The sequence below is a fragment of the Pleurodeles waltl genome, chromosome 10, assembly GCF_031143425.1.
Source record: "Pleurodeles waltl isolate 20211129_DDA chromosome 10, aPleWal1.hap1.20221129, whole genome shotgun sequence".
In the NCBI taxonomy this organism is placed as follows: Eukaryota; Metazoa; Chordata; class Amphibia; order Caudata; family Salamandridae; genus Pleurodeles; species Pleurodeles waltl.
In genome coordinates, this window is record NC_090449.1 from 132008280 (window position 1) to 132257728 (window position 249449).

At 44.8% G+C, this 249449-nt stretch overlaps 1 protein-coding gene across 1 annotated transcript; it reads left to right on the forward strand.

Moving 5' to 3' along the window:
- Nucleotides 1-52124: 52124 nt before the first annotated feature.
- On the forward strand, nt 52125-236175 carry LOC138261214 (cytochrome P450 3A21-like). Its single transcript, XM_069209967.1, has 13 exons — nt 52125-52292; nt 80658-80751; nt 92429-92481; nt 142401-142500; nt 150498-150611; nt 157909-157997; nt 171194-171342; nt 178954-179081; nt 184827-184911; nt 200151-200311; nt 205286-205512; nt 220779-220941; nt 235713-236175. The coding sequence occupies exons 1-13, from the start codon at nt 52222-52224 to the stop codon at nt 235809-235811; spliced, it is 1533 nt and encodes a 510-aa protein (XP_069066068.1). The 5' UTR covers nt 52125-52221; the 3' UTR covers nt 235812-236175.
- Nucleotides 236176-249449: the final 13274 nt, after the last annotated feature.

Sequence of the window (249449 nt, forward strand, 5' to 3'; positions counted from 1 at the left end):
GGGTCGACTCCTCCTGCAGAAAAGGGACATGTCGTCTGAGGGCCAGGTTGTGCAACATGCAGCATGCCACTACTATCTGGCAGACCTTCTTGGGTGAGTAGCACAGGGACCCACCTGTTAAATGGATGCACTGGAACCTGGCCTTCAGGAGGCCGAAGGTCCTTTTAATGATCCTTCTGGTTCGCCCATGAGCCTCATTATAATGTTCTTCTGCCCTTGTCCTGGTCAGCAGCCATGATAGGTTTGGGTAACCTGAGTCACCTGCAAATATTGAGGGACAACATTTAGCCACACACTATCCCATATGGGCCACACCATACCCATACACCAATATATACTGGGTGGGAACCAGGGCTCACCTATTAGCCACACCCTGTGCCTCTGTAGTTGGGCCATCACATTTGGGATGCTGCTATTCCTCAGGACAAATGCATCATGCACTGACCCAGGATACTTAGCATTGACGTGGGAGATGTATTGGTCCGAGAAGCACACCATCTGCACAATCATGGAGTAGAAACTCTTGTGATTCCTGCACAACTGTTCATTCTGCCAGGGGGCGGGGGGACGAATGCAATATGTGTATCATCAATCGCCCCAATTATGTTGGGGATATGTTCCATAGCATAAAACTCGGCCTTCACAGTGGGCAAATCCTCAACCTGGGGGAAAACAATGTAGCTGCGCATGTGTTTAATCAGGGCAGACAACACTCTTGTCAGCACTATTGAGAACATTGGCTGTGACATTCCTGCTGCCAAGCCCACTGTCATTTGGAAAGAACCAGTTTCCAGGAAATGGAGTACAGATAGCACTTGCACAAGAGGGGGGATCCCAGTGAGATGACGGATAGCAGATATCAGGTCAGGCTCCAATTGGGGACATAGTTTTGTGATTGTGGCCCTGTCAAGTCTATAGGTAAGGATAATGTGCCTGTCCTCCAGTGTAGCCAAGTCCACTAGGGGTCTGTAGACGGGGGTATGTCTCCATCTCCTATTCATCTGAAGCAGTAGGTATCTAAGGGACACAAGAGTGAGGAGGCTGCCACAAACTTAACATTGGAGCCACAACAGGAGTTAGCAATCTGTACACTTGTAATGGGTCAGTGTGATTTGTCCAGTATGTGCCTATTTCTCCTGTGACGCAGCATAAATCCATAGGGCTGCCCCTCCCCGAAATGGAGTCTGCCTGTCCTGTGTGGAGGGACAGGTGGAAGTGAGGTAACTCCGCTGACGTAGTGTGCCGTGGCAGGAGTCGGTCGGGAACCGCTGTGCAACTCCTCATTGGTTATTATTGGGCCCTATGGGTTACAGTGGCCAATGGTGATCTACGCCGGCGGTGACGGTATGCACCTCCGCGGATCTGACCACCATTTTCTATCATATTCCTCACTTGCCACCTGACCTTTCATAGGAGAGGACCTACACTGTATGTGCTACTGTGATCTGTGTCTGGAACCTAACATGGCACATGTGACCTGGGAAAGGGCCTCAGCCTTCAATTCGGATGAGTTGGAGAGACTAGTGGGTGGGGTCCTACCCCAGTACGGACTGCTCTATGGGCCTCCAGACCAACAGGTGAGTACACTGTGGGCACGATGCATGTGGCATGAATGCATGGAGTTGTGTGTGTGAGGCCCTCAAGTAAGTGGGGAGGGTGGATGTCCTCTTTGCGGTGTACAGCTTGTATGCTGGGATATGTGTGTGCCAATGGTGATGGAAACGGGTATGGTGGGCCATTGGTGTAACAGGCTGGACTGTTTGTCTAATGGTGTTTCCCTGTGTATATTGCCTCTGCAGGTCAGCGCCCATCAAGAGAAGGGTATTTGGCGTGCCATTGCCAAGGAGGTGTGGACCCTGGGGGTCTATGGCAGCCGGAGCACCCACTGTGGGAAACGATGGGAGGACCTGAGTCGCTGGGCACAGAAGATGGCGGAGGCCTTGCTTGGGATGGCCTCCCAATGAGGAATGGGTGCCCGTTGAACCCTGACCCCTCTGATGGCCCGCATACTGGCGGTAGCCTATCCAGAGCTGGATGGGCGCTTGAGGGCATCACAGCAGCCACAAGGGGGGAAGTACAGGGGCTATCATTACAACTTATGCCTGGTGGGGTGGCATCTGGGAGGTGGATGTGTGTAATTGGGTGCCCCTAGGTCAGGCCTGACATAGCAGCGTAGGTCCTCAGCCACACAGTCCACGGGCCCAGTTCCATCTGCACCTACTTGTGGTGGAAAGAAGGCAAGAAGGGCAAGGAGCTGCACCTGCCACCCGAAAGGGCAAGGAGGCTGCACCAGCAGGCAAGAAGGGCAAGGAGCCTGCACCAGCAGGCAACAAGGGCAAGGAGCCTGCACCAGCAGCCAAGAAGAACAAGGAGCCTGCCCCAGCTGCCAAGAAGGGCAAGGAGACTGCCCTGGTAGTCAAGAAGGGTAAAGAGCCTGCCTCTGCAGCCAAGAAGGGCCAGGAGCATGCACCAGCAGCTGTCACGGAGCCCCCACCACCAAACATGGATGTGCATCTATCTGAGGGTGCAGGGGATGTGCAGGAGCCTCCCACCAGCACCACCACAGTGCATCTGTCTGAGGGTGCAGGGGATGTGCAGGAGCCTCCTCCACCACCAGCACTACCACAGTGCATCCGTCTGAGGGTGCAGGGGATGTGCAGGAGCCTGCCACCACCACCAGCACCACCACAGTGCATCCGTCCCCGGGTGCATGGGATGTGCAGGAGCCTCCCACCACCATCACCAGCACCACCACAGTGCAGCCATCACCGCCGGCGGGCGCAATGTAATCATGCCTCCATGGGCTGCTGCTCCACTCCAGAACCAGTGGGCAAGTCGCCCACTTGAGAGACTGTGGCCTATCACTCCCCAGGACCAAGCACAGGGCATGTTGCCCCCTCCAGAACCAATGGACAAGTCACCCACTTGAGAGACTGTGGCCTTGCACTCCTCAGGACAAAGAGCAATGGGCATGTTGCCCCCTCCAAAACCAGTAGTTCTGTTTTCACTCCCGGCTGAGGTCCCCCCCTCCCCCTGAGGTGCCTGTCTATTTGCCAACTGATGCCCCTGCAGTGTTCTCTCCGTGTTGATGCAGGTGACAAGTGGGGCCTTGGCCTGTGTCCATGTGGCCCACGCAAACTGAGGACTGGGCAGTGTCCCTTTTTCTGTACATTTGTAGATATCTGTAACATTGGCTAAGTTATTATTTATACTGTGTTGATATTATTACACTTACTTTAGTAAATTTGTTTTGTCCTTGTATAATTCAGCTGATTTAGGGGGATTAACTTGTTTTCTTGTGCACATGGTTGTGTGTATGGGGTGTGTGTATGCGATGTGTGTGGTGCCTGTGTGTGTCACTCTCTTTTTCCTCCCCCCCCCCGCCCGGTGTGCTAGGCGGCTGTACTCACCGTCGTCGTCTTAGCCAGCTTTGGTGTTCGTGGTGGAGCAGAACTTAGAATATCATCAGAAATACATGCAGTTCGGGTTCCATGGCGGCGTGGTTCTTCCCTGTGTCTCCAATGGTGAGTACTTTCTCGTCTGAGCTCTGTTTCCGCCAGGCTTCTGATATCGTTGGTACTGCCCCGGAAAAGGTGGCGGATTGTCTGGTCTTAATATTGTGGGTGGAACTTTGACTTCCGTCTGGCTGTAGGCGGCTACCGCCGTGGTGTCTATTGTGTCCGCCCTGGCGGTCGGTGTGGTACATTGGCTGTCTTTTGGAGATATGACCGCCATGGTCATAATTTGGCGGTAATTACCGCCGGCCTGTTGGTGGTATTACCGCGACTTTATCACCGACCGACAGGGTCGCAATGAGGGCCTATATTTTATTTAAAACATGAATCCTTTTAATACATGTTAATAATCAATTTTGTCAGTATATTTACTTATGATTAAACAAAATGCATTTCATTAGACATTTTATTTCACATTAATACACGTTGTCTATGGTGGCCACCATACCAGATGCACATTGTTATTTTCTAACACAGGGTTTCAGTTAGGCCTTTTAATACACGCTATTTCACATTATGTTTTAGTGACACAATTTTATTAATAATGCTTGCACTCTAATACTATCTCCTCTGACAACTATGGGCCTCATTCCGACCCTGGCGGTAAAAACCGCCAGGGTCGCGGACCACGGAAAGCACCGCCAACAGGCTGGCGGTGCTTCCTGGGCCATTCTGACCGCGGCGGTAAAGCCGCGGTCAGAAAACCGGGTCCGGCGGTTTCCCGTCGGATTAACCCCGGTTGGCCCAATCCTCCATGGCGGCGCTGCAAGCAGCGCCGCCATAGGGATTCCGACCCCCTTCCCGCCAGCCTGTTTCTGGCGGTTTTCACCACCAGGAACAGGATGGCGGGAACGGGTGTCCTGGGGCCCCTGGGGGCCCCTGCACTGCCCATGGTACTGGCATGGGCAGTGCAGGGCCCCCCTAACAGGGCCCCATTAAGCTTTTCGCTGTCGGCCTAGCAGACAGTGAAAAGCGCGACGGGTGCTACTGCACCCGTCGCACACCTGCAACACCGCCGGCTCCATTCGGAGCCGGCTTCAGTGTTGCAGGCCGCTTTCCCGCTGGGCCGGCGGGCGCTATTTTGGCTAGCGCCCGCCGGCCCAAGTGGAAAGTCAGAATGGCCCCAGCGGTCTTTCGACCGCGGAGTGGCCATATGGCGGTTCCCGCCGCCCGCCAATATCAGAATGAGGCCCTATATGCGTTGTCACACTTGAGAGTCAGCTCAAAACTTAGTTTGTCTAACATATCTATTGTTTCTCAGTTTTCTCCAGTTTTAATTTTTTCTCAAATCATGAAAGTATCTGCTTCTCATCTTTTCCATTTCAATTTTTTACCTCCTATGTTCATTTTTCATCCTTTGCCTTTGAATGACTTTATAAAGTTTGTAAAATCTGATTATCCAATTGACACGTATAACCACAATTAATAATGGTTTCAATATTTTTCCCACAATGCCCTGGCCAAGATTACCTAGCCGTTGTTTCAGTTTTGTAAAACTTTTAACAACCTTTTCCCATACCCCTGGCTCTTTCAGATCTTTTAAGTCAGAATTTGAATCTGTCAGGTTCTTAATAACATTCTTAATTACTTTACTCTTTTCATGCAACAATGTTTCGCTTTCAGCATCTGGCAGACCCCACCTTCCTTTGCTAAAAGAATATCTAACACAAAACTATTATGAAGAACCATTGAATGGACCACAGCCATTTCAGTATCCATTAAAATTATGGCTCCAGAAAAATCAGTTAGTATGTTATCCACAATAGTAGACAACTTTTTGATTTTCATGGCATTCAGGACAACTCCTATAAAAGGAGTAATTGCTCCAAATATATCTCAAACTATTTCAGAATAACTTGCCCTTTTTGATCTTGGTCTTTGTACTTCACGTGTGTCACATGTGTCATCTATATTGTCAATCTGGTAAATTTTTTGAAACACCACTCCCAAATAACAAGTTCCATACCATCCTCTCGTGAGAAAATAATAAGCACTTTTTCCACAGATGTAATATACCCAAGGAATCGAAGGAGCGTATCCATTTAACATAAAATTCCAACTATTCTTGAAAAGAAATACGTCTGCATTCACTCTTTCCCACAAACTTAGTATCAGTTCTGGATTGTGGACTGTAAATACAAAGCCTTCCTACATGTCGCAAAACTAAAGCAAGCATTCTTTGTGGATTAGTCTCACTATGTGCATGATCATTTCTAAGGCCCTCATTATGACACACACCACACACACGCCACTATAAAACACACACCCACACCACCTACATCCCTTTACGACTACAAAATAATTTACAACTGAGAGAGAGACACACCAAGAGCACCCACGGAACCAGAGCCACAGAACACCATCACCCATACACCATCCACGCACCTCACAGCACACACCCCAAAACATCACCCCACACACCCTCACAGACACCACACACACTACGACTACACCCATGGCACCACAAAGACACCCCAAGTTCTCTGAGGAGGAGCTAGGGGTCATGGTGGATGAAATCATCCGGGTAGAGCCACAGCTATTCAGATCACAGGTGCAGCAGACATCCATTGCTAGGAAGATGGAGCTATGGAGGAGGATCGTGCACAGGGTCAACACTGTGGGATAGCACCCAAGAACAAGGGATGACATCAGGAAGAGGTGGAACGACCTACTGGGGAAGGTGCGTTCAGGGTTGCAAGACACCAGATAGCTGTACAGAGGACTGGCTGTGGGCCCCCACCTCCTTCCCAACAACTAACAACATGGGAGGAGCAAGTCTTGACAATACTGCATCCAGAGGGCCTGGCAGAAGTAGCTGGAGGACTGGACTCTGGTAAGTCAAATCTTTATTACTTTCACCCACCCACCTGCATACCATCACATACCCACACCCTCACTCCCATCACTCCACCACAACCCACACACCCCACCATCACAACCCACTCATCCCAATGCCAAGCCCTGCATGATATACCAATGCATGAACACCACTCACAGACCTGCATGGACAACCATCACCACTGCATGCACACTAGAGACAATCACCTAGCCCACCAAATAACAACTCTCACTAAGGCCAATCTGTCATGGCATTATCAATCATAGAGGGCAACATACCCATGCACAAGATGACACATGCAGAAATGATAACACTGCATTTATATCCTAGTAGGTCCCCCTCACAACGTCACCGGAGAGGAGGTGCCAGCAATATCCAGTACCCCCACAGAGGAGGCCACCAGTGATGACAGTAGCTCTGCACGCCTGGATCATGATGATTAACCAGGCCCATCAGGGACCTCCACAGTCAGTTACCCAGCCACAGTCCCATACCACCACAGAGTCTCCCCCCTCAGGAAACATCAGCACAGCACCCACCCAGCAGGCCCAAACCACTGTCCCCAAGACACGTCAATCAACAGTGTGTCCACTACTACAGGGACCCCAGGCAACCCCACAAACCCAGGACAATCAGGGACCTGGGGTCAGTGGCAGAGGGCACACGGTTCAGGGGACAGAGGCACAGGACAAGAGGGAAGCTGGGAGGACTGCTGTGCGACAGGGGGAGGACAGGCCCAGGGAACCGACCCTCCACGAGGCACTCACCAACATCCTGGGAGCATACCACCATTCCCAGGAGACGATGGGCCAGATACTGGCCAAGTTGCAGGAGACCCAGAGGCTGCAGGAGGGACAATACCTGGGGATCAGGGAGGACATGAGGGACATCCACACCACCCTGGCCACCATTGCAGGGGTGCTGGCTGACATGGCCAACACCATGAGGGAGGCAGTGGCACACCAACAGGCCCCTGACACTAGCCACACCGATGAACAGCCCTCCACCTCCGCCAACGCTCATGGACAGGAGGCCCCGCCAAAGGAACAACAAGCCACCCACACTTTCTGTATTCGGAGGGTAAAGTCTGGTGTAGAGCAGAGCCCAATTATGATACATGAGGGCTATCACTCCTGAACAAGTGTGTGCCTATGAGAGCGGTTGAGTACAACCTCCATTCTTTGGAACAGTGCACCCATTCACTTTTTATCCTGTACATTGGGAGAACGTGCACTGACCAAATAATCTCCTAGTCCCTTCTGTCTTTTGGTGAGGATAATGTGCCTGTCCTCCATTATTGCCAAGTCAACCAGGGGCCTGTACACGGGGATGTCTCCATCTCCTAATCATCCTCAGCGGTTGTAATCCGGAGGCCAAAACAGTGAGCAGCTGGTCATTTTAAAGCATATCCTCAGAGTAAAATGCATTGTATGTTGTGACAAAACAGTATGTTTACGTGTAGTCCCTATATATGCTTACGTCTGCTGTGATGCAGTTATGTGCCATGGCCTGCACCCCCCGAAATGGTGGACGCCTGTCCTGTGTGGAGGGACAGGTGGAAATGAAGTAATTCTGCTGACGTTGTGCGCCGTTGCGGGAACCGGTCGAGAATCGCCGTGCAACTCTTCATTGGTTATCATTGGGCCATATGGGTACCAGAAGCCAATGGTGATGTACGCCAGCGGAGACGGTACGCACCGCCGCGAACATGACTGCCATTTTCTATCTGTTCACTCACTTGCTACCTAACCTTCAACAGTAGAGGACCTACACTGCAAGTGCTGCTGTGACCTGTGTCTGGAAGCGACCATGGCTCGAGTCTCTGGGGAAAGGGCCCCAGCCTTCACTTCGGAGGAGTTGGAGAGACTGGTGGATGGGGTCCTACCCCAGTACCGATTGATTTATGGGACTCCAGAACAACAGGTAAGTACACTGTGTGCACGATGCATGGGGCATGAATGCATGGAGTGCTGTGTGTGAAGGCCTCGTGTAAGGGGGGGCTGTTTGAGGGGTCCTGGGCACAGTGCTGCATGTATGGTGGGCAATGTATGTGCGTAAGGGGATGGGAGGGATATGGTGGGCCATGTGTGTAACAGTCCGAACGGTATGACTGATACCTTTTTTCTATGTTTATTCGTCTGCAGGTCAGCGCCAATCAGAAAAAGGGTATATGGCGTGCCATCGCCAAGGATGAGCGGACCCTGGGGGTCTATGACAGGCGGAGCACCCACTGTCGCAAACGGTGGGAGGACTTAAGACGCTGGGCAAGGAAGACGGCAGAGGCCCAGCTGGGGATGGCCTCCCAATGAGGAAGGAGTTCCCGTCAAACCCTGACCCCCCTGATTGTTCTGCATACTCGCGGTGGCCTATCCAAAGTTGGATGGGCGCTTGAGGGCATAACAGCAGCCACAAAGGGGTGAGTACAGTTTCCAATTCTGCAAATTGCACATGGTGGGGTGTTATCTGGAAGGGGGATGTGGGCCTGTGGGTGCGCCTAGGCCAGGTCAAACATTGCAGGGTAGGTTTCATGTTGGGCAGGGTCTGTTGCACTCCACCCCAAACATGCTAGTGGGCATCTACTACTGGGCAGGGTTTTGTGGGTCTTATGTATGCTGCTATTGGTGTTAGGTATTATTCTCCATGGCCTGGCGACTAGCATTGTGACGGGTAGTGCATCACCTAGTGCATATGCTGTATGTGTGTTGTGTACGCCAACGGTGTTGTTGTTGCTGGCATTGACCAAGTATATCCTCTATCTCTTCCCCCCCTTTTTGTTTTGTCACCCTCTCCTTATGTGCATTAGCATCATCTGGCGGAGGATCAGAGGCACCAGTGACGGAGGGAGCTATATCCCACATGGCCCTGGAGGCCGAATCCACCGATCCTGAGGGCACCAGTGGGACGGAGGGCGAGGGGAGCACCACGGCGGAGTCTGGAGGGAACAGTTCGGACAATGAGACCTCCTCTGATGGAAGCTCCCTGGTGGTGGCGGACACCTCTGTGGCCCCCCAACTACAGATACAGCTGCCACCCCCCATGCCAGCACGGCCCTCCCAGCAGCCCCTCAGCGTGCTTCCCGTGTCCGCTCACACAAGAGGGTGGGCATCTCCTTCGCCCCAGGCACCTCAGGCCCTGCTGACCTGAGTGAGGAGTCTATTGACCTCCTGTGATCCATCTCTGTTGAGCAGTCAACCACAGTGAATGCCATCCAGGGCCTGGCATGGCATTTGCAACAAACAAATGCATTCCTGGAGGGCATTCACTCTGGCGTGGTGGCCCAACAGAGATCATTCCTGGCTCTGGCCTCCTCCCTTATGGCAGCCATTGTCCCTGTCTCTAGCCTCCCCCCTCCAACTTCCTCTACCCAGTGCTTGTTGCTACAGTCGTGGCAGTTGGTGTGTTAAAATTCCTGTCTGTGTTGGCGGTTTCTGCTGTGGTCATGATTCCATTTTTTTCTTACCGACCGCCAGGGTTGTAATGAGGGCCTAAATGTCCTCTTCACTAACCCTTTCTCTATTTTCTCCTTTAATACTTTTATCCTGTCATCAGTTTGATCCAGAAAAAGCTGTACCAAATGTTAGTGTAGGCTCAAAGAAACCTTCCACAATGTCAATATTTCTCTCTTTAGCTATACTACTCAGCTGTTGGTTAATCGGAACAAATGAAACCACCATGTTGTAGTTGGAGTAGAAATACTGTATCTACTTTTGGTTATAAAGCCTTGTTCGTAAAAGACTACAGCTAATTCCATACATTAATGGCAAGCTAGGGTAAGTAATTCCTTTCTGCACTGATGAAGGAATCTGCGTACAAACAAAACATTCTCTCACATCCATCATCTCAACATAATCATACAATAAGCGATAGAAAACATTAGAAGAAAGCTCTCCTTGTGAGTAGTCTAAGTGCAAACATTTCTCATCCCTGTTAAACTTTTCTAGGTTTGAAGGTGTAGTAGTTTCCGGAGAAGGTGTATAATTGGTTTCAGCTTTGCTAGAAACACTCATGCTCACAATCAATAACAAACTTACTAACAGAATTCCAAAACCAATACACATACATTTACATTCACACTTTCTTTTGCGATTGCAATTTGAATCCATAGCCAGTAAAGAATCAGAAAGTAGAAGAGAAAGAAAAATATATTTAACTATGCAGCCCAAAAATTCAAAAACAAAAATAATCTTTAATCTTCTGTGGAGTTATTTGCAGCAGTTTTCAGACTTCACCAGAACTTTGTCAAAAATCGGTTTAGCAGCTTGTCAAAAATCAATTTCAAAGGTATCTTTCAGTAGATCATAGTTTGTTGATCACTAATTATAACTTGAGGCATGTAATGCCTCTCTCTCATTCTATTGTCAATGTAATCTCAAAACTCAGTTCAAAAGCAATTTCAAGTCCAAAATATTGAGCTGGAATCTCACGATCAAAACAAAGGGACAAACACTCACGTTTCCACTTATCTGTTGCAAAGTACGCCCATTCAGGACCTGAGTATCTTCGACTCTGAACTCTTTTCCTTTTTGATCACTGATTTACAATTATTTCTCTTTCACCCAAATCTTCATCTGTATCTGCTATTGTTGTTGTATCTGGATCTTCATATATAGTCAATGGTACATCTGGAACCTTTTCATGTATTTGCAGTTTAGGCCACTTGTCTCTTTTCACAGCTTTTCTTGACAGTTGCAAAACTGGATTTGCAACTCTTCTGTGTTCTGCAGGATTTTGACATTGACTTGATGTATCTGCCAATTCAGGAGGAATCAAATCTATGTGACTTTTATTCAACACAACTCCATTCTCAGCAATTTCAGGAAACTTAATTTGTTTCAACTGATTTTCCCAATCATCTGCTTCTGGGAGAGGCCTCCTTAGACTGGACACTGCTGCTATGTTTACTTTCCTATCTGCTGATGTTGATTGAGGAATGACAGGAACCTCTATTTCATCTTTCAGAGCTGTGCTTGGAGAAACATTGGCCCTCATTATGACATTGGCGGTAAATCCCACTTACCGCCAAGCTGACTGCTACCAACTTACCCCACTGCAGCGGATATCAGTTCACCATATTATGACACACACACAGACCAATCCGTCAGTATTCAGCCACATGCACAAATCTGCCACACCAAAGGTCAGTGATAAACTGGCGGTCCCAAAACCCTCACCGTTACGCCAACAGAACTAAGCCCACCACATTATGACCCACGAATCCCCACGGCGGACATTCAACGGTGGTAAACCATTGGCGGTACATACCGCTGTGCTCAAAATGGACACACACAAACAAAACAACACTACATTGGACAATTCAAACAACACACACCTGATACCCATACACATACCACACCCACATACCCACACCACTATAAAACACACACCCACATTACTCACATCCCTTTACCATTACAAACCATTGCCAATAGAGACACCAAGACCACAGACACAACTAGAGCCGCACACTATTCACACCTATACACCACTCACACATCATACATCACACACCCCAACACATTACCGAACACATCCTCACTTACACACCTCACACAACACCAAAGGCACCACAAAAACACCCCTGTTTCACAGAGGAGGGGCTAAGGGACATGGTAGAGGAAATTATCAGGGTAGAGCCACAGCTATTTGGAGCACAGGTGCAGCAGATATCGATAGCTTGGAAGACGGAGCTATGGTGGAGAATCATGGACAGGGTCAACGCTGTGGGACAGCACCCAAGAACTAGGGATGACATCACAAAGAGGCGGAACGGCCTACGGGGGAAGGTACGCTCAATTGCAGCAAGACACCAGCTCGCTGTACAGAGGACTGGCGGTGGACCCCCACCTCCTCCCCCACAACTAACAGCATGGGAGGAGCAAGTCTTGGCAATCCTGCATCCTGAGGGCCTGGCCGGGGTAGGAGGAGGACTGGACTCTGGTAAGTCAACTCTCTACTACTTCCACCCCCTACCTGCATGCCATCACATACCCCCACCCTCACTCCTGTCACTCTACTACTTCCCACACACCCCACCATCACATCTCCCTTATCCCAATGCCAAGCCCTGCATGCTCTACCAATGCATGGACACCACTCACAGCCCTCCATGGACACTCATCACTAAAGCATGCACACTATAGAGAATCAACTATCCCACCATACACCAACAAACACAAGTGAAAGGTGCCATGGCAAATACAACCAAAGAGGCCAGGCCACGGATGCACAATATGTCAGACACAGAAACCATAACACATCATTTACATCCCCACAGGTACCCCAGCCAATGTCAGCGGAGAGGAGGTGCCAGCACTATCCAGTCCCCCAACTGAATAGGCCCACAGTGATAACAGCAACTCTGGTCTTCAGGATCTGGATGACCTACCTGGCCCATCAGGGACCACTGGACAGCCAGTTACCCGGGCCCAGTCACAAACCACCACAGAGCCTCACCCATCAAGAAGCACCACCACAGCACCCACCCAGCGCACCTTCACCTCTGTCCCCAGGACACGACAATCAGCAGTGTGTCCACCTCTACAGGGACCGCAGGCCACACCTCATACTCAAGACAATCAGGGACCTTGGGTCAGTGGCAGTCGGCACATGGTTCAGGGGACAGAGGCACAGGCCAACAGGAAAACTGGGAGGAGTGCTGTGTGTCACGGGGAGGACAGGCCCAGGGAACCGACTCTCCAGGAGGCACTTGCAGAGATCCTGGGAGCCTATCAACGTTCCCAGGACACAGTGGGCCAGATCCTGGACAATGTGCAGGAGAACAGGCGGCTGCAGGAGGGACAGTACCAGGGGATAAGGGAGGACTTGCAGGCCATCAACAACACCCTGGTCTCCATTGCAGGGGTGCTGGCAGACATGGCCAATACTATGAGGGAGGCAGTCACACAACAGCAGGCCCCTGCCACTAGCCAGACATCTGAACAGCCTTCCACCTCAGCTGCCACTAGTGGCCAGGAGGCCCTGCCACAGGACTCACAGGCCACCAGCACCCATCCCCCTGCAGAAGGTGAACCACCCTGCAAATGTTCCCTGCGATCCAGACAGAAGCCAGAGCCACTTGACAAGACCCCTGCCAGGAAATTAGACTCTCTTAACTGTCACCCTTGTGTCCCACTCAGTCACCCTGTCCACCTCGAACTGCCATTGCTCACCTTCCTATGTCCCCTTGGACAATGCACCTGGCTATAAACAGACTGGAACAACACCCTGGACTTTCCTCCATCATCACCCCATCCCATCACATCTGCCCCTCTAAGTATTAGCACTTCAATAAACACCCTTTGAAAAAATCCATTTGGAGTATGTCATGTATACCAAATATGTATTATGTGAAACGGGTACAAACATTTGAATTCAACTGTACAGATAATGAGCATAGATTAAGGGCCTGTAGCTGGCTGCAGTGATCACACCAGGAGTATATGTGAGGTCACCAACATCTGCAAAATGAATTGCCAGAGGGGACAGTAAGTGGGCATAGAAGTGGGACACATCAGCATGCCAGTGACACAGACAATCAAACAAATGTCATTGAAATGTGAAGTAGAACTGTCCTACCTGTGTCATTGGAAGTATTGTCTGATGACAGATGTTCTGTTGTCCTCATCCTCATCCTCTGCCTCCTCATCGTCACTGTCCACAGGGTCTACTGCTGCCACATCGTCATCTTCAGCCTCTTCCTTCTGCAGGAGTGACTTGGCGTCTGAGGGTCAGGTTATGCAACATGCAGCATGCCACCACTATCTGGCAAACCTTCTTTGGTGAGTAGCACAGGGATCCAGCTGTCAGATGGAGGCACCTAAACCTGGCCTTCAGGAGGCCAAAGGTCCTTTCAATTATCCTTCTGGTTCGGCCATGGGCCTCATTATAACATTTGTCTGCCCTTGTCCTGGCATTCCTTACAGGGGTCAGCAGCCATGATGGGTTTGGGTAACCAGAGTCACCTGAAATATTGAGAGACAACATTAAGCCACACACTATCCCATGTGGCCCACACATAACCATACATCAACATCTACTGGGTGGGAACCAGGGCTCACCTTTTAGCCAGACCATGTGCCTCTGAGGTTGGCCCATCACATTTGGGATGCTGATATTCCTCAGGACAAAGGCATCATGCACCGACCCAGGATACTTAGCATTGACGTGGGAGATGTACTGGTCTGCAAGGCACACCATCTGTACATTCATTGAGTGGAAACTCTTACGATTTCTGAACACCTGTTCATTCTGGTGGGGTGGGACAAATGCTATATGTGTTCCATCATTCGCCCCAATTATGTTGGGGATATGTCCCATTGCATAGAACTCTGCCTTCACTGTGGCCAAATCGTCAACCTGAGGAAAAACAATGTAGCTGCAAGCAGTAAGGACTGCTGCATGGGCCTCCAGACCAACAGGTGAGTACACTGTGGGCACGATGCATGTGGGTTGAATGCATGGAGTTGTGTGTGTGTGAAGGCTTTGTGTAAGGGAGGTGGGTGGATGTCCTCTTGGCGTCGTACAAGTTGTGTGCTGGGCAAGGTGTGTGTAGATGGTGAAGGAAAGGGGTATGGTGGGTCATATGTGTAACAGGCAGGACTGTTTGTCTAATTCTATTTTCCTGTGTGTATTGCCTCTGCAGGTCTGTGCCCATCAAAAGAAGGGTATATGGCGTGCCATCGCCAAGGCGGTGTGGACCCTGGGGGTCTATGTCAGGCGGAGCACTCACTGTCGCAAACAGTGGGAGGACCTGAGACGCTGGGCACAGAAGATGGCGGAGGCCCAGCTGGGGCTGGCCTCCCAACGAGGAAGGGGTACCCATCGAACCCTGACCCCCCCGATGGCCGCATACTGGCGGTGGCCTATCCTGAGCTGGATGGGCGCTTGACGGCATCACAGCAGCCACAAGGGGGTGAGTACAGTGCCCATAATTACAACTTTCGCATGGTAGAGTGGGGGATGTGGGTGAGTGGGTGCCCCTAGGCCAGGCCTGACATTGCAGCGTAGGTCCCCTGGTGGCTAGGGTTCAGGAGGGAAATGTTTGTTACCTAGCTCGTAGGCATCCACTACTGGTCAGGGCTGCGTGGGTCCCAGGTGTGCTGCATTTGGCAGTGTGTGCCCCTCCCCATGCCTTGCCCGCTATTTCTCTGGTAGTGCTATGGCATATTGCGTAGGCCTGTTCTCTGTGTGTGAGTGTGCTGTGTACGCCAACGGTGGTGTTGGTGCAGCCATTGACCAAGTGTATCTTTGGTCTCTTCCCCCACCCTTTTTGTTTTGTCATCCTGTCCTTATGTGCATTAGCATAATCTGGCAGAGGAGCAGAGGCACCGGCGATGGAGGGAGAGCCCACTGACGCTGAGGGCAGCAGTGGGACAGAGGGCGAGGGGAGCACCATGGCGGAGACTGGAGGGGACAGTTCTGACACTGATACCTCCTCTGATGGAAGCCGTCTGGTGGTGGTGGACACTTCTGTGACCACCCCAGCTACAGGCACAGATGCCACCCCATACCAGCACCACCCTCCCAGCAGCCCCTCAGCGAGTTCCCCATGCCCGCTCACCCAGGAGGGTGGGCATCTCTTTCGCCCCAGACCCTCAGGCCCTGTCCCAGTTAGCCCTGCTGCTCTGAGTGAGGAGGCTATTGACCTCCTGAGATCCATCTCTGTAGGGCAGTCAACCATTGTGAATGCCATCCAAGGGCTGGCAGCCCATATGCAACAATCTAGTGCATTCCTGGAGGGCATTCACACTGACTTGGTGGCCCAACAGAGATTGATTCAGGCTCTGGCCTCCTCTCTGGGGCAGCAATTGTCCCTGTCTGTACACTCCCCCCTCCAACTTCCACTGCCCAGTCCCATTCTCCTCAACCCCAACCGATCCCAAGCAGGCAGACGAGCATGCACACAAGACAACACTCAAGAGTGTCACAGGCAAACACAAGCACCACACTTCATCCCACAGGCACTCACACAAACACCATCCAGTTGCAGACACACCAACATCCACTAATTCCACTGTGTCCCTCTCCTCCTCCTCCACCTCCCACCCAGTTCCTTCCACACTCACACCTGCATGCACTACATCATCATCACCACACCAAGCAGAACACACACCTTACTGGCAGACACCTCCACAACATCCATGCACACTTCCCCTGTGTCCTCTCCCACTGTGTCTGTCCACCCCTCCTAAAGTCCGCAAACACAAGCACTCAGACACCCAACAGCCTTCCACCTCACAACAGCATACAGCCCATTCCCCTGCACCCAAAAGCAGCAGGCAGACACCTCCAACAACCACTACCTCATTATCCACTCCCATTCTTTCACCCTTTTCCCGCTCCAATGTCCCTAAAAAACTTTTCCTATCCACCATTGACCTCTTCCCTACCCCCGTCCAGCACATATGGCCAGGGTGGGAAGAACCCAGCCAAGCACCTCAACAACACAGTCCAAGGGCCCAGTCGTCACCACACCCACTTGTGGTGGAAAGGTATACAGGCCATATGTCCTGTACCAACAGGCAAGAAGGAAAAAGAGCCTGACCCTGCTGCCAGGAAGACCAAGGAGCCTGCACCAGCAGGCAGGAAGACCAAGCGGACTGGGGCAGGATCTGTGACGGAGCCCCCACCTCCAACCATGGTTGTGCAGCCATCCGAGTTTTCCAGGGATTGGGCAGGAGACTACCCCCACCAGCAGCTCCACCACTACTGTACAGCCGTCCGAGGTTGCAGGGGGTGGGCAGGAGCTCCCCCAACCATCAGCACCACCACCGCTGTGTAGCCATCCGAAGTTGCAGGGGATATGCAGGAGCCTCCCCCACCAGCAGCACCATCACCACTGTGCAGCCATCCCTGCCGGTGGACGATATGTAATCCTACCTCCATGGGCTGCTGTGCGGCCTGCCCCCTCCAAAGCCAGTGGGTATGACACCCACCTGAGAGACTGTGGTCTTGCACTTCCCAGGATCAAGCACAGGGCACGTTGCCCTCTCCAGAACCAGTTTGGGAGACACCCACTTGACAGACTGTGGCCCATCACTCCACAGGATCAAGCACAGGGCACGTTGCCCTCTCCAGAACCGGTGGGTAAGACACCCACTTGCCCATCACTCCCCAGGATCAAGCACAGGGCAGTTGCCCTCTCCAGAACCAGTGTGGGAGACACCCACTTGACAGACTGTGGCCCATCACTCCCCAGGATCAAGCAGAGGGCACGTTGCCCTCCCTAGAGCTAGTGGGTAAGACACCCACCTGAGAGACTGTGGCCCATCACTTCCCAGGATGAAGCACAGGGCATGTTGCCCTCTCCAGAACGAGTGGTGGGCAAGACACCCACTTTCCCATCACTCCCCAGGATCAAGCACAGGGCACGTTGCCCTCTCCAGAACCAGTGGGTAAGACACACACCTGAGAGACTGTGGCCCATCACTCCCCAGGATGAAGCACAGGGCAAGTTGCCCTCTCCAGAACCAGTGGGTAAGACACCCTCTTGCCCATCACTCCCCAGGATCAAGCACATGGCATGTTGCCCCCTCCAGAACCAGTGTGGGAGACAACCACTTGAATGACTGTGGCCTTGCACTCCCCAGGATCAAGCTCAGGGCATGTTTCCCCCTCCAGCACCAGTGGTCTTGTTCCATCTCCGGGCTGAGGTGCCCCCCGTCCCTAGTCCCCCTGAGGTGCCTGCCTATTTACCAACTGATACCCCTGCAGTGTTCTCTCCATGTTGAGGTAGGTGACATGTGTGTCCTTGGATTTTGGCCTATGGCCATGTGGCCTACGAACATTGTGGACTGGGCTATATCCCTTTTTCTGTAAATATGTATATATCTATTTTATTGCCTAACTTATTTTTCATACTGTGTTGATCTCATTACATTTACTTTTGCAAAAGCGTTTTGTCCTTGCATTATTCAGCCGAGTTACGGGGTAAAAATGTTTTTATAATACTTCTGGTTGTGTGTATGATGTGTGTGTGTGGGGTGTGTGTTGTCCGTGTTTGTCTCACTCTCTTTTTCTCCCCCCCTCCCTTGTGTGCTAGGAGGCGGTACTCTCCTTCGTCGTCTTCGCCGGTGTTGGTGTTGGTGTGGAGCAGAACATAGAAGATTATGGGGAAGACATGACGTTCAGGTTCCATGGCGTCGGGCTGTTCCCTGTGTCTCAAATGGTGAATCCTTTCCCTTCTGAGCTCTGTTTCCACCAGGCTTTTGATGTCATTGGTACCGCCCCAGAAAAGGTGGCGAATTGTGTGGTCATAATATGGTGGATGGAACATTGACTTCCGCCTGGCTGTAGGCGGCTCCCACCGTGGTGGCTGTTGTTTCCGCCCTGTCGGTTGGTGTGGTACATTAGCTGTCTTTCGGAGATCTCTCTGCCATGGTCATAAATTGGCGGTAGTTACCGCCAGCATGTTGGCGGTATTACTGCCACTTTATCACCCACCGCCAGGGTCGTAATGAGAGCCATTGTCTGTTAGAGGTGTACCTGAATCTTCACCAGTTTGCACTGTCTCTGTTTCTGTCTCCACAGTATCTCTTCTTGCAATTTCTGTCGGTGCTCTCAACAACACTTCTTCATCATCCAAAGGATACAGCAGGTTTCGGTGTGGCTGGCATGAATCCAGTTCAGGATACCAGCACACTTCACAGCAGTCACCGTCACCGGAATTATCTGGAACGGGCCTTTCCACCTAGGTTCCAGACAAATATTCCTCACATGCTTGTTGATCACCACCCAATCACTAGTATGCACACTGTGACACTGGTCTTGAGATGGTGGCAGGGCTGTAGCGTCCACCTGGTGCAAGAAAGAGCAAACCACATTAGCTAGGCTCTTGCAGTAATCGAGCACCATCACATCTGTTATGTTTACAAGAGCATTTGCAGGAACAGCTGGCATTCTCATTGCTCTTCCCATAAGGATTTCATGGGAGAGAGTCCAGTCTTTTTGTCAGGTGTGCTTTTCATGCTCATCAGAACCAAAGGTAAAGCATCTGGCCACTTCAGATTTGTGGATGCACACATTTTTGCAAGACGAGCCTTCAGCGCACCATTTATTTGCTCTATTAATCCAGACGCTTCAGGGCCATAGCTACAGTGCAACTTCTGCTCAATGTTTAAGGCTGAATATAGTAATTTTATCACCTTGTTATTGAAATGACTTCCTCTGTCTGATTCTAAAGAGGCCGGGAATCCAAAACATGGGATCAACTCCCTCAGTAAAAGTGTTGCTATTTCTAACAAAGTAATCAAATCCTCTGACAAACATTTTGCGAGTTTCACAAATCTGTCTGTCTGCTGGTACCATTCCACTGGTTTCTCTCTCAATCTTGGGTAGTCATTTGTAGATGACAAAATATTATTCCTGCTCCAAGGGACATGAACATAATTCCCTCCAGGAATTTCTCTCATTGGTAATATCTTTACTGGATTATCAGACTGCTGCACATGAGCATTTGAATTTGCAGACTCCTTTTTCTTCTGATCTCTTTTCTTTACCCATCTACCTTCCCATTTATCTAATGCTCCCCACATTTGAATATTCTGAATTATTTCCTCATTATGAATTTTTATTCCTGGTATTCTCATGGTTTCAATATCTTTTGAATCGAATTCCAATGTATAACTTCTTTTCATTGGCTTGAATTTCTCAATTTCTATTTCATATTCTTCTGCAAGTTCTGATAATTTCTGGTGTGCCAGTCCTGCTCTGTTTGTAACATTTTTACACATGAAGCATAACTCATCTTCATTATAAGAGCCAATCCTATTTAACTCAAGTGTTGCAACTTGTACTTGACTTTGTGTTATCACAACTAGTGTTTGTGCTGAGGCACTTGGACCAGTACTAGTACCTGGACTTGTGTCTTGTGCTGCATATTGAGAAGCACGACTTCTCAGTAACTACACTATAAATTCATCATCATCTGAGTTATTATCATAAGTCAATGATTACCTAGCCTCATATGACTTCGACCCATCTTCTTCAGAAAAGTCTTTGTTCTTCTTATTTGTCTTTTGTCTGACACTGCTCTCCTTCGCTTATGTAATTACAGGAAACATTTCAATAACCTTTAAAATTTCAGTTCTTCAAAATTTTTGCTTATCATCCCACCTTGCTCCTAACAATATCTACTCGGCTTTTCTCATTCTCCTCTCAAATTTCTATTTCTCTTGTTCTCTGGCCACTAACTCCCAAATAGCTAAAGGCCCTTATTTCACCTTTGGCGGTAACTGCTGCCTACCGCCACAGCGACGGCCGCCAACATACCGTCACCGTGGCTACCAGCCGCCCACCCACATTATGACAGTCGTCGGAATTCCACCAGAAGGCTGGCGGAATACCATCGATGGTCATGGCGGCGGTCAGCGGTAAGGTGGCGCTGCTGTCAGCAGCAGCGCCATGTCAGCAAAACACCGCCGACAGCAGCACCGTGTCCCGTCTCCAGCCAGATGACCCCCTGCAAGCAGGTTAGTCGGGTTCTCTGACAGGAGAGGGGGTAGGGGGTGTTGTGTGCTTGGGGTGTGTTTTGTGCTTGGGGTGTGTGTGTGTATGTTTTGGTATGCGTGCATGCAGGTGTGAGTCGCGTTTAATGAGTGTGTGAATGACTGAATGTAAATGAACGTGTATGTTGTGTTTTGTGAATGTGTGTGTGTGTGCCAAAGTATGTTGGTGTATATTGCGGTGTGTGGGAATATATGTGTGCATGAGTGGGTGGATGTGGGTAGCGTGTGTGTATATGTGTATTTGTGTGCACGTGTGGGTGTGTAAATGTGCAGGAGAGGGAGCGGGAGGGTGTGGGAGGACTCTGGCGAAGGGGAGGGGGGCAGGGGAGACCCCTATCAGTGCCAGGGAGGGAATTCCCTGGCACTGATAGTGCCTACCGCCATGGTTTTCGTGGTGACACGCTTGCCACGAAAACCATGTTGGTAGGATGGGTCATAATCCTGGGGGTGGGATTATGACGGCCGCCTGACTGGAGACGAAGTCTCCAGCCCAGCGGCCGTTACCACCCTGGTGGTCGGAGTGGTACATTGGCAGTTTGGCTTGAGCCAAACCCCCAATGTCATAATTTGGGAAAAGGTACCGCCAGCCTGTTGGCAGTACCTTTACCCAAATTACTACGACTGCCATGGTCGCAATGAGGGCCGAAGTGTCAAATTGTGTTGTCTCAGAGGAAGTTTTAATTCATACAGCACTCTTCTCAAATTTTCTAACATTCTCATGTTAAAAGTTCCCTCAACAGGAAACGCTAACCTCTCTTCATTCTCTGTAATTTTTCACCACTGTTTCAACCAAATATATGCTGCAGTACGTTTCTCTTCAATTACGATATATGCGGGTGCACCTTCTGTTGGGGCAATCTCTCCTACTCTAACTGGAAAATAAGCATCTCTCCTAATTGCAATCTTCAATTCCTTGAAAATGTTAATTTTTACTTTAATCAGGCTTAAAACTACAATTTGAATTAAAAACAGGAAGTGATTCAATCCCCAGATCATTTTTGCTTGCCTCTCTCAACGAATAGTGAACTGCTATTGTCCACTAGTCCCTTCACACCTCCTTCTTACCAACGGACCAATCCCAGCACGAACCTAGTGAAGTCACTTTCACACGCACATCGGCTGACAAAGTCTTGCGGACTCGTCTTCAAAACTGATTCATACAAAATAAAGCACAAAATTGAGAGCACCAGAAATAATCAACATACCAACTTGTCTGCTTACTACAAGTAGGGTTTACAGTCACTTCGGAAGCTTCACGAATATTTTGATTGTGACTGTTAGCTCTGACAACTACTGATTCGAACTCAGCTTTCTCTGATTTGCGAGTAAAATTCGCCAAGTAAATTTCACCCTTGACCAATACTAGATCCTCCTTGTGCACTCAGGAATCACCAGTATCTGTCAAAGTAGCACTCTCTTCAAACACACACAATGTAGAAATGTTAATTGTCAACCACGCCTGGTTGACCAAACAAAACAGACAAGTTACAACAACAAGTGTGTCCTACACTTGTGCAATACACCGGAGTCTTAGACCACACAGGTCTGTAGACCAACAACCACGTGGACAATTTTTGAGCACAAAGCAACACACTCAATTGAAGTACAACAACTTCCCTATATACAGCCTTTGGACTACGCACACTCCATAACAACTTCATTAGAGTACACAAACTCCCTATTTTTCACAAACATCACAATTCACCTGCGATTTGCTAAAGCACTGCAAGCGCAAACCCTGTCCCAAACACAAATCACACTGGGAACATCTTCAAATAAGCACTGGTAAAACCAAATTTCAAAATTTCAATAAGCACTGGCAAAACCGAATCTCTTTTATCTTGCTAAATGACATTCGACTATTAAAAACAGAACGTTTCCCTCCTAATAAGACAAAACCATCCTCTGCTACCAATTTCTGTGGGCGTGTCTGTGGACTTGTCCATCCTTATATTTATTTTTAATTATTATTTATGAGGTGACACATATAGGGTAATCATCTATTACACTTAGAGGTCAACCCGAATCGTTCAACTCAGACAGGAGTGTGAGAACATCCTAACAGCCAACATTAATCAGATTCAAATAAAAAACATTAATATAACATTTTCCCACCATGGCCTATGTGGCCATGAATCACTACACCAAGTTAGTAAAGTTCAAACATTTATTGCCCTTTAGATTAACAATTCTAAGATCACATAAATCCTGTGCAAGACCAAATGATAAAAGTACAACACAGGCTGTCTAAAGCGTCTGAAAAATCTCAATCTAGTCAAAACATTTATTGTTAAACTTTCAAGAACCATAAGGCAGAATAACAACAATAGCAGATGAAAGATAGAAACAGAATACATTTAATTATCACAGATGAATTGTTTGCAATCAAATTATATGTAACAGTCGAATTTGGAATTTGACATCCCTAAATATGACTCTTATTCGATAAGCATGTTTGGGCTTCATGCAAAAAGAGAAAGAAGACAAAAATTAATTTGGAAAACATCTGACTATGGCACTAACCAAAATAACTGTTGGGTTTTCTAAATGCACATTTGGTTATAGCTCCCCTTAAGGGATCAGCAAGCAGTGATGTCTTCATCAGTTGAGCATCTGGTCTTCTTCATTGCACAGCATTACTATTATGAATGTGGAAACAATTGAGTAAAGTTTCAGCCTATTGTATCTGAACTGACAGAACCATAGGCAAAAAGTTAAGGAACATAACACATGATTTCACTAGCTTAGAAAGAAAGAATCTGTAGACTGCTAAGAGCCAAAAGGAACTGCCCTTGCATCATCAGCACTTTGCTATATTAAAGTCCTAGAAAGTAACTAGCTAAGCTTCTATTGGAGAGGCTATGGGTGTTTTAGTGTGCAGCCCATAAACATTAATTAATGTTTCAGAAATATCTGTCATCATTTTCCGCACCCACGATTGGCTCATCTTGTCTGACTCCTGGTCATTAGTTTCCCCTCAGAAATGACATTTAAGCATAATGAAAAAGCATAACATGTGCTTCCTGCCAAAAACTAAAACTCGAGCAGGAACAAAAATATTGCAACATGAAAACACAACATTGAGTTCAGAAGTCTATTGTTTAATTTGTACATTATTATCACATCTCAGGAAACAAAAGTAAAGAACACAACTTTTTCACAATGTGCAAGCCACACAGGATGTTTGAAGAATCATTTTTTTGCAGAATTAACACTCTTTTAAACATTGTGCCTTTGGAAAATTACTAAAACGTGAGGCCTTTAAACTAGTGCTAAAACATGAAGAAATAAAACATTTGTATTTTATTTAAACCATTAATCCTTTTAATACATATTAATGATCAATTTTGTCAGTATATTTAATTATAGTTAAAATGCATTCTATTAGACATTTTATTTCACATTAATACATATTGTTTATAGTGTTCACCATATCTGCTGCACGTTTTTATTTTCTAACACATGGTTTCAGTTAGGCCTTTTAATACACTTTATTTCACATCATGTTTTAGTGACACAATTTTATTAACAATGTTTGCACTCTAACATGAGCAAAAGGGGTGTAGCCCTGCCATCCTCAGGGGAAGGGGAAGAACAGGGAAATAAATAAAGAAGCTAAAAATAAATCACTGCTGTGAAACAGCGTGTTGAATCTCCTGTATGAACTCTGGTGAACTTTACTGATGTCCAACTGCGCAAGTGAAAGCCAGGCCAGGTTTTCTTTGACCTGCAGGCACAACCTGTCCATCAGATAGAAACCCACATCTCATGGGGTGCATCCATTCCTCCATGCCTTGCGCAGAAATGGTGTGTCATTATTATTTTCACTATTTGATCCATAGTCTCCTTATTAAATTTGCAAATGATTTCCTCCTACCCTCAAGACCATCAGCACAATACTGCTGTATTTTTATATCCACCTACAGCTACACCGTCTATATTATCCATCATTAAATCACCAGATAGGTATAGGTAAGTTGATATCAACAAGCATTGGCAAAGCCAATAGGTCTCACCAATGCAAAAGCTATTGGCTTTGCCAATGTGTTTTTTGTCATGCTGTTCATCAGCATGGCTGCTGTTCAGCATGGCTAAAAGTTAGCGGCATGGAGAAGAGTGGCGTGAAGTGTTGTAGAGTGGAGTGGTGAAGAGTGGAGTAGAGTGTTGTAGAGTGGAGTGACAAAGAGTGCCATGTTTTGGAGTGGTATGGTGTGGAGTCAGGTAGAGTGGCATACATTAGATCAGCATAGATTAGAGTTGACTGGTGTAGAATGCACTTGTGTAGAGTGTTGCAGAGTATAGTATTGTAGCGTGCAGTGGCATTGAATTCAGGGGTGTACAATGCAGCGTCTTCAAATGCAGTGGAGTAGATTAGAGTGGTGGATAGTAGAGAGCAGTGGTGAAGAGTGGAGTGACGCAAAATGGAATGGCGCAGAGTGCAGTGGCGCAGAATAGAGTGGCGCACAGTATAGTGGCACAGGGTAGAGTGCTATGGCATAGAGTGCAGTGACATGGAGAAGAACAGAGTACAGTGGTGCAGAGTAGAGTGGCATAGAGTTGAGTAACTCAGAGGGTAGTGGAGCAGAGTACAGTTGAGTACTGTGGTGTAAGTTCAGAGCAGGGTCAAGTGGTATAGAGTGCAGCGGCATCGAGTGGTGCAGAGTAGAATAGCATAGAATAGAGTACAGTGCCATAGAATGTCCTGGCATAGGGTGCAGTGGCATAGAATGGAGTAGTGCAGAGAATAGTGGCGTTGAAGGCGAAGTGGCGAAGAGGGCAGTGTTGCAGATTAGAGAGTCAGAGTGCAGTGGTACAGAGTGGAGTAGAGTGGCGTAGAGAGCAGTGGTGTAGATTACAGTGATTCAAAATAAAGTGCAGTGATATAGAGTGCAGTTGTCTAGAGTGCATCGGCATAGAGTGCAGTGATTAAGAATAGAGTGGCGTAGAGTGCAGTAATATTGAGTGGGATGGCCTACAGTGGAGTAGAGTGGTGTAGAGTAGATTGTTTCAGAGTAGAATGAAGTGGCGTAGAGTGGAGTGGTGCAGGGTAGAGTGCAGTTGAGTAGAGTGTCACAGAGGTAATGGCGTTGAGTAAAGTGAGAGAGAAATTACAAGGGTCCAGAAAGAAGCAACTCAGGCTCTGCATCCTCCATCAGAGGGTTTGTACTTGGAGGGGAATCCATCAGAGTGAATTTGGGGGAATTTTAGGGAACTACCACCTGACAGGATCCCTTACCCAGGCTACAGGTAATGGAAGTGCAAACATCTAAGGAGAGGAGAGAACCACTGCAAGGGCGGGAGGAGAAATAGGCAGAAAGTGTGTTGTGCAATTTTGAGTTATAGGAAGGGAAGTGGGAAAATATGAGGAAGGAAAGGTATAAGGTAATGGCACAGATTAGCAAACAACTAAGGTTGGATGGAACCAGATTAGCATAAATTTGGGAGTAAAGCAAAATGAGACCTGCTATAGCATTATGTAATATAGGACGATTGAGTGTTAAAAAGGAAAAGAGCAGGTGGCCAGAATTTGTAAGGTCATAGGTTTTCCCTCTTCTTGTGAACCCTCAGCCTGTTTTGCAATCTGAAATGTATGTTTAATTTTTTTTTATTTATTTAAGATTGTGATCTCCGAATAATGCTATAATTCATTATAAATATCAAGGTCAAATAAAGAAAGCAGTGAGAATGGGACATAATCTGTAAAAATCTACACATGGCTACAGCATTAGCCTGAATTCAGTGGTCCTTTTTTAAGCAATGACTAGAATTCCAGATCCTGTGTGCCTAAAGAAGGCATTTTGGAGCTAGATCCCAGAAAAATCTTAATCTGCATCTCACCACTTCCTCACGGAGAACCTTTGTTCTTTCGAAGTTTTCATAATCTGCCAATATGTTTCAAAAGGAGAAATAAGGAGGAAGGGGCTTCTTTGTTCGGTGTCCTACAGATTGGAACACATTGATTTTTTCAACCAACCCAGACTTCAACTCATCAGGAAAAATGTGAAGACCTACCTGTTCAGACACACTTTCACCTGCTTCGCAAACTCGTCATGTGTTTCCTGGCAATATTGAATGCAAAATATTGAGGGGTCACAATATCATGTCCATAAAATTGAGAGACAAAATATCAAAAGCTAAATTTCCATTTTTTTTCGATACCTAACTCCACATATACATGCCTTGGTGATCTATATAGCTTCAAGGTAGGTAGATGTGGATTTTAGTAAATCCTTACCTCCGTTTGTGCACTAACCTTTTCAATATTTTGTCCCTCAATATTATAGTCATGATATTGTGACCTTTTGAGATTTTGGATTTGATATTCCTTACTACAACCACCTCACCAGGAGTATAAAGCACTACGTAAATACAGAAGTACAATACAATACAACTTAACTTTCAGGGCTGTCCAGTTCTTCCATTGAATGAATTCTGGGCTTACCATCCATGATGCTGACACCAGCCTCTATTCAGATCAAAATGTCCAGCAGGGAAAAAGGCACCAACCCCAAAGCAATCAATATCAGAATATTCAGAAGACTGGACATGAAAAACTCCCAGGGCCTCATTTCGGGTTTGGCGGGCAGCAGAGGCCACCCGCCAAACTCTTTTGGATGGAAAACAGCCACTCCGGTTTTTCGGCCATCGTCCCTATTATGTAATTTCAGCTGGCCCAGCGGGATACTCACCACAACATTGACGCCGACTCATAATCGAGTAGTCGGAAATGTTGCAGTGGGTAGGGTGCAGCAGCAACCCTTAATTCGGGCAGTGAAAAGCACGACAGGACTGTCCCTGGGGTCCCCTGCCTTGACAATCAGCCTTAGCATGGTGGTGGAACCACCATGCTAAGCCTGCGGGAAAGGGGACTCGCAATCCTGCTTGCAGCGCTGCCATGGTGGACTGAGACCGACGGCACCGCCATGCTGTCGGCTGGCGGCAACCTGGCGGTGTTGGCAGTCGGACCATGGCGGCTTCGACCACGGTTGTAATGTGGAGGCCGGCCCGCTGCTTTGGCACCAGTCAGACCTCCACCGCGGGCCTGGCGGTCTTGGTCGTAATGAGGGCCCAAGTGTTTCAAAGAAGAAGACCAGAAATTACGGTGGTTAATAAACGACTGACAGGAGCACACTCAAGTAAGTGCTATGATGAAAGCTACTTAAAGAAAAAAAACTGCTGTACTCAGGTTGGTGATGCAGGGCCTTTTCAACATTGGAGTATTTCATAACGCATGTAAACTGAACATCTGTCAATGCCCTTCTGAAGTCCCTGCAATTTCACTAATAACTTACTGAAACTACATTCTCTGCCGATGCAATTAGTATGCAATGACAAATTAACATCTCTTTGTACAGCCTTCTTTTGTTGTGTAGCCATTTTAGTTATAACTCCATGCATGTTATTTTAGCACACTAGGCCTGCCGCTGTGCACTTTAGCCTAGATATATTTTATTCAGCTTCGTTTATAAATTTAACAACAGACCCTTTTGCGGTCTTGTTTTATTTCTTTATCTAGCTGCACTTGCTTAGGCCAGCACTACGTTCTCAAACAAGACATTCCTGTTCACTCTGTGCTTCTTTCAAGGCTGCAGTAAGATAGGTTGCCGGTGAACGTGGTAAATGTTTTGTCTCCGGTATTCATAGAAAAGCACACATCCTTACGTAAGGACATTGTCTCAGAACATCAGCTGTTTTATTATAAAAACAGTACCCTGTCCCTTACACGTTAGAGGGAGATTCCAGCCAGAGGACCACGACTGTATGCTGACTGCTGAACGCTTCGCTACAGCTGCTTATGCAGACTTCAGGCCTTTGCTCATGTATGGGGGTGTGATGTCTTCCCAGGGGAACCTGAAGGGCAGAACTACAGCTTAATATACTGTGCTCTAATATAGCCTAGGTAGGAATTAGCCTATTGACTTTAATGACAGTATGGTAGTGTTATTTCTATGCTTTACTCTCCTTGTCACAATTTTAATCTTGTCAAGCTTTATCGTTCTGGTTATTGGAATTCATGCTTTATTGTCTAAGATGCTGTCACTTCATTAAAACCTTATTGAAACGTATACTGCCTCTGTTTGTCATTTCTATTTGTGAGACTAATGTAACTGAGAGAAATTGATGAGACCTGAGTAACCACGAGTTCCTTGAGAAGTCGATTGTGACATGCGCTCGGCTACCCAATCATCCCTGCCCTTGGGTAGAGATGAGGCACTGCTAGTTAGCCGGAGCAAAACCCAGATTAGGGTGACAGGTGTCACCTGTAGTGGGTTAAGACTCAGTCTCCCACACTGCAGGCGATCCTGCCGCTCAAACCCTGTAGTCTCATTAGAATAATGAGAGCCTACGCAACACTTTCAAACTACCCAGGGTAAAGAAAGTGAACAGGAATGGTTATGTACATTTATGAAGTTGAAAACATGATCCCTGTCTGCTTCAGAAAAGCCCTTTTGCCTATACCCAATTCTAAATTGAAAGGATTTATAATTAATCTAGGTGTAGTTGTTCCATAAGGTGTGCATTTGTGTTGTCCTTTAGGAATACAAGTTCCAAACCCTGAGTCCTGTAGTTGTGTACATTTATTCTTTCCTGCAAGGATGAGGAAGGCTTGAGTCTCACTAATAACGTCTACAATGAATGAAGGCAGAAATCAAGAACCCACTTAAGGGTATTTTTTAAATGCTATCCAGGAGTCTCCAACAAGTAGCTGAGCTACCCACAAGTAGCTCTCCTGTGTGTAGGCCAGCCTACAAAACTGAAAGGTTTATATTTAAAACAAACATGTGAACTTGTTGGATACTTTCAGTGTTAAATTCTAATGATATTAGTAGCTCTGGATGGATTTCACCAACATAAGTAGCTTTTACTACACAAAAGGTTAGAGACCCTGTACACTGATTGAAAATGTTGTAGGAATCCTGTCAGCTACCCATCTAGCTATTAAGGCCTTTGAAGGTAGTTTCATCAAAATGCCACGAGCTACAAAAATGACATTGTACACACTTTGATCACCAAAAACACCACAGTGGTGACATGTGTTGCACACTTACATGCCTCATAAGCCTCCTCTTTGTTTCTGAGTAATATTGAAAATGTCAAAGAACAAAAGCTAGACTATCAAGAGGGATCTTAAAACCATGTTTACTTTTGCTTCGTGCTTCTGCCTTCATATCTATTGAGACCGGAGGTAGCAATGGCAGTATCAATATATGTCTATCTAAGAGAGCCTGTCGTCAACACATTAGCTATAACTTCCTGTACACTACCATTAGTGGATAAACAGAATAGGGGTTCTGGTGGCTGTCCTTGAATTGTCCCATCCTTCACAGTTGGTCCGGTTTTGTAACTAGTTTACAAGCCAATAGCTCTCTTGACAAGAGTTATAACACATATTCCAAGGCTATATCTACATTTCAATTAGTCATGTTTTTATTTTTCGTATTTCTCTGGATAATGTATAACACTATTAGGTTTCCATTCTGAATAGTCGGAGTACGATTGAATCAGGCAACACATTTTTCACTTGGGCAAGTAATATCCCTGAGCTTTTCCAAGGTATTAAATATAGGCCACTAGAATTCATTGGCACAGACTATTGGCCAAAGTGAAAACTGGGTTCGTCCACCCAAGTTTTCAGTCTAGAGTCTCCTTCAAATGAAGAGCTTGAAAAATAATGGAAATTTTGAGTACTAATGTGATGGTGGCTTGGAGTTTGAAAAAGCGTTCCTAACTTAATCTGTAGAGAGTGATTAGTTAAGTAGGAGGCAAACCTGTTTAGAGCCATTCCTTCTACGTCCATTCATTAAGGATTTATGGATATCAAATATAAATGTGTGGTTGACAATATCAAAGTCTGCTGTCAAGTCATAAAGAGACAGCAAGTAGAAGTCACCTCTGTCAAGAATGCATAGAGCATCATCAATATTATGTACCCAATCCTTATTGAAAATCATCCAGGTGATTATTTTCAGAGATGTACTTCTGAGGTTGAGTATTAAAGACGGGTGTGAGACAGGGTGAAACTGTTGAAGTCTTCAGGATGGGTGGACAGTTTTACATAAGGAATGAGCCGAGCCCAGTCTAATATGAGTTAAACTAGCCCTGGGTAAGGGAAAGTCTGACCGAATTTGTAAGAAACAAGCTAGTTACTTAAGTCCTTTGCTAGTTTACCAGAAGTTGGATTACAAAACATATTGCAAAGTTCAAGTAAGTAACTGTTGATCAACTCAGATTTGGATATCAACTATGAGTTGATTCAGTTGTTGAGAGCCTGTTGCCAGATTGTACAAACTGCATTCGATTTTAAGTCGAGAAAAAATGCAAGTTTGATGTATTTTACTTTTGAATCAAATACATTAGTGATTTCCTCACATTAGTTAGCCATGTTCAAAGGCAGTATATAGGAAGGATGTTTGGTCAGGTTTGGTCACCTGTTCAACAATGTCAAAAAGCTTTGGTGTGACTTTAATTGTGCTTATATGAAAGTTTGAAAGTTTATATTTATTGTATAGTTACTTAAAACCATTACAAAAGGAATCAGAAACATATTCAATATGAAAGAAATAATATCAGCACATATTTCAAACAACACAAGTAATAATATATAACATTGTTCGTCATTGCATAAAGATGGAGAAAATGCAGACAAAGCCTTAAAGAACTGCAAAGATTACAAAACTGTCAATTCAAACCCATTGACAAAAATTACTTTGCGTGATGGCAGCAGCAAGCATTAGAGAACCATAAAGATTACAAGACCATTGATTAAAACCCAAAGACATTTTTAGTATAATAATACTGACAGAGATCGATATGTTAAGATGCAGACAAGTGAGTTAAAAGACGAATCTCAAAGCGGTCATATTTGTAGGGCCAAACCATAAAGTGCAATACTAAACACAGTATCCTTGAAAAACGTTAACCCCCCATCTAATTACATGCCTACTTATGCATGGGGTCGGTTGTAGTGAGTATGCAGGTGAACACGGCAATGCAACTAGCAGCATCATACGAGTTAGCCTAGTGTACTGCTGGGGACGATTGAAATTGGCATACATGGAAAAAGCGTACAACAGGGGCCTTTAATTGACCAAGATCTGGCACTGTGGCTTCATGCAGGCTCCGTCTTGCCAAGGCCATGAAATTACTGATCTGGGCCCAGTCATTTTACAGCCACTGCTAACTAAATGAATGTCTTGGCCTCGTTACATGATCTTATACCATTTTTTAGAAAATAAATCTAAAATAAATCTGTCTCTGAGCGAGCAGTGCAGGACAGTAACATCTCACATGAATAGCAGATTCTAGAGAAATAGCATGGTTTGGTAACATTGGGAATATTTTTCCAATGCACCCTGTATTCCTTTATGGGCATAGTTAATAGGCGAGTCATTAGTATTGTGCTTATATGGTAGCAGCCTCAGATTAAAAAATGTGCTTCTTTTCGATTTGTTCTGTCAGCATGGGTACAGAAGTGAGGGTTTTGAGGCCATGTGCATTCTTTTTCCCTAAGAAATGTACTTTCTTCGTTTACCTCCTCTAGATATTTTGTTAGGAATGCTGGGCTTTGTCTAATAACAAAGACGAATGGGAGGTTATCCATTGATCTGGAGTTCCAGGAGATAGACTCATTGAGACAGGATATAAAAAAATGAGCAAGTTTCATAAGTTTGGTTTTCCTAACATGGGCTATCTTGGAATGTTTACTTTTCTTCCAATTATCATAAACATCATTACAGGTTGCTTGCACATGCATATATCCTCACACATGGCAATCCTATTGGATTTTACCTTTTTTAAGTTTTGTTAAATTGCCATTTCAAGATGGCAAACGGCTGTTTTGGAATTGCAACTTAAAAATTAATTGTGTACAGAATGCTGACCAAATGTCAACATGTGTGAGGTCCAGTAGCAAAGTACTGTAGCCCTCTCAATAGTAGAGCTGAACTTTGATTACCATTGACAGGTGAATAGAAACTCTGAGTGCATTGAAAGAGAAGGAAATAGTTAAGTGGGAACTTCCATACAGGAAATAACCTTTGAACTCTATCTGGAAAACAAATCAGACACATCAAATTGGCATGAAAAAATATGAATACTGTTGGTTTGATTGCATAATGCTGCCTTAGAACAGGCCTTACCTATCTGCCCAAGATAAGCATATCTATCACCTGCATAACAAATCCTTGCTGACAACACACAAACCTACTGAAAGTTCGCTTGCAAGATTGATTACTCAGACACTGTGTAAGTAATATAAGACCCTAAAGCCGACACAAAACCACAGCAACAGGAGAATATGAACCTATAACCTCCTGGCTGAGATTCAGAGACTTTTCTCTGATATGACACGTGTGACTCAATCTTTGTGACATCCACAGACTTCCTATGTCCCTAGTTTACAGTAGATGTATAGCTGCAGAGTTACAGTTTGCATATTTGAAACCTCCTACTGCATTGTCATTAAGCAGGACTATTGCCACAGCAGCTTTGAACTTTTAGCCTTTAGATAGCAAGTCATTCACCTTAAACTTAGGTTACAAAGAATGCTCCTTGTGAGTGCAACAATCTTAAAATAAGAGTTTAAGGATTATCCAATAAATGGCAGAGGTTCTTTGTTTTCTAAATGTAGGACGTATAATTTACATTCAGTCTACATGAAAGATGGCTGAGAACAAGCTATGGCAAAACGAGTAGGCCTCGCCTATCTAATAGAAGTGCTAAGCTGTTATCGTTGCCAATTTTTGTCTGTAAAATATTGTTTAAAAAAGTAAACAAAATCAAAATACCGGAGGAAAATATCTTGTGGGATCAAACAATATACTTTGAAATTGATGTTTTCAATCTATATAAATGACAAGGTCTATGCTTTTTAAATACTTTTCACTTAGGAAACTCTGAAGATAATTTAAAAAGAACAAGGAAATTGTCCAGAGTGTAAAGAAACACTAGACAAGGCCTAATTTACTTTCCACAGGATTCAGTGATTCGCTCCTCTCCAATTACCCAGAAAAAATATTTAATGCCCTCCAAGAGAAGCGTCATGCTAAATGCACACCACCACCCAATCACCATAAAATATTTTTTATGCCAAAGCTTGTGCTATCACACAGAATGTGAAAGTCAGGAAATAAAACAAACACTGGTCTTAAAGTCTGCTCTTCATCTCTACCACAGTAAAAGTACCTCTGTCACTGTCATTTTACAGACATGTTGGGTGGGATGGAGAGCAACACAGCACACAGAGGGTAGTTACTTGCGGTGTTAAGCCGCACACAAGGGAAAGAACAAGAAAATACAGCCCTCTCATGGACTGCTGAATGACAAAGAAAAAAGTAGCTTCCTAAATGTGAGTAGTGGAAGCTCACAAACCAGCCAATCACGCTCTGAACATCAGCATGGTAATATAGGTGGTGGTGCAGCACCACCACACACTCCTGCTTCCAGCCCCTATGCAGACAACTAAAAGCTGTTGATTGGCAAGACCTACAAAGTACAGTAAATAGTCAGACCAATTTATTTCTTTACAATGTAGTTTATGGCTGGGGATCCACGACACCTAGAAGAATATTTTACATCATTCAAAATAATTTATCAGAGACAGTCTTATAACACTTCAATAATGAAGTGAAAAAACACAGATCTCATTGGGCAATATGTTTTTCTTTCACATAACATCAGGCTACATGGCTTTTGCGAAGATTGCGTTGGCAAGGCTAATTTTCATATGTGAAATTTATCAAAATTAAGTTATATAATTGTTTTATACCTTTTCTTTTTTGGTTAAATGCTCATGATACAACACTCAGTTTAATGCCTCAACTTCACATTGTGCCAAGTTAGCTATTTCTTTTTGCAGTTTTATCTAGCATGAAGATGGCCTAAATTTGTTTTACAAAGACTACGGCAAAGGTTACAAGACAGAAAAAGTTGACAACACAATATACATGAATAGTGTGTACAAAGGGATCAGTTAAATGTAAATTCAAATCAAATGAAATGTATGAGAGTAAATAATGGAGTATATGAAAACAAATATAGATAGCCAACAGGAAGTGATCAAGGAAGGATGTAACTAAGTGGAGTTGAAGTGGTAAAAGCAATGTTAAGAAATAAAACAGAAGGTGGTAGTAATGAGGAAGTTAGCATAAGAGTGTTCAACAAAGGTAGAAGTACAAAGAAGCTGAAAGGAGGGATACAGGTAGGGTATTAAAGGCTGAAGAGGAATGTGGACTGAAAAAAAAGTATTAAGATGCAAGATACAAAACATCCAATAAAATAATTGAGGGGCAGCTGTGCAAGAAGTGAGGAAGAGATGTTTGAACTCTTTCCTAAAGGCGGGCAACAAAGTTGTGGTGCGTACACTCAGTGGGAGAACATTCAGGACTCTTCTCACACTTCCAGAAAAGGACTTCAACCATTGTGTAATTGTAACAGTAATTGTTTTATGCATCCGCAAAAGTAGGCAGCAAATCAATATAGCCTCTGTTGGAAATCTACGAGCTGAAATGCCTACCGTTGCTAATATATGGGGCTCGCATATAGGACTTTCGAGATTGAACCTGCCTCCAGAGGGAAGAGAATCATTTTTGCAGACATCTGTTATGCTTAGTCCCAGGCAGTTCCCAGCATTTTTTAAATGAAGAACTGGGATTGACCTATGTAACTAACTTGGTGGGACTCACTCCACTCCTCCTCTGGATCTCTATATAGACCAACCAGAAAGCAACATTTAACCAAAACATTATAACTGATTGTTTGGCATGTGCTTATGGGCTTTGGATCCCATTGCTTAGCTAAATAAAGAAAACAATGGAAGCCTTGGGAAGGCCAGAATAGTTCACTACTCCCTGTGCCATCTCAAAAGGCAAGATTAAGGAACTTTACCTAAAGACGACAGCTGCCATCAGAGAGGGCAGAGAGATTCTGAAGCCCAATATTAGAAAACTGGTTTGCATCCAAACAGTTATAGGTGCTGAGTCATGTCTCTAATATGTAAACAATGTATGGAAAAGGGTACTTCTGATTACATTTCGCAGGGGACTATTAGATGCTGTCTTTGAAAATTTGACTCCAAGCCTATTTTACTCTGTCCCTGTGATGAACCTTCCCCTCAAACTTTCAATCACTTTTTTATTCTTTTGTGAATTAATCTGATGTTTAGACGCAAATACCTAGTTCCTATTCTTAAAATCAGGGTTTTTTATCAGTAGAAGTCTGCACTTTATTTTCTCTCTATGCTGCCTGACTATGCCCTATGTTACTCTGTGAAAGCTTTTTTCTAAACTGCACTACATTTTTAGACCCTCTCCAAGTTTGGCAGCTTATTTTCTTATTCGGTATATGTACTGTATTGGAGTTCTTTATTTGCTATTAATTGCACCTTAGCACAGAGTTATCCATGCGTAAGTTAGACAGATCACAATGTGTGCAGTGATGTTGAACGGTCATGTTTCTAATGTTGGATTTCTTTTGTATTTTATTTTATGTCTTCTCTTCTTTAATTATATATTTATAATCAAATAGGAAATCAGTCAATGAAACAGTAACATCTGAGAAATATGTTTCCATACTACAAAGAGAACAAAGACCACCTGCTACTTTAATCTTGAAAGCTAAGTACCTCTGGGTGGAGGTATATGAGATCTGGATTAAACATGCTGTTTTCTAGACTGCTCTTCCTTCAAAGGGGAGCCATTGTCGTGTTCATAAAACTAGAGTAATATGATCATTTTTTTGGGATCTAGTGATAGGTCATACATCTCCTTGTAACGCTGCCTTCAAGAGGGTGGTGTGCACATTAGAAAATCAGTCAAAAGCGAGTTAACATATTCAACCCTCAATTGCATTAGTGATCTCAAGATTATCTGTGGCCACTATTATGCTATGTTTAGAGTTTTCCTCAGTGCTCTGAGGAGTGAACTCTATTGGGCTGTCAATGAGATTCATAAAAACAATCTGCTTATGTCACTTGTAATTCAAGTGTCTCTGCTTGCGATGGTGGATTTGTGAGAGAAAGCGTTAGTGTAAATGTATTTAATGGCCGGTTTTCGAACTGCAAGAACCCACCTTGCAAATGCCTAAAATCTACATTACATTAAAATTATAATTGCGACTCATAAAACACACCCTGTGACTCCTTGCAATGTGAAGTAAGAAGGGGATGTGAAAGGTGCGTGAACTTAAATGTGTTACTAGTTTGCAATTGTAACAGTTTTAACAAAGCACTGATACATTCCAATGTGTTTTGTGCCATGGGCATCCTTTTCAGTCCCTGTCCACTTTCCACATTTCACTGTGTTGCAATGCTACACTTGTGGATGGACTGGCCAGCCCAGACGTCCGGTTTTGACACTTGGAGGTCAGCTTTAGCCTCCAGGAGCAGTGCCGTACGTTACACGATCCCGGCAGCAACTTGAAAGAGTTGTTGTGATTCTAGCCTACATTAGCATGTCTGCACATGGGGGCTGAATTTCTAAATTTTGCCAGGGCTATTTTAAGTTCCCAGTCCAGCCCGAGTTACATTTATAGATGCAAAGATATTTGTGACTCATATTGTAGACTTACGAGTTTAGTGAAACGTAGGGCCTTGTGACTGCCAAGTCTGTGATTTTGTGAATTGCAGGGGTTGTGACTTCAAAACCTTTTAATAAATCAATTCTTTAGTTAGTATTGTCTCTGTATAATGTGTGGGCCATTGATTCAAGTCCTGATAGGGTCAACTCAGTCATCTCTTCTGAGGTCAGTTACCCTATTACCAATAATAGTAACATCATTTTTATAAAGCTCTATGAAATGGCAAAACTTTGGAAGCAATCACCATATAAACATTTCTTGCTATTGCATGGGTCTCAAATTGTAAATTAACAACAGTTATTTTTGTGAAAGGGTTGGTGTGCCATACTTTTAGGAGGATGAGACACAGAAGGCTTTAGCCAAATGCTTGGCTCTGCTTCAGGTCCTCCTTGATTACTGAGCCAAAAGTAAACCATGCCCTCCGTGCTCGCACCTCATTATTAAAGACCCTAACTGTTCTACCACCCACCTATGCAGCAGATGAAGTTCAGGCTAGCCGCGGTGTGTTGAAATCTTACTAAATTTTTTATTCCACCCTGCGATGATTTAGATGGGCTATACATGAAGTTCTGTAAATGTTATGTTATTTTGATTTGAGTAGCACACTAATCACCAGAGAGGATGTCCAGGTGCTTGGGCAGATATGTATATGTAAGGTGGAGGTTGTCCTCCACAGATCTTCATGAGTAGCCCATCAGCCACTGCCACGAGCTGGTAGGTAGTCAAAACTATAAAATACTCGATCAGCCCATCTGAACCATTACCTGAATGCAGCTTAGCTCTGCACTTCACCTTTGTCTTTGTGAAAAACTTTAAATCCATTCCTGTCAAACAACACGGTGGGCATGTGCGTCGGTCGGCTCCCAGCTGTCCTAACACCCACCCATGGGGAAAGCGCTGGTGCTCCCACCATGGCTGCCCTTGTGCACCCCACAGCAGGGATGGCAGCTTCCAGTGCCCCCATCCCTTCCCGTGGAATATGATGACATCGGGACGCACAGCACGTCAATGTTATAAGAAGTTGCTGCAACATTTTGAAAGGCATTTGCTTCCAGGGTGTCGGAGGAAACAGGTACGTTTCTCCTGAGGTGGGAGGGGGGTTTAGAAAGAACAAAGAGGCAGCAGGGGAAAGGAAAGGGTTTTCCTATCATTCAATGTCTCTTTGAGCGTTCCTGCTGCACGATTGGGGGAATATCAGCCTCTTTATTTTAGGCCTATCTGCCTCCAAGGGGAGAAGAAACCACTAGACACCAGGAATTTCTTTTGAATAAAGATTTGTGCATTTGGAGAGCGGTCCCATATGCAAGGGTCGCTCCTCTTTGTGGGACCGGTATTTTGGCCACATTTGCTGCCCTTGGGGGCAGATTGGCCTCTTTATTGTAGGTCCAACTGTTCCCGAGGGGGCAGAAACTTTTAGACACCAGGTATTTCTTTAGGATAATTATCTATATGTTTGGCGAGTGGCCCCGTGGGCAAAGGTTGCTCTCCTTGGAGAGGGACATTTATTTTAGCCATTTCTGCCCCCCTTAGGGGCAGATCGGCCTCATTTATTTTAGGCCCATCTGCCCCCATGGGAGGCAGAAAACTACAAGACAGCAGGGAAAGTTTCTGATTGTTTGGTGGTGGGGTGTGTGTTGACTGGCACATAATTTGCATTTGTGATCATAATGTTTGATTTTTCCTTTTTATCCTTGTGCAAAGCTTTTGATTCCTTTGCTGTGACTTGCGGTTCCAGCTGTGGTAGATCTGCAGTTCGTGTAGTTGCTTGTGTTTGGTAAGAAAAACGTTTTTGTACTATTTACTCTAAATGAGTATCCTTTCCATACATGAATGAGATTTCTGTGAATGGTGTAATAACAGCATATTTAGCCTATGTTTTATTGTGTGTGAAATGCTCCTTGGATTTGGGCACAATGTGTATTATTATTTTTTTTTTAATGGGATATCATTGGTGTTAGAAATGGGGTCGTTGGTTGGCAGTCAGGTTAACCCCTGTCCAAGCAAGGACCTTCACTCTAGTCAGGGTACGTCACACACAATCCAAATTATCCTGTGCCCACCCTCTGGAAGACCCATTCAAAATGCAGATGTATGCAAATGAGGCTGAGTACCCTGTGTTTGGGGTGTGTCTGAGTGAATGCACAAGGAGCTGTCAACTAAACCCAGCCAGATGTGGATTGTAAGACACAGAAAGATTTAAGTGCAAAGAAATGCTCACTTTCTAAAAGTGTCATTTCTAGAATAGTAATATTAAATCCAACTTCACCAGTCAGCAGGATTTTGTATAACCATTCTGGTCATACTAAATATGACCTTCCTGCTCCTTTCAGATCAGCAGCTGCCACTTCAATAATGTATGAGGGCAGCCCCAATGTTAGCCTATGAAGGGAGCAGGCCTCACAGTAGTGTAAAAACGAATTTAGGAGTTTTACACTACCAGGACATGTAAACTACACAGGTACATGTCATGGCTTTTACCCACACAGCCCCCTGCTCTAGGGGTTACCTAGGGCACACATTAGAGGTGACTTATGTGTAGAAAAAGGGGGGTTTTAGGCTTGGCAAGTTTTTTTAAATGCCAAGTCGAATTGGCAGTGAAACTGCACACACAGGCCTTGCAATGGCAGGCCTGGGACAAGGTAATGGGGCTACTTGAGTGGGTGGCACAACCAGTGCTGCAGGCCCACTAGTAGCATTTAATCTACAGGCCCTAGGCACATACAGTGCACATTACTAGGGACTTATAAGTAGATTAAATAGTCCAATTGGGTATGATCCAAAGTTACCATGTTTAAAGGGAGAGAGCATATGCACTTTAGCACTGGTTAGCAGTGGTAAAGTGTGCAGAGTCCAAAAGCCAGCAAAAACAGAGTCCAAAAAGTGGAGGGAGGCAGGCAAAAAGTTAGGGGTGACCACCCTAAGGCATGTCAGGTCTAACAATTGGTGATTGCTGTGTCAGTGCAGAGTAGGCGCTGGTAAGTCTAGCTGTCTCTAGCAGGTGGGTGGTATTGTTTTTGAGTATACAGATCTTTGTGCAAAAGCCACACATTACTTATTTTACACAGTGTTGGTTGCTGTTGACTTATTTGTCAAGTTACTTTTATTAGTGGGGATTATAGTTAGCCGTAAGATACCACTCAGAAGGTTGGTATTCTATTTGAATCTTCCTCTGACCCTGAGTATGAGACTGACTCTGCATCTGAAGCAGAGGAAGAAGTACAATATTCTGGCAGTGAATGTTCTGTCCGATATAAATTATCTGATAATGAAGCCACTGTCAGTGATGATGAAGTGTGTGTTTTAGAGGAGAACACTCATGTGCCGATAGTGCAACAAGAGGCATCTGGATTACATCATGGGGTTGAAAGGCTTTGCATTGGAAGAGCTGAACTCAGCGTTGCCCAAACATGGTGCATCTGGTGTTGCATGTCTTTACTGGTGTCACAGGGTGTAGAGTAAATGCTGAAAACATTTTGCCTATACATTTCTTTCAGTTGTTTATGGACAATATATTTTTGGTTGAGATTGTTGAGCAGAATAATTTGTATGCTGAACAGTATTTGAGGGACAACAGAGCCAGACTTAAGCCCCGCTCTAGAGCTACCCAGTGGACTCCCACAAATCTGGAAGAGTTGAAGATGTTCATGGGTTTAATATTTTCGGTGGGCTTGATAACGAAGCTGTTGTTGTCTTCATATTGGTCTGCCAGTCCCTTGATGGCAACAGCCATATTTCCTGCAATCATGAGTCATGATCAGTATTTGCTTCTGCTTCGGATACTGCCTGTTGTTGATAATGCTTTAGTGTTGGCACGAGATCACCCTGACTGTGACCATCTTTTTAAGATTCGGCCTGTCCTTGATCACTTTGCAGATCGATTTTCAGAGATCTATGTTCCAATGAAACAAATTTCTTTGAACTTGTTTTTAGTCCTGTTCAAGGTCTGTTTGTTTTTTTAGACAGTACATTCCTAGCAAGAGAACACATTATGGAATTAAGATGTATAAGCGGTCTGAGAGTAGAAGAGGATATGTCTATAATTTCTGGCGACTGCACTCGTAGGTATTCCACTGTTGACCCCCTGCCCCCAAGGTTGTTTGCCCACTTTCGTAATTATTGAGAAAATTGTTGGGTCCTTACTAGAGGATTTTTTAACAAAGGTCACCATTTGTAACTTCTACACTGGTTTGCACTTGTTCAGGAAACTGTTCAAAGTGGACACTGCTATTTGTAGCACAGTCTACTCTCACAGTAAAGGTTATCCAAAGGAGATTGTAAAACACCTGGGAGGGGCAGTGCAGTGCTTTACACAGTAATGACATGCAAGCTGTGAAATTTGCAGAAAAGAGGGATGTCTACATCATGGCTACCATCCATGATGAAAGTACTTCACCTATGACTGTATGGAGTCAGGTTACGGAAGTGTGCAAACCTGTGTGCATTTTAGTCTACAATAAGCACGTAGGTGGTGTAGATAGAGTAGATCAGAGGATGGATCCCTACACTGCTGTTTATATGGTTACATTTGGTATAAGAAGCTGTCTATCATCTCTTCCATTTAGCCACCTTTAATGCTTTTATTGTGTTTAAGGATTATTCTCCAGAGTCAAAGATGACTTTTGTTTAATATCAGGATTCTGTGATAGGCAGTCTTGTTGTAGTGGAACAGGCAAGAGTTCCTAGAATTGGAATGATGGAGGATGTGGCAAGGCCAACAAATCACCACTTTGCTGATCACCTTGCTTCCACACCCAAAACAACCAATGGAAACGTTGTAGAGTCTGTGTGAGAAGACGTATGTAGAAGGAGAGTCATATGCATGGCCCTGATTGTCCTTCTAAACCTGGGCTGTATGTGCCCGCTTGTTTTAGAATGTACCACACACAAAATAATTTTTGGGAGCACCCATGAGCATTGCCTGTTCTGTATCATTTTATATTTTTTGTTCAGTTTCACGGTTGGCATTTGTTTGATGTATTTAGCTTGAGCTGTTGCGTTTGTAAAGGTGAGTAGCCACAAGTTGTATTTATTGCACTTCTGCTCTCAGTTGGGAATTCATCTCATAAAAAGCCCACTACACTATAATCAGGCATCAAGCGCTCCCCTCATATGCTAGGTGTATCAGGTGGGACCCCAATGATAAAGCATGCCACTAAGTAGATTGGTGGGTGAGGGGTCTTTGTTTAAAAAAAAAACATAATGGGAGTGTTTGGGATATCAAAAAAGAAACTTGGTAGTGTGCTTGCTTCTTGTGTAGGGAAAATCTACCAACTCTAGATATGTTGGAAAACTAGACACCCAGGGTAGTACAGGGTGGTATGCCTCTCATGGATCCCAACAAGTTTTCTTACTCACTATGCCCTTCTAATCTCAAAATGTGACTAAAACCACACATTTTCTGTGCATTTCTGCACCAAATCTTCCACAAACAGAAATAAACCACAAATTTCCCATCATCCAGAGTACCCCTTGGTCCCCTGATAAAAATTATAACTCACTTGTGTGGGTGCCCAGAGTCAGCCTAAAAACATATTAAAAGAAAACTGTGCTTATGAACTTGCTTTGGTGCCCCCTCAACCTCTACAAGTTTTTGGCTCTTCCCTGTTGCAGGTTCTTGGCCCACCCACACAAGTGAGGTATTAGTTGTTGGGAGACTAAGGGGAACGCTAATTGGTAGGAAATTTGCGGTTCCTGACAGATTCCAGAACTTTATATTAGAGAAATGTTGGGGAATGTTTTTTTTAAACATTTAGGGTTTGCAAGGGATTCTCGGAAAGAAATGTAGAGAGAGCCACACAAGTCACTCCATCCTGGATTCCAGTAGCTATCTAGATTTTAAAAATCTACAGGTTTGCTAAGTCTCCCTTGGTGCTGGCTGAGCTAAAGCCCAAAATCCACAACTACGCACATTGCAAAAAGTGAGTCCGTTTTTAGTGGTAAAATGTGATGTGTGCATGTTGTGTTTCCTGTGGTAGGCACTAGGCCTACCCATACAAGTGAGGTACCATTTTTCTAGGGAGACTTGGGGGAATGCTGGGTGTAAGGAAGTTTGTTGCTTCCCTCATATTGCAGAAATTTCCACTACAGAAATATGAGGAAAATATGTTTTTTAGACAAATGTTGAGGTTGCAAGGGATTCTGGGTAACAGAACCTGCTGAGAGCCACGCAAGTCACCCAATCCTGGATTCCCCTAGGAGTCTAGTTTTAAAAAAATGTAGAGGCTTGCTAGGTGTCCCTAGGTGCCGGGTGTGCTAGTGTGAAAGATGAATTTATGACTAATGAATTTCATGTATTTTGATTGAGGATTTGCATAGAATTTAACTGAGATAGAAAATAATGTGCAACTTGGAAAATATGCCCACTTGAGTGGCCGCCATGAATTACGAAGTGTCTTTTTTAAACGAGTAGTAATATTAATTGAAGTGCTTTCATTTAGAAATTGTAGTAGTGTGTTGCATTAATAAATTTACGTTAAGTATTTGCATTATTAATTACAGGCCTTAAGTTACCGAGGCTTGGGCCTAGTCTGCACAGCCTCATATTAAGCTGCACAGTTTAATAAAATCATGGGAATGCATGTCCAGAGAAATGGAGATGTATTGTCCACACTGTGTTGACCAAACGTTAGTAGATGCCTTTAACTTTCTCATGAGAACGGCCTACTAGAATGTCCTGTAGTAGAAATTGCTATTTTGTATAGTTTAATGCTTGAGACAGCGATGTTCCCAGAAGCTCACAATAGATGCACTGCCTGGAGTACTGATTGATACAAAAAGGTTACCCGACGAGTCTGATGATAGGAATAGGAGAAGAGGATCCAATCATCAACGTGTGAAAGGCAGTTCAGTTATATTTTAGATTTGGGTTTTTATTTTTATTGGACTAATTGTAAACACACAATTCACTGACCAATGGCATCTGGGAAGTTCTTAAGGTGATTCTAACTTAGCCCGAGGGAGGAGAGGCTCATTCTATTGTGTTTGAGGAGCTGAAAGTTCCTGATGACTTTATTTCTATCTTTAACTTTATCGCTTAAACAATAATGCTGAATGACGATTATTAGGAATGGGGTCTTTGGCTGTCAGTTAGGTTACCCCCTGTCCAAGCAAGGCCCCTCACTCAAGTCAGAGTAAACCAGAATCACCCTTAGTTAACCCCCGCTTACTCCCTTGGTAGCTTGGCATGAGCAGGCAGGCCAAAAGTTCAGAAGCAATGTGTAAAGTATTTGTAAAAACATGCACAGTGACTCAGTGGAAACACTACAAAATGACACAACACAGATTTAGAACAATAGGTAATATTTATCTAAACAAAACAAGACCAAAACGACGAAAATCCAACATACACTTGTCAAGTTATGAATTTTCAAAGATTGAGAGTCTTAATCCTTAGAAAACAGTGAGAATTTTCTTATTTCACAAAAGTACCTGGTTAGTGTCAAAATAAAGTCACACGGGCGAGTGTACGTCGAAAAAGGCCAGCAATGCATTGCTTTCTCACTCTCAAGTGAGACCGTATGTCGCTCCTCCTCTAGTCGGTTTGGCTTACGTTGTTTTCTCTCTCCCGCAAGAAAACGATGCGTCGATCCGGACAGGCACCTATGGTCCAGACAGACTTTGCGCTGATTTTCCACACCCAGCGATGCTGCGTTGAAAATCAGATCGCACAGTATCAGAAAACCGCACTGTGTGGGGTTTGAGTCGTTATCAGCCTCCGTTAGTGGGTGTTGTGCGTCGTTTCTCCAACCGTGTTGCCAAAGATGCATCGAAAATGTCCCTGCACAGCGGTCTGTGCATGGATTTTCAGTTCTTGTCTGCCAACTTCCCCTTTCAAGGGCCCAGGAACTGGATAGGACACCACTTGGCAGGGCAGGAGTCGCAGCAGAGAGTCCAGGTGCTGGCAGGGGAAGTCTTTGATGGCCCAGAGACTTCAACAACAGGTGGAAAGCTCAGTTCAAGCCCTTGAGATTCTTCTCAAGCGGGAATGAACAACAAAGTCCAGTCTTTTTCCACCTTTCAGAGGCAGAAGCAGCAACTGCAGTATAGCCCAACAAAGCACAGTCACAGGCAGGGGTGGCACTTCTCAGCTCTTCTCCTTGGCAGAGGTTCCTCTTGATTCCAAAAGTGATCTAATTTTCAGGGGTTTTAGGGGCTCTTCTTCCACCGCTTTCTGCCTTTGAAGTAGGCCTACTTCAAAGAGAAGTCTCTGTTGTTTTCAAGATCCTGCCTTGCCCAGGTCAGGCCCCAGACACACATCAGGGAATTGGAGACTGCATTGTGTGAGTGCAGGCACAGCCCTTTCAGGTATTAGTGACCACTTCTCCCCTTCCTCCTAGCACAGATGGCTCATCAGGAAATGCAGGCTACACCCCAGCTCCCTTTGTGTCACTGTCTAGAGAGAGGTGCAAACAGTCCAACTGTCAAACTGACCCAGATAGGGAATCCACATACAAGCAGAGTCACAAAATGGTTTAAGCAAGAAAATGCCTACTTTCTAAAAGTGTCATTTTCAAACACACAGTCTAAAAACAACTTTACTAAAAGATGTATTTTTAAATTGTGAGTTCAGAGACCCTAAACTCCAAAATTGTATCTGCTCCCAAAGGGAATCTGTACCTTATTAGTATTTAAAGGCAGCCCCCATATTAACCTATGAGAGAGGTAGGCCTTGCAACAGTGAAAACCGAATTTGTCAGAATATCACTGTTAGGACATGTACAACACATAAGTACATGTCCCGCCTTTAACATACACTGCACCCTGCCCAATGGGCTACCTAGAGCCTATCTTAGGGGTGTCTTATATGTATGAAAAGAGAAGGTTTAGGCCTGACAAGTGGGTACACTTGCCAAGTTGAATTGGCATTTTAAAACTGCACACACACACACTGCAGTGGCAGGTCTGAGCCATGTTTACAGGGCTACTTATGCGGATGGCACAACCAGTGCTGCAGGCCCATTAGTAGCGTTTGATTTACAGGCCTGGGAAACTCTAGTGCACTGTCCTAGGGACTTATTAGCAAATCAAATATGCCAATCATGGAACGTCAATTACACATATATTTTACATAGGAGCACCTACACTTTAGCACTGGATAGCAGTGGTAAAGTGCCCAGAGTAACAAAAACAGAAAAAAAAGAGTCCAGCACTCATCAGTAACCTGGGAAACAGAGGCAAAAAGTTAGGGGAGACCATGCCAAGGATGCCATGTCTAACAATCATCCTTTAGACATGACTTCTTAAAAGATTCAGAGGTTGCTTAGAGACCCCTGTGTCTGAGCCACCCCCTTTCACTGCCCTTTGCTGAAGCTGACCACACTGATGTCCAACTGACAAAGATAATCACAGTTTGCTGATCCATAAGAGGAGAGGTATAACAATTGCTATTGTTCTTGTTGTAAGTTTGTTCTTTGTTTCTAGGTACTAAGCGCTATTTTGATAGATCCATAGCTAGATGTTTTTCCAAATTAATGCTGACTAAAATTGCTTTACATGAAGCCCAAACATACTATTCTAATCTGAACGTTAGCTAGGGAGACAATGACATGTTAACAACTTATCACTAAAGGGTTAATGTTGTTCATTTGTTCATTTGCTGGATTTAGATGTATGCTATTTCTATTTCACAGTTGTGTCTCTAGAATGCTTAACTATCAATGCGTTAGCTAAATTGAGATTCTTTAGAAGACTTGGCCAACCGGTGTTGTTTATTTATGTTTACCACTCGGTATTGAGACTAATTTACGTGATATTAGCATTGTTATTATGGGGGAATAAACATTCTAACTTTTACATAAATGTGTGAGTATTCATGGGCAAATGGGTCATGGTGTGTGAAGATTACTGACTCCAAATAATATTTGATGATGTTTATTGATCATGATGATGTAATTGTATTGTGTTGAGGATTTATGGTGGAATCCCTCTGAATATACTCAAATGGTCTATTGAACCTCTAAAGTGTCCTCTTATAAATTAACAATAAAAGATCAAATAAGGACAGACGTGCTCACAGTAGACCTCAAAATCCACAGCTGGGCACATTGCGAAAAAACAGCCACGTTTTCAGTGGAAAAATGTGGTGTCCACGTTACGTTTGTGGCCTACCCACAAAAGTGAGATACCATTTTTACCAGGCGACTTTGGGGAATGCTGGGTGGAAAGAAGTTTGTGGCTCCCCTCCGATCCCAGAACTTTCCATCACAGAAATTAGAGGAAACTGTGTTTTTAGACAAATTGTGAGGTTTGCAAGGGATTCTGGGTAACAGAACCATGTGAGAGCCACACAAGTCACCCCATCCTGGATTTCCCTAGGTGTCTAGTTTTAAAAAATGTACTGGCTTGCTAAGTTTCCCTTGCTGCTGACTGTGCTAGGCCCCAAAACCCATAGCTGGGCACATTGCAAAAAAAGCATCCAGTTTATAGTGGAAAAATTAGATGTGTCCATGTGTGTTTTTGGCCATTTCCTGTTGCGGGCACTAGGCCTACCCACACAAGTGAGGTAACATTTTTATCGGGATACTTGGGGGAATGCTGGGTGGAAGAACGTTATGGCTCTCCTCAGATTCCAGAACTTTTCATCACATAAATTTGAGGAAAATGTTTTTTTTTCAGACCTACTTTGAGGTTTGCAAGGGTTTCTGGGTAACAGAACCTGGTGAGAGCCACTCAAGTCACCCCATCCTGGATTTCCCTAGGTGTTTAGTTTTAATAAATGTACTGGTTTGCTAGGTTTCACTAATTACCAGCTGTGTTATTGCCCAAAATCCACAGATAGGCACATTACAAAAAAACTAATCAGTTGTCAGTGGAAAAATGTGATGTGTCCATGTTGCATTTTAGGCCATTTCCTGTTGCAGGCAGTAGGCCTTCCCACACAAGTGAGGTACCATCAGTTTTATTAGGAGACCTGGGGGAATTCAGAATAGCAGAATTATTACCAATTGTCTTTCTCTGCATTTGTGCCTTCCAAATGTAAGGTAGTGTGTAAGAAAGAAGTCATTTTGAGAAATGCCGTTTAATTCCCATGCTAGTATGGGTACCCACAAATTCAGAAATGTGCAAATAACCAAAGCTTCTAAGCTCCATTCCTTGTGTCAATTTTGGAAATGCATAGGTTTCCTTGATGCCTATTTTTCACTCTTGATATTTTACCAAATGAATTGCTGAATACCCTGTACACAATGAAAAACCATTGCAAGTTTCAGCTCAGTTATTGGTTCTGGGTTCTTGGTGAACCTACAAGTCCTATGTATCCCCAAAACCAGAAAGGTTCAGTGGACATAACGGTATATTACTTTTCAAAATCTGCCATACTTAGGAAAAGTCACAGATGAAAACTTAGGCTCAAATTGCTGTTTTTTTCAACTCAATTTCAATATTTTTTTTATTTCAAATGTAACTTTCGATAGGAAAACCGTAACTTAAGGATCTACACATGTGATCCCTTGCTGAATTCAGACTTTTTGTCTACCTTTTTATCTACTTTTCAGAAATGTAAAGCTTTCTGGCATCCAATGGATTTCACACCCATTTCTACCACTAACTGCAAGGACGTTGAAAGCAATAAAAATGTCAAAAAATGGGGTCTATCTAACTAAAATGCCAAAACTGTGTTGAAAAGTTTGGTTTTCTGATTCAAGTGTGCTTGTTCCTGAAACCTGGCCAATGGTGATGTTAGCAATGAAACCCCTTCATTGATGCTGTTTGCAGGGAAAAAAAAGGCTCTTCTTCTGCAGCAGTTGTTTACCATTTTTCCCAAAAAACCCAAAATGTGGCTGTATTTTGGCTAATTTCTCTCCAGGGGAATCCACAAACTGTTAGAATCCCCAGGATGCTGGAAAAACAGATGCAAACTTGCCATGGATAGCTTATGTGGACAAAACGTTATGGGGGGTCTAAATGCGAACTATCTCAAATCGCACAAAAAGAGGGTTGGCATGGGGGGAGGTAAGGCTTGGCAGTGAAGGGGTTAACTGCAGGAGGGACCTTTGTTTTGCTAATACTTATAATTATCCCCACTGAACTTACTAAAACCATTGCATGAAGTCGGCATTGTTAGCGCGTCGGACCTTAATGAGTAAACTTACAAGGAGACGCGAATAGGTCGATGAAACTTTGGACTCGCTTTGAGGTTTTCCCACCATATATCCTGTACATGCACTGATCAATAACCAATAACTATCAGCAACATAAATAATCAATAGGAGTCAGTAAATGTCACCCACCATGACCTTACAGTCATGAATAACCACACCTCTATGTAAAAGTTAGAATAGTTATTTCCCTATATTAACAATGCTAATGTAACGTAGCTTAATCTCAAAATCAAATGATGGACGTACAGAAACAACACTGGCTGTCCAAAGTGGGGAAAGAATCGCAATCTAATAAAGGCTTGAGCTACTACGCATTCTAAGGCTACAGTACAAATTAATAGCAAGAATAGCTGCGCAAACAATATTACATACATATAGATTCAGCAAAGAAAGACATCAACTGTTATTACACGTAACAAACTTCATCAGTGAGAATCCTACCTAAAACCAGATTAGACTAGCATGTTTGGGCTTCATGAAAAACTATTTAGTCAACAGAAATTTGGAAAAAGATCTAACTATGGCTCTTACAAATTTAGCAGTTGGTACCCAGAAACAAAAAAAATAGATATAGCAATCAATATCATTGACGGTATACCTCTCCTCAATTGGATCTGCAAGCTAAGATAGTCTTCGTCATCAGGACCTCAGTGTGGGCAGCAAGGCATCAGGATTCAGCATCAGAATTCAGAGAAAGCAAAGTCTCTTTAAGCAATAAAGTTAAGCATGTCGCTTATCAAGACGGTCAAGAAATAATGGCTTTATGGCAAGATAGAAAATGGACAAATGGGCCTGTATTCTCTTAGTGCAGTCTGGTTAGTTAAATTCCTTAAAACTACTTACCACATCCTAATTAGTCAGAGAATCACATGTTCACAGTCCAATGAAACTAAAACCTCAAATCTAAAGTTTTTCTACTACATAGTTCACATGTCAATGATAGGCTCCTTTCGTCCAACTTCGGTCATTCGGCTTGTCAGGGAACAATATTGTTGCAGCTTATACTCCAGTCAGTATGTTCATTGTCCTCTCCTGGGAAAATCAGCCTTACACACATTACATTAAACATTGTTGCACTAGCAAGTACATTATCTCCTAGCAAGCAGTTCTCATGATAAAGACTTTCAGGTGCAGGCACATGGACAGCACAGTGGAAAATCACAATTTAATTATCTAAGCATCCATTTTGTTAAACGCCTAAGGAATGCAGCTTGACACAAGGGTGTGTAACTAGGCCATGGGCTCGCTAAATTAAGGCCTACAATTAATAAAGCTAATACAAAATGCATAACCCTTAAGATGACATATTATTACAATAATCAAACATAAGCTCAACATTTCATATTAGTAAGTATAATTTGTGAACAATGGCAGCCACTCACGGCTGTGAGCATTATTTTTCTCTAAGTTCATACATTTTCTATGCAAATTTAATACACAAAATACATGAATATTCATGAATAATCTAATTCGTAATTCTGCGTTAACATTGTCTTTTTTAAGTAGGGGAAGCCGGTGATAGCAAAATTATGGAAAAACATAAGATATCTGAATTGTGGGTATTAATTTAACTTAGTGTGTTAATTCATCTCCTGAAAGAAACACAAGACGTGTTTGGTGTTAAACCATAGAGAAGTCAATACTCATTCATTGGCTGAATTACACAGTGTTTGTCTAGGAAACTTGGGTTCAAATCCAACTGTTGCACTAGACCAAACTGTGTGGTCCCCTGCAAGCACTGTACTTCACACAGAACAACAATACCAGTCATACACACAGTGCACATGACAAACTGAAATCCTTTGGTTTACTCCTGACAGTGTTGTTAGGGAATCTTTGATGCCGAAAAGATCATGTTTAAAAAGCTATTCATTTTCATAATTATGTATTCTAGATTACGATATTGAAACACATCGAAGAACTAAACTATTTGTAAGTTGAAAGAGTGTTATGCATATTTTCAGTTGACAATTTCCATCACAATTTTCACGGCCCTTTACTGGTGGCTCATTCTTTAGCTTTTAGAACCAAGTCAGACCCCCTTGGCTCAACTGGGCTCTGCTCTTCCTACAAATTTCACATACCCTCACAGGAAGGCTGGCTTGATTGGTTGCTCAATTTGCCTATTTCGGACGTTTAGCTCTAGTTTGGCTGTTTTACAGCATGGGTTTATCAGAGGAGTTTAAATGAGGTGTTGTACCGCCACTGCCTCAAAATACTGTAAACGACAGGTCAATAGAACTGATAAGATCTATTGCAAAAAAGAGAAAGGTGAAGTTAAGCTCTTGGTTATATTTCAAAATCATAGCGAATTTATATAAATAGCTGATGAATTTATATAAGTATCCGCAGCCGACACAGTGGGTTGTTTACTGGCTAAAACGAGGCAGCTTTTGAAAAGTTTATTTTGGTGAAATATTTATCGATATTTCCAGGACAAGCATTTCTCAGCCGCTGATGTAATGTCTTCTGTTCGGTTAGGAAATCCTGCATAAAAGAGATTAGCATATCAAGAGACAATCAGCGTTGCAATTTGTTCACCTGTGGACCAATCGGTGACACAGACGGACTCTACAACAACCGCTCCCAGAGCCAGTGGAAACTTTTCAAACAAACAGCTGGGAAGACAACATTCACCTTAGGCAGGTACAAGGCAGAGGGCAAAGGCAGGGCTGACTCTACCAGGCACCATGGACTATCTTCGAAATCTCTCCATAGAAACGTGGACTCTGCTCGTCGTGCTCGTGACGGTCGTTTTTCTGTAAGTACTGCACCTGCACGGTGATTCTTTACTTTAGTGTCCAACTTAAAGAAAATGCAGACTATTCTCCTAAAATTCACACGCAGCAATGTCCTTGCTTGAGGGAGTGGCAAAGGTTAGTAGGAGGAGGAGGACGGAAACTGGGCACATTTATCAATATTCAGGTATTTCTATAGCTCAGTGGGTGTAGAACCAGCTGCAGTGCCCTGTGGCCTCTGTTATGCACAGGCTACAGGTCTGATCCTGGCAGGGCTGGCTCAGCTTTTTGTCTTTCCAATGTGAACAAAAACGAGTGATGTTGTGTAGAAACATCTGCTAATAAACTCAGAGAGGCAAATTTGTTGTGTGCTATTTACATTTAATATAGTTATTATTACACACTGAATAAAATACTGGTCGTTGTGAGAAGATTGCAGCTCACCAAAGACTTTCATGATCCCAGAGAGAAACACGACTTAATATCACAGAACCCCAAGGTGACTTCTACAGTCTATTTTACAGACAACAATTGCATTTTATTCTTTATAATAAATGGCTGCAAAACCTTAACCTCCTTTCAGAGGTTGTGACTGCATTTATATCGCTTTTGTGTTACAGACTATTGAGTGCCTCTTACTGTAGTCAATACTGTGGCTGCAGAAGGGAGACATAGGTCTGTAAATCAAATGCTACTAGTGGGCATAAGTAGCCCTGTAAACATGGCTCAGACCTGCCACTGCCATGTCTGTGGGTGCAGTTTTAAACTGCCAATTAAACCTGGCAAGACTAGCCAGGCCTAAACCTTCCCTTTTTATACATGTAAGACACCCCCTAGGTAGGCCCTAGGTAGCCTCATGAGCAGGGTGCAGTGCACTGCAAAGGTAGAACAGGTAGAACATGTACTGGTGTGTTTTTACATGACCCGACAGTGAATTACTGCCAAATTCGTTTTTCACTGTTCAAAGGCCTCTCTCTTCCCTAGGTTAACATGGGTGCTGCCTTTAAATAACTTGTAAGTGCAGTTTTCCTTTGGTAGCAGATAGAGATTTGGAGTTTGGGGTCTCTGACCTCACAATTTAAAAATACATATTTTGGTAAAGCTGGTTTTTAAATTGTCAGTTTGAAAATGCCACGTTTAGGAAGTGGGCATTTTCTTGCTTAAACCATTCTGTGACTCTGTGACTTTGTGTATTCCCTATCTGGCGCAGACTGGTGTTTGGGCTGTTTTTGAATCTCCACTAGACAGTGGCACAAAGGGAACTGAGGTGTAGCCTGCATATCCTGATGGGCCATCTGGGCTCGAGTGGAGGAAGGAGTTGACACACCCGAAAGGGATGCGCCTGCCCTCACACAATGCAGTCTCCAACCCCCTGTTGGGAGTCTGGTGCCAGGCCTGGGCAAGGCAGGATAGTGTGAACAACAGAGACTTTCCTTCGAAGTTTGACAACTTCAAAGGCAGAAAGGGGTTTAAGCAGTGGACCCAAAACCACAGCTCTTTAGATTACTTCTGGACTCAAGAGTATCCCCTGCCAAGGAGAAGAACTAAAGAGCTGGAGGAGGAGTACTGCCCCTTTGCCTATGACTGTGCTTTGTTGGGTTAGACTGCAGTTGCTGCGTCTTGCCTGAAAGAGGATAAAGACTGGACTTTGTGGTATATTCCTGCTTGTGAAGTGTCTTCAAGGGCTCAGGCTGAGCTTGTCTCCTGTTTTGAAGTCTCTGGGCCTTCAAAGACTTCCTCTGCAAGCACCTAGACTCTCTGCTGAGACTCCTGCCCTGCAAAGTGTTGCCCACTCCAGTCCCTGGGCCCTTGAAAGGTGAAGCTGGTGGAACCAATGTGGAAATCCATGGGCAGGAACCATGCAGGAAAAAAATTTGACGCACCACCTGCAACGCGGCTGTAAAAACGACTCAACACTTGCATCGCGGCTGGGAAATCGACTCATCACCTGCACGCATCTGGAGAAATGATGCAACACCTGCTTGCGGCTGCTGAAGTTGGCGCAAGCCTCACGCAGCACAGTTCCTCATCACTGTGCAGCCGGATTTTGCACGCATCATCTCTTGGCGTCAAAATCGATGTGAACCTGCCCAGACCCGAGGTGACAATGCATCGCCTACCCGACCGGAGAAGAAACAATGCACAGCCTCACTTGCAAGTAAGGAATTGACGCATCAATGACTTTTCGGACGTATGCTCGCTCATGCGGCTTTATTTTTTACGCAAACCATGTACTTTGTGTAACACCAACTCATCCATCGTTATCTATGGAGTAAGACTTAAAAATTCATAAATGTACTTGTGTATGTTGGATTTTTGTCGTTTTGGTCTTGTTTGATTTATCTAAATATTGACTATTTTTCTAAACTGGTGTGGTGTCTATTTTGTAGTGTTTTCACTGTATTACTGTGTGTTTTGGTACAAATACTTTACACATTGCCTATGAGATAAGCCTGACTGCTTGTGCCAAGCTACCAAGGGGGTGAGCAGGGACCGTCTTAAGAGTGTAACTCCCTTACCCTGACTAGAGTGAGGATACCTGCTTGGACAGAGTGCAAACTGACTACCAACCAGAGTCCCCATTTCTAACAGTGGCCAAACCTGTGAAGGTTAGGTGACAGACAAAGCTCTACAACAGCTGCATTAAACCACTGAGCTATACTTTCATCTACTGGGGCGTCAAACTCACTTCTACATTTGCAGGACAGAAGCTCAGTATTTGACCAGTTGTGAATGATTGTCTCCTTTTTCTCTCCTATGTCAGTTAATACATTCTTTTTCTGTTTGGCATTGGAATGGGAGTAATGAGGTTAGCCTCTGGGCCTGGATATTGGGTCTAATGATCCAGAAAAGTATGATGGCCGCAAATGCAAACATAGGGCTATATTTAGACTTTGGTGGAGAGGGTACCTCAGTGGTGACAGCGTACCATCCCTGCCAAAACAAAGTTCCTCTCTTCTCATTTAGAGTCAAGCGGAACTTCAGCGTTTCTGCTGCCTACATACACCACAGACAGCCCTACAGAGTAAAGGCCGTCAGATGTTTGGTCATTTGTCGGCCCACCCTATTTAGAGTGGACAGGCAAATGGTAACTTTTCACAGCCTGTTATGGCCAGGTAAAACCTGGTGTTAAGGGACAGTGAAAACAGTGAAATGACCCCCACAAATGGGAAAAAACTCCTATGAGGAGGGGTATTTTTTTAAATATTTAAAATAAAATTCACATTTTTGATTTTCTTTTTTAAAAATATAAAAAAATTGAAAGATTGACGTACAGTTCTGTCATGTTAACGGACACGTTCATCAAGCTTTCAATGCATTTACAGAAACTGGCATGATGACAGTGCCTGGAAATGGAAGAGATATCAGCTGGGCTGGCGGACTTCTTTAACTTTGGCAGGAGGACTACCCTCGCCATGACAAGAGTAAAGTACTTTGCCAAGGCCACGTTACTAAATCCACCTGCCAAAGTCTAAATAAGGTCCTTAGGTCTGGGAATGCATTATGTATGTTTGTGTGCATTCCCAAACTTCAATCTACTCTGTTTCCACTGTGGAAATGGTTGCTTAAGGTGGAAGGGATCAGCACGAGATTGGCTGGGTGTGAAGGAAGAGCCTTAGAATGGAAGACTACATACAACCAAGTGAATTGAATGCTATATAGAACACTGCACTGACAGAATAGGAGCCTGTGGTAATTGTCACATAATGTTCCCATCAACACATCAGCTCCTACTGTCCAACGTACTACTCGGAATGATAGTGATTAGAAAAAAAACTATGAAACTACATCCTGATGTAGATGTAAATATCTGCCCATATTTCTAATTTATTTGTGATTTGGGTCCATTGTATTTTATTGCAAAGCCTTTCACTGTGAGAGGAAATTGCAGCATCATCTCTAAATGGGAGCCAGATGGGGCCCTTGCTGCTGCTCCATTTGCCCTGATTCCTTCTTGGGCCCCATCAATTCAAGTGTTGCATTTGCTGGGAGGCACTGCTGAAAAAAGAGACACTGCATCTTGCCACACTCAATTAGTCCAACTACCTTTCTCTGCAAAGCAGTGATACTTTCAGGCAATACATGAGTCTACATTTGCATAAAATATTTAAACCTGATTTCTGATGTATGTGTGTATTCAGCAACTGTTGGACCTGGCCCTTTTACAGGGTCATTTCCCAGACTTTTTGCCTTTTGCCTCCTTATTTTTCTGACCTTTGTTGGCTGACGTTGTGACTCTGAGCACTTTTTCACTGCTAACCAGTGCTAACGTGCATGTGCTCTCCCTTGTAAAATTGGTATGATTGGCTTATACCTAATTGGCATATTTAATTTACCTATAAGTCCCTTGTAAAGTGGTTTCCCTATACCCAGGGCCTGTAAATTAAATGCTACTAGTCGGCCTGCAGCGCTGCTAGCGCCACCGATTGAAGTAGCCTCTCAAACCTATCTCAGGCCTGCTAGCGCAGGGCCTGTGTGCACAGTTTCCTGCCACAGGGACCTGGCATCTAAATTTACTTGCCAGGCCCAGAACTCCCCTTTTACTACATGTAAGTCACCACTAAGGTACGCCCTAGCTAGCCCTATGGGCAGGGTGCCATGTATGTAGAAGGTAGGACATCTGCCAGGTTCCGTGACCTGTCCTGGTAGTGACAAACAGCCTAGCTTGGTGTCTTACTGCTGTGAGTGCTGCCTTCTCATAGGATTGCATTAGAAATGCCCTGCCTTATGTGTAAGGGGCATTGTCTGATTTATGAGGGAAAGCGTAGGCATGCTTGGTATGGTTGTAATGGTGGTAAGAAATGCTTCTTACTGGTGTAGGTGTATTTTTTATTACTATCACAGAAATGCCACTTCTAGAAAGTGAGCATTTCTCTCTGCTCATGACTCTGGTGTTTTGCAGCTTGACTCCAATCCACATCTGGGCAGACTGACAGTTGGGGCTTTGTGCATACTTTTCAGACAGCCTGTACACAGGGAGGGTGGAGGAGTCAAAGAGATGCATCTACATATTGTATAGTCTTCCTGGGCTGAGAGAAGGGAGTGTTGGGGCACACCTGCATTTGTAAAGGCTGTGCCTTGGCCTCGCACATTAGGGTCATTTACCCCCCACTGATGTTTGGAGCCTGTACTGGAGGAGAGAAGGGGCACTCCCAGAACCAGTTGTAACTGGTTGGAACCCCCTCTCCTCCTCATTGTAAGAGACACTGCAAACTGACTATAAGTACGGATGAATTTTCCCCACAATTTAGACATTCTTGGGACATTTCTGGACAAGAAACATACGTAGAACTGGATACGCTGCTGGAAGGACCTCCCAGGAACCGCCTAGGGCTGCTGCTGTTGTGCTGACCTGTGACCTGCTGGGACACCAGAAGTATTTGCCACCGACTGTATCTTCCTTGTGCTGGCCTGAGGCTGGGCCCTGCCGCCTTTGCCTCATGTATGGTCTCCAGGAGCTGGGTGCTGTGGCCCCTGTTTCTGCCATATCTCTATTTTTCCCTGCACGGGAGTAGTGCAGGAGGAGCGTTTTTGCCTAGCAGACGATGCCCTGAAAGCGCCTAGCCCCTCTCTGTATGGCCTCGTGGAGAGCGCTCTACATAGTGGCCCCCATGCGCCCTGAAAGCGCTTTTGCTCCTGTGCTTATAGCGCCGGGGGAGTGCGTTACCTTGGGACCAGAGTGAGCCTCACCGCTGTGACCCGGGCTCTCTTTCCGTCCGAAAATCCGAGCGTGTCAGAGATGCGCTTCTGAAGGCGCCCCTGGGCACGAGGGAATGAAGATAGATACTGCTGGGTTGCATCCAGTCCCCCCCGGGGTGAAGCGCGCTGAGGAAGGCGCCCCCGGGGGACAAGAAGGCACCAACTGTGGTGCTGTCTCTCGCAGCGGACCGGTGAATGGCTAATACACCGCATACATGCCTTGTCGGGCACGGCTGGGCCTCAAACAGGGCGGAAGCCTCATGGTAGGCCCCCTCCCTTCTAGCCAAGAACTGGGGTGGAACAGAAGGCCTCAACGGAGGCTCCCCGGCCCCCCTTAGTGCCACAGGAGATCACAGGCGGGTAGAAGCCTCATCGGAGGCCCCCGCACCAGCCGGTCTCTCTACTTCCCCCGTGGTGGGGTTTGCTGTTTTGCACCTCCCCTTTTTGGTTGAGGGCCCGTAGCGGCCGAGGATAATTCCAAAAGATCGTGGGTCCCAGGAGGGGCCCCAACCTACAAACATCAGAGAGGGTGCCAACCGCCCCTCTCCCTCAGGAGCTGAACGTGGCCCCCGTTTTATGCACAGGAGCACCGGGGGCCCTACCTTCCTCTTCTACGCACCAGGAGTACCTCTTTCACCACAAGCAGGTCCTCCTTTTGCAAAGTAGGTATTTGGTACATGCTCCTCTTATGGGCATTGCAGAGTACTAGTAACTTGTGTAACAGTCATGATATGCTGATATGTACGTTATGACTTGCCATATGTTCTATAATGTTCCTATTATGGATATTTATGATGTGTTTATGACAAGTACATACATTTATTTACTGTGATTCCTGATTACTGCTTATGTTCTATCTATTGCTGTAAGTCCTTGTGGTCTTGTTGAGTTTCTTTCCAATTCCAGCAGGTGGTCAGTCAGAGGTTGTATGGTGTTAATCAATCTGTATTTGTCCACCTCCTTCAACCCAGGAAGATAATTTTCCAGCCAGTTTTCCACCACCTTAGACAGATCTTAACACCCCCATAGCCACTGGGTGTGAAGTGTTGATAAGACGGACTCTGCACTGAGAAAAGCATGGAGCCTCCTTAAATGCCATACCCCTCCAGTTTTCGCCCCCCCCAGATGGAACTCCTCGCCACAGGCCAGTGGATGTGCTGGAGACGTTAGTGTCACAAATGGCATGTAGTATGTTATAATGGGCCATCGCCATGTAAGTTTCTCATCACTGCAAGTTCGAGTAGAACTGTAATAAGGAAATCATTAACAGGAGTTCATGAAGGTTATAAGTGTTAGTAAAAAATGATTACAACAATACAAATAATGGGGCTAATTTAAAATGATATTTGTGCACCTAAATTACATTTATTTAGTCAAGTGCCTTAATTTATAAGTGAAAATTCACATTTGCTATTTACAAAAGCCAAGTGTATACTATGTGTTCCCCCCACGGTGGGGATCTCCCACAAATTTTCAAGTTTGCACTGTTCACAATCCTTTGAAATGTTCACATCCAAGAGCAGGAATAAGCCTGTATTCAATGTATTATAGGGGAGCGAAAACCCTGCAGATTACTGGTGTATACTGGAAGGAATTTCTCTACAATACAAAAATATATTCCTCCAGGCATGAACACACGAAACAAGTTAGCAAGTGGAAATGCACTTGTGCGTCACATTAATGCATGCACAAATAAACACTTGTGATTTGTATGCATATATGCATGTGAAAATGCTGTCACATGGATGTAATATAGAATTCCAAAAAAATGCTGAAACACTTCGGATAAGATGCAACTGTTTAAATAATCATATAATCCTTTCTGAATTCCATGATAGCTGGACATTGATTTCAAGTGTAGAGCTGAGACTATAGGATTCAATTTTCAAGTATGTTTTGTGAATCAGGCCTAAGATTGCCAGGATGCCAGGGTGAGGCTAGACCTATGGGCTTTGGCTATGGTTTGTTCATACATGGCATATCATGAAGAAGTAAAATATGGTCCCTCACTACTAACAGCCACAGCAGCAGTGCCAAGAATTTATATAATTTCTAGGACTTGTGGTTGGCTCCAAACTGATACTGGTAACATTACTCCCTCCCTAAAAAGGAACAGAAAAATGTGTTAGAACATGCAATCAATGCATTTTATTGCCTGTAAATTCACAAAAAGACTTTCTACTGACATAATGGATTAAAAATAGAACTTACCCCATAGGTTTTTTAGCCTGGTAATCAGTGACTACTTTAACAGGTGCCTTTTTATAGCACGGGAACTATGACAAAATAGACTTCATAGTGCTTTGGGGTATGTGATGTGAAGGGCTAACAGCAATGTTCGTAAAACAGCCACAAAAAGCAGAACATTAATAAAAGTCTGATCCATATGTGAGCCTGAAGAGGAAGGTCATTGGCATTTATGGATTTGTTTAAATCAGACTCAGTGACTTGACCGAGGGTGACACCTCCACTCAGAAAATACACAATATTTCAATGTGGTGGCAATGATAGAGCAACACACTGTTTTTGTTACATTGTTGACAAATGGGGGAAAAAGTATTCTGGGACCAAATTGCTTTATTAAGAAATATGTTGCTGTAATCTTAGTCTTCCCGTAATATATCTGGGACAAAAACGTTATTAGTCATTAGTTTTGGTATACTTCCTGAAAAGTTGTCAACTTGTTTATTACCCTTTATGGTAAATCACATTCTCTCAAGCTGGGAGAATAGTGGAGTATAAAAGAAGGTCGATTTAGCAGTTGATTCTAAGTTAAGTTCAATATAAGGTTGTGTAATCATAGGTATCATTTCCATACATGATGAACCAACCTATTTTCTGCTGTTCTCAAATTATGCAAAAATTACTTTCTCTGTCTTTTTAATTGCTCTTGCTCACTTCCATTAAGCTTGAAACTGGACCTAGTGGATATTGATCAAATAATAAAATCTGCATTTTTTAAAACATTTTTCATCCCCCGGTCCTTGCACAGTTGCAATTCCTAACAGTTCTTTAGCGATCCGATTTGAAAATTAAGGCAGGTTACCCAATATAGTAATTCTGACTGGTTAGCGAAAATTAAAGGAGCCACAAAACAAGGATCTTTGATTGTGAGTTAGGAAAACGTAGGGTTAGCAATTTGTGGATATGTTGAATTTGACTGGCTCAACAGTATTCCCTAATTTACTTGGAAAATGCATATGCATAGTTTGGAATGGTTTCAATAATACGTTTAAAGAAATTAAAGACTCATTTATAGCCTTGCTCGAGATAAACAGTTACATTTTGTGATCCACTTGTCACCTTATCAGATGATGCCTTAAGTTACAAATAACTTTTGAAGGCCTTTTGGGGTACATGGTAGTAATAAAAGATTCTCAACCTATGTAAAAGTCTCAGTGAAACTCTTGTTGTTCCACTAATTGGAGTAGAGTCCAATTGTGAATTCTTCGAAAGTTCCCTATAATACGTCAGAAATGTGTGCGTTGCCTAAGACAAGAACTGCTTCCATTGCAATGCAAGAGAAGTGTAGTGGAAGTGCATTAATAGACTGCATACAAAATGTGTGTTTCACTGTCTTGCATTAGTAGCTGAACACATGACACAGGAAATGTAGCAGCTATTGCTAGTGAGGATTCTTCGATACACTCACATGGACAATCAGGTGGAGCACCAGTGACGTTATGCAGAACCGCGAGCTGGGTCAAAGTCATGTAGGGCAGTCTCTCGAGGAGTTTTGAAGTATTGTAGGGCAGTATCCTGAGGAGGGCCAGAGTTATTTAGGGCAGCATCATGAGGAAGACCAGAGTCATATAGGGCAGTCTCTTGTGGAGTACTATAGTACTGTACGGGGGTATCTTGAGGAGGGCCAGAGTGAAGTAGGACGGTATCATGAGGAAGTCCAGTGTTATGTAGGGTGTTATCTTGAGACGGACCATAGTCATGTAGGGCAGTATCATGAGGAGGGCCCGAGTCACGTAGGGCAGTTTGATGTGGAGAACAGAAGTCATGTAGGGATGGAGCTTGAGGATTACCAGAGTCATTTGGGGTGGTATCTTGAGGAGTACAGGAGTCATGTAGGGCAGTATCTTGAGGAGGACCAGAGTCATGTAGGGCGGTATCTTGAGGAGGGCCAGAGTCAAGTAGGGCGGTATCATGAGGAAGACCAGCGTTATGTAGGGTGTTATCTTGAGAAGGACCAGAGTCATGTAGGGCAGTATTATGAGGAGGGCCAGAGTCACGTAGCGCAGTTTCATGTGGAGAACAAGAGTTCATGTAGGGATGGATCTTGAGGATTACCAGAGTCATTTAGGGCAGTATCATGAGGAGTACAGGAGTCATGTAGGGCGGTATCTTGAGGAGGCCCAGAGTCATGTAGGGTGGTACCTTGAGAAGGTACGGAGTCATGCTTGGAGGTAGCTTGAGGAGGACCAGAGTCAAGAAGGGGGTTATCTTGAGGGGCACTGGAGTATGGTAGGGCAGTATCTTGAGGAGGACCAGAGTCATGTAGGGCAGTATCATGAGGAGTAGCAGAGTCATGTAGGGATACATCTTGAGGATTACCAGGGTCATGTATGATGGTATCCTGAGGTCTCACATATGCAATATCTATTGGTGTTATCAATGTTTTTTAGCCATGTTGTATAGCAGCGTAGCTCTGCAGCATGGCTGAAAGTGTGGGGAAAAAAAGTGCTATGACGCATTGAACCCAGGCCGCGTCATACCTCTTTTTTTGTTTTACTTTCATCCATGCTGCACATCAGTCATGCAGCTATTAACATGGCTTAAAAAAAACTTTAAAAGGCCAAATAATATAACTATTTCGATTTTCAAATGTTTCCTTTGCCATGGTGTACAGCTGTGGGTCTGCTCTGCAGCATGGTTAAAAGTAAAAAAAAACAACAACAAAAACACTATAGAGCGGCCAGCATTGACCGTGTCAGAGCACTTTCATTTTCTTTTAGCCATGCCAAACAGCATCTGCACTGCTATGCAACATGACTAAAACATTGGCAAAGCCATTAGACCTCACATAGGTGAGACCTATTGAGACCTTTCCCAGTGCTTGTATTGCCAAGGGAACATGAGCTTCAGCATTGGATACAAGGTATTATTACATACGTGACGTTCGGGACCGGACACAATCTCCACTGTGAGGCTCGCAGACACTGTCAATATTGTACCCACCAGTAAAAAACACATGTTTCTTTTTGGCTTTTTGGCTTGACACCCCGCCCTTCTTGTTGTCCAGACTGTGCCAAGGAGGGCCGGATCCTTGCTACTGTTTCTGCATAATCACTAGCTCTGTAAATAAGTTCTATTTAGCGTAACTGATTGTGAAATATTCTGTAGATTCCTGAAAATCTGGCATGGACGCAGCTCCCTCTGGTGGATCTGTGCTGGACACACCTGTAGAGAGTGCGGTAATATGTGTACATCACCTGACCATGTAACAATACACGGTGCAGACATTCTACAAATGGAGTCAAACTCCCCCCCACAATCAGTGTCCGTCAATGACAGGACAACACACAGATTATGTTACCATCTCTGGCACTTTTTCCTTATCTGGCATTTGCCAAAACATTGCATGTTAAATATTTCCTAATAGGATGCGATAATAGAAGGACAATGCACAGACACACATTCTATGTGATCCACGTCCATCCTAGTACAACAGTGTGCAGTAGTAAGTTTTACGCACATCGACTTCTATTGATTATTCTTTAAAAAACTGTGCAAACCAGTTGCGGCTCGCTGCACGGTGAAGGGGCGGTTCGGCACGCAGCGGGGGGGCAAAATAAACAAAAATAAAATAAAAACATGACTGCCTCGCCATGGCACTGCACCACTCCTCTTTCCTGGTCACTGGAGGCACAAGCTTCCTGCCTGCCCTGTGGCCAATCTTAACGCTGCATGAAAGTAGCATTAGGATTGGCTGGAGCGCCCTGGGTGGGTGCTCCTAGGCAAACTGGTAGCCTGTGCCTGCTCTCTTCAACCCGGCAACACAGTGCTGGATTGGAGACAGTACAGTGCGCATGTGTGTTTGGCCAGCCAAACATATCTGCACACTGAGGGGAAGTGCAAGTGCACTCCCCTTTGTCCCTGTCATCCCATAGGGCCCTGCCCCTTCAACAATAAAACAATAATAAATACAGTTTATTATCATTTCATTGTTAAAGGTTTGCAGTGGCTGCTGCTGGCGGGGTGGTGGGGTGACGCTCCTACGCCATAGTGGAGGAGGCGCTGCTGGTGCAAACACCAGCCTAATGTAGGGGACCGCACATGTTTCACTGGTTTATTTTGAATCAAAGTGTTGTTATAACAACACACTACATGCTATGGGTGCATTATGCACGTTTCTCAATTGTGTGCTTATACCGGTGCAATGCACAGTAGTGACTCTACACAGAGGCTGGGTGGGACAATACAGCAACTGACTAGGGCAACTCTGACCTTCTGCCCACCTTTTCCGGACTACATCAATCAGACCAAGAAGTGGCAGGGAAACGGATGAAAAATCTAGACTACATATCTGATTTGGCGTCCTGCCTTACCTAGTTGCTACTGGCCCCAGGTATCTACATACGATGAGCTCACTCCTGCCGTAGCTTGAAACAGCTTGATATTTGTGTCACTGTATATCCCAGAATGCACTGTGTTTCACACAGTAAAGTCAATCTACATAATACGGTGTCCTAGCACCTGCAGTGGCCAGCAAGTCGACGAACAGCAAAATGGGACAAGCAAGGGCGATATATCTGTTAGATTTTTTTACATGATGTATATGTGTCTGTCTAGCTTTCTTTCTGTGTCCACATGTGTCTGTGTGCCCTTTAATCTGTCTGGGTGTGTTTATGGGTTTTACTGGGGTTTGTGTCCATAAGTGTCCACATGCATCCACATGTATGCCCATTTCCTTGTGCCTGTATGTATTTATGTGTCTGAGTGTATGGGTCTTTGTTTGGATATGTTTTTGCCTGGGTCTGTACGTGTGAGTCTGCGTAGTTATCCCTAAGAATATTGGTGTGCTTATTATTATTGTAGCATGTGCATAGAGGTTTTTGGCTTTGCGATCCTGAATGTGACAGTATGTGTAAGGGATGTTATATGCTGGTGAGTTTATGCATCTTTATGTCTTTATGAATATAGGTGTGAGTCTCATAGGTGTTTATCTATTTGTGTTACATGCCTGAGAGACAAGAAATAGCTGATAGTTTCTGGAAATAAATGATGGTTAGCCTGTCAGACTGTAGAAGAAGGTAACTGTGATATGTATATATTGAACTGGGCAGTAAGATCAGGCTTTCCTTATCCTTTGATGCATGCACGTTCATTGCCCTACTACCATTATGCAGTGATTAGGCCTTGTACATAAGGCTATGATAGCTCTGCACTTATAGGCACACAGAAGTAATAAAGAAAAGAATAGTGTGGAGTGAAAAGGGAGCAGAACTTTATTAAGGTGCTGCTTGACTCTCTCTGCCTTTTCTTCTGCGCCCGCAACTTTATGCAGCTGTAACGCCATCAAGGCCCATCGACAATAATGTGTGATGACTCCAGGTATATGCTCATAGGCCCTGTATTCATGACTGTGTAGAAAATGTTAATTCATCTTGCTAACGTCTACCTTTCTTCCAGATTTTGTTCCTAAGAGAATGGTAGTTTGGTAATAGAGATCTATTGTCAGACACATTGATAGTTTGTAAATTCACCCTTGAATAGGGAACATTTAGCACTGTGTCCTGACATATACAATTGTTGCAATCCCGCATGGAAGTGTACAGATGGACAACATTCTCCGTAGAAACCTGGGAAACTGTGCTGATGTTTCAAGATGGAGTTGCATGATCGATTTATATTGGATGTTACCCCTTCATTGTCAATGTGGAGTGATGAGCTGATAAATCATCTTGACATATGAACTTTAATATATTGTCCCCCGGATGGATTAAGAATAGATTATTTTTGCCTACCTTCAGCTGCTGAACCTCCTGGACTCTCTCTACCCTTGCCCTCCTGTAATGCCTTGCTGAGACCTAGAAATGTTTCCCCTGACTCCAAGAAAAAGACTCTTGACCAGGCTTCTAAATGCCTTCCATTTTAGGAGTTGAGTGCATGCAAGCGCTCTGGACCATTTTGTAATCTCTGTGTGGGCTTCTAACCATGCCCAAGTCATGCCCATCACTTTCGTTAGTTCGTGGGCTTACCATTTAAAAGTCGATTGATTCCATTTGTGAAAGGCATGTATACGTCATGGCTTTTCCGGTGTTTAGCCGTCCTTGAGCGCACCGGTAAACTACTAAAAACATACAAGGCTTCGTGTTTTCAGCTGGTTTCTGGACTACTTTATCTTTTCATTTCCTGTGCAGCCCAATCTTGCTGGGCAGAAGTCGAGCGCTTTGCATGACATCTACGCTGTTACATGGATAGTTGCACTTTTTCCAGTAACATCGAAAATATTGCATTTTGCCGATAAGTTTCACTGCGATCGAACTTCTGTTTCCTTTTCTGTGTCTCCTTCACGCTCCTATCGACCATGGGCTCGCATATGTGAAACTGTTTTACTTTTCATTATTAGTTTATGTGGCAAGAAAAGTCCGGTTAGGAGTTCACAACGCTAACAGCTCTAACGCGAGCAAACACAAGACCCTTTGCATTGCAAATGCTTGTTACTTACCTGTTGCCTGCTCTAGTTAGAGACTTGTTGCCCAAGATTTAACTTTTTCAAAATTGTTTGTCCCGTTCTGTCTGCATGCGTTCTGCCCAGCACAGGTTAATCCCTGATTGGCTAATTTGTAGGGCATGACCAATGATATGTACTCAGATGATTTTAATTGCCTTTTGCTTATAAGAACAGAGCAGCACTTGTTTTCTGTACATTAAGTATCTTTACTGATGTTTTGTATGATATTAGTTGACTGTCTAGTTCTCTTAATGTTAGTTCACCTGAACCTGTTTCGTCACCTTGGTCAACCCTTGGTGATTCTGTATCTTTATATCTTTGTTTTGAGAATTTTCTATATGAATTTGAGCTTAAGTTTGTACTAAAACCACTTAACTGTATTCCTGACTGGAGTTTCCTTGCATGGTCACATGGGCCATACTGAGTAAATAAATTGGTTTGTATTGAAACTTGTTGTCTGGTTTTCCACACCCTTATGCTGGGTCCATAGATCTGTTGACCTTGTCGGACATTGATTCCTGCAAATGAAGAAAATGCTCCAGCACCACTAAGACTGTTACAAAGCTGATCCTTTCTTCATCCAATGTTGGTTGTTCTCCTATATTCCTTTCAGAACCCTCTCTCCCTCTATGCACATATACCATAAAGTGAGCACTGCAAATGCTAATCTAAGACAGGTCTCACGGTTTTGGGCTGACTGGTGTCTTAAATAGTTGCATAGCAACTGCCGTGGTATTTGACCACCTTAGGAAGTGGTAAATTATTGATGCTACAGGAACTTTAAAGGCATATGATGCTTGCAGCTAAAAATGTTGCAGCATTTGTTGACATCTGAGTATGCAAAAGAACATACCACAATAACATACACAACATGACAACAAAATGGAAACATAACAGGGCATAAGACAACAAACCAGTCCAAACGGAAAACACAACTAATACTACAGTATAACTCAGCTGCTACCTAGTGCAATAACACAGAACAAAAACACAGCCGCATAACAAAAAACAAGAGAACACAGCACCACCAGAAAAATGCCACACAAGAAATATGCACAAACATTCTTGCCACACGTTACAACATCAGGCCCGGTTTCAGGATTTGGGATCTGGGAGGGCCATGAAGAAGCACGGGTGGGCCATAAAGATGAACAGGGTGTCCAGAAGCTCCCAGGTGTCTGTCAGATGGGTCTGGGTATGCTGGATGGTCTTGAACGGGTATGAGCTGCATTCCCTACCTACTGCCAGGTTCTATTAGTTTAAACTGTGTATTACTATAGGTTTAAACCTTTGGGTTTGATCTTTTCTGCTCTCTCCATATCAACCTCCTTTCTTTCTGTCTCACCTTCCTCTCTCCTGACTTTGTCTTCCTTCATCTCCACTACACCTGGCTGTCCTGCTCACCTCTCCATCTGCTTCCTTCCACTTCACTCTCGTCACATTACCCTACTCTCTCTCTCCTTTATCCACCTGTTCCCGCGCTGTGCCCTTATCTTTCTCAACTTTTTTCTCTCACCTTACCCTCCTCCCTTCCACGTTTCCTACTTTCTCACTTCTCACCTTGCCATCCCCTCACTGTATCAACTTACTGTTGCTGCACTTCACCCTTCTATTTCCACAGAAACGTTCTCTCTCCACCTCACTCTTCTCTGTCTTCTTTCCCCTCTTCTCTGTCCCTCACATTCCTCTAACCCTTACTCACTCCCCTCTGTCTCTTTGACTCACCGACCGTCTCTCCATCTCGACTTGCTTCTTTTTTGCTCACCATCCTTCCTTCTGCCTCAGCCTCCTCCCTATTACCCTTCCATCCCTCTTCTTCACCTTCCTCTCTCTATTCAGTTTAGGACTGAAGGGATAATAATAGAACTATGATGAGGGCCATTGTAATTATGCAACACAGAAGTACCAAATTTTGTAGCGTAATGCGAGGTATTATTACTTTATTAATTTGTCATTTTTCACACATTAAAATTGTCTGGAAAAATGTTTTACTTCATTAGTACTTGTTTAAAATGCAAGTACAGCAATAAGCAGCTGAAAGGTGATGGGTAAACCTTTGCGGAGGGCCTTCCACTGTGCAACAACATGTGACCACATTTTTAGTGACTTTCCATCTGTTTAAGATGGCTTTTTGTTAAAGTAATGTGTTAGAAATGGGGTCTCTAGTTGACAGTCCGTTTGCACTCTGTCCAAGCAGGGACCCTCACTCTAGTCAGGGCAATGGAAATACACACTTAGATAACCCCTGCTCACCCCCTTGGTAGCTTGGCACAAGCAGTCAGGCTTATCTCAAAGGCAATGTGTAAAGTATTTGTACCAACACACACAGTAATGCAGTGAAGACACTACAAAATGGACACCACACCAGTTTAGGAAAATAGGCAATATTTATCTAAATCAAACAAGACCAAAACGACAAAAATCCAACATACACAAATCAAGATATGAATTTTCAAAAGAATAAGAGTCTTACTCCATAGGAAATTATGAAACGTTGATTTTAAACAAAGTACCTGGTTTGCATCAAAAATAAAGCCACACTGGCGAGCATGCGTTGGAAAGGTCAGCGATGTGTTGATTCCTTACTCGCACATGAGGCCATGCGTTGTTTCTTCTTCGGTCAGGTTGGCTATGTGTAATTTTCTCTCCTGCAAGAGAGTGATGCATCAATTTCCGGACAGGCACCTCAGATCCGCCAGGTTTGTGTTGATTTTTGATGCCCAGCGATGATGCATGAGAAATCCAGCCGCACTGTGTTGGAAAATCACACTGCGTGGGGTTTGTGTCATTTTCAGCAGCCGCAAGCGGATGTTGCATTGTTTCTCCAGCCATGATGCGTCAATCTCCCAGCCACGATGCAGGTAGAGCGTCGATTTTACCCCCGAAGTGGGTGGCGAGTAGTGTTTCAACCGCGTTGCTGGTGGTGCGTTTAAATTTTCCCTTCAGGGTGTTCTTTGTGTGGATTTCAGTCCTTGTTCTGCCAACTTCACCTCTCAAGGGCCCAGGGACTGTATAGGACACCACTTGTCTGAGCAAGAGTCTTGGCAGAGAGTCCAGGTGCTGGCAGAGGAAGTCTTTGATGGCCCTGATACTTCAAAACAGGAGACAAGCTCAGTTCAAGCCCTTGGAGACTCTTCACAAGCAGGAATATACCACAAAGTCCAGTCTTTGTCCTCTTTAAGGCAGAAGCAGCAACTGCAGGCCAATCCAGCAAAGCACAGTCACAGGCAAAGGGGCAATATTCCTCCTCCACCAGCTCTTCAGCTCTTCTCCTTGGCAGAGGTTCCTCTTGGTTCCAGATGTAATCTGAAAATCTGGGGGTTTGGGTCCACTACTTATACCCCTTTCTGCCTTTGAAGTAGGAAAACTTTAAAGGAAAGTATCTGTTGTTCACAAGATCCTGCCTTTCCCAGGTCTGGACCCAGACACCCACCAGGGGGTTGGAGACTGCATTGTGTGAGGGCAGGCACAGCCCATTCAGGTGTAAGTGACCACTCCTCCCACCACTCTAGCTCAGATAGCTCATCAGGATATGCAGGCTACACCCCGGCTCCCTTTGTGTCACTGTCTGGGGGGGATTCACAAACAGCCCAACTGTCAGTCTGACCCAGACTGGTAAAGTACAAGCAGGCAGAGTCACAGAATGGTTTAAGCAAGAAAAGATGTCCACTTTCTTAAAGTAGCATTTTCAAACAGACAATTAAAAAACATCACCAAAAGATGTATTTTTAAATTGTGAGTGCAAAGACCCCAAACTTCATATCTACATCTGCTCTCAAAGGGAAACTACACTTTAAGGATATTTAAAGGCAGCCCCCCCAGATTAACCAACAAGAGAGACAGGCGTTGCAACTGTGAAAAACGAATTTGGCAGTAGCTCACTGTCAGGACATATAAAACACATCAGTACATGTCCAAACTTTAACATACACTGCACACTGCCCATATGGATACCTAGGATCTACCTTAGGGGTGCCTTACATGTATGAAAAGGGAAAGTTTGGGCCTTGCAAGTGGGTACACTTGCCAGGTCAAATTGACAGGTTAAACTGCACACACAGACACTGCAATGGCAGGACTGAGCAATGTTTACAGGGCTACCAATGTTGGTGGCACAACCAGTGCTGCAGGCACACTAGTAGAATTTGATTTACAGGCCCTGGGCACCTCTAGTGCACTCTACTAGGGGCTTACTAGTAAATCAGATATTCTAATCATGGAAAAGCCAATTACACATACAATTTACACAGGAGCACTGCACGTGCACTTTAGCACTGGTCAGGAGTGGTAAAGTGCCCAGAGTATCAAAAAGAGCAAAAACAGAGTCCAGCACACAGTCAAAACAGGGGAATCAGAGGCAAAAAAGACAAGAGGGACCACGCCAAGGATGCCAGGCCTAACAGTCTGTAAGTTATGCAGCAGATGATGGATTATGTGGCAAATGTGACTGCAGCTGCACAATCATCTAATTCCAGTTGCCCTCACTACAATCCATTTCTGTCTCTGCATGTGACAAAATTAGAGAACTTGTTGGGAGAGAATAAATGCACAGTCACTGGTGCCTCAAAGTGGGGTGTATCTTATGCAAGTTATTTCCATTTAAATTAGCAGGCACTGCCTTCTGCGAGCACCTCAGGAGATTGAGAGTAGGCAGGACAGCGGCAGAACATGTTGTCAGTGCTACCATGAAATTGTTGCCAGTGCTTTACTTTGTATAAAAGGCACTTGTATTGCTTCTTCACATTCTCTACCTGTACTGCATTAGTGAAACTTGACAAGTCTTTTTACTTATGAAGAGTGAAAACGTTGCTCTTGTCAGTGTTTTTCCCTTAATATAGTGCCTTAAGGAGGGCCACTGCAATTATACACTTCTGCAGTATTCTGCATAATTATGAATTTGTCACATTTTTCACATAAACCACCATCTTATGCTACATAATTTGCAAATGTTATCAAAAAATTGTTTGTAGCTCGAACGGTACACAAGTTCCTAAAACTGCAGTGACAGCATAGTGGAAGGCTCTTCGCAAAGGGTAACTGATCACCTTTTAGTTTCCTATTTCTGCATTTTTTGGTAAACTGGTACTAACAGGTGTAACCTTTGCCATGACAGTGTTAAAGTATAACAATGTGAAAATAAAGAAGTGATATTATTACAAAATGTGCCCATTACGCAGAGTAATTTCCCTTTAATTGCCATATAATTCAGTCAATCCTGCAGCAGAATAAAAAAAATTCTAGCTATCGCGTCAAGAATTTTCAATTCTATTAAGAACACGGAGGCGAGGATTATGCTTTCTCTCTCTTTACTGCAAAAACTCAGCAGCCAATCAAATTGAAACAAAACAATAAACTACATTTCCCATGAAACCCAGTAGTCTGAGTTCACCAATCATAGTATCTCCAAGTGTATATCAGTCTCTAACTCCATAGTCCTTCCTCTTTCTTTGCGATAAAAGTACTTAACACCAACAGGAACTCTGAACCTTCTTTCCACGGACAGCGAACAAAAAAGAGCTGCATCCGAACGGTCGCCGAAGGCAAACAGGACTGGAAATGTCCTAACTGGATTGGAACTGCCAACTTCAAGAGTGATCACACTCCCTTGTTCTCAGTACCTAGAAATAAAATAAATCATTATAATAACCTCAGAACTTACTAGCTCTAATCTTACAAGGGGGGGAGAAAGCAGACTGTAATAATCATGTTTAACATACTTTGCATCATTGAATGAACATATATTACAGACTCTCTAAAGGGAGGGATAATCCTTGCCTCCGTGTCCTTAATAGAATTGAAAATTCTTGATGCGATAGCTAGAAAAACATTTATTCTATGTCAGGACCGGAGGCTTCGGATTATGCTAGTTCAAAGCATCAACAACATTTGACACCACATCAACAATTGGTTTATGATAAAAGACTTTAAATGTAGAGTCCGAAGACCAATCAGCCGCTCTCATAATATCCTCTAAATGAGAACCAAACGAGAATGACTTAGAGGCCATCGCTCCTCGAACCGAATGTGCTCCAAATCTAGAAATATCTATGCCTACTTCTTGAAGAATCCAACGAACCCAACGAGCTAGAGTTGCTGTTGACACAGGACTAACGTTTTTTGTAAGGAAATCAACAATTGTCCTAGATTATCTCTGCGTAACTCTCTAGTACATTCCTCATATGTCTTTAAACATTTGACAATACATAGCTTTTGATGATGAGGAAAAGCTGGATATGAAACACTTCTGGAAGATGTCTTAGTACGGTTAGAGATAGAAAAAGAAACCCATCGGCTTCCCTTCTAAATGGGGATGGCCTGCTGAAATTGCTGATCTAAAATTATTGATAGTTCTATAGGCTAAGCCTTGAGAAGCTAAATCCGAAAGGAAATTGACAATCATCACAATGGAGGACCCCACGGGATCAATACCTCGTTCATTGCACCAACACACCCACCTTTTCCAGGCGGATTGATATCATTTGTGAGTGGAAGGAGCCCATGATTGGGACAAGAAAAACATTGCGTTGTCCGAAACTCCAGGCACCTGCCAACGTCTCCTGAAATTCTCCATGCCATGAGAGGCAATTGTCCCCTCCAAGTCAGAGGGTGACGGGATCTAACAACAGAAGAGGGTCCTGTGGAATTGCCACAGACGGGGCGTATGACAGTTACATCGCTACTGGGAACCAGGGTTGCGCTTTCCAAATGGGTGTCACTAAAACTAATTCCGCTTTCTGTCTCCTCACCTGAGAGAGTACTCTCTGAATCATGATGAAGGGGGGGAATGCATAAAGCGTTCCCGATTCCCAAGTCTGGAGAAATGCATCGGTCCCGGCCGCCAAGGGGTCCGGTCTCCAGCTGAAAAAGCGGGCCAGTTGCTTGTTAAGCCTCGAGGCAAAAAGGTCTATCGTGCAGGGACCCCCATCGCACATTCAACTTGTTGAATATCAAAGGGTTCAGCTTCCAGTCGCTGCCGTCCCTCAGGAAACGCGAGTTCCAGTCTGCAATCAGATTGGATCGGCCTGGAATGTATTCCGCTGTCACTGATATGTGATGGATGAGACAGAACTGCCAAAACTCCTTGGAATCTCCGCTAAAACATGGGACCTAGTCCCCCCCAGACAGTTGATGTACTAGACTGCTGAAATGTTGTCCATCCGGAGAAGAATACAACATTTCGCTCGTTGCGGAGAAAGGGAGCGAATAGCAAAAGCTCCTGCTAATAGCTCTAGGCAGTTGATGTGTAGAGTCAGTTCCTCCTGGGACCAGCGGCCCCCTATCTGAACTGGACCACAGCGAGCCCCCCACCCCCAACGGCTGGCATCCGATTCTATAATTATTTCCGGACTCGACGAAAAAATGGCTCTGCCGTTCCAGGCATCCATGTGGGCTAATCACCAATTGATCTCTGACATGGCCTCGTCCGATAGAACAATCTGTTCCGCGTACGACAACCCCTTGCGAAGATGTAGAATCTTCAAACGTTGTAAGGCTCGATAATGAAGAGGTCCTGGAAAGATTGCCTGAATTGAAGATGCTAACAGGCCTACCAGACGGGCCAGGGTCTTCAATGATATAGTCTGAGAGGCAAGGGCTCTCCTCAACTCCTTCTTGATAGATTTCCTCTTTGTAAGAGGTAGTAATAATTGCGCTTTGACAGAGTCTATCTGGAAACCTAAAAATTCTAAAACCTTGGTTGGAGATGTCACTGACTTGTCTGGGTTGATCAGAAAACCTAGGTCCTGCAGAATTTGGATCGCCCAAGACAGATGAAGGAGGGCTAACTCCTCTGACTCAGCCATAATGAGGATGTCGTCTAAATAAATAATAAGACAAACTCCTCTCTCTCTTAGAAGTTGAACCACTGGTCTTAAAAGTTTGGTAAAACACCAAGGAGCGGATGACAGACCGAAAGGAAGGACGGAGAATTCGTACCAATTCTCCCGCCAACGGAATTGGAGGAACCGGCGATGCGGCTCGAAGATGGGTACCGTAAAATAAGCATCTTTTAGGTCTAGCCGCACTAAAAAATCTCCTTCTAACAGGAGGTCCCTTAGTAGGTGGATGCCTTCCATCTTGAAATGACGGTAAATCACCCAAGAGTTGAAATCCTTCAGGTTGAGGACTAACCGATACCCGCCTCCTTTTTTCTGAACCAGAAAAATGGAGCTTACGAAACCCTTCGGGTGTGGTTCATAATGGCAAATGGCATGCTTCTGAAGCAAACAAGATATTTCGCCGTCTATGAAAGACCCTTCTGTCTGGGAAAAACTGAGAGGACGAGGAAAGTTTGTCTGACAAGGGGGGGCGTACAATTCTATCCTGTACCCCCGAACTGTCTGAAGGATCCACGATCCACGGGTCTTGAGACACCTGCTCCCAGGCTATCACATGATCTTTCAATCTCCCTCCTAGAAAAACCTCTGAAAACTGAAGTAATTCTCACCTGCGGAGGGCCTTTCGGCGGGGTTGGAGCCACCTATGTTGCGGTATCCACGGCCTCTGCCTCTGCGGGATCGGGAGGGATAGAATCCAGATCTGGAGTAATACCCTTGTCCTTGTTGGTAGTAACTACCAGAGGCCTGATTGAAACCACGGCCCGGCGCTCGGCCTCTAAAGCGTCCGGCCCTGGCAAAAAGGCCTCTATTAAACATCTTCCTCATAGAGGACTGAGTCTTATCCAAGGCAGAAAAGGTGGCCACATACTTTCCCAGATCCTTAACAAATTTGTCACCAAATAGTCATTAGGAGCGAGTTCCGCTAACTTGGGGTCAATTCTCATGAGGAATGAATGTCTACGTTCAGTAGACATGGCACAGTTCGCATTGCCCAGAAGACGTATTGCTCGTTGAGCCCATTCTAAAATTGTCTGCGGATCTAAAGAAGACTCTGATTCCTTCGCTTGGACGGCTAAATCCAGGATTTTTGTGATAGGGCCAGAAATATCAAGCAGTCTGTCTTGACAGCTTTTGCAAGCACGATCCAGACCTTTTTTAGGGTCTTTGGAAAATTTTCTCATGAAAGTAGCCATATTCGGGTCTGAGTCTGGAGTATCAGCTACCTTCCCCACCAGGGAGGGACGAGGGCATTCTGAGCGAAGGGTGTTCCGAACCTCGCGGTCAAACCCTTTGCGAATACGATCTTGAACATACTGGGCAACCTCCTCACAAGGGAGCCATTCTGAAGACCTGGGGTGGATTATACTTTCAGGGTCAAAGGACAGGTTGCGAAAGGAAGAGCTACGTTCCTGAGTATTATGGGATTTGCGTTTACGTTTTCCCACTGGTTTGGGGATATCCTGGTCTTGGTCTGATTCGGAAGAATGAGAGGAAGGAGACGAAAGACCCCCGGGTCTGGAAGAGGTTGCTCTGCTTACGTCAGAAATGTCCACCGTTGAGTAAACATCATAGCCATGATCCTGCATCACCGATGCGGCCATATTCGCTAGAACATCAGCAGAGGACAAGGGTCTTTTCAAGGCTCTCTGGGATATACCCAGGTCAGGTAGCTGGTCGGGTTGTGAACCAGCATCAAGGGAGGGGCGATCCCTCAATTCACGCTGCCCAAAACGCCTTAAAGGCTGAGCTAATGGTTTTAATGCATTAATAAGAGCCTGATTCACAGAATCCTGGACATGGTAGCCCAGAGCCTCCAATAGTCTTTCCTCCATATGGTCATTTATATTCTCAGGGTGTTCCTGATAAAATTCATCCTCTTCAGCGTAGTACGCCATGATGACAGAGGATTTATGGAGAAGATCACGGGGAGTATTATTTCCCGGCAAGAAATCACAAAATAGGCAAATATCTATAATACTGACACAGCTCTTAGAGTTCAAATGTGGAGGGAGATCTTGCAGAACCCCCTCGGCAAGGCCTTGTACGTGGGAATCGCCCCGTCGGGAGTTCTAAGGGCTCAATTCAAATCGGAGCCGAGAAGAGCTAAAATAGTCTCTTCTCAAAGCTCCATCGCGCTGCGAACACTCCGTTCCCTCGATTAGAGGAGAAACGAGATGAGCGCATGCGCGTGGTTAAAATAGAAAGAGGACACGTCCTCTTTTCACACAACGCGGTCTAGGAGTCGGAGGACTCCCCAGCTGGAACGCAGTCACACCCACCGTCCGAAGGCCGGGCCCCTTCGGAGTAGACCAAACGGGGCAATAAAAAGGTTTTTAAGCGAGGGCGCGCCGTGTCAAAATTGCACCGCGAAGCGTGCCGAGCCCGCTCCTGCTCCATGCTGTGTACATTTAAGTAAATAGAACAATTAAGTCATAAAGCGATTCAAGAAAAAACAATGGACTTATCTATGGCTGCAGCAGCAAAGAAAGAGGAAGGACTATGGAGTTAGAGACTGATATACACTTGGAGATACTATGATTGGTGGACTCAGACTACTGGGTTTCATGGGAAATTTAGTTTTTTGTTTTGTTTCAATTTGATTGGCTGATGAGTTTTTGCAGTAAAGAGAGAGAAAGCATAATTGGAAGCCTCCGGTCCTGACATAGAATCTGATTTTCCCCAGCCACATAATTCCAGAGGCCCAGCGATAAATTGGAAGTAGCAGAAAGAAAATAAAACCAAGCACTACTAAGATGTATATCCTGCTTATACATTTTCATTTATTTTTCTTGAACTGCAAAGTCTTTCACACTGGTTTTATCTTTTAATTACTGTGTCACGGGAGCTTGTGACATTTTACATGAAAGCTGCATATTTAGGCTATGAAAGTGAGGCCGTTGTCCCGTGTTATTTTGTATTTAGTAAAAGAAGAAATTATTATTTTCAACTTATAAATGGGCCGTGCGGGGGTCAGGGGGGTCAAAGAGCTATTTTGGGAGGGAGCTGTACCACATACAGAAATCTGTTTCATACTAAGGTGATAAAAGGTGTTTGCAACAAGCTCTGTCTTAACTTACCACCCAGTCTTGAAACTGCGCCAGTCAAAAATGCTTTGTCATCGGGTCCTCAATCGCCTATCCGGCTGCCAAACACTGACTAGATCCATCTTTAGAAGATCGGCAGTGATCCCAGACAGCGCAATACGGAAAAATCTGAAAAACTGGATATTAACTCTGATATTCTCGGCTTAAATTATGGCTGCCTCTGCTTTTCTTCATTTTAGCGCCGGGATGCTCTTCTGGTTAACTATTTCATTTGTTTATTAATATATCTTAATATGTCCAGATGTTATAGGTTAACATCGTGTTTACTATGTGAGGAGTTCCCTTGTGTGTTGTCACGTGCCATGTTATTGCTGCTATGCTGGTTTGGTCTGTGAAAGTAAAGCACGGCCACCTCCAGTAACCAGAGCTGGGTAGGACCAGCGAAAACCTGTTCTGGCTGGCACGGAATATCTCGGAATTATTAACCAGCAACAAAAACCGGCTAATAATTCGTAGGCCCCGGCTTCTAAAGTACGCACGATTATTCCAAGAACTCGTTTCTAGTGCTGTTTTATTTTGAGCTATTTCTTCGGGGTTTAAGAATCAGGAACTTATTGCTCCGTCCTATACACTCACAGCACCGCCCCTCGTTTGCATCCTCCATTTATCCTCCTCCAGTGGTTGATTAAATGAGGAGCGGGACTGCTGGATAATGGCATTTGTGTAACAGCCTGGCCCCAGGCACACCTGCAACAGACATCTGAAACATACAAGCAAAATTATTGTAAACATAATCTCCCTTTAAAAAAAGATGTGTACGTCTTGTTGTACGCTTTTGCAGAAAATCAGTGTATTTTTTTCTCACAGTCTGGTACGTTTAGTTCCTTCATGACTAAGGTTACCAGATGACCGCATTTCATGACGTTTGAAAAGCTGCAGTCATGAGCTTTTATTTTGGACATCAGTTTTCAGGTGTGCTAGTTCAAGTGGAAAAACTGAAAGGAAACAGGGCAACTCCCATAATACTTAGGATGTTAAACTAAAGTCCACCTCATTGATGACATGCAGCCATCTGGTCAGCTCGTTCATGACCTCTGTGACCAGGACATCTTAGACCCAGGGCCAAAAACACTCCCAGTAAGCAGATGCTGACATCCATTGTGTTATGTAACAACAACTAAAAGTGAAATAAATAATCGTCAGTAGTGGAATGATGCACCGTAGCCAATTAAAATAAAGGGTAAACAAACTCTTACACAGGGGGTAGACAAATACAAAACAAAGAGGAAAGGTATGGAATAAACAACAAGTAAACGATAGTAATGCCACTCCCATTGGCTTTGCCAGTGCTTGTTAAAATGAAACCCATTTAGGCCAAATCCTAATCACATAACGCTCCAAAACAGGGCTGATGTGCAAATATAACAGACATGAGCCAAGTTACATTTTTTGCTGCATATCTCCGAAACAGCAAGCACCTTCCAGATTATTGAACCGCAGCAGTTTTGTGCATTTGAACAATTTACAAGTGAAGAGACTTGTGTTCAACCAACGTGGCTCAATGAGAAACATATTTTTATTGAACGTTATATGGAGTTTCTCGAACACTTTGTGATAACACTACTTAGTATTGGCAGTTATGTGACTTCAACCACAAATAGTGGTAAACATGCAAATTTAACATTAAATGCGAATAACATGTTTCTGCATGGTTTTCCAAATTCAGCGTTCAAATATAGCACCCACGTTTTGCGGGTCATAAATAGGCCGCCTCTACATAATGTTTATTAAACAAGCATAGTTTTCCTTAGACCCTGACTGTTGATTTACCCATAGATATCGTAATTTTCTGTTTTATTTACGGCTAGTCAAAGTAAATAACTTGAAGTTTCTCCAAGGAACTGTAAATCTGGATTCGTGCTTTGTGTTCCAATACTGACAACATTTACCATGCTGCACAGAAACTGGATCGGTCCTTGCGCCCGGCGAGCCTTTTGTGCACAAGCGCACACCTTATGCACGTGTTTGCCTTGCAATTAACTAGACAGTCTTAGCTGAAAGGGGCGTGAGATCATTTATACTCCCAAACAGCAGGTGAAAATGGTAATCTTGTGATAAAGGGCATTGCAAAGCCCCAATGTTCACACATGCACCCATCCTTGGGTAGCATGAATAAAAACAATCCATGTACTAAGCAAGGAAGAAACTAAGCAACTTCACCCACCACGCAGTGGCGGCCCGTCCTTTAGGGCGGAGGAGCCACGCCCTGCGCAATTTGCGCAGACTCCTGGCTGCCTGAGCTGAACTTTGCTGGGCTGAGGAGATCACAGCTCCTATGGGCGTGACCTCCTCGGCCCAGCTAAGGTGCCTCGAGGCCCTCCCCTGGGTGACGAGGAAAGCGTCACCAATTGACACTCTCCCTGGGCGCTTCAGTTTTAGCCCTGAAGCGCCCAGGGCGAGTGTCAATCAGGGACACCTCGTCACAGAGTGGGGTGGGGTCAGCAGTCTCACTGACCCCACCCCACTCTGTGACGAGGGGACTGCTGCCTTCCCTCATGCAGCAGTCCCAACCCTCCTGGGACCTGGAGGCTAAAGGTAAGTGTGTGTGTGTATGTGTGTGTTATGTTTTACATTGAATGTTTGGTGCACGCGTGCATGTTTGAGTGTTATGAGTGTTGTTAATGGAAGTGCGTGCGTGCGTGTGTGTGTGAAAGAACGAATGTGTGTAATCTTGTAAAATGAATGTTTGGTGCATGCGTGCATGTTTGAATGGAATGAGTGTTGTTAATGGATGAGCGTGCATGCGTGTCTGTGTGTGAAAGAATGAGTCTGTGTGTGTGTTTGTGTGTGTGTGCCCCGCCCGCCCCCTCCCAAAGCTGCCAGCCGCCACTGTGTCCTAGCAGACACAATCCTACCTTGCTGTGATATTGTATGAACATGTTTGATGCGTAATACAACAGGTCTTAACATTTTAAAATATTGATGGTGCTATGGACATACGCTTTCACAATACTAACATGTTTTTCGCCTCTGGCCTTCTATAAATGAGGGCCTTGTTTAGGTTGAAATGATAATTGCTGTAGCTTTTTGATTCTCAAAAATGTTTCTTTTACTCCACAGCTATGGAACCTGGACACATGGAATATTTAGGAAACTGGGGATACCTGGACCGAGGCCCCTTCCATTTATTGGAACATTCCATGGGTACAGAAATGTAAGTGCGCCAGCTGTGATCTGCATGGAAAGGACACCGCTCATTAACTGTTTAGTAAGGTCATCAGATAATCTTTTTGGAATGGAATCTAAGTGCAACCAGTGTGACCTGGTCTCAAGATTTGTCTGTGGAATGTGCCCCATATTTTATCTTTGTGGGGTGGCAACTAGCTGTTATTTGTGTAATGTGGACTGCCAATGTGATTTTTGTTTCAGGGAACGTTGAGTAGAAGTGGCATCCGGTATGATCTGTGTGGAATGTACTCCGGATGTTTTCTTTGGGAAACAGAAGCTATTTGTGTTTGTGGGAGCTGGACCTCAGACGTTATCTGTGTGGGTTGACTCCAGATGGGATCTTTCGAAATGGATACACCCTAATCATCTACAAGGGAACTAAATAATGAACATGCAAGGTGTGAAAGACACTGCAAACCACTGCAAACATATGTGCTTCGAAAAAGTGTTGAAGTAGAAACATGCAACCGTATCTAGGTTAAGCTGGGCATGTTCCAAAAAACACAATTCCTGGAAGTATCCAATGTGTATGTGAGCTCACTAAGATATCCTTACCCTAATCAGATGGGTTAGAGACCATGAGTCTGGGGCATCCACCCCCTTTGAAAGTAATCGGTCCAAGCTATGTTAGCAGGTTTCCCTCTGTGGCAATCCCCGTAAGGGTTATATGTCCCCGACGGCCAATTTTTCGTGCATGGAAAAAAGAAGGGAGTGGTCAGGGCTACTTTTAAGTTAACCAAGTCCTGATATGCGTAAACGGTGCAGGGTGTAGCATGCTCTCCAGTGGTTGATCTTACTTACTAATCTCATCTAAAACAATCGGTACAAATTATGCTGGCAGCGATCCCCATGTGGCGGTCCCCATAGAAGTTAAATGTTCACTATGGCCCAATATGGGTGCAGGGAAACAGTCTGTCCCTCCTTCCTGGTATCGCTATTGCCTTCATAAGTTGAGTGCTGGAATGCTGTGCATGCAAGGTGAAAAAAACATAAAAACACTTGAAGCCCTCCCCAACCTGCCTTCCGATTGCTATGGCCCCCTCTCTTACTTCGTCAAGGGGTGCGTTGTTCTCTTGCACCTAAAAAACTGCCTCTCCCAGCTCCTTGTCCACTGGTTGAGGGCATTCGGGATAATTAAAAAAATCCCAGTGGTAACACGTCCGTGACGGTGGAGGGTCGCCATAGGGCACATCTAGCAACGCCATATAAGCAACCCAGGGATCACGGGAAATGTAGGTTTGGGGCCTGTATCTGGCTCATATGGTCCCCTTTTGCGGTCCTCATACATGCACTCGTTTATTACAAGCCAGATGCGTGCAAATGTGAAAACTCACAAAGGATCACTTAGGTAGATGTGTGTTTGTGTTTTCAAGCTAAATATTTATGGATATAAAACAAAAGTGCATATCTGGGGATCTACTGTGAAGTGTTCAAGATGATGCTTCTCAAAAAAATTCTTTTTTTATAAATATATCTCCTTCCCCAGTACAAAAGAGTCCAAATGAAGCCAAAAATTCTTCTGTGATAATTTGTGGTTACTTTGCATATTACCTTAAATAGACTGTACTATAAAAGGGCAGCTTCTGCTCCCTATGTCAGTTATTTTTCACATACAGATTATAGTGATGGTTAAAACTGGGATCTATAATATTTTGGCTCAGTCTGTGAAGTTAAAAAGAACAGGAGGAGAGAGAGAGAGAGAAGAAAAGTGGTGTGTGGTGTGTGTGTTTTACTGGAACGAACTTCTTCTGAGTACCTTCCTTGTTAAGGTACGATGATGGGCAGTACAAATGACCCTTGTGTTGCATGCTAGGCAACGGCCAAACCCCACACCAGTCTTTTTTGTTTGCTGGATAGTACATGCTGGAGAGGTGCTACAACCCACACTTGCCCGTTTCTCTAATCGGGACCATGTAATCTCATTGTTAAGGCCATTCCTGTCGGTGTGCAATCTCTACACCCACCTTTGTTCATACCACAACATGACTTTGGTCATATCTTGTCTTAGTTTGTTTCAGTTTCTCAGGTCACGCACCATTCTATATCATCAGCACTGTGATTCTTCATAATGTAATGGCTTGTACGTTTGGAGTCACGTTTGCAGTGGATCATAATTCTGTGCTCGCAGATACGTGTTCTAACTTTGCGAGTTGCCATCCCAATATATCTCAGTTTCGCAGGACACATATATTACATTTTTGGTATTGTAGTTTGATAAGGATCTCAGTTCCCAAGGTTTCCCAAGTCCTGGTTGAAGTTGGGTGTCTTCTTCCTAAATCTGCAAACACTGCATTTCCTACATGGTGAATGTCCTGATGGGCCTGGTAAGTTCCACGAGGTCTGTTGTCTCTAGATGGTTGGTCTCTTTCTTGGTTGTGTGTGTACTATCATGTCCCTTATGCTTTTTGCTCTTTTAAAAGCATGCATTGGTTGTTGAAATTGTAGGTCAGAATCTTCCATTTGTCTTTAATCTTCTGCACGTCTTTGGACAGAGGACTGAAAGTAACTACACAGATCAATCTCTCTTCTGTCGGGTTTTCAAAGGACTCAAGTACTTGTTCTCTGTTATTATTACGAGCCCTCTTGTTAGCTCTCCATATCAGATGACTTGGGTAGATCTTTGCTTCTAGCTTATTGGAGAGCTTTCTGCATGTCTGTTGTATTCCTCTAATTCTGAGCAGTTTTGTCTCAGGCGCAGGAATTGGCCTACTAGTAGATTCTCTCTCAAAGCTCATGGATGGAAGCTCTTGAATCTCAGTGAGTTGGTTTATAATAAACCTGGGTCTCAAGGACTCTGTTCCCAGCCTGTATGAGGAGATCGAGAAAGGGGAGTTCCATCTCTTCTATTGTGATAGTAAACCATAAGTATGGGTTGAATGCATTCAGCCATGCAGAGAAAACCATTGCCTCACTTTTGTGCCCTTCCAAATCAATTGTATATTGTCTATGTATCTTTTCCATAATCTGATTTTGTTTTTCAAGGAAGGGATTTGAATACTGTAGAACATAGTTCATCTCAAAAGAGTGGACATGTAGGCATGCCAGGCTTGGCGCAAAGGTACTGCCCATTGATGGACCCTGATGGGATTTTTGTGTTGGAGACATCTTTTAAGAGTGTGAACAGAATGAGATGGCGCACAGTTGAAATACAAGGTTGAACTCTTTAACTGCCTCACTCAAGATGTCAATTTTTTTGATCTGGGGAGAATAGGTAAGACAGGCACTCGATATTTATCACTTTGATTTCCTCACATGCTTTTTCACTAGGACCCAGTCTCCAGGACTGAGATTATGAAACTGCTCCTGATGTAATGGGGCTGTGGCTGCTCTGACCTGATGAGACACAGCACAGACCATGTCAGCCACTTCTTTGCAGTAATCAAGAATCATATAATCTATAATGTTCACAAGTGCATCTGCAGGTACAGCTGTCAGTCTGATCGCTCTGCCCATGATTATCTTGTGGCGGTACAGTCCTGTCCACCAATCAAGAATACTGTGAAGACTCATCAACACAAGGGGCAAAGCATCAGGCCATTTCAGAGATGTCAAAGCACACACTTTAGCCAGTCTGAATTTCATTGTGTCTTTCACCTGTTCCGCTATCCCTGAAGCCTCAGGTCGAAGAGCTGCAATGTAGTCTCTGCTCCACCTCTAATGCTGCCCACAACAATTTCAGGACCTCATTGTTGAAGTGGATCCCTCGGTCTGACTCCAGAGAAGTCAGGCAACCAAATCTAGGGATGAGTTCCCTCAAAAATAGTTCAGCTACTGTGAGACTGTTAGAACTTGGGTCTCTAGTTGGCAGTGGTATGCACCCTGTCCAAGTAGGGACCACAGTCCTAGTCAGGGTAAGTCACAAAACAACCTAAGTTATCCCGTGCTCACCCTCTGGTAGCTTGGAACAGAGCAGTAAGGCTGAACGTAGAAGGCAATGTGTAAAGTATTTGTGAAATAACACATACAGTAACACAGTGAAAACACCACAAAAAGTACTTCACACCAGTTTGGAAAAATAGATAATATTTATCTGAATAAAAAAGAGCAAATCGGCAAGAATCCAATGTGCACAAGTCAAGATATCACTTTTTAGGGATTTAAGCAAGTCCTATCCTATAGGAGTCAATGGATGTATCTTTTGAGCATAAAGTACATGGGATGCATCAAAAATAATGATGCAGAGGACCGCAAAGGAGGTGAGGTGTCAGAAAGTAAATCGATGCGTTGATTTTTCAGCGTGGCGGAGGTGATGTGTTGATTTCTTGGTGCATAGCCTTGGGTCCTTATTTCGATGTGGGGATATTTTGATGCCCAGGGATGATACAAAAAAAAATCCAACATGTGCCGTGATGATGAAGCAGGTGCTGCGTCGATTTTGCTGGTGTTGCATCGGTTTTTCTGGTGGAGTGAATTTTCTCTCTCTGGTGAAGTCTTTGATGGCCTTGAGATGTTGTAACAGGAGGCAACCTCATGTTCAGCCCTTGGAAATCCCTAGTGAGTCAAGGCAGAGTCCTTCCAGCAGAGTCAGGGAGCAGCAGGCAGCAGGGCAACGAGCAGGAGAGCAGTCCTTCCAGAAAAGCAGTCCAGATGAGTCCGGCAGTCCTTCTCACAGAGTCAAGTTGTAGGTCCAGAACTGTCTGATTTTAGGGAGTCACGGACCCAGTATATATTCCCAAATATGCCTTTGAAGTGGGGGAAACTTCGAAGAGTGGTTTTGAAGTGCACCAGTTCCTGTTTCAACCCAGTCCTGTCTGTCAGGAAATATGTGGAGGGTTATCAGTCCTTTGTGTGAGGTCAGGCCACTAGCCTTTGAAGTGTCCCAGGAAGACCAATCAGTATGGAAATGAATGCTGATACAGCTGAGTTTCCTGTTTTATGGCTGTTGAGGTGGAATACAACAAGGGGAGCTGTCAACCAGCACAGACCAGATGTGAACTGGAGACAGGGTTTAAGACACATAGGGCAGAAAGTGCAGAGAAATGCCTACTTTCTAAAAGTGGCATTTCTAAAATAGTAATGTTAAATCCAACTTCACCAGTAAGCAGGATTTCTTCCCACCATTCCAACCATACTAAACATGACAATACCACTCCTTTTCATCAGAAATTAACACTTAAAAGTACATCATGAAATTCCAGTGCTGGCCTATGAGAGGAGGGTTTAGGCTTCACAATAGTGAAAAAATGACTTTAGGTGTTTTTCACTACCAGGACATGTACTGTCGTAGTTGGACTCTTGCTCTAGGCAAAACTGCTGGTTTAAGGATGACAGTACTTATGTTTGTAGGCGACTATGCCTATCCTACAACAAGTCGCAGCTGTCGTCCCAACCTTTCTGGCTCACTAGCAGCACCTCACCAAAAACCCAAATTGTAAAAGGTGATTTGTGGCAGCCTTTACGCATGGACTCGAGACATCTCAGGGAGCTCCGTGGTTAAACGGAGATTACCCCTCACAGATACATCATGTCTCAACCAAACACAGGCAATAATCGAAGATGCAGAAAAGTTTCAATATTTTTTATTCAATACAACTGCATTCTGCGATAAGTTACATGGCCTGCAATTATTAGGATAATGAACAGTGCAAGAAACAGAATTGTAAAGGCAAGAGTCATTATTACAAAGACCCCCATCATTTTGCAATAGCATGAAAAGCCATAAGGTGTGTAATATGTCCTAATACCATATCATGATAGGTCTAACCTCCTACCTAAAGGAGAACTGGGTATATTAAACCTAATCTGCCAATGCCATGTCCATGAGAGGAGCCGCCAACACTCGTTACCTTGGAATAAGGTCTCTAACTCAGACTCCGTAGGGACACGAAGACTGGGTCGGCGTCAAGACCACATGCAGCATCGATATCAGCTATGGTGGCGATGCCCTCTGGTCGGAATCCCTCTGATTATCTGTCTAAAGTGAATGAATCCGAACGCTAAAATTGCTCTGGACTAAAAAGCTAAAAGCATAAAAACTAGGTAAAAAGTCTACTTTAAAATTTGCTAAAAGATAGTAGTTAAAAACATTAGTTAAAAACACATTCAAGGAGACTTGGGCCCTCATTCCGAGTTTGGCTGGTGGCGGTAGCCGCCAGGCAAACGGGAACCGCCACTTGGCCGCTCCACGGTCAAAAGACCGCGGAGGCCATTCTGGCTTTCCCACTGGGCCGGCGGGCATCCGCCAAAGGAGCGCCCGCCGGCCCAGCTGGAAAGGCCCTGCAACAATGAAGCCGGCTTCGAATGGAGCCGGCGGAGTTGCAGGGGTGCAACGGGTGCAGTTGCACCCGTCGCGATTTTCACTGTCTGCAGTGCAGACAGTGAAAATCTTTCTGGGGCCCTGTTAGGGGTCCCCTGCACTGCCCATGCCAATGGCATGGGCAGTGCAGGGGCCCCCAGGGGCCCCACGACACCCGTTCCTGCCATCCTGGTACTGGCGGTGCAAGCAGCGCCGCCATGGAGGATTCTCCCAGCCGGGGGTAATCCGGCGGGAAACCGCCGGACCCGGCTGGGCGACCGCGGCTCGGAATACAAAAGGAAGCACCGCCAGCCTGTTGGCGGTGCTTCCGTGGTCGTCGACCCTGGCGGTCGATGTCCGCCAGGGTCAGAATGACCCCCTTAATGTCGACCATGACAAGCAAAGCAGGCCAAAGTAAGGGCAATTTAAATGCATACTTTGAATCGGGAATGGCAAGCCAACTCATCAGATTATTTGCTATAGTCATGATCTTGAAGAGAGTTATCGAAGTCACCAATCAAGGACCTCAAAAATAAGTCCACGTCGTCAGATTTTAGATCGATCCCAGGATAGGCAGATGGATCCACAGAGCAGTAGTGCGTGTCAGTCTCTTGTGCAGGTCCGCCTCCAGCAGTGCCACTCTCCATAGTAGATATTATAACCGAAGGCTCATAAGGGGCTTTGCGGCGCAGCCTTAGTCTCAAGGGGCATGACGTGAATGAACCCTCATTGGGGACATCATCAGTTCTTGGTCCACAGGAGATGTCGGTGCAACAGCAAGACACACCATAGGCAGGTGTTCGAAGAGGCACCACACGCAGCGGAAAACTGGTTGTACGCACCAGATAAGTGGCCAGAATGACAACGACCAGTCACGCTCCAATTCCACCAATAAGGAAGCATCGAAGATCCGAACCATGCGTTTCACGGCACAGTTGAGGTAGTGGGAGCGGCTCCATTGCTCTGTGTAGGTGGAAGAAATAGCAGTAGTAGTCCGCCAATCAACACCAAAATAATCTAAAAACCGCCAAACATGCTTGAAAAGAGTGAATGGATGGCTGATGGGATGACTTTGAAAACCGTCTGGAAGATGGACACGAATCCAGGCCTGACAGCCTTAAAGAAATGGACAATCCCAGCAGTGCTCGAAGCATTGAATATTCCGGATACCAGTTCTCCAAAGTGCTTGGGAAAGTTGGTATTTAATAGGGATTGTATCTCAGCTGATGATCTCGCTATCTGGAGAGCATACGTCTCTCTAGCTTATGTCAACGCGACCTGTTTTTGAAACAGTAGCGCCTTTAGCCTGCTCAGTTTGTCATAACTTACATTAATAGTATCTATATGGGTCCACATGTCAGATACTTGTATCTCTCGTGTGGGGGGAATAAAACACGTAACGACCTTCGAGACCGAGATTACTTAGGCAATTCCTGGTCGCATGCCGCAACAACTTTGATCGCTCAGTACCACAAAACTTCCAACGGAAAGTACATGAAATACCGGTCGAATCAAAGGGACAGGAGTACCCTTCAGAAAACAGGCCAAGTTTGCAACCCCTGCATTGCAAAGGCCGTGAAGAGACACCTGCTTACAGATCATTGAATGACTAACAGTAGTCTCACATTCGCTTCCGCTTAGAAAAACCTCTGTTTCACCGTTCAAACATTTATAATCAAAGGGCAGCTCCCACTCTTCCTTAAAATAGCTATTACCTAGTTGCTCAAACCTGCCCACTGCAAGATGTTTCGAGCAATTCGAGAAACGAATAGTAAAAATGGGCAAATTAATAATACCATGTAAGAGCCAAATTGTTGAAGGACTCTCTGCTACCGTGAAGAGAAACTTATTTAACTCCTCAATTTGAAGCATGGTGAAACTAGCTTCCCTTTTAGCCATTGTCTGCTGTTCCCTGGAAAGATTGAACGCAGTGAACAATTCACTACTGTTAATGTACTGCCATGGAATGCGGCCATTTTTCAGTGTCTATAGTGTCCAACCTAGCTGCATGATGGAATGCAGCTGAGTTTGTCCATGATATAAACGGTACATATCTGTCTGAACAATATCAATAGCAGATGACACTATGTTTGACAGTGAATACTTTCTGTTGGACAGAGTGTTCATGCCATTGTCAACAACTGCTAAAGTTTTTTCCAAGTTTTCCTTATCTAACTGCCTTAAACGTGCAGCAGCTTCTATCTGTGAAAGTTTCCAGATCTCATTATACATAGCATACAGGAACCTTTTAGAGCGCTGTTTCCTGGGACCTAGCAGAAAATCCTGTAAGTCTACATCTTCAGAAAGAGTGTTAAGATGTTGTTTAACTGCAGCTAATGTGTTAGTCTGTACCCATTGTTGGCACAGTTTACCCACACTGTATGTTGTAACTATACCTGTGTGTTGACTCGATAACAAAGCAAGTGTTTGGCCTGTTAATCGTAAAAAACCCAGTGAAGAGTTAAAAAAACATGCTTGACATCTATTGGTGTCAGTTGGCCATATTAACCACCCACCGGGACTGGAAAGTGAAGAATTTTAAGTACCAGCCTTAACCATTGCATATAGCGTTTCCTCTGTGATATTAAGGAAATATTGCCAATCATTAAACCTTGCCGGTGTGGGGATACTGGGCGTGTTCATGTCTTTCATTTTTGCTAACCCCAGACAGGATGTCTGTTGGATCTTGTCATTTAAAAAGATCATTTGCACTGGAATCAGGAATGCTCTAAACAAAGCTTTCCTACCCTGTATGTGACAATCTTGTATTCTCCATACACTTTTGACGTCAATAGTGCTCTTCCAGTATTTGTAACCTTCAACTGCAAGCCGGGAAACAAAGGGATCTGAATATATCAGTTTTGTGTTTGTTAGCAAAATCTTCCTAATTTGTGACGGAGGCAACTTGAAATATTATAGTAAAATATATAAATGTATCTGTATAGTGTTTCGGCCTCCCCACTGGTGGTGTCGAACAGTGTTCCCACTGTGTATAGTTTAACACTGGCCTGTGTCTAGTGCCAAAGTGTAGGTAGTATTGTCCTTAATTGTTGTAACAGAACATTTCCCCATAATTCATTGAATGTTCATATACATCATCACTTTTAAATACGGAATAGTCCTTCATTTCAGTCAGCATGGAATCAACTGTCTGGACATACCAATCATCAGATACAAAATCAGGTGTAATCACATCTGTCATAGATATTTTGAACACATATGGAATTTGGATGACCTGAGTAGGCCCGTATATATCAAAGGGAACGTTGTCCCACACAATCCCATCTGGAATCGGTATTGCTGAAATATTCACAAGGGTCAAGTCTCTTCAGACCTTATGTGAGGAATGATATGGAGTTATGAATTCATCCACAGGCTCTACAGAGGACGTTCAGGAATGAAATGACCATTTATGAACAAAAAGAAAACAGTCACAAAACCAACCCAAAACAATAAGGAAGTAAATGTCAAACAGAACCATAAATAGTGCCATGGGCAGATTAAATAGTTCTTTTTAAGCCATTGATACAGCTTACGTGTTTTTGAAACATTGTCAATCACAATAGTGGATGAGTCGGAAGAGAAATCATCAATGTCTATGAAATAACCAGAAGCAGTGTCTAAATGTTGAAGCTGGTGCTTCTCTTGTAGATTGGTCCACTTCACATGGAGGCTCATGGTAGACAGTGTCATCAGTCTGTGAAGTGTTTGTGTAAAAAACAGCCAAATCTTGGACAGGTGTTGTCATTTAAGTGGTAACTAGAACTAGGAAGAGTTCGTTTTCCGCCCTCCCCATGGTCGAGGAGGTATCTGTAACAGCATTGGACATTGTTGCATAGTCCGTAGTAGTGTTGTTCATCCTACTATGTAGAGGTATGTCCTGTTGGGTAGTGAGAGGGGATCGGGAACTACCCAAGGGACCTCTTGGTCTACTGTGAAGGATCAGCCACATGGTGTAATTTGATGTCATCAATGGAAATGAATCTGTTCGTTCGGGAACCAGACAGTGGTGGTAAGATGACAGTCCTGGTACCATGAATTCCCAAGACCGGTGCAGGAGCTGTGTATGATGGGCCGAATTCCTTCTTCACAGCGATCTTCTCACAAACCAGATCCCCAACTTTAGGAATCCAGCCAGTCGAAGTTTTCGCTAAATCCCTTATTCCTAAAGTGGCAGGACTGGTAGATGATTTATCATCACGAAATTGCTGAAGGTCCTGTAAGATAGTGAGATGTTCATTTATGTCAAATGGTGTTTCTACTGCCACCAAACCAGGGGCGTCAAGATCTGGGACATACATAGGTATCCCAAAGAGAACCTCATAAGGAATGCGTCCCCCCAAGGACCGTCATGGCAGATTATTCAGTGCTCTCTGGACCCCATATAGGTGATGAAGCCAACTGCGGCCTGAACTTAATACCCAAGCTGTTAAGTGACTGGGACAGTAATCCTGTTGGAGGCATTCGGAACAAAGGAGTTTACAGTGGCATTATCCCCTGAACTCTCACCCGTAAAGTTCTGACTCACATTCACCGGTACAATTAGTGTTCCTGAACTTATACTAGTTGCTACACCATCTATTCGTTCAGTTTGGGCCACATTGGATTGATGTGGATGTGCTGATGACGAGGCATCCAATATGTCATCACTAGAATCAATATTGCTTCACTATCGTCATCTATGTTCTCTGTATCCTTTACCTTTTCCCCTTTCAATTTCCTTGACTTTTCTTCTCCTTTTTCCTCATCCATCTTCTTGTTCTTCACTGCTGGCACAATCTAGCTCCCTCTATCATGTCATTCCACAACCTTTTCTGTTCTGCATTCCATCTAACATCTGCACAAGTACGCATTGCCTTTTGGAACCTTCCTTGAAATTGTTCCCTCAGCTTGGCCTGGTCTGCATGGTCCAAGGTGTTAAGTGCTTCATAATATACAGGAGATGTTAACCTTAACATCTAGGTCAATGAACAGTGCTAATTTGGAGGACCATCCAGCTTTCTTAGAATTATTTGATATCTTGTCGTTTGAAAAACAAATAGTTCCCCATTTTAGTCAATAGGATGCTCTATTACTGATGTTTTTGACTGCAAAAGGGGTTTGTGACCGGACGCTCTGAATGCTACTCCTACATTTCAACTGTCCACTATCTGTACTTCTGTATAATGATCACCATGCCACTAAGCGCCTTTTCCCCTATCACAAAGCTGCGCTTGACCATTTTTTAATTCGATTTTTGGTTAATGGCTTGCTTTATTGTAAATGAATTTAAAAAAATGTATCCCAAATTTAAAGGGGGAACTTAGAAAGATGGGAACAGATTTACTTAATTTTTTAGATCAACAGCTTTTAAATCAAACATAACTATTGTGTGGTCATTTCTATTACACTTTCGTCATTAACCACTTTGACTTGTCTTCCTTTTTAGGGCGTTTTTGAATTTGATATGGAGTGTTTTAAAAAATATGGAAAAATTTGGGGGTAAGTTTGTTTGTTTATTCTTTAGGCATGACAATTTATTTCACCGTTGTTTGATATAGTGTCCTAGTTAGTGGTCTATGAAATATGTTTTTCTTAGTCCCTTTTGAGGTTTTGCTGGTGTGCCAACACCACCGTGTTGAAATGCATTGTCATGGTATAGATTGAGTCTGGGGAATGTATGTATTAGAAGCCGCACATTTTTCCATTTCGTTCAATGAGTGTGTCACGTTCCTTTGCCAATTGCTGATATTCTTGAATACAGATAAATGAACCTGTGATAGGCTGATTTATTTCTCACAAATAAATAGGATATCCATCTTAAATGGTCTTTTATAAGACTATGGGGGTCATTCTAACTTCGGCGGGCGGCGGAGGCCGTCCGCCAAAGTTCCCCCGCCATAATACCGCAGCGCGGTCAAATGACCGCCGCGGTAATTCTGACTTTCCCGCTGGGCGGGCGACCGCCAAAAGGCCGCCCGCCCGCCCAGCGGGAAAGCACCAGCAACGAGGAAGCCGGCTCCGAATGGAGCCGGCGGAGTTGCTGGTGTGCGACGGGTGCAGTTGCTAGGAAGACACTGAAAATCAATGTGGGGCCCTGTTAGGGGGCCCCTGCAGTGCCCATGCCATTGGCATGGGCACTGCAGGGGCCCCCAGGGGCCCCACAACACCCGTTCCCGCCAGCTTGGTTCTGGCGGTGAAAACCAGGCTGGCGGGAAGGGGGTCGGAATCCCCATGGCGGCGCTGCTTGCAGCGCCGCCGTGGAGGATTCACAGGGGCAGGGGAAAACCGGCGGGAAACCGCCGGTTTCCCTTTTCTGACCGCGGCTTTACCGCCGCGGTCAGAATTGCCCTTGATGCACCGCCAGCCTGTTGGCGGTGCATCCTCCAACCCCGCCCTGGAGGTCCATGACCGCCAGGGTCGGAATGACCCCCTATATGAGCAGCAGTTTACAAATAGGCAACGCAGAACACTCTTGAAAGCAAAGTAACAGGCAATGAATGTTGTGATTTTCACAACAGAAGAAAACACTTGTTATGAAGATTCTTGTAATGTTGCATGTCACAAATGTCTATTTAGCACTGTCATATTGGATTGAATATGTATTAACAAAGTCATAAAGTTGCGAAAAATCTTGCATCATGCATTAGAATGAAGTAACTTTAGAAATTAACATATTTTGTCCCTCACGTACAGCATCCTGAGCCAGGCATTTTGCATCAAGGTGCTCACTACCAATTAGTTAGGCAGCACCATATGTCATTGCTAGCATTAGCAATGTTTGGTGATAATGGATTGATTTTGTGAGGGGGCGGGTATGGAATGGAAATGTCTCTAATGTGACATGTATACCTGCTCTGAGTGCCTGACTGCATCTGAAACTGGTACCCTGCCTTTTATTTTGCTGATGGCGTCACTTATCTAGCATGTGCCCAGAGGCTGAGGCCAAGGGCTGTCCCTGACAATGTGAGATCAAGGACCAGTCCTGTGAACTTAAGGGAGGCCACCAAACAAGCCCTCATATCAGGCATGATCTCCTGACCTTGCCCTGGTTATATAGCATAAAATGTTGGTGACTTCATACCGTGTTTTGTGAATTTGTAGTGTGACCAGATTGTTTTTCTGTGATGGTGAGAAAGCAGAGTATCCTCAGTTCCTCTTTCATGAGAAATTCAGTCATTTTTGCTGACATTCTCTGTGTTTCTATGTGCAGTGCCTTTGTAGCATTGCACAAAATGAAGGGTGATGATAGCTTCCCCCAGAGAGAGGAAATGCACTGCCTGCATTTCTGTGCCTGGAGAGTGGAGCACCAGACACTAAAGTGAGGAGGATGGAGACAGGGCTACTCATATATTCCATGAGGGCCTTATAGGAAAAGGACTGCTAATTAGTTCATTGCCATCCGCCTTTGGTAGGGATAAAAGATGGAACTGATGAGGATGTTTCTGCGCAAGGCCTGCCCTTTTGTGACCATTGCCTCTGGAAGGCAAAGATAACCAACAAAATTGTTGTGCATTATTGTCTTTGCAGCACGATTCATCCCATGCCAAAATAGACCAATCATTCCTTTTTTCTTCTGAGGGAGATTCATTGTCTAGTTTGTTTTTTCCTCTAGACTTGAATCCACCTGACTCAGCTTGCTGAATCTATCATAAACTGTTAATTAAACCATTAACCTCAGCACACAGTAAACAGTGTTTTGTATCCCTATGCTGACTTTTTTTCCTTTTTGGGATATAACTTTGTATCTAATTGTGGCGAAAAACCTAGCCATACACAATTCAAATTTCTAATAATGTCACCAGTATGATTATTATATACTTTTACATAGGATGGTGATCTCTGAAAGTATTCTCTAACACACAGGCCTCAGTGAAGGACCCACATTTTTCATAATTAATGATCATGCATTTATTTCAGGTTGGTTTAGTAAGCAGGTCCCCATCCAAAAGACAATTAATTGCCAGGCAGCCCATCTCCCTCAGTTTCCCTTCTGTTTTGATCCATGCTTGGATGTCAATGGGAAAGCATATCAAGTGAATTCTACCACTCCTTGAACAGGTCCCATCATACCTTCTTCTGTCCACCCATCCATCTACGCTTCCATCATCCATCCTTTCACCATTCCATTCATCATTTTATCATTAGTCTTCCTTCCATCTTTCCCTCATACTCCCAACCATACATCCATCTAGGCATTACTTTTTCCATCTTTCATTTCACCCATCCATCCAGGTACCCACCTACTCACCACATATTGATTCAACCTTTATCATTCCATTCATTCTTTCTTTCACCTTCCTATGCAAATGTTGCTTACCCATCCACCCATCAATCCGTTCACCTTTGCATTCATCCTTTCTTCCTTTTGATGCTTCCTCTTGTCATAGTTTCTTCCTTTTTCATATGGCCTCCTTTCACTGTTCCTTCCTCCCTTTCTCTCATTCACCCACTTTTTCCTCACCATTTCTTCCCTTGCGCCCCCTCCTCTAGGATTTTCCATTTGTCTGCAGAGTTATAGACCGAATAGACTCATAAATATCTAATCAAAAATCCTAGTGTCAACATCGCCCCTGATTAGTTCCTAAAACTGGGGTTTACTACAATGCTATGGACCATACTCCAGGTCAATATTTCTATTCATACAAATACATAGTGGGATACTTAAGCATTAAAACCTCCCACAATCAAAGTGAAATGCGCTTGCTCTTTTTCAATTGTACTCATGATTAATTTACTAATTGTTGTCTGCCTCTTGGAAGAGTTTGAAGGGTGAGTGAGGGTAGGACAGGTACAGCCTGTTGGCCACACAATCTGCTTTTTCCCATATTTTGGCATCTTCGTTAGACTTGAGCTCAGCTCGGTGTTTCCTTGCCCCCTCTGTTCTTACAATCCACATTTCCCAGATATTTTTGAATTGTAACACAGTTAATGGTTGTACATACTGTAGACAGTGAAATTCAGACAAGTATAAGTGTCCTGTTGGCAGGGGCTGAATTATTGGATAGAGTTATGTGTTGCTTTCTGCCAGTCCAATTCATGTTTAGTGGTGCCCAGATGGATCAATGCATGGGAGGGTAAGTATAGGTTTATATTCACATACCCCTATTAGTTGAGCAGGAGGAAGTTAAAAGAAGATGAACTGAACAATTGCATATCTACTCATTGAGTGTTTGTTCCATTTATCCTGTTTAAAGTTATGCTTACAGACGCGTGCCTATCTTTCAGCCTCAAGGCCCACCTGGCTCTTACAGTTGAGTTACTCTTTACTTATGTTACTTTCAGCATTTCTTTCAGTCTACGAATTAAGGCCACATCCCTCAACTAAATTCTGTCCCCAGAATTTGTAGGTAGTGCGCAAGGGCTCAAGGTTCAAACACCAATTGTTTGGCCTTCATTGTATTTTTTTTCTTGGATGATTGTGTGTCACCATCTTGACCTTCATGAGTTACTGACCACTCCATCGACCTGACAAGTATGCTGGACGTATCTATTACCTCAACCTGGCATTACTTTGATGGGCAACCACATCTTTCGAACTTCAGGTCTGACACAAATACTTTTTCTGAGTTCATGTAACTTAGTTTTGATTTATCCGCTTCATACGCTAGAATTTCCAGGAATAAATCAAACCTATTCATGTTAATCTAGCACTCCACTCCCAGCAAGTTTGGCAAGAGAGGCAAATAAATGTTATTACGAGTCGAAGAAATGGTTATGGTTGATGTGATGTTCAGACTAAGGTAGTGGGCTGGGTGATTTAATGATCATGGTTCATGTAATAGTAAGGCTAATGTAATGGTTATCTTACAATAATGGCCAGGCTGATGACATGATTATGCTCTATGATAATGGTAATGGTTGATGTAATAGACAAGTCAAAGTATTGGTCTTCTGCTGTGAGCAAGGTGGGGTTGCGCCCATCTGACATCTGTACCTATTCGGTTGATGTAATGGTCAAGGTCGATGGATTAAACATGTTGATGCAATAGTCTGGTCAATTTAATTGTGAGTAGATGTACTGGTGTATAGAGAAGGGATGTCCCCACCTGACGATTGGCTTGTCCCTCCATCTTTGTAGTTGCCCGCTGATCAACACCACTGTTCTGCAAATATTCCCCTATTGACTGATATTACCAAAAAAATACCCTATTACCTGTGTGCCATTTAACAATCTTTTTATCTCTTTCTTTTTTGTACATCACCCAATTATATATTTTTCATTTAGTCTGGGCCTGTTTTCACAAATAAAGCACCAGTTACTATATAGGTTATCCCTGAAAGTAACGATTGATATGGAGCTGTGTGTTTTGCAGCATCAAGTATTTTAAGGTAAAAGCTTTCATTTGATGTAGATGTTTGGAACAGCCTTAAAATATTTTTCTCGCTTGCAATTTTTGTGTTCGGTTGTAACCTATTTTTTTTTTACTTACTTGTATTCTGTTTTTTTTTTAAACGTATTTGGGAACCTCTACCTGTTTTCATCATCCTGCTTACTCGAATTCGCAGTTTGCCATTATGTAATGCATGTCCTGCTTTCCTAAGGAGTACAAACTGAGCAGTGTAATAATTTATCTAGATAACATCAGACCCCTTCTCTCTGATCTTTGTGTTCCCTTCCTGGATTTATGTGCGGTAAAATAATCAGAGTTGTTGCGCTTTTTTCACACTGTAGAACCCAGCACTTTGCAGAATGTCTATTACTTCTTTACCTCTTGCTTTTCCATCGGAAGGTTTAATCCAGGCTTGCACTATTTGTTGTGAAATAACCTGACGTGCATTCCATCCATGCACAGAATGAAAAATGTTCTAGCTTACGCGTCAAGAATTTTCAATCCTATTAAGGTCAGGGAGGCAAGGATTATGCTTCTCTTTATTTACTGATAATAAACAGCAGCCAATCAAAAACGTTAAACACAAAAAACTATTTAACCCAAGATCACCAGTAGTCCATACTGACATCCAATCATATGTGCTCCTCACATGTATATGTCCATAGAAACACAGTCCTTCCTCTTTCTTTGCGATCAACCTGACTCCTTGAAACTGGAATGGGCACACAGGAGGGAATCGATGAAACCTCTCACCAACTTCTGCCAACAGAGCTCAAACCAAAGTTGGGACATCTCCCGATCTTCATGTATCCTTGTTTTCGTAACCTAGGACCAATAAAACATACCAATAATATTCGTCCTGACTCAAATGTATCAAAGGGAGGGTACATCAAAACATCACAGTTCAATGTATCAACATAAACATTATTCATGGCCATGTGAATACCTTTCGATTTATGGGCGGCATAATCCTCGCCTCTGTGTCCTTAATAGAACTGAAAATTCATGACGCATAAGCCAGAATTTTTTTTAATTCTATGTCAGGACCGGAGGGTTCAAATTATGCTAGATCAAAGCTGTTCCACTACCGTAGTAGCACATCAACAATAGGTTTATGATAAAATACCTTGAAAGTAGAATCTGAAGACCAGTCTGCCGCTGCCATTATGTCCTCTAAACGAGAACCTGATCAAAATGCTTTCAAAGCAATGGCACCACAGGCAGAATGTGCTCCAAATTTGGAAATGTCAATGCCAGCTTCTTCTAATAACGATCTAACCCATCTAGCTAGGTAGCTGCAGAAACAAAATCAATACTTGCCCCTGGGCATCTCAACGAACTTCGCAAGTATTGTCCTTTCTAGCGCAGGTGTTTTAGTAAAAATGATTCATGAGTGTTTATGTATTCTGAGTAATGGATTTGTGTAGCGAATATAATAACGTAGAAAAATAGTGCACACATTTGAAAATGTGATTACGATGAGTGGCCACCAATATTCACAAAGTGTACTTATTAATATTATTAATATGAAATGTTGAGCCTATGTTTGACTAATGTGCTAATACGTCATATTGAAGGTTATGCATTATGTATTAGCTTTATTAATTGTATGCCTTAACATAGCGAAGGTCTTGGCCTATTTGCCAGGCCTCAGGTCAAGCTGTATTTCCTAACGTTTAATAAATGGCTGTCCTAGAGAGTTAAACTGTGATTTTCGCTTGTATTATGTAAATGTGCTCACAGCTGAGAATCTTTTCTCATGAAAACTGAGCGCTAGAAGATGCTGTTCTTGCTTAATGTAACATTTTGTGTGTAATGTGTGTAAGACTGACTTTCTCAGGAGGAGAACAATGGAGACACTGACTGGAGTAGAAGCTGCACCAATATTGTTACCTGACGAGCGGAATGATGACGACCTTGCAGCATAACCAATCAGCGACATGTGAACGGAGTAATAGTAGAATTCATGGATTTGGAGGTTTAGTTTTATTGGACAAAGTGTGAACATGCGATTCCTTGACCAATAGGGATTTGAGAAATACTTTTAGTGAATTTAACTTAACGAGACTGCACCAAAAAAAGTTAGCTCATTGACTATTTTCTTGCTGGCCGAAAGGTCAATATTTTTTTGTGAGTCTTGACAAGAGACGTGCTTAACTTTATTGCTTAAAGACTTTGCATTTTCTGAACTTTGATGCTGAATTCTGATGCCTTGCTGATCGACTGATGTCTTGATAACAAAGACCATCTTGTCTTGCCGATCCAATTGTGGAGAGGTATAAATTGTACCTATGTGTCTGTTATGCATATTTGCCTTTTTCTTTCTAGGTACCCACTGCACTGTTTTGATAGAGCCATAGTTAGATGTTTTTCCAAATTTGTGTTACTAAATTATTTTGCATGAAGTCCAACATGCTGATTCTAATCTGGTGTTAGTTAAGAATCCTCATTAATGAAAATCTGCTAATAGGAAATTATGCTTGATGAGCTTCTTTGCTGAGTCTACTTGGAGGTGATCTTGTTGCGGAATTGTTCTTGTTATTAAGTTGCACTGTAACCTGAGAATGTATAATAGTTCAAGCTTTGATTAGATTACGTTTTTTTTTGTTTTGGACAGTTAGGTGGTCATTACAATCTTGGCGGTCGGTGTTAAAGTGGCGGTAAGACTGCCAACAGGCCGGTGGAAAAAAAAATGGAATCACGACCGTGGCGGAAACCGCCAACAAAGATAGCCACTTTAATACTCCGACTACCACGGCGGTACAAACAAACAGCTCAGTGTTCACCGCCAACAGACAGGCGGAGGACAATATACCGCCCACAGTATCACAACCTACCAATCTGCCACCCTTTCCGGGGTGGATTCACCGCGAACAAAAACACGTCGGAAACAGGACTTCGAAGGGAAAACGCTCACCTCTACACACACCACGAGGAATCCGGATGCCATGGAACCCGAGCTCCAGATCCTGCCAGCCCTCATCTTCTTGCTCCTCTACCAGGAGCATGAACGCCGGCAGTGAAGACCACGGTGAGTACTGCACCTACGACACAGGGGAGGGGGGAGGGAAAAAACAGTGACACACACATGCAACAAGCCAAACCCCCACCCTCCCCCACGACAACACACACACACTAATACAGCATGATGCATTACAGTTACACCCCCCAACCCCCCTGGAAGAATGCAAGGACAAAAGGAAATGAGTGTAACCATTGTAATATATTAAAATCCAGTACGCAAAAATATATATACACTATTAACAAATATATACACCAAGAATAGTAGTCCAGGTAGTGCTTCATTGAAGTCCATGGAACACTGGGCCCACGAGGCATGGGCGAGACCCACACTCAATCCCCGAACATGATGGAGAGAACACTGCAGGGGTATCAGATAGAAATAAAACAGGCACCTCAGGGGAAAGGGAAAGGGGGGGCACCTCAGCCGGTTGAGTTTACGACGCCAAATCCACGAGGGGGCCACATGCCCACTGTTCAATCCTGGGCAAAGCCGCAGTCTCTCAAGTCTCTCAAGTCTCTCCAGTAGGCGGGTTGCCCACTGCTGCATCCTGGGGAGTACAAAGCCACAGTCTCTCAAGTCTCTACAGTGGGTGGGTTGCCCACTGCTTCATCCTGGGGAGTGCAAAGCCACAGTCTCTCAAGTCTCTCCAGTGGGTGGTTTGCCCACTGCTGCATCCTGGGGAGTGCAAAGCCACTGTCTCTCAAGTCTCTCCAGTGGGTGGTTTGCCCACTGCTGCATCCTGGGGAGTGCAAAGCCACAGTCTCTCAAGTCTCTCCAGTGGGTGGGTTACCCACTGCTGCATCCTGGGGAGTGCAAAGCCACAGTCTCTCAAGTCTCTCCAGTGGGTGGGTTGCCCACTGCTCCATCCTGGGGAGTGCAAAGCCACGGTCTCTCAGGTGGATGCCTATCTCCACTGATTCTGGAGGGGGCATGGTGCTCAGAGTGCTTCATCCTGCCGAGGACAGAGGTAGTGGATGGATCCCTCCACCGGTTCTGGAGGGGGCATGGTGCCCAGAGTGCTTCATCCTGCCGAGGACAGAGGTAGTGGATGGATCTCTCCAACGGTTCTGGAGGGGGCATGGTGCCCAGAGTGCTTCATCCTGCCGAGGACAGAGGTAGTGGATGGATCCCTCCACGGGTTCTGGAGGGGGCATGGTGCCCAGAGTGCTTCACCCTGACAAGGACAGAGGTAGTGGATGGATCTCTCCACCGGTTCTGGAGGGGGCATGGTGCCCAGAGTGCTTCATCCTGCCAAGGACAGAGGTAGTGGATGGATCTCTCCACCGGTTCTGGAGGGAGCATGGTGCCCAGAGTGCTTCATACTGCCAAGGACAGAGGGAGTGGATGGATCTCTCCACCGGTTCTGGAGGGGGCATGGTACCCAGAGTACTTCATCCTGCCTAGGACAGAGGTAGTAGATGGATCTCTCCACCGGTTCTGGAGGGGGCATGGTGCCCAGAGTGCTTCATTCTGCCAAGGACAGAGGTAGTGGATGGATCTCTCCACCTGTTCTGGAGGGGGCATGGTGCCCAGAGTGCTTCATCCTTCCAAGGACAGAGGTAGTGGATGGATCTCTCCACTGGTTCTGGAGGGGGCATGACTCAGTAACGTCAGTGCCCTTGGCGCTCATGGGCCAGCGGTGCTTGTTGCGGCAGTGTCCTTGGCAGCGGTGGTTGTGGCGGCGGTGCCCTGTTCAGCGGTGCTTGTGGCGGCAGTGCCCTGTTCAGCGGTGCTTGTGGTGGCAGTGTCCTGTTCAGTGGTGCTTGTTGCGGCGGTGTCCTTGGCAGCGGTGCTTGTGCCCGGGTGTCCTGTTCAGCGGTGCCTGTGGTGGCGGTGTCCTGTTCAGCAGTGCTTGTGGCGGCGGGGTCCTTGGCAGTGACTCAGCTGCTGGCGGTCCTTCATGACCCAGCGGGGCTGGTGCTGGCGGTCCTGCCTCGCCCAGCGGGGCTGGTGCTGGCAGTGGCCTCCTGGGCAGCAGGGCTGGTGCTGGCGGTGGCCTCCAGGGCAGCAGGGCTGGTGCTGGCGGTGGCCTCCTGGGCAGCAGGACTGGCGCTGGCACTGGCCTCTTGGGCAGCAGGGCTGGCAGTGGCCTCCTGGGCAGCGGGAATGATGTTGGTGGCCTCCTGGGCAGCAGGGCTGGCAGTGGCCTCCTGGGCAGCAGGGCTGGTGCTAGCGGTGGCCTCCTGGGCAGCAGGGCTGGTGCTGATGGTGGCCTCCTGGGCAGCGGTGATGATGGCGGTGGCCTCCTGGGCAGCGGGGATGATGGCGGTGGCCTCCTGGGCAGCGGGGATGATGGCGGTCTTCTCCGCCGTGCTGCTCTTCCCAGACTTGCTGACTTTCTTGTGGCCCTTCCCCACCTTGGAAGGTGTCGCAGCTGTCTTTACACTCCCACCTGTACCCCTGGTAGCAGCTTTGGTGGCTGGAGACTTCCCCCTCTCCCGCCGGGCACTGGCCAACTTTTGATGCTTGACAGATGGGGGATTGTCCGTGCTGTGGCTCCATGCCACACTGGCTGCCCTGGTGGCCGGTGCACTCCAGATTCCAGTGACTACAGGCACCACTGGTCCCGGAGATGTTGTGGCTGAGGTGCTAGGTTGGGACCTGGAGAGTCGGGCCCTAGGAGACAGACGGGGTGGGGGAGGTGAGGGAAAGAGGTCAAGGTTGGACAGGAAAAGTTTCTTGGGAACACTGGGACGGGTAGCTTAAGGGGGTTTGGGAGTGGAGGAAGAGGTTGTGGTTGTAGGAGGTGTTCGTTTGTTGACTTTGGGTGAATGTGCATGCCCTGGAGGCTGTCGTGAGGTGGATGGCTGTTGGGTGGGTGTGTGCCTGCGTTTGCGTATCTTGGGAGGGGGCGTCACAGACACACTGGGAGAGGACACAGGGGACGTGTGGCTGGCAGTGGGGGTGGTGACTGCACGTGAGCGGGTTGTGGTGGTGTGTGTGCTGGTGATGGAAGTAGTGGCTGTAGATGTAGTGCATGCAGGTGTGAGTGTAGACGAGACTGGGAGGGAGGAGGGACCTGAGGAGGAGGGGGACACAGTAGAGGCAGTGGATGTTGGTGTGTCTGCTTGCGTGAGTGCCTGTGGGATGTGTGGTGCTTATATTTGCCAGAGCTTCCCTTGTGTGTTGACATGTGTGCATGATGGTCTGAAGGTGTGTTTGGGATAGGCTGAAGTAGAGGGGATTGGGTCTGGGTGGAGGGAGTTGGAGCGGGGAGGCTAGAGACAGGGACAATGGCTGCTATCAGTGCTGAGGCCAGAGTCTGAAAAGCTCGCTGAAGGGCCGCCTGACCAGAATGAATGCCCTCCAGGAATGCATTTGTTTGTTGCAACTGCCTTTCTACACCCTGGATGGCATTCAGAATGGTAGACTGCCCAACAGTGAGGGACCTGAGGAGGTCAATGGCCTCCTCACTGAGTGCAGCAGGGGTGACAGGGGCAGGGGCTGAGGTGCCTGGGGCAAAGGTGATGCCCACCCTCCTGGGTGAGCGGTCATGGGGCAAAGGCTGAGGGGCTGCTGGGAGGGCGGTGCTGGTAGGGTGGGTGGCGGCTTTACCTGTAGATGCGGGGACACAGACGTTGCCGCCACCACAAGGGAGCTCCCATCAGAGGACGAGTCCGTATCACTGGAGTCAGCTCCTGTCCCCGCCGTGGAGCTCCCCTCGCCCTCCGTCCCACTGGTGAACTCTGAGTCCGTTGTCTCGCCCTTCAGGGCCATGTGGGATGCAGCTCCCTCCTGCTCTGGTGCCACTGCTCCTCCGCCTGCTGATGCTAATGCACACACGAACAGAGAAACCACGAAAAGGGGGGGACGACAGAAGAAAGTCATGTTGAGTGCATGCATTACCGCTACCGCTGGCAGACACAACAGACACAGAAGCCCCCTGCACTACGCCGCGCACTTGGGCTCCACTGTTCAATCGCTGGGACATGGCCTACAAGGCTATGGCTGACATCTGCACACATGGATGACACAGGAGCCTGACTAGGTGTACTTGGCAATGTACATAGGTGGGGTGCCACAGGGTCTGCCAGAAGAAGGAGACCTAACTAGTACACTCGCCCTGGCCGAGGGAAACCCACAGGCCACCTCCCCCACCCAGACACCTCCACTGTACGCAAAATCAGCAGAATGAGAGTGTACTCACCCCCTTGTGGCTTGCTATGATTCCCTCATGCGCCCATCCAACTCCGGATACGCCACCGCCAGGATCCTGAACATCAGGGGGGTCATGGTGTGACGGGCACCCCTCCCACGTTGGTTGGCCATCCTCAGCTGGGCCTCCGCTGTCTTCTTGCTCCAGCAGCAATTGTCCTCCCATCTCTTACGGCAGTGGGTGCTCCGTCTGTGGTAGACCCCCAGGGTCTGGACGTCCTTGGCGATGGCACGGCAAATATCCTTTTTCTGGTGGGCGCTGACCTACATGAATTGTACAGGGGGCAAAGAAAAGTTATTACCAACTGCACCGTCACAGTCATTGGCCCCCATCCCTAGCCTTGCCATGTGGCACATGCACTCACCGTCGTTTCATGCACGCCTCAATCTACCCCCCCCCATCTTTAATCCACCCCACTCCACAGAGGCATGGCCCATCCTGCATGCTCACAGTGTACTTACCTGTTTGTCTCGAGGACCGTAGAGTAGGGTGTACTGGTGGAGGACCCCATCCACGAGTTTCTCCAACTCCTTCAATGTGAAGGCAGGGGCCCTTTCCCCAGACGCACGAGCCATTGTCTCTTCCAGACCGAGGTCACAGCAGCACTTGCAGTGTAGGTCCTCTCCTGTCGAAGATCAGGTATCAAGTGATTGAACAGATAGAAAATGGCAGTCACGTCCGCGGCTTTGCGTACCGTCACCACCGGCGTACATCGTCATTGGCTCCTGGGACCCACAGGGTCCAATGTTAACCAATGCAGAATTGCGCTGCGGTCTTCGACCGCCTACCGCGACAGTGTACAACGCCAGCACAGTTACCTCACATCCCATTGTCCCACTTTACAGGTCAGGCAGCCGCCATTTCAGGGGCCCACATGGCTTAATTTTTAACTGCGTCACACATACCTAGGCCTTGCCTCAACACACATACAGGCCAAATTTCGGATTATGATTCATGTTCTGTGTAAGCTGTTGGTACATACCTCTGAGTTGCTTGACTCTGTGCTCGCTGTTGTCCTTCATAGGCACCGTCCGCTGGGACATGTGAGGAGATGGTGGCATCCTCCGGTGTACAGACCGCTAGTGGACCTGTCGACAATAGAGGAAAGACATGTGATCATCACCTACAGGCTTGATCGTGCCACAATCCCGGAACTGTGTGCCCAGCTGGAGCCAGACCTGATGTCAGCTATCCGCCATCCCACAGGGATCCCCCCTCAAGTACAGGTGCTGTCAGTACTCCATTTCCTTGCAAGTGGATCATTTCAAACAACGGTGGCCATAGCATCAGGGATGTCCCAGCCTATGTTTTCCAACGTGTTGTCCAGAGTGTTGTCTGCCCTGCTGAAACACATGCGGAGCTACATCGTTTTCCTCAGGTGGAGGATTTGCCTACAGTGAAAGGTGACTTCTATGCCCTGGGACATATCACCAACATCATAGGTGCCATTGATGGGACACATGTGGCTTTGGTACCCCCCCGCAGGAGTGAACAGGTGTACAGAAACCGGAAGAGTTATCATTCCATGAATGTGCAGATGGTGTGTTTGGCAGACCAGTACATCTCCCATGTTAATGCCAAATTCCCTGGCTCATTGCGTGACGCTTACATCCTGCGGAATAGCAGCATCCCTTATGTGATGGGGCAACTCCAGAGGCACCGTGTTCGGCTATTAGGTGAGCACCTGGAAGCAAGTCAGTGGGAATGGTTGTCTGGGTCTGGGGATATCCCTACAGGTTAGTGTGTGTCTAACAGTTATCCCTCGCCATTTGCAGGTGACTCTGGTTACCCCAACCTGTCATGGCTACTGACCCCAGTGAGGAATCCCAGGACAAGGGCAGAGGAACCCTACAATGAGGCCCATAGGTGAACTCGGCGGATTATAGAGTGGACATTCGGCCTCCTGAAGACCAGGTTCAGGTGCCTCCATATGACAGGTGGATCCCTATTCTACTCACCAAAGAAGGTGTGCCAGATCATCGTGGCCTGCTGTAAGCTTCGCAACTTAGCTTTGCGATGACAGGTGCCTTTTCTGCAGCAGGATGGTCCAGATGGCGGTGTTGTTGCAGCTGTGGAGCCTGTGGACAGTGAAGACGAGGCAGCAGAAGAAGAGGACATCGACAACAGGAACTTGGTGATCCTGCAACATTTCCAGTGAGACACAGGTAAGAATACAAACCTGCCTACTACATGTACTTTAACACTACTACCTCTCTACTGTCTGTTGTTTTCACCCAGTATTTGGTCACTGAGTTGTCACTTTCCCTTACGATTTCACAGATGTGGGTCCCACTGTGTGACATCTGCTTTGTTTCCTCATGGACTAGAGCTGTGTGACATAGGTATGTTGACATTACATTTGAAAGAGCATTTTGACACTGTTATTGCCAATACACTATTTGGAAATCACAGACTGACTTCAGATTGTTTTGTGCTTCATGGGTGTTTATTTAAGTGCTCAATATTTGAGGGTGTTGTACAATGGTGAGGGGTGATGGTGGAGGAATGTCCAAGGCAGAGTCCAGTCTATTAGTCTCACAGGTGCATTACCCAAATGGGCATAGGAAGTGGAGCTGGGGCAGTTTGAGGATGGACAGGGTGACAAAGTGGGACAGAAGGATGGCATTCAGGGTGGTCTCATTTCTTGGTGGGGGTCTTGGCGTCGTTCTCTGTCTTTGTCCTTGATCTCATGGACCGTTTGTGGGGTGGTTCTCCCTCTGCAGGGGGTGGGGTGCTGGTGTGGTGGTCCTGTGGCTGTGCCTCATGTCCACTAGCGCCGGCGGAGGTGGTGGACAGTTCATCGTCCAGGTTAGTGTCAGGGGCCCCTTGTTGTGCCACAGTGTCCCTCCTGGTGTTGAGGACTTCCTTCAGCACCCCTACGATGGTGACCAGGGTGGAATTGATGGATCTGAGTTCCTCCCTGAAACCCAAATACTGTTCCTCCTGCAGCCGCTGGGTCTCCTGAAACTTGGCCAGTACCGTTGCCATCGTCTCCTGGGAGTGGTGGTAGGCTCCCATGATGTTGGAGAGGGCCTCGTGGAGAGTGGGTTCCCTTGGCCTGTCCTCCCCCTGTCGCACAGCAGCCCTCCCAGTTCCCCTGTGTTCCTGGGCCTCCGTTCCCTGGACCGTGTGCCCACTACCACTGCCCCGAGGTCCCTGTTGTTGTTGGGGTGGTGGGTTAGCCTGGGTTCCCTGTAGTGGTGGACACACTGCTGATTGACGTATCCTGGGGACAGAGGTATGGGCCCGCTGGGTGGGGGCTGTGCCAATGTGAGGGAAACCGACTGTCCAGAGGTCCCTGATGGGCCAGGCTGGTCATCAAGATCCAGTTGGACAGAGCTGCTGTCATCACTGTAGGCCTCTTCTGTTGGTGGTGTGGACATGTGTGGACCCCACTGTCCGGTGACATTGGGTAGGGGTCCAGCAGGGGTATAAAAGGATTTTATCCTTTTATTGTATCTGTGTGTGCCATGGTGTGCAATGGGTGGGTGACCGTGTACCCCAGTGCTTGCATTCCTGTGTGGGACCTTGTGTGATGTTGTTTTAGGGGGGTGTATGGGTATGTGTAGTGGCCATGCATTGGTGATGGGTGTCCATGCTTTGTTGTTGCATGTAGGGCTTAGTGTTAGGATTTGTGGTTTGTGATGTTGGGACATTTGTGAGGAGTTGGAGTGATGGGGGTGAGGGTGAGGGTATGTGATAGCATGCAGGTAGGGTGGGGGATGTAAAAGTTAAGATTTGACTTACCAGAGTCCATTCCTCCAGCTACTCCTGTGAGGCCCTCAGGATGCAGAATCGCCAAGACTTGCTCCTCCCATGTTGTTAGTTGTGGGGGAGGAGGTGGGGGTCCACCGCCAGTCCTATGTACCGCGATGTAGTGTCTTGAGACCACGGAACGCACCTTACCCCGTGGGTCGTTCCACCTCTTCCTGATGTCATCCCTATTTCTTGGGTGCTGTCCCACTGCGTTGACCCTGTCCACTATTCTTCGCCATAGCTCCATCTTCCTAGCTATGGAGGTGTGCTGCACCTGTGATCCGAATAGCTGTGGCTCTACCTGGACGATTTCCTCCACCATGACCCTGAGCTCCTCCCCAGAGAACCTGGGGTGTCTTTGCCGTGCCATGGGGTGGTGTGGGTGATGTGTGGGGGTGGTGTGTGTAGTGATAAGTGGGGTGATATTTAGTGGTGTGTTGTGTGAGGTGCGTGGAAGTTATGTGGGTGATGGTATTGTGTGCCTGTGGATGCTTGGTAGTTGTTTGTGGTGTCTCTCTCTGGCCTTCTCTCAGTAATTTTGTCATAGGGGTTTGTGGGTGATGTGGGTGTTTGTTTTATATTGTAATGGGTGTGTGGGAGTGGTGTGTGTATGTGTATCAGGTGTGTGTATTTTGAATTGTCCAATGTGGCTGTGTTTTGTATATGTGTGTGTATTTTGAGCGCAGCAGTGTGTACCGCCAATGGAATACCGCTGTTGAAAGACCGCCGCATTGATTCGTGTGTCGTGATAGTGTGGGCGTATTTCTGTTGGCGTGGAGGATTTGTTTTCGCCAGTTTATCACTGACCTTTGGTGTGGCGGGCTTGTGTGGGTGTCTGAATTTTGGCGGATTCCGAGCTGGTGGTCATTATAGCTGTGGCGGATTTCTGCGGCGGTGTGTTGGCGGTCTTCTGCACGGCGGAAAGCGGCTTTTACCGGCAATGTTGTAATGAGGGCCTTAGTGTTGTTTCTGTAGGTGTATCATTTGTTTTTGAGGTTAATTCACATGACTTTAGCATTGTTAATATAGGGAAATAAAAATGTTAACTTTTACTAAAAGGTGTGGGTATTCATGACTGAAAGGGCATGGTGCGTGACAATCACTGACTCTACTGATTATTAATGTAATTGATTATAGATGATCCTTGTTATTGTGTACTGATTATTGATCTGCATGCACTGGAATTATGGTGGGAACAGCTTAATTACGGGTCAAAAGGTTCATCGACCTATTCGCATCACCTTGTACATTTACTTATTAAAGTCAGATGCGCTAACATCCTCATAAGCTTTCAAGCACTTAACTGCACAAAGTTTCTTATTGTGAGGAAAAGCTGGAAAAGAAGTACATCTAGGCACTGTTTTTGTACGACTGGAAACGGTGAAAGAAACTCCTGAAGGAGTTAATACTTTTCCTGCTAAATTCAGTACACATACATCCGAATCACTACGACAAGAAATCAGACAAAGAAGTAGCATAAGCTTTACAGACAATTGCTTACTTGATAAGTTCTCATTATAAGGCCAAGCGCGCAAAAAATGGAAGACCAAATCTACGTCCCATAAAGAAGAATATCCAGGTCGAGGAGGTTTAATCATCCTGATACCTCTAAGCAATTTGCATACTAGCGGATGCTCTCCTACCGGCTTACTCTCCTACCAGCTTACTCTCCAAAGGAGAAATCCCTACCAAAACAGCTGACCTGAAATTAATAGTGTGATAAGGCAAACCCTAGGAGGCTAATTCCGAAAGAAAATTAACAATCATGTTAATGCTTGCTCCCATGGGATCAATACATTGTTCACCACACCAGCCAAGCCATCTTCTCCAAGAAGATTCATATCATTTACGTTTGGAAGTAGCCCAGGTTTGGGACAAGAAAAACATTACGAAATACCTGGCACTTGCCAACATTGCCATGGGGAACAATTGCCCCATTAACATCAACAGATGATGAATCCCCACTGGATCCAGGGGCAGGGATGGATCGGCAGTGATGTGAACTGGTCGTGCACACAAAATTGTCATTGCCACAGGAAACCACGGTTGAGCCTTCCAGATCGACGTCTCCAAAATGAGTAACTGGGGAAATGCTTAGAGCAGTCCCCTCTCCCAAGACTGAAGGAAGGCACCCGACTCCGCTGCAAGGGTATCCGGTTTCCAACTGAAAAACCGAGGTAACTGGGAGTTCAGTCTCGACACCAACAGATCTACTGAGCATGGACCCCAAAGCAAGTTGAGGCTGAGAAATATCTGAGGATTGAGCTTCCAGTCACTGCCATCTCTCAGGCAATGAGAGTTCCAGTGTGCTACCAGATTTGTACTTCCCGGGATGTACTCCGCCATCACCGTTATGTGATGTATTGAGGCAGCAGTGCCAAAATTCTTTGGCTATGTCCACAAGAACTCGTGATCTGGTACCGCCCAGCCAATTGATATATCCAACTGCTGAAACGTCCATGCACAACAGAATACAACAACTCGTTTTGCGAGGGGACACCAATCGAATCGCAAAAGCACCAGCCATGAGCTCCAGGCAACTGATATTGAGTTGGAGCTCCTCCGTGAACCGACGTCCCCCCGTCTCCTATGATCTGCATCTCTCTTCCCAGCCCCACCAGCTGGCATTTGACTCTATTATTGTTTCCAGAGCAGAGACAAATATAGTCTTGCCATTCCAGGCATTTATGTGGTCCAACCACCAGGTCGTCTCCACCCTGGCTTTGTTGGACAACAGAATCTGTTCCGAATAGGATAGCCCTTTGCGAAGATGCATAATCTTCAAATGTATAAGAGCCCTGTAACAAAGAGGACCCGGAAATATGGCTGGAATGGAAGAGGCCAAGAGACCCACCAGGCGTGCCGTCGTCTTCAATGATATAGTCAGAGAGACAAGGGCTCTCCTCAACTCCTTCTTGATAGCGTTCCACTTCATCAGAGGAAGCAACAAATGGGTTTTGACAGAATCTACCTGAAAACCTAAGAATTCTATAGTTTGAGATGGGACTAATATTTGTTTATCTGGGTTTATGAGGAAGCCTAGGTCCTGAAGAAGCTGGATCATCCACAATAGATATCTCATTACTAGCTCCTCGATCTGTGCCATGATCAGAATATCGTTGTGATAAATAGTGAGGCGAACTCCTCTTTCCCTGAGTAATTTTAGTACTGGACACAAAAGCTTGGTGAAACACCAAGGGGCTGAGGACAGTCCAAATGGGAGTATGATGAACTTGTACCATTGGTCTAGCCAACGGAATTGAAGATACCTTCTGTGTGGACCCTAAATAGGGATGGTAAGATACGCATCATTGAGATCCAAACGTACAAGTAAATCTTCTTGTAAAAGATCTTGTAAAAGATGGATACCCTCCATCTTGAAGTGATGGTAGGTAATCCAAGAATTGAATTCCCTCAGATTGAGAACTAGGCGAGAGCCCCAGACTTTTTCTGCCCCTAATTATTGTGCTGATAAACCCTGAAGGATGAGAAGTCGCTTGTATGCGAAGAAGTGCTTTGACTTCGGCATCTATGAAAATGCTCTCTGTTTGGGGAAACATAGTTAGGATTTGGAGGAACTCACTGCTGAGGGGGTGAGAAAAATTCTAGTCCGAATCCCTGGACCGTCTGCAAGACCCACGGGTCTTGAGAAATGCGCTCCCAGGCTGTAACGTGCCCCTTTAGTCTTCCCCCACAGAATCACCTCTGAAAGGGGAATGACTCCAACCTGTGGTTGCGCCATCTGCAACATTGAAACCTCCACGGTGGAAACCTCGGAAGCTATGGCCCGGCCTTTTCTGCATCGGGTGGCATAGAATACTGACATGGTATAGCCACCTCCCCATCCTCATTGGGTGTAACTTCCCAGGCCTGATAAAGTTCTCGGCCTGGCACTCACCTCTGTAGCGTCCGGCTCTGAGAAAAAGGTCCCCTCTGAACATCTTTTTCATTGACGTTTGTCTTTGTCTAATGCAGAAAAGGTGGCAACATACTTCCCCAAATCCTTTATAAACTTTTCTCCGAACAGCATTTCATTAGCTTGGGAATCTGGTTCATAAGGGGCTAGTTCGGTCAGCTTTGGATCAATTTTCATGAGTATTGATCCTCTACACTTGGTAGACATTGCGCAGTTGGCATTTCCTAGAAGGCAAACTGCGCATTGAGCCCACTCCAACAGTGTCTGGATCCAATGGGGAATTGGTGTATTTTGCCTGAATGGCTAGCTCGAGAATTTTTATGATGGGATCCCTTCCATGCACGGTCCAGTCCTTTCTTAGGACCTTTGGTAAACTTTTTGAATAAAGGTCGCCATGTTGGGATTCGATTCTGATGTATCCGCCACCTTACCCAGAAGAGATGGGCGAGGACATTCTGATCGCAGGGTGTTAGGTACAACACAATCATTCCTTTTCGTAATCTGTCCTGGACGTAATGCCCCACCTCAGCGCACCAAATCCACTCGGTGGAACGAGGGTGAATGATATTCTCTGGGTCAAATGCCAACGTGCGCTGCACCAGAGTGTCTTCCTTTAAGCTGTGAGACTTACATTTCTGCTTGCCCACAGGTTTGGGGTCGTCCTGTGTCTGATTTGAATCAGATGCTTGAGAGGAAGCTGCTGGAGTTGCCTCTTTTGTCTGCGCAGAGAGTCCTGGAAAAGATTCAGAGGAATCAAATTAGGTAAACGGGCCATACTCATGGTCCTTAAGGACAGATGCAGTCATGTGTGCTAAAATCTCAGCGGATGAAGCAGGCCCTTTAGAACTTTTCTGGGCAAAGCCCAAATCAGATGTCAGGCCACTCCTGGACGCTTGTTCAGTGAGGGAGCGGCCTCTTAATTCACGTTGGCCAAACCTTGCAAGAGGCTGGGTGAAAAGCTTCAAGGCCTTAATAAGGGCCTCGGTTAAGCAAATCTTGGACATGATATCCCAAGGCTTCAACCAGTCTCTCCTCCATCTGATGTTCTTCTAGTCCTTCAGGAAAATCTTGATAATCATCCTCTTCCGCGAAGTGTGTCATCTCACAATGATAAGAGGATTGAAGGAGTTCAAGGGGGGAGCAACTCTGGCAGGTTAATAAAGAAAAGTCACAAGAATAACCTTCACGAACAAAGATTAGGATGTGGGGAGGGCACCTGCCATATAACCCTTAAAGCAGTGCCTTAAAACGCTTAATCGCCCCATCGCCCTTTCCAAAGGGATAACTGTATTAGACACGTTTGTGTCCGATACCTCACGAAAGAAATCAAGAGAGAGCTGAAAGGGGAAGTACGTTGGAAAAACCGGCTTCTGCACATTTGCGTGAACGGAATGAGAAAGAGGACTATGTCCTCGGCAACCAGCGGTCGTATGTCTGCATCTAGGAAGACGCATCTGCAAGTCAAATGCTCTTATACAAAGTCCTTTGAATAAGCGCTTCCGACGCGCTCGCCCAAAACAAGGGTAATTACATCTTAGAAGCATGTGGTCGTATGAGTCAATTGCACGAAGCGCTGAATCGACTCACGCGATCGCAACACACCTAAAATCATGCACAATGACCCGCTGGGTTCATATCCCTGCTCCTGCTCCACGCTGCAAGTCAATTGCATTAAAAAAACTATGAATAATAAAGAGTAGCAGAGGGACACTTATCTCTGGCTGCAAGCAGCAAAGAAAGAAGAAGGATTGTGTTTCTATGGACATATATGTATACGGGGAGCGCATATGATTGGATATCAGTAAGGAGTACTGGGGATCTTGGGCTAAGTAGTTTTTTGTGTTTAACTTTTTTGATTGACTGCTGTTTATTCTCAGTAAAGAAAGAGAAGCATAATCCAAAGCTTCTGGCCCTGACATAGAACTGTAAAAGAACTATGAATAACATTATAATGTATGAATAGACTTGCTGGCCTCCATCTTGAAGAAAGAAATTGATGATCCCCCCTCTTCTTTTCTGGGACTGATTCCAGAAAGCACAGGAACTACTGCATCGTTGTCCACGTTTCTGAACTGCAACTACATTATCAATGATCGTTTGGACTCTCCTATCATGGCTAGCAACTTTAAATCCAGATCATCTTTTTGCGGGCTCCTTGAAATCTCTTCCCTGTAGGAGTAGTGAATATTACAGCAAATAACTGTAGAATAATTCCTGAAGTTCAGGTCGCTAACTGACAAGCTCAACTACTTTGTTCACATTACAATTGACATCTAGCTAATTATTTTAACTTGCTTACATATTTATCCAGATACAACCTAGGGAAGATGGCCCCCATTTGCAACAATTGGAATGACACTCTTACTGTACTCCCATTTCACCTCTTCACTCCAGATTCATTGTATACTGTTTGCTGTAATGTCACCCCTCACTCAAAAAGCCATCATCCCTTTTTCTGTCCACCTGGACATAGACCTGCTGAGAATCCTAGTGTCCCTCAGTTTCTCCAGGAAAGTCAATAATTCTGATACCTCACAAAAGAAATCAAGGGAGAACTAGAAGTGAAAGTGAATGCACAGGAACGCTTGGTGTGGTAAGGTGATTTTGGAAATACACAAAATTGACTGGCATCTGCTAGCAGATTGGTATGCTGTCTTGTTCAACTTCTCAGGTGGGATTTGAAGCAAGTTCTGGATGGGTATGATAAATACCAAAAGCCAATGGATGTGAAATGCTAAATAATATCTGCTGTAGTGTGCTGTTACCCACTATGGGGATGGATAAAGTATCCTGTTTCAGGACAGGAACATGATAATCAGAACCAAACGTCAACCAGGATACCGTCACTGATCCCAAGGAGCAGGAGAGTTCTGAACAGATGCAAACGAATGGAAACAAACAGTTGCAAAAAGCCTTGCAAGGACTAAACCGAAAAGGCAACCGAGAAGCAAGAAAACAAGACCTGTGGAGGAAACTCATGGCCCAGTAGACCACTAAGTAGGAGTAGAAAGCCAATTCAACTACCAATTGTTGCCACTATTCACCCAGAACTAGATTTATGATCTCGGAGGATCCCATCCTTGCAATAGTCTGTAGTTTAGGCTTTCCAAAAGCCATTGCTTAATCAGATATAGTATATATTCTCTTCCTTGCCTGAATTGGTTGAGTCTATGATTAACATGGTAGGAGGTAGAGTGACGTGGTGATAATGTGATTGCAATGGGCATTAGTAGGTTGATCAATTTTATAATGGGGAGTAAATGGAAAACCTGGTTGGAAAAAGTGTTAACTGAAGAAAAAATGCTGGTTGCAATTCTCTTATACATGGACATCATTCAGGGGTCACGAGGGGTTGCAGCTGTGACCCCCACAATGCCCCTTGTAGCCCCTGACACCGCCTCTGCGACCCTCCTAGCCTCAGAGGTGGCAGAATTAGTGCCAGGACACAGGGGCAGCTCGTCCTTATGGACGTTGCTTGGAGCCCCACTTCCTTGTTTTTAATCAGTTTTTTTTATTACACAAATAGATAATAATCATAATCACTATTAATGTAACAAAATAGAGTACAATTAGCTGGAGTATGACCATCCTTGGAGCTGAGGTAAGTAAAAAAAAACACTTTTAAAAGTACATTGTGTATGCTTGTGACAGTGTGCTTATGTAAAATAGTGTGTATGAGGCAATATGTGTTTGTGTGAGTGAAAGTAAAGCTGAAACGGCGCGTGATGTCACTTCCATTACCCCTGGCATTTTGGTGAATTGAAGTTCATGCTCTTATAATGTTCAAGTCACAAAATAAAAGGGGATTGATTCTAGCCTACTATAGAGCAGCCAAAATGTGGCCATAAATTTTACTGAGACCCCAGTTTCAAAGTGACTGGGTGAGTGGAGAACGTTTCTCACATCATATAGAAGGATTGAAATTTATCAAAAAGGTGCCAGTAAGTGGGGAAATTTACACTGACAAGGAAAGTGCAGGGTAATGTTAATAACATTAACTTCTTGGTGCAGAGGGGAGACAATTGGCATAACATGCGGTTCTCTGCAAAATGGGTAATTTATCGAATCCCGCAGTTTTTCTTTGCGATTAATTTATCATTGCCGGCCCACTGTTTTAGATGTGTCACGTCATTTGGCAGTGTGCAGCTGACAAGATTTTGAAAAGCAATATTTCAATATTTGAAGCAAATGTGCCAAATACAGTTGGTACCCAATTCTTTGTTGTTAGATTATGATTCCACCTTGAAACTCACCTGTAGGCACCAAAAGCTGGCTTATGCTTCATTGTTGGTGGCTAGAGCCCTGTTGTTGAAAAGATGGAAAAACAAAACGAATCCCCTCTTGTGGAGGTTGGATGGGAGAAATGCTGCAAGTAACATCCGAAGAGTTTAGAATGCTATTCAATGGGGAGGGATTGTAAAATTTCATAAAATGAAGGCCCAGTTCATGATGGAGTAAAGATCAGTTATGTCAAGTGTACTTAGATCGTTTCTATATATCATGTACTGGTGAACTTAGAATAGTAATTGAATGAATAAAATTGTCCAACATGTTCTAAATATTTAATACAATTATATGATATTGCTATTGTATGAAATCGTATGAACTGGTATGAAATTGAGTGAAATTAGCCACGAGTTATCTTTCTTTTTCTGCTGTCTGGCAGTGTATTGTAACTTTGGCTTAATATGGATCTCAAAATAAAAATAAAGGCCCTCATTACATAAAAAAAATGGAATTATGACCACGCGGAAACCGCTAACACAGACAGACACTTTAACACTCCGACTGCCATGGCGGTAGCAGCAAGCACCCTGCGGTAACCGCCAGCAGCCAGGCGGAAGACAAGGTTCCACCCACTGTATTACAAGAGGCCTATCCGACACCTTTTCCGGGGCAGTACCAATGACAAAAGTACGGCAGAAACAGATCTCAGAAGTCAAAGGACTCACCTCTGGACCCTCAGGGAAAAACCACGCCTCCATGGAGCCCGAACTGCAGATCTTCCCATGGTAGTCTACCTCCTCCTACACCAGGAATACCAACGCCGGTGACGACGACCACGGTGAGTACTGCCGCCTAGCACACAGGGGGGGGGGGAGGAAAAAGAGTGGCACACACACACAACACACAACACCCCCACCCCATCACATATACACAATCATATGCAGTAATAAAATATATTTGCCCGTACCCCTCAGGAATAAGGCAAGGACTACAGTAATTGATGAAAGTGAGTGTAATAAGATAAAAATCCAGAAAAGTGTCCTAAAAATTCAATACAGTATTTACAGATATACAAATGGAGGTACACTGCCCAGTCCATAATGCCCATGGGCCACAGGGCCGCATCACTTAGGCCAAGGCCCCATCTTACTCCTGCATCAACACGGAGAGAACACTGTTGGGGCATCAGGTCAAAAATTCACAGGCACCTCAGGGGGACGGGGAATGGGGGGGCACCTCAGACGGTAGATGATACAACACCACTTGTCCTGGACGGGGCAACATGCCCTGTGCGATGTCCTGGGGAGTGCAAGGCCACAGTCTGTCAAGTGGGTGGTTTGCCCACTGCTTGGTCCTGGGGAGTGCAAGGCCACAGTCTCTCAAGTGGGTGGTTTGCCCACTGCTTGGTCCTGGGGAGTGTAAGGCCATAGTCTCTCTAGTGGATGGCTCCTCCACTGGTTTGGGAGGGGCCATTGTGCCCAGTGTGCTTTATCCTGGCAAGGAGGGTTTGAGTGGATGTCTTCTTCCACTAGTTCTGGAGGGGACCTTGTGCCCAGTGTGCTTCATCCTGGCAAGGAGGGGGTGAGTGGATGCCTTCTTCCACTGGTTCTGGAGGGGGCCTTGTGCCCAGTGTGCTTCATCCTGGCAAGGAGTGGGTGAGTGGATGCCTTCTTCCACTGGTTCTGGAGGGGGCTTTGGGCCCTGTGATGCAGATCTTTGGGAGTGCAAGGTCACAGTCCCTCACCGGGGTGTTATACCCACAGGATTTGCAGTGGGCAGGATGGACTACACTCCATGGAGGCAGGACTACAGACCATCCGCCGGCGGCGACGGCTGCACAGTGGTGGCAGTTCCGGTGCTGGTGTCGGTGCTGCCAGTGGTGGGGGGAGGCTCGAGCCCTTCCCCTGCAGCCTCAGGCGGCTTCCCACTGTGGCTGCTGCTGGCAGTGGTTCTGCTGGCGGTGCATGCAGTGGTGGGGGTTGCTCCATCCCTTCCCCTGCAGCCTCAGACGGCTGCCCACTGGGGCTGCTGATGCTGGCAGTGGTGCTGGTGGCGGTGCTGGTGAAGGTGCAGGTGGCGGTGCTGGTGGCGGTGCTGGCAGTGGTGGGGGGAGACTCCAGCCCTTCCCCTGCAGCCTCAGACGGCTGAAGCACCATGGTTGGTGTTGGGGGCTAAGATTCTGTCACAACACCAGGCCTCCTGTCCCTCCGGCCTGCAGGGGCAGGCCCTTTGCCCTTGCCATCTGGTGGTACCTCCTTTCCCTTGCCGTCTGGTGGTACATCCTTGCCCTTCCCCTTGGCAGCTGGTGCAGGCACACTGCCAGTGCTGATGGGTGTCTCCTTGGAGCCTCTCACACCTGCAGTAGCTGCCGAAACTACAGTGGCCGTGGACTGGGTGGCTGAAGTGCTAGCCTGGGTTCTGCCCACCCTGGCCCGACATGAAGGACGGTGGGGGAGGGGTAGGGAAGAGGTCAACGGCGGAGAGGAAAAGCGTCTTAGGGATACTTGGGCGGGAAGAGGGTGAAGTTTTGGGAGTGGAGGAAGAGGGAGTGGTTGTGGGAGGTGTCTGTCTGCTGGGTTTGGGTGCAGGTGCATGGGCTGGATGCTGTTGTGATGTGGATGGCTGTTGGGTGTCTGAGAGCATGCATTTGTGTACTTTTGGAGGAGGGCCACAGACACAGTGGGAGAGGACACAGAGGATGGGTGCATGGATGTGGGGGTGGTGACTGCCAGTGAGGGGCGTGATGGTGATGGAGGCAGTGGGTGTGGATGTAGTGCATAGAGGTATGGGTGGAGACGCTGCTGGGAGGGAGGTGGACAAGGAGGAGGAGGGGGACACAGTGGAGGGGGTGGATGTTGTTATGTCAGCATCTGGATGGTGTTTGTGGGAGTGCCTGTGGGATGATGTGTGGTGCTTGTGTTCGCCTGAGCTACTCCTGTGTGTTGTCTTGGGTGCATGCTGGTCTGACTGTGTGCTTGGGATAGGTTGGGGTTCAAGGGAATAGGACTGAGCAGAGGAAGTTGGAGGGGGGAGGCTAGAGACAGGAACAATGGCTGCCATCAGGGAGGAGGCCAGAGCCTGGAATGATCTCTGTTGGGCCGCAACGCCAGAGTGAATGCCCTCCAGGAATGCATTTGTATGTTGCAAATGCCCTGCCAGGCCCTGGATGGCATTCACTATGGTTGACAGCCCAACAGAGATGGATCGCAGGAGGTCAATAGCCTCGTCACTCAGGGCAGCAGGGCTGACTGGGGCAGGGCCTGAGGTGCCTGGGGCGAAGGAGATGCCCACCCTCCTGGGTGAGCGGGCACGGAAACACGCTGAGGGGCAGCTGGGAGGTGGGTGCTGGTACGGGGTGGTGACTGTATCTGTAGGTGGGGTGGGCACAGAGATGTCCGCCACGACTAGGGGGCTTCCATCAGAGGAGGTATCACTTTAAGAACTGTCCGCTCCTGTCTCTGCCGTGGTGCTCCCCCTCTGTCCCACTGGTGCCCTCACCGTCGATGGATTCGGCCTCCTGGGCCCTGTGGGATGCAGCTCTCTCCGTCACCGGTACCTCTGGTCCTTCACCAGATGATGCTAATGCACAGAAGGACAGGATGACAAAACAAAAGGGGGGAAAGAGACAGAGGATACACTTGGTCAGTGGCAGCAACAACACCACAGTTGGCGTACACAACACACAGGGAACAGCCCTACGCACTAGGCAATGCACTACCAGTCACAATGCTACCTACCAGGCCATGGACAGTAATACCTAACGCCAGTTGCAGCATACCTGAGACCCACAGAGCCCTGCCCAGTAGTGGATGCCCACCAGCTTGTTTGGAGGTGGAGTTCACCAGCCCCTGCTCAACATGGAACCTACCCTGCAATGTCCGGCCTAGCCTAGGGGCACCAACAAGCGCACATCCCCCACCCAGAGACCACCCCACCACGCGCAAGTAGTATATTGTGAACTGTACTCACCCCCTTGTGGCTGCTGTGATGCCCTCAAGCGCCCATCCAGCTCCGGATAGGCCACTGCCAGTATGCAGAACATCAGGGGGTCAGGGTTCGACGGGCACCCCTTCCTCGTTGGGAGGCCATCCCCAGCTGGGCCTCTGCCGTCTTCTGTGCCCAGCGTCTCAGGTCCTCCCACGGTTTGCAACAGTGGGTGCTCCTCCTGCTGTAGACCCACAGGGTCTGCACGTCCTGGGTGACGGCACGCCAGATACCCTTTTTCTGATAGATGCTGACCTGCAGAGAAATAAACATAGAAAAAGTCATACCATCCGGCCTGTTACACTCATGGCCCACCATATCCTTCCCATCCCCTTACGCACCTACATTGTCCACCATACATGCAGCATGCTGCCCACGACCCCTCAACCACCCCCCCTTACACGAGGCCCTCACATACAGCACTCCATGCATTCATGCCCCATGCATCGTGCTCACAGTGTACTTACCTGTTGGTCTTGAGGCCCATACAGCATTCGGTACTGGGGTAGGACCCCATCCACTAGTCTCGCCCAACTCCACACCGGTGAAGGCAGGGGCCCTTTCCCCAGTGACATGAGCCATGGTCGGTTCCAGACACAGGTCACAGCAGCGCTTGCAGTGTAGGTCCTCTCCTGTTGAAGGTCAGGTAGCAAGTAAGTTAACAGATAGAAAATGGCGGTCACGTCCGCTGCGGTGCGTACCGTCACCGCCGGCGTAAATCACCATTGGCTACTGAAACCCACAGGGCCCCTTGTTAACCAATGAGGAGTTGCATAGTGGTACTCGACCGCCTCCCGCAATGGCACACAACGTCAGCGGCATTACCCCATTTCCATCTGTCCATCCACACAGGACAGGCGGCCGCCATTTCAGGGGGGGGGCAGGCCATGGCATTTAACTGCGTCACAGCACACATAGGCACATTTTGGGGCTAAACATCAACATACTGTTTCTGTCACAACATGCAATGCACTGTACATTTAGGAAATGTTGAAAACTGACCAGATGCTCATTGTTTTGCCCCCTAGATTACAACCGCTGAGGAGGAATTGGAGATGGAGACATCCTCCCGTGTACAGGCCCCTTGTGGACTTGGCAACAATGGAGGACAGGCACATTATCCTCAGTTACAGACTTGATAGAGCCACTATCCAAGAGCTGTGTGCCCAATTGGAGCCAGATCTGATCTCAGCTATCCGTCACCCCACTGTGATCCCCCCTCTTGTGCAAGTCCTATCTGTGCTCCTTTTCTTGGCAACTGGCTCCTTCCAAGTGACAGTGGGCTTGGCAGCAGGAATGTCACAGCCAATGTTCTCAATAGTGCTGACCAGAGTGTTGTCTGCTCTGATGAAACACATGCGCAGCTACATCGTTTTCCCCCAGGTGGAGGATTTGGCCACAGTGAAAGCTGACTTCTATGCAATGGGACATATCCCCAGCATTTTTGGGGCAATAGATGGTACACATATTGCCTTTGTCCCTCCCCCGGAGAAATAAACAGGTGTTCAGAAATCAAAAGAGCTTTCACTCGATGAATGCGTAGATAGTGTGCCTGGCGGACCAGTACATCTCCCATGTGAATGCAAAGTATCCTGGGTCTGTGCATGATGCCTTTATCCTGAGGAATATCTAAACCATAACGGGGAGGCCCAATAACCCCAACTGTACCTGGGCCAAATCTCAACATATCATTCTCAATATACAGTGGGGACAAATAAGTATATTAACATATTAGCAATGAAAACATCAATTGATCATTGTGGACAATTATTGTCCTATTTTTATTTTAAATGGTTGTTAATGTTTTTGTGTCTCCCTATTCGACTCATATCACAAAGTGGAGTTGCATGAATACAACAGTACATATAATAAATATAATAACAATACTCAATTCTTAACCTGATACAAAACAACCAAAAAACTAATAAACTACCAAAACATCCTCAAACCACACATTGGGATAAATGAAAATGAAGAAATAAAAAGAGAATAGTTCTAAGCACTGGAGTCAGTCTTTTTTTTAATAAAGGAGCTGCTGAACCTTCCTCTGGCAAGCAGTTTTGTATCATGAGGTAATGATTCTTGGTATCGTTTTTGCTAAGCGTATTTGCTCCCAATGGTTATGCATGATACCATTTCATTTCAATTGTTCTATTACTCCCAAATTTTTCAAAACATTCCTCCAAAAAATGGTCAACGCGTTTCGGCCTTTTAACTTCTGGCCTCCTCAGTGGCATTTCCCAAAATTGTTTTTCATAAAGAAGTTGCCGTTCGCATTATATTATCCTTCTGTAATGGTGTGACGCTCTATATTCACTTCTGCCACAGCATACGGCACGTACAAAAATGCTGTCCTTATTTCAAAGAGCAAACCTTTACAAAAAACGATTGATTTATCCTGAGGTATAGCAGCATCCCATATGTGATGGCTCAACTCCAGAGGCACCGGGTGTGGCTAATAGGTCAGCCCATTGTCTCCACCCAGTTGACGTTGGTATATTGGTGTGGGGTTGGCCCTAAGGGTTAGTGTTTGGCTAACTGGTATCCCTCGGTTTTTGCAGGTGACTCTGGTTACCCCAACCTCTTATGGCTACTGACCCCAGTGAGGAATCCCAGGACAAGGGCAGAGGAAGGTTACAATGAGGCACATGGGTGAACAAGAAGAATTACAGAGCGAACCTTTGGCCTCCTGCAGGCCAGGGTTCGGTGCCTCCATCTAACAGGTGGTTCCCTGTACTCCTCACCCAAGAAGGTGTGCAAGATCATCGTGGCATGTTGAATGTTGCATAACCTTGCCTTACGTCGCCAGGTGCCTTTTCTGCAGAAGGATGAGGCTGGAGATGGGTGTGTGGCGGTGGTGGAGCCTGTGGACAGTGATGAAGATGAGGATGTGGACAACAGAACAGCAATCATTCAACTGTATTTCCAGTGACACACAGATAAGACACTGTAACTTCACCAAACCATTGCAGTTTTGTGTAGTAAATTATCACTGGCAGGCTGTTGTTCCCACTACTATGGCCACTTATTGTACCCTTTGACATGTCTATTCACAGATATCTGTGCCCCGCTCTGGCTCCTGGTGTACTGACTGCAGCAAACTACAGGCCATACCTAAGTATATATGAGTGTACAGTTGAATTGCAATGTCTACAGATTGTGAAACAAATACATAGTTCAATCACTTCACAGACTCAATATTTTTTACAAGGATGTTTATTCATGTGCTGATAAGTGGATGGGGTATTGCTATAGGCTGGGGGGGTGGAGGAGAGTACAGGATAGAGTCCAGTCCATTTGTATCTCAGGTGCATTGTCCAAGGGGGCATAGGGAGTGGAGCAATGGCAGTTCAAGGTGGACAGGGTGACAGAGTGGAACACAAGGGTGACAATCAGGAGAGTCTTATTTCCTGGCGGGGGTCTTGGCAGTGTTCTCTGATTTCTGCCTGGACCGCAGGGACCGTTTGCAAGGTGGTTCTCCTTCTGCAGGGGGTGGGGTGCTGGGTGCCTGTTGTTCCTGTGGCGGGGCCTCCTGTCCACTAGTGTCAGCGGAGGTGGAGGGCTATTCATCGGTGTGGCTAGTGTCAGGGGCCCGTTGGTGTGCCACTGCCTCCCTCATGGTGTTGGCCATGTCTGCCAGCACCCCTGCAATGGTGACCAGGGTGGTGTGGATTTCCCTCAGGTCCTCCCTGATCCTCAGGTATTGTGCGTCCTGCAGCTTGGCCAGTATCTGTCCCATTGTCTCCTGGGAATGGTGCTGATCTTCAAAGATTGGTTTTCCCACGCTTAATTCATAACAAGTAAATTACAGAATAAGTCCACACCAATTATTGACCCTTTTGCAGGTAACCTTATGTAGAATACTGAGAATTATTGTTCACCTTTTTAAAAGTTCTTATTCAGAAAATAGGGGATTTAGTGAACCAAGTATTGGAGATGAACGACAGGATTGTAATAGAGAATAGACATTGGCATGTTTAGTTGTGGTACAGAGACTAAAAATACAATATGTACTCTGTAAATCAGTAAAACAAGCTAGATAAACATGGATCCATAACTTAGTTTAATTACATAAAGTATTGGTTGTATAGGGTGGATATGAACATAGTCTGGGTCAAGCCAGAACAGATAACTCGGGGAATGCTGGGTCATTTAAAAGCAATGTGTTGGCAACGGGCACATGAGGGAAGGATCGTGGAAGAATCAGTAAGCAGGTTGACAGATTGATTTCTTAATTCTAAACAGGATCTGGAATTAAAAATGTTTATGGACCGGATAGAACCACCAGAGGCAAGATCCTTATTTTTGAAATTCAGATATGGGGTTCTAACTATTTATACATTATGTAGCAGATGGTGGGCGTTGGCTATTCCACTTACTTGTCCTTCATCTAACTGGTGTACAAAATCTGAAGAGTATTTTATGTTCCTTTGTCCTGTACATCACCATCAAAAAAGACTTGGTTAATTCCTAAATATTGGCTGCTGTGTGTATGACATTTTTTAGAGACCATTTGGATTTTAAGAACTGATAATTATAGATGGGTGGTAAACTTTGCTCCGCCTGCGGAGTTCATGGAGTGTTTGCCATTCCGCGCTCCACTTGGAGTGCAGAGTTCAGTAAAAAAACTCCACCCACACCAGGTGGTGGAGTTTACTGCCCAATCATGTGCTCGGACAGCGGCCGCAACAGGTCTGTCCTGTGGTGGAGTGAAGCACAAAATTCTATAGTTAGGGAATGGTGCGCATGCACTGTGATGGCTACCTGGACCGCCCGAGTGTAAAGTGAAGTAGGGAGAGGTGCGCATGGACCCACCCAAATGTGAAGTTGCAGCGGGTCATGGAGGAAGTGAGGAGCCTTCCTCCATGCTACCCCTGTGGGGAAAAGGAGCAGAAACAACTGACATCGGTCCTTGGGCTGCAGTCTCTATTGGCCCCCAGCATCAGCTCACCCTTTTGCCCCACTCAGCACAAAACTAGGTAGAAAGCCGGCAGGGCCCACAGGAGAGCAGTGGAAAGCACACAGGACACCCTTGCTTACTGCCCTTCTGCCACTGCTGCCTGCCACTAGCCCCTGAGTGGTATGATAATGATTCTTGTCCGCATCATGGCAGCTGGGCCCCAGCTTACATGTCCCTCCTGGCCAGCCCAGTAGCCGCAGAGCACCACGAGCAGCACTAGAGTCACCCAGCAGCACCCAGGGTGAGTCCTTTTACTCTACGCTGTCTGCAACTCTGAGTTGTTTTAAAAAATAAAAAAAAATAAAACGCGTGCTTTAGTGTTAAGCCACTTTTTGTATGCTTGTGGTGCCTTGCAAAGGGCGGGTGGGTGGAACTCTGTGGAAGCGCACAGATTTTTTATTTAACTCCAAAGAATTCCACAGAGTACTACTCAATACATTCCGCCCACCTCTACTTATAACACAGAGCAGATTGTCTTTGCAGATTCCAGATATTTATTGTATGGCTAAATGACTAATTTTAATATTTTAGAACTACAGATGAATTGGGTATTTTTAAAATGTACTTTCATAGTGTGGAATGGAATCATAGATTGTATTTTATGGAATGTCGTACTGTATTTTATATTTTATATATGTTTTTTCCCTATGAAATATACTTTAATATAACTTGTACTCTGTGAGTAATTAAATGTGATGGATCAAAAGAAATATGGACCTCTACCCAGATTGTTAGCATGTGCATAGGTCTGACTAGATTTACACAGTTTCTTAATCTTCCTTAACCTCTGACTGTACATAGAGAAGACTTGGGGATTAATCTCAGCTTCCCCACCTGATTAATCATGTGATTCAAAGCAAATCGCTCCTTGTACCACCGGTCCCTCAAATTCCAAAATTGTGGTTTACTGTAAGAATAGTTCTTATGCTGAAAACAAAAGCTATAGAAATAGTAGGATATATGTCCCCTCCTGTGCCCAGGACGTAATGGTTATGTCCTGAGGCACAGTGCTCGTGTGCCCAGGACGTAACCATTACGTCCTGTGCACAGAGCCCAGAGGTTCGCCCCCACCCCCCCAAGGGGGACAGAAACCACTAGACACCAGGGAGGTTTTTTTCCCCCGTGAATTTCACGCAAGGGGAGCGAACCCTTAGGCAAGGGTCGCCCCCATGGGGGGGTTTGGGGAGGGCAAATTTATTTTAGGCGATTTCGGCCCCCCCTGGGGCCGACTGAGCTACAGGCCAAAATCCACAGGTAGGCACTTTGTGAAAAACACCTCTGATTTCTGTGAAAAAATGTGATGTGTCCACGTTGTGTTTTGGGCCATTTCCTTTCGTGGGCGCTAGGCGTACCCACAAAAGTGAGGTACCATTTTTGTCGGGAGACTTGGGGGAATGCTAGGTGGAAGGAAATTTGTGGCTCCTCTCAGATTCCAGAACTTTCTGTCACCGAAATGAGAGGAAAATTTGTTTTTTTGGTCAAATTTTGAGGTTTGCAAACATTCTGGGTAACAGAACCCAGTCAGAGCCCCACAAGTCACCCCATCTTGAATTCCCCTAGATATCTAGTTTTCACAAATGCGCTGGTTTGCTAGGTTTCCCCAGGTGCTGGCTGAGCTAGAGGCCAAAATCCACAGGTAGGCACTTTGTAAAAAACACCAAATGTGATGTGTCTACGTTGTGTTTTAGGCCATTTCCTTTCGTGGGCGCTAGGCCTACCCACACAAGTGAGGTACCATTTTTATCTGGAGACTTGGGGGAACACAGAATAGCAAAACAAATGTTATTGCCCCTTGTCTTTCTCTACATTTTTTCCTTCCAAATGTAAGGCAGTGTGTAAAAGAGACGTCTATTTGAGAAATGCCCTGTAATTCACATGCTAGTATGGTCACCCTGGAATTCAGAGATGTGCAAATAACCACTGCTTCTCAACACCTTATCTTGTGGCCATTTTGGAAATACAAAGGTTTTCTTGATACCTATTTTTCACTTTTTATATTTCAGCAAATTAATTGCTGTATACCCGGTATAGAATAAAAACCCATTGCAAGGTGCATCTCATTTATTGGCTCTGGGTACCTAGAGTTCTTGTTTAACCTACAAGCCCTATATATCCCCGCAACCAGAAGAGTCCAGCTGATGTAACGGTATATTGCTTTCAAAAATCTGACATTGCAGGAAGAAGTTACAGAGTAAAACGTGGAGAAAAATGGCTGGTTTTTTTTCACCTCAATTTCAATATTTTTTTATTTCAGCTGTTATTTTCTGTTGGAAATACTTGTAGGATCTACACAAATTACCCATTGCTGAATTCAGAATTTTGTCTACTTTTCAGAAATGTTTAGCTTTCTGGGATCCAGCATTGGTTTCTCACCCACTTTGGTAACTAACTGGAAGGAGGCTGAAAGCACAAAAAATAGTAAAAATGGGGTATGTCCCAGTAAAATGTCAAAATTGTATTGAAAAATTCGGTTTTCCAATTCAAGTCTGCCTGTTCCTGAAAGCTGGGAGGATGGTGATCTTGCCACCGCAAACCCTTTGTTGGTGCCATTTTCAGGGAAAAAAACACGAGCTGCCTTCTGCAGCCCTTTTTCCCATTTTTTTGAAAAAAACTAACTTTCACTGTATTTTGGCTAATTTCTTGGTCTCCTTCAGAGGAACCCACAAGTCTGGGTGCCTCTAGAATCCCTAGGATGTTGGAAAAAGAGGATGTAAATTTGGCGTGGGTAGCTTATGTGAACAAAAAGTTATGAGGGCCTAAGCGCAAACCGCCACAAATAGCCAAAAAAAGGCTCGGCACAGGAGGGGGAAAGGCCTGGAAGCGAAGGGGATATACATATATATAAATATATATAATTACAAATGCTTGAATGTATGTAAAATGGCAATTGCCTTGGTGATGTGTGCATTTTTCCCTCTCTCTTGCTACCTCATTCTCGCTTTATTCAGAAGCCCCATTCATTCCACCATTTATGCCTGAGCAGGGGTGTGAAATTTCATAAAATATATTCTTGTCCATGAGACAGGTTGCTTCTTAAATTTACTTATCCTGTCAAAAAAAAAAAACATGTCCCTTTGATGCCATGTAGTGCGCCCACAAATTATCACAGCAATCTCATTATGTAAGAGCTCTGATAATAACCTCTCTGAATATGCGAGGGCTACTACTATGGTATGGCTTAAATAACTGCAGTTTCAATCCCTACTGTAGCAATTGCCTTATTTTGCCACCTTTCTGCGGATACTGGGGCTGGAGGAAACAGTAAGCAATAGTTCCAGGGCTGGAATTCCTTTCAGTCTGCAAACCTACTACTGTTTTGAGGATTCTTCAGCAGCTCCTTTCGAATTTTTTCCCCATAATGAGAAAGGTTGGAAATTTACTCCGGACAGTAGCAGAAGTAGAAGTTTTTCCAGGGTTGGTAAAAAAGTGGTTGGAGACGAAGTGAACTTGTAAACGCTCAAAAGATTTTCACATGAGCAAATCTACACATGCATATTTGCTCGCCTCCTCCAGACTCACTCAGGGCAGCTGGTGGGCTGAGGGTGCCTCCTGGAGGGGTCCCCTCCGCACCACAGGGGCTGCGGGGCCTTCGTTATTCCACTGGTTGCAATGTGTGCTTTTTGAGACCAATTTTTTTTTTTTCACAGTGTTTGTTACAATGGTGAGGGCCTGGAAGCTCATACAACAATAAAGTGTTACAAAAGCCATGTCAAAACCAGACACGCATTGACGAAACCAAAAGAGTCACAGACTCACAAATGTCTGATTGGTTGGCAATCAGACAGCCCCTGGAGTTGGCATTGCGGGCCCGTCGGCCCTCTGATGTTCGTGGCCCTATCGCTAGGGCCAGAGCGGCTGTGGAGTTTCGGAGCAGCCCTCTGTGTGTGAGCGGAGGGTCCAGGCACACATGATTGTGCATTGGCAGAGGGCTTGTCAGGGCCGGGGGGCCAGCACTAGCAGACGGTGAGGAGTGGGAGCCCAGACGAACAGTGGTGAACCAGTTGAGTTTGGGCTGTGGTGGAGTGGCTGTAGTGTCGACAAGTGGATCAAGGTGCAGCCCGGGGTGGGGGAGACCAAGGCTCCTCACTTGGAGATCTGGCGTGAGTGAGCTTGGGCCTAGTGGCGCATGGTCTGTGGTCCGGGTGTGGGGCCATTGCGTGAAGGAGTATTGGGCCTACAGCGCAGAGCCTCTTAGGCGCGCCCGGTTTGTCTGATTCGGGTTGACTGCACGGAGGCGGGGACATACTGGCGTCTTGTAGTTAAGGACTTTATGGAGCCAAGCGATTGACTTGGATTATTTGATGGGTGTTGCAACTTCAAGGAAACTTTGCCCCCCCTTTTTGGGTCTGGTGCGGCGGCAATACCTCCTATTTTTCTGGCTGATGGTGAGAGGGGGTGACAACGGCAAATGGCTGCGTCACAGGGGAACACTATGGAGCAGTACACAACACCAGTGCCTCTGCTGCAGCGCCAGACATATGTAGGGGGGCCTGGAGATGTTCTGGGCATGCCAGTTACTGTGGAGGAACCATCATGAGCTGAACTTCTAACAGCTATACAGGGTCCTAGGGTGGCCCTCGAGGGGAAGATAGAGACGGTGGTGGTGGAAGTGAACCTCCTCCAAGCGGACCTCAGAAAAGTTTCTGATAAGGTCAAAGTGGCGGAGGGGTCCATTGCCGATGTGCAGACGGAGGTGGGTGCTTTGCGAAAACAGATGGTGCACGTCGCTTCCACAGTTGAGATGCTGGAGGTGAGACTGGAAGACTCAGAGGGCAGGTCCCGTCGGAATAATGTCTGCTTGCTTGGGTTTCCACAGCAGAAGGCTTTGTGGAGCGCAGGATCAGAGATGTTCTGCAGCCTGTCGGGATGTCCAAGGTGCTTTTGTGGAGCGTGCTCACAGGGCTATGGTTGCACCTCCTCGGGGAACCTCCAAGGGCTAACATTGCATGTCGTTTGAATTATAAAGATAGAGACTGTATTCAACGGGCGGCCGGTGAATCTGACAAGGGCTGTCGTTGAGAACTGCAAAATTTCCGTCTATCCTGACTAAATGAACAAGGTTCAGACGTCTAGAAAGGGGTTTCTGTAGGTGAAAGCCAAGCTCTATGCCATGAACATCAGATATGTTATTGTATCCGGCACGCTTGAAGGTGCTCTCTCGTGCCAAGTCCCACTTTTTTGACCGCCCGGAGGAGGTCTGGAGATGGCTGTAGATGTGGGACAAAGTTACTCCTGGCAGATCTGGGCGGACTGGCCTGGCAGCTCATCGTGTTTCTGGAGTGGACAGCTCAGACCGGAGGAACTGCGGGGAGAGCCAGATGGAGGGCACTGCGGAACAGGGTGTCGATGCTGACAATAGAATTGGGCTGAGTGGGGTACTCGGTCAGGCAGTGGAGAAGATGCCCTTACTTGGATGTTGCTGTCACCCTTCCTTTTGGGGGACCTGTTTCTAGGCGAGAGGCACCTGCAATGTATAGTGGGGGGTTTCGGGATGATGGCTAAGATTCTGAATGGGCACTACTTGAATTTGCATTGTACTGAGGGGGGGGGGCAACGTGCTTATTGGATTATGATTGGGTATTGTTAGACCTGACAGCCTTAGGGTAGTCACCCCTAACTTTTTGCCTGCCTCCCTCCACTTTTTGGATACTGTTTTTGCTGGTTTTTAGACTCTGCGCACTTTACCACTGCTAACCAGTGCTAAAGTGCATATGCTCTCTCTCTGTAAACATGGTAACTTTGGATCATACCTGATTGAACTATTTAATCTACTTATAAGTCCCCAGTAATGTGCACTCCAGGTGCCTAGGGCCTATAGATTAAATGCTACTAGTGGACCTGCAGCACGGATTGTGCCACCCACTTAAGTAGCCCCTTTTCCTTGTCTCAGGCCTACCATTGCTAGGCCTGTGTGGGCAGTTTCACTGCCACCTCGACTTGGCATTTAAAAGTACCTGCCAAGCATAGAGCTCCCCTTTTTCTACATATAAGTCACCCTTAATGTGTGCCCTGGGTATCCCCTAGAGCAGGGTGCTGTGTAGGTAAAAGGCAGGACATGTACCTGTGTAGTTATATGTCCTGGTAGTGTAAAAAACCCTCAATTAGTTTTTGCACTACTGTGAGACCTGCTCCCTTCATAGGCTAACATTGGGGCTGCCCTCATATACTGTTGAAGTGGCAGCTGCTGATCTGAAAGGAGCAGGGAGGTCATATTTAGTATGGCCAGAATGGTAATACAAAATCCTACTGACTGGTGAAGTCGGATTTAATATTACTATTCTAGAAATGCCACTTTTAGAAAGTGAGCATTTCTTTGCACTTAAATCCTTCTGTGCCTTACAATCCACGTCTGGCTAGGTTTAGTTGACAGCTCCTTGTGCATTCACTCAGACACACCCCAAACACAGGGTACTCAGCCTCACTTGCATACATCTGCATTTTGAATGGGTCTTCCTGGGCTGGGAGGGTGGAGGGCCTACCCTCACACAAAGGACTGCCACACCCCCTACTGGGACCCTGGCAGACAGGATTGAACTGAAAGGGGACCTGGTGCACTTCTTAGCCACTCTTTGAAGTCTCCCCCACTTCAAAGGCACATTTGGGTATAAAACAGGGCCTCTGCCCTACCTCATCAGACACTTGCTGGAGAAGAAACCGGAACCAGAAACTACATCCTGCCAAGAAGAACTGCCTGGCTGCTCAAAGGACTCACCTGTCTGCTTTCTACAAAGGACTGCTGTCTTGCTGTTGCCCTGCTGCCTTGCTGAACTCTTGTCTGGCTGTGAAAGTGCTCTCCAAGGGCTTGGATAGAGCTTGCCTCCTGTTCCTTGAAGTCTCAGGACCAAAAAGACTTCTTCCTTTCACTTGGACGCTCCGTGCGCCGAAAATTTCGACGCACAGCTTGTTTCGCGGCGAGAAAAACGCCGCACACCGACGCTGATCGACGCGACGCCCTCGGGACGATCGAGACTTCGACGCACAACCTCGCAAGGACAAAGCCGTCCGACTTTCCAGGAGAAATCGACGCGACGCCTACCGTGAGTGCGAAACTTTGACGCACGGCCTCGCAAGGACAACGCCGCCCGACTTCCAAGGAGAAATCGACGCGACGCCTGCCGTGGGACCAAACTTTCGACGCACGGCCTCGCAAGGACAACGCCGCCCGACTTCCAAGGAGAAATCGACGCGACGCCTGCCGTGAGATCGAAACTTCGACGCGTAGCCCCGCAGAACGACGCGCAGCCGGAGAACAAGCAGGAGAATCCACGCACAGACCCGGGACATCTGGTAATCCCCGCGATCCACAAAAAGAGACTGTCTGCGCGCCGGAAAACGACGCCCGACTTCCCCGCGTGGAAAAGAACGACGCAAGTCTTTGTGTGCTGAGGAGAAATCGACGCACACACCCTTTTTCCACGCATCCCTTTTCCTGTGGCCCTCTGAGGAGATTTTCCACCAGAAACCAGGTACTTTGTGCTTGAAAGACACTGTATTGCATTCTAAAGACTTAAGACACTTTATATCACTTTCCTGTGATAGTTCTACAATTTTCCATTGCATCTTTATTCTTTTTGACCTACAATTATCCTGATAAATATTATATATTTTTCTAAACACTGTGTGGTGTATTTTTGTGGTGATATATGGTGGTATTGTATGACTTATTGCACAAATACTTTACACATTGCCTTCTAAGTTAAGCCTGACTGCTCATGCCAAGTTACCAGAGGGTGGGCACAGGATAATCTTGGATAGTGTGTGACTTACCCTGACTAGAGTGAGGGCTTTTGCTTGGACAGAGGGTAACCTGACTGCCAACCAAAAACCCCATTTCTAACAGGTATTCAGGCACAAAGTATATTGCAGACGTGTTGGGGGGTGGTTACTCCACTGTGGTGGTAGGGCCCAGGATTAGGCTGCTGTCTTGGCAGCATTTACACATATGGATCTACAGTATGCTTTGATGTGTCTGTTTTACTGTTCATCTGGGGTGGGCAATGAGGTCTTGGTTCATCCAGTTAGGTCAGGTTTGTATGTGTTTGATGTTCACAACAGCAGTCCATGTATGTATGTGGGAAGTGAAATAAGTATTCATCTTACCTTCTGTTTGCGGGAGGGAGGTGGGGGGTGGAGGACTAGGGGGACGGAAGATACAAAGCTTTAGTATGGGTTGACAGATCAATATGCTGACATGGAATGTCAGGGGGCTTTAAAGTTACACTACGCGTTACAGGGTGCACTCTTTTCTGAGGTGCCATAAGGTTCATATAGCCTGTCTCCAGGAAACACACATGACGGAGGAAGAATCGCAAAAACTAGGTACGAAATGGCGAGGTCAGGTGTTCTCCTCATCCTTTTCCTCTTATGCAAGAGGTGTGACAATATGGGTTGCGCCTTGGGTCCCATTTACCCACGTTTACAGTGAAGCGGATGCAGAAGGGAGATATGTGCTCATACAGGCCATATTAGATGGGGCGCCCCTCACTATTCTTAACACATTTACCCCAATATAGATGATCATTCCTTCTATGATAATATACCTGAGGTTCTGGGGGATGCGGTGGATGCGCCTCTTATATGGGCTGGAGATTACAATTGCATCTTGGATGGTGAGAAGGATCGTTACCTGTCTAAATTGGGTACTAAACTGTTGATGACAAGATCTCTCGTAGAGGTTATGCGCAATTTAGGGCTGTGGGACGGGTGGAGGGAATTACATCTGGAGAGTAGGGAGTATACTTGTCATTCTAAGATGCATAATAAGCATAGTCACCTGGACTGTTTCCTTCTGGGTGGACTGAACTGCTCACAGGTGTGCGATTAAACATCTGGGGAGGTTTCTCTCTGATCATGCACCGGTGTTGATTCAGTTGCAGTGGGGATCCAATAATAGGGTGACACGCATTTCGCACATGCCTATGGTTTTTCTGACAGATGCTGGGTGTCGAGGCAAGATGGCGGTTGCCATTAAAGATTATATGGACTTGAATTGGAGTACGTCAAACTCTAGGGGAATGGAGAGGGAGGCCATGAAGGCCGTACAGAGAGGGGTATGTATAGGCACCGCTTGTGGGGTGCATAAACAAATGGAACAAGAACTTACTGAATGAGAGGGTAAGCTAGCAGTCCTGCAGCACCAGACACCAATAACAAGGGAGGTAGAACAAGAGCAGCTCCGGTTGTATAAGAAAGTCAGCAGCTGCTGGGAAACACTAGATAAGGTAGCACTTAGATCATACAGACAGTGCCTGCATAGGGAGGGGGGATGAATCTGGCAAATTATTGCCTTGGATTCTAAAGCGGGAAGTGGAATTTCCCCCCATTTTACACATCAGGAACGCCAAAGGTGTGATGATTACCAATCATAAGGCTATCCTTCAGGTGTTGGTGGAAAATTTGCAGGCAGTATCGAGTGCTGGTGCTTCAGTCTCAGATGACGATTTAGGAGAATTACTTCAGCGGATGCGGCTCCCACTGCTAGAACTGAAGAGTATGGAGAGTCTGGAGGCTTAGATAACTGTAGAGGAAGTGAGTGCAGCGTGGAAGCATTGACGAAATCTAAGTCCCCAGGTGGGGATGGGTTCCCGGTTGAGCTGTATCAAACATTTTACCTGCTTCTGCGAGAGAAGTTGTTGGCGGTTGTTAGAAATGGGATCTTTGGTTGACAGTCAGGTTACCCCCTGTTCAAGCAAGGACCCTCACTCTAGTCAGGGTAAAAGAGAATCACCCTCAGCTAACCCCTGCTTACCCCCTTGGTAGCTTGGCAGAGCAGTAGGCTTAACCTCATAGTGCTAGGTGTAAAGTATTTGTACCAACACACACAGTAACTTAATGAAAAACACTACAAAATGACACAACACCAGTTTAGAAAAATAGGAAATATTTATCTAAACAAAACAAGACCAAAATGACAAAAATCCGACTAGGGCCAGGGGTGAGGCTTCCCTCCCCCTGCCCTCCCTTCTGGGGTCCTGCACCCCCCAACTAGGAGTGGCCCCCGAGAAGAAAACATGGTAGGGGCACTGTTAGCAGTAGCCCCTTCCTCCAGGTCAGGGGGGACACCCTGAACCTGGCCTTCCAATCCAGGGTCTGTACCCTTAGATTGCACTGGGGCCAGGGGTGAGGCTCTTTCTCCCCTGCCCCTACTCTCAGGGTCCGGCACCCACCCTCAGGGAGAGTTCCCCTTGAAATCACACCAGGGGGGGTGATTGGGCAAACCGCCCACCCCTTCAGGTCAGGGTTCACCCCCTGCACCTGATCCTCCAGTCCAGGGTCTGTACCCACAGACTGGACCACTGCCTGGCAACCCAGGACTTCCTGGGGGGGCATACCTACCCCCCACCAGGTCAGAGTTTACCCTCTGAACCTGGTCCTCCAACCCAGAGTCACCACCCTGCGGTTGAACCACTGCCTGGTGCACCAGGACTTCCTTGGGAGCACACTTACCTCCCATCAGGTCAGAGTTTACCCCCTGAACTGGATCATTCAACCCAGAGTCACCACCCTGCGGTTGAACCAATGCCTGGCACACCAGGACTTCCAGGGGGGCACACTTACCCCCCCTCAAGGGACACACTGTCCCGAAGGGCTACACAAGAGTCTGGCTGGCGCAGGTCTCCTGACCTCTGCCCATCTGACAGAGTCTGTATTCCCCCCAACCCAGAAATGGTCTCACAAAGGTCATTCCTGGGGGGCTCTGCTCTCAGAGCTGACCCCTGACCCTCCAGGTTCTCCACTGGGGTCCGCAACCCCCTCTCAACCCTCTGTCTGGACTTCTGCACCCTCTCACTAGGAGTGGTACTGTCAGACACCAGAACCGGTGGGACACTGGCTACAGCCGCCCCCCCAAGTTCTCCTGACACTGTGGGGTCTCCCTCAACAGATGGCCCTATGGTACAGGCTAGGCTTCCCTCTTGGAGTTCCCTCATGAACCCTCCAGGACCTGGGACCGGCTCTTGTGCACCTTGGGCCTCAGCCCATCCCCATTCCCTCTCCTCTGAGACTGGACATGGGGTCCCTCACCCATCCCACTACACTGGGACCTACCTGGGACACTACAATCCTTCCCTACCTCACCTGGGTGGGAACTACCTAGACCACTCCTCTCAGGGGCACTCCCAAAATGCGAAGGTCATGGCGTCGGGTGCAGGTGGCGTCACTGGATTCAGCAGCGGCATTGGTCCTGAGTCGTCCGAAGTCGATTTCCTTGGATTTACACCAGCTTTCCTTTCAAGGGCCCAGGGACTGGATAGGGCACCACTTGTCAGAGCAGGAGTCTCTCCAGAGACTCCAGGTGCTGGCAGAGAGAAGTCTTTGCTGTCCCTGAGACTTCAAACAACAGGAGGCAAGCTCTAAATTAAGCCCTTGGAGATTTCTTCACAAGATGGAAGGCACACAAAGTCCAGTCTTTGCCCTCTTACTCTGGCAGAAGCAGCACTGCAGGAAATCTCCACAAAGCACAGTCGCAGGCAGGGCAGCACTTCTTCCTCAGCTATCAGCTCTTCTCCAGGCAGAGGTTCCTCTTGGTTCCAGAAGTGTTTCTAAAGTCTGTAGATTTGGGTGCCCTTCTTATACCCAGTTTAGTCTTTGAAGTCACCTTTCTTCAAAGGGGACTCACACCTACTTGTGAAATCCTGCCTTGCCCAGGCAAGGCCTCAGACACACACCAAGGGGTTGGAGTCTGCATTGTTAGAGGCAGGCACAGTCCTTTCAGATGAGAGTGACCACTCCACCCCTCCCTCCTAGCAGAGATGGCTAATTAGGAAATGCAGGCTACACCCCAGCTCCCTTTGTGTCACTGTCTAGTGTGAGGTGAAAAACAACCCAACTGTCAAACTGACCCAGACAGGGAATCCACAAACAAGGCAAAGTCACAAAATGGTTTAAGCAAGAAAATGCTCACTTTCTAAAAGTGTCATTTTCAAACACACAGGGGGTTATTACAACTTTGGAGGTGGTGTTAATCTGTCCCAAAAGTGACGATAAAGTGACGGATATACCACCAGCCGTTTTACGAGTTCCATAGGATATAATGGACACGTAATACAGCTGGTGGTATATCCGTCACTTTACCGTCACTTTTGGGACGGATTAACACCTCCTCCAAAGTTGTAATAACCCCCACAATCTCAAAACCAACTTTACTAAAAGATGTATTTTTAAATTGTGAGTTCAGGGACCCCAAACTCCACATGTCCATCTATTCTCTAGGGGAATCTACACTTTAATCATATTTAAAGATGGCCCCCATATTATCCTATGAGAGCGACAGGCCTTGCAACAGTGAAAAACGAAATTGGCAATATTTCACTGTCAGGACATATAAACCACATTACTATGGGGGTCATTTCGACCTTGGCGGGTGGCTACCAAGTTTGCGCCCGCCGGCCGCGCGGGAATGAGGCCGCAACACAGGAGCCGGCTCCGAATGGAGCCGGCGGTGTTGCGGCCGTGCGATGGGTGCAGTTGCACCCGTCGCGCTTTTCACTTTCACTGTCTGCTATGCAGACAGTGAAGAGCTGGCAGGGGCCCCCAGGGGCCCCAGGACTCCCCTTACCGCCAGCCTCTTCCTGGTGGTGAAAACCGCCAGAAACAGGCTTGCGGTAAGGGGGTCAGAATGACCCCCTATATGTCCTACCTTATCCATACACTGCACCCTGCCCTTGGGGCTACCTAGGGCCTACCTTAGGGGTGCCTTACATGTAAGAAAAGGGAAGGTTTTCTTACAAGTGAGTACACTTGCCAAGTCGAATTTACAGTTAAAACTGCACACAGAGACACGGCAATGGCAGGTCTGAGACATGATTACAGAGCTACTTATGTGGGTGGCACAACCAGTGCTGCAGGCCCACTAGTAGCATTTGATTTTCAGGCCCTGGCACATCTAGTGCACTTTACTAGGGACCTACTAGTAAATAAAATATGCCAATCATGGATAAACCAATTACATACAATTTTACACAGAGAGCATATGCACTTTAGCACTGGTTAGCAGTGGTAAAGTGCTCAGAGTTCAAAAGCCAACAGCAACAGGTCCGAAAAAATAGGAGGCAAAAAGATTGGGGATGACCCTGCATAAGCAAAAAAGTCCAACAGCGGTGTTTGAGGAGGCCCAGGAGAGGGGTGTATTGCCGGAAACCATGTGCCAGGACATTGTGGGGGCGATTCTCACCCTGGCGGGCGGCGGAGGCCGCCCGCCAGAGTTCCCCCCTCCAAAATACCGCTCCGCGGTCGAAAGACCGCTGAGGGTATTTTGGGTTTTGCACTGTGCTGGCGGGCGACCGCCAAAAGGCCGCCCGCCAGCCCAGTGCAAAACACCCTTCCAACGAGGACCCCGGCTCAGAATTGGGAAGGTGCGACGGGTGCAGTGGCACCCGTCGCGTATTTCAGTGTCTGCTTTGCAGACACTGAAATACAAAGTGGGGCCCTCTTACGGAGGCCCCTGCAGTGCCCATGCCATTGGCATGGGCACTGCAGGGGCCCCCAGGGGCCCCACGACACCCCATACCGCCATCCTGTTCCTGGCGGGCGAACCGCCAGGAACAGGATGGCGGTATGGGGTGTCAGAATCCTCCATGGCGGCGCAGCGAGCTGCGCCGCCATGGAGGATTCATTTGGGCAGCAGAAAACCGGCTCCCGCCATGGACCGCCGGGGTCAGACTGACCCCCTGTGTGTTTAATGCTTAAGCCTGGGGGAAATCCGGGTGACCCCTCCTCTTATCACCCGCTCACCATGCTGAATAGTGATGTTAAGATCCTGTGTAAGATATTGGCTACTCGGTTACATGGAGTGATTCGGGGATTGGTGCATGACGATCAAAGCGGTTTTATTCCTGCCCATAGTATGACTTATAAGTTACGTCGCCTGGCACATGTGTTGCATGAAACTGTCGGTGCGGAGGATGAATTGGTGCCAGCGTCATTGGACCTGGAGAAGGTCTTTGACACAGTGGAATAGGGCTACCTCCTTGCAGTGCTGCGGGGAAAGGAGTTTGGCCCACAGTTTTGTGCGTGTGCTGTATACTGCACCCTCCGCGCGTGTTCGGGTGGGATGGGAGCTCTTGGAATCCTGGGTGATTGGCAGGGGAACCAGGCAGGGATGTCCACTTTCGCTGCTTCTTTTCGCCTTAGCGGTGGAAACACTGGCGATCTGGCTCCATGAGGAATTGGTACCTTAGGGCGTTCGAGTGGGACAGATTACCCATATTGTCTCCCTGTAAGCTGATGGTGCTGTGCTGTATCTTCAAGAGCCAAGGGTTTCGGTGCCTCTGTTGTTGCTGGTGTTGGAGGCTTTTGGGTCAGTGTCTGGTCTCGAGTTGAATAGGAAGAAGTCGCTTCTGTTCCCTTTATGGTCTCTTTGTGGTGCTCCTCAGGAGGATTTTTAGGGGGTGGGGCTCAGGTGGGAGCTCAAAAGTTTTAGATATTTGGGTATCTGGGTCACACACACTGTGGCGGCGCATGAAAAACATAATGTAGAACGAGTGCGGAAGGGCCTTGAGCACTCAGTATTGTTTTGGAATAGGCTGCCTCTTTCAGTGATTGGGAGGGAGACAGTGGCTAAGATGGTGTTCTTGCCACGGTGTCTTTACCTGCTTCAGAATTCTTTGTTTCCGCAGGCTGCTCTGCTCTTTAATCGTCTAGACAGTTTGCTGATTTCACTGTGTGGGCTGGGCGTCGTAGTAGGGTGGCATTATCAACACTGCTGAGGGAAATGGAAGAGGGAGGATTGGCTATTCCTAATATCAGACATTATTATTACGCGGCACACTTACAACATGCTGCAAAGTGAATTACTGAGTCAGACAATTGGGAGAAGAGACTGTTTGCCGGAATGCTGGGCGGAATGGGTTGGTGCATGTACTGATGTCAGGTGGTCGGTCAGAGTCTGTTGTCCCCTATCTGGTCAGAACTACTGCTTGGATCTGGGAGCAAGCTGTTAAGAAAGTGATTCGACGTGCCCCGTTTGATAGGGAATTAAAGATATGGGACTTAGCCCCCTTTAGGGATATGGATATCCTAATGTCAATGGATGGCTGGAGACTGGAAGGATGTTTAGTGGCGGGAGACTTATACCCCAATGGGGAGTTTATCTCCTTTCAGGAAGCACGGAACACGTTCGGGTTTGGGCCTTGTCAGCTCCTGCAGCATGCCAAAATGGAGAGCTTGGTTCAGGAGATCTGGTGTGGTTTCCCGGTGGCCCCTCCAGCATCGAAGGTGTCAAGTGGGCTGATAAATGTGGGCGAGGAGGCTCATTTAATCACTCTGTTTTATAAAGCTCTTCGGGGGGGATCAAACAGGTGCGGTAAGTGATGCATGTAGAACTTGGGAGTGTGAACTGGAGGATCCCATAGAGGACACGGACTGAGCTATAGTGCTGTTGCTGGTGCGCACGGTATCATGTAATAACAGGTTTAAACTTTTGCATTTCAGTTTTGTGAAACGTACGTATTTTACACCTGATCGTCTTAATAGGATTGATCCAACAAGAGGGGCTGGGTGTCCCAGATGTGGGGCAATAAGTGCCTCCTTTATGCATTTGGCTTGGTCCTGTAGGATGGTGCACCGTTTTTGGCAGGAGGTGGTTGGGATAGTAGAGGGGGTAACAGGATTTGGACTTGAAGTAAAGCCTTTGACATGTCTTTTAGGTGTAGTGCGGAGATCACGGGGTAGGAATACCCATATAGACTTATACAAATAACCCTAATATTGGCTAAGCGTAGGGTGGCCATTGCCTGGATGAGTGCCCGGAGCCCATCCATTCCTTGCTGGATCCAAGATTTAATGGCATGGGGTGCGGCTGAAGAACAATATATGCAGATAACACGAAGAGAGGAGGGGGCACTAACAGATTTGATTGCATGGGGGACACTACTGGAACGTTTTACTGGTGTGGGAGAGTCAAGCTCTGAGTGGAGCACTGATGATAATGGCTGATTAATGGAGCCTTATTTTGGTCATAATGGTGACAGCCAACTGTGGTGAGGTTGTAACTCTGGTACTCATGATATATGAAAGGATTGGTTACATGAGGATCTTCTGTAGGAGGGGAGGCTAAGGGGAACTACTGCTGCAGTGGTTGCTGTTGATTCCTATTTCTGATTGTATGTTTACTCCGTCCTCCACAAAAGAGACAAAAAGATATTGTCTTGCATCGATATGCACTGCATTGTGTTTTTGTTGGTTCTCTCTCCTAAACTCAATAAAAACAGTTATAATAAAAAAAGAATATTTTTTGGAAATACTAGTATGCATCAACACATTTTATTAAATGACGCTTCAAAGAAATAGCACCTAAAATTTTCATAGTAGCGAAATGATTTGTTACCTACTTGCATTTTTGTCTGACCATTTTATTTTAAAACCAAAGAATCATCTCTCTTGTTACAAGCGTCTGCAAACATTTGCATCTAATCAGAGAGCACTCTGCGCATTATACTTAACCTCATATACTTAAATGTTTCAAACGTGTGTACGCTTTATTTTTGTTTTTCTGAAACCAGTATCAGTAGTGCAGTGTGACCTTAAAGTTTATTTACAGCGCTCACTGTAAACAAACAGTCTTTTATAAAGGCTTTTCATCTATGAACCATGAATACAAGTTAGAACAGCATTAACATATGTTCACACATATTACCTCAACTGCAGACAGTTCCCTACTCTCTAACCTGGCAGCCAAAGTGTTTGTACTGCAGAGGGCTGCTCCTACTTGTCCCAAGGACAAAATAAACATTCCTTTACCTCAAACAATATGTCCAAGGCATCGGTCTATAGGAATTCCACATCCCTACTACCTGCATAAGCACTGACTACTCCTTGCAGGGCTGTCTACTGTTATTGTAAATACAGCTTTAAGTTTGTCTCTGATGTCATCGTTTCCTATTGATCCTCTTCAGTAGTTTCTAATGGGATGTTGAAGGCCAAAGAACACATGGAAAGGTGAGATAGAATGGAATGAGAATTTGTGGACAGGATGTAATGCACATCCCCATGACAGTATCAAAAGTCTGTTCTGCTATTCTGCTGGCTTCAGTAAGTTTACAGATATTGTTGTTTTTGTTCTACAGGATGTTTGATGGGCGGACCCCGATACTCGCTGTCATAGACCCCATAATAGTGAAAACCATCCTTGTGAAAGAGTGCTACACCCACTTCACAAACAGGAGGGTACGTTTCTAAAAAGGAGTAAATCTAACAGAAGTGGCCTGGTCGTTGAATTAATACTAAGCACAGGTTCAAAAGACAGGATCATTTATTGTTGTGTTTGCAGTCATAATGTTTATTTTAGACTTCTAGTTTAACATATCAGTGCTGTGAGTGTGTGGGTGAAAGGTGCACGGTGACTTGCAAACCCAACATCTTCAAGGTGCCTCAAAAGTGCCAAATCTTTATAGTAATTAGGAATGTATTTGGGCCCTTGCTAGAGCAGTCTGCACTGCGTTACACTGTCACTAACATATTACATGATACCTGGAATGGTGCCCTGAAGAGAAGTGGCTCTGGGACACAGAGGGGCAATGTAAAATGATGCCTCCCTCCAGTTATACTGAGGGGCACCTGAGACTCCCATATCACAAAGAAATGCATAGATCATAGGCTCAATCGAGATGCCCTGGAGGCCTGCAATATTCCTTCCTGTTTGGACGTTTTACTTGATTGGTAAATATGAGATCTAACCTTCATTCTACCAGCACCTGGAATCTGGACAGCCTTCGGCACCCTGATTAAACTTGGGCCACTGTGCAGAAAATAAGCCCTATATTCTACACCCCGGATTCTACACCAGTGCCAATAAATGAGTATGTATGACTCCCTATTAGAGTAGGAATATAATACTCTGTTAAGATAATTTCCATTACTCCAAAGGTCACACACACCTTCATTCAGTGATGCACCGGGAATTCCTTCATGCAATTCCTATTTCAAAAACATAAGTGTTGGTACTAATGGGACCATTCCATCTTCAGGGCTTCAGGTGTGAGTTTATGTTTGACTTTATAGAATGTACAATATGAATAAGTACTCCTAAAGTCAAGCATCCTGTCATTCTTAGCCACTAGAGAATGTGCCATATGTGCCATATGTGAAAATCTCACTGACAGACTGTAGTGGCTCTGCCAAAAGAGTGCTGTGGTTCTCCTGCCCAATCTAGAGTGACTTATCATTCACAATGTGTGGAAGAGGTGCCTTGGTGAAACACTGCAAAGCCAAAGGTGGCATACTTTTGCGCAAAGGTGGTGTAAAGTCCTGAACATGCAGGGAAGAACTCACCAGTGTGACTAGGTATGTGAGCACGGACAATGTGCACCTACTTTAGGGGAACATTATCAGTCCCCCACATTTGTTGGCAGAAATTCCTTCATCTGCCTTGATGGAGAAAGAAAATACCACACTTCTTGCTCGAACTCAGTTTAATACTGTACCAATAGGTACAGAATGTGTTGGTGGCCATCTGTAAGCATCAGGGTATGGTTACTGCATTCCAAAGAAAACAAGCAGAAAGGACTGCTGTAGCAGCCTTCTTGTTCTTGGTTGCAAGGGTAAAAACATAATAGTGAAGAAGTTGACATGTAGGGACCATTAGCGCCTTGCACAGCTGCAAGTGGGTTTCAAGGGATTTTTCAGCGAGTTCCCTGCTTGCTCCATAATTTCAATATTTTAAGTAACAAACCTGCTCTTGATTGAGTGTGGTCTTGTTTTGGTGGCGTGCTTTAATACCAAATGTACTTTCTGTTCTGTGTTTGTTTAATCTGCATTGAGAGATTATTCCATGAAGCTCTAAAGAAACAGTTAATTGAGTTTCTACCACCCAGAGTTGATGAGGACATTTGTACACATTGCCCATTCTTTAATGAATTAGTAGTATACAATAGAATATCTCTGTCCTTTCTAGGATGTTAAATAAGGCAGATCTATAAACAGATAGAAGTGACTGACAGGCAGAATTATAAAAAGCTAGACACATGGATCGGAAAATCTCTGGTTGAGGCACAGTTAGCTGAATGGACTGATTCTTTCAGCATTAAGCTTTCCAGAACTCTGGGATAGTGATATCTCCGGTCCTGTTATCTGGAGGCCATTTAAGTCCACGAGTAGGTATTGAAAGTGTGCTATTAGAATCTGTGCCCTTCAACACTGATTGCCCATGACAGCTGATCTCAAGTTGCACTTGTTCCTGATTTGCACAGGCAGTTACCACCACCTTGCCGAAACACATATATCTGTATGTATTTATTAGACTGTCTTAAAATGTAAAATTTAGCTGCACCCAAATACGTTCAGAGGTTTAAACAAATGTTCCATGAAAAATAATACATTAATTCAACCTAGAAAAAGTGTAAAATACATAAAGGAGCTCTTAACCCACTAGCACACTGTAAATGCAAGCTTACATTAAATAAATTAACTATTTACTAAAATGAATTATTTTAAAAGCCATGTATAGAAATTTTGAAATACCCGCAGGCTAACAAAATACAGGTTTCACTAAAACGTGATAATGTATATAACTGACATAAAAGCATTGTTAAGAAATAAATTAACATCCTAAACAACTCACTTCATTAAAGCAAGCTCATGTTAGTTTGTTAATCATTTAACTATATTCCAAATTAAATTATGTTAAAAAACATATTAAAAAATGTTGTGGCACTCACAAGCTCAATTATACTACCACTAAAAACGAAGCGCATATACACACTTAAAAAGCCTCTATTTAAAAAATACATCGGTATAAGGAGTTTGTCTTTTTTGGAAGAAGTCGGGACAACTGCAAAGTAGATGCAAGATATATTCTTTATTGTAATTGCAAAATCTGCAAAGATATTGATCATTTACAAATTTCTTCCATCTCCCTCAGGACAAGGAAAAGCCGTGAAATACACCAGCAGTATATTCTGTTTGCAGATCTGGTTCCTCAAATAAAAATGATTTTGAAATGTTTCTTCAGAGACGATAATTATGTATAGATAATTCAAAGTTTTCTACATCTGCTACTCGTTATCTAGTTATTAGCTGGCTCTTTAACCTAATTTTCGAGAAAAGCATAATAAAGATCCACATGAGGTTTCATTCTCTGTATTCACATCTTTATCAGTGGCAAGGTAATAGCCAAGGATTTTTGGACCTAAAAATCCCTAGTGAAGTGAAGTTTAAGAAAACAGGATTTTAGTTAATCACAAGACGATAGCTAATTAAGGGGTATTTGTATGCTAAACCCTGATTATTCAACCCAAAGTCCAGATGTATGGGAGTACGACAAGTAAACTGAGGCAGTTTATACTTCGCAATATACTGCAGCTTATTCAAGATCGGTGCATATATTTCAATAGAAAAGTCTGTTGCCCTTATGATAATGTAGTTAAATCTTTGCTTTTACTATCTCTAAAATTGTTTAATTTTTGCACTGTTAAGGTTAAACACAACAATTTACAATCCTACTGCATAAGGTGTTTGCTCTTTTCTTAATATGAACTAAGTTTGTTTGTAGTTTACAAGTGTCTAATAATCAAACTTATAAACAGTTGTATGTTGGTGTGAACACTAACTCGATGGGGCCAAGAAGCCAGGTTTAAGGCCAGAACATTATGAGCATTAGTAGATTTCAATTACATCCACAGCAGCGATCCACGGATGTTGCTTGTAAAAATGGATTTTGCTGGTCTATCTCCGAAATAGTCAAAATAATAGCCCTCAACACATATGTAGTAAGAGACTTCCAGATGGTCTATCAAGGTTGTTAGGCGTGACAGCCAGACAGCATATTTCTTGGAAACCCCCAATTGGAACTAATGCAGCATTCCAGGTTTCCTGCAAGCAAATGATGCCCCAGTTGTTAAGAAAGGTTGTCTGAGACCAGCCACATTTCATGAAATGAATGACAATTGTGACCTGCACAGCTGTTTCTTGATTTCAGATTGGATCGGGGTAGGAAGGTTGCATAGAAATAGAACCTAGGGTAGTGCTCATCCAGCTCCAGTCTGTTAGTTTTTCTGTACTTGGTGGTGCAGTTATAATGCAATGATTTGACTTGTTTTCCCTCAGGTGTATGTATTAGAATATTGAAGGTGTATAGAGAGCCTGAGGCATCATTTGTGTCATTAAGGACCCTTTTTAAAACATGATGCCAGGTAGGGTTCTTAGAAGATGTAGTCAGGACAGCAGGATATTTCTCTTGCTTCATGTTTTGGATGCTATTCCCCCACTGATCAAAGAAAAATTTGTCTCAAAGAACTTGTACTACCTTATTTTAGATTTCAGTGTTACTATCGTGGCTACCACACCAGGGGCCGCCGGGAGTGTAACAAATTAGTTTCTAGTGATGTCCTTTTTTCGGAATGTGTTGAAATAATCATAGAATATTGCTCATGTTTAAAAGCTCCTGTCTGCACCATGAGCTATATTGTTGGTCAATTCATATGGGTAATGTTGACCAGAATGACTGGTTCTGGTCAAAGGATTTACGTAGGTTAGGGTATCAAGATGTTTATCAACACAAAAGGATGATGGGCGGAGTGTTGAAACTTTTCAAACACTCACCCCCAGTCACAGATCTGGGTTTAATCCATTGTTCTTTTGCTCACCATGTCACGCCAGTTTGGACCCAGCCATATGCAAATCAGTCTTGACCCTGTTCCCCATGGGAACAATCCAGCCCGAACTGCCACGCCAGATCCTCCCTGGACCGGAAACAAGCATCCTAGACCGCTTTCAGGGTATCACCCTTCATCAGCTAGGCTAGCTTGAATACAGTGGCACAGTGAGCAAGGGACCCACGTCTGGGCATACCCTTCCTACTTAGGGCAACTTTAGCAACACAAAAGGATGATGGACGGAGTGTTGAAACTTTTCAAACACTCACCCCCAGTCACAGATCTGGGTTTAATCCATCTTTCTTTAGCTCACCATACCACCCCAGTTTGGACCCAGCCATGTGCAAATCAGTCTTGACCCTGTTCCCCATGGGAACAGTCCAGCCCGAACTGCCAAGCCAGATCCTCCCTGGACCGGAAACAAGCATCCTAGGACCGGTTTCAGGGTATCACCCTTCATCAGCTAGGCTAGCTTGAATCCAGTGGCACAGTAAGCAAGGGACCCACATCTGGGCATACCCTTCCTACTTAGGGCAACGTTAGCAACACAAAAGGATGATGGGCAGAGTGTTGAAACTTTTCAAACTCTCACCCCCAGTCACAGATCTTGGTTTAATCCATCGTTCTTTTGCTCACCATGCCACCCCAGTTTGGACCCAGCCATATGCAAATCAGTCTTGACCCTGTTCCCCATGGGAACAGTCCAGCCCGAACTGCCAAGCCAGATCCTCCCGGGACCGGAAACAAGCATCATAGGACCGGTTTCATGGTATCACCCTTCATCAGCTAGGCTAGCTTGAATCCAGTGGCACAGAGAGCAAGGGACCCACGTCTGGGCATACCCTTCCCACTTAGGGCAACTTTAGCAACACAAAAGGATGATGGACGGAGTGTCAAAACTTTTCAAACACTCACCCCCAGTCACAGATCTGAGTGTAATCTATTGTTCTTTTGCTCACCATACCACCCCAGTTTGGACCCAGCCAACAATGGATTAAACCCAGATCTGTGACTGGGGGTGAGTGTTTGAAAAGTTTCAACACTCAGTCCATCATTTTATTTTGTTTTGTGATGTTGCTTTGTGCACCTTAAGTGGCAGGGGTATGCCCAGACGTGGGTCCCTTGCTTGCTGCGCCACTGGATGCAAGCTAGCCTGGCTGATGAAGGGTGATTCCCTGAAACCAGTCCCAGGATTCTTGTTTCCTGTCCAGGGAAGACCTGGTCTAGCAGTTCGGGCCATACTGTTCCCATGGGGAACAGGGTCAAGACTGATTTGCATATGGCTAGGTCCAAAATGGGGTGACGTGGCGAGCAAAATAACAATGGATTAAACCCAGATCTGTGACTGGGGGTGAGTGTTTGAAAAGTTTCAACTGCCATATACTGAATCCAGGGGTGGATGATACTCATGAGTTGATAATATATCACGCACACTATCCAAAATATTCTCTTTAACCTCCCCTAATAGGTTCTAACATGTGATTCACATTTGTTTGATAGTCACTAGAACGTCAACATTTTGGCTGGAAGCTTCAGCATATAAAGTGGTAAGCATGGTTTAATTACTTTGAACAGCCCCCAACGCATCTCATTGGCTGGTCTGTCTATATTTGGACAGCTTATTTTCTTTATATTATCCACCAGATTATGAGTCGGATTGGTAGTTTACAACGTTTGCCTACCGTCGAGGTTCATGCACATTTAGAATTTGAGTGCATAGTAATGAGTTTATATAACCTGATTCCTAAGTTATTTATTCTCTTCTCTAAACTTCTAATGAAGGTGGCCAAAGATTGTAACTGTTCACCTGAAGCTTGGTATGACTACCGTGTTAGTGCATTCTCTCCAGCAGGAAGGGTGGAATTAACAAATGTTCATTTGTTGCCACACAATGATTTAGGAGTGCTGCAAGAAAACTCCACAATACCTCCTTAACCCTGCTGCAAATAGTCCACCTCCTCTGCTAATCAGGCATCTAACTCACTCAGAGCAACACTTACTGCACTGTTTAAAATATGTCCTGCCTTATGGAGAGGTTTTCAAAGTATCTATAGTTAATGACATTTCTATTGTTGGGTATTTTGCCAAGTCCTCTTTACTGTAATGAATTTGTGCAACCATTTCAAAGATGCTTGGTTGTGGCCCTGACTGAGGCATGTCACCAACTAGAGTGACTAGTATTATAGAAGTTGTCACAGTTAAAGGTTTCTCTAATTCACTGTTTTTCATTCTGTTAAAATAGTGTTTAATGTATAGTGCTCTGGTGACTAATACCACCACATCTAATATTGTCGGGTATATCCATGATGTCCCCTTTAATTTTAATTGGAGTGGAGTTGATCTCCGGGTAAGAGGCTTATCTCCTTTTCTTAATCTTACTATTATGATGCGTTCAAAATACTTATTCATAGCTGCGAACTATGCGAGAATGCTGAATTGCGACCTATGTGTTTCTGACAAACTAATCTCCTTGGGCTAAAATAAGGCCTCCGATAATTAGACATCAGCACGGCATAGGCAGTGGTAAGATGTTAGACCTTGTGCAAACAATTAGGCAGTAGTGAAACTGTTTATTAAACAACCAGCTGGGCTTTCTAAAATCCAAGTTCCAGGAAGTGGGCAGAAATGAGCATTTTAACTTTTATGTGGTATCTGATTTACTACTGCAATCAAGTCACCATGCGCCCATTGCCTTCCTTGGCCCAGTGCAGCTCAGCAGAGCATGTGCCCTTCTGACCAGTATGACCTTGCTGTGGGACACAGGTGAACCCCATATGAAGCCAGTCTGCTGCATGCCCCTCCCCAACCCATTGGCTCCCCATTGGGTATGCAAACATGCGAAAGGATCTGATTCAGGCAGAAAAGCCCTGTTTTTTTCAGCAAACAAGTGGCTTTATTTTGGCTTTCTTTTGCCTGAAATTGCCTCTGCTGCAATAGAAGTCAGTGGGGAAATACAGCCTCCTGATTATTATTTTTTTAAATCTCAATCATTCCTCTCCTAAAATGTTGGCGTGTATGGGTATGACTGCAGTGTAGCTGCTCAAATTGCAAAGGGCCCGACCTACGAGTCTGTCAGTGAACTACCTCAGAGCTGGGCCTCAGCTCAGGCTAGCGCCAGAATACCCTCCGGGAGTGATAGTGCCCTTTACATATACACCTAACTTACCATTAGAGCTCATAATGTCATCTTGCTACGTAATTGTGCGGAATAGCACACTGTGTGTGGATGAGTCAGGATGGAGGGCCAGCACATCAAAGCACAGAGAAGTACAGGAGTGGTCCGAGTGTTCCTGATTAAATATTTGTGGAGTTAAGTAGAGGGAATCTGCCCTAATTTATATTTATTTACCTTCAAGATATTGCAGCAGTCGTTATTTGTATACACATGTTTTGTGGTACGCTATTTTGGAAGTAATATTCTGTGGGAATAACAAGTTTTACCACTTCATAACCACTGTGTCATTAGACAATAGTTCGTTGAATGCCTGTAAAGGTAATTAGGCACAAAGGCACTTTTTAACTGTAGTTTTTTAAAAAATCATAATGCTTTATTTCATTATATTTATTTTTTAGAACTTTGGCCTGAACGGACCCTTGGAAGACGGAATAACTGTGGCTAAAGACGATCAATGGAAAAGGATTCGGACAGTGCTATCACCAACTTTTACCAGTGGAAAACTAAAAGAGGTAAAAATGAAAATTAAAAGCTTACCAGATATGATTTCCTGCTAAAAATGTGGTTAGTTCCATAAGGACCTGCCTTCTGAGCATATTAGCTGAGAGACACAAGTGCATTGCGGAGAAACTAAGCCTGTGCCTATGTGTATTGTACTCTCACCCCGTGTATGATGTGATCCATGACAAACTGAGTTATGCCTCCATAATATTATATTCCATACAGTAAGAATAATGTCAATGCACTCACTTTGATGAACAAAATAAAGTATGTGCCTAATTTGACAGCATTTACAAGGATCTTCTTGAACTTTCGTATCCTGTGCCCACCAGATATAGGCATCAAGCCTGGGGCAACATGTGCAGCTGAGTGACTCGTGGCAGGCTGGTAAATGAAATTGTACCCTGTGCATTTGGCACCGTATACATGCCAACCATGTATGCAAGGTCAACATATGGATGTACGGTGGAGTCCTGGCACTGCTGAAAGACCAGGAAATGTTGCAGGATTTAAATGCTTTGTTTATAAAAAGGAAGAGGCAAGCATGTCCCATTTAGGTGGGTTTACACAGATGCTATGTTCGTCACTGATGAGTTGGCATCTGGTTTGGTAGAAGACTGATTTGACTGCAGTGCTTGCAGTCGAAGGACTGGATAGCAGGCACCTACAGCGTGATCTGAAATAAAGTTTGTTGGACCAAGAAGGGTTCACCGACTTCCCATACATATGCATCTTAACTTAGTGTTTATGATCATGATGTACGAAACCCACACCATAAATCAACATGTGCAGACAGCTCAATGACTGGATTGTGATCTTGGCTTCACTTCAAAAAGAAAGCTGCGGTCTCGCCTGCCATAAGAAGAAATTAAAAAGCCCTTCTGCCATCTCTAAAAACAAAGTCATAAAGGCTACACTTCTTTAAGCCCTATACTGTGGGCACTTGGCCTTTCTTGGTGCTTACCTGCCCAGCCTGTAGTTAGCCCAGTCCTCAGGTTACAAGAAAATATTTCGATTGCCCAGGTATCTTTGTAAATCTTGTATCCGCCTAGAATTCAGCCTGGTCCATCTAAAGTTAACCTGCAAGCCCAACACTCTGAAATACTATCTGTGGATCCTGAAGGCACCTGGGAACTCACCCAAGTTGTTTGAAGGACACATTTGAGAGCTCTGGGAACCCGGGGCATCAGCAACTACAGAGGGCAATGGCACTGTTTGAAATAGAAGTCTCACACACAGCATTAACACTGAAATCTACTCCTTTTTTGACCTGGAAAAGGTCATTAACAGGCATCTGCGTTTAATTTCCTACCAGCCAGATACTGCCTCCTTGAAGACGTCAGACATTCTCCTCACCCTGAACACTTCATACTTGGTTGGGAGATCTCAACCCCACGTGTCAGAGGCTATCAACAGTTGGGTGTGGAGAGACATCATGTACATGAGACTGCTTGGTCACCAATAACAGATTTCAACTTAGCATGGGTCGCCCCTGGCAAAGAGGGGACATGCAGACTGTGCAACTTTAACCCTGTCTGTGCTGCAGACAGCCCCCGGGTGTCCTCTGCGCATGAGCTTGAAATTCCTCTGGTGTGGGCACCAGATGGATTCCCTTCTCAAAGAAACAGCCTCTGGAGGGGAGGAAAAGCTTCCCCATCTCCTGAGGCTGTTTCCTTGTTTCATTGAAATGACGTTGCGCCAACGTCATTTCAATGAAAACAAAAGTGAAATGAGGCGATTGGCTCATTTCACTTTTCCAGCTCCGGTTCTTACGGGGCTTTCTCTGCCTCCCCCGAGCACTGAGGCAGGCAGGAGAGGTATCATTGGAAAGGGGAGAATATCCTTTTTCCAAGTGGATCCCTGCTTGAGGATCACCACAGCAGGACAATGGACCCCAATCTGTTCACCCATGGCGCAGAAAGCCCACTTGGCACCAGGGATTATATATTTTTTCAAACTTTTGGGGGACGACTGCCCAAAATGGGCTAGCCAATGTACCCACCCACCCCAAATATGTAAGCAATATTTCTGCTAACCACCCCAGGGTGGCAGATAGGGATTATTAGCCCTGCCCAGCCTCGGGGAGAAGGGGACAGAAAGCCCACGAGACACTAGAGAAGCATTTTTTAAAAAAAAGAGGGGTGGACGTATGGCCATGCCCAAAGCCCAAATAAATGGGGACAAAGTCTTATTGCCCATGGGAGCCAGAGAGCCCTCTAAATGCCAGGGAATGGAAAAAAATTAGAGGGGTGGGGGCTGCCCACCACTATGGGCATGGTTATGCCCCCAACACAACTGAAGGAGGCAACAGCCTTTCAGCCCCTATCCCCTGTGGACTAAAGCATCTTATTCCCATGGCAAGCAAGAGGACATTTGGACTAAAGCATCTCATCCCCATGGCAAGCAAGAGGACATTTGACTTTTCTGGTTTTTGATTTTACATATGGGCCAAAAGAGCTTGGCTAACTCCCAGTATCGTTCCTCCTTGCAGTGGTGAGTGGCTGCACTTTTTGGACTTGGGTATGCTGCCACCTGAAAAAACCTACCAGACACATCTGAAAGCTAAACATCTGGGGGAATCCAGGGTGGCGTGCTTCACATGCACCCCACACCACTGTCTTGCCCACAATGCTCTGCAAACCTCCAACTTTGCCTGAAATTGCGCATTTTCTCTACATTTCTGTGATGCAAACTTCTGGAATCCGCAGGAATCCACTAGATTCCTGTTGCCCAGCATTGGCACATCTGTACCAATCAAAATTCTGCCCCACCAAAGCAGATTCGATTTAAAAGTTTGGAAAAAATACTGCCTTTTTAACCCACTTTGGTTCCCCCTCAATTTTCTACATGTTTTTGTCCCTTCCCTGTCGCAGGCACTTAGCCCACCTACACAAGTGAGGTATCATTTTTATCCGGAGACCAAGGGGAATGCCAGGTGGTAGGAGATTTGTGTGGTTTGGTGATTCCACATAGAAATGTGATGCAAATATGATTTGTTTAGCTAAATTTGAGGTTTGCAGGGTATGCTGGGTAAGAAAATGCTGGGGGATCCATGCAAGTCACACCTCACTGGACTGCCCCGGATGTCTAGCTTTCAGAAATGTCTGGGTTTGCTAGGTTTCCCTAGATGGCTGCTGAGGCCGGGACCAAAAACACAGGTGCCCCCCTTGCAAAAACAGGTCATTTTATGATAACTGATTTTGATGTCTCCACAATATCTTTTGGGCAGTTCCCTATCGCGGGCACTAGGCCTATCCACTCAAGTGAGGTACCAGTTTTATCGGGAGGCTGGGGAATGGTAGTTGGAAGAAAGACTGAGGCTCTGTTCAGATTCCAGAACTCAAAATTTGAGGAAAATGTGTTTTTTAAGACTACTTTTGAGGTTGGCAATGGAATCTGGGTGACAGAACCTGATGAGAGCCCCACAAGTCATCCCATCCTGAATTCCCCTAGGTGTCTAGTTTAAAAAAATGTACAGGCTTGATAGGTTTCCCTAGAGCTCAAAATCCCTAGCTAGGCACTTGCAAAAAACACATCCGTTTTCAGTGGAAAAATGTGATCTGTCCATGTTGCATTTTGGGGTGTTTCCTGTTGCAGGAACTAGGCCTACCCACAGAAGTGAGGTACCATTTTTATTCGGAGACTTAGGGGAACACAGAATAGCAGAACAAGTGTTAATAGCAATTGTCCTTTCTTGCAGTTTTACCCTCCAAATGTAAGACAGTGTGTAAGAAAGATGTAATTTTGAGAAATGCCCTGTAATTCACATGCTGATATGGGTAACCATAAATTCAGAGATGTGCAAATAACTACTGCTTCTAAACTTCATATCTTGTGGCCATTTCAGAAATAAACAGGTTTCCTTGATGCCTATTTTTCACTCTTTATATTTTGCCAAATAAATTGCTTTATACCCTGTACAGAATGAAAACCCATTTCAAGGTGCAGTTCATATAATGGCTCTGGGTACCTTGGGTTCTTGGTGAACGTACAAGCCCTATATATCTCTGCAACCATAAGGGTCCAGCAGGTGTAACGGTATATTGCTTTTGAAAATCTGCTATGGCTGGAAAAAGTTACAATTGAAAACGTAGACAAAAATGGCTGTTTTTTTCCACCCCAATTTCAATGTTTTTATTTCAACTGTTCTTTTCAATAAAAAAAACCTTGAAGGATCTATCTAAATGACCCCTTGCTGAATTCAGACTTATGTCTATTTTTTCAGAAATGGATAGCTTTCTAGGATCCACTATTCTTTTCACACCCATTTCTGTCACTTACTGGAGGTTGAAAACACAAAAAATAGGAAAAATGGGTTATGTACCAGTAAAATGCCAAAACTGTAGAAAAATGTGGTTTTCTGATTCTAGTATGCCTGTTCCTGAAAGCTGGGAAGATGATGATTTTAGCACCACAAACCTTTGATGCCATTTGCGGGACAAAACCACATGCTTTCTTCTGCAGCACTTCTTCCCCCCATTTTTCCCCCAAAAAACAGAGTTTTTTTGAGGAAACATTTTGAGTTTGGCCGACGAAAAAGCCAATCCACCAAACTCCTGCACGCACCTATGCAGCTGCCTTCCCGCAGGCCCCATTACGAGTTTCCCACTGGGTCGGCTGACGGAAACATAGTTAAAACCGCCATGTAAAAGCTTGCGGAGAGGGGACTCATGATCCCCAGGGCGGCGCTGCGTGTAGCACTGTTCTGGCGGATTAGGACCGTCGGCACCTTCATGCCGTCAGCTGGTGGCGACGTAGTGGTGCCAGCGGTCTGACCGTGGCACCTTTGCCACGGTCATAATGTGGCGGTCTGACCGCCACCAAAGTGCTCAGACCACCGTTTTGGCAGCGATCAGACTGCCACTGTGACCCGGGCGGTCGTCATAATGAGAGGTAAAATGTTAGCTATATTTTGGCTAATTTCTCAGTCCCTACTAGGGGAATTCACAAACCATGGATACCTTTAGAATCCTCAGGATGTTGGGGAAAACAGACATACATTTGGTGTGGATAGCTTATGTGAACAAAAAGTTATGGGGGCTTAAGCGCAAACTACCCTAAATAGCAAAAAAAAGGCTTAGCACAGGAGGGGAAAAAGTTTTAGCTGCGAAGGAGTTAAACGAGAATCATGGCTGCTCCTTCTGTGCTGCAGCCTCTCCAAGTGACGCCATCAGGATGTCTTTACTGAAACCAGCACTTCTGATGAAGGGGCCCACACTTGCCAGGAGGTCTCCCCTAACTGTGTCTCCCAAACTGATGTAATATCCTTGTCAAAGTGTGCCAAATAGGTAAAAGAAATCTGAGCCCACCTCCATTCTTGCACCAGGGACCCAAATCCCATCAACTACACCCAAAAGCTTATAACTGACTATGGCATCCAGAAACACGGACATGTTTTACTTGCATGGTATAGGGGTGACCTACTGCATGCAGCACTTTAGATACTAGCCAGACCTAAATTAGTAGGTTTTATACTTGGACCTTAGTCACCCAGTCCTCGGATTTTATCTGTTCTTTTAGTTTTTAGTATTTTTGAATGTTTGCTCAATACAAAATTAATTATTGGCTGCATGCGGTGCTCTTCGTGGTTTTAGAAACAATTTTAGTTTGTCATTTTTGAATATGCATCATTAATGATGACTTGCAAAAATATTGTTTTTTACTAACATACAATAAAGTTGACATGACATGTCTTCACTTTGCGATGCAACTGATGTTTTAATCAGTCGCATCGCAAAATGTAGATCAGCAGAAGGTTGCAAAACCTTTACATACCTAATAAATATTAATTAGGTAGGAGGCATTTTTCGACCTCTCTTCCTATGAGATTGCATACGGATACAGGGATGGATGCTTGAGAGGGACAATAGACCTCTTTACCTGCATTCCAAGAGAACATTTTAATAAAGTATCTTTTCTTCATAGAGGAGCAGGGGCTGCTTATAAAAATACATGCTTGGTTGCAGTGTGACCTAACTGGGGTAGCATGCCGTGGTCCCATGAAACACTGTCTGCTCATTCTGAGGCAACTCAGCAGGATTCTCAAAGGGGGAGGTGTCAAACTGACAACTTGCCCTTAGAAAATTAGTTACCACCCCTTCTCTGGGCTGGGTACCCGTTCAGTTGGCTGCAGCTTTAAAAACTTTGATAAATAGCATTTTGAATGCCTGATTGAAGGAGGGTGCCCACTGCACAGTGCCACCTACTTGTGATTTGTACAGGGTCGCAAAAATTACTTTGCAAGTCAAAGACTTTTCCGACTCTCAGAGTAACTATTTTAGATTTCTGAACACTCTTCTGCTGTCACAAAGCCTCTGGTTTTGCAGCACAAATTAGATTTGTACATTGGGCCCTAAACACTGTTTTTCCCCCATTTAGGAGTACGGTGTTGATCCTACATGTTCTCAGCCCTGCGTGCACCAAAATCTCAAATAACTCAGAAACTTGTGTTCCTGTTGATTTTCAGACAATGCCTATCAAATACTCATCCCACATGGTTGTATTGTGAATTCTATATCAGAGATTACATTACTTTCAGCATTCATTTTCTTAGGACCGAGGGCAGTATAATTTTTGACCTCATTCTCCAGCATTGCTCAAGTCTAACTGCAGACACCCACCTAAATATCTAGGCCCAGATTTACTAATGCTTTGCGCTAGATCTGCCTCACAACAGTGACACAAACCCAGGGCAAAAGGTTGGGAGGGGGCATTTACTATCTAACACAAACCAGAATTTGGCTTGAAGTTGCCCAAAGTAACTCAAAGTTGCACTAAGAGCTACTTTAAACCCATGGGGCATTCCATCCGTGGTACCTGAGCATTTCAATGCAGCCACCTATGAGTTTTGATGCAAATCCATATTTACTAACATTCATGGACAGGGATTTGAGCCAAAACCTTATGTCTCCCTGAGGCAAGCCTAACAAGGATCAATCTTTCAACTTTGCATGTGTGCTACATTGTACAGCACACATGCAAAGTGGGAAAAGGCATAAAAGATAGAATATGTACTGATATGGCACATTTTTTCTATCTCCAGTCTTCTCAAGGCAGAGCAGCAACTTTGGTTGCTGCACTGCCTCGCATAAAATATTCGTAAATCTTGGCCCGAATGAACACACATTTACCTCCTTGCACGCTACCTTTGTCCCTGGGTTTCCAGAGCAGCTGTTTCTTGTCCAGCTCTGATATGTCCTTGTCCAAGATGAATGGTCTGTTACTCAAAGGAAAGTCAGAAAATTCTGGTGTTTAGAACATGTGTATCCAACATAATTTGTATATCTTGAAATGTTTCTTGATTTTCAGATGTTTCCAATCATGAAGAATTTAGGAGAAACCTTGGTAAAAAATGTACAGAAAAAAACAGAACAAGATGAACCCTTGGATATGAAACAGTAAGTAGGAAATCAAAGCATTTAAGAAAAATGTGGTTGCAGGGGTGCAGCAAAATGTTGAGTTGTCAGAGAAAAGCAGTAATTTATAACAGTGTTGTGAATGCAAAGGTTTACACTAGAGTGACAAATGCTGATGATTCTAAGAGATTTGAAAGTGTTTGGGAAATATTGAGATTTAAGACTGGGTGCAATATTGAACTTTGTATTTTGGAGAGTTGAGTTTGTTGTAAAGGTGGGAAATTATGTGACTTCATCTAACTTATCTGAAGCTTGAATCACAAAAGTATGTGTGTGCCTATCCTTATTACCTAGGGCACAAATATGACCACTTACTCGCAGTCTTGGATTATCGTGTCCCTCTAGCGTGGGAAGAGAGCATTTACGGATGCACAAGGGATTAACCTTGTGAGCCATAACTACTATTATCTTAAGTTTGTTTCTGTTTTTGTGCCTTGACTCGGCCTACACATATTGATGCTAGAAAGGGTAATATTATTCCTTACATATACAGTTCTCTATGCTGAAAAGTTCCTCTACACTTTAGGTTACTGTTCACTATTCCATTCGTTTAATGAACATAATTAAAGCTATTGAAATAAATCCCTAGCTCAATTCTTCAGCAGTCAAAGGACTACCTTGAATCTTCATCATTTTACATTCTAAATCTGGTGTCGGTGGTTGAAGTCGCGCCTGCCTGAACCTCTGGTATACTCTCTTCCTGGGACAAGGGGAGTGTACTACATACTTTTCATTGGTTGCTAATTTATCACTGATGGAGCACACTTGGCCACAAAAAGCGTTCTCTGAATAGTCGGTCCACATACACCGGACAAAGTAAACACCACTCTTTCCCCCTTAGTGGAAAATTCAACCTCTCTGGGGATCTTACCCGAGTGAGGTCATTTTTAGCCGTCTGCCAGTTTGAACATGCTAGAAGCAAACTTCCCAATCATCCTGCTTCATATCAATTTGGACAGTCTGTGTGAGAATGCAATCTCAGCATCCAAAGGGGGATGTGATATATAACATTATCTCTGAAAAACCACCCATCACCATATCCTGGTAATTCAAATTGAATGCTTCTCACAGACCCAGACGGTCTACCTTCTCTCTTACTCCTATATGCTGAACATCAATAGAACAATGTCCCATCTGGGTACTTACCCTGCTACCTGCAGTTATGCAGTTTCCTGAGGATGTCAGAACTTCTGGGGCAGCTGGAATTCATCTCACCTCTGGATAAGGAAACCTCACTTCCCAACACTGCGTGATTACTAAGCTTTCCTAGATTCACCCCGGGCTCACTCAGTCACCTCAACTAGTCATTCACCTTTTTACCTGGAGCCAATCACAAGTCAGCGACAGGTGCACCCTAAAGCAGTAGCATCTGTTTCAATCCTTTGGGCCCACTACAAAGCCCGTGGTGAATCTCTCACATAGATAATTCACTACACCTCGGTCAGGATGACTCCAGGAGCCTTGGACCTCACCTACATTAACAATGAGAGGGGTGCCGGGTAGTGCTATAAATCCTAAAATTGCCCTGGACTCAGTCTATTCCTTGCCTTTTTTAGCACACCTAGGAGAGCCAACTGGCCTGTCCTCAATTCAGAGGAGAAAGTGAGATCTTCATGCTACCATGAGATAGGGCACTCCCATATTTCTATGCACAGTGATGAACTGTGATGAGTGTAGGAGGAATCCTGCATTTGTCCGCCTGTCTATAATATGGTTTGCAGCATCAGCCTTACTGGTGCTAGCTCCAAATCTTCTCACCAAATCTATGTCAGATCTAGCTATTGGGCTCAGGCGAATGGTAGGATTGTCTTTGGTGATTTGCTTAAAAGTAGTTGTCCTGCTTTTGTTGGTTGAGGGAGAAGAAAGATGTTTTTCTTCAGTAAGAGTGATGTTAAAAGTAGTCTGTGATTATGGGTTTTTACTCCAGTTCTATATGGTTGCAATGGATATGTCTTTCATTATTATCAATATGGGACTGAGAGCTGTGATATTGGATTGGGCTTGTGGAAAGCCACATGTCCATGGTAAAAAAAACATTGGCAATAGGCAAAAGCCTGCTGTACTGTGCCTGGTGCAATGCAGTGCGAAAGAGCCCCGACTTTTTGGAAGGATGAGCTCATCTTTTTAGAGTTAGACTGGTTCTTTTGAACTAGTACTGTAGTCATTAATATTTAACATCCAAATATTGGGAATTAAATCAATTTTATATTACATTTCATTAGAAGAAATCTTAATTTAAAATATTGTTTTTGAGGGCTAATATATTATACCAAAAAAAGAAGAAAAATCGACTTGTTTTTGAACAACAAATTGTCCTGCAAGCCATTCTTTGAGGCTACCCCAGCGCTTTACAAATCAATTACATATTCCACTACCTTTATGGCATGACTGTTAGAAAATTAATGCCCTTTTAATTCTCACTTTTCAAATGAGGGGGCATCTGTAGATTTCCATTTTTGTGCAATTAATGATCTAGCAATCAATGATGCAGAATACCTACTGGGAAGAAGTGATGGGAAACTTAGAGCAGGTTACTGACAGAACAGGATTAATCAGACACAAATGCTGCCTCTTTGGACTGTACATACATCCCAAAAAGAGGAAAATGCTAAATAAACCTAATATCTAATTCTCGGTAAAAGGGCAATTGCCACTGCTTGGAAACCTTGGTGGTTACAGACTACAGAAATGGATGGAGCTGACCATCCATTGGGAAGGGATTGAATTAGACGTCATCCGAGCAGGCAATCACTAGGATCTGGGTAAGGATGAGCATACATAAACATGGGAGGACCTTCTGACTTTCTTCCATGAAATACTGCCATATAGGAATAACAACCACCACGCCGGACTGGTTAACCCTTCAAGTACCTCAGAGGATGTAGTGGACTAAAGAAATGGAAGGCAATAGGGTCTTTATAGTAGGCTTCTTATCCATTCCTTTTAGTAATCCATACCTTCTCGTGTAGCCCAGTGCTACCCTCCCCCACCTGATGCACCCACTAACCCACTAAATGATAGTTGAGATGCACGACCCATTGGTGTGTTGTAATGTTATGGTTTCTTTTCTTATGGTTGCTGACAATGTCACATGTATCGCTTCAATATGTAATCTTATTTACGGTGACAATTACATGAAACAAATAAAAAAACTTATAAATGGTAATGATGTGAAATACAATGCCATATTATTTTTTTCCTTTCTTTGAGACAATCTTTCAGAGTCCAGCTCCCCTAAACGCTGGTCTGGTGATAAGGGTTGTTCTACTTTTTCCTCCAACCATTTCAAAACAGCCTTATGGAGGTTTATGATTTTGTTACAGTCCCCTAGCATATGTTTCCAGTTCCGAATTGCTAAAATGCATCTCTTACATGTAGGTGAAGTTGATTCTGTAAATCTATTAATGCAAGATAGCGTTAAATACAATTTATATATCTAAAAATACTGTCCGTGCTGGAGGTCAGAACTTAAAGGTAAGTGGATATCTGAGTTTAGCCACCTCAGTTCTGCTCTGATAACTGAAAACCTTGATCTAATTTCCAGGTTGTTCTAATATTATCATTATTTAATTTTCTAGAGGTAAAAATTGTCAAACGTTTGCTGTGCTGCCTTTATGGGTGTGATGGTTTAACATCTCCCTAAAAATAACTGACTCTCGTCCAAGCTGTGCATCTGAAAAGTAATTATCAGCTGCAAATACTTCTTTTTGATTGAATATTGAGTTTTTGTCTAACTTCTTCCAGTGCCCTAAACCTTTTATGATTCCTCAATTGTTTAAGTTTCTATAAGCCTTTCTCAGCTCTTTCAAATATTAGACTAGACAGTGCTAGACAGTGACGCGCTGATAACTTTGCACCTGGTGACCTGAAACCAGCAAACTGACACGCGTCAGGAGGTGCGGTCATAGGGGGAGGAGCCTTAACCCCCTGGTACATTCAAAGCTTTCCTTTCCCTTTGTAACGCGGGCTGCGCGCGGACCGCGCCGGCGCCAAGGGCGGGCCCGTCCTACCCACCTAAACATTAAATATTCGTAACAAGGGGACTGTGAAGGGAGGGTCACGTTTTAATATAAGTCGGGAGTGTCTCTTTACACAATTTAATTTTACTGATAAGGCTGAGCATTATGTGACAGTATCAGCGGTGAAATGATATTGACTACAGCATAAGTCACACCTTACTGATATTCGCTTGCTTGTCACCAAAATAACCAGGCAGCTATTTGGTGTCAGGCCCATGTGCATTTTTAGTGTACGATTTATCAGTGGGGGAATTAATATGCATAACTGTGAAGAACACAGACGCATAACGATATCTTTTTAAAAGGATAATCCCCAGCTTCTATTATAATGGGCAAGAAAAAGCATTTAGGCGGTCATTCTGACCGCGGCAAGCGGCGGTCGCGCCACGCCATGCGGTTACCGCCGAATGAACGCCCCGCGGTCAAAAGACCGCGGCGGCCATTCCAACTTTCCCGCTGGGCCGGCGGGCGACCGCCAAAAGGCTGCCCGCCGGCCCAGCGGGAAAGCCCCTGCAACGAGGAAGCCGGCTCCGAATGGAGCCGGCGGAGTTGCAGGGGTGCAACGGGTGCAGTGGCACCCGTCGCGATTTTCACTGTCTGCAAAGCAGACAGTGAAAATCTGTATGGGGCCCTGTTAGGGGGCCCCTGCACTGCCCATGCCAGTGGCATGGGCAGTGCAGGGGCCCCCAGGGGCCCCACGACACCCGTTCCCACCATCCTGGTTCTGGCGGTGAAAACCGCCAGAAACAGGCTGGCGGGAAGGGGGTCGGAATCCCCATGGCGGCGCTGAGGATTCCCTGGGCCAGGGGAAAACCGGCGGGAAACCGCCGGTTCCCCTTTTCTGACTGCGGCTTTACCGCCGCGGTCAGAATAGCCCAGGAAGCACCGCCAGCCTGTTGGCGGTGCTTCCGCTGCCCTCTGCCCTGGCGGTCACAGACCACCAGGGTCGGAATGAGGCCCTTAATGTCAAATCTTTCCCCTAGTGTAGAAGACCGCACTTCCATATTAAAATACATTTCGGGAGCGATGGGAGTGATCTACAAGCAAATTTCTAGCGTCGAAGAAAAATTGCTGTCATGTGGAGATTGTACTTCACTCCTGTCAAGTACTCCCGAAATACAGGTTGGCCATATCAATATTGAGACGGGCATCAGTATGGAGACAGCTGAGAACCAGGAAAATAATAGTAAAAAGAATGGATGTGTTCAAAACATCACGGATACAATATCAGTTTCAGATGACTCCCTGCCTTTACCTAAGCCTCCAAGAAAGCCCACGACAGGTAGGGCAGACAACTCCCCCATAAATAACTCAAAGAAAAAGAATGAGCCAGTCAATATGGTAGGGAGGCAGTTGTTAAAAAAAGCAGCCCAGAGGCAAACCCTGAATAAACCAGCAGACTCCGCCTTAAAACTTCTTGCTAATATTCATGAGTCAATAAATGCCTTGAAATCTTAAGTTAAGCATTCATTGGACTCTGTCAGATCGACTGAGAAAGGTAGAGAGTAAGCTTGAGGCTGGTTTAGTACTTCATGGAAAGCTCTTACTGTTTCTCATTCAAATCCAACCACAAACAATTCACAATCCTTGATAAAAGCAGCAATTACCAGGCAACCTCAGGTAGGGATTCCAACTAGAGAATTGATATTAGAGAGGGCGCCCAAGTCCGCTACAAAAATCCCAGGGAAGGAGCGTATAAGTCAGACCACATCAGAGTCTCCTTACCTACCAAGTGACTTCTTACATCTCCCCCTGGAGGCGACACTGTACGTAGTTATCCTAGCAAATGTCCCTGTTTTGGCCAATCAGCATCGGGAATCATGGGCAGCTCTGAGAATTAAGTCTCTGCACTGAATAGGCTCTCGGATGGACCCCGGCATGGTGGGGCCCCTTTTCAACACATAAAAATGGTGAGGAGAGTCAAATAGCTAGGTAGCACTCGGAAATCATTGGTAGGAGACTGTGGGGGTTATTCTAACTTTGGAGGAATGTTAATCCGTCCCAAAAGTGACGGTAAAGTGACGGATATACCACCAGCCGTATTACGAGTTCCATAGGATATAATGGACTCGTAATACGGCTGGTGGTAAATCCGTCACTTTTCCGTCACTTTTGGGACGGATTAACACCTCCTCCAAAGTTAGAATTACCCCCATAGTGACCCTCTCCTTTAAAACTCCTGGATTAGTAGAGAAAATCATTCACGAACTAGGGGCATGGCAAGTTACTCATCATGGCATTTCATTATTACTGCTGGGACACTATTATCAAAGCATTCTCGGGCAAACTTCTTCTAGAATCTGGCCAGGCATTCAATTGATAGTATTAATTCCAACTCCATCCCCACCAGTAACAGGTTTCAAGCACTATCAACCCTTGAAGATCTAGATTGACTGAGTAGGGAGAAGATAGGAACACCTAATAAGATGCCACCTGCAATAAATATAGAAGATTGCCAGGCTAGGCAGGATGGCCCACTTAGGATAACCTTTCCAATTGTGCATAGCGGCATAAGCCCTCCCATTTTTAACACACAGGATCAGAACCAACAAAAATTGGAAACAGTTTTACTATTTTGGAATGTGGCAGGCTTAAGTAGCAAACTTAACAATGTGGAATGGGTGAACTTTATTGGAGATTTTCCCTTTTTATGCTTGCAGAAAACTTGGCTTTTGAACCCCATACATATAAATGGGTACAGAATATACCATACCAGGCTGTACCCTCGGGACACGGACGGCCTAAAGGGGGATTATGTACATACATTTCGAATAAGCTCCCTTTAACAAACTTAAATATGCGAGCTTCCAGTGCATACTACCAAGTGATTGTGGGTGAATTAGGGAAGATGATCCAATTAGTAGTTGCTAATTTTTACAATAATGCACCTATGGGCCAGGTTTCCACAATTTTAGCCCAGTTGGGAGATGACCTAGAGAAAGCCTGTGCAAACTCTAGGAGCGAAAGCCTTATTATTTGGGGTGGAGACTTTAACACTCATCTTTGTAAGGAATTTTCCAAAAAGATATGCGGTTTGCATGAGGAAGACATTGGGCCTCGTGTTCACTCTAGACATAATCATCAAGGTGATGCCATGAACGAACTGGCGCACAAATTTGATCTGTCCTTCATAAATGAATTTGTTTTTGATGACCCACAATTCAAGCCAACTTTTAACGGTCGGGGTGCGATACAGTGATAGATTATGTATTAATGTCTACCCATTTCGCACATTGTCTAGTCAATTATTTAATTCACAACATTGCAATCAGTGACCATTTCCGGCAGCATATACAGATTACATTAACACCCCCTATACAGTCCCAGAAGAACAACTCTGTTTTGGTTAATGATATTGAATTAGCCTCGCATAATGGGTATTCATTGTGATGGTCTCAAATAGAACCACAGGTCCTTCTGAGGCAGTTAATTAGTGATCAAACGCCAAAATTAATGGACTGCCTTAGTGATGACATAGACCCCCAAAAATGTATCAGCGCTTTTCCTCGATAACTCGAGGTGTGAAATAGCTCTCATTAACAAAGGGGGAAAGTCGGGGCAGCGGGACAAAACAGGCTGGTTTGATTCGGATTGTACTAAAGCACATAAAAGACTGAAGAAGGCTTTAAGTACTCAAACAAGATGCATGACTGAGGTACGTGCACTGAGGCAGGAATACAAGGCGGCAATCAAGAAAAGGAAAGACAGCTTGACAGAAACAACATGGGAATCTCTTCATAAAGCTAGTCTTACAAATGATAACATCCTTTTCTCGAAGGTAATAAACTCCCCAATGTTACGGGTCAGACAAGAACCCAGAATGGAGATTGCCATAACAGAGGGGGAATGGATTGGTCACTTTTCTGAGATATGTGGCCCTGTCACTGAGACAGCCCCATCCGATTTCTTAATCAGTTACCCTACCCAAAAGAATCCACATCCAACCATTTCACCTCCGTTTAGTTTAGAGGAAGTAGTAGAGGCCATCAATGCAAGTAAAGCTGGTATAGCTCCGGGCCCTGATGGCATCCCGGTAGATTTATATCAGGCCAACATACACCTATGGGGCCCCTTTCTGACCCAGGTATTGAGGACCTATTGCATCTTGGGGCCTATACCATCTTGGCTAGAGTCCATCATAGTCCCTATATTCAAAAAAGGCATTCGCCTCAATCCAGCATGCTACAGACCAATCTCACTTCTTTACTTACTAGCTAAAATAGCCGGGAGAATAATTTTAAACAGGCTACAAGAATGGGCTGAAACAAATAACATTTTATCTGAATTACAATATTGATATTGCACAGGGATAGGCACGGTCGAACAGGGACTGAACCTAAGCATCATAATTGGGAAATACACAAAGATCAGGGAAGGTAATCTGTATCTGGCCTTTCTAGACTTATCATCTGTATTTGACTGTGTAGTCCATGCCAAATTATGGAAAATCTTACGTGAGTTAGGGGTTGACCTGACATTAATTCAGCTTATACGGGAATTGTATTCAGGAAGTAGGGCGAGGGTAAGATATGGAGTAGGAGGGGAATGCACTAGAGCATTTGTTACACATAGAGGAGTATGTCAAGGTTGCGTACTAGCACCCTTTCTATTCTCCATATATATGAATTTGGAAGTAGAATTAATAAGTAAATGTGGGGATCTTCCTCAAATTGGCCATCGCCCGATCTCAGCCTTACTTTACACAGATGACGTTGTTCTCATGGCCCGGACTCCACTTGCCCTCCAACGACTTTTAACAACTAGTGTCACATAAATGACAGAACTGGGCCTTAATGTCAACCGCTCCAAAACGTACATAATGAAATGTGGTAGACAGCCACTTAAGGCTCGAGACATTATCATGCAAGGCAGAAAAATCAACACTACATCAACATTCTCCTATTTGGGAATAATGTTTGACAAAGACAGCTCCTGGGTTCGTGTAAAAACCAGTAAACTACAGACCATTAAGACGATTACGGCTCTTCAGAATTTTTCGAAGCGGTGAGGGACAATCACTCCACAGAATATGTTAAAAGTGTATAAAGCTAAATGCATTCCGACTGCTACTTATGGGGCGGGTGTATGGGGGGATACCAACTGCAATTCGATTCAAGTTGTGGAAAACAATTTTTTGAGACACCTATTAATGGTACCAAAAGGCACTTCAACATTTGTCAGCCATGCAGAATTAGGGGCCCCTTATTTGGTGGATCTAATAAGGAAACAGCCCATTCTGCTTTCACAGACAATTTGTACCTCAGAACACGCAGGCCTGAACAGGGCAGTTTTACGGGATTGTGTGGTCTCGAGATTTTCTTTAAGAGTTCCATGACTGAGGTACATAAGGAATTTTTTTGAAGACTTGGGACACAAAGAATAGTATGCAAACCCAGAATTATTGGATACAGTAAATATAAAATATCTGATGTTACTGTCCCTCAAGCATCTAGAAGACCTGAGGTGGACTGTAGAGGTGAAAAAACACAGTGTTATGAGCAATCAACTCATTTAGACTACAGACATACAGGGTATGCAGCCCTACTTAATATGTGTAATGAAACCTAGACACCGCTTCATTCTTACTCGTTAAAGGCTAGACACGTTTCATCGCCTGGTAACTTTCGCTATCATGAATGACTGGAGTTTAACACTAGGGGTGTGTCCATGTGTCCAGTACAATACACATAGTTTTTTTTTGTAAACTGTATGATAGACAGAGAAAAATTACATAATTCTTTTGTTAAGATCATCCCACATACAACAATGTCGTCCCGCGTACCTATATCTTCAGATGCTACCCTCCATTGAGATAAGCTGTATTTTAGCAAACTTCTTAAACTCTATAATCTCTATGAGAAAATTTCCGAAAAAGACAGTAACATGAACTATAGTATAGAGTTATTTGAGGGGCATACTTACAAGTTAGTAAGTTGCCTTGGGCGCAGAACGATGGTGAGTATTTTTTTAAGGCAATATTTCATGCAAAGTTTTATTTATCTAACGATGAAAGGGAGTTGATCCGACAAGTATATTTTTTACAACATTTAGACAGAGCAGTATTTTATGGCAGCATATTTTCTTATTTAGAAGATTACTGTATTTTAAATACCTTTTTCCGTCTGTATCGGATTTTATCAGTAATTTATTAATCACAGTGTTCAAATTGTATTTAATAGATTTTCACTGAGCAAATCAGGACCGATGTAAGATCCTCAATAGTAGTTGTGTATACATAAAACAACAATGTGATGATTTTGCATTAATTAATGAATTATTAAGAAAAGTGTATATTTTATGCTTTGGCTTTCATGGTCTTTCGAAACCGAATAAAGAACTTTCATGACTTTATGACTAGACAGTTCTTTTAGGGAGTTCTGGATTGATCCATAATAATAGACATTCCTGCTTACTATCAATCTTTGATCATCTGATACGTAATGCATACATTTGTCAAAGGTCTCTGAGAACTTGAAACTTAATGGTTTTCTACTTTTTTACTTTTAAGAATTTACGAATCTAACCATTTAAACCATACTTTACTGTAATTTTCCTTATAAGAATTGTACAATATTGCCAATTATCTGCCTTAATCATGAGTCATTGAAGCATCTGTGATATGGCAGCTAAGTGAGAAGAGCCCATCTCTCTTTTCCAAGGCAAGACCTGGTGGTGCAAGGGTTCTCAATTGAACCTATTTCTTGGTAGCATTTATGTTCTGCTCTGAGATAATACTAAACCTTTTTTCATGATGTGAAAAACTGGCTTGATATTACTCTCCTCTAGAGTGAGAGTAAGAAATAGTGCACTTCCTCTGCCTGTATTGTAGTATGTTTTGGTGCACATTGCTAGTAGCATGAGCAGGAATGTTAGTGCTTCTAGTCTGTTTTTCTCTACACTGGAAAAAATCTTCATTTAGGTCTGTTATTCTGGTGCTTCTTGATGGTCAAAACCTTGGGTGAAAGTCACAAAACAAGGTCTGTTTATCCACAAACTCTTGTAATTGACTAGCCCCCTCCCTTTCACGATTTTATGGTTGAACAAATGCTGACAATTTTAGAACTCAGTAATGGTGTTAAAAGAATGTGGGATCTTTTGCAGCATTACTAGAATTCGAATAAGTTAAATGTGTGTGAGCTAAAAATGCAAGAGGAAGGAATGGTCTCTGTTTGGTGTAGTTGGTGTCAAAGACTTGTAGGATGTGAGGTGCACTTTAGATACTAACAGTTTTGTTAGTATCTAAAGTGCTCCTCACATCCCACAATGACCCAGCAAATCAACGCTGTCTCTTCCTCCTGCCTCAACACCCTTTGCATGCTTCGGAAGATCTACAAATGGATCCCCACCAAAACCAGAAGGATGGTCACCCAAGCCCTCGTAAGCAGCAAACTGGTCTAGTGCAACGCCCTCTATGCAGGAACCACGCCCAACCTCCAGAAGACTGCAACAAATACAGAACGCTGCTGCATGCCTCATCCTGGACATCCCCTGCCACAGCCACATCACAGCCCACCTGAGAGACCTGCACTGGCTCCCCCGTCAACAAGAGAATCACGTTCAAACTCCTCACCCTTGCTCACAAGGCACTACACAACACGGGACTAGAATACCTCAACAGACGGCTCTCCTTTTACACCCTGACCCGACAGCTCCGCTGACCTTGCCCTCGTCACCGTCCCACTCATCCACAGAACGACAGCCGGCGGCAGATCGTTCTCCCACCTCACCGCCAAGACATGGAACACTCTTCCCACCCACCTACGACAGACACATGACCTACTTACCTTCAAGAGACACCTCAAACCCTGGCTATTCGATCAGTAGCAGCCCCACCCCCTTCAGTGCCTCAAGACTCTCACGGGTGAGTAGTGCGCTTTACAAATGCTCTGATTGATTGATTGTGGTATGTTGTAACATTGTGGGTACTAAGAGGCTGACAGTGCAAAGAATAATGGGATGTCAAAACTGATGAATTTTAAAGATGTGTGGTGCATGATTTAGGTTATACATGCTTTAGAATAGGAAGGACTTGAAAATGGAGAGTAAATGCTCTGAATTTGCATGGTTTGCAAAGACGGTTTGGGAGTGTGGGTGCAAGATGAGTCTTTGTTCTTAAAACCACTTGAAAAAATGTGAGATTTAAAAGAATGTGCTGTATAATGATGAAAATATGTGTGGGCAGTTTGGGAGGCTTAAAGAAGAATGGTTGTGGATATCATCAAACTGATGGGTGAACATCTAAGGGAACAGTGGTTGCAACATACAGAACAAGAGAAGTGTGTAAAGGAATAGAAATTCAAGTTTTGCAATAAACCATACCTTCCACAATATTCACCTGATGAATTGCAGTAGTTAATACCCGCAAAATTTATCAGAGGAAAAGGGCGGTAAAAAAAATACCAGAACATGTGGAATTTGTTATGGTAAACAACCGAGCCTGCATTTCATAACTACATTTCCACCACAAAAAACTCAGAATAGGAGGTATTTACTGCAGCTGGTAAATATCATACACCGGAGTAGAGGCACTTACCAGGTGCTGAAAATTCCACTCTTATTCTGGCCCACCCAGGATCAGGGCTTAACTCTTATGCTGTCAACTTAATCTTTTCAGCCAAGGTATTTCTGTGTTGACCATTCTTTGCAGAAAGATGTGAGTTGAAGGTGCGGCATCTTTGTAAAACTGTGAACAGATACGATTATACGAACATTTTAAAGAAAGATCTCTAATAAAGGTGAATTTGGTATTTCATGCTGATAATGCTCCAGATATCTTTAGAGAAAATAGAGCTTTCTTGACATGTGAGATTGCTCTTTAAATTTGCATGTCTGTTGAGTGTATGCTCAACTCATGCTGCACAGGATTGGAATCATCACAAAAAATCTTGAAAATATTTACTTGGTTATGATGTAAAACTTAAAAAATCATTGTAATAATAGATTTCAGTTTGCCCCATTTGTCTGGTATCCGGGTTTAAACACTGTACAGTTTATAGATTTTCTGTTGCTGCTTATGGATATGAAGGTGAGATAGTTTAACATAGTGCAGGCGTTTGTAATCAACACATACATATCACTTAAAATTATTGATGATTTTGCTCTAGAATTTGGATTTGAGCTACACAATAAATAACTCATTTACATTTCTTTTCTGCTCAGAATGTTTTCTTCCTACAGTATTGATGTGATCATCAGTACCTCCTTCGGTGTGAACATAGACTCTATGAACAACCCGAAAGATCCTTTTGTTACTAATGGAAGGAAACTCTTTAATTTCAAATTCACGAACCCATTGTTAATTATCATAGGTAAGAATCCTGAGCCACTTTTTACTGTTAAAGAACATCTTAAACATAACTTAACTTAAAATCTATTTGATTTCATCATATGCTGTTACTGTTGCATGATTTTCCTTTTCGTTTATCATTTCTCTAAAGTTGTGGTTGGTCACGTAGTACACACAAGTTCTGCCTTAAAATGAGATGACTTTAGCATTTATAGTCATGGATGTTGCAGTCAGGACCAACTTTACTTAACCTAAAAACATCAAAGTGCTTTTGTCTACAAAACATATATTACTTAAAATGATTATAATACCAGGCACTAATGCCTGACCAGTACCAAAACTAGATATCTTGTAGGCAAGCCCTCTAGATGGCTTCTAAAATGACTCCTCATTCCAGTCTATCATCTCTTGCATAATCATTTACTCTGTGCCCTTGCTGAAATTGTAAAAGCTTATTGGAGACAGAGTAGATGCTGGGTGTGGGTAGGAGTGTCATCATGAGGCAGACATTGCAAATACACATGTCAATAGTTTGATAGGTAGATGAAGAATTGTTTTAGATAAGTCTAGATTAAACAGCTGCCTACATTAGTCCCCATCTTGCAGGTTGTAGCACACATAATATCAAAAAGGATCGAAGATGTGAGTATTTTAAATGCATCTCTTCATGCTTCCTGAATTCCTATCTTGGCTTTGGTTGCAAAACATCTGTTAACAACATTTTAATTGTCTTCTTCAATAAGAAGATTTTTTCTCAAATCTTAAAGGGGCACAAGTATTGTTAGTACTTAAACTATAGTCTCTACCGTTTTTCCATAAACTCTTTGTTTATTAAAAAAAATAGCCTAATTACTAAGGCTCTAGACCCCTCTTGCTGAAATAATCTGCTGTCCTGGACCATAGGCCTTCAGGCTTCTGACTTAACACGGAAATTGGCATCTGTAATATAAATTTATATCAATCTCCTGTCTTGTGTTTGAACTAGCTTAGCTACCTGTCCAGCATCGGACCCAAAAGGTAGTTACTTATGGAGATCTGCTTTTACAATTTTGATTGACTCCTCCTTACTTGATCTTCGTGTTTTACACTGGTAGAAAAGTAAATTAAATAATCAGTGCAGCCTATATTTGCACAAGCTGTGAGTGCCCTCTGTTGGGTCTGGGAAAATAACTTTGAACCAAGTTCTAACTGGCATGAGTTTTTGTCAAATTAGGAGTTTATGAAATTCAATCTGCAGTCATTATGCCAGATGTTTTGTGAAAACAGCATAGAACCCTTATGCCCCAACAATCAGAAACAATCACATAGCTCTTCAGAAACTCAGAGACGAGAAACACCTGAGAGCAAAAATGGATGGAAAACAAGGACAAGGCTCAAATGATACTTTGAGAGAAAGGATAGAGTGAAGACCTTGGCCAAATTTGGCCTGCCGAGCAGAGCCTCATCCGATCCTACTAATGTAATCAGTCTACTATAACATTTGTGGCATTTAACTAGACTTAGCCTTAAAATGGTATCACCAAAGGAGTGTTTTCTTGACACTAAATATGAAACTTAGCCTTAAAATGGTATCACCAAAGGAGTGTTTTCTTGACACTAAATATGAAAGACTGTAATTGTCACTTCTTCCAGGAAATCAGGAATGCACACCTATTTTGAGCAGTAAAATGCTGACTTGCACTTTTAATTATTCTTGGACACAATGGTGCAGCCTGGGATACAATTGCCTAGCCTCAAACACTAGTGGTTTGCATTATTGTTCCAAAAATGTAATTTACCAACAAAGTCTCACATTTATCACATACCCAGAGTTAAAAACTAAACTATAGTTTCTCGCTCAAGCATGCAAAACCACTAAAGTTCTGCACTTATGGAATGTAAGGTCCTCAATGCATGGCGAACTCAAATCAATCGTCATGCACAAAACACCCATTTTCAAGTGGCATTAGATAAAGGGTAGTGAAGGAAGAGGTAAGTATGGCAGGCGATGAAAGTTATGGCACATGTTTCGTCCCCTAACTGGTGTATTACAGTGGTTTTGCTCATTTGAGCCAGAACCATAACTCCGTACGCATATCAGTCCATCCACACACCCTATTATTCACACCTGTCATCTGAGAGAGACATCTGACAGAGGGCAGTCCCTCCTCACACACTACAAAGTACATCCTTCATCTGATAGAGAGGTCTTAAAGGAGAGGCCAACCCATCCATACACCCTACTATGCACACCTCTCATCTGAGAGAGAGGTCTGACATAGGCTAGTCCCTCCACACACACTACTATGCACTTCTGTCATCTGAGAGAGATGTCTGAAAGTAGAGACCAGTCCATCCACACACTGTGCTACACTCACCCGTCATCTGAGAGAGAGGCCTGATAGGTTAGGGCACTTCATCCACACATGCTGCTACGCACATCTGTCATATGAGAGAAAGGTCTGACAGTAGAGGGCAGGCTCTGCCCACACACTACTGCACAAACCCATCATCTGACAGAGAGGTCTGACAGGAGAGGCCAGTCCATCCACACAGCTTACTATGCACACCCGTCATCTGAGAGAGGTGTGAAAGTAGAGGCCTATCACTCCCCGCACCCTACTACGCTAACCCATCATCTGAGAAAGAGGTCTGAAAGTAGAGGCCAGTCCCTCCACACACCCTACTATCCACACCTGTCATCTCGCAGAGTGGTTTAGAAGGAGAGGCCAGTCCATCCACACACCCTACTCCGCACAACCATCATTTTAGAAAGACATCAACCCGGAGAGGGAAATCCCTCCCACACACTACAACACACACCTTTCATCTGCCTTTGTGGATGCAGAGATCTCAGGAGCCTCCATAAGCCTATGGTACTCATACTATACTCTTTATTTCTGCTCTTCCGGCTGAGCTCCTTCTTGCAGATGACATACTTTGCAGAAACGTTTTTGCCACCTTGCTTAATGTTGAAGAACTGCCACACTAAGGATTCGTTGGGAGATGACCGACATTGCGAAACTGATCCCAGGTGCTCATCAGAATCTGATGAAGACATCTCTGTGTTGGAAGTAAAAAAGGAAAAGACAACAAGCCATAATGTGCACCCTCACCAAAATCCAATAGGGAAATATAGCAAAAGGTTGGAATCTTCTTTTTCTAAATAGAGACATCCATATGAACAAATTACAATCCTTCCTTGGGGTGTATCTTGCAAGTGTTTCGTGAGAACCAATCACAAAGTACAGCCCTCTCGGAGTCCACTCAGGGGATTGTGTGACCAGCTCCCATGGGCATCTTGCAGTCTATCAATATTTAAAAAAATAAGTAACCCACCATTTTTTAATGACCATTCTATTTTAGATTAGCATTAAATGATAACTGAAAACATGATCTATAACTACATACAAAACATTACAATGAAACTTAGAACTCTACAATCTTTCAAGTATGCTGCAAGCTGCTTGCAAGCCTCTTGCCGGAATTATGATATCTCCGAAATAGAATGCTAGCCACATATCTCACTATGAGAATTACAGGAACTGAAGAAATTCACAATCTCAACTGAAAATATTACTATATTAATCTGTTTACATTGTTTAGAAACGTTACAAAATGTGAACAGTTTCATGCTGTTACCATAAAAAATATTCCTATTCAAAATAATCACAGCTTAGAGGATTTACTGTACAGTCATTGTACCACACATACACTCACAAAATAAATTAATTTACTTTGAAAAAAACCTAGGAATTCACTGAAATAACCAAAGGTTAAAGTAAACTTAAAGTTTGGTGAATTTCTCAGTGACAACATTAATGGTTTGAACAAAAATAAAACCTGCAGAAATTCAGCAGTTATAATTTGGAGCACTAACTATAACTTGCGCTTGGCCATGCACTGCATATGACCTCACATGTGACATCACTCATGACATGTTCTATGACATTATTTATGACATCACTGATGACATCTCAAATGACATCATTGATGACATCTTCCAAATTTCGTTTTCCCGCATATTGCTGTATAAATTATTGTGGCATTACACATAGCATAGTTCACTTTAACAATCACCTACAGATATATGGGAAACACTCTGAGCATGGTGTTTAATCTAAATACATTGGTTCAGAGAAGGCCAAAATACTGAATGCCAATTGCAAAACAAATGCCCTACGCCCTACCTTGGACAGCTATTATCGGTATGAAACCGGTAACACACACCAAACCTACATTAAGAAATGAAGTTGATATCAGTAGAGAACTGACTACTGTAAATAGTGTTTTCTTTATGGCGGGAGTTTATTTTTAGCACACTGTTTGTAAACAGTGCAACATGCATGAGAAATACACTACAGCATATTAAACGTATCTACTAAGACCAGGGTAGAATCGAGGCAAGAATTGCCAAAAATACATTATTTTCAAACAATAACCAAGATTTTAAGGTGCTAACGATCAAACTATCTGCACACTTCAGAATGTGGTGAGAACTTTACAGATAGCCCATCTTCTAAAGCAAAAGATGTATGCATACATAGGTTAGTAGATGTGCACACAGTCCTATAACTTATGTAGAAATTGTCATCCTGATAAAATTCTGACTAATAACTCAAGGCTGCTTACAAAAGCTAGTATCTACTATATAGACTCTTACTCCTGTTAAACTTTTTCTGCAGAACCAAAAACAATTGTGTGGAGCACAATGAGCACAAGTCAACTGTCACCTGCACACAGAGTTACACATCATTACAAAGATTTATATTGTATTCAATACTGCTACACACCTATGGTGTATTAGGATTAGGTATGTTTTGTAAACTTTTCCACCCATTAGCTGAACTCAAAATGTTTGAAATTACAAAGAGAAGTAATATAGTAGTTACATGGCACTATGTAAACTATAAAACAAACTAACACACTTATTGGATTATGTAATCAGTGTTGTCATCAGTGATGGCATTTGAGATGTATTCAGTGATGTCATAAGTGATGTTGGAGAACATGTAATGAGTGATGTAATTTGTGAGCGCCTAAGCAGTGAATGGTGTGGACACAAGTGATAGTTAGGTCTGCTAACTCTAATTGCTGAATTTCAGTGTTTTTTTTTTTTTTAGTTCAAAATGTTAATGTTGTCATATTGTCACGGGGAAATTTACCTAACCATAACATTACTTTAACCTTTGTTTTTTTCACTAATAAATATATATATATATATATATATATATATATATATATATATATATATATATATATATTTCGAAACCAAGTCCCGGAATGCAGGTGCTCCACACAGCGGTCCTGGATGGGTTCCGAGAGACCCTAATATAACCTTAGACACTCCTTCAAATATCAGGAGAACCAGGACACCTCCAATATGAAAATTCAATTTATTTCAGCACAAAATCCAACGCGTTTCGGCAACAGCCTTACTCATGCCTTACTGTTGCCGAAACGCGTTGGATTTTGTGCTGAAATAAATTGAATTTTCATATTGGAGGTGTCCTGGTTCTCCTGATATTTGAAGGAGTGTCTAAGGTTATATATATATATATATATATATATATATATATATATATATATATGTGTGTGTATATACAAATGAATATATATAAAACACCTACTGGCGGTCGCCAGCAGGTAGTTTTAGATAGGACCATGTGTCCATAGAAAAAGCGTTTTTTGACTTGCCTATATCTTTGGCACCGTTTGATGAATCTTCACAAAACTTTCCAAAACAACGGTGTCCTGTGATTCTTGTTGCGCATGGAAAGTTTCGGGGTGATCCTTCAATTGGGGGCTTTTGGTTATTTGGTGTGAATCCGTTCAGTAGTTTGTGAGAAATTGAGGAAAATCCAAATTTGTATCTCTCTGGCCACAAATAAATCACAAAATGTCATGAATTTTCGTGAATGCGTGTGTCAATAGAAGCGCTGTAATTGGCTGGCAATAACCTGACTGGAACGTTTTGGCTGTCATTTTATGATATGGGAGAGGGGTATTAAAATAGAAATAAGTGGTGTAAGTGGTCAGGGTGGAGGTACTCTGGATCCAGGGGTGTGATTTAGTGGTGTTTTAGGGTCAAATTATGGGTTTAAAAAATGTTTCTTCACCATGCACAATATCCTCTAATACTTGAGGATATACGAGAATATGCAAAAAAAAATTCACAGATTCATCGCTACACAAATTCATTCACTCATACATGCACTCAGAGACTGATGCGCCCACTTCCAAACCCACTCAGACGCTCATGCACCCACTCACAGACCTGCTGACAGAGACAGGCCCTGTGGCCAATCCTGAGCCACACATGGCCAAAGACCTTGTGCAGCGCGGGTTTTGGTGGTTATAAGGTACACACTGCATGCCCATGTTCCCACCACTATTGCCTTTTACTTCTTTTTTTCTTAGAGACCCCGATATTCATTAGTAATTTGAGCACTGTTGTTCTTTACAATTAAAGAGTGATGTGATCACTGATGTCATATAACAAGTCATCAGAGAGACCACTTTCAGATATTTCCAAATGCATATAACATGTACTTGGAGTCATCGTTCCTTAATGACTAAATTAGATAGAAGAGCCTATTTAAACTGCATTTTACTAAAAACCTTCACAATAATCAAGTTTATCCTGCCTTTGTGGCAACTACAATCCAGCTGTGGTGTCACAATTGGTCACCTGGTCTTCCATTGTTTTAACAGTATTCATGTTAACGGTGACTAGGGGTGACAAACTGTGTGGAATTTTATTTCCATAAGGCATGACCTTTCAGATTAGTTTAGATGTTTGGTTACACAGACTATTCTGTAGGTTTAAGGGGTTGGGGCCTGCCCTAGGCTGCACTAGACAATCTGATATCTGAGACCCAGCCCAGTTAGTGTTTGGATTAGACAAATAAAACCTACCCTGATTTCATTAAATGTTCACTCACACATTGAAGTCCACAAACTTAAAAAGGAAATCTGCCTTGTTCTTCTATATGGTCACAATCCTCCTCAGTGAGTTGCAATGTCCTTATAGTGTAGAGTAGTGTGTTAATTTAACCCTATGTCGTCTGCAAGGTAAATTTATCTTTATAACATTTGTCATTGTTATGGAAGGTAAATTAAAAGATCCTTCAATTTGTATATGAAAATCAGAAATGTACGTGTAGGTCTTATTTGTGGGACAGGGCCTTTCCAGGTCCTAGGAACAGTGTCTGAAGTTTTGTTTGAGAGTGAACATTATTTCTTTTTTGTGTTCAAGTTTCTTTATTGAATTTCCATAACAGAAAAGACAGTCTTGCCAACAACAAATACACATTTTTAGTAATCCATTATTATTGTTATAGTAAACATTATTTCAAAGAGGTAGTTTTGATAAATAATTTAGATTTCCTTCTCTCACGAAAGTAGAAGGCCGTTTGGCTATGTTTAACGCCCAGCCAGTCCTTCTACATCCTTACAGACTCATCCAACATGTTTTGCAATTGGACTTGCTTCCCTTCCCACAACGGTAAATGATTTTGATATTCAGGAATAACAGAGTATCTACTAATTTGAATCCTAGGTACCACAACGGATGGTAAGATTAATCTGATAAATATTATTACGCTCTTGTTTCATCTATGTGATTCCACCAATTTTTTTTTTTTCTTTCTAGTTTTGTTTCCATTTCTCATTCCTATTCTGCAAAAAATGAATTTCTGCCTGTTTTCCAATGATGTGGTGCAATTTTTTACAAGTGCTGTCAAAAGCCTCAAGCAGAAGAGGCAAAAAGGCAATCATGAGGTGAGTGCAACTCAATATCAGAAAAAAAAAGAATAGAAAGATCCATGTGAAAATCAACCATGTCTTGAAGATAGAATGACCGTTGCACGATTCTAGCTAGTTCCAAAAATGGCCACCACCCACTCTTCGAATGACTAGCGAAGAAACGTCATGGTGTGCCTTTATTAACCAGATTGCAGGTTCCAGTCGCTGAACCCAGTCCATCAACCGCCTGGCCACATTCTTGGCCTCACCGTTTAGATGGCGTTCAGTTTTACAGGTTCTTGATGCAATGGCGGCCGCTGCATATATCAATGGGAGGGTCGGGTACGATGGGGAGGGGAGAGGGACTTACCGTTCCACCCACCGCCGTCTCCTGCCACCTTGCTCGTCGATTCTTTCCTGTTCTGGTGTCTCAGCGTTCACTGAGACACTAGAATAGGCTCCCCAGCACTCCTGGCACTGCTTTCATGCTACATCTAGCATGAAAGGAGTATCCGGATTGGTCTGAGTGGCTCAGACTGCCACTCAGACACAACCCTGAGGCCTGTGCAATTTCTCCAGCCTGGCTGTGTACACAGCCAGGCTGGAGAAACCTAAGTGCGCATGTGAGTTTAGCTGGCATGAAATGGCTGGCTAAACACACATGCGCACTTAGTGCGCTTCATTCCTCATCCCCCCTCCCACTTCATATGGCCTAGCACCGCCCCTCGCATCACATGCTGACTGAACCAGGAGCAGAAAAAGAAAAGGATATTGAAGTATTGTTTTATTTTTCTGCTGCTGGCTCTTAGCCGAGGGGCAATGCTCCTCCACTGTTGGGGAGAAGCCACCCCTGTCTTGATGTGTCAAAAATCCCCAGATAGTCAGTATTCCCTTCAGGGTGGGTTACAGCTCAGTGGCGGTCTCAGAGCATCTGGGAAGGCCGACTCACTTGCAGCATCTGAGTCCTTAGCAATAATTCTTTCTTTCTCAGCGTCAAAAAAGGGTATCGCTTGTCTAACTCAGAGGGCCTGTTTACAGTCTGTGCAGGCCAAATGGTCTTCCTGGCTCAATCTAGTGGATGCTTAGTGCTGGGAGTGCACTAACAAATAAATCCCTATTACTAAAAGTTTGAATGCAAAAACAGTTCCTTGCATAAAAAAGAGGTTAACTTAAAGTATCTTCTAAAAACGTATGCGCTAAAATAACATTTTAATGAATGATTTGCCTGCGTATTAAAACATCGCAGTTCAACTGATTCTTGTGGCATCTGATAGGTAGGAACTCGCAGGAAGCATGATAATTAAAATAACATGTTTTTGATGTAGTGCTTCAGACCTCATTTATGAAGTTTCCAGGTGCGGTACATAACAGATGTGACTATTTCCAAATTTACTGTTCTTAATGTATCGAATTTTGGGAGGATGGAAAGCTGAGCCTGCCGTGCCTGGATTCAGACGTGTGATTGCTGATCTCCTTGTTGTAGTGCCGAAAATTCGGCTCCTTGAACTACACTTCCTGAATCATAAATGAGTAAATCATTCCATCTCAAACGTGTCTAGGAAGGCCTGATGTTCCACCGTGCACAGTTTCCTTCATTCCTTGCTCTTGAAATGTTTTTCTCTTTGATATCTTTAGTTCCTCCTTTGCTTTCTTTTCTCCTTCCTTATTTCGCACTCTCTTTTCATTCGTCCTGCGCTCACTTTTGTCTTTGTAATGTTTATCATGTTTTGGTCTCCAAATATGTTTGGTTGCTTCAGCACTTTTTGAGTCACTGACCCCAACCGTGGAACAGTCCAGGCTCCAGGTATATTCTTTCTTTTTAGGTGTGTCACTTATTAGCTTCAATATACTGACCTGCTAGTCACGGATCAAAGGTAAAAGGGCAAAGTAAAAACGATGTAATCTGTGGCGTGGCAGAGTGACACCCTTGCCTAAGGTGTAGTGGGTGCTTCACTAGATACTTTTGAATGCAGCTGGGCTTCTCACAGATTTGGATTATGCTAAAATTTTAAAATAATCTTTATGGGTCCCTTCCAGCAATGCCAGAAAAGCTTATAAATATTACAGTAAAAGGTTAGCGTCACAACGTTAAGGGTTGGGCGTATGGGTGGTAAAATAGGTAAGCTCTGTAATGGTGAGAAAGGAAATTAAGAATATTTGAAGAAAAACAAAAAAGGAGCATGAAACGAGTCGGAAATAGAACAAACTTAGGAAGGAAAGACAACTGAAATCAAGAAAGTACATGAAGAAGGGATAAAATGAGAAGAGCCAAAGAAAAGGAAGAAAGGAATAAAAAAAAACTGTAAGGGTAGGAGAGAAGTAGGATGGACGGGATACTTAAAGAAGGAATGCAGGGGTGAAGAGAGGGGGTAGAAAGGAAGCACAAAGGAAGGTAACATGAAAGAAGCGATAAGGAAAGAAAGAGTGATTGGAAGAAATGAACAAATAAAAGACAAAGAGGATGGGAAATAAGCAAAGAAATAAAGGAAACAAAAAAAAGAATGTAAGAGGAAGGAGGAGGAAGAGAAAAATGAATAGGGGAAGGGAGAGTGAGGAAATAAGCAAAACAGAAGGAAGGGAAAATGACAGACTGGAGATGGGAAGGAAGAAGGAAAACTGGGGGAGGTAAAAAGGGAAAATGAAAATGGTATGAAGAAACGTGGAAAGGAAGGAAAGAAGACATGGATCAAGGAAAAAAGTAAGTGAGGGACAGTGACAAATGTTCCTGTATTCATGTTGTGACTTCATAGGTGTTTCCTGTCTCTGCAGACTAAAATTCTGAGGTTCTGATTCCGAATTTGTTGGAGGAACGGGTGTTGTTTATCTGACCTGACAAACAACGGTACTCCTCGGTACGTTATTTATCGAGTGTGATGAATAGCAACTGTCACGAGTTTTTGGGGAATAATGTGCCATTTCAGTTCTGACAGCACTAAATCCTCATGGAACGGTAATTCCAGTACACTTTTCGACTGTTAAGTTCCAGCAGGTTTTATCTGCTGAAAATGAAAACAAGTATGTTATACTTTAGGCATCTGGTAATTACCAGATGTGGTATATACCACCTAACTCGTAATTCAAAATCCTGTGCAAACAGAGATTTACTTAGGTGTCAGAAAATATCGACCCATCAATCAATCAATCCGAGCTTGTAAAGCGCGGCTCCTTGATGAGGAGACGGCGTTAACTTGGCGGGTCATCGATAGAGTGGAGTCCAGTATGATGCCCAGGTTGCGCGCATGTTCCGTGTGGGCGGGGCGTTACCCAGTGCGGTGGGCCACCAGGAGTCATTCCAGGCAGAAGGGGTAGAGCCGATTACGAGGATCTTTGTCTTGTACGAGTTGAGCTTGAGGCAGCTGGCTTCCATCCAGGTGACGACTGCTCTCATCCCGTTGTGGAAGTTTCTCTTGCCTTGCACAGAGTCCTCAGACAAGGAGAGGATCAGTTGGGTGTCGTCAGTGTAGAAGACCATGTTTAGCTCCTGTTGTCTGGTGATCTTGGCGAGTGGAGCCATGTAGATATTGAAAAGCGTTGAGCGGAGTGAGGATCCATGGGTCACTCCGCAGCAAGTGCCTTTAGGTTCTGAAGTAAACGGTGGTAGTCTGACCTTCTGTGTTCTTCCAGTGAGGAAGGACCTGATCCAATTCAGGGCTTTGTCTCAGATTCCAACGCTGTGCAGTCTGTCGCAGAGGGTGGAGTGGGAGACGGTGTCAAATGCATCAGAAATGTCAAGGAGGATGAATGCGGCAGTGCCTCCATTGTCCAGTATGATGCGTGTCACCAGTGGCTGCTAAGAGTGTGGATTCAGTGCTATGGCTGCTTCTGAAGCCGGACTGGGAAGGGTCCAGGAGACTGTGTGTCTCGAGGAACTCAGTGAGCTCCTGGTTGACAGCCTTCTCCGTTACCTTGGCTAGGAAAGGGAGCAAAGAGATGGTTTGTAATTCTTCAGCTCTCTAGGGTTGGCGGTGAGTAGTGGGCTGATTTCGGCATGTTTCCAGGCTGAGGTGAATGTGGCGGTCTTGAAGGACAGAGCCCCAGTGCTATGGAGGCGCTGGCCAAGTTGAGGATGTGATGAGGGCATGGATCGAGGATGCTCCTTAGTGGATGGAGTTTATCAATCTTTGGGTGCCTCTATGGTGATGGGACTCCAGGCATTCAGTAACTGGTGGGGTGCAAGGTCCATGGTGGTGAGCGGTGCTGGCGGGCTTTGGTTCCTGAAGCCTTCGTAGATGTCCTGGATCTTGCGGTGAAAGAAGGTGACAAGGTCGTCGCAGAGGTCTTGGGAGGGAGGAATGGATTAGGTGTCCCACTAGTAATTTAGGCCTAAGTCATTAAAAGGTAGCAAGGAAGAGCGAGAGGTAAATAAATGATGTAAGGAAGAAGGAAAGAAATGCTGAAAAAGGACAAGGAGGAAAGGTGAAAGGATAAAAGATAAGACAGAAAAAAGTGACAATGAAAATAGACTGAAGACATGAAGGGAGGTAGAAGGAAGAGGGGGATTAAAGAAAGAATGAAAAGGAGGATGAAAGAAATAAGGGAAGAAAGGAACACATGTGGGAAAGAAGATAGGGAAGCAAGGCAAAAGGGGCAAGGAAAAGGGGATTAACAAAGGTGAGAAGAATTAAATGTAGAAAGAAAGGGAGGTTGAAAGGAAAAAGTAAAGGAAAAAAGGAGGTAAACTAACGAGAGAAGAATAAAAAATGAAGAGGTAGGAGAAAATAGAGAAAGAGAGAATGGAAGAAGAAAAGAAGAAAGAGGAATTGGTAATAAAGTAAGAATCTAAATGAGTCCAAGTTTGTGGCTCGCTTCTAGCCCAAAATATCAAATATTGCTTTCCTAGTCAAATGCAATGACAAACAGTCACGGCTGGCGATGGGTCAAAGTGGCAGGGCTGAGGGAACAAAACAAAAGTAAAAAAAAATATATATATATATATATATATATATATATATATATATATATATATATATATATATTAAAAACGTACCTGGACTGCTGTACCACCGCTCTCGGCTGCACTGAAGGCACAGGGTCCCAGCCTACCCTGCGGCCAATCCAGACGCTGCTCAGAGCAGCATTACGATTGGCTGGAGTGCCCTGGCTGGGTGCTCCAAGGCAGAGTGGGAGCCTCTGCTTGCTCTCTCCAACCGGGCAACACATTGACAGGTTGGAGAGAGCACTGTGTGCATGTGTGTTTGGCCGACCCAAGGCAGCTGGCCAAACATACATGCGCACTGATTGGTGTGCTGGCACTCCCTTACATGCTGTCATCCCCCCATGGCCCTGTCCCTTTAATGCAACAATAAAAAACAACATTTATTATCAATTTATTTTAAAGGTTTACAGCTGCTGCTGCTGGCGGGGGTGGGGGCGATGCTCCTCCGCCACAGCAAAGGAGCCGCCACTGACAAACACATTTTCAAACCAGGGGCATCCATCGCTGACCATAAAGAAACCACAGATAATCAAGCTCTATCACATAGAACACAATTGGGCAGTTATAATAAACAGGACGTGATTTTTCGTAATTGGCTGTATAAAGTGAAATACTGCATTGTGATCACAGGTCAAAAACTAGGAGTTCCAGGTTCACTTTCACTTGGGTAGATGCCATACTTTGATGACCCTAGTAATCCTGTAAAGCAAATAATCTCCTTAACACGTTAAGTTAATTCTTAGAGAATGTACATATTTGTACAATCATTTTTTTCACTGATTTGCCTTGGGCATCTCTAACTCGAATGTTTTCAGTATACTATGTTTCTTTCCTTCTATTCTCAGAATCGAGTGGATTTTTTGCAATTGATGGTTGATTCTCAGACCGAAGACATTCCAACATCCAATGATATGAATCATGGGTACAAAGGTAATACCCTAGAATGTACACAATCGTAAGTGGGTTTTAGTGTCTAAGATAGTGATCGAGATGAGAAAGACTGACAGGATGAGAAAGTAAGTTATTTGATTTTTAAATATTTTTAACATACACCACAACGCTATACAATGCATATTTACGATGCTCAAAACCTAAAAAAAGGATACAATAAAGGGTTTTTGAAAAAACACAAAACGTAGAAGTGAATGGGGAAAAACGAAACAACCATCCATTAAACACAAAGGGATGCAATTAATGGAAAATTTAAAAGTTGACCGTTCTTGCATTCGAGCAAGTGGAACTTCATCTGAGATTGGTCTCATTCTTAAATTCTTCAGAGCTTGGGTTCCATAGCTTAACTCAAGCCACCTTACAGTATATGTGCTCCAGATAAGAATTAAAATCTCTTGTTGATGGCTATTTCAAATCCAGGTTGCAATGTGGACTTTGGTGGGGTGGAGACCATGTTTAGGTCTGGACAGCTTATTTGTCGCGAGACCTCATGACATCAACTCTTCTAAAAAGTATAAGAAGTGCACAGAGAAAGTGAGTGGCCTTTGGATCATTTCCCTACAGCCACTGGCTTTTCTTGTGGTTTTCATGCTTTGCATTGCTTGATTAGGCTATCTGTGAAGCCCGTGTCATTTTGAGGACGCTTACATCATCTTATTTGTGTTGCTATTTGGTTTTGAGGATGGGGCATCAGGTAATTCTTTTGTTAGACTGCAGATGCAACATTATGTGTAGTTTGCAATGGAGAGAGACAGTTTGTTTTTTATGTAGTTACCTGGCTAGCACAATTACACAACATGCAGCAACACACCATAATATAGTATAGCATGACACAACATACCACACTCTAGGACAACAGCAAAGCACAACACAGAACATTAAAACATATATAAAAAGCATGGCATAATATAGCCCAACATAACACAGTGTAGCAGTGCATGAAAGAGCATATCATAGCACAGGATAATTTAATGCAACATGACTCAGCATAACACAACATGCATTAACATAATACAGCTTGGCACATCATGACACAACACACGACTCTATAGCAAAACCATAATTAGCGGGTGTGGCCAGATTCATGGCTTGCAATACGAGAACTACCTAAACTGCGAACACTGTCAATAAAATCTGGCAAAATCTGGGGCAGAGCTGGCTATCTGCCAGAGGAGCTGGGTGCCCTTGTGCTGAAAAACAGCAAGGCTCAAATGGAATCGCTGTAGGGGCTAGCAGAGACCAGGAAAAGAGCAAGGTCCTCGGAGGACACACAAAGCAAGCTCCAGAAGGCTGCAAAACAAGCTGGTGCCCATGAACTGTCATGGAGTGATTTGCGCAGGGCCACACAACGAAGCGAGAGGCAGCATGAAGCCTTAGCTTACTGTATACTCAGAGCACCAACGGTGCTATAGGTTGTGGGCTGAACATCACCCCAGACCTGCACTAAGGGGAGAGAAAGGGAGATGGCAACCTCAATGTGTGGACCCGCTGCAGTGGGGGATGCCCACGTAGCAGTAAGGAGGTGTGGGCACCCAGAATGGTGTCAAAGGGTGTAAGCACCCAGAGCGTTCAACTGGTGAAAGTGGGGGTAGCTGCTTGCTGTGGGACTTTACAGGTTTGAGATATTAAATGACTCATGGTGATCCTGTGTGGCAAAGGAGGTGAAAGGTGGTATTTCCCCCATAGCACTGTAGGACTGGGAAAGTTTGGGCAAATTTCCCAGACGTGCACTGGTGAGCAGGAAAGAAGGGCGTTTCTCCCTCGCCCCCCAAATGAACCCACAATCCACACACATGAAACACATGAAACATTTGTGGGATTGTAAATTTAACACAGTGACCATGAACTAACCTAAGTAGAGTGGCATTGGATTTGCAACCATACCGTAGCCACTAATGTGTCCCACTGTTAGGACCAATAAACATTTCGAGGTAGATGCTAACACCTGGAACCAGGGGATTTTCAGGGCACTACAACACAGTAAACAATCTGTGCTTCTGGCAGTGATTGTACTTAAGAGCACAAAGTAAACTGTAGTAGTGGCATCACTGATGCCTGAGTCCAGTGGCATAGAGGCCTGTTAGAAATGGGGATTCTGGTTGACTAGGATATGCACCTATGCCAGACAGAACCCACCACTCTAGAAGGGACAAGTAAGTTACACACCAAAGAAAACCTGTGCCCACCCTCTGGTAGCTTTGGGCAGAGGTGGCAAGCTTATCATCAGAGGCAATGTGTAAGGCGTTAGTGCAACACAGTCACACAGAAATGAAATGAATACACCACAAAAAACTCTACACAGGATTACATATATACAGGACCAAAATGACATAAATAGATGTGTTTTTTAGAACATGTACCTTTTCAGATAGTACTCTTTATCCTAATCAAAGACAAGACTAAGACAATAAAAAATAAGACAAGTTCTGTCCTAATTATCATGATACATTCCCGAAGAGTACACTGTGGGCTAAATACAAATTTGCTTCTTTTAGGGACTTTACAGCCACATGAAGGGCAACATATAAACATCAAGCTCCGAAGCACCTATGCTTCTATCAGAATACTTATGGTAATTAGTCAGTGAAAGGACAACCATCCCGTTTGGGATCAATCACAGGGCTCCTTCTGTGCAGGAGCGGGAGAAGCAAGGCACCCGAATGTCCTGGTGAGGTTTATCTACTTATTAGCAACAATGCTTATAGCCCACTGCAGAGCAGGAGACTTTCGGTGTTGCTTGGCTGTCCTGTGTTTTAAAATCAATGACAATGGGCAACTGTGGGCGTGAGAGTCTGTCTCGATCGCTCCAGTTGTGCCACCTTTTGAAACAAAAGCAAAAAAACACAAATGATGGACGGAATATGGAACCAATCAAACATTCACCCCTAGTCACAGATCTGGGTTAAATGCATTAATTCTCTGGCTCATCGCGCCATCCCAGTTTGTACCCAGCCAAATACAAATCAGTCTTGACCTTGTTCCTCAAGGGAATAGTCTAGCCCAAACTTCCAACCAGCACTAACCGGTTCCAGAAATGTCCCCTTTCTCCTCGAGCACTGGCTGCAGACATCAGTAGGGGATTAACGAGCCCTTTGTGCATGGCCAGAGCACAGCCTTTACAGATGTAGGCGTGCCCAACTCTACCTCTCCCAGCCCAGGAAAACCATTCAGTATGCAGATGCGCTCTTGTGACACCTCCACCCTCCCTGTGTACAGGCTGTCTGAGAGGTACGCACAAAGCCCAGCTGTCACTCTGCCCTAGACGTGACTTGGAGTCAAGCTGCAAAACACCAGAGTCATAAGCACAGATAAATCCCACTTTCTAAAAGTGCCATTTCTACAAATTCCACCTACACCAGCAAGCAGCATTTCTCACTAACATTCCAACCACACTAAACATGTCTATGCATCCCCTCATAGTTCAGACAATACCATGTAGACATATGTTAGGGCATTTCCAAGGCAATCCTATGAAAGGAGCAGCGCTCACAGTAATAGGAAACTAAATAGGAGGTTTGTCACTGCTAGGACATGTAGTACCTAAAGACATATGTCCTACCTTTTACATACACTGCACCCTGCCCACAGGGCCAGCTAGGGCCTACTTTAGGGGTGACTTATATGTAGTAAAAGGAGAATTCCAGGCCTGGCAAGCCAAATTAGATGCCAGGTCCCTGTGGCAGAAACGCAGGCCCTGCAGTGGCAAGCTAGAGACAGGTTTGAAAGGCTACTTCTGTGGGTGGCACAACTGAGCTGCAGGCTCACTAGTAGCATTTAATTTACACATGCTGGGTATGAAGGATACCATTCTACAAGGGACTTACAGGTAAATTAAATGTGCCAATCAGGTGTAAGCCATGGTTTAGAAGGAAGAGCACTTTCACTTCAGCACTGATCAGTAGTGATAAAGTGCTCATAGTCTTAAAGCCAGCAAAAAGAGGTCAGAAAAAGAAGAGGAGGAAGGTAAAAAGTATGGGGATGACCATGTACAAGGGACCAGGTCCAATAGAGCCCCAGTACGTATACTCAAAAATGTCCTTGTTGAAGAGGTGTCTTCAAGGGAACCTTTAGAATTGCACAGCCATTCCTCCTTTCAGCACAGAGATGGCCCCTGATGATAGGTAGGGGGTAAATCAGCCCTTTGTGTGAGGGCAGGCCGCAATCTATGACATGCAAGTGTGAACCATCTCTCCCAGCCCGGGAAGACTATCAGTATGCAGATGTATCCCCTTCACACCTAGCTCTTCCTGTCGTGTGGATGTCTAGAGCGTATGCACAACATGAGGCCAGATGTGTATTGGAGACAGGCTGCAAAGTAAACAGAGTTATAAGCAAAGAGAAATGCCCACTTTTTAAAAGTGGCATTTCTAAAATAGTAATGTAAAATCCAGCTACACCAGTAAGTAGGTTTTATCATCGCTAATCCAAACATATCAGACATGACAAAAATACTCCTTTGTGATTAGGCATTACCACTTAAAAGTGTATAAGGGGATTCCAAATTCTAACCTAGAATAGGAACAGACCTCACAGTACTAAAACATGAAATAGGCTGTCACTACTAGGACATCCAAAACATAAAAGTATATGTCTTACCTTTTACTTATACAATGCTATGCCCATAGGGCTAACTAAGGTCTACCTTAGGAGTGACCTTTCTGTAATAAAAGAGGAGTTTAAGGCTTGGCAAGTAGTTTTAAATGCCAAGTCGAAGTGGAAGTAAACTGCACACATAAGCACTACAGTGGCAGGTTTGAGACAGGTTTGAAAGGCTACTTCTGTGGGTGGCACAATCAGTGCTGCAGGCCACTAGTAGCATTTAATGTATAGGCACTGGGTATATAGTGTACCACTTCACGAGGGACTTACAAGTAAATCTCCCTGAGTTGATCTTGCATAATATAAAGCCATGAGAAAAAGGGCACTTGGACCTACAAGGCATGCAAAGTTGAATCTAGCTGCTGTATACGGACCAGTGGCCAGACTATAAAAGTGAACAGTATATTCAAGAGAATGGACTGTAAAGAGGGGCCTGAGAATGCGATTTCCTCTTTCACCCTTCTGGTTTGTGATGGCCATAGAGCCTCTAGCGGAACACTTTCAGCGATATAGAATGTTAAATGGAATAGATATAGCTCAATGCCCGCATATGATCTCTCTGTATGAGTATAATATCCTTCAATGTCTTAAGACCCATGAAGCACAGATGCTGAAACAACATTTAGATACATTTAGTGACCTGCCCATACATAAGGTAAACTGAATGAAGTAATATTTTTCCCAATGAATCAGTGGTCGACCGGGTGGGATCTGTGGGGCACATGGTGCCCATACTTTTTAAATTTAAGAAAACAGTTCATCTACTTTTTGAGAAAAGACAACCATCCCAGGATGGTAAATTCCGAGAGCTGAGATGCTTCAGCTGTAGAGTAAGGTAGGAAGTCTCCTGTGCTGTGAAACCGAAGGAGGGTTAGGCAGCTAAACAATCCTTCTTGCCAGGGCTCCTGCTTTCCTGGAAGAAAAATAAATGTGCACAACTGGTCAATCTGCAAATGTAAAGGGTGCTTGGAAGCTGGTATTGGCTTTAATTGATGTAATTACTTGAAGTTTCCTGGGGGCACAGATTTATTAATTTTAAGTGATATTGCAAGTGGGTTACCAGCTGAGCTGTGAGGGGTGATTTTAAGGGACAGTTATAAAAAATACTTCACTATGTGCAGTCGAGGTAATACTAAACTGTGATTTTTGTTAACACTTTTTTATCTTAAACTTTTTATGCATTTTGTTGTAGTCTACCTTATACTGTGTGCAATACAATTTTTTTAAATATATATTCCTTTTATTAAGCAAGTTTTTAATACATACAGTTCAACAGGGCACAGCAGTGAGCAATATATTACATTCAGAGGTATTAAGTGCCAATGATAATGTATAACCATAATGGTAGGCATACAGTTGACAGGTAAGCAAGTATTAATTTAAATTCAGCTTCAGCAAGTTTATTGTTCGGCATATGATAATAGGAGAAAGCAAGTCCCCATTGGGACCTAAAGGTACGTAAGCGTACGGTGAGACAGGGGTGTACCATCAAATGGAAAAAAACAACCACCTGCATTACTGGCTACTTTGGGCACATGGGCAACCCAGGGACACTGACAGCCTCACCGTCACCCATCCACAACATTGGTACTTAATCACCCTCCACACCCCTGCCTCTTTGTTGAGTAGTTAGTTCTGGTATGGTTCATAAGGGTTCCTGGGCCAGCTCTGTGGTGGAAGTAATTCACTATACATGTCCGTATGTGTGTTGCAGTAAACCATATCTGTGTGACATTCCTTAAGGGTTGGCAGTGGGCCACATGCCCACCTCATAGCAACTCTCCATCTAGCAAGCAGTATACCTGTGGCTACCAGTCACCTAACCTCCCTGTCTGTGTTTTTATCATATCCTAATAGCGCTAGATTCCAAGTGCATTCTATTGATACCCCTGTGATGGCCTCCAATTCGCCAAACACTGCCTGCCAGAACTTGCACACTGTAGGACAGAACCATGCAGTATGCAGAAAACCTGCTGCTCTCTCACTACATCGTTGACAATCAGGGGCGTCCCTCAGACCATGTCTGAATAGTCTTGCTGCGGTGCAATATACTTGACTGATATATTTAAAATCTACCAGCCTATGTCTGCCATTTAGTGAGACAGTCTGAATGACTGAACAGCAATATTTCCATTGTTGTCAGATATAACTATGCCAAGATCCCTATGTCATTCGAGTTGGGGTTTAGTCAATCCAGGTCTGCATGCCTCCTGAGCATATATGTAAGTTATTGCCACTAACCTAATGTGGTGGCTACCTGTATTAGAGAGGACAATATAGCCATGTCAGGGGGCTCAAGGAGATTGTCACCCAACTTGTCCCTCAAGCTCCATAATAATAATATCGAGCAAGGGTGGGAAGCACCCCACTAATTTCCTGTACCCTCTCCTACATGTCCACTGAACCACATGCAAAAAATTGCCCAGTTTATCGATCCCAAGTGTGTGTGTGTGTGTAAGGGGGGTACATCCCCTTACCATGACCCATAGGGAACCAGGAGCGCCAAGCCACTGGAATGTGAGGGGAATACAGAATATAACCATCCTGTCGTTCCAGAAGATTGTGCCAGGTGTACACTGTGAGGTTTATAGAGTCAAAAACACTGTATTTCTGTTTCGGGTTGTTAAATAGAGTTTGAGGTAGAGAGTAGGGGTGTGAAGCATTCCTCTCCAAGTGTAAGTTAGGTAAATCACTCAGGCCATGCAACTAGAATTGCAACCCGAAATGGGTTAACATGCTTTGCGCAGCAGTGTAACGTCTTCAGGTCTGGAGCATTCAGGCCTCCCATATTATATGGCAGAGTGATTGTCTCCCAGCCTACTTTCGTCCAGACTTTTTTTATTATGTAGGTTAGTAAATACCACTCTGGCAGTAACATTGTAATATTATGAAACTGAAATAAAAATCTGCCAACTAGCTATAGTGGCAATGTAATCCAGCTGTCAACATCCTCCGACAGCCTATGCGCAGCTCTACTGTAGTTCTCAAGGAGAACCACTGCCGGGTCCATATTCACTTGGAACTCCAGGTGGCATACCGGGTCCGTCAACCACTGTAGAGGCTATTCCAGTGATATAGGCGTCATGGCGGGTTGAAAGTTAAAATAACAGATTCATCCCACTTCACTCGAAGGCCAGAGAATCCCCCAAAATGCACAACCACTCGCAACAAGGGTGAAAACTTTTTTCCGTGTTGTGTGTGTATAACAGCTCATCGTCTGCGTATGCCGAAATGTTCGGATTATAACATGCGAAGCGCAAGCCCCTATGTCCGTGGTACTCACAGAGTTCAAATGTTAAAGTTTCCACCACCAATACATACAGCAATGCAAAGTGGCAACCTGGCCTGGTGTCCTAGTGATCTTGAGAGGAGTGGAAATGACCCCATTGATATGAATCCAGGTGGTTGGCAACGTGCAAAGAACCTGAACTAAGCGCACAAATACCTCTTCGACTCCAATCCGGTGCAGCACGGCCAGCATGAATCCCATTCTACAGACTAGAAGGATTTTCCACATCTAAAAATACGGCGGCTACCCTCACCTCTGTGTCAAGACGTAAGATAGTGCCAAATAACATTCAAAGGTTGAATGTGAGACTGCAGCCTGGGACAAGGCCAGCCTGCTCAGTCCACATCACTCCGGTCAAGAGCAAAGCCAGTCTGTTAGCTAGAACCTTGTCTTAAATGTTAGTGTCCACGTTTAGTAATGATAGCAGTCTATAGGAAGAACACTGATTAGGAAGTTTCCCAGGTTTTAACAATGTCAGTATTAAGGCCTCACAGAGGGATGTTGGCATGGCGTCCGTTTCGACCATCGCCTCGTATAATGTGACTAAGTGAGGCACCAGTTAATCCTGGTAGACTTTGTAAAAGGCAACAGTTAGCCCATCATGACCCGGGGCCTACCATGATTGCACATCTTCAAGGGCTGCTGGTTGCAGAGGTGCCATAAGATGTTCCTTATGTTCAGTGGTGAGTCAAGTCATAGTAATGTGCGTCAGGTAAGCAATGGTTGCGGCTTCATCAGATGGTATAAGGCGACATTATAGTGACAGAATCTGTTGACTATCTGGTCTGGGTTAGTTAGGGGTTGTCCTTGCTCATCTTGAATTTCTAGGATTATGTCAAACTCCCTACTGGGGCACAGCAGTGTCACTAGTGTTGCATTGGAGCATGCTCCCTCCCAACATGAGCGTGCAATGGCATATCATCCTAAATGATGGGGCTTTGCTTTGGGCCGTTTCGTGGAATTTGTCTACTTTCGCCTTGATATTACCCAGAAGGTGATCATCGGATGTGTCTTGGTGCCTCTGCTCTAATTACCCCGCAAGGCGGTTTACGTGCCCTCATACAGTATTGACTTAAGGACCCCTGCATGTTTGTAGAGTGTGACTCCTTAGAAATAGACTTTAAAGGCCTCCTAGGCTGTTGCAAACTTTTCAATGGTTCCCACATTAATCCGAAAAAACTCTTCAATGTCCTGAGACAGTTCATCTCTGAATGCTGAACCCAACAGGAAGTGTGTGCGTGTGTGTGGGGGGGTGCCAGGCGTACAGTGTGTCCCTTTTTTCCTTAAGTTCCAGCACCAACACTACGGGGGAGTGATCGGATTAGGTACAAGGCAATGGTTCACATTGCCTGACCCGAGAAATCAATCCCCTAGATATAAGCCAAAAATCTATGCGTGTGTAGATGTCATGCACGGAGGAACAGAGACTGTATAACGTCCCACTGGGGGACGTGTATTGCAAAGCATTGTGGAGGCATTCCCTCGCAGCTACTTCTGTGAGATACTGTGCAGCCACCGAAGGGTGACGTGGAAGGCCCTTGGAGTTGTCGATTTCATGATTCAGGACACAATCGAAGTCCCCCCCTTAAATCTGTAGAAGATCACCCCATTGTAGTTGGCGCGCACTTAAATAGTGATAAAACTGTGAGTCCTCGTAATTAGGGCCATACACTCAAATAAGTAGCACTGCTTGTGACAGCGGGCCACATCACACCTATTCCCCAGGTCTATATATACTTCCTGTACACAAATCCCAGATCCTCATCTGACCCATACTCCACGTACTCCACGCGCAAGCGAGATAAAGCTGGCTGCATAACGATATCCCTGCATTTTACGCTGTGTCAATACACTGTTTCCCGGAGCTAAATGGGTTTCTTGTAAAACTGCTTCTTCTATTTTGAGATACACAAGTTTAAAATAATTACTCACATATTCACAGTGCTTTCTGTCACAGACTGGGACCTCATAACTAAACATACACAAGTCACTATGCTTTACTGCACTAAACAGAATTCGATTCTGTGGCTCTCTGGTTACAGACAAAGGCCTCTGCAGTGCATTAACTAATAGAGGTTTCATAATGTATGAGTACATTTCCCACTGATCAGATTAACTTGCATTTATTTTTCAATTAGGCTTTGCCCTATTTTATATGGCGTTACCTAAAGGTAAAGGACCGAAAAAAGTTTCAGAATATTTTGTTTTTTTAGCCTCTCCTTTGACTCCGCACCTATGCTCACTCACCCTGCCCCCTTTGTGTATAGTAACCTAGTTTCCATACTTTTTTGGTTGTGCTTCAACCTCTGCACTGCCTATTACAGAAACCGTTGTGCAGCAGTGGGACGTTCCAGCTGTTTTAATGCCTGCACCCATGTCTCGAAGTTTAGCAATGGACTGGAAGTCAGCAGCAGCCCCCTTTGGTCAAGTTGTGGAAAGTGGCAGAGATAACGATTCATTAGCCATGAGATCAATGCAATGAGCAAGACTAGAGGCGTGACGAGCCGCATGAGAGGATTGGATGAGAGATCCCCATGAGCCATATTAGTTTCCAAAACTGTGCCTCTCTCCGCCAATGACACTGTCTGAAACAAGAAGTACTGTAAGAAGTAGTGAACTGGAGATGGCTGAACATTAGCTTCTGCTTCATGTGCTCACTGCCCACGCTCATGCCGATTCCAATCTTTGACAATAGAGTACAGGGCCGGCTTTAAGGCGGGGCAAGCGGTGCAGCCGCACCGGGTGCTGACCTGGATTGGGGGGCGTTGACCTAAGGGGGGGCGCTGTGTTAAACAATGACTTACAAAACTTGCGATTTTAAAGCACCTTCTGAAAAGTTCCTTGTGTGTCCAGCCTTCGGGAACCAATTAAAATGTCAAGATAACTCTATTGATTAACGTTCCTGCTAGAGAGAGAGAGTTGGGAGTGACAGCTTTGACTCACAAAAAGTAGCATAGAGGGGTATTATGCCTGCTGCAAAGAACATAACTTTATTTTATGTGGATAGCTGAGTGGATTAGTGAAGGCAGATTTCACACAAGCGCTTTAAAACAAATGAATGTGTGTAGGAAGTTGGCTCTGTATGCACTATTTCAAAGTAAGGAATAGTATGCACAGAGTCCAAGGGTTCCCCTTAGAGGTAAGATAGTGGCAAAAAGAGATAATACTAATGCTCTATTTTGTGGTAGTGTGGTCGAGCAGTAGGCTTATCAAAGGAGTAGTGTTAAGCATTTGTTGTACACACACAAGCAATAAATGAGGAACACACACTCAAAGACAATTCCAGGCCAATAGGTTTTTGTATAGAAAAATATATTTTCTTAGTTTATTTTAAGAACCACAGGTTCATATTTTACATGTAATACTTCAAATGAAAGGTATTGCAGGTAGGTACTTTAGGAACTTTGGATAATCAAAATAGCTTATACACTTTTCAAATAAATCACATATAGCTATTTTAAAACTAGACACTGCAATTTTCAACAGTTCCTGGGGGGAGTAAGAGTTAGTTAGTTTTTGCAGGTAAGTAAACCACCTACGGGGTTCAAGTTTGGGTCCAAGGTAGCCCACCGTTGGGGGTTCAGAGCAACCCCAAAGTTACCACACCAGAATCTCAGGGCCGGTCAGGTGCAGAGGTCAAAGTGGTGCCCAAAACGCATAGGCTTCAATGGAGAAGGGGGTGCCCCGGTTCCAGTCTGCCAGCAGGTAAGTACCCGCGTCTTCGGAGGGCAGACCAGGGGGGTTTTGTAGGGCACCGGGGGGGACACAAGTTAGCACAGAAAGTACACCCTCAGCAGCACGGGGGCGGCCGGGTGCAGTGTGCAAACACACGTCGGGTTTCCAATGGAAATCAATGGGAGACCAAGGGGTCCCTTCAGCGATGCAGGCAGGCAAGGGGGGGGCTCCTCGGGGTAGCCACCACCTGGACAAGGGAGAGGGCCTCCTGGGGGTCACTCCTGCACTGGAGTTCCGATCTTTCAGGTCCTGGGGGCTGTGGGTGCAGAGTCTTTACCAGGCGTCGGGATCTGGGAGACAGGCAGTCGCGGTCAGGGGGAGCCTCGGGATTCCCTCTGCAGGCGTCGCTGTTGGGGCTCAGGGGGGGCAACTCTGGCTACTCACGGTCTCGCAGTCGCCGGGGAGTCCTCCCTGAAGTGTTGTTTCTCCACAAGTCGAGCCGGGGGCGTCGGGTGCAGAGTAGCAAGTCTCACGCTTCCGGCGGGAAACGCAGTTGTTTTAAAGTTGCTCCTTTGAAACAAAGTTGCAGTCTTGGGTGAACAGGGCCGGTGTCCTCGGGAGTTTCTTGGTCCTTCTAGAGCAGGGCAGTCCTCTGAGGATTCAGAGGTCGCTGGTCCCTGGGGAGAGCGTCGCTGGAGCAGTGTCTTTAGAAGGGGGGAGACAGGCCGGTAGAGCTGGGGCCAAAGCAGTTGGTGTCTCCGTCTTCTCTGCAGAGTTTTTCAGCTTAGCAGTCCTCTTCTTCTTAGGTTGCAGGAATCTGAGTTCCTAGGTTCAGGGGAGCCCCTAAATACAGAATTTAGGGGTGTGTTTAGGTCTGGGAGGGCAGTAGCCAATGGCTACTAGCCCTGAGGGTGGCTACACCCTCTTTGTGCCTCCTCCCAAGGGGAGGGGGTCACATTCCTATCCCTTTTGGAGGAATCCTCCATCTGCAAGATGGAGGATTTCTAAAAGTCAGAGTCGCCTCAGCTCAGGTTGCCTTAGGGGCTGTCCTGACTGGCCAGTGACTCCTCCTTGTTTTTCTCATTATCTCCTCTGGCCTTGCCGCCAAAAGTGGGGCCGTGGCCGGAGGGGGCGGGCAACTCCACTAGCTGGAATGCCATGGGGTGCTGTAACAAAGGGGGTGAGCCTTTGAGGCTCACCGCCAGGTGTTACAGCTCCTGCAAGGGGGAGGTGATAAGCATCTCCACCCAGTACAGGCTTTGTTACTAACCACAGAGTGACAAAGGCACTCTCCCCATGTGGCCAGCAACACGCCTCGAGTGTGGCAGGCTGCTAAAACCAGTCAGCCTACACTGGTAGTTGGTTAAGGTTTCAGGGGGCACCTCTAAGGTTCCCTCTGGGGTGTATGTTACAATAAAATGTACACTGGCATCAGTGTGCATTTATTGTGCTGAGAAGTTTGATACCAAACTTCCCAGTTTTCAGTGTAGCCATTATGGTGTGTGGAGTTCGTGTATGACAGACTCCCAGACCATATACTCTTATGGCTACCCTGCACTTACAATGTCTAAGGTTTGGCATAGACACTGTAGGGGCACAGTGCTCATGCACTGGTGCCCTCACCTATGGTATCGCGCACCCTGCCTTAGGGCTGTAAGGCCCGCTAGAGGGGTGACTTATCTATACTGCATAGGCAGTGTGAGGTTGGCATGGCACCCTGAGGGGAGTGCCATGTCGACTTACTCGTTTTGTCCTCACCAGCACACACAAGCTGGCAAGCAGTGTGTCTGTGCTGAGTGAGGGGTCCCCAGGGTGGCATAAGACATGCTGCATCCCTTAGAGACCTTCCCTGGCATCAGGGCCCTTGGTACCAGGGGTACCAGTTACAAGGGACTTACCTGGATGCCAGGGTGTGCCAATTGTGGAAACAAAAGTACAGGTTAGGGAAAGAACACTGGTGCTGGGGCCTGGTTAGCAGGCCTCAGCACACTTTCAAATCAAAACTTAGCATCAGCAAAGGCAAAAAGTCAGGGGGTAACCATGCCAAGGAGGCATTTCCTTACAGTGTGTGAAAGGGGGCCTACAGAGAGATGAGGGGTGTATTTGTCGGGTGGTAGTGAGTGAATCTGAGGAGGTGGTCATGGGGTGGAGAGCGCCAAAAAAGACTGTCGCACAGGGTGCCACCAGCGGTTAAAGCCAGCCCTGATATAGTAGATGATGATGGTAAAGTACATACCGATGTGACGAATTTAAGTTTAAACGTGCAATTCAAAAGTGATTGAAAATATTGAAGAAAGATGTCTGTGATTCAGGGTTTTGTTATTGAAAAATATATTGTTTTTAAAAGCAAAATACGTGATGTGGTGTTAGCATGGAGTAGCAATTATATACCACATCATAACATGGACAGCACGGAGGAACACAACTAAAAGCACCAACACATGACGTATCTTAGCATAATGCAACTTAACATGACACATTATAGCATAGCACGACAGATCAACACATCATAAAAAACACGAGAGCACAGCACGACATATCAAAGTCCAACCTAAGATAACATAACATAAAGGATCACTTGCAGAATATCAGAAACAAAAATATTGTGTGGACAGAATATTGTATCAAAAATATCGAGGCCCAGAATATCGAAAAGGTAAGTGCAAATAGACCAGAATATGGAAAAGGTAAGTGCAAATAGATTTACTATTCTTAACTCCACATCTGCGATCCTTTAAGATACATATATTGTAAAAGTACACATATGTGGAGTTTTACATATATATATATATATATTCATATATATATAGTAAAACTTTGCTTACCTATAGAAATTTACTTTAACGATATTTTTGTCCTTGAGATCCTTGACATAATATTTTATCCCACAATATTTTTGATTCCAATATTCTGTGGAAATGCCAGCATAGTACAGCCCCAAAACAGCATAACATACCATAGCAGCACATCATGATGCTACATAACACAACCTAACATAACAGAGCATTGCACAGCTTGAAATAACATTACATCAAACCATAACATAAGTAAGCATCGCACAGCATGAGGTAATGTAGCACACCCTGACATAACAGCATAGCTTAGCAGAGCATAGCACAACACACCCTAACTTAGCACAGCTTGGCCAAACTTTACAGTCCTTAACATATCATAGCATATAGCTCCATATTGCAACATATCACACCACACCATAACACAGAATACAGCATACCACAACATATCACGCTTTAACATAATGCAGCACAGCATTAAGCAACATAAGTAATTCCAGTATAAAAAACGCATAGCACAGCACGAGACAACATATCACACCCCATCATAACAAACTTAGCACTTCACGACACAATAATTCACGCTCTTATATAGCGTAAAACAGCATTACAACACATCATAGTATAGCAGTGCACAACACAACACACCACACCATACAATAAAATCACACAACATACACAGGACGACACAACTTAACACCTTAACATAACATAGCCTAGTATAGCATGGTATAACACAGCATACCATAACGGAACACTGCACAGCGCAGAACAACATAACATAACACATCCTAAGATAACAACCATAGCATATAAGCAATCTCACTTTTTGTATTTCTTTCCTGTTGATCTTCTTTCCACAGCACTGACCGATAGTGAAATTACGGCCCAATCCTTGATCTTCATATTGGCTGGCTTTGAGACCACCAGCACTACCCTTTCTTTGCTGTCCTACAACCTGGCGACCCACCCTGATGTTCAGCAGAAACTGCAACAGGAAATAGATACTCTCCTGCCAAACAAGGTGAGCTGAAATACCTGCTGAAGGAGGATGCTAAAGGGACTATTTTGAAGGACAATAGAGAAAGGCAAAAGGATATCTGATGATTTTAGAGGATGTTCTATTCCCATCTGCCTGTAATTGGCGACCTAAGTAGGCTTTTGTTTTAAAATTCGCATAGGCAACTTTAGCCACCAGACTCTCAACAGATTTTTCATGCAGTGCATGGTGCCATTGATACCTTTTGTGGGTGGAGGGAAGGTGTCACTTGCCTGGCCTTCTTTTAGTCTCAAGAAATATGGTTGAAGCCGGGCCATGACAGTTACCAGCCACTCTGGTGCTTTGTTCACAGGTGTATGACTCTGGGCAGTAGTTAGCTGTTGTAGCAGGTTTAAAAAAGTAGCAAAATACCCTTTTCCTGCCCTTGAGCAAGACAAGAAGAGGACTTATAATGAAACCTCCCAATCCCCTGCACCAAATAAAATATGGGGAAAATCCTGTCCGCACTTCCTTCTTGTAAACTGTGATGGTCGCTGAAACAACCTTGGCCCCTAGGTGGGATGGATGTTGTGTTTGGGAAGAAAAAATCCTTTCTGCTTTCGTGCAAGATTGCCCTTGGTCAAGGTTGGTGTACAAAAGAATACTTTCAGACCTCTACTTGAGTTGAAAGATAAATCAGAACATTTTCACCTCTTGGGTGGGGCGGGGGTAAGGTTGGGGCAGGGACCATCCTCCTCGCACTTTGGCAAGGTTGGAGAGGGCTGCTGGGAAGCACAGCATCTTGTAGCTGCCTCAATGAAAAAAAAAATATGTTAAGGTTGAGCACTGTCTTCTTTGCCGTTGGAGAAAGCCGAGTTGATAGATACTGGTGACAAATAACCCTATGAAACATCCTCAATTCCAAGTCTTGATTTGAATTTTGAAGTGCATAGGTGTGTCCTTCCTCCCCAGAGGGCTATGCAGTTTCTCAAAACCTGGGAATGGATTTATAGAAAATGAAAACACACCCAGATGGCACTCAATGTTGTTATGTAAAGTCTGGTATTGATTTGCCTAATAAAAAATTATACAGCCTCAGCTAAAACCTACATATGAAATCAAAATGAGACACTGTGTTGCAGGCCCTCTGCTGTATATTTTGTTCCTCCTTCACCAACCTGGTATCAATTTTTCCAATATCACGTAAGAAAATTGCAACTTTTTAATACTTTTTGAAACAAAACATAATCCTATAGATTCAATTGAAAATTATCATTAGATTTTAACTGTTGAAACCCCAAAAGTAATGATTTAGAAACTGTTACAGTAAGTGTTACACAATAACTTAACTCTGTTCTTTATCTTCTGCTCTTGACCACATTTCGAACATCACAATAACCTAACATATGAAAATGATTACCTGAGCGCTTTTCCATCACTCTTTAGAAACATTTGAGACCGGGGCCAACTTTAGAAAGTGTAGTTTAATTTTGTAAGGACCAAAGTCTAAAAATATTAGTCATTGTGGATGTTTGGATTTTTTAGTTTTTTAGTCTATTTTGTCACGTTTGCATTAGTCCCCAAGTGTATGCAAAACAGAACACGTCACCAACATTGAAGTGATAAAATACTTAACAAAACTGGTACACCCATTTAAAAAAAATAAATAAATAGGGAAACTGTGTTTCAGTTAGGCAACCTCTTAAATGTAAAACTCTGTTTTGGTAACTCTGGGCCAAAAACAGCAATGGACACCAATAGTTCAAGTAAATGTAAGATAACAGCCAAACTGACAATGTTGCAGCACCAGTGGTGGCTGGTAAGTACAACTTAGAGGGGGCATGGCGCCCACACACACACATACACACTAACTTACACCCATGGATTCACATGCAGATAGGGGCACACACATAAACACCCACTCCCAACATCCTTCACATATACACATACATACACGCATGCACCAGTCAATAAAAACACTACACTTACCAGCTGCAGCTCACAGGGAGGAAACCCTGGGAAACCTGGGAGGAGCTAGAAGAGTTGGGACTGCTGTCTTCTACCTCATCACAGAGTAGGATGGGGCCAGAGAAACTGCTAGCACCACCCACTCTGTGACCAGGTGTCAGTGACAGATACTGAGGCCTGGGCACTTAAGGGCTTAAAACCTAAGCACTGAGGTACGAGGCTATCACTGACCCTCTCCCTTGTTACAAGGCGGAGGGCCTCAGGGACCTTTGCCAAGCTGAGGAGGTCATGCCCACAGGAGCTGTGACATCCTCAGCCCAGCAAAGTTCAGTTCAGGCATCCGGAAGCCTGAGTGTTTAGCACAGATCTAACTCTTGGCTGCCTGACCTGAAGATAAAGAGTGTCTAACCTTTGTTTAGCCTGACAGACACCCTTTAAGTGCAAAAAGTGAGAGGGCGAGGCCCCTCGGTGCAGTGGGGCACTGCTTTGCATCACTGAATGGATGCTTGTCAGTAGTTCAAGTTCCAATTTACTTGAAACCCTTTAGGATGACACCATTGACATTCTCATGGAAACAGATAACTTGTTCAAGAATGTGTCCAAATCAACAACAGTTTGATGCTTTCCCTCAAAATATGTTATATGCAGTGATGCTATATGTATATGCAGTATGTTACATGCAAAAAACACAGCAATATATTCATTAGTTCTGCTCAAGTCTCTAAACTCAGATTGCAAAACAGTAACCAGTACAAAACAAAATGTCAGCAAAATCCTGTAAAGTAACACAAAAATAAAATAATTCAGTATTGGTAAAAGACAGTGTTTTCGCTAAAAATGTACAATAGCTTATGTAGTTGTACAAGATAACTCTTATCAAAGTTGCAGTATGCTTAAGAAGCTTTGAGTTAATTAACCTAAGCATCATATAGAAAAGCTAGTTAAGCAAATCCACCAAGAAAATGGTAAAAATCAGATTGATGAAACAATACTAGATATATGAGGAGCCAAAAAAAGGAGTCAGTACTCAATGCCCATGAACATCTAATGTAGTAATCTGGTAAAGCTGGCTGGAAATTCTACCAGGGATCTCTTTAGAATTTCAGAGGAAGTTAAGAGGATCCATCAGCTGGACAGTTCCTCTGAAAATCCCTCCCACTATCAAGCTAATTGGGAAGATGATATTCGTTAGCCTACATCTTTGTAGGTACCGTAGCAATAATTTAACGAATGGCTGAGTATCAACAACAATTCATGAATGGAAAAATCCACAACAAACTACTTATACTAGTCATTTTTCCAAGTTCTTGAGCCCATGAGTAATATAGTTCTTTGTATCAATCCACCGGCATTCATTTCTGTTGGGTATTACGTCAATGTCACCACCCATGGCTAGTCGTTTTTGACATACCAGTAATTGTTGAGGCCAAGTACTTTTCACTGTGCTACAGCATTTTCAAACATGTAGCCTACACTTCTCTGAGATGCAAATTGCAAATATGTCTTTTGTGTTTGTACCACTTAGATGCATTGTCAAGGGCAACAAATGCTGCACAATGTTTGTATTGCAAATAAAGTGACAATTTACTTGAAAGACATTTGCCTATGTGTCAGTGTTTTTGTATTCACAAACAACTAACAAACAGTAGAGTTGCCATGTTTGTAGCGGCCAGTCACTGTCAAGAGGACCAATATGGCCATAAGTGTGGCGTTCTGGATCATGGGTCCACCGACTACTTGTGATTCCTTTTAAAGGCACACTTAACCACTGCTAGATTCGCTTTGCCAACAAACAGCAGGTGCTAATGCTTCTCAATGTAATTATCAACTGGATTCAAGTCTGAATTAAAGTTAGCTACAAATATTAAATAACTATCTGAGTCTGTGGTGGGCCTCTGTTATTAGAAGACATCATCTATAGACATGGCTTAATTGATGAATGTATGAATGGATTTATAGAGCACACAGCTACTCGGAGTGCCCTGGTATTGTGAAAAAAAATGGTACGCATCCAGGCACAAGTGCCCTATGCCCTAGAGAAGGACAGCCAAGTTTTCAGTTGCCTTCTAAAGGCGGCCTCAAGAGGAATGTTGCATAGATCATAAAAGAGCTTGTTCCATGCTTTAGCAGCAAGAAAACAAAAAAGCTTTCCCACTCTTCCTCAAGCAAATAATGTGCGAATGAGAAACGCATGTATACTCCTATTGAGAAAGTAGGTTTTGCAAATATTTGAACAAGACAGATGTTTGACATCCTACTACTTGTTGGATTTAAATGAGGGGATTCAATCTAAGAACGCTTGTGAGGGGAACAAAGAAGGTGATAGTATGGCGTTCCCACCAGCTCCTTAAAGATTCTATAGATTACTTATGACAAGGTTGCAGTTTTGGCAGGGTGGGAAAGAAAGTGAGGCTGCTAGGAAGCACCTATTTGCACTTGCACTAATGAATATGGTATAACATTCTATCAAGGGCAGTTTCATTTTCTTCTGTTGCTGTATTAGTGTTTTGCAGTGGCACTTCAATTGTCACTGGTGAACCATTGGTTGGCCATAGAATTTGCACATTTAAACTTTTGACATTTCAAGTAGGGCATGTGCTCAAGCGTCCAATGTCTACATGACATATATATACTTAATAAGTGCACTTTTTAATCTTTCTGAAGCTAATAAACACAAAGGTCGATGGTGGTAGCACTCTAGCTCCATAGAAAACAGTAGGCTAATGCTTGTTTTAGAAACGTGTATTGAGAAATAGGAAGAGTTTGGTGATGTGTATGGATAAGTTTGTGTAAGTCTTTTAAAGTTGGTATAATTAACATCCAAATGTTTTGGTAAGATGAGTGATCCAGAAGGGTAGAGGCACCAGATTTGTCAAACCACCCACTTCAGGATTCTAGACCCATCAAGTCAACATAAGTTCTTTACCTAAGAGATGGCTGAGTATGACGATCTCTTGCACTACATGGGCTATGTATTTGTGTCAAATAAATAAGCTGTATAGTAAGTACAGTGCTTCACTTCTAATCTCTGGTATTTTCCGTTAACTGTAGGCTCCTCCTACATATGATGCACTGATGCAGATGGAGTACTTGGAGATGGCAATTAATGAGACCCTCAGAATGTACCCCGCTGGAGGACGACTTGAAAGAGTCTGTAAGAAGACCGTGGAGGTGAATGGAGTGACAATTCCAGAAGGAGTGGTGGTAATGATCCCCTTATATCCTCTGCAGCGGGATCCCGAGTATTGGTCAGAACCGGACGATTTCAATCCAGACAGGTATGATTCACATATCACGGGTGCAAGAAGGAGAGATAGAGTGGCAGCGAGGAAGTCCATTAAGATTGTAGCTAATTATCAATAATTCAAGCTACTGAAGAAATAAGTGCATAGTGGATAAGAAAGCTGGCATAAATCAAGATAGAAAGAATTTAGAGCCACTTTTATTAGCACAGTTAGATTGAACTAAAAGTCCAGTCTCTTACAACACACATTGTCGATTCAAATTATGCTTTAATGAACCACACATGCATACGTTAGAAAACATTGTGAGGCCTTGTATTTTCTAACTCCAGTTAACTATAATCACTCAATTAGTTACACTGTTCCTCTCCTGACCTAATTCAGTTTGTGTAGGCATTGTCTTGTAATTTCACATTGTGTGATTACTCTAGGCCAAATTAACTGAATAAAATTGGCTTAGAAAGTGTGATAAGTGAAGTGTGTCTACAGCGCCATTAAAGTGCTCCCCTAGAAGATCTTCAAAATACTGAAATAAATGGTGGTCACTGCAGGTTTATGTTTTTACATTTCAGTCCTAAAGAGGTCTGGGATTTATTTTTGGGCTTTTTTACACGGAATGTACCGTTCTGTCAGCAAGGGGAAACCACAAATGTTGGTAAACCTGGAGATGGCAACAAGACCACTGTTGAACATGGATACATAGAGCCTGAAAAAAGGCTACCAAACAGTGCGTAGTTAAAACGTTGCATCTTGTAAGGATATACTCAAGAATATAAACATCTACACAATAAAGAAGGGTGTAAACAAATGAGGGCCAATTCACAAAAGAATTTACGGTAAGGAGTGCTCTTTTATGTACTTTTAAATGCCTTTGAAAGACCCAACTCTCTATTAATAAAAATGCAAAGAGGACTCCTTTCTATTTGTGCTACTCATATATAAACATTCCTATTTTGGTCCCATTTTAGATGGTTTTGGGCCAGTTCATAAAGGAATGCAAGAGTAGAGGAAAGGATTCAGTAGGAATGCTCCCTTAAGGATTCCCACATTTCTTTGTGAATACCTCCTTGTATGTATCACTCAGTATATTCCTAGGTCAACAAGTCACAATCTGAGACTCCACTGAAGGTTGTCTGGAACAGGAACAGAAAGTACCTCATTACAAGATTTCCAGTTATTTGCAATATGTGATGTAACTCCTGTCAGGTCAAACTTGCCAACGTCTATTTGAGGGGATTAATGCCCAGTATTTTCCAGAACAAGCAGATTTTTGTTCAGCAAGAACAAAAATCCTCAAGTTACTCAACAGAAAGTTGTAATTGTCTGATGTTTACCGCAACTGATAAATTCCAACTTTGATTTCACCAGGTGTGATAAATAATATTAGTTCCGGGGAGCGAAAACGGGCGCAGGTGGTCCGGAACGGTCGGATCCACAAAGAAGCCACAGTGGATTTTTTCAACCCGATGTTTTCCCCGATGAGGCCATACATTTAATATTTGGAGGGTTCTGACCTCCATAGTATGGGATGCCTAAGTGTTTAAAGGATTAGGTACGTCTCTAAGGTCCTGACGAATCGCATAAGATCATTTATTGACTAAAAATCAGCAAGAAACATGTTGACCTATGATGTAGAGTAACACAGGGGATCCTGTGTTCACTTTTCTCTTTTATTACTCTCCAGTGCGAGATTTAGTAGCTGTATTTAGAAATTCTTCTTCTATATGGGGAGTGTAGACATTATTTTACTATATCCCTATTTATTGTTTTTAACCATGTCAGAGGTATCAGCATCAGATTAAATATACAAACTATATTTTACCTCTAGACATTTTTAACTACTCCTATACCAATCCTCAATCCCTTCTTTTGACCGGTTGTGCATTTTCCTCGAAAAGATCTCCGGCAAAGAGCCCCCGTGTGGGGCCCGTCAGGCATTGCAGCGCTGGCCTGACGAGGAGCATAGCCCTATGATGAAGCATGTCACCGGAAGGTGAGTGAGGGCTTGTGCTTCGAACATTTTTGCCTTCCATGGTATGCAGAACCTTTAGGTTTGAAAGAAACCCTCTTTTTTGGAACCGTGTGTGCATTATTTGATTTATTGTGATAAATAATACACATTTTACCTGTGGCTCGTAAAGTTTTCACGCAGAAAATTTCATGAAGGTATTGAATTGCGTTGCAGCAGTTCTGCTGGAGATACATGAATTTATTAAAGAAACAGTGGCAGATAATGCACTGTAAAGCATTTTGGCACAGTAATGTTGCTTAAGGAGGTAAATACTATTTTAGGGAGAGGGGTGAAGTCGCTCCCCTTTGCTTATATTTGTAATTCTCCTTCTCTGTCCCTCTCTGCTCCTGTATCCTGCTTCCTATACTTTTCTACTTCTTTCCTAATCTTTCCACTATTTTTCCTTCTTGGCATATAACCCACTTTCCATCGTTCCTCATCTAGGGCCGTATGTACCAACACATTTTCCCATAGACATAGAATAGGTAAAACCCTTTGATACATCTGGCCCCTAGTCCTTTATTCTCAAACTCTTTTTGGGAATCACTGACAGAATATTGGACCTAGAAATTGAGGCCCTCATTACGATCTTGGCAGGCGGCTGAAGCCGCCCGCCAAGATTGAACCGCCGGGCGGCCGCCAATGTAGCCACAACCCCGCTGCAGCCATTTGTAGATCCCTGCTGGGCTGCTGGCGGAAACCTAGTTTCAGCCCGCCGGCCCAGCGGGAATCTCGGCCGCAACACCGCGGGCTCCATTTGGAGCTGGCTCCTGTGTTGCGGCCGTGCGACGGGTGCAGTTGCACCAGTCGCGCTTTTCACTGTCTGCATAGTGCATGTGCTTCTGATCCTGCTGAGGATGGGGTGAGTGGGTGTCATACCCACTGGTACTGGAGGGGGCATCGTGCCCTGTGCTTCTGATCCTGCTGAGGATGGGGTGAGTGGGTGCCATACTCACTGGTTCTGGAGGAGGCATTGTGCTCTGTGCTTCTGATCCTGCTGAGGATGTGGTTAGTGGGTGCTATACCCACTGGTTTAGGAGGGGGCATTGTGCTCTGTGCTTCTGATCCTGCTAAGGTTGGGGTGAGTGGGTGCCAGACCCACTGGTTCTGGAGGGGGCATCGTGCCCTGTGCTTCTGATCCTGGGGAGTGCAAGGTCACAGTCTCTCAGGTGGGTGTCATACCCACAGGATTTGCAGGGGGCAGGTCGCACAACAGCCCATGGAGGCAGGTCAACAGACCGTCCACTGGCAGTGACGGCTGTTCAGTGGTGGTGCTGCTGCTGCTGCTTGTGGTTGTGGGGAGAAGCTCCTACCCATCCCCTGTAGCCTCAGACGGCTGCCCACTGCTGGTGGTGGTGGCATTGCTGCTTGTGGTGGTTGTGGGGGGGGGAGCTCCTGCCCATTCCCTGCAGCCTCGGTCATCTGCCCACTGCTGGTGGTGGTGGTGCTGCTGCTGCTAGTGGTGGTTGTGGGGGGAAGCTCCTGCCCATCCGCTGCAGCCTCGGATGGCTGCCCACTGCTAGTGGTGGTGGTGCTGCTGCTGCTAGTGGTGGTTGTGGGGGGAAGCTCTTGCCCATCCCCTTCAGCCTTGGATGGCTGCACAACCATGGTTGTTGTTGGGGGCTCCGACTGAGTCCCAGCACCGGGCCCCTTGTGGTGGTGCTGCTGCTGCTACTGCTGGTGGTTGTGGGGGGAAGCTCCTGCCCATCCCCTGCAGTCTCGGTCATCTGCCCACTGCTGGTGGTGGTGGTGCTGCTGCTGCTAGTGGTGGTTGTGGGGGGAAGCTCCTGCCCATCCGCTGCAGCCTCAGATGGCTGCCCACTGCTAGTGGTGGTGGTGCTGCTGCTGCTAGTGGTGGTTGTGGGGGTAAGCTCTTGCCCATCCCCTTCAGCCTCGGATGGCTGCACAACCATGGTTGTTGTTGGGGGCTCCGACTGAGTCCCAGCACCGGGCCCCTTGTCCTTCCTGCCTGCTAGTGCACGCCCCTTGTCCTTCCTGCCTATTAGTGCAGGCCCCTTGCCCTTCCTGACAGCAGCTGGGGATGGCTCCTTGCTCTTCTTGGCAGCACTTGGGGCAGGCTCCTTGCCCTTCCTGGCAGCATCTGGGGATGGCACCTTGGCCTTCAGGGCAGCAGCTGGGGAGAGCTCCTTGCCCTTCCGTGCAGCACTTGGGGCAGGCACCCTTTCCTTGAGGATGCCTGGTGCCCTGGATCCTTTTCCACCACGAGTGGGTGTAGACACTACTGGGCCCGTAGACTGGGTGGCTGAGGTGCTTGCCTGGGTTTTAGCCACCCTGGTCAGACGTGAAGGATGGGGGGGAGGGGTAGGGAAGAGGTCAATGGTGGAGAGGAAAAGCTGCTTAGGGACATTAGGGGGAGGAGGAAGAAGGTTTGGGAGCAGAGGAAGAGGGAGTGGTTGTGGGAGGTGTCTGTCTGCTGTGTTTGGGTGCAGGTGCATGGGCTGGATGCTGTTGTGAGGTGGATGGATGTTGGGTGTCTGAGTACTTGGGTTTGTGTACCTTGGGAGGGGGGGGCAGACACAGTGGGAGAGGACACAGGGGACGTGTGCATGGCCGTTGTGGTGGTGTCTGCCAGTGAGGTGTATATTCTGATAGGTGTGCTGGTGATGGTGGTAGTGGATGAGGATGTAGTGCATGCAGGTGTGAGTGTAGATGCAATTGGTAGGGAGGTGGAGAGGAGATGGAGGGGGACACAGTGGAGGCAGTGGATGTTGGTATGTCTTTATCTGGATGATGTTTGTCGGAGTGCCTGTGGGATGAAGTGTGGTGCTTGTGTTTGCCTGTGTCACTCTTGTGGGTTGTCCTGTGTGTATGCTCATCTGCCTGTGTGCTTGGGATAGGTTGCGGTTGAGGGGAATGGGATTGGGAAGAGGAAGTTGGAGGGGGGAGGGTGGAAACAGGGACAATGGTTGCCATCAGAGAGGAGGCCAGAGCCTGGATTGATCTCTGTTGGGCCGCCAAGCCAGTGTGAATGCCCTCCAGAAATGCATTGGTCTGTTGCATTTTGGGCTGCTGCATTGGTATTCACAATGGTTGACTGCCCAACAGCGATAAATCTCAGGAGGTCAATAGCTTCATCACTCAGGCCAGCAGGGCTCACTGGGGCAGGGCCTGACGTGCCTGGGGCAAAGGAGATGCCCACCCTCCTGGGTGATCGGGCACGGGCAACTCCATGAGGGGCTGCTGTGAGGGCGGTACTGGTACGGGGTGGCGGCTGTACCTGTAGCTGGGGTGGTCACAGAAGTGTCCGCTATCACCAGGGAGCTTCCATTGGAGGAGGTATCTGTGTCTGAACTGTCCCCTCCAGTCTCCGCCACCCACATCCACCACCCAGATACCACCCTACCATGCATAAGTTGTAACGATGGGCACTGTACTCACCCCCTTGTGGCTGCTGTGATGCCCTCGAGCGCCCATCCACCTCCGGATAGGCCACCACAAGTATGCGGGCCATCAGGGGGGTCAGGGTTCGATGGGCACCCCTTCCTCATTCGGAGGCCATCCCCAGCTGGGCATCCGCCATCTTCTGTGCCCAGAATCTCAAGTCCTCCCACCATTTGCGACAGTGGGTGCTCTGCCTGCCGTAGACCCCCAGGGTCCACACGTCCGTGGCAATGGCACGCCATATGCCCTTCTTTTGATGGGCGCTGACCTGCAGAGAAATACCCACAGGGAAAGGTAGTTGTCAGACCGTCCTGCCTGTTATACATATGGCCCACCATACCCCTTCACATCGCCATTTGCACAAACAGGCCCCAGCACGCAAGCTGCACGCCGCCCAGAGGACATCCACCAAACCCCTGACACAATGCCTTCACACACACCACTCCATGCATTCATGCCACATACATCGTGCTCATAGTGTACTCACCTGTTGATCGGGAGGCCCATACAGCATTCGGTACTGGGGTACCATCCACCAGTCTCTCCAACTCCATCGAGGTGAAGGCAGGGGCCCTATCCCAGTCACATGTGCCATGGTGGGTTCCAGGCACAGGTCACAGCAGCACATGCAGTGTAGGTCCTCTCCTGTTGAAGGTCAGGTAGCAAGTGAGTGAAAAGATAGAAAATAATGCGTGACGTCCGCTGCGGTGCATACCGTCACTGCCGGCGTACATCACCATTGGCCACTGTCTGCACCCCATAGGGGCCAATATTATCCAATGAGGAGATGCATGGCGGTTCCCGACCGCCTTACGCAACATCGCACAACGTCAGCGGAATTACCTCACTTCCACCTGTCCATCCACACAGGACAGGCGGACACCATTTCAGGGGGGGGGGCAAGCCATGGATTATGACTGCGTCACAGTTCACAATTGGACATAGAGGACAAATGCCACATATACATTTCAAATTAAAATCATGCATTGTACTGTTGTGGCTCCAATGTTCAGTTTGTGACCGGCTCCTCACTCACTTGCCCCATAGATTGCTACAGCTGTGGATGAATAGGAGATGGAGACATACCCCCGTGTACAGACCCCTGGTGGACTTGGCAACAACAGGACATATCCCCAACATAATAAGGGCAATTGATGGAACACACTTGCATTTGTCCCCCCCGGAAAAATTAACAGGTATTCAGAAGTCAAAAGAGTTTTCATTCCATGAATGTTCAGATGGTGTGCCTGGCGGGCCAGTACATCTCCCATGTCAATGCTAAGTATCCTGGGTCTGTGCATGATACCTTTATCCTCAGGAATTGCAGAATACCAAATGTGATGGGGCAACTACAGAAGAACAGGGTGTGGCTAATAGGTGAGCCCTGGTTCCCACCCAGTGGATGTTGGTGTATGGGTATGGTGTAGGCTGTATGGGAGAGTGTGTGGCTAAATGTTGTCCCTCGATATTTGCATGTGACTCTGGTTACCCCAATCTATCATGGCTACTGACCCCTGTGAGGAATCCCAGGATAAGGGCAGAAGAATGTTACAGTGAGGCACATGGGCGTACAAGAAGGATAATAGAATGTACCTTTGGCCTCCTGAAGGCGAGGTTTCGGTGCCTCCATCTAACAGGTGGATCCCTGTGCTACTCACCCAAGAAGGTCTGTCAGATAATCGTGGCATGCTGTATGTTGCACAACCTTGCCTTGAGACGCCATGAGCCTTTTCTGCAGGAGGAAGAGGCTGGAGATGGCCGTGTGGCAGCAGTGGACCCTGTGAACAGTGAGGATGAGGAGGCAGAGGATGCAGATGAGGACAACAGAACTGAAGTGATCAGACAATACTTCCAATGACACGCAGGTAGGCCAGTGTTACTTCATCTTTCATTGACATTTTCTTGTTTATCTTTGTCACTGGCATGCTGTTATTTCCCACTTCTATGCCCACTCACTGTACCCTTTGGTTACTCATTTTGCAGATGTTGGTGCCCACTATCGTTCTTGGTGTGATCACTGCAGACAACTACTGGTCTTTCCAGTGTGAACATTACTAAACACTTGTAATGAAATGTTTGACCCTGGTTAAACGAATACATACTTTAAACATTTGACATACTCCATACTTGTATTTTTTTAAAAGGTGTTTATTTATGTGCTAAGAAGTAAAGGGGCAAGTGAATTGGGCTGGGGTGATGAAGGAGGAAAGTCCAGGGTATAGTTCCAGTCTATTGGTAGCACAGGTGCAAGGAGAGCTATGGCATTTCAAGGTGGACAGGGTGACTGTGTGGGACACAAGGGTGACAATCAGGAGGGTCTCATTTCCTGGCGGGGGTCTTTGCAATAGTCTCTGGCTTCTGCCTGGATTGCAGGGAACATTTGTGGGTGGTTCTCCTTCTGCAGGGGGAGGGGTGCTGGTGGCCTGTTGGTCCTGTGGTGGGGCCTCCTGTCCACTAGCGGCAGCGGAGGTGGAAGGCAGTCCAGATGTCTGGCTAAGCAGGGGCCCTCTGTTGTGAGGCTGCCTCCCTCATAATGTTGGCCATGTCTGCCAGCACCCCTGCAATGGAGACCACGGTGGTGTTAATGGCCTGCAAGTCCTCCCTGATCCCCTGGTACTGTCCCTCCTGCAGCCGCATGTTCTCCTGCATGTTGGCCAGGATCTGGCCCAGCACATCCTGGGAATGTTGGTATGCTCCCAGGATCTCAGTGAGTGCCTCCTGGAGAGTCTGTTCCCTGGGCTTGCCCTCCCCCTGGTGCACAGCAGTCCTCCCAGTTTCCCTGTTGTCCTGTGCCTCTGTCCCCTGAATGTGTGCCCACTGCCACTGACCTTGGGTCCCAGATTGTCTTGGGTGCGAGGTGTGCCCTGGGGCACCTGTAGAGGTGGACACACTGCTGATTGATGTGTCCTGGGGACAGAGGTATGGGTACGCTGGGTGGGTGCTCTGGTGGTGTTTCCTGAGGGGGGAGGCTCTGTGGTGGTGTGTGACAATGGCTAGGTAACTGACTGTCCAGAGGTCCCTGATGGGCCAGGTTGGTCATCCAGATCCAGGTGACCAGAGTCGCTGTCATCACTGTGGGCCTCTTCTGTGCGGGGATTGGATATTGCTGGCACCTCCTCTCTGCTGACATTGACTGGGTTACCTGTGGGTATGTAAATGCAGTGTGTGTGACATATTGTACATCGTTGGGTTGTCCTCTTTGGTTACTTTCACCCTGGCAGCTTTCACTTGTGTGAGATGGTATATGGTGGGCTAGCTGATTCTCTCTAGTGTGCATGCTTTAGTGATAGGTGTCCATGCAGGGCTGTGAGTGGTGTCCATGCATTGGTGATGCATGCAGAGCTTGGCATTGGGATGAGTGATATGTGATAGTAGGGTGAGTGGGAGGTGGCGCAGTGACGTGAGTGCGGGTGGGTATGGGGGGGTATGTGATGGCATACAGGTAGGAGGGTAGTAGTAGTATGGAGTTGACTTACTGGAGTACAGTCCTCCTGCTACTCCGGCCAGGCCCTCAGGATGCATGATTGCCAAGACTTTCTCCTCCCATGTTGTTAGTTGTAGGGGAGGAGGTGGGGGTCCACCGCCAGTCCTCTGTACAGCGAGTTGGTGTCTTGCTGCAATGGAATGTACCTTCCCCCGTAGGTTCTTCCACCTCTTCCTGATGCCATCCCTAGTTCTTGGGTGCTGTCCCACGACGTTGACCCTGTCCACGATCCTCTGCCATAGCTCCATCTTCCTAACAATGGATATCTGCTGCACCTGTGCTCTAAATAGCTGTGGCTCTACCCGGATGATTTCCTCCACCATGACCCTTAGCTCCTTCTCTGAGAATCGGGGGTGTTTCTGTGGTGCCATGGGTGTTGTGTGGTGTAGGTGAGGGTGTGTAGGGTGATGTGTTGGGGTGTGTGATATAAGGTGCGTGGGTGGTGTATAGGTGATGGTGGTGTGTGGCTCTGGTCTTGTCTGTGGTCGTGGTGTCTGTCTTGAACCAGTGGTTTGTAATGGTAAAGGGTTGTGGGCATTGTGGCTGTGGTGTGTGTATGGGTGTCAGGTGTGTGTAGTTTGACTTGTCCAACGTGGTGCTGTTTTATTTGAGAGTGTGTATTTTGAGCGCAGTAGTATGTACTGCCAATGGTTTACCGCCGTTGAATGTCTGCTGTGTGGGTTTTGATACCGCCAGTTTATCACTGACCTTTGGTGAGGTGGAATTGTGTATGTGGCTGAATAGTGACGGATTGGTGTGTGTCTGTCATAATATGGTGAACAGATATCTGCTGTGGCAGCAGTATGTTGACGGCAGTCAGTGTGGGGGTAAGTGGATTTACCACCAATGTCATAATGAGGGCCTAAGAGTCTTCCTCCATGGAAAAAATTTAAACGTTATTACACAAAGTACCTGGTTTGCGTCAAAAATAAAGCTGCAAGGTTGAACGTGCATCGAAAAAAGTGAGCAAGGTGTAGATTTCTCACTGGCAAGATTGACCCTGCGTTATTTCCTCATTGGTCAGGATGGTGATGCGTTGTTTTCCAGATGGGGCACCTCGGATCCACACAAACTTGCATTGATTTTTGACACTCAGCAATGATACATGAGAAATCCAGTTGCACGGTGTCGGTAAACCGCACTGCTTAGGGGTTGCGTCGGTAACAGCAGCCGCAAGCGGTGCTGCGTCGTTTCTTCAGCCAAGATGCTTCAATCTCCCAGCTGCGATTTTTGCAGCGAAGAGGGTGGCACGTCATTTTTCAGATGTGTTGTAGGTGGTGTGACAAAATGTTCCCCGCACAGTGTTCTGTGCATGGATTTCAGTTCATGTTCTGCCAGCTTCACCTCTCAAGGGCCCAGGGACTGGAGGGGGCACCACCTGGCAGGGCAGGAGTCTCAGCAGAGAGTTCAGGTGCTGGCAGAGGAAGTCTTTGATGGCCCTGCAACTTCAAAACAGGAGGCAAGCTCAATCCAAGCCCTTGGAGATTCTTCACACGCAAGAATATACCACAAAGCTCAGTCCTCGCTCAGGCAGAAGCAGCAACTGCAGGCCAACCCAGCAAAGCACAGTCACAGGCAAAGGAGCAGTACTACTCCTCAGCTCTTCAGCTCTTCTCCTTGGCAGAGGCTCCTCTTGAATCCAGAAGTACTCTAAAAATATGCGGTTTGGGGTCCACTACTTATACCCCTTTCTGTCTTTGAAGCTGGCAAATGTTAAAGGAAAGTATCTGTTGTTCACAAGATCCTGCCTTGCCCAGGCCTGGCTCCAGGCTCACACCAGGGGGCAGGAGACTGCATTGTGGAAGGGGAGGTATAGCCCATTTAGTTGCAAGTGACCACTCCTTCCTCCACTCTATCTCAGATGGTCCATCAAGATATGCAGGCTACACCCCAGCTCCCTTTGTGTCGCTGTCTAGAGGGGATTCACAAACAGCCCAGCTGTCAGTCTGACCCAGACAGGGAATACACAAGCAGGTAGAGTCACAGAATGGATTATGCAAGAAAATGGCCACTTTCTAAAAGTGGCATTTTCAAACGAACAATTTAAAAAACAACTTTACCAAAAGATGTATTTTAAATTGTGAGTCCAGAGATACCAAACTCCATATTTCTAAATAAAAGTTATTTAAAGGCAGCACCCATGTTAACCTATGAGAGTGAGAGGCCTTGCAACAGCGAAAAACGAATTTGCTAGTATTTCACTATTAGGACATGCAAAACCTGGCAAGGGGGTACACTTGCCAGGTCGAACAGGCAGTTTAAAAAATGCACACACAGACACTGCAGCGGCACGTATGAGCCATGGTTACAGGGCTACTCAGGTGGGTGGCACAATCAGTGCTGCAGGCTCACTAGTAGCATTTGATTGACAGGCCCTGGGCACTTTTAGTCCACTTTACTAGGGACGTACTAGTAAACCAAATATACCAATCAGGGATAAATCAATTATCAATATGATTTACAGAGAGCATATGCACTTTAGCACTGGTTAGCAGTGGTAAAGTGCCCAGAGTCCTAAAGCCAACAAAAAATTGTCAGAAAAAATAGGAGGAAGGCGGCAAAATGTTTGGGGATGACCCTGTAAAAAGGGCCAGGTCCACCAGAATCACAAACCACCATCCATGCTTTTTAAATGACTACGAAACAATCACTGCTTCGCTGTAATTAGAAATCATAATCAACAGCTTCTGGTGTAAGAAATTCAAACTTTCTACAGTTTCATAAATCTGTATCATATAAAGTTTCTGTAATGTCTTTGGGCTGAAGTGTAAAGGGCTAGAGTAGTGGCGTTTTACCACCTTATACACCTGTAAGTGGATGGTTGTCCTTGAACTTTCAAGGAATGTTCTGCATTCAATTAGAAATGTAGGAAGATTTGCTGACACCTCTTTAGGAATGAAAGAGCACAGCACACTGACATTGCACAAAGCAAAATAACAACACAACAAACATATTACAGGGCGGAAAACGTTCACAACAGATCACAACCTAGCAACCACAGTACAATACAACAATAACGCAATGGGGTAATTGACCACTAAAACAAACCTGCCCAAAAAAACAACAAAACCCATCATCCCCACAACAAAATGCAACACTATGTATATAAGAAGAAATACACTGAAAAAAAGGTTACAGGGACTTTATAGTTAGGTTAAAAAGTTACTCGTACAAACCCTTAGAAATTCAGCAATTATAGTTAGAGTTATTTCAAATAACTACACCTTGTGCCCTGAAGTAACTATAACTCCCGTTCTCACCATGCACAGTTTCCTGATCAATAATTTTATTGCAAATGTTGCAGTGATAATATCAGAGATGCCATAGAAGGTGTCATCAGCGATATACAATGTGGAGTAATTAGCTGTGCATTGCAAATGCACGAGTTACAGTTACCTTAGGGTGCTGAGTTGTAGTTATTTGAAATAACTAACTATAACTGCTGAATTTCTAAGGTTTTGTGAGAGTAAACTGAGAACCTAGCTATAACGTCCTTGCAACCTTTGTTTTTTTCAGTGAATTTCCATGTTTTTTTTAGTATGCACAGACATAAATACAAGCAGCGCAGCGCAAGGCTTTGGCCAAGCGTGGCAGGGTTTGGCGACAGGGCCTGGCCTATTGCCACGCCCAGCGGTCAACCCTCCTGCATGCACCCAAACCCAATCTGCGCACGGCTGAAGTGGGGGGGTTTTGTTTTTTTTTTTTCAATTTTTTTACTACTTTATAACAAATCGCAATCCAGAGCAGGTACTACATACGACCCTTTAAAAGGTCACAATCCACAATAGGTACATACATATGCCACTTTAAAAGATCACACTCCAGGGCGGATATGTGTGTATGCCACAATGAAGGATCACAATTCAGAGCTGGTACGTACATATGCTACTTTAAAAGATCACAATCTAGAGCGGGTATGTACTAATCAACATTGCTCAATTCTGGGCTTCTTTCCTTAGCAGTCCATTGTTCCTACTCCTGACAAAAGCTACTTCCTGTTTTTCTGCCTTGTCTCCCATCTTTAGTTTCTTTTATCACTTCTTTTTCCTTGTCTCTTACACACACTAAAGTTCTTCTCAGAACACGTGAAGTTTCCTCCATTTTCCCACTCTGTCCCTCCCTCCATTCCAATTTTGAAGCATTTCCAGTGTCTGTACCTCTTTTATGTTATCTTTTCCTTACCATGTCTTCCACCGTCCAGAAGTTTCTATGTTCTCAATTTTACTTCTTTTTGTAATTTCTCCTTAGCAGCCTTGCGTACCCATCACATTCACCTGTTTGGCCGTCTCTCTCCTTTGAATTTTATGTTGCATTATCAGTAGCTTTTGAGATTCTGGAAGTTTCCCTTCTCAGTCTGTCTTTAAGGGTCAGGACATGGAACAAAAAGCAGCCTTCGAGAAACTTCTCAAACCAGCCTCGCTCCTTTAATGTTCCAGTGTAATCTCCTTCTTTCCATACATGCATCCTGTCTCTTCTCTGTCTGAACACTCTCTCCCTACCTTTCCCCTCCCTCCTTCTCTTTCTTGAAGCCTCCCCTGCCTGCTGCTGTTAATCTTGGGGAGCTGAGGAAAGTGGCAAAGGCACCAGGAGCAGCCCTGGGCTTTCAAAACAGGCCTCCATGGGCTCTGGCCCGTTGGGGAAATGGCCAGTGGAATAAAAGGCCTGTCTGACCCTGCTCCCTTTTACTGTTCAGCAGTGCCTGCTCTGGACATTTGCCCTCTTTCACCTGAACAGTTCCTACTCCCTTACTTCACCGGACTAAAATCAATCTCTCTCTCTCTCTCTCTCCTCTCTCTCTCTCTCTCTCTCTCTCTCTCTCTCTCTCTCTCTCTCTCTCTCTCTCTCTCTCTCTCTCTCTCTCTCTCTCTCTCTCTCTCTCTCTCTCTCTCTCTCTCTCTCTCTCTCTCTCTCTCTCTCTCTCTCTCTCTCTCTCTCTCTCTCTCTCTCTCCCAACTCTTCTGGCTCTTCCTTGTGCTCCCTTCTTCTCTATTGTCCAAGATGTTGCCCCCTCTCTCACAGCCCTGCAATGCCCGCTCTTACTATCTGTCCAGACTGTCTTCTTTTCCATCAGCAGCTCTGGATTTTTTTTCTCTCTTCTGCTTCTTTTTCACAGTTGTAAGGGTCTTGGCCAAATGTTCAGAATGAATGTGCTGTCATATGGCCTAGATTTGAAGGTAGGTGATGAAGAGGATGGAGATAAGCAAGCTGAAAGACTGACAAAAGAGTTAAAAAAGAAAAGATTTGGGACAGAATGCAGACAGTGGAAAGTTGAGATCTATTTTTCTACGTAAACATTACACTGTTGTGTATTTCTAGGATAAACATAGCTTATGCCGTTTCTAAATGGTGCACGTGTAGAGCCCATGCTTTTGTGCACTTAAATGCACATAAAAACATTTAATGGGTTGTATGTCAGGATATAATGTACAAAGGTTCCATTGCCCTACGAACAAGTATAACATCTAGGTAAAGTTTTAAGGTACAGAGGTGGAGCTAAGAAGATTAAATCTTCACTTTACTATATGTATTCTTGTAGGGCTATATAATATATATTAAACACTTCTGGTGTATTAAACAGTTCTGAGAGTGGAAATAGATAAATAACTATATATATATATATATATATATATTTTTTTTTTTTTTTTTTTTTTTTTTTGCAGTTTTAATAACAGTGAACTCAACCGAAAGGATTTGGAGTACTTTACATGTGTACCAGTTACATTACATAAGGACACATTCATTTTTTTTAGGCACGTGGAGATTAAGTGATTTGCTCGGAATCCCAAGACGTAGAGCCAATGCTGATCAAAAACACATTGGTACATTTTTTCATCTATTGCTACGGTACAAAGGTCAAATTCGAGTTTATTGCCAGTACAGTGAAAGTGACATTCGACAAACACTTTTTACTGCCACACAGAAGGGATGTAGCAATTTATAGGTACATGAAAACAGATCTTTTAAGAGTCAATATATCTCTGGAGTGTGATTTTTTTGTTTACCTTGCTGTACACATTTCCCCGTTGGATTACATACATTATTTAAAACAAATACACGTGCCGTGTGATAAACCACACATGCAGATGCACAGAGCACGATATGCTACTTATTAGCATTTTTGATGTGAATGGGAAGGGACATCATTGATCCACCCAAGGCTTCATCGCTCAAGAGTTGTGTATCCTCTCCACGCTCACCAATGGTAATAAAGATCATATTGCACTCTGCCCATACTATCTAATTTGTTTGTTTATGTGAACACGACTAAAGAGGATTATAATCAATACCAGTTACCAACATCATTTTCTAAAGTATGTCATAAAACCAAGGTCTGCATATAAGGCAATACCTCTTTAGAGTATCTCACTGTGGGTTTGATTCTTTGGTCTCATTTCATTTTTCCAGGTTCAATAAAGAGAACAAAGACACTCAGGAGCCCTACACTTTCCTGCCCTTCGGAAGTGGCCCCAGGAACTGCATCGGAATGAGGTTTGCTCTTCTCAGCTTGAAGGTGGGAATAGTTAGCTTGCTGCAGAACTTCAGCTTCCAGATTTGCAAACAAACACCGGTGAGGAACCAAATTCTAGATTAGCATGGGTATCTTTTGTGTGGGTAGCCTGTGAAACATTAATCACTAATCTTGTGTGCTATGGTCCAAACAATTCATCGAAAAGTTTAAATCTGTGCCAACAGGTCTGTAGCCTCACATAGTTGAAGAGTTATACCTTTCTGGAATTCTAAAGTTTTTGCAAGTGTATGCCTTGGAATCTCTGACAGTTGCAGGGATCCAGACTTGCTTTTCAATATTATTCCATTTTTCACGAGTGTGGAAATATTTGTTGCCTGCTTAATTGTACACACTGTAAAGTTATTTCTGGTGAAATGTAATTGCTTTGGCGCAGTGAACGTTTGCCCTTTTGCATACAAAACCTTCACCACACCCACTCATTGTTTGGGGTACTACTTCTAACTTCCACCATGGAAGGTTTTTTCTTATACACTTGACGCGAGTACATCTTAGACTTTTCATTCCTCAGTTCTTGAGTGAGATTTACTCAAACACATTGTGCACAAAGGTGGGATGCAACATACGAGTGCAAGCCACCTTTTGTGAATACCTTGCACTCGCAAATTGAGCCATTTGCAGCTATAATTCAGACTCACTCATGTAAATGATACCAGAAACAAGGAAATTATAGAAACCAAATATTCCTTATCTTAGAATTCTTCCATAGGCGACAGACTGGATCTGGAAATTTTTCCTCAGCAGTACCTCTGCGCATCGGCAGAGGGCGTTGAGCGACTCTGCAGCGATGTCGTCCCCGGACATGACGTCATCAGAGTCCATATAGTCCCTCCTCCGACGCGCTGATGCCAGTTTCTTCTTTAAGTAGCAGCAACGCAGGTCCGGTGTTGCAGGTACCTCGGGCCCTTTTGGCCTTTTCTACCAATAATCGTTTTTTTTTTTTTTTTTTTTTTAAATTTTCAATAAAATAGTGCATATGCCTTCTGGGTTTAAACCCTGTGGATCCTGTACCTGGCAAATGTCGGTCACGGATCCCCATTTGGTCTGTTTGTGATGTCTGGGGTCTCATCATGACGCTGACGACTGCGACGCATGCCATCCTCTAAAGCCGAAATCTTTGAGGGAGCGTCGCAGGAAGGTCCTCATGATGCGTGCGGACAAGTCGTCTTCCTGCCGGCGTCGGAGTTCGTCTTCTTCACTGTCCGGGATCGCTCGAGAAGTTGTTCTCAGATGGTTCTGTCGACCTCGGTGGTCTATCAATGTCTCCAAGTAAGTCTTACCGGACGCCATCATGCCCATCGGCATCACCTCCCCCACATTCTCCTCTTGTGGAGTCCGCACCCGAGCCGACCCCTTCCCTTCCACCATATCCCGGCGATGGGGCAACTATGGTCCAAATGTGGGATTACTATTTATCCCTGCATTCCATTTTTGGTTCTTCCCCTGCCTCTGGAGCACCTTCGGGCCGTAAGGAGATAGTGAGTGCTTTAATGGGGTCTTCGCTGGCAGTTTCAACCTCGGTGCCCGTTCAGACTCTCGACTCCGATTCCAGAGTCGGATCTGTGCCGGTGCTTGGCTTCACATGAGCTCTGTCTCCTCCACCTGATCCTGTTTTCCCGATGTCCTTCATGGCGCCTTTGGGCCAGTCGACTTCGCTTGACACTCCTATATTGATTTCCCCAGAGTCAGACGACGGCCCTATGAGGAAGATTCCCCCACTCATTGTTGGCTGACGTCGACCCCCGACGCCGGGAGCGGCGCCATTTGATTTGTATGTGGTTTTTGTGCTGGATCCACTTTCTGAGCCTCCTGCACATCCTCAAGCTCGTTTTATGGGGCCCCTTCTGGGTTCATCCTCTGTTTGGGTGCTTGATTTAACCACTGCAAGTGGCCTAGACTCCTCGCCAGCGTCCAGCCTACTCTCATCCCCTGGATTAGTGATGGAAGCCAACACTGCCTTCGCAGATGTCTTGAGGTGGCTGATGTTTTGCACTTGGAACTTCCAATGGTGTAATTATCTACAGATTCATTGTTAACTTTTAATCCAGATCAGTCCGCCACTGGACCCATTCTTCCTGGAATCAGCCTGTCTCTTTTCCTTCTGTGGACTGCTCTATCTCACACAGACATCGGCCTTCGCCACCACCCTACTCCTTGGAGTTTGTTGTCCAAACTGCTCTGGGCATTCCTGATGTGGCGCAGATTCCTCCTACTCTGCTGCACAGGGATTCTAGTTGGTTGGATGCTTCCGGAAGGCATCCTTTCACCTCTTTTAGTGCCGCTGTATGTTCCACCAACATTTCCTGTGTATTGGCTCACCTTTCTCATAATCTCTGGAAATCCGTGGAATATTTATTGCCATCAATCCTTGAGGATGTTCATACTGCCCTGTGGTCCACACAGGTATGGATTCTACTGATTCCGTTGGTCGGATCATGGCTACCTCTGTTGCCATACATTGCAGGGCTGGGTTATCAGTTTCTAATTTTTCAACTCCGGTGCGGAATGCTCTCCTTGATATGCCATTTGATGGCTAGTCTCTTTTTGGGGCGCATGGAGATTCTGCCTTGCGCCGGTTTCGAAATTCCCATGATGGAGTCTAATGTCTGTCCTTCTCTAATCCACATGCACTACTCGGTTGCAACTCTCTTTGAACTGCCAGGTTCCTATCAGGTGTGTGTCCTGTTACCTACTCACCTTTTTCTGTTGCATGTTGTTGCATTTCTTGCAGTTCTTTAGATTCTGAGTCGCTTCAGAGTTCTCTCCTGTTCTTCGCAGAAGGTTTCTTTCCAGGTTGGATATTGTTGCATTTCCTGTAGTGGTGCTCTGTGTTCTTTCAATGATATTTAAACTATGCTGTAGCTCTGGGCCTAGGTCTAGTGCCTCTGCTGGAGCAGGCTCCCCTGTGTACGGGTTTGAATCCAGCCAAAGCCCGTAACAGTAAATTTCAAATCCTAGATATTCAGTATACTTTCTGTGAGAGTTCCACCTCTCAGATTCATTTATATTTTGCTGGATTATAGCTGTGTTGGGTAGTAGCTCTACTTCAGAGGCAGAACCGAGTGCCTTCTTGTCATTTGACCATCTCCACTGGTGGATCATTTCTGCCTACTCTTGGTCTTTTCATACAACGGTTAGTGGTTCTCTTTTTGTTGGGATTTCTGACAACATTGCCCCTCCTTTAGTTTACCTTAGGCAACTTGCATTTGTCTCTGTTGGTATAGAGATTCAGTTTGACAATTGCTTTTTTGAGCTTTTGGAAGTAAGCTACTTGCTGCATTTTCCTCGCTTTTTACCAAGTAAGAATATGATGTTGTACTCCTCCAGGAGCCATTTCTTGCCTACTTTATTTAGGGTTACTGCCTCTGGTGTTCTCTTCCTATTGTTTTTTTCTTCTACCAAAGCGGTTTTTTTTCAATTTTTTTCAATGGGTCCTACTTTTGACCCTGTTTTCCTATGCTTGCAGGCTCATATTGGTGCTTGTTGCAGGTTCCCACCCTGTCTTTCATGGTGTTTTGGTCGCTTATCTTGTGAACTACAATATTCACAATTATTACAGGACCATGAAGCTCTGGTCGGTGATGGTGTCTCTTACTTCTGGTGGCACCGATTCCCCCATGACATGGGTTCATGGTTAGCCAAAGCTGCAATATTAGAAAAAAAACAGTACTCTCCAATGGAGGGTTCCTTCCTCAATTCCCTTTTTCATCTTGACTGTTCCTTTCAGGACAATCCTGAGGTTTGGATTCTCCCTGTGATGTTGTTTACAGGTTCTTTCTTTTCCACAGGATATTGTGAGTTCTATTGCTGTACTACCTCTTCCTGAGGCAGTACCCTTTCCCTATTCTGGCCTATAGAAGGGTATCACTTGTTATGTGGTATCTTATTCTAGCGCCATATTCTACTGTTCCCCCGCACTTTTACAGGAGGGGTACAGTGTTTCTTCCACCCTGGGTTGTGCAGGCTTCTTCGTGCTTGCTTGGTGGCCTTCCTCCGTGCCTTCCTTGTTCATTGTGATTTATTGGGAAGCGTGCTATCTTTTTCTTAATGTTGTCGGTATTCCTCCCATTGTTACTGTTTTTTTGGATAATGCAAGTCATTTGGCCCCCTTCTGTACACACCTGCGGGGATTGTTTCCTTCAAAGGTGTCTCTTATCTACCTGTTCATTTCTAATGGGCACTGATTCTTTTGGTTCCTTCACATGCATTACATCTTTCTGAATCAAGGGTGCTCCTGTGTTTCTCCTGTACATTAGGTTTTTTTCCTTTTGAACCCATTTCCTATCTTCCTTCCTTGTCACCAGCCAACAGTTGACTCACCATATTTCTGTGTCTTCCTGAGCTTTTAGAACCTCGCTCTTTAGTGATTAGGTTCTTTTCAGACTCTGTCTATTAACATGTCTCCAATTTCATGTTACTTTCCTGCCCTCGTCTTCCTTCGGGGTGCCATTACTGGTTTGCATTTTCGGTCATGCTCCTTTCGATATGTTCTGTGCTTTTCTGCTGCACAGTTCTATGGGTTCCCTTGTGCCTGGTTGCTTATTCTGCATTCGGTTTCCATTCAAGGCTGCATTTCTTGTTTTTTTCCTACCTGTTATTATTGTCAGGGGCTCTTTTGTTCACCTTCTTTTCTTTTCTCAGTAATTTTTTTGCCTTGGGTTCACACGGGATCGTCAATTTCTTTTACCTTTGTCGTTCCAGTTCTACTTTAGGATTCTGTCTTTGCCTTCCTATAATAGCCTGCTTTGTGTATGTACGTACACTCAGCACTTTTGCGCGGTACCTTGCTGGTCTTTTGCTCTCTGTTATTTCATTTGGGTCTGAAGCTGTTTTCCCAGCTCCTTCTGTGGCAACCATTGCCAACTTGTCTATACTCTTTCAGTATTTCATGCGTTCTTTTTATAAATCAAAGCGTTCTATCTTGGCTTGTGTGTGTTTTTCACATATTACCTCAGCTGGGGTACTATCTCATTCTGCTGTGAGGCAGGTTGTCTGGGACGCTTATGCTAGTCATTCTACTTTGGCTCTTTTACACGTTTTATGTCACATGTTTTCTGGTTCTATCTCTTGTGGTCTATAGACATGTTTACCCCTTTTATCATACTGCTGTTTTTTTCACAGCTTTGACTCCCCTAGGGGTGTGGTCGCTGCCATGTTCCTGTTGAGACTCTCCTTTCCAGTCCTGACTTAGCATATCCCATGTTGATATGATGGTCATCTGTCTTGCACCTGGTTATTTCTCTGAGTTCCCGGGTGTTCCTTTGCGAGACTGGTGAGATCCGTTCGCACCCCTCCTCCTTGGGTGGGATTGCTTGGGTATATAATTGTAAGATGAGGAATTTGCGGCTAGTTGTCTCTACCAGATGAACAAGTTACTTACCTTCGGTAATGCCTTATCTGTTAGAGACACAGACTAGCCGCAGATTTCTGATGGACCCATCCATCCTCCCCATTTGCGAACTGTGTACTCTTCACTCTCGCTTTGGGTGTTTTGGGTGTTTTATTATTACTGTACGTCTCACGACATGTCTTTTCTTTTCTGGTTGGCATTTACACTATTTCACTGCCAGTTTCTCTGTGGCTCCGCTTTGTTCTGTGGCTGTCAAGGAGACCAGATCCTCTGGGTCTGCGCATGTTCCCAACATGTCCACCACTAGACAGCTCCAAGACTCTGATAGATAAATCACAGAGACTGAGAGAGTCCAAGCAGGGGAAAAGGGGATTAGGATGGGAACAGCTGGGAAGGAGACCTGTAGGAAACAAAAGGTTAAAACACACACTATCAAGATTATATCACATTGACATTTACTAGACTATGATTCTAAGCATTGTCATACTGTAACCATGGATAATTTAAGAAAGGACTAAATTACTAGGCCTCAAGACGTCTGGTTATCTGGGAAGGAATTAAGAATGAATAATACAACTTCTCAATGAGACTTTTCATGAGATGTTATATATTGACTAGGAATATAAGAACCTTCTAGAATTATGTTTTCAAAATCAAACATGGTCTTTTTGCATGAGGACAAAAAATAATCTGAACGTTTCCTGGAACACAATAGGAATTGTATTATGAGGACAAAAATTTATCTGAACGTTTCCTGGAACACAATAGGAATTGTATTAAGGACTTATTATGCACATATAATGCAACATCTAGAATTTTTAACACTTAGTTTTAATTGCAGAAAAATGAATCGCACACACTGCTGATTTCAACAAGAATATGCAAATGACATGAAATGATCGCGCACACTGTAAGCGATCTGAAAAATCAAGTTTTAAATGCGGGAATAATTTGCGCGTCTTGCTGATTCGAATGTCACCATGTAAATGCCAAGAAATGGTTGCACACATTGAGTATCAAGAGTTTAAATGCAAGGAAATGAATTGTATGTCTTGCCGATTCGAATGCCACCATGTAAATGCCAAGAAATGGTTGCGCCCAATGAGTATCAAGAGTTACATGCAAGGAAATGAATTGCACGTCTTGCCGATTTGAATGCCACCATGTAAATGCCAAGGAATGGTAGCGCACAATGAGTATCAAGAGTTAAACACAAGGAATGAATTGCGCCTCTTGCCGATTCGAATGCCACCATGTAAATGCCAAGAAATGGTAGCGCACAATGAGTATCAAGAGTTAAACACAAGGAATGAATTGCGAGTCTTGTCGATTCGAATGCCACCATGTAAATGCCAAGAAATGGTAGCGCACAATGAGTATCAAGAGCTAAACACAAGGAATGAATCGTGCGTCTTGCCGGTTCGAATGCCACCATGTAAATGCCAAGAAATGGTAGCGCACAATGAGTATCAAGAGTTAAACACATGGAATGAATTGCGCGCTTTGCCGATTCAAATGCCAATATGCAAATGTCTAGAAATGCTTCTAGAAGGCCCTGGAAAGGGACAACACCCTGACACACTCTGAAAGCCCGCAGCAGTACATTGCAAATGAACAGTATTTACAAGCACCTTGAATATAAATCTTCAGGATGACACTCTGCAATGCAAAAGGTTAAACAACAGCATAGCAACATAATGCATGGATTACGTTATTTCATAAGTGTTGGATTTTTGCATTCCAGTCGCCCTTAGAGCGCACACTGCCCTGATGTTGACAGTACTCTCCTCTCCCAAACATGCTCTAGGGCATGGCTTGCCCGGATTGAGACAATGAAAATGCCTCACATGTAGTGGAGCATGAATATCAGATGCGGAAACCCATGAGTTACTTTCAGGGCCATAACCTTTCCACAAGATTAATTAAGTACAATAGGTTACGCCCTCTCAGTTTGGAGTCCAACACTTTCTTGACTTCGTATTCCACTTCCCCCTGTACTAGAACTGGAGCTGGATGAGGACGGACCTTCTGGACTGCGTTTTTCAAGAGGAAAGTGTGAAACACTGGATGAATACGTAATTACCTTGTTAATTGCAGTTTATAGGTCACAGGATTGATTTGATTTGCTGAAGAACAGTGTAGGGACCTATGAATTGGGGATTAAACATGTGCTTTTTCTTGAAGTCTGTATGTCTTGTAGAAAGCCACACTTTATAACCTGATTGATACTGAGGTTGATGGTTGATGGTTTTTGTATTTTTGTTTGGCTTTTTCTAAATGCTGTTGAATCAATTTCTGGGTTTGGTAAAGGTGTTGAATGGTTTCCGACCTTGAATATAAATCATCAGGATTAAACTCTGCAATGCAAAAGGTTAAACAACAGCATAGCAACATAATGCATGGATTACGTTATTTCAGTTGGATTTTTGCATTCCAGTCGCCCGTAGAGCGCACACTGCCCTGATGTTTACAGTGGCTTCTAGTCACCGAACAAACTGTTGTCAGCGCGTTGGAGAAGGGAATATAGGGACTCTGCTGACGTCATGTCCAGGGACGATGTCACTGCTGAGTCACTCAACTCCCTCTACTGACGCGCAGAGGTACTGGTGAGGAAAAGTTTCCGGATCCAGTCTGACACCTGGGGAAGAATTCTAAGATAAGGAATCTGCGGCTAGTCTGTGTCTCTACCAGATAAGGCATTACTGAAGATAAGTAACTTGTTCTTCTCTGTCTCCCCCTTCAAGTTTCAATGCTATTTAGGACTTTTGGTTGATTAAGAAAAAAGTCTAGTAAGGAATTGAACTATTCCTGATTCGCCTATCTTCCTCATCAGATCGAGTGCGGTAGCTTGAGAGGGTGTATTTGCAGTGTTACACCCCCCAATAAATGTATTTTGTGATAAGTAGTTGGGTACTACTGCTTTCAGTCAGGTGTGATTGAAGTGTCTGTGTGATTTCACCAGGAATTGTTACACCAGACAAAAAAGCACACAAGCACTCTTTCACTCTCTCTGTTTGGAAGAACTTCAATAATGTTGGCAATTTCACAAAATAGTGTTTTTACTCACTTAGTATTCTTACCAAGCTGCACTCCTTTCCCTTTCCACTGCCCCTTAAGTCCCTCTCTTGCACCCTACTTGTCGTATATTGAATTTTAACATCATGTGCCAGTATGAAGTTTGAGAAATCTGACACTCTCACCCCCAATGCCCCCCCAATGTTACTGACTAAGCTATGCCCCTGGTCATATTCCTTACATTTTGAAGTTTTGGACTTTGAGTAAGTAAGATTTCTTGTAAGTAACCGAGCCATTACCAGCTCGTCAATCATTGTCACCACTAGCCTCGCTCTTTTGAGATCTGGACTCTGAATCATAAAGATTTAAATTTGCATTTTGTGTGATTCTTTATCGTGAGGACAGTAATATACAGAAGTTATGCTGCCCATTTTAAAAAAAAACGGGCGATCACCTGTGCACGTGCAAACACACCTGTGAATGTGACTAGGAGTGTAGAAAGTACTATCTGATGGAGTGGTGGTTGTATATGTCGATCTATCAGGGTGCCATGAGTACTGAAACTCTAATAACTATACTCTCGAAGATGAGTATAGTTCAAAAGCACACAAGGAGGCCCTGTTAAAGGTTGTTTTACATTCCGTATTACCCGTGGACTGTCCAGATGATCAGAGTCTAAACTGCGATACCAAACTGTGGTATCTGTGCGGGGCATGCAGCTCATGTAATCTGGTTCCAGATCCAAAACCAATCTTTAGCAGTATATATAAACTGTGCAGAAAAAATATTCCACCTTTAATTCAAAGGCAGACTACTTTCACTAACCCCAATGCCCTTCAAAAGAAAATCAGAAACTTCGATCTTCATTACTCTCAGTTCCACTGGAAAATCAAATCATTCTGTTGATTCTAGCTTCAGCATCACAAGTGCTCCTCAGAAAATGCATTAGTAGCAGTGTCTAGAGAACCCCCTGTAGCCTTGTCACTGTGTGTGTCACCAATGATTGCCTGGGACTGGATTTTAATAAGTAAGAGGTGATCCTTCTACTTGAAGTCAGAAACACATATCACCGAAGCCCACTGAAGATGGGACATTGGCTGTATGGTATTGTGTCTTCACCTCTTCAACCATAAAATCTAACTAAACAGTGCACTGTCCTGATATGTGCATGCTAAGATGCAAATTGTGCATCTCCTAGACACAACTAACTTTCAATAGGCACAGTCCCAAGTTGCAACGCTAGGCCTAGAGCTTAACACACCACTGGGATTCAAGATCAGGTGGAATTCTGAGGAACCTCTGCAAAGTACATTGTGGAAAAGGAATGCCCTTCACTGCACCACTGCCTGAAGTCTCTGGATGTCTCACATGGCACTAGTGAGCCCGTAGGTCTAGACAATGTGGTACTGGCCATAAAGATAAAGCGGACCACAGCTATAGAACACTCTTGTATCAAAGTTCAGATCACAGAGAAATAATTTTGAGTCTCAAAACTATGATAGTCAACCATTCAAGTAAGTTGTCAGGCTTATGGCCTGCAAATAAGGTAGTCAATGTATTAATGGCCCCAACAAACAGCTGGCAACTGCTTATCAAACAGTGACTATGGTTTATTCACTGGAAATGATCAGTGTTATTCATGCACTTGTTGTTCACTGGTATTGTTGATTGAATTCAATAATTTCAAGACTTAATACCAATTGGTCCGTATACCGGTGCACCTCCATTTTTTTTTTTTATCTTACAACTGTCTACTCCATGCTCCTCAACAAATTAATATCTCTACTCTCAGTCTCCCTCAACAAACAATGATTTTTCAGTATAACCTAATATTGACTTGATCTTGGTACCCTCCATCAGCTTCACAACTGTCTGTGGCACAAGGGTGGTGTGGCCAGCTAAGATGACTGACTAGACGTGCCCATGGTTGCTCCCAACATGAAGAACAGTATCCTACACCCTCCTGCATGTTAATGCCCACAACGGGCCCCAGAGAGAAGAGTACATACACCCCTTGATCATTGGAGTGTGGCTGGAGATGATCATGTCCCTGCACAGGCTCTGGACTGAGGATCACTCCCAAACCGGACCAGCAGTCAATGTGTAGAGAGTGAGAGCACCCTCAGACCGTTGCATATCCTTGTTACACTCTGGCAGCTAATGCACACAGCAGATTGATTACTTTCTCGCACAGTCACAGGCAACACCTCAGGTGGTGGAGTCAGACAATTTGGCCCGGTATATATCAGACCACTCGCCCCTGTTGATCACTTACACTCTGAATCGGTTGATACCTGCGTTCCACTGCCGAGACTGGGGGTTGAAGCGCTGACAGACCAGGTCTTCCAGGACATGCTAACAGATGCCATCATGTCTTACTTTGGCCTGAACTAAGGTAGCACAAGTATCAGAGCGGTCGAGTGGGATGCTATGAAAGTGGTACTTCAAGAGGTGTGCGTGGCTAAATCGGTGAGAATGCGCCACATGTTAGAGAGGGAACTGACATGAAACGGGCGGTCTTGGAGACCCTGGAGAGGGTGCTAGCTACCAACATGGAACTCCTGAGAGACTAGGATAGGGCCAGGGCCTAACATCAGGTGTGTACTGTCTGGAATCAACTAGAGAAACCTGTCCGGTTTGCAGCGAGGAGGAGACTTTACATGGAGGGTAACAGGGCGGCATGCTTATTAGTGTGGCTGATTAAGGAGACATTGGTGCAACCTTTACTGGCAGTGAGGGACCAAAGGGGCCATATTGTATTGACCTAACAGGTCATTAATGAAGTCTTTGCCACTCATCTTTGAGGGAATGTACTCCGTACCCAGTGGCATTGATGAACAGTTGCTCCTTCCATACCTGGTAGCACTGTTGCTACTGTGGGCGTGACCTCCTAATATTAGGCTAAGGTGGCACGTAATAGGGCAGTGACATCCACTACCATCAGAGGTTGACCTAAATAGTTTGACTCAGACAGGAGTAATCAGATCATCCAATCAAACAATGAGAACCAATACAATTAAAATATACAATAATGAGTCAGTAATTTATTCACACCATGACCTATGTGGTCATGAATCACCACACCAATTTATAAAGTTTAAACATTTGTTGCCCTTACATTGACAGTAGTAAAGTCACTTAAATGATGCGCAAAACCAAATGATAGGAATACAGAAACAAGACAGGCTTTCCAAAATGCTTCAAGAATCTCAATACTGTGAGTACAATCACCATTAAACACTCCAAGAGAATTATGCACAAACGCCCTAAAATTATTTGAAAAATAGCAATAAACTGTATTTAGTTCTGCAATTGAATCAATCAAAATCAATTAATAAACATTTCAATTAATTGTTGGATCATACATATTAACTACCAAATTTTAATTTGAAAGGCATGTGTGGGATGGACTTTTTCACATGCAAAAAGTAAAAATAAGACAAAAAATAATTTGGAAACATCTAACCATGGCGCTAACAAAATTATGCGGTTGGATTTCTGAGAGGATAAACCTGCAAAGGAAAAGTTATACCTCTCCTAAATGAGACAGCAGCTTGCAGAGTCTTCATCAGCTGAGGACAGGAACAACATGTCTTCAGAGATCAGCTTCAGGAACATGAAAAGGGAAATCAGTTCAGTAATGTTGGGTCTAATGTAAACTGAACTGATAAAAGCTGAATGGAAATCTGAACTGACTTGCATTACCTACAGCTTTGCTAAAAAAAAAAAAAAAAAAAGAAAGTTACTAGACAACCTTCTATTGGACAAGTTTATGAGGTGAGTTAGTGCACAGCCAATTAAATTTAATCTGGGCCTCAGTTGTATCTTTCTTTGTTCCTTTTCCAAGATAAGGTCAAATGGGTTTAGCTGCTGTACGACAACAAATAGCTCGAATGTGAACTGGACAATATGTCTTGACTGAGATATTATTACAGAGGAGCACATGACAGGGATGTCCGCTGTCACCCCTGATCTTTGCCCTAGTAATGGAACCTTTGACATGCCCTCTTCAACAGATCTTGCATGTGGGGTGTACATGTTGGGTGAACAGTACATGTGGTCTTGCTATACGCTGCAAAGCTATGATTTACCTACACCAAGCCAATGTATTGGTCCCCATATTGCTGAATGTGATGCAATAGTTCAACGAGCTAATGGGGCTTTGCGTCAACAAAGTCAAATCATTGCTGTTCCCATTGGGTCACCGTGGCATCAGTTACCAGACTCTGGCTGTCCTGGACATTTAGTAGTGTCAAAGATTTAGTATATCACACACAGTGGTCAACAGACTCATGACTTGAACTTGGGTCGGGTAAATCGTAATCGGTGCCCCATGACTGCATTCTGGAATACGCTAAAACTGTCTTTAGTGGGAAAAATAGCACTCATAAAAATGATGGTATTACCCAGGTGCTTACACATTCTCCAGGGTGCTATGTACGAGATCTCACAGAGAGAGTTCTGAGAGTTGGATGGCCTTTTGTAGGAGCTCTTACGGGCAGGGAAACACTGTCAGGTTGGTTTGGGTATGTTTCAAAGAGAATTGGAGAGAGGCAGGATGGAGGTCCAGGATCTAGAATTATACATACCTCGCAGCACACGTACATCATGCAATACACTTGCTGGAAGGGGAAAATAACTAGGAAAAGTAACTTCTAAAGGGTAACTACAACAGCTATCAGCTAGGGGCACTGTTGATGAGAGAAAAGGGGATCCTTGACTTGCTCCCACATGTGATCCAACAGCTACGCTGACTATGGGAGAGGATGGTGCGAGGGGTTATCCAGCAAGCACCATACACACTGGATTTAGATCTGTGGACTGTGCGACCGTTTGTGCAAATCGCACAGTTAGTGGCAGTCAAAAGATGGCTAGAGGGAGGGTGCATCATGCTGTTAGACCTATACCCGGCTGGCCGATTTATCACAATGCAGGATGCATTTGGGTCATTTGGTTTTCATCCACATGAGTTCCTTCTCTATGCCAAAATAGTGGTCATGTCTCAAAGTGTGTGGCCCTTGTTTCTCGAGGCCTCCGAACCCACACAGGTGTTAGTGAGCATGCTTTCACTGGATGGAGGCTTTAAGTTGATAATGCACTTGTTCTGAGCATTGCATGCTGACAGACGATTGGGGCCACTGAAAGTGAAGGAGAGGTGGCAGCGCGTCAGCAAGGACCCCATTAGCCTCGAGGAGTGGATAAAAATACATGATGGTGTGTGCAAGGTCTCTATTAATGTAAGATTCAAATTAGTGCAATACAACTTTGTACATATGGCCTACCTATCTCCTAGGAGATTGTATATAATTAACCCTGCCAGAAATGAGGGCTGCCCTGTATGTTGGCTGTTGCAGCCAATTTCTTGCATTTCGTGTGGCTCTGTCCGATTATTGTAAACTGGGTGGAGATACTAGCACAAATTCGGATAATACCCGAGTGGGGAAGTCCCTTGTATGATTAAGCAGTGTTTGTTGGGCCTGCTTCCCAATAGTGCCAAGATGAAATTGAGAAGACTGTTCATGGTGTTAGGTCTCACAGTGGCTAGGAAACATATTGTTATTAGTTGGCTGAATCCCAGGACTACCCAATGCTGGGACTGGAGAAGAGACCTACTCAAATGGGCTGAAGAGGAAGACTCACATATGCGATGGTCATGACGAGATTCGAGGGTGGGGGTTGACTTGCTATCCTGGGGAGTCATGATACAGGTGTTGATGGACCCTATGGAGGAGGGCATGCCCAGCTAAATGTACCAGGTTCTGCACTGCACAGTCAGGCAGGTGGAGATACTGGTGGGGGTAAGGGTCAGCTGCGATGTTTGTAATAATGGTTAGGGACGGCCAACCATGAGTGCTACTGTCATGCAGATACCCTCGAAGTTGTTGCTCCATAAACTGATTGGATGCTAACTGGAAGCTGGGAGGGAAAGGAGTGGGTCCCTTTTGATCTTTTGTCAGAAATGCTGCTGGTACGCGAAGGGAACTTCTATAGCCAAGTACTCATGGAGACTTAAAGTATTGCTAATGTTTTGACTGTTATCGAACACTGATATACTATCACATAAATGTGTCTTAGCATGCTGTACATGCTCCTGTACTTGTGGAAAGGCCAACAAACAAGTTTTAAAGAAAAAACTGTCTCTTGCACAAGACATTGTGACGGTGCTATTTAGAAGGCTCACATATCGTAATTTTGCATTTTCATTGCCCACAGAACCCAGACATATCATTTTTCCAGTTATCAGCAAATAAATGTGTGTGTTAGACAGCTGATAGTCATAAGGGCTGCAGGGTACATTTTCATCCAGTGGAAGGTTTTTCTAGCCAGTTAGTTATATCTTGAACCTCATGGCCTGTGAATTAGAGGTCCTTACATGTCTCTCATATTTTAGTTCATGTCTTAGGGTCGAGATTTAACGTCACTGATGTTTTTCTTTCCATTTTTTCAGATTCCACTTGAGTTGGATACCAGGGGGGTCATAAAAACCAAAACTCCAATATATCTCAAACTTGTGCCCAGGACAGCTGACCTGGTAGAAGATAAATGATTGAAACACACCACCCAAAGTGAAGAAAGCTATCCTTCGACCAAGCTCCATAATTCCAGCACGGAGCCAATTGCGAATATCACATTGGAAATTGAAGGCACAATATATTGGCCAACAAGGCCTACCCTTACGTCCTTTCCTGAATGCCTGCTGCTTAAAAACCCCTATCAGTTTCTGCTGTTCTACTTGTCGCCTTTGAATTTTGTTTTGTTTGGCCTATTCTTCTTATACCTCAGTTGCTATAAACAGCGTCACATTGTCGATTGACATAATTATGACTTGTATAAACCACAAGGAGAACATCACTCACCGACATGCGGAGCCACAGGCATGCGCCAGCCTCGGTCAGTTCTGAATTACTTGTTAAAGCTGCACGTCTTTCGGCCAGGTGTGGCTCGTGGCAAGTAGAAGGGGCGAGGTGGTGCGCAGGGGGGGAAATAAAATAAAAAACATTAAAAAAAACACCTCAATGCCGCGCGCCGCTCCGCTCCTGCTTCTTCTCGCTGCAGGCAAATCCTTACGCTACTGAAAACAGCTTCAGGATTGGCTGGGAGCACCCAGCCAGGGCGCTCCCAGGCAGACTTGGAGCCTGTGCAGGAGAAAGCCTACAGCGCATGTGTGTTTGGCTGGCCCACAACGGCCGGTCAAACACACATGCGCCTTGAGGGGGAGTGCTGTCACCCCCGTGGTGCCGCCCTTTTACCAAACAACGATAACAAACGCAGTTTATTATCATTGTTTGGTAAATGTTTTGCAACTGTAGCTGCTGGCGGGGGGGTTGTCGATGCTCCTCTGCCCTCATGGAGGAGCCGCCCCTGCTTTCGACTCCTCTTTTTTTCCGGTACTCATGTCTCCAAGAATGTTTTTAAAAGAAAAAAGTCTTATCGCTGCAGGGAGGTGCAGAAATCTGCCTTTTCAGCCGGTAGTTGCAGCAGGACTGCCTCAGGAGCCGGTACAACCTATGCTGGCACCTGTTCTCATCAGCATGCGGCTGTCAAGGCCTGGCAGCCTTGAGCCACACCACCTGGGCAGACATCACAGCGGGCTCTGCCCTGCCACACCGCAGGTCCGACTCCAAAGCGAACAGGGGTGTCTGGGCAGCAGAAAGCCCGAGTCACCAGCCGAAATGTATAGCTGATCCGTCTGGCAGGTGTTACTTGCTTGGAAAAATGTGACACAATAAACCACAAAAGTGACAGATGTCAAATCAGATGGCACATCCACATTGTGGATCAAAAGCTGAGTAACGGAGATAGGATATGTTTCGGTGACAGGAAAAACATAATTTTCATGATCTGTTCCTTGTTACATACCAGGGATGTCCAATGTCAGTCAATGAGGGCGGGGTGAATGTATATTTTGTGGAAGACCACAAGGTAAATACCTTCATTATGGTTTATTATATGTAAATACTTATGACCAGAGTAGTTTAAAAATCTGGCATGGACCTGGCTATCCTGGATCTAGATTGGACACTCCTATAATATGGACTATACATGTCTCTTATGGTATTTCTGTTGAGTTCTCCCTCTTTTTTTTTCTCTTATACATTTTTTGTAATCCATATTAGGGCCTCCATCCCTCTGAAAAATAATGCGCTTCACATGCGTGCCCTTCTTGAACTGTCTGATGGTCACTGTGGCAACACCTCTCCCTTTGCAGTCACTTGTTATGAGCTTGCATTGGTGGGTCCCGGTCTGTTTCATCTGAAACTACATCTGTGAACCCTACCCCATCCCACACTCTGACTCTTTATGTCAAGCACTACATGCAAATTTTTATGTGATTTTTTTCTTCTACAGTGATTTGATGTTCATGGACATGCTTTTAAATAAAAAAAATATTTTCTTGTCATTGTTTTGTCAAGTTTCAGTAAAGCATCTAAATCGTTAGAAGTGGATCACCAATTCAGAGGGGTTTGCCCCATGGAAAATACTTTGTGAGGTGTGTCTGACTACTGCCTTGTGATCCCTATCTCTTTTAGCCTTTTTTTGTTAATTAATATAGTCCCTCAGTTCTTCTGCAAAAATCTTGCATTTTAAATGTATATCCTTGTTGAGCTATTAGAAGGCCTCTCTAACAAACTGTCCATTTGATAACAACTTGTTATGAGCTGTCATTGGCTGGCGCTGGGCGGGCTGTCTCTGAGGAGCTCCTTTGTGTTTCTTGCCCTGATCTGTGCCCTCAGGGCAGCAGTGGGCATGGACAACAATGGAAGGTCAAACTTACTATCCTAACTCCAGTCCAATAATATTTGAGGGAAGAGCAACTTTCCCCTAAATATTCCTGGAGGGTTATTTAGTATTCTAACTCCAGTCTTGAAATATTTGAGGAACGTTATACATTCCTCTCCTATTTTTAGGAAGTGTTGAAAAATAATAATTTTAACTGGGAGATATTGTTGACCTGTGGGCAAAGCTCAGGGCAAAAAAACTAAAAATACCCTCTAAGCATAGGCGCCATATATGGTTGCTTATATAGCACCACCTGCTAGTTGGCCCCACTACTAACCATGTCTCTGGTGTCCTGTAAGGCCTGCAGCGTTATTTCTCTTTTCCATTCTAAAGTGCTCATTACCACCAAGCAGGTGAAGCATGATGTATGGAGTGTATCTCTCAAGAGTCTGAGGGATATTTTGGTTTGCCTCAAGTTCTATAAGTAACAGTTGTTACACTATATCAATTTAATTGTGCTCAATTTATAACCCTGGAAGGATGAACAGCTGCCTTAGGTTGAACAAATAAAAATAAAAAAAACACACACACACTCTCTCTCTCTCTCTCTCTCTCTCTCTCTCTCTCTCTCTCTCTCTCTCTCTCTCTCTCTCTCTCTCTCTCTCTCTCTCTCTCTCTCTCTCTCTCTCTCTCTCTCTCTCTCTCTCTGTTTCTCTCTCTCTCTCCTCTCCCAATAGAAGGGAATGTTTCACAGAGTACTCAAAGTACTGCTATGCAACCAGAGCCAGTGTCTGCCTACTTCCCAAAGTTTAGGGGACATCACTTCAGTTTGGCCTTGTTGGAAAAAGTTGAATCTCTAACCGGAAGCACTCTGAAGCCAACCTGGTGCTGAGAGATGTAAGGAGCTTTCCAACCCTGCAGAGGTCTAGAGGTGTTCTGACCTGAAGTGTTAGAGCAGCTTGAACCCTACAGCTCTATGCGTCTTCCGGTTGAAGGAAGACTGAGGAGAGAGAGCTTCATGCCCTGAGGAAAGTGGGCTGCAGACTCTGCAAGGATGATTCCCTGAAGAAATAGCTGACAGCTGGCTCTAGGCCTGGAGTAATGGCTTTTCTTATACCACATTAATAACCCCAACTATTGCAAACAAGTTTGGTTTAAGTTTGTCAGGGATACAGTAACTGTCTGGCAAGAGATCTCCTGTAAGTACTCCTTAAATCTAATCCATCAGGATATGCAACTCTGGGACAATCTGGCATTTCCAGGTATTTTTTTTTTTGGCTCTATTTGTAAGGAATGGGCAAGTCAAGGGCTGGTCGCAGTGGGACAACTGTACGATATCAATGGCTTTCACTCTTTTGCCGATCTACAAGCTTATATCAGTTTGCCTCATAACCATTTTTTCCAAATATCTACAGCTGAGGTATTTTTTTTCTTTCCAGAGGGGTGGGCTTGGCCAATCAGGAAGGCTCTACTGTAATGGTACAATTTGTTAGAGCTAATCAGAAGTCCCTGATAAGCAGTATATACCAGAGTTTCTGTGAACAGAGGACCAACAACGTGCCCCGGCTTTCAGCTAAATGGAGTCAAATTCTTTCTTGCAAAGTATTACCATCAGAGATATGTAGTGGACTGTGGAGGGTTCTGTGCATTCGGTGAACCTTAAACTACATCAATTTAGGACAATCTGTATGCTATATCACACCCCTGATAAATTGGTGAGATAGGGAATCCTAATAGTTTGGACTACGCAGAATGCCCTAAATGTGGCCTGGTTGCACGGGATATCTTACATATCTTTTTTGCATGTCCAGCTCTGGGGGAGTATTAGGACTAAGTAGTCAAAGTGATTAGGATTGCTATCAGATGTAAGTTTTCGCTCACCCAGGGGGAGGTTCTGGTAGGGTATAAGCCAGAGTTCGATATTGGGTTTAGACGGTTGATCTCTCTTCTGATTACCACAGCCTGGCTCTGTATTGCTAGGGGGTGGGTGGCAGCTGACCCCCTTCATCCTAAAGAATGGTGGGAGACCATACAGCAAATTTTCGATCTTGAAAAGGCTCTGGCTAGGGCCAGGAGGGCTAGCTCGATCAAAACATAAGAGAGAACATGGACAAGATTTAACTGGAAGGTGTAGTGATCCCAAAGGCCCCCCACTTTTTTTCTCTCTTTTTTTTCTTTTCTGGGTATAACATGGGCGAGTTCAACTTTATCCAGAACAGGGACGAGGCATGTAATGTTTCTTTTTACTGGGCCCTGTGTCCAGGGCCTTAGATGAAGGCTGACTTTTCTTCCCCCCCACCTATATTTTGGCCTCTGTTTGTTCATGTATATATACATTAATGAATATGTATGTGGTACTTGGCATCTCTCCTGGGATTTTCCTCTTGGTGATTTGTAATGTGTACTGGACTGACTTTAAAAATTACATTAAAAAAAGAAATAGGGGACAGTGGCCTCTGCTGCTGCCCCCAAAAGACTGTGCCCAAGGCAGATCATGCCACTGGCCAGAAGCTCGTGTCAAGGCAGAGTTCAGTGCCATTACAATGTTGTACCTGGGTGGAGTTACCACCGTAAAAGAGTTATTGAGTCAATGGCAGCATGTGACACCATTCTGAATATTACACCCAGGTGTGCCGTGCTGCCACCTTTCAAATAATTGCACCCGAGCAGCTACACATCTGTGCCTATGACACCTGTGGTGGCTGCTGTGACCTCCGACCTTGCTGGCCTATTGACCACAACTCACTATTGACCAGGAAGACGGTCCTTTGTTCACTAGAATTGACACCTGCAGCTGAAGACATCGGAAACTGTCTCCCTTCAGCATTCTGCTTGTGGTCCTTCCTTGACCAGCCTCCAACTGGTATGTCTCTCCCAAAAGTGGGAGCGAAGAAAGACGTGTGCTACAAGCCCCTGCTACCAGAACAGGGTTCATGAACTGGGTGAGACTGTAAAACTTGAGATTTGCCTGCGGGATATACCATTAACACTAAACATCAGGGGAATCTGCACCTATAAGCCTTGGGATTTTACTTCTCCTGCGGGGTGGGAGGCCTCCTTAGACTCACTTATGATAGGCAATACCCACAAGAGAGGAGAACGAGAAAGGACAGATAATAAGGCGTAGTAATTTTTGTGCCCAGGATAGAATTATGCATGTTTTAGATTTCTGTAAAGCAATATGTTTTAAGTGTGTAGATTAAAATACTTTTCTAAACCACAGAGGTTCTAAATTCAGTTATTGCCTCGTCACTTTTGAGTGCTGAGCTTGGGTATCCCCCTCACTACCTCCCTCAGAAGTCTGTGAGTTATCCCCATTGCTACCACTAAGAGTCAAGTGCTGATGGGGCTGTAAGTGGCTCAATTTGCAGAGCTGTTTTAGGACAGGCCCCGGAACAGCAGAGAGAAGTCACCAGGGCTGAAGCTAAGGAGCCCATGCTTAATCCCTCCGACTGGAGGTCTGACCAGGTTGCAACTGGAACAGAAAATAGGCACATGCGCCAAAATTAAAGTGGTGCCTAATAGCGAATCAGATAGTTGTAAAAGTGCCCCACACTGGAAAATCAGGACAGTTCTGAACTTGTAAAGACTCCCTGTGCAAGCGTTTTTCATGTTACACTTGTTACAAGAAATTACTGAAATTACACCCTTACACCACCCTGCATAACTTTACTATGTATGGGGCAAAATTGTAGCTCATGAGTGCAGGAAAATCCTAATCAACAAGAAAACGCACGGCTGTTGTGTGCAGCACTTGTGTTTTCACAGTGTGTTTTTTAGTGCGTTATGCATCCTCATGTCGCAAAATGGAAATGAGGACACATTTTGCGCTCAAATACAGTGCTGGTTACTGGATTTACATTTTGTGTAATTATATGTAATTTCATGTTATTTTTGTGAAATTTTGCAGAGATATGCAAAATTTCTCAATCTCCTGGTTATAACTTGGTCCCCACCTCACCATCCTCGCCTGCCACACCTCTCCTCCCCCGCCCCATTCTTTTTAAATCACATCCTCATTATTAGTCACTGAGATCTGGAAGTTTTGTACATGTACAAATTATTGAAGTAATTATTATCTTCATTAGCATGTGGGTGGCTTGAACCTGTCCTGTGACAGAATCTCGGACAGTTAAACATGAAGCATTGTGACTGAAGTGTTAGAATTAAAAACAAAATTCTTTGCAACTCTTGCTTTGTTTTTGAGGTAATTGATGGTTTCACAAATGTTTTTGTCCGTGTTTTCACATGTAATCTGTCCTACGCCAAAGTGAAAGGGTGGGAATGTACTGTATTTATAGAATATGGTGCATTCCTGTCCTTTCCCCCTGCACTGGCGCAGTTTTGCTAGCCTAGCACCAATGCAGGCACCCTTGCACCATGGTGCAAGGGTGCCTCTGTTGGCAGGATTGTTTAGGTGCAGGAAGGGGCACCTTCCTCCACAAAAACAAGCCTGAGTGGCTTTTTCCTCTTTCTATGCGTGCCCGCAGAAGGCGGAAAATCCAAGGAGAAATAAAGGTGTTTCTCCTCATTATGCCTCGCCTCAGAAGGAGTAAGGTTTTGGTGCATCCCCAAGTTTACATGGCTTTGCAAATCTGCAGAAGCCTCAAAATCCATGGGTGTTGCATGGGAACACCCAGTGTAACGCCCATAGAACGCCTCCCGAGCCCAGAGTAAAGCAATGTAATGATTTGCATTGCCTTGCTTTACTCCATATCTATTAGGCCATTCAAAGCTGCCCAAAGTGGTTTTGTGGGGCCTCATTGATATGATTTTGTAGTTTGCACTGCTGAAGCATCACAAAAACTGCACTTATAAATATGCCCCATATTTTTCAACTTTGGTATATTTACAACAGCCACAGAGAAAGGGCAGAAATCCAGCGTATTTACAAAATACAGTGATTTCTGTCCCTTCCCCCTGTGCTGGCCACAATTGTCTGCCTAGCACCAACGCAGGTACCCTTACACCCTAGTGAAGGGGGCCTGCATTGCATGCAGGGTTGATTTTGTGCAAGAAGAGGCACCTTGTTCAAAAAACATCCATGGAGGCTTTTTCCTCTTCGGAATGCAGCACACATGGAAAGAGGAAAAAATGAGGAGTAATAGAAATATTTCTCTTTGTTATGCCAAGCCACCTTTTTGATGCTTTCCCAGGTTTATGCATTAATACTCATGGCTGTTGCATGGGAAAACCCACTGCAATACCCATGGAATTCCCCCCTGGTGCAGAGTAGGGAAATGCAGTGACTTGCGCTGCCTTGCCTGACTCCATATCTACCAGGTCATGAACAGCCACGCAAATTGCTTTGTGTGGCCTCATAGTAATGGATCTGCACTCTGCATTGCCAGATCGTCAAAATAAAGTGACGCACTGGTGGGGTATGGGGCTTGTAAATATGCCCCAGAGTTTGAACAAAGGGTCCATCTGTGCAGCTTAACCCAGATGTGACAAAGGCCTGTGTCACTAACTTCCACTAGGGGGTGCTACGCGTCTATATAATGGATCATCAGAAACCCTCTTCCTGATAACACCTGATTCTGCAGCATATGAAACATGACAGGTGCAGTGAAGACGTGTTCAAATCAATCTTGTACTCGTAAATATTGCAGTTAAATGGCCATCTATTTCATTTGGCATGTTACGTACCTTTTCTATGTCATTTTATTGTCAGGACAGGGAGATAGCTATACTGTAAATTTAATTTTTGATTCCTGCACGGTCGCTTCCAGGGCTCTTGCTTTGTTTGGTAAACACTTCAATCATTTGGTCAGATGCACAGCAAATGTGCTCATGCATCATCTCTGCTCCTTGACTCAGATGTACTGCCAGCCGGCTGGGCCCTTTTCCTTGCTTCTGAGAGACTTGTCACGCTCTTTGTATTAATGAGCTTCAGTTATCCAGTGGGAACTAACAATGTAGCCTCTCTCCCTCTCATGGCAGGCCACTGTAGCTTGCCTGCATGACATTTATCAAGAGCTTTTATTGCAACAGACTCAAAACTAGAAATGTTTTAACACCCAGTGATATTGATCAGAGACAGGACATGCCTGGTTGCCTCTGTTTGATTTTATACTCCATTACAAACTTTACTTACACAAAAAGACTAGTGAAGGTCCACTGGAATTATGTGGCGGGGGACCAAATTATGCGGCAGGGTTTACTAAATTATGCAGCAAGAAAAGTCCAATTATGCGGATTAAAGTGGCACATTTTGTGATAAAATGTTACTTCATCATTTGACAAATTTTACACGTTAACACTCTCTGGGAATATGTTTTCACCACTAGTACCAGTTTAACACCCAAAAACACCAACATGCAATTGAAAGGTGACCAGTCGACCTTTGCTGAGGGGCTTCCACTGACGTTTGAGGTAGAAACAACTTTTCTACAGATTATGCGGTAGTTGAAGGATTGTGAGGCAAATGGATTGTGGGGGGAAAAGCCACAGCCGCAGAATTGCATCACTCCAGGAGCCCTGAAATAGAGCTAAATTTACCGCAAGGTGCAAGTGAGACATCATTAGGAGGTTCCACGGTGCGATGGGTAAGGCACGGGGCGTTCACTGTCGTCATGACCTCTCAGACTCTAATTACTAGTCCAACTTGTATTGGGCTTGATTTTTCCCACCTCCAAAGCGGTGCTTGAATTATGAAACAATGGCCCACATTCATACTTTTTTAGTACCGCATTTGCGTCATTTTTTTACGCAAAATCGGCACAAATTTACAAAATGCCATTGTATTTTGGAAGTTTGCGCTGCTTTTGCGAAAAAAAATGACGCAAATGCGGCGCTGAAAAAGTATAAATATGGGTCAATGAGTTCCGGTGCCCAAAGCTCTGCTGGGAAGCCCGCAGCCGGTGAGCGTAAATGTAGGCCCGCTGGGAACCAAGGCTGTGTAATCTTAAATCCACTTTTTGCCCCTTTAATCCACTACTAGACACTCCCTAACCCTTTTCCACATTCGTGCAGGTTCCTACTTTCTTCCTTTGTGGCAGTTTTTATGTCTTCCTCCAACTCCGTTTTTCTGCTTTGTTTGACCTCCTTCTTGCTCTCAGGGAACGTCTGATGCAGACAAATAGGTGCCAGTCCTCTGAAATGAGTGCCTGTGCCCCCCACCGACAACCACCAGCTCAAATTACGCACTGCCCCAGAGCCGCAGTATCCTTGGTATCAGTATCTCCTACGATGGGGAAATAACGGCCACTGAAAATTAAAGACGGGTGCATATGTAGCATTTTTTTCATGCATAGCAATGCAGAAAGCCACTTTGCTGCGCTGAGCGGAGTGAAAAGGAAAAGGCAAGAATGTGACTTATTTACCATAATAAGTCACATGTATGTCCATTCCTAGCGCTGGCGCACATTGGCTGCCTTGCACTAACGCAGGCACTCTTGTGTCCTGGTGCAAGGCTGTCTGTGTTGTAGGCAGGATTGTTTTTATGCAAAGGACTCCTTCTTGCACTAAAACAATCCTGAGAGGCATTTCCTCTTTCTACGTGTGCTGCAGAATTAAGCACACATAGAAATAGGATAAATAAAGATATATCTCCTCGTTACGCCTCACCTGGGGAGGCAAAGCATATTGACCCATTTCCAGGTCCACCACTAATGGTAAAACTGAGACTGCTCCAAAATCAGTGGGTGGGTGTGTGGGAAAGCAAGGTAGCAATTTGTGCTGCCTTGCGTTACTCTGGATTTATCAAGCCATGCAGGGCCACTCAAGGTGACCTTGTTTGGCTTGATAAATCTCACTTAGGTTTTGCGTCACCCTTGTGCCCCCTTGCGTGGCACAAGGGCAATGCAAATCTTCAGCACACATAGAAAGAGGAAAAAACTGCTCAGGGTTGGTATTGTGCAGGAACGTGCCCTTTCCTGCACAAAAACAATCCTGCATGAAATGCAGGCATCCTTGCACCATGATGCAAGGGAGCCTCATTGGTGCTTGGCTGCCAAAAGGGTGATAGTGCAGGGGAAAATGCACCATTTCGTGTTAAATACAGATCATTCCTGCCCTTTTCCTGTCATGCAGTGCAACTTGCTGGGCTGCACTGCGTCATTATCTCCATAAATATGCCCCTCATTCTATACAACAAGCGAAACGTTTTTAAAACAATGTTAAATCTCCTCTTCCCTGTTTCCCCATTCCAGTGCCCATGCTCAATTTCGACTTGTGTGGTAACAAAAATATTTTGATTTGTAGAGAATAAACTAAATTTGGTTAGGAATCCACTGGCAAAATGTCCACCAGCTTATTGATGTCATGGCATAAGAAGTTCTGCTGCTACGTTCTCCACTGAATAATTCACTTCTTCCTCAAATCAGAGGATTTTATACTATTATGAAATACTACTATGAAAGTCACAATCTGGCAGTTTGCTTTCTTTTTTGTTGAACAGTTTATTGTACCTAATTGACAAATGTTATCATCCAAAAGAGCAATCTTTCTAGGAATAAAAGTGCTAACCACTGTGGATGCCCTTTGGTGATCAGATCTGGAATGAAGCAGTGATGAGATCTAAAAAACTTGTTACAAGTTTCCAATGTTATTTTCGTAACATGTATGAAATGACGAGAATCGTGTTAGCCTGTGCACATGAATAGAAACAACCATAGGCTTTCACATTTTGTTGAATGTGAACAAAGCAGTTAAATGTCATCTTATATTTGTATAACGAGTGGGCAAACAATTCAAAATCATTAAGAAGCAACAGAAAACTGTTACTTAAGTGAAAAATACTTTCATATTTCCCCACCAGAGAGATCACAGGTTACAGGTAATAAATGGCAGTACTAGGGCAGATGTCTTCAAACTGTGGGGGTGTGCTTCCTTGGGCGGGCCGTGGCTTCATCTTTAGCTGGAGAGCTCTGATATCTAAGAAGTCAATATTTTTTTAACCTTTTAACCCCTTCGATGTCATGCCTGTTCTGCTCCTGCTTTTTTTGGCTATTTGGGGCAGTTCACGCTTAGGCCCTCATAACTGTTTGTCCACATAAGCGATCCATGCCAAATTTGTGTCCTTTTTTTTCCAATATCCTAGGAATTCAATAGGTACCTAGAGTTTGTGGGTTCCCCTGGAGGAGACCAAGAAATTAGCCAAAATACAGAAAACATTTGTTTTTTTCCCAAAAAATGGGGAAAAAGGGCAGCAGAAGAAGGCTTGTGTTTTTTTCCATGAAAATGGCATCAACAAAGGGTTTGCGGTGCTAAAATCACCCTCTTCACAGCTTTCAGGAACAGGCAGACGTGAATCAGAAAAGCATATTTTTCAACACAATTTTGGCATTTTACTGGGACATACCCAATTTTTACTATTTTTTATGCTTTCAGTCTCCTTCCAGTTAGTGACAGAAATGGGTGTGAAACCAATGATGGATCCCGGAAAGCTAAACACTTTTGAAAAGTAGACACAATTCTGAATTCAGCAAGGGGTCATTTGTGTAGATCCTACAAGGTTTTGCTACAGAAAATGACAGCTGAATTAAAAAAAAATGAAATTGAGGTGAAAAAACTGCCATTTCTCCACATTTTACCCTGTAACTTTTTTCTTCCAGCCAGTGTTCCCCCAAGTCTCCCGATAAAAATGGTACCTCACTTGTCTGGGTAGGCCTAGTGCCCATGACAGGAAATGCCCCAAAACACAATGTGGACACATCACATTTTCCCAAAGAAAACAGAGCTGTTTTTTGCAAAGTGCCTAGCTGTGGATTTTGGCCTCCAGCTCAGCCGGCGCCTAAGGAAACCTACCAAACCTGTGCATTTTTGAAAACTAGACACCTAGAGGAATCCCAGATGGGGTTACTTGTGGGGCTCTCACCAGGTTCTGTCACCCAGAATCCTTTGCAAACCTCAAAATTTGGTTAAAAAAAACACTTCTTCCTCACATTTCGAAATTCCCCCAAGTCTCCTGATAAAAATGGTACCTCACTTGTGTGGGCGTGTTAGCCTTAATGAGTAAACTTACAAGGGGACGCAATCAGGTCGATGAATCTTTGGACCAAGTTTGGAGACTTCCCAGTACGAATGCCCTCTTTGTATCATTAATCAATAAGTCAATAAACATTTAGTAACAACCAATGAATAACCAATAAACAATCAATAGAAGTCGGTAATCGAAAACACCATGACCTTCAGTCATGAATAACCACACCAGTTTTTTTGGAGTTAGAATATTTATTTCCCTATTGTTACAATATAGAATCACCCAAATTAGTATCAATCTCAATTAGGCACATCCCTAATAAACATTAACAAAGGCAATTCTTGCGTAGATCAGCATAAATCAGTTCAGCAGAATTTCATTAGTACATTTAACAACAAAGCAAGAATCCAGTCATTTGTTTATTTGCATAAGAATATTAGTGAACACTTATCTAACCTCAAATTAACATTAGCATGTTGGGTTTCATGCAAAACAATTTAGTAACACGAATTTGGAAAACATCTAACTAAGGTCTCTATCAAAATAGCAGTTGGTACCTAGGGAGAAAAGGCAAACAGACAATTACAATCAGCATTGGATAGTTACTAATCCAAATAGATCAGCAATCAGCTTCAGTCTTCATCCTCAGGACATCAGTCGATTCATCATCAGCAGAGTTAGGACGGGGCAAAGTCTTTCATATAAAGGTAAGCAAGAGTCTCCTTCGAAACTCCTAGGATTGCTAGAGGATGATTTTAACTACGCATACTACTAGGGTTGCAGAGAATAGTTCTCTAAACCAATAACTAAAAGAGCATAAAGAGGATGGTTTTAGCTAGGGAGAGGCCAGTACGAATACAGAGGATGGTTCTAATAAAAGAACAACTCAAGGATGAGTCAGAAATGGCAAAGTTGAAAATGGATAATGGTCAAATGGCAAAAGTCCAATGGCTAATGGATAATGGCTAATGGTGGAATAGGTAATGGATAATTTTCTCTCGTGCGATGTGGTAAAATCAAATCCATCAATTTACTTCCAAATTCCCTATTGGCTAAATTTTGGTGCATCCATATCTCTGTTCAATAATTCACTACCAACTTGTTAGAACTTTCGACAAGGTATAGTTCCCATGTCACGGATTGGTCCAGTTTATTGACGTCTTTAACGGTTGGAATGTCAGGTAGCAAATGTTACATTTCAGCTCCAGTCAGTGTCTTCATTGTCTTCTCCTAGTACAGTTAACCTTGCACCTGTTACGAATTACATTGTTGCAGACAAGTAGAACATCTCCTTCGAACAAAATGGTTCACATGGGAAAATAATTTACTACAATAGCACACACATAACTTCTGGAAAAGTACAGCTCTGCGTCCTTCAAGGAAAACAGCACATTACATGCATCAGGCCAGGCTGCTAGGCCAAAGCCCCTACTAAATCAGGCCTTTTCTTAGTATGAAGCAAAATCTTAACATGAAACCTTAATTATGACATACTACTACAAAATTAAAACCATATTGCATAACATTTCAACATTAATA

What these genes read in the sequence shown, in the direction of transcription:
- LOC138261214 (XM_069209967.1), top strand. Translation starts at nt 52,222, where the DNA reads ATGGACTATCTTCGAAATCTCTCCATAGAAACGTGGACTCTGCTCGTC. An exon ending in CATTCCATGGGTACAGAAAT is followed by an intron (nt 80,752 to 92,428) that starts GTAAGTGCGCCA and finishes CTTCCTTTTTAG; the next exon opens with GGCGTTTTTGAATTTGATAT. An exon ending in ATACTCTCCTGCCAAACAAG is followed by an intron (nt 200,312 to 205,285) that starts GTGAGCTGAAAT and finishes CGTTAACTGTAG; the next exon opens with GCTCCTCCTACATATGATGC.